Source organism: Equus przewalskii, chromosome 18 (genome assembly GCF_037783145.1).
Source record: "Equus przewalskii isolate Varuska chromosome 18, EquPr2, whole genome shotgun sequence".
In the NCBI taxonomy this organism is placed as follows: domain Eukaryota; kingdom Metazoa; phylum Chordata; class Mammalia; order Perissodactyla; family Equidae; genus Equus; species Equus przewalskii.
This window is the reverse complement of record NC_091848.1, coordinates 29,691,743-29,980,100: the sequence shown is the minus strand read 5'-3', so window position 1 is coordinate 29,980,100 and position 288,358 is coordinate 29,691,743. Positions and strand designations below refer to the sequence as shown.

The 288,358-nt window shown below is 37.5% G+C and overlaps 1 protein-coding gene across 9 annotated transcripts; it reads right to left on the bottom strand.

The window, feature by feature from the left end:
- Positions 1-126,842: 126,842 nt before the first annotated feature.
- On the bottom strand, positions 126,843-258,044 carry IL1RAP (interleukin 1 receptor accessory protein). 9 transcript variants are annotated; one of them, XR_011529140.1, is made up of 13 exons: positions 257,829-258,044; positions 216,831-216,895; positions 180,618-180,903; positions 177,884-178,070; positions 164,909-165,074; positions 162,782-162,853; positions 160,158-160,284; positions 157,700-157,848; positions 144,667-144,816; positions 143,199-143,342; positions 132,362-132,940; positions 131,997-132,079; positions 126,843-128,001 (listed from the first exon to the last, which is right to left on the bottom strand). XR_011529140.1 is itself a non-coding variant. In XM_070582522.1 (12 exons), coding segments are annotated over exons 2-12 (1,926 nt in total). In that variant the 5' UTR covers position 216,895; positions 227,593-227,765; the 3' UTR covers positions 131,638-132,077. The 9 variants fall into 9 exon arrangements, 7 of the variants coding, with proteins under 7 accessions (XP_070438623.1, XP_070438622.1, XP_008539008.2 ...); XR_011529139.1 differs by lacking the exon at positions 257,829-258,044 and adding an exon at positions 257,307-257,782; XM_070582522.1 differs by lacking the exons at positions 126,843-128,001; positions 257,829-258,044 and adding an exon at positions 227,593-227,765 and having other exon boundaries at positions 131,638-132,079.
- Positions 258,045-288,358: the final 30,314 nt, after the last annotated feature.

Here is a 288,358-nt window from a genome sequence, read left to right as displayed (position 1 = left end):
TCTGTTAAAGGGGGAAAAGAGCCATTTGGCATCTAATGGAATTATTGATGTATTTTTATTTACGTATACCGTTTCAGTAGTTGCCACTTTCTCTGTATTCAATTTCCTCTATTTTTTGCTTTTTCTGAAATGACGAAATATGTTTCCTCTCTTTTTGATTGGAAATTACAGATTGTACTCTTCTAATTTTGAGGTTTTTCCTAGAGGGTACAGCATACATTCTTAACAAAGCCTAATATTAATAGATGCTTTTAGTTTCCTTCCACCTATATCGAGAACCTTAAGAACCCTTTATTTCCAATTCGCCTAAACACATTATATACCATCATTTTGATCTCTGTATATTTAAATCTAACCAAACATGACATTTCCTGTTTTAAATAGCCACTATTACGTTTACTGTTTTAAATAGCTAAATACTATTACATTTACAGTAAATACTGTGTTTTCTTATTTAAATAGCTAAACGCTTTTTAGAATTACTTTAAACTGGCTTAACTTCATCTCTTCCATCTTAAATCATTCCAAATCCATGCCCTTTCTTCCACTGTAGGCGCTAGAACCTGACCACCAAGACGTAGGTCTGAACACCTCAGGGGTCACTACCGTATAAGCTCATGTTTACCAAACTGGCTTTGAGACCTTTTTATCTTCAATTCCTGATTCTGGGGATTTTACAATTTATTATCAAGCTCAACTTTGTATCAAAAGGATTTGTAAGGTAGGTGTGGGTAGAAAGAGAGGATCTGACACATCAGCATATTTGCCATGTGGCTCCTACTTCTATTTATAATTATTTATAAGACTTCTTTGATAATGTTTTTTCAAGAAAAAAACAAAAATATGAAAACAATGTGTACACTCTTCTAGGAAGACAAATGTAAAACATTTCAACTATTGGCTATTGTCTTCCTACATGTAGAGAAATCAGGTAGAAGAGAATTCAAGAATATTTACGATAATTTCCTTCTAAAAGAATAATAAATAAAGTGTACTTACCATTTCAGAATGCTCCTTTATTCCTTTAGGAAAAAATGTATTCTATAAAATGCTAAGAACTAAAAAATAAATCCACAACATAGAGATATTAGGGTAAAATCCCAAGCAGACACAAAAGAAAATATAGACAAACCGGGAAAGGAAAAGTTTCTCTTCATTAGTGATCATTTCAAGTAGCTGTAAATAAATTCATTTGATGAGGCTGTTATAGCCTTGAATTAGGTATCTTGGTGCTTAAGTTTACACAGAGTGATAGAGAAAAACACATATATTTCACAGGGATTGGGTGGACCCAAGACCCCCAAACTGAACTAGTTAAAGAAAGAGATGAAAAGAGAAATACAAGAAAAATGTTACGCCATACACCCTGCCTATCTGGGGAAAAAAGTCCATGTTAACTAAATCTTGGGAGTTCTTTATTTTTTCTCACATATTTAAAGGGCTGATTCATGAAAAAGCAGCCCAGCATATTCTCTATAACAAGGTCAGCAAACTGGTGGGTAATTGATCATACGCTTTGCTTGGCTTCTTTTTGTGTTTTAAACTGGATTATTTGATCTTATTGAGAAACACAGAAGAACCACATAAAATAAAGATTTATGACTTTTCTTTAAAAATTAGAACATCCAGCAACACTAGGCCAGCATTCCTCTATGATAAGTGTTCCCTAGAGTTGAGTGGATTCCAACCCTTTAAGAAAGGACACGTGCTCTCCAGTGGACCCAGTTCTACCACATTGTATTGGGTAAGCATTCAAGGCTATAGCCCCTTATGCAACCACATGGGACAAAATCAGGACCATGTCTCAACAGTTTGGTACACTGTTCAGTGCAGGAAACTTTTATATGAGTGGGAGCTGCTGTAGAAGACAGTATTTTCACCACATCACACACCCATAAGAAGTTATATTTCCCAGACCTTTCTCCAACTTGGCTTCTGCTGGTCCACGGGCCCTTTCAGTAATTTTCCATCCTCTCATCAGGGCACGTAGGGACTTTCAGATCCCTGCTTGCCATGTGTAGGCAACATGCCACGAAACACCATGGTGTTACCTCAGGCTCGTCTGCTTGTCCTCCTCTTACTGATATCTCTGCGTCATTCCTCTCACCCTGGGCCAAGAGGTTTTAGATTCTCCCATATCTTTCTGTATATTTTTGAATTCCTCCTATATGGCTTCAAAGGAAGTAGTGTGGGGGAGTAATGATCCTGGCTGACCTCCTCAATCTATTTCTGTCTTCATTTTTATTGTCATAATCCACCAAGGTAGAAGTGGCAGGCTGTCCACTTTGTCTTTCTTATGACATAAATTTTCCATTTCTTCATACCTTTATTCTTCTCAGGATACTAAGTCTTAGGATTCAGCATTAATAGTGTAATGGGTATCCTGTCTACTATTGAGATCCTCAGGTATGGGCGAGTTTGCAAATAGGATTACATGGGACAAAACCATTGCTCTAGTGGCCAAAATTTAGCCTCAGTTATAGTGCCTATATTTATTCTTTTCCAAAGACACAGAATGAATAGAAACTTCCTGCAGGTATTCAAGATAACAGTATTATAAAGAAATGAGCAGGGAAGTTGGGTCATGCATTATTACATGGTCTACTTTCAAAAATCTCTTGAAGGCTTTCAGAATTACTTGCATTTTTATATCTAAAATTGCCTCCAATTTCAAGTGGGAGGTAAATACCTCAGATACATTCAAACATGGGCAGCTGGCACACGTATGCTACGTATACAGTTTATTCTAAGTTCTCTAAAAGGATATTTATCTAGCAAAATAATAAATGTCCCATGGAATGTCAGGCATCAGGCTCAATACATAACATCTAAACACTGCCTTAAATTCATTTCTTGTTGCCCTCTAATGCCAAAAGAATGCATTAAACATCCAAGTGTATTTACAAAATTTGGCATGTTCATAAAGTTTTAGTTATTCATTATTAAATTAGGCTCAAAATTCTGACAGCTGTCAGTAGTTTCCAAATTTGTCAGTTGTTCCAAAACTGGCAGAGCCAACTTGAGTTGTTAATTAAATGTCTATCACAGAGAAGTTTCCATCGATGTCTTTTACATCAGGAAGTCTGATTGTTCAAAAAAGTAGAGGAGATGGGTTTGAGCAGCCTACCTGATTAAGTATGGCATTGTGCATACAATATTCTGGTAAGTGCTCAAAAGATTAAAACCCCGATAAATAGACAAATATTACAACAATTATTATGTGAAATTAATAGAATTTTACATGATGGTATAAAATATAACCACAGGATACAGGACCTTTACACAATGGGGAAGGTTTGTTTAAGTTAGTACTCAATCTAGACGTTTTCTTCCCAACAAAAGCAATATAATGTTTCATAACTTTTTCCTATCCTGCACCAAAGCAACTAACTTACAAATAGCTTATTAGCAGATTTAGAGACAAATAATTTCTTATAGCATTCAGTGGAATAATATTTTGAGATATTAAGATATTGATGTTTCAGGGGCCGGCCTAGTGGCACAGCAGTTAAGTGTGAATTTTCCACTTCGGTGGCCCGGGGTTCGCCAGTTTGGATCCCCGATGTGGGCATGGCACCACTTGGCAAGCCATGCTGTGGTAGGCGTCCCACATATAAAGTAGAGGAAGATGGGCACGGATGTTAGCTCAGGGCCAGTCTTCCTCAGCAAAAGGAGGAGGATTGGCAGCAGTTAGCTCAGGGCTAATCTTCCTAAAAAAAAAAAAAGATAGTGATGTTTCCTGTTTATTTGCACTCAAAAGTCATTCGCAGCCTCCTTTTCAATTGGTTTCCTCTATTGTAAAGTCTAGAAAATAAAAATGTTCTATTTCCTTTCCTCCCTTGAAGTTAGACACAACCATGTAACCCTCTTCTCGTCAGTGAGATGCAAGAAGAAATTTCTGGGCTGGTTTCTAAGGAAGTTTTTTTTCAATTTAGACTAAACTGTTAGGATGTCTTTGTCAGTTTACCTCTCAGCTCTTCTGCTTTTCTTCCTTCCTAGACAGCAGATGTGATGCTGGGAGTGCGGCAACCGTATTGTGATTATGACGATGAAAGCCATATACTACTGACAGAAGATCAGGACAGGGGCCAGCCCCATGGCCAGGTGGTTAAGTTCGTGTGGTTCGCTTCGGCGGCCCAAGGTTTTGCCAGTTCGGATCCCGGGCGCTGACATGGCACCACTCATGGCGCCCCACATGTCGCAACTAAAAGGACCCACAACTAAAACTATACAACTATGTACCGGGGGGCTTTGGGGAGAAGAAGGAAAAATAAAATCTTTAAAAAGAAGTAGACGATCAGGACAGTCTAGTTCCCTGACGATGTCTTGAGCAGCTAAGTCATGAACCCTTTATTCTGCACTTCTTGATTCTTAAGAGAAACAACTCATTTATTATAGCCATTGCTAGTTATTGTTGCTATTGTTATTTTCTGCCCATGTAATTGTGATTGATATACTTCTCCCGCCATTCAGGCATCAGTAACAGCTGTCTTCCTCCTTACAGTGAGACGCGAAGTAGAAGTTCCCAAAGTTTTTTAGTTCAAAGAACTGATGTATCAGCAATTTCTTCATAATTCCACAGACCAAAGAAATACCTAGCAGTTCTGTTTATGAAGTGGTTATATCCAAAATATTTAACAGTTGCAATTTATGTGGTATCTGTGCTTTCTCCAAGTATTTAAAATATTCCACTACGCTCCTGTGAATGGGCTGCAGTGTCCCAGAGCATTTAGGTGCAAAATTTGAAAATCACATTCTGTTCAGCTTTCCTAGAACAAAAAAATGAATTTGAACTTTTTAAGCCTGGTTGTCTGGAGTGGGGCAGGAGAGTCCAGGTGCAAAGGGGTACAAGGAAACGTTTTGGGATGAGGAACTGATCTATATTCTGATTATGGTTTTGCTTATACAAGGTTTTAGAAATAATAAAATTCATAATATTTTGCACATAAATTACTGAAATATATTATAAGAAAATGTACTAACAGTGTTAGATAAGATTGATTGCTGAAGAAGACGATAGGACCCAAAATGGCAGTGCATACAAATCTACGGTTTGCTCAAAGAAAAGGATATGGTAGAGAAACAGCATTAAAGTAAGGATACACATTACAGACAAAGACCTCACAGCAAAACACAGCAAGAGGTCCTGGAGTCCAGGCAAGAGGTTTGATTCTGTGTAAGGGCTATGTAGATGCTTTTTCTCTTGGATCAGGAATTATCAACATGTGCACACCTTGGAACTATGGAGTCCAAAATGGAATCCTAGCTGGGTTTTATCATTATTTTTTTATAGTGGTAACATTGGTTTATAACAATATGTAAATTTTAGGTGTACATCATTATATTTCTATTTCTGTGTAGATTATATTGTAGTCGCCACCAAAGGACTAATTACAATCCATCACCATAAACATGTGCCTAATCACTCCTTTCTCCCTCTTCTTTCCCCGCTTTTCCTCTGGTAACCTCCAACCCAATCTCTGTCTCTGTGTTTGTTGTTTTTATCTTCTATTTATGAATGATATCATACGGTATTTGACTTTCTCCATTTGACTTATTTCACTTAGCATAATACCCTCAGGGTCCATCCATGTTGCCACAAATGGCCAGATTTCATCTTTTTTATGGCTGAGTACTATTCCATTGTGCATGTATACCACACCTTCTTTATCCATTCATGTCTTAATGAGCACCTAGTTTGCTTCCAAATCATGGCTATTGTGAATAATGCTGCAATGAACATAGGGGGCCATATATCTTTACACATTTGTGTTTTCATGTTCTTTGGATAAATACCCAGCAATGGAGTCGCTGGATCATATGGTAGTTCTAATCTTAATTTTTTGAGGACTCTCCATACTGTTTTCCATAGTGGCTGCACCAGTTTGCACTCCAACCAGCAGTGTATGAGAGTTCCCTTTTCTCAATATCCTCTCCAACATTTACTGTTTCCTGTCTTGTTAATTATAGCCATTCTGACAGGTGGAAAGTGATATCTCCTTGTAGTTTTGATTTGCATTTCCCTGATAATTAGTGATGTTGAACATCTTTTCTTGTGCCTGTTGGCCATCCATATATCTTCTTTGGAGAAATGTCTGTTCAGACCTTTTGCCCATTTTTCAATTGGGCTGTTAGATTTCTTGTTGTTGAGATGTATGAGTTCTTTGTATATTTTGGATATTAATCCCCTATCAGATATATGGCGTGCAAATATCTTCTCCCAATTGTTAGGTTGTCTTTTCGTTTTGTTGATGGTTTCCTTTGCTGTGCAGAAGGTTTCCAGTTTGACGTAGTCCCATTTGTTTATTTTTTTCTATTGTTTCCCTTGCTCAGTCAGACATGGTACTTGAAAATATGCTTCCAAGACTGATGCTGAGGAGCATACTGCCTATGTTTTCTTATAGAAGTTTAATGGTTTCAGGTCCTACATTCAAGTCTTTAATCCATCTCTTTTTTTTTTTTTGAGGAAGATTAGCCCTGAGCTAACTGCTGCTAATCCTCCTCTTTTTGCTGTGGAAGGCTGGCCCTGAGCTAACATCCATGCCCATCTTCCTCTACTTTATATGTGGGACACCTACCTCAGCATGGCTTGACAAGCAGTGCCATGTGGGCACCCAGGATCCGAACCAGTGAACCTGGGCCGATGAAGCGGAATGTGCAGACTTAATCGTTGCACCACCAGGCAAGCCCCCAAATCCGTTTTGAGTTAATTTTTGTGTATGATGTAAGATAATGGTCTACTTTCATTCTTTTGCATGTGGCTGTCCAGTTTTCACAGCACTATTCATTGAAGAGATTTTCCTTTCTCCATCGTATGTTCTTGGCTCCTCTGTTGAAAATTAAGTCTCCATAGACATCTGGGTTTATTTCTGGGCTCTGGATTCTGTTCCATTGATCTGTGTGTCTGTTTTTGTGCCAGTACCATGCTGTTTTGATTACCATAGCTTTGTAGTATATCTTGGAATCAGAGAGTGTGATACCTCCAGCTTTGTTCTTTTTTCTTGGGATTTCTTTGGCTACCTGGGGTCTTTTGCTGTTGGTATTTTCGATTTCTCCTTTGATTTCTTCATTGACCCAGTTGTTCAGTAGCATTTTGCTTAATCTCCACACATTTATGGCTTTTCCAATTTTCTTCCTGTAGTTGATGTCTAGTTTCATACCATTGTGGTCTAAAAAGATATTTGGTATTATTTCGACCTTCTTAAATTTATTGAGACTTATTTTGTGGCCTACTATGTGATCTATCCTAGAGAATGTCCCATGTGCATTTGAAAAGAATGCATATTCTGTGGTTTTGGGATGGAATGTTCTGTATATATCTACTAAGTCCATCCAGTCTAACGTGTCATTTAAGGCCAATGTATCCTTATTGATCTTCGCTTTTGATAATCTATCCATTGGTGTAGGTGTAGGTTAAAGTCCTCTACTACTATTGTGTTGCTGTCTATTTCTCCTTTTATGTCTGTTAATTATTGCTTTATATATTTAACTGCTCCTATGTTGGGTGCATAGATATTTACAAGTGTTATATCCTCTTTTGTATTGTTCACTTTATCATTGTGTAGTACCCTTGTCTCTTGTTACAGTTTTTGTTTTAAAGTTTATTTTGTCTAATATAAGTATTACTACCCTGGCTTTCTTTTCTTTGCCATTTGCATGGAGTATCTTTTTTCAACCCTGCACTTTCACTTTGTGAGTGTCTTTAGGTCTGAAGTGTGTCTCTCATATGCAGCATATATATGGGTCTTGTTTTTTTATCCAATCAGCTACCCTATGCCATTTGATTGAGGCATTTAGTCCATTGATATTTAAAGTAGCTATTGATAAGAATGTACTTATTGCCAATTTCTTACTTTTTTCTGGGTGTTTTAGTAGTTCTTCTCTGTTCCTTTCTTCTCCTCTTGCTCTCTTCCCTTGTGATTTTATGGCTTTCTTTAGTGTTATGTTTGGGTTCCTTTCTTTTAATTTTTTGTGTATATATTATAGGTTTCCAGTTTGCGATTACTATGAGGTTCACGTATATTAACCTTTGTATATAGCAATCTATATTAAGTTGATGGTCTCTTTCATCCAACCTCTTGCTGAAAGCTCTACTCTTTTACTCCCCTTGTCTCACATTTATGTTTTTGACATCAAATCTAACCTCTTTTTTTGTGTTTGTATCCATTATCCCTTCTCACGGAAATAGATAATTCTAGTACTTTTGTCTTTTGACTTTCATATTAGCTTCATAGGTGGCTGATCTGCTACCTTTACTATATATTTGCCTTTAGCAGTGATTTTATTGCTTTTTTTTCTTTTTGGGTAATTTTATTATTCCTATTTGTTGTCTTCTCTTCCCAAGCTAAATAAGTTCCTTTAGCATTTCTTGTAAGGCTGATTTCTTGGTGATAAATTTCTTCAGTTTTTGCTTGTCTGGAAAACTATTTCTCCTTCCATTCTGATTGATAACCTTGCCAGGTAGAGTCTTCCTGGCTATAGGTTTTTTTCCTTTCAGCACTTTAAATATATCATGCCACTCCCTTCTAGCCTGTAAGGTTTCTGCCGAGAAGTCAGCCTTATGGCGTTTCCTTTGTATGTAACTTGTTGCCTTTCTCTTACAGCTTTTAGGATTCTCTCTTTATCTTTAATTCTTGACATTTTAATTATAATGTGTCTTGATCTGCACCTCTTTGGATTTATCTTGTTTGGTGCTCTCTATGCTTCCCGTATCTGGATGTCTGTTTCCTTCCTTAGGTTGGGAAAATTTTTAGCTATTATTTCTTCAAATAGATCCTCCATCCCTTTGTCTCTTCTCCTTCTTGGATATCTACAATATGCATGTGAGTGTGCTTGATGTTGTCCCAGATGTCCCTTAGACTGTCCTCATTCTTTTAAATTCCTTTTTCTTTTATCTGTTAAGTTTGGGTGATTTCCTCTAGTCTTTCATCCAGCTTGATGATCCATTCGTCTGTATCATCTGCTCTGCTACTGAGTCCTTCTAGTGAATTTTTCATTACCAGTATTGTATTCCTCATTTCTGATTGATTCTTTTTTATATCTTGCAATTCTTTGTTGAAAGTCTCGCTGAGTTCATCCATTCTTCTCTCAAGATCAGTGAGCATCCTTATGACTCTTAGTTTGTATTCTTTGTCAGGTAGATTGTTTCTCCCCATTTCATTTAGTTTTTTTATCTGGGGTTTTGTCTTGTTCTCTTACTTGGAATATATTCCTCTGTCTCCTCCTTTTGCCTCTTTCTCTCTGCTTATATCTGCATATTAAGTAAGTCAGTTATGTCTCTCAATCTTGGAGAAGTGGCCTTATGTAAGAGATGCCTTATGAGGCCCAGCAGTGTGCTTCCCTCTTGTCATCAATTCCAGATGTTCCAGGAGTTTCCCCTGTGTGGCTCCATGTGTCCTTCTGTTGTAGCAGGGTTGTTCTTGCTGCAGGTGCCAGGCCAGGCTGTCCCCTGGCTAGCTGATTGTAATGCTTGGGTGCATGTGACTGCTATGGACCCTTTAGACACTTTATCTTGTGTGGGAAACCCCAGTAGAGTTGGCTGAAATGTCTAATAGCACATTCCTCTTCTAGTTTTTCTGTTAAACAAGTAAGCCTCAGTGTGGCTGGTTCCTAGCCTCAGCAGCTTACAATTGCTGTAGGCCTCCTGCTTCCAAGGCAACTGTTGTCAGATCTCTCAGGATTGAAGCTGAGGGGGCTGGTCCCAGGCATGGAAGCACCTAATTGTTTCAGGCTTAGCAAGGTGGGGCCAATCCCCTATGTGGCTGTTTGAGAAGAACAAGTCTGCTGCAGCTGACTAGCTTCACTGCCCACAGGGCCATATATGCTGTCAACACAGTCCTGCCCTGTGCATGCTCCCTTGCCCACTGAAGCAGATCCAGTCACCACTGCAGAGGCTCCACACACTTCACCAACACAGGCCCACCCCTTGTGCATCCCCTGCTCCACAGAGGCAGACCCACTCACCCAGCTGCAGAGGTGCTAGATCCCTGCCTACATGAGCCCACAAGTTGCCCGAGGGCTGGCTGTTGGATGAAGCCAGTCCCTAGTGCAGGCTGCCTTCCCACTGAGTTGTATTAAATCAGTGATCTAGTGGGTGAGGCAGACCCCTGCACTAACAGGACAGGGGAAGAACTCCAATGGTGTCTGCCAGCATCTGTGTCAACATACCTGTATGAGGTCACAATAATGGCTACCGCCAATGTCTCAGTCCCTTGGGAGGCCTCACTTCTCAGTAAGTTGCACCCAGAGCTTATCAAATAAGTCTCTTTTCACCAAAGGACTGTGCACCTTTCTTTCTGATGATTTTAATTTGCTTTCCAAAACTGGTGAATTTGTGCATGGACCCTTTAAGTGAAGGCCTTTTCTCCCCCTCATATTTGACAGCTTTTCTGGGAGTATTCCCTGTTGTAGTTAATAGCCAGCAAAGCCAGATATTATGACACTTGTCTCAGTTGTGCTAAGTGCAAAAGCTACTTATTGTGGCAATGCTCCCTTTCTCAGATCCCCCACTCCTCCAGGGAAGGCTTCCTACCTTAAGATTGCTCCCAGCCAGTGATGAGATGGTGCTGCTCAAAGGTGGCTTTTTTTCTCTCCAGAGGGGAATTGCTGCCTCTTTCACCTCAGTCAGCACTATCTCTTGTTGTGGGGATTCTTTTTATCTAGTTGCCAGTTCTCTCTCAGGGGTAATTTTTCCAAGGGTAGTTGTAACTTTGTTGTGTCTGTGGGAGGAGGTGAGTTCAGAATCTGCCTATGCCATCATCTTGACACTGTCCTCCCTGACTGGGTTGTATTATACTCTTCTGGCCACATAGTCATATTCTTGATATGTCAATAGCTCCAAAGGTGAAATTCTCAGGGAGAGGGGGCAGTCTCACCAAGAACAGGTAAAAATCATCAATCTGTGTTATAGAGTAAATAGTGCTGATAAACCAGTACAAACTACCCTCAAACTCCTTGGACACATTGTTACAAAGTGACATTATTAATAAATAAATTTTATGCCTTGACTAAAGGTCAGTGCTATGTAGGTACTTTAGTAACATAGGTCAGACCAGTTCTTGGTCTGCTGTCATTAAATCTCACAGCACAGTAAATAACATCTTAATTAACAAAAAATAAACAAAAGAGAGTGACATTAGCATCACAGCGGAGTGAACTTGTCCAGGATTCTCTCCCCTCCAACATACAGTGAAAAGGGACATTTGTAATCCAACAGAGGACATTCTAACACAACACAAAAAGGTCAGAGAGACACATGCAGTGATACAATGGAGGGCGGAGAGGCAAGAGCCTCCCTCAGAGGAGCTGGAATGGGGTAAGAGAAAACTTTGCTCCCTCCCCTAAAGCCTGCTATCCATGACCAGGAGATGTCTCCAAGAGGGAAGGAACAGGGGAGGAGACATTCATTAGCAGGAACATCAAGGACCCCCCAATTGCCCATGCAGCCTGGAGGGAAGCCCTCTACCTGGGTGAGAGCTTTCACAGGGGGTGACCTCATCAAGCCAACACCCCAGGAGAGCAGATAGTGAGAACAGAGTGAGAAAGCCCTGAGAGCATGCAGGAGAAAGTACGCCTTTCCCAACCTGCTCCACACTTGCTACACTGCCTGGGATCTCTGCTGAAGGGAGAGGGCTCAGAATACGTGATCTTGACCACCACCTAGTGGTGATAGGCAGTAACTGCAACCAAATAATATCAGGATGCGTAAGTCCAGAGCTAAATCCTCTAGCAGCACCAAAAATTACATTCAATCTCCAGACCAGAGAGAAAATGACAAGCACACAGAATTCAGTCCTGAGAATACAGAAATATGTAATCTAAATGACAATGAGTTCAAAATAGCTATCATCAAAAAACTCAGTGAGTTGAAAGAGAATGTAGAGAAACAATTCAATGAGTTCAAGAGCTACTTCACAAAAGAGATTGAAACTATGAAGAAAAATCAATCAGACATATTAGAGATGAAAGACACAATGGCAGAGATAAAACAAAATACAGATTCCCTGAATGATCAAGTGGACATCTTAGAGGAACGTAACAGCATAATCAAGGACAGACATGTTGAAATGCTCCAGACAGAGGAAGAGAGAACTAAGACTAAAAAGAAATGAAGAAAGTCTCTGAGAAATATCTGACTCAATTAGGAAATGCAACATAATAATTATGAGTATTCCAGAAGAAGAGAAGGAGAATGGAGCAGAAAGTGCAAAGAAATGATAGCAGAGAACTTCCCAAACCTAGGGAAAGAGATGGAAGTCCATGTGGAAGAGGCTTCCAGATCTCCTAGATATGTCAATGTAAAGAGACCTACTGCAAGGCATATAGTAGTAAAACTGGCAAAAATGAATAACAAAGAAAGAATACTAAGGGCAGCAAGGCAGAAGAAAATGACCTACAAAGGAACCCCTATTAGGCTTTCAGCAGATTTCTCTGCAGAAAAATTACAAGCTAGGATAAAATGGAATGAAATGTTCAAATCTTTTAAGACAAAAATGTTCAGCCAAGAATACTCTATCCAGCAAAAATTTCCTTCAGATAAGATGGAGAAATAAAAGCTTTTCAAGACAAGCAAAAGCTAAGGGAGTTGGTAGCCATCAGAACCCCACTACAAGAAATCCTTAGGAAAGGCCTCATACCTAAAAAAAAAAAAATAAAGGGAGAAAGGGGTTACAAAGCACCAAGTGAGCAGATAAATAGATTGACATAATCAGACTAAGATAGCAAATACTCAAGTATAGCATTAAAGATAAAAGGAAGGAAAACACCAAAAACAAAGATAACATTGTCTTTTTAACCACAAACTCACAACACAATATGGAAAAAGATGTGAGAAAAACAGCTTAGCAGGAGAGGAAGAAAGGGACCGAATTAGTTTAGACTAAGGAAATAAGAGGCCATCAGAAAACAGATTGTCTTGTACATGAGATTCTGAAGACAAACCTCATGGTAATGACTAAACAGAAAAGCAGAATAGAGACACAAATAATAAGTAATGAGAAAACAAAGAATCACATCATAAAAAACTACATAACTCAATGGGTAGACCAAAACACACAGGACAAGAAACAAAGGAAATGCAGGAGAACCAGAAAACTAGTGATAAAATTATAGCATTAAGCCCTCATATATTGATAATCATCCAAAGTGTAAATGGATTGAATTCTCCAATAAAAAGACAGAGTGGTGAGATGAATTAAAGAACAAGACCCAACTATATGCTGCTGCCTCCAGGAAACGCATCTTGGCTCCAATGACAAACACAAGTTCAGAGTGAAGGGATGGAAGATGATACTCCAAGCTAATGGCAAACAAAAAAAGCAAGTGTTGCAATACTTATATCAGACAAAGTAGACTTCAACATAAGACAGGAAAAGAGAGACAAAGCAGGGCAGTACATAATGATCAAAGGGACACTCCATCAAGAAGAAATAACAGTTATAAACATCTATGCACCCAACATAGCAGCACCAAAGTTCATAAAGCAACTATAAACTACCTATAAGAAGATATTAATAGTAACACAATAAGAAAAGGGACCTCAACACTACACTCACATCAATGGATAGATCATCCAGACAGAAAATCAACAAGGAAACAGTGGAATTAAATGAAAAGCTAGATGAGTTGGACTTAAGAGACATATATAGAACACTCCATCCAAAAACAGCAGAATACACATTCTTCTCAAGTGCACATGGAACATTCTCAAGCATAGACCATATGTTGGGAAACAAGGCAAGCCTCAATAAATTTAAGAAAACTGGAATAATAACAAGCATCTTTTCTGATTACAATGCTATAAAGCTAGAAACTAATTACAAGAAAAAAAGATGAGAAAGAGACAAAGATGTGGAGATTAAACAACATGCTATTGAACAAGCAATGGATCATTCAAGAAATTAAAACAGAAATCAAAAAATATCTGGAGACAAATGAAAATGATAACATACCATACCAACTCATATGGGATGCAGCAAAACCTGTATTAAGAAGGAAATTCATCGCAACACATGCTCATCTTAACAAACAAGAAAAATCTCAAATAAGCAATCTCAAATTACACCTAACTGAATTAGAAAAAGAATAACAAACAAAGCCCAAAGTCAGAAGGAGATAAACAATAAAATGAGAGCAGAAATAAATGCTATTGAGACAAGAAAGGCAGCAGAAAGGATTAATGAAACATAGAGCTGGTTCTTTGAGAAGATAGGTAAAATTGACAAATCCCTAGCCAAACCAACAAAGAAAAAAAGATAGAAACCTCAGATAAACAAAATTAGAAGTGAAAGAGGAGAAATAACAATGAACATCACAGAAATACAACAGATTATAAGAGAATACTACGAAAAACTATATGCCAACAAAATGGATAATCTGAAGGCGATGGATAAATTCTTAGACTCATACAACTTCCCAAAGCTGAATCAATAAGAAACAGAGAATCTGAATAGACCAATAACAAGGAAAGAGATTGAAACAGTAATCAAAAGCATCCCAAAGAATAAAAGCCCAGGACCAGATGGCTTCCCTGGGGAATTCTACCAAACTTTCAGAGAGGATTTAATACCTATCCTTCTCAAGATATTCCAAAAAATTAGGGAAGATGGAACAGTTCCTAACACATTCTACGAGGCCAACATCACTCTGATACAAAAGCCTGACAAGGACAACACAAAAAGGGAAAACTACAGGCCAATATCGCTGATGAACATAGATACAAAAATCCTCAACAAAATTTTGGCAGCACAATTTCAGCAATACATTAAAAGGATCATACATCACGATCAAATGAGATTTATACTAGGGACACAGGAATGGTTCAACATCACCAAATCAATCAATGTGATTCACCACATCAACAAATTGAGGAATAAAAATCACACAATCATATCAACAGATGCAGAGAAAGCATTTGACAAGATCCAACAGCCATTTATAATAAAAAACTCTTGACAAAATATGGATAGAAGGAAATTACCTCAACATAATAAAGGCCATATATGATAAACCCACAGCCAACATCATACTCAATGGGCAAAAACTGAACACCATCCCTCTGAGAACAGAAACAAGACAAGGATATCCACTATCACCACTCTTATTCAACATAGTACTGGCGGTTTGGGCCAGAGCAGTTAGGCAAGAGAAAGGAATGAAAGGAATCCAAATGGGGTGAAGAAGTGAAACTCTCGCTGTTTGCAGAAAACATGATTTTATGTATAGAAAACACTAAAGAATCCATTGGAAAACTATCAGAAATAATTAGTAATTACAGTAAAGTTGCAGGGTACAAAATCAACTTACAAAATCAGTTGCTTTTCTGTACTCTAATAATGAACTTACACAAAGAAAACTCAAGAATACAATTCCATTTACAATCAGAACTAAAAGAATGGAGTACCTAGGAATAAATTTAACCAAGGAGGTGAAGGACTTATACAATGAAAACTATAAGACATTACTGAAGGAAATTGATAATGACATAAAGAGATGGAAAGAGGTTCCATGCACATGGATTAGAAGAATAAACATAGTTAAAATGTCCATACTACCCCCCAAAATCTACAGATTCCATGCAATCCCAAGCAGAATCCCAATGACACTCTTCATGGAAATAGAACAAAGAATCCTAAAATTCATATGGGGCAACCAAAGACCCTGAATTGCTAAAGCAATCCTGAGAAAAAAGAACAAAGCTGGAGGCATCACAATCCCTGACTTCAAAATGTACTACAAAGCCATAGTGATCAAAACGGCATGGTACTGGTACAAAAGCAGGCGCACAGATCAGTGGAATAGAACTGAAAGCCCAGAAATAAGACCACACATCTAAGGACAGCTAATCTTCGAAAAAGTTTGCAAGAACATACAATGGAGAAAAGATAGTCTCTTCGACAAATGGTTTTGGGAATACTGGACTGCCACATGCAAAAGAGTGAAAGTAGGCCATTATCTCATGCCATACACAAAAATAAACTCAAAATGGATCAAAGACTTTAAGATAAGTCCTGAAAGCATAAAGCTCCTGGAAGATAATATAGGTAATACGCTCTTTGACATTGAACTTAAAAGGATGTTTTTGAATACCATGTCTTCTCAGACAAAGGAAACCAAAGAAAAAATAAACAAGTCTGAGTTCATTAGACTAAAGAGCTTCTGCAAGGCAGAAGAACCTAGGATCAAAACAAAGAGACAACCCACCAATTGGGAGAAAATATTTGCAAATCATACATCTTACAAGGTTAGGTTAATCTCCATAATATATAAGGAACTCACACAACTGAACAATAAGAAAAAAAGCCCAATCAAAAAATGGGCAGAGGATATGAACTGACATTTTTCCAAAGAAGATATACAGATGGCCAATAAACACATGAAAAGATGTTCAACATCATTAATCATCAGGGAAATGCAAATCAAAACTATGCTAAGATACCACCTTACACCTATTAAAATGGCTATAATCACTAAGACTAAAAATAGCAAATGTTGGAGAGGATGTATAAAAAAGGGAACCCTCATACACTGCTGTTGGGAATGCAAACTGGTGCAGCCACTATGGAAAACAGTAAGAAGATTCCTCAAAAAACTAAAAATGGAACTATCATATGACCCAGCTATCCCACTACTGGGTATATACCCAAATAACTTGAAATCAACAATCCAAAGTAACATATGCACCCCTATGTAGGTTGCAGCACTATTCACAAGAGCCAAGACATGGAAACAATCCAAGTGCCCATCAATTGATGATTGGATAGAGAAGATGTGGCATATATATATATATACAATGGAATACTACTCAGCCATAAAAAAACGACAAAAATCATCCCATTTGCAACAACATGGAAGGACCTGGAGGGAATTATGCTAAGTGAAGTAAGCCAGACTGAGAAAGACAAACACCAGATGATTTCACTCATATGTGGAATATGAACAAACACATGGACAAAGAAAACAGTTCAGTGGTTACCATGGGAAGGGGGGTGGGGCATGGGCACAGGGGGTGAAGGGGAGCACTTGTGCGGTGACAGTCAAGAAATAATGTACAACTGAAATCTCACATTGATGTAAACTATCATGAACTCAATAAAAAAATAAACAAAAGATTATAAACTGTAAGTCACTATACAAACATAATGAATTATGTAAGGTAATACTTGCTTTGCACTGTTCCATGGCAATAGAGAACAATGACACTGTACTAATATTCACGTTTCAGTTAATGTAGTACTGTGCAAAGCAAGGACTGCCTACAGTAAAGTAATAAATTTATGACTGATTTCTATGAGTCGTGCAATAAACTTAATTCCTTTAATTTTGAGCATGTATTATAGTAATGTTAAAGGGTTAGCTAAAATTACCAAGTTCAGATTTTGTTATGGTTTGATCTTTGATTCAATCTTGAATTGAATCTGTTTGTAGAGCAGGAGACATACAGAGTAAATTGGTCAATTACTCTTAAATATTCATTTTATCATCTGTAAAATAAGGATAACAATCTTGTCATGACTGAAAAAGGAAATGCAAGTAAGGCACTAGGCTAACGGAGGCATTCAATAAATGATAATTATGGGAACAACTTCATGAGCATGCAACCTATGCAGTCATGTAGGGCCTCAAGCTCAGAAGTTCCCAATATTTGGTTTAATGTTCTGCTGTCACTATCTTGAAAATCTTAATAATTTGATCTATGAACTTTGAACTTGTGTTTTGTAAGTGATGTCCTTACAGTAGAAGAATGGACTGTATGCAATATGCGTGTCCTCTTTTCCATTGACATATAGTGTTGGTGATGCGCTGTGAGCATAGAATTCTGGTGGACCCAAGATACATGGGAGATACATGGGAGACTCCAAGTGCCTACAAAATAAGTGTGTTATGTCTACAACTAAGTAAGAGTGGCACTGACACCCTAAGAAGCTATGGTTTCTTATCAAACCAAAACTTGCTTTGAATGAAGAAAGAAGGCAATTGTCTTCTAAGAAACATGAATGACCAAGGAACTCCACCATATCCTTTCTTACTGATGTTGCTTCCCTGTTTTAGCCAGTCTCTTGCACTAAAAATAAAGACGTAGAAGGAAAGGGAGAGATAAGACAAGCCATAGTTCCCTTGCATTTCACTCCTTCATCACTCACCAGTAAACTGGAATTAGAGCATGCTGCTACAATGTGCAAGAATCAAGAAGTAAAGTAAAAGTAGCTGAGTTAGCTTTGCACAGCAATTCACTGTTCTGGCAAGATTGAGATATGTATGCATGCACAAATTACAAAATACAAACTTGTAATTTCCGTGATTCTGTATACAATTTACATGCGCTTAAATTAGCATTAAAATTGGCGTTGCACGACATAAGGATGTATAGTGAAACTCATACTAATAATTTAAAATTTTAACTTTTCTTTACTTAGAATAAAATAATATAAAATAAAAAATACCATGAGAAGTCAAGAGAAAAACCATGCAAGAAAGGGAAATGCTAGTACTTTTAATGACACTTTTTCCTTGTTTTTTGAAAACGCATTTTTATTTTGCACCCAGCACCATAAATTATGCAGCAGGCCCTGGGTAATTAATATTATTGCTGCAAGTGTTCTTGATATAATAGCAACCTCATGCTGTGGATGAACGAGCACTTAGATTCCTACAAATACACAGATCAAAAAGACATCGTTCACTCAATCCACATCTCTATTATTGATTTCTTGAGGGAAATTGAAAAATGGAATATAAAAAGAAATAGTGGATATTGACCTAACTAAATGTTTGAAGAAAAGACTGCATGAGTAAATGTCAATAGTTTATTTTGTAACCAAACCTGAAAGGTGAGTACTGGCTTGCAGGTAACGTTCTGGGAAATGGAAACTTTGGTGATTTGATGTTTCGTTGGTGATAAGTCTCTCTTTTCAGATATATTATCTTTGTAAAGGCAGAGTTGAAAGCTTTAGATGATGACTATTTCCTCATTCTCCTGGCTTCAACTTTTCACAGTGCTAATAATTTAGAGGTCAGACATGAAACGGTGATAAGGCGACATTAAAAGGAGTTTGAGAAAAATTCACATAAAAATATGGTTGAAGACATCATTCAATGATACATATTTAAGTATTCAAATACTATATTTCTACTTGAAGCTTTTTTGTGGGAAAAAGGAATATTCTGGATATGCTTTTTGCCTTTATAAAACACACATTAATAATCTGGTATGGATGACTTTTTTTCCTTACATGGCAAAAATCTTAGATGTATTGAGCAATTATTGTATGCTCTTCAATATAGGTGTGAGAATGATTACATTTTTTTCTAATAGGCAATTTATGGGATTTTTTAATTTTGAGAAGTCACTGAGGTTTGTATATTGAGTTTGAGGTGTATATGTACACACACACACAGGAATAACTAGGCATTTGGCCCAGAAAACAAACATTAACATAGTCTGGGGAGAATCTTACAGACAGAGCACTTTGGACTTGGAATGACCGTCTAAGACCTTGAAACAGGAAGGTGGGTCCAGAGAAGGAATAAGCCTAACACAACATCTTATTGCCAAATGAGAGGAGATTTTAGAAGGTGTTCACATGAAGAGATGGGATATACAGCTTTCCGAGAACTAGCTGAAATGATTAATCAATTCAAAAGCAAAAGTAGCTTAAGTTCCAAGAAATTTAGTTCCATAGATACTTAAAAAGAAATCGAATATGAATAATTTTCCACTCAGAATTCAGTTCTTTAATGTCATGAAGTTCTTTTAGCAATACCACTGAGTTTATGTTCAACCATGAAAATAGCAATGGTAGTCTCTTAAAAGATGAGAAATAATTAATACTACTATACTTACTTACTTTTACAAAGATATTTTCAGAGAAAAACTACTTAAAGTCAATTATGTCTTCTTTTGGTGTTGTCTAAGGCAAATTTTATGATTTCCCAATTTACGTCATTTGAGCCAATACACCTAACGGCACAAAATGAGAGTGTGTCAACATTACGTTTTTTTTCTTCCTTCTTTCCTTCCCTCCTTCCTTCCTTCCTTGCATCTTTCCTGCCTTCCATCCATCCTTTCTCCCTCCCTCCCTTATTTGAACATAGGGGTGCAGATATCTCTTTGGGACAGTGATTTTTATTTCCTTAGGATATATACTCAGAAGTGGGATTGCTCGATGATGTGATACTTCTATTTTTAAGTACTTCTGGTGGACAATTTTTACAGAAATTCCAAAAGCTGCCACCATCCACTTCCACCAGTTGAACCAACTTTTGCTACTACACACAGGTAGGTGCCAGGTATTATCATCCATAGAACCTTGTATGTGGTACCACCAGTGGTGCTGAGCACCATATCAACCCCATCAAAATGCTGGGACATTATCATCAGCTAAGCACTAAAGCACAGAAATAGCTTTGCATTCCATCAGGAAATGGGGGAATTCCTCTTTTCCTTTTTTCTGGACATTCATCCAAGGTGAATGTTCTTATAAAGAGACAGAAAACAGGTGACAGACACAGAGAGACAAAGAGGGAAAGCCATATGAAGACAAAGAGATTGGAGTGACACATCTACAAGGCAAGGAACACCAAGGATTGTTGAAGATAGTACTAGAAGTTAGGAGAGAGGCAGAGATTGGATTCTCCCTCAGAGCCTCTAAAAGGAACCAAATCTGCCAACACCTTGATTTTGGACTCTGGACTCTAAAACTGTGAGAGAATAAATTTCTGCTGTTTTAGGCCACCAAGTTTATGGTAATTTGTTCCGACAGACTTAGGAAACTAACACAGACGGCTTGTTACACTTGTCAAGTGCATTCCATGCCATTATTTTCATTGACTCAAAAGACCCATTTAAGGCAGATATTGTCTTGATTTTCAAATGAGAAAGTAGAAACCAGAGTGATACGTTGACTTTCCTAAGATAGTAGAGTGAGATGTTTGGAGACCTAATCTAGTGGAATTTCCTAGCTATCCATGATCATTCCTTCATTCAGCAAATATTACTGAGTCCATCATTTGTTCCAGATATTGTAATTTCTGCTGAGAAGAGATGAAGAAAATGAAGGTATACTCCTTGCCATAAATTTGCTTGCAATCTATGTCATGACATATAGAATATAATACATGCTTTGTAGAGCAGTAAAGTCATGAAGAATGTATTTCCCAGTCATTTTGTGGGGGCAAAACTGGGTGACACTGTGAACTGTGGCCCCAGAATACCAGTATTAAGTCAAATAAATAGAAAAAAAAGACCTAAATTGATCTAGGTTTAACAATAACTATTATTTGAAAAAATGCTTTAAAGTTTCTTAAACATTTTCACATAATTATCTCACAATAAGTGACAGTCAGTGTAATTAAGTGACTTACTCAAGGATGAGAAGGCTGGGATTTGATCAGTTGATAAGACTGTGAATTCATGTCCATTTCCTTGTGTCCATATATAATGACATTTAGTATATCATACCAAACTGTCAGGAAATACCATATAGTAAATAACTTACATTTCCTTTATTTTCTGTTCCATATTAATATTATTAAACATTGCATCTCACACCTTTCCATGTTAGTGCTAATCACAATTATACTTAGAGAGTTAGTTGTATACTTTTTTTTCTGTAGCAGGATCCAATTCATGATCATGTTACATCTAGTTGTCATGTTTCTTTAGTTTTATTTTACATAGTATAGTTCCTCAGTCTTTCTTTTTCTTTCATTGGCTTGACATTTTTGAATAATATAAGCTATTTATTTTGTAGAATATCTCTCAATTTGGGCTTGTCTGATGTTTACTCATGATTAGATTCATGTTGTGCATTTTGGCAGAAATACCATAGGAGTAATGCTAGATCCATCTCAGTGCATCGTAGCAGGAGACACCTAGCAATAAGCACACCTAGTATCACTCAGATCTCTGTTCCTAAAAACTATTCTCCACTAAAAAGAAGCAGGACTCCTTGGAGAAATACCTAATTCCAGAGTTGGGTCTGGAAATATTCAGAATAATCCTAGAACAATCTGCTATGCCAGAAGGTAGGAAGTTCTTTAACAATCATCATTACAAGCTAAAAGGACCCAAATCTAGTTTTTATAGGCTCTCACTGGACAATTCTGTGAAAATTTGAGCATTAAATTAAAGAATAACAATATTATAACCTATTGATTAAAATAAGAATCCACAAGTTCATTAAGGTTAAATAAATAAATGAGGGAAATAGAAATGATCTTTTGAAATAACATACATATAAGAATTGTGGGTTTTTAAATAAAAGTTATGAGGCCCAATAATCTGTCTGATTAATTTATGACTTATCCATAGCAACTGCCACAGTGACTGGCACACAGTACTCACTACATAACATACTTAACACTTGAAATCAGGATCTGGATCAAATATTCTGTGTATGTTCCTTGTAGATTTTCAAGTCTTTGTAATCCAGTTTAGGTCTTTCCTGAAAATACTTCATTGTATGCCAGAATTGTTCCCTGGGACTTTCTACTGTTACAGTAAGATATTCAAGTCTTAAATTGAAGTTGAACAGTACTTTGCGTAATGTTTAATTAGGCATAATTGAGGTACACCTGTTTCTGTGATTGATTGTTACACTAGAAACCTGTTTGATATTTACATATTTTACACTGATTGTCACATTCTGAATTTATGTAAGTTTGACCAACAATAAAGTTCATATTTCATTACTTTATCCATGCAAAAAGCTGGACTATAATTAAAGTCATTTATGATTAAAGATTTAGAATTACAGGAAACAGTACAAGTGGGGATATTGAAAGGCTTATAAAATATATTCGTCTGAGGAGTAGTTTTCTGATCAGTCTATAATTGTTCGACTTCTACATTACAGCAAAAAACTCAATGTTTTGAAAAGAATCTACCTCCCTCTATATTTTACAAATACTAGAGAGTGAAAAGATGAATTATTATCTGGATTATTACAAACGGGAAAATATGTGAGTTCTAATTTCCAAGGTAACAAAGCAAATCAAAGTCAGAAAATGATGAATACTATTAGTGAGGAAGCTTTGGGTTGCCAAGGCCAAAAATCAAATTTAATCCAACTTAAGCCAAAATAAAAATTCATTGCAAGGGTAGTGAGGTGCCTCAAGGAACTCATGGAATAGAATGCACCTCATGTCTAGACCTTAGTAACAATTGAATCCAGGGAATTGAATATTATTAAAAATATTTTGTCAATCTTGGGAATTCTCTTTGTCTGTCTGTCTGTCTGTCTCTCTCTGTCTTCTCCTTGTCTCTGATATTTATGGTAGGAAACATGATCGCTACATGCAATTCCTGAGCTTTAAATATTACAACCACTAAGTGTCTACCTCTGAACTGAATGTGATAGACAACAGTGACTTGGTGTACAAAATGGGTTCACTTTCTAAGTCTATCCATTTGGATGGAGGAGAAGAGTGGAGAACTTCCCAGAAAAATGTGCTCAGTGTACTAGCAATTATTGAGGGCATATGGTGTCCCAGGTGCTTTATGTTCAATAAATCTGTGAATCAGTTATTAGCCACAGTTGTCAGATGAGAAAATAAAAGCTCTAAGAAAGTACATAAACTGCTCATGGCACTTAGTGGGTGGTGGAACTATCATTTGAACTCATATTTATTTAACTTTAAACAAATGTTTATGTCTTTCCTCAAGTTAATTAAAAAGCATTCACATTTCTACTCATAGGCAAATTATGTAAAAAGAAAAATATTTAAAGAACAGAGAAATAAAAGATTATAAGAAGCATGGAAATTGAGTGCTTCTCTATTTAAATACTTATATTGGTCTTCAAGTTCTGGCGATAAAGATGTAATAGTGACTGGATTTAACCTTCACTTCTTAAAAAATTTAAAAACCAGGCAAAATATATTAAACAATTTTTAAACATTGGACAACAGGCAGCACAGAACTGTGGTCTCTGAGAGAAAGGAAACAAATTAAAGTGAGCATTATGTCATATAAACTTTCCTCCTGGATATTCATTTAGATCATAGAGGAGGGAAAGTGTATTAGTCAGGATTTTCCAGAGAAAGAGAACCAATAACATGTGTACATGCATATAAAAGGAGTTTTTTTAAGGAATTGGTTCATGCATTATGGAGGCTGGCAAGTGCAAAATCTGCAACTTGAGGAGGTAGTCTGGAGACACAGGGAAGAGCCATTGTTGCAGTTCAAGTCCTAAAGTTGCCTGCTCCAGAATTCCCTCTTGCTAGGAGGAGGCTAGTCTTTTGTTTAATTGAGGACTTCAACTGATTAGATGAGGCCCACCAACATTATGAAGGGCAATCTGCTTTTTCAGTGTCCACTAATTTAAAAGATAACTTCAATAAAAACTATAAACTCCTAGAATATAAAATAGGAGAAAATCTAGATGACTTTGGTTTTGACAATGTCTTTTTAGATACAACTCTAAAGGCATGATCCATGAAAGAAAACATTGATAAGCTTGACTTCACTAAAATTAAAAATTTCTGCACTGTGAGAGACACTGCTAAGAGAGTGAAAAGACAAGACACAGACTTGGAGAAGATATCTGCAAAAGACATATCTGATCAAGTATTGTTGTCCAAAATATACAATGAATTCTTAAAACTCAACAATAAGAAAACAATCTGATTAAAAAATTGGGCCAAAGACTTTAACTAATACCTCACCAAAGAAGATACACAGAGGACAAATAAGCATATGAAAAGATGCTCCATATCATATGTCATCAAGGAAATGCAAATTAAAACAACCTATTAGAAAGGCCAAAATCTGGAACACTGACAACATCAAATGCTGGTGAGGATATGGAGCAACAGGAACTTTTCTTCATTGGTGGTGGGAATGCACATTAGTACAGTCATTTTGGAAGACAGTTTGGTGGTTTCTTACAAAACTAAACATTCTTTTACCATACAATCCAGCAAGTGCACCCCTTGATATCTCCCCAAAGGTTAAAAACTCACTTCCATACAACAATCTGCACATGGATATTTATAGCAGCTTTATACCTAATTGCCAAAACTGGAAACATCCAAGATGCCCTTCAATAGGTGAAAGGATAAATAAACTGTGGTACATCTAGACAATAGAATATTATTCATCACTATAAAACAATGATTTATTAAGCCATGAGGAGACATGCAGGAATCTTAAACACAATTGCTAAGTGAAAGAAGTCAATTTGAAAAGGTTCCAAACTGTATGATTTCAATATATGATATTCTAGAAAAGACAAAACTATGAGTACAGTAAAAAGATCAGTGGTTGCCAGGAGTTGGGGGAAGGAGGGATGAGTAGCCAGAGCACAAAGGAGTTTTAGGGCAATGAAACTATTCTGTATGGTACAATAATGGTGAATATATGTCACACATTTGTTTAGACCCAGAGAATGTACAGCACAAGTGAACTCTAAGATAAACTATGGACTTTGAGTGATAATGATATGTCAATGTGTATTCATCAATTATAACAAATGTACCACTCTGGTGAGGGATGTTGATACTGGAGGGGGCTATGCCGTGTGGGGGCAGAGAGTATATGGAAAATCTCTTTAACTTCTGTTCAAATTTGCTGTGAACCTAAACCTGTTATAAAAAATAAAGTCTATTAAAATAACAGTAGTAAAAAAATTATCTTATCCCAAAACACCTTCATGGAAACATCCAGAATAACGTTTGACCACATATCCAGCACTAGCCTAGCCTAGTCGACATGTAAAATTAACCATTGTAAAAGGAAATACTAAGAGTACAACAGTATCGTTGATTTGAGAAGACACAGATCAGAATTCAGTAAGCCTGAATTAATTTGAATTTGCAGGGCAGAGTTATGGAAAGGAAGTTCTAGAAGTCTAATCAAGTTTTCGTTGATTCTTACTAAGATGTGCATGTCTTGAGTGAATCTCCACAATGATGTGGAATGGAGGATGGGGAAACTGGGAGTAAATGGTTCAAGAACTTTCAAAGGCTGGGAAATTGTTCAAATTTCCACTTTCCAGAATGAAGTATCTTTGTTGATCACTTGGGGTATTCAGTTGGGACCCCAGAAGGGTAGGTCCTTCTGAATTATTAGTATAGCATACCTGAATTATTCCCATAGCAAAGGTTACTCCATAACTACCATGATAAAACTTAAGACCAACCCTCAAAAGTATCAGATTTCATCTCAAGTAACTTAACTTCCTGTAAGAACCAATCCAATCCTTTTAAAGAAAATGACACAATCCAGATACACAGCAACATAAAATACACAATGTCCAGTATCAACAAAAAATTGCTAGACATGCCAACAAGCAGGAAAATGTGACTCATGGTCAGAAAAAATGATTCAATTGAAACAGGCCCCAAAATAGTAGAAATGATGGGATTAGCAGGCAAGGATGTAAACAGTTATTATAATTACATTCACATATTAAAAGAAAATCACAAAGATAATAAAGAAAAAAAGAAAAGATATACAAAAAGAAATAAGCAAAATTCTAAATCTGAAAAATATAATATCTGAAATCAAAATTCATTGGATTAAATTAACATTAGACACTGCCAAATAAATTTAATAAATTTGAAGTCACTGCAATAGAAACAAAAATGAAGCACAGAGATAATAAAGACTGATAAAAATGAACAGAGTTTCAGTGAACAGTGGAATGTATTGATAATTGTATTACTGTAAATGGTATAAACATTTGAATTAAAAGGCAAAAAAAGTTAAACTAGATTTTAAAAAGCAAGATTCAACTATATGCTGTTTACAGAAAAATCATTTTAACTCTGTAGATATAGAGTTAAAAGTAAAAGGATTGAAAAAGATATATCATACAAAAAATAATAATGCAGTAGCCACTATGGCAAATGGTCTGATGGTACCTCAAAAATTAAACATAGAATTATCATATGAAGAAGCAATTCTACTCAAAGCTATATATCCCAAAGAAATGAAAACAGACACTCAAATCTTGTACATGAATGTTCATAAGCAGCACTATTCACAATAGCCAAAAGGTGGAAACAACGCAGATGTCCACGAATCCTTGCATGGATAAAGACAATGTGTTATAAACACTTAACGGAATATTATCCAGTCAAAAAAAGAACAAAGTATTGATACTTAGTATAACATGGATAAACATCAAAACATGCCAAGGGAAAGAAGCCAGTCATAAAAGTTACTTTTCATTTATTGTATGATTCCATTTATATGAAATATTCCGACTAGGTACATCCTTAGAGACCGAAAGCAGATTGGTGGTGGTTAGGGGCTGGGGGAAGGGAGGGGATGACTTAATGGGCACAGGGTTTGATTTCAGGGTGATTGAAATAATTTGGAACTACACAGAGGTTGTAGTTGCACAATATTGGGAATGTACGAAAGTCCATTGAATTGTACACTTTAAAATGGTTAATTTTATATTATGTGAATTTAGTCTCAACTTAAAAAAGTAAAAAAAAATTAAGAAGAAGAAAACTAGAGTATCTACATTATTATCACACAAAGTATACTTCATACCAGGGAAAATTACAGTGGATTTCATAATGATAAATAGAATAATTCATCAAGAAGATATAACAAGGACCGCTATGAGAATCAACAATAAGATATAATCTGTTTCACCCTGGAAAACAGACCCAGGATCAATGGATGTTAGTTATAGGAAGACAGTTTACTGTGAAGAAGGACATTAATGGGCAATAGTTTCAACCAATGAATTAAAGGCAATGTGGCTAAACAAAAGAATATGGCCTCAGGCCTGAGTTCAAATCCATGTTCTACTAATTAGCAGCATTGTGACATTGTGCAATTTACTTAACTGCTCTAATGAAAGTTTCTCACTTGTAAAATAGCAATAACAAAACCTGCTTCCCAGTGATGTAAGAATTATAAGGAATTATGTATGTAAAGCAACACAGGACCTGTAGCAGATGTTCAGTAAGTGTTATTATAAACAAGTACTGGAGGGTACTGGTATAAGTGAAAAGTACAATCCATTTCACCAGGGGAGTGAAAATCAAAGTGGGGAGAAAACCTAAGCAATAGGATTTTTGTACCAAAAGCAATGAGGGAGCCGAATCATATAGGTCTATTTAGGAGTTTACTTCTTTTGCAATAATATGGCATAATATGTTGCATAGTCTCTTTCTTATTAAATAAAACCAACAGATTTAAGATCCAAATAAATAATTTTAACAAAAAGTTTAATTTGAGTGTTTCTGTTTTCTGTGTGGGATATTTGCCATTTCATGAATAGTATCAAAAGAAACAAGAAACTACTTATTCAACTGTAAATAATTTTACTGAAGGAATAAAAAGGAATTGAATTAGCTAATATAGACACAGTTAAAACACAATTTCCTGTGCAGTTGCTCTTCAGTTTTGCGATAACAGTTTGGGGATAACTTTGATTCCCTATGTATAGGAACATTCCTATATTCAAGGATCTAGAGTGTTGAGGGCAGGGGACAGGTTGCAGTCAAATAGGGTAACAGAGACTACCTCATCGAGAAGATGATATTTGAACAAAAACTTGAAGAAGGAGAGAAAGTTATAAATTTAAATTTATATATCTTGGAGGAGAATGTTTCAAAAGGAGAAATAGCTAGAGCAAAGGACTTAAGTCAGGAGCACATCTGGCAGGTTTAAAGAACAGCTAGAAGGTTTTTGAGGCTGTCCAGAGTGAGCAAGAGGAAAGAGTAACAAGAGATGAGTCAGAGGGATAATATGCAAGAAGGTTCAGGTCTTGAATAACTTAGGCAATAAAAGAACATTGGCTTTTATTTATTTATTTTTTTTACTGAGTTATTGATAGGTTACAATCTTGTGAAATTTCAATTGTACATTAATGTTTGTCTAAAGAACATTGGCTTTTATTTTTGAGTAAAATTGAAATAGGGAACCATTGCAGGAAGCAAATAAGTGATAAGTCTCGACAAAATTTTATAATGGTCATTCTGGCTACTATGTTGAAAATGGACTGTATTTGAACAAAGATAGATGAAGCGAAAACAGTTAATGGCTATTACAGTAATCTAGGCAAAAGATAATGTTCACTAGGACCAGGTTGATACTAACACAGATGGAAAGAAGTGGTCAGCTGCAAGATGTATTTTGAAGGTAGAGGCAATGGGATTTCCTCACAGAATGGATATAGGGTATGAGATAAAGACAGGAATCAGTGATGTCTCCAATGTTTTTTGTCCGACCAAATGGAGAGATGGAGTTGCTATCAACTGCGATGGAGAGAGCTGAAGGGGGAGCATATCTGGGACACAGGATTAGGAGTTCATTTCAACATATCAAGCATGAGATACTATTATCCAAGAGAAGATGTTAAAGACAGTTGGATATACAAAGTCTAAGCTTGGGAAACAAATTTGGAAATCATCAGCATAAATATGGTGTTCAAATCCATGAGACCAAATGAGATCACCAAGGGAGGGAGTGAAGATAGAGAAGAGAACAGGATCACAAACCAAGCCACGGGTTCCTTGCACACTAACTGATCTGGAAAACAGCAAGCATTAGCTAATGAGAATGAGAGTGAGTGCTCTTTGTTGTAGGAGGAAAACAAGATATGGAAATATGAGTATCATTAGGGAATATATAGTTAACATTCTCTTTTGGAACCTTAAGATGCTTTCTTGCCATTTCATGAAGATTTTCATTATGAGAAGAGAGCTGTGGTTTATGTTTCACAAGAAAGATCATGAACTATAAAAGTCAAGGACCTGGGATAAATTAGAAAAATTTCACCTCTAACCAACTATGTGTTGCTGGTCAAGTTAACCCTCTATTTTTCATGTGCAAAGTATAAATAATGGGTATATAAAATATGTGCACATAATACATGTTACTTTCATCATTTGATATAAAATATCCTCTTTCTTTTGATCCCCCTACATACTATGAATAATTCTAATGATTCCTCATATTTTAGCTTGTTTGCAGTAGCAGGAAAAATCATATGTTTAACATTTTCTGTAATTTTTCAATACCCACTTAACTTTTGGGAGAATTGTACTTTCTCTTTCCAATTTATCAGAAGAAAATGTTTTGGTTCTTTAATTCCATGGCTTCCAGTTTTAATTCTTGCCTGTTCAGGCATATATAGTTTATATAGTTTGTAACAGGCCTTTCCCTTTCATTTCAAATGGAAATCAACTTATTGTTGTGAAACATTCACAGACCTAGATTTCTAAATTCCCCAAAGCCTAATTTATATTAACATCCTGTAAATCATTCACTTTTAATTGCCTTGGAAGAGAACTTCCTCAGGAAGAAAAACAGGTAAAGCATCAGTGGAATAATATTTGAAACCTTCCTTTTATATCAATGCTAAGTGTTTTGGTGTGGTCCTGTTTAACAAACTATCAGCAAAATTCTGTATCTTAAAAGAGTAAGTAGCCAAACTCCTTCTTTTCTCTCCTCTCTCAGCCTCAATGCCCTACATAAACAAAAGCAAGATATCTGTCTTTCAAATATCACGTTACAGCTTTACCCATCCTTTAATGTTTGACAAAAACACCACTCTTTCTATAAAAAACTTTCTCAACTTAATGAATTGTAATCTCTGATTCTCACCATCTTATAATTATTTTCACAAACTTCTGATTTTCCTGGACAAACTTATTAGCTTCTCAAGAATAGAGACTAGGCTTTATGCATACGTTTACCTCCTATCATTTAAACTTAGTAGTTACCCAAAAGTATGTGTTGACTCAACAATATCAGAATACACATTCTTTTTTCAAACACCATGGAATATTCAACAACATAGATCATTCCTGGGCCTTAAAACAAACCTCAACAAATTTAAAACACTTGTAATTTTTAGAGAATGTTCTCTGAACATAATGGAATCAAACGAAAAATTAGAAAGAGAACTGGAAAATCCCTACACTTGGAAATAGCCTAAATAATCCATGGGTCAAGGAAGAAGTCTCAAAGGAAATTAAAAAAATACATAGAAGTGAAGAAAAATGAAAATACAACCTATCAAAATATGTGAGAAGCAGCTAAATTCTGAAATCAATAATCTAAATTCCTATCCCCCAAAAAGAAAAAGAAAAAGAATAACAAAATATAACCAAAGCAAGAAGAGCAAAGATACGAACATAAATCAGTGCATTTGAAAACAGGAAAACGATAGAGAAAATCAATAAGACAAGAAACTGGTTCTTTGGGGGAAAAAATAAAATTATAAAGCTCTCATAAGACTGCCAAAGAAAAAAACTAGCAAAGACATAAACTACCAATATCAAGAATAAAACAAGAGACATCACTACAGATCATGTAGCCACCAAAGAATAACAAGAAAATATTGCGAACTATTTTGTACTCATAAATCCAATTTAGAAGAAATGGACAAATTCCTCAAAGCCACAAACTACTAAGGCTCAATAAAGATGACATAGTCAACCTAAATAGTCCTATTATCTTTGAGTAAATTGAATTTGCAGTTTAAAAGCTCTCTAAAAAGAAACCAGATCCAGATGTTTCACTGAAGAATCCTTTAAAAAATTGACACTAATTTTACACAGTCTCTTCCAGAACATAAAAGAAGAGAGAACATTTTTCAGTATGTTTTATAAGGCTAATACTAACCTGATACCAAAACCAGACATGGACAGTAGAAATAAAAAGAAAAGAAAGAAGAAATAAACTATAAACCACTATTTCTCATGAGCTTAGACATAAAAATTGTCAACAAAATATGACAAAATTGAATCCAGCAATGTATAAAAAGAATTACATATTATTACCAAGTGGAATCTCTTCCAGGTATGGAAGACTGGTTCAATATCTGAAAATCAATCAATTTAATCCTCCATATCAACAAGCAAAAAAAAGAAAAATCAAATGGCTGTATTAATTGACACAGAAAAAGCATTTTACAAAATCCAATATTAATTCATATAAAAACTCTGAGCATGGGGTTGGCCCAGGGGCATGGTTAAGTTCATGTGCTTTGCTTGGGTGGCCCGGGATTCGCCAGTTTGGATCCCGGGCATAGACCTACACATTGCTCATCAGGCTGTGCTATGGTAGTGTCCCACATGTAAAAAATAGAGGAAGATTGGCACAGATGTTGGTTCAGGGAGAATCTTCCTCAAGCAAAAATATGAAGAGGAAGATTGACAACAGATGTTAGCTCAAGACAAATCTTCCTCACTAAAAAAAAACAATAAAAAAAGAAAACCAGTCTAAGCATCATAGTAAGAGAGTGGAATTATCTCAGCTTGATAAGGAGCATCTACCAAAAGTTCTGACTATCATCATTCCTAAGGGTGAAAGACTGAATATTTTTCCTCCAAGACTGGAATAAGGCAAGGATATCTGCTCGCACTACTCTTTTTAAACTGGAAGTTCTAGTCTGTGCAATAAGGTGAGAAAAAGAAAGAAAAGGCATACAGATTGGAAAGGAAGAAATAAAATGGTTCCTATTTGCATATGATATGAATGTCTATATTGAAAATCTCAAGGAATCTATTTAAAAAGTCCAAGAACTATTAAGTGCAGGATTTGTGAGCAACACATAAAAATTAATTACCTTATTATCTACTAAAAACAAACATAAGAAACCAAAATTAAAAACACAATACCATTTGCAGTTGTTGCAGAGAAAATGAAATTCTTAGCTATAAATATAATAAAATATATAGACCTGTATCCTAAAAATTACAAAATGGTGAAAGAAATCAAAGAAGACTTTTATGGATTCATAATTCATGAATTCCTATTCATGGATCGTAACAATCAACATTGTAAAAATGTCAGTTCTACAGGTTTGATGCAATTCTGTAAAAAAATATGTGTTGAAGGTGCACTTGATGGTTAGGTACTTTATATACTGTACCTATATACAGAGATTGACATTTTATATGTACTTATAGGCATGAACTTTCATGACTTAATCTTATTAATGTGATCAATTTCTTTTCCCTTTTCATACTGGTATGTCCCCAAAATTATTTAATTAATTTTTACTAGGTTGAAATGCATCATTTGGGATTAAGTAGCCTGTAGATTTTGACTGATTTCCAATTTACCGCATTTTTAAAAACATTATTTAACGATGTTTTCAAGGCCTAGATTCTGACATTTATTTCTTCAGCTTTTTATTTAACGATAGTTTGATTAACATAAATGAGAGAAAGTGGTGAGCACTGAGCAGGTCCTTGATTTTATTCCCAGCTCCTGATAGCAAATCTTGAGGTCACCTTCATGTGCTCTTTTTCCACAGATGGTAAAACTATTTACTTATTTTTTAATGTTTGGAATCACTTCTTCCTCTTTTGATCTCCAAAACTCACGGTGGTTAAGGAATCTAAGTCTTTGAAGTAATGTAAGTCCAAAAGTCTGTCAATAGCATTCAATAAAATCTGAATCTGAGTTTTTTAGGACTACATCTCTTTACTCAGATGAGGATTTCCTTCAAATTTTTCTCTGTATTTGGTAGAATGGAAAATATTATTTGCTTCTGGACATGAAGGAGGAAATAGCTCACATTTATGTAACTCAATTTATTCTTATCAATAGTCTCAGACATTGAGTCAACATAGAAAGTTATCATCATAAATTTATGTGCATTCCTTATCTTCTTTATAAGTCTGTGAGGTCCTTGATGCCACGCTTTACATGTGAGACCTCTCTGTTTCCAGACCAATGTTTTATTTTATGCCTCAATATATCACAGAATACTCTCACATTCAAAAAGTTTCAAGCAAAAAAGTTAACTTACTCATTCATATAACTGAAAAGTCCAGGGACCTGTTTGTCTTTCAGAAAAATTGAATCAGAGGTCATCAGAATTCTATCTCTGCCCCTCAGCTCTGCTTTCCTGTGTGACGGCTTCATCCTCAAGGAGGTTCTCATCTCAGAGCAGCTCTCAGGAGCTTCAGATTTACATACTACAGCACTGCAAGCCTGGTGGAATGAATGCTCTTCCTTCCAGTAAGTCCTCTTGAATTTTGTGAATTGGATGGTAAGCCTGGCGTGAGTCGTGTGTTGATCCCTAAACCATTTACTATGGATAGCATATGTGGTGTTCTGATTGGATGTGTATTTATCAACTCCATTAAATTCACAGGTGGGAGATGGCACTGGGAATTTTTCTTGGTGGAAATTGAGAATCTATAACTAGAAAATAGGAAATAGATGCTGTGGGGGGCATAAATGAGATATCCATTGCAGCCTTGCAAATAATACATATCCAACATAAATACTTTAAATGAAATAATCAAAGCAATTAAATAATACAAGTAAAAAATGAATTAAAGAATGCTCTGGGATTTATATTCAGAAGAGTGTTGTTGGAATTATGGTTCTGCCCCTTTCAAGCCCTGTGGACTTGAGTAAATGACATAAGCTTTGCGAAATTTACATTCTTCTTTTTTTTTTTGAGGAATAAACAAAATGCTTATTATCCACTAATGAGATAATTGTGAATAGATAAAAATCCAAAAGCATCTTTAAAAAATAGAATTAACGTAACACTTCAGCAGGTTTGTTGGAACTTAACCAACATAACAAAATTAACCACAATTTTATGCTTTAACAGTGTTCAAGGCTGAATTTTAAAAATATGTATCATCTAAAATAGCATCAAAATTGTAAAGCATTCAAGAATAATGCCCTCATAAAATATGTATAAGACCTTCATACAAAAAGAAATAATGAAAAATTTGCCAGGTTTATTAGATAATGATTTATATACAGTAAAATCACCTTTTGTTTCTGAGTACTGCTCTATGATTTTTAACAAATACGCATAGTTGTGCAACCACTAGCATAATCAAGATAGTGAACACTTGCATCACCCCAAAACAGTTCCTACATGCTCTTTCATAGTTGATCTACTTTTTCCACGTTCAGCCCTTGGCTGCCACTGTTCTTTTTTATGTCCTTACAGTTTTGGCTTTTCCACAACACCGTATCAATGAAATAATACAATTTGCATGTTTTTGAATGTGGCTTCTTTCACTTAGCATCATGTCTTTGCATTCATCCATGATGTTGCATGCATCAATTCCTTCCATTTTATTGCTGAATAGAATTCCAATCCATGGCATTCCACAGTTTATTTACCCATCTAACAGGTGATTGACATTTGAGTTGTTTCTAGTATGGGGCAATTATTAATAACATTGCTATAAACTTTTCCACACAGGTTTTTTTGTGAACACACATTTCATTTCTCTTGGTTAGAATTGCTGGGTCCAATGATAAGTGTTTAACTTTATTCAACGACTTTCCAACATGTCTATACCATTTTGCATTCCTATTATTAATTTATAAATGTCCCAGTTGCTCCACATTCTTGTCAGTACTTGGTATTGTCAGTTGTTTCTATTTTAGCCATTTTAGTAAATGTGTAATGATATCCCATTGTGGTTTTAATTTGCGTTTCTCTAATGACTAATGATATCGAGCATCTTTTCATATTTTTACTTGATATGCGAAGTCATCATCTTTGGTGAAGCTTCTGCTCAAAACTTTTGCAGTTTTAATTAAGATGTTTTCTTCTTATTAAACTATAAGAGCTCTTTATATATTCTGGATACAAGTCCTTCATCAAAGAAGTATTTTGTAAATATTATTTTCTAGTCTGAAGGTTATTCTTTTATTTTCCTAATAGTTTCTTTTGAAATGTAAAACTTATAATTTTGAGAAGTCTAATTTATTGATTCTTTAAAAAATTTAGGTTGATGATTTTTGTGTTCTAGCTAAGAAATTTTTGCTTGACCTAAGGTCACAAAGATTTTCTCCTATATTTTCTTCTACAAGTTTTATAATTTTGAGCTTGATATTTATGTTTATCACTCATTTCAAATTCATTAATCTTTGTATGGTGCAAGGTGAGATTGAGAGAATTTTTTTTTGTATAAAAACATGTCCAACAGTTTCAGCACTATTCACTTAAATGACTATACTTTTTCCACTGAACTGTCTTGGCATTCTTGGTGAAAATCAGTTAACCATTTATGTATGAGTCTATCTCTGGACTATCTATTTATTTTCAATATTATACAGACCTATCTTTTAGCCAATAGCACACTGTGGTAAATCAAACAGAAAGACGGTAATGATATAAATATATGTATATGAAAATTATACATAATTATATAAATATTTACATTGTTCAATCACTTAATATTTATATAATTTCTTAGTATATAAATTACATGCTTATATCTTTATTGATTTATAATATAATTTTGTATATAATTATATTTATTATATTACATTATATACATTATGTTTATAATACAATTATATATATAATTATATATATATAGCAAAAAGAGGATGCAAATTCCTTTCAGAAGTACATGGAGTGTTAGGGCCAGCCCAGTGGTTAAGTTCACGTGCTCTGCTTCGGTGGCCTGGGGTTTGCCAGTTCAAATCCTGGGTGCAGACCTACACACTACTTATCAAGCCATGGTATGGCAGGCATCTCACATATGAAAAATTGAGGAAGATGGGTATAGATGTTAGCTCAGGGCCTAACTTCCTCAGCAAAAAGAGGAGGATTGGCAGTGGATGTTAGCTCAGGGCTAAGCCTCCTCAAAAAAACACAGTACATGGAGTGTTTACAATTATATTTTGACCAGGCCACAAAGAAATTCTTTCTTTTTTTTTTTGAGGAAGATTAGCCCTGAGCTGCCAATCGTCCTCTTTTTTTTTTTTCTGAGGAAGACTGGCCCTGAGCTGACATCCATGCCCATCTTCCTCTACTTTATATGTGGGACACCTACCATAGCATGGCATGCCAAGTGGTTCCATGTCTGGCAGGGATCCCATGGTATCTGAACTGGTGAACCCCAGGCCGCCCAAGTGGAACATACGCACATAACCACTGCGCCACTGGGCCAGCTCCAGAAATTCTTTTAAAAACTTTCAAATACTTGCTAGTAGACAAAACATATTATGTGGTCAAAAACAGAAAAATTAAAACTAAATGAGCTAAAAATTTGAATCAAAAGGCTTGTAAAAGAACCATAGAATAAGCCTAAAGTACAGTGAAGAGTGGTCATAGTAAAGATAAAAGCATAAATTAATAAAATAAAATTGTATATTTCTTATACAAGTTTTGCAGAACATTCAAAAAGGGAAATGTGTGCAGCCAATTTTATAAGCCTGATAAAACTGATACCAAAAGGAGATAAGAACAACATAAAAAAATTATAGAATATCCTTGCTTATGAACATAAATGTAAATATAGTAAATAAATTAAGCAAATCTAATCCAGCAATGTGTGTGTGTGCTTATGTGTATGTGTGTGTGTGTGTGTGTGTGATCATCAACCAGTGGGATTTATCATGAGATAAATTGTACTTAAATAGCAAAATGATGAATTTGTTTATATATCTTAACACTTTAAATTTGAGACATATTTAGATTAGCTCAACAAATATGGAAAAGTTACTCAATAAAACTCAAAATTCATTGATGATTAAAAATAATAACAATAATTTTTTAGCAAAGCAGAAAGAGGGATTTCCCTTAACCCGATCATGGGACATCTACTAAAACTCAATCTAAACATTATGCTCTATGGGGAAACTTAAAATGCATTTTAATTAATGTAAAAATTAAGATTAAGAGCTCACTATCATCACTGCTAGCCAGTATTTACATTGAATTGTATAATTTAAATATATATACTTTATTATATGTCAATTAAATCTCAATTAAGCTGTTAAAAATAATAGAAAATTAAATAGGAAGCTAGACAAAATATATGAAAAGGTAATTCACTAACAAAGAAAACTGAATGGCCCATAAGTATACAAAAAGTTATTCTTCCTCACCAGCAATCAGGGAAATATACATCAGAGTAATAGGGATTCCATTTCACAATCGTAAGATTGGCAAGATGGTATTGAGAGGAGTTGTTTTTTGGTATTAAAAATGTCCAATAGTTTCAGTACTGTTTACTTAAATGACTATCTTTTTTCCATTGAGCAGCTTTGGCATTCTTGGTGAAAATCAGTTAACCAGATATGTATGAGTCTATCTCTGAGCTATCTATTTATTATCATTATTCTACAGATCTATTTTTTATCCAATACCACACTGTAGTAAATTAAACAGATAGATAGTAATGATATGATATGTCATATGTATATGACAATTATATATAATTATGTTAATATTTACATTATTCAATGTAATGCAAAATGAGGGACATTGGCAACAGATGTTAGCTCAGGGCCAACCTTCCTCACCAAAAAAAAAAAAAAAAAAATACAGGTGTGTCTATGTGTGCATGAAGCATTGATATTTGTTAAATTATTCTACGCATTTTTCTATGATTTTAAATATTTTAAAATAAAGCAGTAGCTTTCTGTATTTGTTTTAACAGAAAAATAAGCTAATAAATGCAAAACTTGCGATAAAATTGCAAGACACTAAATACAGGTAAGTCATATAACCGTTATTTAAACAAAGTTTTAGGCAATATCATGCACCCGTTGCCCGTGAATTACTGATTGATAAATGAATATACTTTCAAAACCTTTTAATCTTTTCACTTTTTATCATGTCATTGGTAATTATTAAGTGAATAACAAACCAGTCACTAAGTTCCAAGTGCCCAGAAAATATGACAATAACAGTGACGGTACCAGACGGAGGTGGGAGTAGGAATGCGGAGATACGCACGCCTTTCCTATGTTCCGCACCAGGCTTAGCTCCCTGTCGACGCTCAGTAAATGTTAAACAACAATAATAATGAGTACCATCTGCATGCCAAATTTAGAGTGGTAGAAACATACAGGATTGACAGCCTGAAAGGCCAGACTTCCCTTTCTGATTATTCCCAACTCGTATAGCATTTTTCTTAGCTCAGTTAACAGCATAAATATTCTCTCAGTCACTCAGGAAAAAAGCCACCATTATCTTTCACTCTATCTGCTGCATCGTCAACTACAAACCTTTTCAGAAACCTACCTGTCTGCAGTCTCTTCCCCTTCCTAACCATGCTTAATATTGCTGTCAATTGTTTTCATAAAAAATGCAAATCTAGTAATATTAGTCACTTGTTCAGAAAACCTCTCATCATGCTCCATTGCCTAAGAGGATAAAATCTTAATATTTTAGCTTGGTATATAAGGCATTTTAATATATTCCCTCAACCCATGTTTCCAACATAATATCACTAATATCATGCCACATCACTTGAAAACCTTCTCTAGGAACTCTGTGTGCCCCACATATGAGGCTAATTGACATTCCACAAACAAAAATCCCATGTATTTTAAAGTACTAACACTCTTTCCTCATCATGGAATGATTTTCTTATTTCTATCTGTTGGATTTCTACCCATTCTTCAAAGCTCGACTTAAAGTCATCTCCTCTGTGAGGTCATCACTGACCCTCCTGCGAAAATCAAGTTTCTCTTTTTCATTTCCCTTTTAATACATCATTTGTATCTTTCGCATCATATTATAGTCTGCTTAAACTTAATGATTATAGCTAAAATTTATGAAACATTTATTACACATCAGGTATTCTTTTAAGTTTCTTTTTATTAATATATTAATATTATTATAATATATAAATAATAATATTATATATTAACTCATATAATCTTCACATCAACCCTAGAAAAGCATTATTAGTCACTTGACAGACGAGAGAACTAAGGTATAGAGAAATGAACTGATTTGACAAAAGCTGGTAAGTGACAGAGCTGGGATTTGAACCCAGCGTGTCTGTTCTTAACCACTAGACTAGTGGTGAGCTACCTGTCTTGCTACTCGATCCTGAGCTACTTGAAAGCAAGTGATTGCCTTCCCACCAATTCACCAAGTTCTGCCTTGATCCCATCCCCCTCCATAAACATCTGATTCCTCATCGCACCTGACAGAGCTTCATATAGCTGGTGAACGATTTATATGGAAAGGAAAAAGAAAAGTTTCAATGGGTATCATTTGAAGATATTATTATTATTATTATTCAATTAATATTATCTCAACAAGAAAAATTAAAACATCTTTCTTCTACCCTTTCCCCTTCAGGAATGGAGGTGAAGTAGGCCTTAGAGTTCTTTAGCTCTAGACTGTCTCCCCCACTAGGAGCAATTAATGGCTATTTTATGTTTCACATCCCCAAACTGGAGGTGGAGCTGCTCTGAAGACACTCTCAACATGCACAGGCAGTGTTTTGAAAGGCTTAGGCCTTTGAGGGAATTAAGTCAAATTATCCACAAGGAAGCCCTGGGGACTGTATAAGAGGTGAGTGTTATGGACTGAATGCTTGTGCCCCCCACCCCCAATTCGTATGTTGAAACCCTAACCCCTAATGTGATAGTATTAGGAGGTGGGGCCTTTGGGGAGTAATGAGGTCAGGAGGCTGGAGATCTCATGAATGCGATTAGTGCTCACTTAAGAAGGGACAGTAGAGTTTGCTTCCTCTCTCCCTGCTCTCCACCAGATGAGCATATGGCACTGTGCAAACCAGGAAGCTGCCCTCACCAGACACTGGATCTACCAGCACCTTGATCATGGGCTTCCCAGCTTCCAGAACTGTGACAAATAAATGTTTACTGTTTATGCTATGCAGATGACGGTAATCTGTTATAGCAGACTGAGCTGACTAAGACAGAGAGTAACCCTGGAAACTGCCTTGGTGTAGTCTCCCTGGAAACTGAAAGAAAATAGCCATGTGGATTCCTTTAGAGGCCATGCACAAAGGATGTCAGCACTGGGGGAAAGTTGAGGATCTCTGTGCTTCACGAAGATGTTAACCATGAACATCATCATTGACAATACAATGCTTGAGAAACCAAAGGAAAAAAATGATACTGATGGAAGTAACCAGACTCTTAAGACTTCTCCACATGTACCCATTTGTTAGGACCATGTGAGTGCTAGAAAGGGAAAGGAGTCCATCAAAAATTGATAATGAGTTGGGAGTATACAGGAAATTTTAATTTTATTTAGAAAAATAAGGAAATGCTTGGAACAGCTAATACCTAAGAGATTTAGTGAATGAATTGATCAATCAAACCATGATTTGAAAATCACTTATAAAATACTCAAAAGTTTATAGAGAATAGACAAGATTTTTGTCTTATTTTTTAATGGATCCTGAAATCCATTGGTAGAGAAATAACAGTGACAATATAATTAAATCCATTTGAACTTTCAGGAATTAACATAACTGTATAAGAAATTATAAGAAAATGAATAGAGTATCATTTTTCTTTCCTAAAAGACACAATCACACGAAAATGGAAGCATTTACAGCTTATTTTGAAATATCCCTACTTGACCAAATATTAAGTTTGTCAATTCCTCCTACAGAAATAACATCAGAAAAGTAAAAACTGTGTATAAAAAGATGTCCATCACAGTATTATTTATAAAATCAAGAATTTGGTTGCCAAAATTATATAATTCATTTAAATTGGGACACTATTTAGAGGGAAAGATAGCACTAAAAATAAATAACAGCATTTATTGATCTATGACAGTCATAAATTAGGACTATCTTCTGAAAACCAGAAACTATGGTTACAGGAACATTGAATTTAGGTTAGGTAAATTATACTCCACTTATTAAAAATAATCATTATGAAGACTATGCTAAAATTCATATTCAATTCAATTCAATAAATATGTATTACACAGTGAGTATACAGCAGTGAACAATATAGAGACTATCTTTTCCTTGGGGAGCTGAAATTTTATTGGCTCTTGAAACTGTATCTATAGTGTGATTTCACTATGTAAACATTGTTAGCACATGCACTAATACTTAAGGGCAAGAAAGAAAAGAAGAGTTTGTGCCTGATTTTTAAAGTTGTGAGTGAAATTTGGGTTGATTTTTTTTTCACTTTTTATTTATGTTATTTCTACAATATTATTTAAGCAACACATTTAGGAATGATAAATGATGACAGATTATTTAATCCATTGACGTTATAAGTTAGATTTAGTTTGTAAATATTTATTAAGCTCTATTAGGTAACAGGTATTGTGATAAATGCTTTATTTATATTTCCTCCCATAATCCGTACAGTAACCACATATGATACATTTGAGGCTTAGAGGAATTAAGCAATTTTCAGAATGTCAAACACATGATAAATGGCAAAATCCAGCATCAAATACCTGATGCGAAGAGCTTGGCCCTAAATCATCATTGCCCACCCACTAGAGAAGGCCCTGTGGATGTTCTACACCTCACTTAACGTCTTGTTGGTTTCACGCTAACAATAAATACTGAAATTAGCAACCCGAGGTCTGGCTGTGACCCAATGGAAGGTCTCCCAGGAGATTGCTGGCCTGGTATCAGAGCTCCCAGATGGGAAACCCATACAAGCCGCCTTCCTAGGCTTACTTTGGCAGCATATATTTCGATCCCAGATGGAAACTGCAAGTGAACAAAACCAAATTGAACAGCTCAAATATGCGGGATTGATTCAATTCAAGTTCTGCTATTTTCAGTTAAATTTTTAAAAAGTTAAAATCATGGGGTAGGAAATTTTTTAATTAGAATTTTTTTCATGTTGTCTTTTGACTATAAAGGTAACTCGCTAAATCATAGTGACTAATCAGAAAGATAATACCTTTTTGCAATCCATTTTACACCTTTGATAAGCCACTCCCATGGTTCTTTTCTCAGATCTTTGCGTTTTCCTCATATTTTTATATCCTTATTTCACTGAACCATATTTGATACACTAGGAACTCATCATCACATAAAAAAGGTGAAAGGTTTATTCCCTCTCAATACTGGAGGAATCCCAGAAGTCAATGAAAATAAGATTATCTATTTACAATTTAACCTTAGCTGTAGAGGTTAGATTCCCCTAAACCCCACCCTGCCTCTCAAACTTTAATACTCCCAAGGATGCAGCATTAATTTGAGGACTAAGAAAACATCCCCTCTTCCACAAATGGAAAGGATATACTTTTTCCAGTAAAAATGTTCTGGGCTAAATCTTTATTCTACTAATCATTTAGATGTGTAAGCTTGGGCAATTTCTGTAATCTCTATGACTTTCGATATAGTGGTAAGGTCAGCTTATAAATTAGTCTATTAAGCCAATATCTCAGATTTTATTCTGAAGGAGAAATATAATTTCTATGAGAGGCTCTGTTTTTCTTCTATAAGCCTTGACATTAATGGCTGTCTGTGATGTGTTGTGTCTGTGATGACTGTGTGAAAGTCTTTGTTTTTCTACTATGAGTTTTCTGTGTCAGTGGCCATGGTCTATATTCTCTTTGGTGATTACCCACTTCTTTGATGCTGAACAATGCGCCTTTGGTTCAAAAAATTCTCACTTTGGAGTTTCAATTTTATCAAAAGTGGGGACAAGAAGTCACACTCTATTTCCACAGAGAGAACCAGCTGGATAACTGGGAGAGGGTCAGATCAATGCACCTGTGGGATGGCTTTTCAGAATCACTCCTTGTGAGTTCCAGTAACTGTGCCTCTGGGCTGAGCAGCACCATACAGCAGAAGGAGCAGAGCTAATTATGGCGATGGAAATAGTGAAAGGACCATGCATTTTCCCATTATCCTGACACCAACTTAGCTTGAGGAACACCAGTGTGAGTAGTATTGGATCATCATTGAGTAAATGTGGTGTTTCTCACACATAGGTTTTATAGAATACATTCATACATGCTACATGTAAAATGAGTTACACTGTCATAAGATTTTCCCACTGAAAAAGTCACGTGTGTTATCTACCAAAATGTTTAAATGTCCACCATCTGCAGGTCTGTTGAAGTATTTTTGAAAAAAAGCTGCTTTGAAAGGTTTACAAAGTAAAAGCTTTAAGTAGAAATCTTGTTTCCAAAGCTGAAGTATTTTCAGTTCTGAATAATCAGCAAAAAGTATGTAATGTTTTGTAGGGGAAAGATAGAGGCGAATATGGGCATTAATTTAAATATCAACAGCTTTTTTGGGTGGGTGTATTTGCATAAACACCCACCCACCCAACTACTGGGATTAAATCCCATCGTACTTCCAGTTAAACAAATTTTCTCAGACCATTTCCTCAATCTTTATGTGGATGTCAAGACAGTTTGGTGCTAGACATCTAAATGAAAAAGATACGAATTCCAGAAATCTGTCAGCTAGTACTTCTGTATAATTCATCACAAACATTAATTATCTCTATTCAGCAGCAAAAGTGGTAGTAAAAAGATTAATGATCAATTTTTGGACAAGCCAAATGTCTCTCGGATTTTTGGCAATAGCGAAGAGATGTAAATATTTAAGTAAACATATTTCGAGTGTGCTACATGTGAAATGTCACCAAAATATTATTCATACATTTTTATTGCATAATTAGAAACAAACTCCACAATCAATATTTGTACTTTTGAGACCTGTAAAAGATACCTTTTATGTGCTGTTTTAAAGCTTCTTGGCCTCATTTGTCCTTGTGTGTACCCTTTGCTATGGGTACCAGCTTTGCATGATTTATGATAGCCCCATTCCTTGTACCTGTGCCATATATCTCTTGTTCCCTGCTCCCAAGATTCCCCTGTTAGTTGAAAGGCTTGGGAAGCAACTGGACCCAGCTAAGTACTTATGAAGCACAATTGAGAATTACGCAGTCTTCAGTGAAACAGTGACAAATGGGAAACAAGAACTAGTGAGTAATTCTCCTCCCTCACCATCCCCAATATAGACTGTCCTGGGACAAAGTTTATGCAGCCTATTGGTGGCTGGGATACCAGCAGTCAATTGCATTTTTAAGCAGGCAAATCAGTGGTGTGTCCTAGTAATTGGCTTTTTATTTTTCTCTGTTTCCTTCACCATTTCCCTTGCTCCAGCTCCCTGGTATTGTATTTCCCAATAATATCATCTCAGATAAGTTCTTTACCTCAGGATCTGCTTTCTGTAGAACCTAGGCTAAAACAGGATGCTCTATATATTTCTCTGTCAATTTTTTGTTCAAATACTATATATTCTAAAATACAAAATGTATTTTCAATTTATCCTTAATTTTTTAAAATGTATATTCATATTACTTTGTAAAACAAAAGATGAATTAATTAATTTTAAAAATGTACATCTTTTTATTGTCAATTTATTCATATATCATTATGATGTATGCTTCTATAAATGAGGATTCTGTTGTAAAAAGTTTTAAATTCTGCTTGAAATTTAGATTCTGTTTTAAAAAGTGGATAATTATTTTAAAAAGCATTCAATGCAAAAGAACAGCAAAACAGATAAAACATTACAAAATGGAAAATGAGCAGACAATTAATTACTTGCATTAAATATTATTGGGCATTCCAGTTCAAAATGATGATATCGGATGCTCCTGAACTCACCTCCTATCATGGACACGCCAAATCTACAGCTACACGTGGAGCAATTCCCTCTGAAAGAAATCCAGAAACTAGATGAGTGACTTCTACATACTGGGCAAGCAAGAAACTACTCAAAACGAAATGGGTAGGAAAGGCCAAGACACCCTCTGGCCATAAACCCCAACCCCACCACAGTAACATACAATCAGGAGGAAATTCACAACTCCCAGATGCTTCCTGAGGGGCAAAAGGTTTGGACCCAACATCATGTGCCCCATTTTCTAAGACTTTTGCCCAAGAGAAGATCCCTAAAACACTAACTCTGAAAACCAATGGGGCATACATCCACAAGACCCACAAGACTACCACAAACAAAGAGTTCTTAACAGCTAGTGAGGACTTACTGTAGTTATCTCCCTAGGGCTCAGCACAGAGGCTGCAGACAGACAGGTCCAACTCCCAGTCTTTCCCTGAGAGAGGCTTATTTACATACTTTAAAAGCTGCTGCCTGAAGGTCAAGCTTCTAACTTAGCACACATGTAGGGACTGACTGATCTTTCTTGGAAACCCGGGAGGCCAGGGGTGCCATCTACATGTTATCCCTCTGACCTGCTCCAGGTCACCAGTGTCTCCCAGGAAGAAGCTTGTGCACATGGCTGGCACCGTGGTTTACATGGCGCAACCGTGAGGGTGCACCTGTTGATCACCTGACTCTGGTGGCCAGTGGGGCTTGTGTTCATGGATCCCACAGAACTGTAGCAAACAAAGAAGCAGGGGAGCGGAATTCATCTGATCGAGGAACAAAAAGAAAAAAGAATGAAAAAGAGTGAAAATATCTTAAAGGACTTATAGGACACTATCAAGTAAACAAATATTTGCATTACAGGGGTCCCAGAAGGAGAAGAGGGAGAGTAAGGGGCAGAAAGCTTATTTAAAGGAATAATGACTGAAAATTTCCCCAACCTGGGGAAAGAAACAGACATGCAGATCCAGGAAGCCCAGGGAGTTCCCAAAAAGGTGAATCTAAAGAGATCAATACCAAGACACATTATAATTAAACTGTCAAAAGTGAAAGACAGGGCCAGCCCTGGTGGCCTAGTGGTTAAGTTAAAAAGGAAAGAAAGAAAAAGAACAAAACTAAAGACAAAGAATCTTAAAAGCAGCAAAAGAAAAGCAACTTGTTACATACAAGTGACTAGAATGGCTGTTATCAAACAGACAAGAAATAACAAGTGTTGGCGAGGATATGGAGAAAAGGGAACCCTTGCGCACTGTTGGTAGAAACATAAACTGATGCAGCCATTATGCAAACAGTATGGAGGTTCCTGAAAAATTAAAAATAGACCTACCGTATGATCCAGCAACCCTGCTTCTCAGTATATATCCAAAGGAAATGAACGCAGGGTATCAAAGAGATATCTGTACTCCCGTGGTCTATGCAGTATTATTCACAACAGCCAAGATATGGAAACAACCTAATTGTCCCTCCATTGATGAATGAATAAAGAAGATGGATCATTATTTGGCCTTGAGAAAAAAGAAAATCCTGCCATTTGAGACAACATGGACAGATCTTGAGGGCATTAAGCTAAGTGAAATAAGTCAAAGAAAGATAAATACTGCATGCTTTCACTTATCTGTGGAATCTAAAAAAAAAATATATAACTCATAGAAATAAAACATAGAACATTGGTTGCCAGGGGCTGGGGGTTGAGAGACATAGGGAGAGGTTGGTAAAAGGGTACAAACTTTCAGCTATAAGATGAATAAGGTCTGAGGATTTCATGTAAAACATGGTGACTATAGTTGATAACACTGTGTTGTATAAATGAAATTTGCTAAGAAAGTAGAACGTAAATGTTCTCACCAAAAAAGGGGTAAATATTTGCAGTGATGAATGTGTTAATTAGCAAGATGGGGGAATCCTTTCACAATACGTACATATATCAAATCACCACGATATACACTTTAAATATCTCACAATTTCATTTTTCAGTTATACAGTAGAACTAAAATTTTAAAAATATTATTCATAATATACAGTAAAAATAAATATTAAAGCTGATCGTAAACATGTAAAAAAGCTATTGGAACCTATCAAAAATCTTACAACGAATTTTCAGATATTCCTTGTTGATGAAGGGCATAGGAAAAAACAATTTTTGTCATTCTAGAATATAGTGTTAAATCTCTACTCTAACCATAATAAATGCAGTAAAGTATTATTTATTTGGTCTTTAACAATGTGATTTTTTTATAATTTGAAATATTAGCGGGAAAGTTTTTCTTGCATTTGAAAGAGAACATCTTCCAAGAAAGCATTTTTATCTATGGCAATGCTGTGTAGATAGCAAATACTTTCCATTGCACTTGAAAATACACCCCTAAATAAATAACTCCCTACTAATAGACATTGATTTGCTCTCAATAAGGTAGGAAGGTAATGGCAGCTTCTTTTGAGCCCTTCAAAAGCTAGTATTACTCACAAGGTAATGTAGGAGATCCTTAGCTTTAGCATCTAATATCCACCACCTAAAGCTGTAAAGGTAACCTCCTTAAATATTAGCTTTCCTTCTGAAAATCTCCACACCTCCCATAGCCTTATAAGCAAAGCTCCTACTCATTAGCTCAATACTCATGCTCCTTGACAATCTCCCCCCAACCCACATTTCTAGTCTTATTTGCCCTATTCTTCTACAGATGTTCTATTTAGCAGGAATCCCTAATAAGTTTAAGGGATTTAAGATTGGTTGTGGCTGACCTATTTGTAGGTAGCCCCTAGCAGCAGGTATTTTCATGAGATAATTTTGGGTTGAAAAATTTCTCTAGGAGGAAGTTTCTGTTCAAGTATATGGTATGTGAAATATAATCTCCATGACAAGAAAGATCATAATTTGCTCATTAGTCTTATGGCCTTAGTAGTACATGATCAGTACCTTGTGAACATCTGTTGAATGAATGATCATTTGGGAGAAGATAAAGGGAAAATGAAGGAAACTGGCCTCATAGGCTAGTTATAAGTTTTATGAAGAGGTGCTATGTGGGCAGATGCTGAAGGAGATTTTCCCAAGGGGTCCTTATGAGACACCGAGACTCAAGCAATCCTGTTTCTAAAAGCCTAAGCCTGAGCCTAAGCTCAAGAAAAAGTGAAACACAGAACTTTTCCCAATTTCTTCCAGAAATAAAACTTGGCTTCTATACTTTGAGGACTAAAATACAACATATCCTTTGCATAACAATGAAAGGAATTCTGCCCCCTTTAGATCCCCCCCAGTTAATACAGCTTTAGAGAGAGCTAGAAGATAGATTGCTGGTCAGGAAATCAGTTTTCCCATAGAAGGCAGAACACCTTCTGCAGTTTGGAGCCACTAGAAAATGGATGTATGCTTCCTGAGATTTTGTATATTAAAGATGGGACAGCAATATTGGAGAATTTGTACATGTACTTATATTTTAGCTGCACCAAATTCGTCATTTCCTAAACATATAATCCACATTCTGTATATGTAAAATAGTCTTAGCATATGTTTTTCCCTTTGCCTATACTATCCTCCCTTCTCCATATATACCTGTTGATATTCTATTTATACTTTGATTTCCCACCATAATTCTATTGTAGAAACTAGAAAAGCCTAATTCAATGTCCAGCATAGTAATTTGCAAATAAGGAAGGCATTTCCAATCCAAAATGTATGCCCCCCGCATAGGTCTTCAAAGATATGGCCACGAAAATTTCACTCCAAACAGTATTCAAACTTCTCTCAACTCTTCTAGCTTTTACAATTCCTTTTCACCTCTTATCCTATGTACCTTTCCCAGATTATGATACCTTAGTACAGAGGAGACATGAAAGAATATTTTCCTCTTCCTTTCTATTGAAGAGTAGAGGCTTCTCCTGCCTTTTTTTTACTCTCTAAAGAATCTTTTAGAACTTGAGGCCTCTAGTAGGCTGAACAATTCCTCTCTCCCAAGATATTCATATCCCAATTCCCAGACCCTGTGAATGTTACTTTATATGGCAAAAGGGATGTGATAAAGTTAAGGATTTTGAGATAGGTGTTATTATGAGATTCCAGCTTATTTCACGTGGGCCTGATATAATCACAAAGGGCCTTTATAAGAGGGGTGTAGGAGGAGTCAGAGCTGGAGAAAAGATTATGCGATGATGAAAGCAGAGATTGGAGTAATGCATTCTAATGATAGAGAAAGGAGTCACAAACCAAGGAATTGGATGACATTTAAAAGCTGAAAAGTCCAAGGACATGGATCTCTTCCAGTGACTCCAGAAGCAGCCCTGTTAACACATTAACTTGGTGTTAGCCAGTCAAACTCATTTTGGACTTCTGGCCCCCAGAACTCTAAGAGAATGCTTTTGAGTTGTTTTAAGCCACTAAGTTTATGGTATTTTGTTATAGCAGCAAGAGGAAACTAATGCAGATTTTGGTACTTGGAAGTGTGGTGCTGCTGTAACAAATTCCTAAATATGTGGAAGTGGCTTTCAGCTTGGGTAATGACTAGAAGGTTGAAGAATTTTGAATGTCATGCTATAGTAAGCTGATAGCATCTTAGGGAATATTTAAGTAATCATAAGCATACTGTTGATAGAAGTATGGAGTTTAAAGGTGCTGATGGTGAGGATTTAGAAGGAAATAAGGTACATGTTATCAAAAATGAGAGAAAAGGAGATAATTTTGATATGGTGGCAGACATAATTGAATTGATGAAAGTTCACAAAATATTTAGTCATACAGAGAGCTATTTGAATAGATTAGGGATGTGATTCATAGATTCCCTCAACCATTTAAGGAGAAGTAAAAAATAGAGATGAGTTTATCTAGGAAATTCCTGTAGAGGAGCCTCCTGTCTAATGGACTGAATATGCATGAAATAACAGGAGATCCACAAGGTTTTTGAAAACGCCATACCCACAGAAACACTGCAAGCTTGACCTAAACGGGACAGAGAGGGTATGAGAGAAGACTGTCAGACTCCCAAAATTCTAGGATAATAAAAGGGATAATAAAAGGACTCAGCTTCAAACAGGTGCTACCCTTCATGAAAAAGGAAGAATGAACTTCCAGTTTCGAGTCTGGCATGTAAAGAGCTTTGAACTTGTCGCTCAATACTAACAATAAGTAAAAACCCGAACAGCCTGAAAAATCAACATCTTTTCTTAGATCTGTCAGAAAAGTGAGGTCACAGGGCAAACCACTCTGCCAAACATTGGAGAGACATACAGGCAGATACAGAGAATCACATCTAATAGAAACTCACAAGCAGAAACTTCTGTAGGAAACAGCAGCAGGTTAGAAAAACCTAAAGTCTAACTGATGAATTTCCAGAGGCTCAATGTGACAATTTGGAGAGTTAAAAACCACAGGAGAGCCCAGTTATAGGGGAGTCTCCAACTCTTGTGAGTTTTAGCTCCAGGAGCTCTAACAGGTTCCCACAGTGAAGATCAGGGAAAAATCCCCTACTGCTTTCATCAGGGGGAGGGGAAAAGTAGCCATTTTGAGATATGCCAAAGCATTTTGTTCTTCCTAACAAGGCCTGCCACCAGAGAAACTATTTCATTAGAGCCTAACCTATTGACGGTTTATCAGAGCCTAACTGACTTAGGGGAAGGGAAATAACCAACTCCATCCCCTTCTAGTCTTCCATGTAGGGAAGGGAAATATCCAACTCTAGGCCCCTTAGCCATCCTGTCCCATGCAAGAGGTAGAAAAAGTGAGAAGCACTTGTGAAGTGCACAGCCCAGGAGCAGACTATCAATAAAAGGTTTGTACCTAATCATGGGGCTATAAACACTTCCTCTCCCTCCACACCTTAATACCACATCACAAAATGCCTATTTATTGGATTCTCTTTTACCTAGTATAGCATGTCTAGCTTTCAACAAAAAATCACAAGGCATACTAAAAGGAAAAAAAAAGACAATTTGAAGAGAAAGCAAGCATCAGTACCAGAGATATGACAAGGATGTTAGAATATCAGACTGGAAGTTTAAAACAACTGTGATCACTATGTTAAGGGCTCTAATGGGAAAAGTAGACAACATGCAAGAACAGATGGATAATGTACAGTCATGAGCCACATAATGATGCTTTGGTCAGTGACAGACTGCATATACAATGGTGGTTCCATAAAATTAGTACTATATAGTCTAAGTTTGTGGTAGGTTATACCAACTAGGTTTGTCTAAGTACACTCTATGATGTTTGCACAATGACACAATCACCTATTCACACATTTCTCAGAAAATATCTCTGTAGTCAAGAGACACATGACTGGAAAAAGGCAGACATATATTCTAAGAAATCCTCAAAAAAATGTCAGAAATCAAAAACATTCTTTAAAAATAAAGAAGGTATTTGGTGGGCTCAATAGTAGATTGGACACAGGTGAGGAAAGAATTTCTGAGCTAGAGAATATATCAATAGAATCCTCAAAAACATAGTATTCTTTTATTACCTTTTTAATTTCCATGGAATCTGTAGTGATGTCCTTCTTTTCTTTCTGATATTAATAGTTTATGTCCTATCTGTTTTTTTCTTAGTTAGCTTGGATACAAGTTTATTGATTTTATTGATCTTTTCAAAAGAACCAGCTTTTCATTTCATTGATTTATTTTACTGATGGAGCATTTTATAGGATTCAATTTTCTTTCTTTTCTTAACATATCAATAATATTTCTTTGTTTACTTTTTTAATGATTACTCTCAAGTTTGCAATATACATTTACAACAAACCCAAGTCTACTTTCAAATAACACTGTACCACTTCAAGTGTAGTGCAAGTATGTTATTATAACAAAATAATCCTAATTCCTCCTTCCCATCCCTTGTATCATTGATGTCATTCATTTCGGTTGTACATAAGCTATAATCTTTGAATACATTGTTACTATTACTATTTTGAACAAACTCTTATCTGTTAGATCAGTTAAGAATACAAAAAATAAAAGTTTTACCTTTTACCTTTTTTGGATGCTCTTCCTTTCTTTATGTAGATCTAAGTTTCTGACCTATGTTATTTTGCTTCTCTCTAAAGAACTTCTCTTAACATTTCTTGCAAGGCATGTCTACTGGCAACAAATTCCCTTAATTTTTGTTTGTTTGAGAAAATATTTACTTCTCCTTCACTTTTAAAGTTTAAATTCCTGGTATGATCATTCCAACATCCCTGTCATGTCTTGTTCTCACATTTGCTCTTTCTCTTTAAATTGTATTTTTGGTCTTTTGGTGTGCCTGGTAATTTTCTCTCAAAAGCCAGACATGATGTACTTAAGAAACTGTAAGTAGGCCTTTAGTAACATGGTGGTGAGCTGTGAGGATAAGCAGAAGAGTGTTATAGTCCTATTATTAGGTCGCAGTGTTTTCTGAGCCTATGCCTCCGGCTTGCGAAGTTCACAAGTGTTTCTCAGTGTTTTCTCCCTCCCGAAGTGGGACATTATGTCTAGAGTGGACTGCAGATAAGTATTCCCCTTCTCTTACAGGGAAGGCTGGAGCTAACTGGAGTTGGGCATTTCCCTTCCCCAGGTCAGTCAGGCTCTGATAATACCCCCAACTAACTAGTTTGACTGGTCTTTGGTTAGCTAGTTTCACCTGAAGGCAGGCCTTGTTAAGTAGAACAGAGTGTTCTGGTGTATTTCAAAATGGTTCCTCTCCCCTCCTCTGCTGGAAGCCCAAAGAGATTTTTCTCTAATATTTATTACGAGAATTTGGTTAAGCTCCTGGAGGTAATCTCAGATATTTTGAGGGCTCCCCTGTGCCTTAGGTCTCCCTGGAATTTTTTAACTCTCAGAGTTGTCTGCACTGAGCCTCCAGCAATTTTTAAAGTACAGTTTAAGCTTTCCTACCCCAGCACTGGTTCCTGCAGAGTCTCCACTCTGGTAAGCCATGACTCCCTGCATTTGACTGTCAGTCTTTCCAATCCTATAGGCAGTGGTTTCCCCTGTTTCCTTCCCTCTCTTACAGATCCAAGAAGAGTTGTTGATTTTTCAGTCTGTTCAGCGTTTTACTTGTTGTTAGGATAGAGCGGTAACTTCTAAGGTCCTTACATGTGGAACCAGATATCGGAAGTTCAGTGTAGCAGTTTCTTACAAAACCAAACATACTCTTACCGTACAATCCAGCAGTTGTGCTCCTAGGTATTTACTCAAATTAGTTGAAAATGTATGTCCACACAAAAACCTACACACAGATGTTTATAGAAGATGTATTCATAATTGTGAAAAGTTGGAAGCAACCAAGACATCCTTCAGTAGGTAAATGGATAAATAAACTGGTACATCAAGGCAATGGAATAGTACTTAACATTAAAAAGAAAAGAGCTATCAAGTCATGAAAAAGACATGGTGGAAACTTAAATGCATATTACTAAGTAAAAGAAACCAATCTGAAAAGGTTACATACTACATGATTCTGACTATATGACATTCTGGAGAAGTCAAAACTAAGGAGACACTAAAGAGATCAGTGGTTGTCAGGAGTTCATATGGAGAGAGAGATGAATAGACAGAGCATAAAGGATTTTTAGGCCTATAGAACTACTCTGTATAATGCTATAATGGTGCATGTGACACATGTCATCATAGATTTGTCAAAATCCACAGAACGCACAACACAAATAGTGATCTCTAATGTTAAATGTGGACTTTGAGTAATAATAATGTGTCAATGTAGTTTCATCAATTGTAGTTAACGTAGCACTCTTGTAAGGAAGGTATTTTTAGTGGCAAGGCTGTGCATATGTGTGGGGGGTAATATATAGGAACTCTCTGTACTTCCTGTTCAATTTTGCTGTGAACCTAAAACTTTCTAAAAAATCTAAAGTCTATTAAAAAGAAAAAAAAGTAAAGATGACTCAGAAGGTAAAGCCAAGAGCCACTGAAGATTATTTCTTGGCCTTGAAACTTAATGGAGATACCTGATTGGCTTTCAAAATTTGGGGGGACCAGTAATTTCTTTATTCCTTCCATTTTCTTACTTTTGGAATGGAAATGTCTATAACTACTATCCCCTGCCTGTCCCACCATTGTATTTTGGGAGCAGATAACTTGTTTTCTAGTTTCACAGGTCCACAAGTGGAGGGAAATTTTGTCTCAGGATGAATAGATCATATCCAGAGTCTCATCTCATTTAGATGAATATATTTTGCATCTGGGATGCACATGAATCTTTGGTGGCCACAGGGCAGACTGTGATATCCTGAATAATGCCCCCACACAAGGTGTCTACCCCTAATTCTCAGAACCTGTGAATGTTCTCTTGTATGGCAAAAGAGACTTTGCAGATACAGATTAGAATTTTGAGATTGACAGAATGTCCTGGCTTATCTGGATGGGCCTGATATAATCAACAGGGTCCTCATGAAAGGGATGCAGGAGGAACCAGAACTATAGAGAAGGCCATATATGATGGAAAGAGAGATTGGAGTGACACACTTTAAAGGCGGGGGAAAGGGAACAGTAATGGTAAATTTTATATGTCTGCTTGGCTAGGCTATGATGCCCAGACGATTGGTCAAACACCAGTCCAGCTGTTGCCGTGAAGGTATTCTTTACATGTGATTAATATTTAAATAAGTGGACTTTGAGTAAAGCAGATCACTCTCCATAATTTAGATAGGCCTCATCCAATCAGTTGAAGGCCATAAGAGAAAAAGCCTGTGGTCCTGAAAGGAGAAGGAATTCTGCTTCCAGACTGCCTTCAGACTCAAGAATTCAACGTCAACTCTTCCCTGGGACTCCAGCCTTCTGGCCTGCATTGAAAATTTCAAACTTGCCAGCCTCTACAATTGCACAAGCCAATTCCTCAAAATTCCTCTCTTTCTCTGTCTCTCTCTATATACTCATAATGCTAATACAGGTAATTTTGGACTTGTGGTCTCCAGAATTGTAAAAGACAACACTTGTGTTGTTTTTAAGCGACCAAATTTGTGGTAATTTGTTACAGCAGCCATAGGAAACTAATACAGGAACTTATCCTCATTTAATTAGTAAAATATCCTTGTTCTAACATATGTTCTTTTAGATAATAATACCTCGCCTCTTCTTTAAATGACAACTGTAACTGACTAAACTCGTGTCTCAGTCCACATTGTTTCAGCCCTCATTTTTACTCCAGTGTTTGCTGTGTCAACCTGCTGTGTGCAAGTGTAATCCATGGCACCTCACCTCAGCTGTATGGAGTAACTTCACTTCTCTTCCTGAGCTGCCTTCTAGGACAACAGCCAGAAAATCATCAGTCATTGTGACATGGAGAAAATCTCTACTTTTGAGGGAGTTGAACCCTATGTGACTACTTTTAGCCAAGGAGGGATGAAAGATGGAAGCCAGTGGATAAATACTTCCTTCTTCAGCATCTCAGAGGAAATAATTAAGTAATTTACACTGGGTTCCTCCCAAGTATCTATCCGGATAGATCCCTAGTTTCCCACTGTGGTGATTAGCATGATAATTTACCCTTAGATTGGCTTTCTTCCTTCTCCTTTATACCTTTCCAACTCCCACTCCTATCCCTTGGGATGACTTTCAAAAAGAAACTATCTGCATGCAGGCCCATATTTCATGCCTGATTTTTTTTTTTTTAAAGATTTTATTTTTTCCTTTTTTTTTCTCCCCAAAGCCCCCCCCATACATAGTTGTATATTCTTCATTGTGGGTGCTTCTAGCTGTGGCATGTGGGACGCCGCCCCAGCGTGGCCCGATGAGCAGTGCCATGTCCGCGCCCAGGACTCGAACCAACGAAACACTGGGTGGCCTGCAGCAGAGCGCGCGAACTTAACCACTCGGCCACGGGGCCAGCCCCCATGCCTGATTTTTAGGGACACTAGCCTAACTTAACCAGCACTGGTTGGTAACAGAAGAAACCCTGGAAAGCACACCACCAGAATAGGATTCTAAAACCAGAACACTCACCAGTCAGCTCTCAGTAAGGACTGTGTTGCTGGTGGTAGGTGGGACGGTGATAACCCTTGTATTCCATAGTATTATTAAAATTCACTAAGAATTTTACCAGTGACAGACAGGAATAAGGTACAGGTAAAAGGTGAGGCTTTCGCTGCTGTGGTAGTTTTAAGGGTTGACATTTAAATCATTTAGGACCAACCATAATTCTGAAGATGGTGATTTGGCAGGCTTTTATTTATAGCTTCAAAAGCTTTAAAAACTAAAGTGACAGACAGGTAGTTATACACTGAAAACAAGAAAACCTCCATGGCAACATTTAAAAAGACCCACATCTCCTGCAGCTACAAGGCAGAGGCCCAAGATTTAATAACATATGTAGCACAGTTATGACTAATTCTATCTCTCATGCCAAAGACAAGGTGCTAATAGAAAACAAATGAGACTTGAGGTCTGCAATGGGGACCTTTGATGGAACGAGCTCAGAACCTCTAACCTCTGTATTCTCCTGAGTCCTCTGGTCCAGCATAGGTAGTTTCCTTTCCCTCGTAACAGAAAAAATGCCTCTCATTTCCTGGAGTTCCGCAAAGACACCTGAGACAGTTGCCTTGCAAGATCATATTTGTTTTCACCAAAAACACCCCTGCTCCCTTTCATTGCCTCCGTAATAGTAAATATAGTCACCCTGAATAGGAAAATAAGGCCCTCATTTCAGGAGGAAGTACACAGGAGAGAGAGAGAGAGAGTCAAAGAAACGCATCAAGCAAATGGGATAAAATGCTAACAATAGTTGAATCTGGGTAAAATTTATATGGATGTTCTTTGTATTATTTTTACTTTTGCAACTTTTTGTATGTTTGAAATTATTTCCAAATAAAAAATTTAAAATTATATATTTTCCGAACTGCACTTTAAGGAAATGAGAAAAAATAAGGCTTATCCTCAAGACATCCATTAATGCTACATCTCTAAGGAGAGCAAGAGTCAGACAAATATTTCTGATTTTTAAATTTTAAACAGGTTTAAAACCTTTTAAAGTTCACATTCAACATCCCCAAACACATTTCAGGAATAAGTCTTAGATGATTAGTTGGATGAGTAGCTTTTCATATCTAAGAAAACCACTTTCCTTAGACATGCCAGAGCAGGAGGTTGTGAAATTGGTATGGGCTGGTTCAAAAGTAAGCCGAGTCCTTGCTTGCATTCCAAATAAGCAAGATCAAAAAGTAAGCCCAGGGAACAAGTTGTTCTTTAAATCTTTGACTTCTTTGACCCTCAGAAATACCTGAATTTTAAGGGACAAAATAGTACCCATGAAATTGAATTTTCTAAAACCTTAAAATGTATGATGCTATGTAAATATCTGAAATGAATCACCCAGCTGACTTTAGCTAAAAATTATTAGGAAACTCTTTTTTTTAAGTTTATGATATATAACAGGGGAAGCAATTTTAAAAATCTCAGGTTGTTTTATTGTTCCACCTGATGAAATATTTTCACCCACTTCTATAATTTAATGTCCAAATTACGAATGGTAGAATGCTTCAACTAATATATAATGTCATCGTATTGGAACCAGTTAGGATGCACAGTTCTTTATTTCTCTAGTCTGATCACTGCTTCTCTGCCTCTTCACTGCAAAATCAGCATCCTACTTGTATTGTCAAACAAAAGAGGCATTTTAAACCTCTTTTTGTGGGACAAGTCTCATCAGGCTTGGTATGTAGAAGTGAAAACAGATCTCCCACGGCAGAGATGATAATTCCTAGGGAAAGTCTTAACAGTTCTTTCTCCTTCTTCTCACTTTCCAGAAGCAGCAGTTTCAGGTTTAAATGCTTGATCAATTCAATCTCCTTATTAGGTGAGCTATACCAGCAAATTAAGACTTCCAAGTTGTGCTAAAAATATCTGTTGATTCTCCACCCTGGGATAGGCAAACTACATTTGTCCTTCTGGTCATATTTTCAATACCTAAACTTTATTTTAACCCACTAACTTTACACAGAAATCAATTGTGGCCTAGACAGGGTAGGAAACTTGTCCAAAGCACAGTTGGAATTACCATCCAGGAATCTTGTCTCAGTCTAACATTGTGTGCATCACCCCAGGAAAACTGTTTTTGTTACTCTGGATTTACCCTGCTGGTGACTTCAGCCTAGATGCATGGAGAAAGCTCTGATTCCTTGCCTAGATGATGATACTTCGATGATTCTCTACGTATTAGCTTTAATGTGAAACAGAATTGTTCCCATGTGAAATCTAACGGGCTCTTCAGAGTTTAAATTAGTCCTAACTTTTTTGGTGGTTTATGCTTGACTTTGAAGCCTTCAACATATATTGTTTTTGCTTTTAAAAATGGATTTTTTGGTATTACAAGATGAAATTGAGACTATAAAAGTAATAGAGAAACCAACAAAACTAATAGTTGGTTTTTTGAAAAGATAAAGAAAATTGACAATCCTTTAACCTAACCAAGGAAAAGAGAGAAAAACCCCAAAGAAATAAGATTATAAATGAAAGAGGAGACATTACAACTGATATCACAGAAATTCCCAAAGGATCGTAAGAGACTACTATAAACAATTATACACCAACAAATTGGATAACCTAGAAGAAATGGATAAATCCCTAGAAACATACGATCTACCAAGACTAAGTCATGAAGAAACAGAAGATCTGAACAGACTAATAACAAGTAAGGAGATTGAAACAGTAATCATAAACCTCCCAACAAAGAGAAACTCAGGATCAAATAGCTTTATTTATAAATTCTACCAAACATTTAAAAAAGAATTAACACCAATCTTTCTCAAGCTCTTCCCAAAGATTGAAGGGGAGGGAATACTGTAGGATTAAAATCTCATGTTCTGAGAAATATCCATGGGAAGTTGTGCGGCCTAGATTGATGTTGTATTCTTCCAAAGAGGATTTGACTGGGTGGACTATCAATCTCGGGTCTTTTAAAATAAAATTCTGAGCTTAAGACTTATTGGATTATATAAGTGTGTAATCCTGAGTTACATAACCATGTGAGAGCCAACTTAGGTTTGTAGAGCAGTTATGGAATCTGAACTGACATTGCATCTAAAACATGGGTTCTGAAATGCATTATGCCCCCCTTATTAGGATGAGGACTTATGGAAGCCAGGTCATAAATGGAATTATGGTCCAAATACATCTCACTATGTGTGCAACGGGTCTTTGGACACACCCTCTGATCATTTTCCTGATCCCCAGTGCATAACTGAGATGAATATATATAGCAGCTGGAGGAACCCTCATATTGATTATCTTGACAGTGAAGTAAATGATATTATGGTAAGAAGGGCCAAGTGAAAGCTCCTGAAACTGTCCCCTCACACCACCACTATAGTAAGTCAGCTGCAATACCACTCCCAGGAGGGATTACAGAGGTTAATGTCATCATCAAAGATATGAAGTATGCTGGGGTGATGATCCCTCATTCAATTCTGCTATATGATGCCTGAAAATGCAGATGGATCATGGCAAGTAACAGAAAATTATGGTTACCCTTACCAAATGATAGGATGCATTGCAGCTGTACCAGCTGGCGATCCTTACTGGAACAGGTCAAGACAGTCTCTGACACTTGGTTTTCAGCCATTGATCTGAAGGATGTATTTTTCTCAGTCCTTGACCTAAAGAAAAAAAAAGGTTATTTTTCATGAGATAGACAGCAATACACATTTATTGCGTTGACCCTGAGCTGTGTTAATTCTTTCGATCTCCATCACAATAGTTGGCAGGTACACTGATCATCTTAAAATTCTACATAATATTATGCCAATCCACTATATTGATCCACCATGCTAATTGGACCTGGTAAAAAGAAAATATCAAGCACTTTGTAATTTTTCTATCGTTTCAAAGATTACAAAATACCATGGCTTCAGAAAACCAATTGTGTTTCTTTTTATGTATCTAACTTTTTAATCTAACCTTATATAATTTTAGCATATCTTGAGACGTGAAATATTTTTTCCTAAATTTCTAAACATTTATTCTAGGCCTATTATTAAATAAGCCCCCAAATCTCTATTGATTTGCAAATGTCTTTCAAATATGTTAAATTCATGTGCAGTCTATTCTATTGCCTATCTTCTATTTTTCAGGTCTATTTTATCCAGTACTATATTTTTTAATTTATAAACAATATTAAAATTTATGTCCATTTTTCCTTTTTTAATACCCTTTGATATTCTTACCTTTTTGTTTCCAGGTGATATCTATTGTCTCATTATACAGTTCTAAGAAAAATCATGATAGTGAAATTACATTAGTTCTACTAAATAATTTGGGAAAATTGAACTCTTTATAATTATTAGTTCTTATCTATAATAAAAGCTTCTGCACTCATTCTGTATATTCAAAAACTTATTACCATTTTATGTAAAATATGCATAGTTTTCATTGAGTTAGTCACTAAACATGTTGTATTATTCCCTTTGTGGATATAATCTATGTTAAGTAATAATTTACTTTATTAAGAAACATCAATATATAAGGTAGACCAGGAAATAAACCCTGTAAAAAATGTGTTGTATTATTTATGTAAATTGGAGCTTTATAAATATAGATATACTTTACTGTGTGGAAAAGGAAAGAAACAATAATAGTGACAGTCCTTGGCATCACATTGAGAAACAGTTGAAAAGTAGCAGTATTTAACCTGTATAGATGAGAAATTATAAATTTCTTCTACTGGAAAAGTTTTTCATGTGCACAGAATAGACACATTTGTGGTCATGAGAAATACAATTGCACCATGGATAGAAATCTCAAGGTAAGAGATGTTGACAAAGTATTCTGATAAATTCAGTTAAAGATAGCATAGGCCATTCTAGAAGGTAATGAGTTAGTTCCCTTCCCTTGCAGATGTTCAAGGGAAAGCTGAGACCACTTAGAAGGGTATTGGTGAAACAGATAAGATATTAAACAGTGATATTTTGAATTTCTTCCAATGGTAATTCTTTGATAATGTGGAACTCATGGTATAGTTCATTTATTCTTCACTCTGATGTTCTTCTAATCCCATACACAAAATTATTATCTTAAAAAAATATGGTAGGGGCTGGACCCATGGCCCAGTGGTAAAGTTCAGAGCACTTATCTTCAGTGGCCTGGGTTCAGTTCCTGGGCACAGACCGACACCACTCATCAGTGGCCATGCTGTGGTGGCAACCCACATACAAACAGGAAGATTGGCACAGGTGTTAGCTCAGGGCGAATCTTCTTCAGCAACAAAAAAAGGTAGATCATCATTCCTATGACTGCATTGCTTCAGTTCCCAGTTCAGTAGACATTTTGTTGGCAGGTGTAAAATTGCACCTGTAACAAAGGACACCCTCTGAGGACACAAGCTTTACTTAAATTCCTTCAGGGTTCATTTTAAAGCTAATGGTTTTGGCTAACGTTTTGGATTTGATTCACATTGTTAAATGCTTTAACACAAGTTGGAAAAGCCAACTTTACATTCCTTTGCTTCTGATCAGAATAAATCCCCTAAGGAAAAAAAGAAAGAAAGATGACTGACCTAACTCAGCTTTTGTGCCTTTATTTGTTGAGGAAGTTGAAAGTGCCATGCTATTGATTAAATCAAATAAATAGGTTGGCGTTGCCACTTTGGGTAATTTGTTCATTTCTCTTTGTTTGGTCCCTGTTCTAAGCACTGCCAAGCCTATTGCCATGCAGACAAACATGACCGTTTGCTGGTAAATTATCACTTTTTGGAAACTGAGCTAACACTGGTTCCTCATTTGAAAAAAATTAATGTTAAGTCTATGTAAATACCTAACAGCCTACTCCTGTTTGTGTTTCGGTTGGGCAATTTAAGTGGTTTATGAATTTTGTTTTCCTCACATATAAATCAGCTGATTTCCTTAGCCTCCAATTCAAAACTGATGAATTCTATTCCTTTGAACACAAATAGGACAATTTTGAATCTCGTGGCAGAGATTTTAATACAACATTTATTTTTGTAATTACCATCAACGCATACATTTCCAAGCATTTCTCTGGCTGGCACAGTGAGTAGAACAAAGTCCATACTGGCTTTGTTAATTAAGAATTGGGCATCTGCTGAATCCTCCATACTGGGGCACCTATGTTGGCTTCCAGCGAAAGAGAATAAACCCAGTTTCTTGCACAGAGTAGGGGGAGGAAAGAAAGAAGCATAATTCATTATTACTCAGAACAAAACCTAAGTGGCACAAGAAGGGATTAAGCGCCATGAGGTTTCCTGGGTGAGAACGAGCACCTTCCATTGGGAAAGATTTTATGAGCTCAGAAAGGGAACAGAGTTCGAACCAGGCCAAAAAAAAAAAAAAAAAAAAAAATGAGGAAGAGGTGTTGAGGCCCAATAATAGATAAGTAATCTGCTTTCTAAGTGAATTCAGTGAATTTTAAAATGCATATGCTTTAGTCTACTGTAAGGTGAATATTGCCCTTTATAGCAATTATTTTTATAGCTAAATTAGGTCATCCATAAAGGCTTGATTTTTCAGGGACACTGGAAGCATGTATCATTATAAAAGCTCCAGAGAATCCTGACCTGATACTGCGTATAATTGAGACATGCCTGCTTCCTTCAGGGAATAAATCAGTTGATGTTCAACTCTTTTATTCACCTCTAATTGAAGTGTCCTCTTTCTAAATGGTAATTTGACCCAGAACACCTCTGAAATGTCTGAGACATTCAGCAGTTCCTCAAGGGGCTGTTACACCTGTGAGTCATGATGAATTCAGAAGTTAGAATGAGTTAATGACTTTTGGAAAAAATGTATTTGATGTGGTAGAATTCACTTCCAGGAAATCACTTGGCATAAAATCTAAAGGTCAGGAGGATGGCAAGTAGCAACATGATTACCTAACACCATTTCCTTTAGTGTTAAATAAAGGAAAATTTCTGAGTACTTGTCAGAAGAGATGCTTTTACAAACTAACATCAGGAAGGCAGCATGATATTGTTGGAAGAGGACTACGGTAGGAATTGGGAGACCTGGAAGTCGGTTCTGGCTTTGACACAAATTTCCTGTCTCACTCTAATCATATACTTCTCTTCCTGGAGCCCCGACGTCCTCTTGCACTTGTCCAATGAAAGGGTGGAGAAGATCAACTTTAAAGTCAGTCCAGTTCTGACGGTGTTATCTTACCTTTCATGCATTTGATTCTCTCATACTTTTAAAAGTGAGAATTAAGATGGAAGCCTGATTTGAGTTTACAGGCTTGAAAAGTTTGGAAGCTGCCCTAGTAGTGAATTGTGCAAAGCCAAATCACAGTTAGAACTGCGTTAGAATGAAGCTGAGATCAGAAATAGATCACTTGGCCACACACCACTGTTTAAGAATCTAAGAAACAGAATATATTAATAAGTAACATAGTTTGAGGTTTTGCATTTCATTTGAGGCTCTTTGAAAGTCTTGAAATAGCAACAATGTTTGCAAAATCATAAGCCTAGCAAGGACTGCCGGGAAATTAGTTGAACAAAGACTATAAAGTTTTAAAAGAATGGAGTGACCAATTTTTCTGACTCTAATGATAAAATGTAGGTTGATTATGTTTAAACAGCAGCCTAGAAAATTGATTCAGAAACTGAAATATCAGGATGAGATAAAGCTTTTAAAAATATCTGGTTGACACACTCACTTTATATATGGAGAAACTGAGGCTCCAGAGGGAGTTGTCAGGAGAGAGAGAGAAAATGGAAAGTAGCAATATGATTGCCTAGAGAGAGAGAGGGAGGGAGGGAGAGAAACCTGGTACACAGAAGTGTCGATCTGACAAATTTAAAAGGTCTAGAAAAACATTTAAATGCAGAAAAAACCAGAGAGGCTAGCTCTTTGATTTGAATATTATTGAGTAGAAATATTTGTCTTCCTGGTTTAAAATTGAATAAATGTAAATGTATTGTAAACTGTGAAGTGTTAGGTGAATTCCAGGGACCTTGTTAATGTATGAGCTCTTCTAAAGTTATCTGTGTTTTAGAAGGAAATTCCTGCCATTGTAAGTAAGTTATTGTCTTATTTCAAAGGACAGATAGATTCAGAAATATTAGGCTCGGTGGCAAGACTGGAGTAGCAAAATTTTTAGAATTGGACTTTGAGACATACTCTGAAAATTGAGCTTCACTGCACGGAGCAGAAAAATACTACTTTTAGAGGGATAACTCAGGGAAGTTTTACAAATGTGATACTGAGGATTGGTTTGCAGCCTGATTAGGTTTTGAGCAGGCATAAAAATGAGGAAGGACCTCCCAAAAGAAAACAGCAGCATGTGGCAAGACACCAGCACAGGATGTTTAAGGAGCCGTTTGTGTTTGTAAGACAATGGGGAGAGTGGTTGCCAATGGGCATGGAGATATAAGTTGAGGCAAAAAGAAGAAAGAGGCTCATTTACTGAGGTATTTGGATATTATCTTGTAAGCAATGGGATGTCAAAAGAGGCTTTTAAGCATGGGAAAGGGAAATCAAATCTGCTTTTTAGGAAGATGGCTCTGGAGAAAGAGCAGAAAACAAAGTGAGGAAAAAAGTACCTGAAATTCAATATAATGTTTTTCTGCAGAAGTACAGGTGAGAAATGATTTTTTTTTTCAAGTAAATCAATGAAAGTAAGAATATAGAACAGAATTTTTGAAATATAATCAGTCAGATTCCGTGCCCTTAGACACAAATCACTGGATTTGGATATGGAGACTGTGAAGAGGAAGCCAATGACCCTCAGTTTTCTAGTTTTGGAAACAAGTGGATTATACACCATTATTCAAGATTGAGACAACTTGCTTGATGGTAACCATCAATCAAATCTGCACAGCTACATTGCCTATTTTCTTTCATCAATTTTAATTTATTTATCCCTGTTATATGCTAGGTACCAACAGGACCGTGGGTATTTCTCTACCATTAGGGAACTTTTAATCTACTAGAGAGATGGATATGGATACAGTGGCACAAGAAAGAATGCAACGAGAATTATGAGATCAGCATAAAGTACTACCAAGTGCCAAGGAGAAAGACTTTGATCCTGACTATACTTACGCTGGGTCTGTGTCTCTGCAATTCAACTCTGAGCTCCGTGAGGTCAGGAGCTGGGTGTTTTTCATCATTGAATTTGTGAACCTAACACAGTGTCTGACACTTAACTGACATTCAGAAAATATTTATTGATTGGAAATGGTTGTAAATAGATTAACAGAGAAGCTTGTTGTACGTAAAACTTCAGTAAAAAGTACTTGTCAATCTCAATTAATTTTCTTATACTCTAATAGAGAAACAAAGTGACTGAAAACAAATTCAGTTTCAAAAGAACATGGATAATAAAAGTTAATGTATGGGCAAAACTAATTCAGAAGAAATGTATTTTTGCATGGCTACATCGTGTGTGAAATGAAGAGTTGGTTTAACCAGGCTCATCTCTGGGGCCTTATCTCAAACGTTTTGAGTCAGTTTTGGGGGTCAGGGCCTTGCCCCTCTTTATTTTTTGTTTCACAGGTGATCCTGAAATACGTTATCTAGATGAAAACCAGTGCCTAATGCAATAACTTGCTAGGTGAGACAGAATGACTTTTTCATGATAAAAAACGAAACCAAAAAAAAGTAAAGATAAGATTGACTATATCTCCCCGGCCAGTTACTCTCTAGGATATGTCTCTTTACGTTCTGATGATTCTGCTTCTGATTAACTCTAGATAAGCCATCAAGTACTTAGAGTTTTCCATATAAAGGCAAACTCCCCACATCATCATGACATCCAAAATTTTTATAAGATTTAATTAGCTCACATATGAAAAATGCTCCAAAGAACTTGATGAGACCAGAGCATTTCATTTTTTAAAATGATATGCCCTCAGATTCTTTTGCTTACCAGTCGCTAGCTGGATTTTTCTTTCTTTTATATCTTTAAGCTGTCTCTAAATTTTTCTCTGGCCCTATTTTCTTGAGCTGAAGCATAGCTCATACACACGTCCCACAGACCCCAGTGTGTGTGCCTGTCAGCAATGCTTTATCCTAGCAAAGGGTCACCACTGGTTCTAACCATAAACCCTGGATTAGCCAAACATCAGCTGCTGCCTCCTAGGCTATCCTTTAAGAGAAAGTAGGAAAAAATTAGTTCTTCAACTAATATTTTCATTCTCCCTAGTTATTTTGCCTGATTTCCTCCTCAAGGGTCTTGAACATAAACTCACACATCTTAGTTGTGAAGGTCGCTCATGAAGACAGGCTGCCAAATGCCTGGATTTGTGATGATGTGATTGTTGGGGTGTCCAGTCAAGCAATGGACTCACGCTGTTTTTGGTTGTATGTGATTCAGAAGCATTGAGATTTGAACAAATTGGCCTGTGAAAATACTGGTCCTGGAGTTCTATAGTTCCACTCTAATTCTTGAAATAATGGGATTTCTGAGCAGGTGTTGAAAAATCCAGTAAAACACTTTAGACCTCTGTGCTAAGTTCCTGCCAGGGGCCATGTTTTCACCTGACTAGAGTCTCCTTTTGAAGCTGAAGCAGTTTGAGTCCAAACAAGAAAGGGAACTCTCCAACTTCTATACCTAGATTTTTTCCCTACTTCTTCCAACCCCGTGGGCATATGTTTGTTCTGAGTCACTCATGAAGTACTTTGCATGGAAAGAATAACTGCTACACCCTACTTTACAATATCCCTAAGAAAAGACACAGGTAAAAAAAAAAAAATATTTCTCACTATGTGATAAGCCATAATCTTAAAAAAAACGATTTCATAAGATTTAAAAAATTTTGAAGGGTCATCATTCTTGAAATATCATGATATCAACGTTATCAAAATTACTATTATTATCGTTGTAATGATAGTGGCAGCAGTTGTCGCCGTATTACTAATTTTTCACAAAATGAATAGGTTGTATTCAAGTGAATGATTTCTCCTTGCTAACGCAAATCTTGATTGAAGATTCAAGTTTAAGAGTAAGTCCTTAAAATTTTGAAGCTACTGTAATTTCAAAACTCAATATTTCACTTAGAACGCTGTTTAAGGAGTTACTATATCTCCCTGAAATCTTTAGTTTATTCTCTGTAAAAGATCATTATCATCATCATCTCTTGGCTTGAAAATATTGAGTAGTGTATAAATATTTTAGATAAGTGATCATTTAACATTCATGAAAATTCTATTAGGCAGATATTATGCTTATTTTACACATGGGGAACTAAGGCTCAAAGACAACATGGACTTGCCCAATATAACAGAGGATTAAGCAGTGGAAGCAGGACGAAGAAGCTCAATTTCTGACTTGAGTGCATTTGTTAAGAAGAACTTACCCAAAGCAAATAAAATTGTACAGTGGGAGAATAGATAAATAGCATCAAAAAAAAAAATCACCCACTCTGACCTAGTTAACTGTCTGACACCCAAGCTGCCAAGACCATTTATTGGACAGTCACTAGAAGTCTCTTGAGACTCTATAACTCTTTACAACACAGAAGGCTATTTCAACCTTAGATTGTTTTCTTTATGAATTTGACATTTTCATTCCATGGTGAAGAACTCTTAGATAGCAATGTAATGTCCTGGGATGAAAGAGAAATAGAAGATTTGGGAGCAAAGGTGGAAGTAAGAATGTAAAACCTGTATCTTGAGAAATCGCAGTATGTTGTTGTTGGACGAGATTGTTATACAGATATTATTTTCTCAAGGTCACACAGAAAACTGTCAACAGTGCCAGGACTTCTAATCAGTTCTCCAGACTCAGTACAGTTCTCTTTCTACTGTCCTACTATATGCTATAGAACTCTTTCCACTCTCCTAGTATGCAACTGAGATCTCTATATTATACTGATCTATAGCCCTTTGAACTCCAAGAGCTAGACTAAAAATATCATTGCTCAGTTCAAGCTGAAATGAAAGAGTCAACCCTCCCAGGAGAAACAGTATTGAAACTACAATATCTTTGGTCATATGAATTTAGAAAGGTAAGTTTCTACCTCCTACATTTATGAGAAGTCATCTCCAAAAAATACTAATTCTTCACCATACGATTACTATGTAAATAAACCTCTTATTGAAAATGCCAATGCTCAAAAGAACTGCTTGTGATTTTGCAAATAATAAGCTTCTGTTAGCTGGCAATCTTTTCAGTAATTGTATCCATCATCATATTTACCTTTCTATAATTAGATGCAACTATTTGCGTCAAGTTAGGTCTCTAGTTTAATGCAGTCATTATTAGCAGTCAGTAAATAACAAGCTTGAATTCCACTGATATGTTTGGAAAGCCTTAATTTTAGAGTATCTTTCTAATGGAAAGCTAATCTCAATCCATCAACAATTACTGAACGCCCACTTTGGGCAAGGAACAGTGACTGTGAAGAGGTGGAATTCATAGACCTCGCCCTTAAATAGCTTACAATGAAGTTGAATAAAGTGACATAATAATATAGAGCCCAGCATATAATAATATATGACAACTTATGACATAATAATATATGACAGGCCGGGTGAATGGTAAGAAGTATAGGAGCTCAGAAAAGGACAAAGTTGTTGTCAACCAAGGAGAAAGACTGTGAGAACATGTCACTTTCTTTAATAAAAATAAAGTCCACTACACACAGCAATAGAGCTAATCCTAAGATTTCAGTGAGGGCTGGAACTCGGGCATCTGACTCCTGGTTTAGTCTCATTTCCCTTAACACTTAAGGTCTTATTAGCCATAAATTTAGCCAAACCTTAGTATCTTATTTCTCAAAAATCTATTTTCTGCTCTGCTTTTCTTTCAATATTATTTAAAGAAATTAAATTTCCTTCAGTATACTACATCTGGTTTACAGCGAATATTTGGGGACCATAAAATATTTGAATTAATGTTTGGACTCACTGCCATCAATTCTTTCATGTTACATCATCATTTTCTCATCTAGAGAAGAAAGGAGCTGAGCACTTTAAAGCTGGTATTACTCCCCACAGGAGCTTTGATCTCTTTACCGTCCAGCTATCACTTCAGCCCTTTGCCTCTTCTTAGTGAGGGGGGAAAGCCTTTAGCATTAGCTTATCTCTTACTAATTATAACAGTTCTTTTAGGAAAGAAACATGACCAATATATTGAGTGGGAATCTCCTTGGCTCATTTGATAGTCAGTTACAGGAATTATAATGGAGGGATCCCTAATGATCCCAGAATGATTCTTGGAGAAGTCATTCTGGTGTTAGTTGGGTTGGTAGTTCCCTTAAATAGAGAGTAAGCAGTTTACCACCAAAACGCAACAATTTTAAGGGTAAAGATTATCTCTGTACACTCTGCTCCCACCTCCATGTGCAGAAAAGTCCCGTGTCTTTACACTAAGCACATCTCTTGTATGCTTAGTAAATGAGGGACTGTAGAGGAAAATATAGCAATTAAGAGCACAGACTTTAAATCAAGACCCTTCACTGCCACTGGCCAACAATAAATCACTGAAAATTAACTGTGTAGAGAGGCAGTGCAGTGCAGCGCAGCGCAGTGGTAAAAGAGTGGCCCTGGGAACCAGACGTCAGCATTTCAGTCCCATCTCCACCTCTTATCAGCTGAGACTTTGAGAATTATTTACCTCTCTGTGCCTCTATTTACTCACCTAAAAATTGAGGCTAATAATAATATCTATCAATGGGTTTTATCTGTATTAAATGAGTTAATATGATTGTTCTCTAAATACCAGGGCCTGGTAAATAGTAAGTATTGGATAAGTGTTTATTATTATTGTTGCTAGTTTATTTGACCTCCACCTTCCTCATCTATAAAATGGGAAGATAGCTGATACACTTACTTCGTAAGATTGATAGAATTAAAGGAAATGATGTAAGTAAAGCACCTAATGCAGTGCCAGCACAAAGTGGGTTCACATATTTTATCTATTTTTCTTATTATATGGAGCACTGATTTTATTCAAATATGATATTTTAACATATTACCAGTTGCCTGATGTATTTGAGTTTTCCATTAAATAACATGCATGCCAATGAGCTCATCGTTCCCTCAAGAACATCAGCCGCTTTCTGTAACTAAATCCGAGTTGTTGTCATCAGAACACTTTCTGGTAATTCCCTCTTCTGAGTAGCAAAGGAACCTGAAGTGTCATTTGGGATATCAAGTGTTCTTTAATAGTACAACTGGACAAGAAAAAAAAAGTTTACATTAGTCTCAAAGAATTGTGCTCACATATATCACCTCTCTTTTTGAAAGAATGCCTCTCCTGGGTGAAAAATTCCTCAAGAAAAGTTCAATGAAACTATTACTTTGTAGTGGAAATAGGCAAGGAAATAATCCAGCAGACAGGAAAATATAACAACTTGGTTCATAGGAAATGCTGTTTGGATAAATCTACAGGGAAAACTCCATTTTTCCTTCAAAGTGTCTTTTGGCCCTGGTAAAAGATATTTCTAGGAGTCTCTTGATGACTGCTTCTCTTTTCCCATCAGCCTTTACCAGTAGACTTGGTCTGTACAGAAACAAAATGGAACAGGAGGCAAAGACAAAGTCCTGTGTCATGGGCTACTTTCTGATGTAAAGGCCAAAGGCTATTCCAGGTACTGGAAAGGTTCATATCCTCCTTTAGACAGAAAATGCTCAAATTCAGCTTGAGAGAAAGAAACAACCAGATATTACAAATTTAGCCATCTTATCTAAAGAGATGACTCTTGTGATACAACAAGCAGTAGAACAAGAAGGAAGCAATGCATTTGTTCTGAAAGGATGTTTGCCGCTTCGCTGGAATGGATACACCTCAAACCAGAGAGTCATCATGGCTTTCTGACAGACGATGTCAGACAAACATAAACAGTACATTTAGAATGTTCTAATGGATTTTCTTTCTTCTTATATGCTTAAATGTGTGTCTAGTTCATTCAGAGATTCTTAAAACAATAATAAATCATCAGAGATTCTCTATTTTTAAGTCTACATAAATGGATTAATTGCTTTAATGTGATTTGCTGACTGAAAAAGTTGGTAAGACAGTCCAGCAGGAGTATAGATTAGACTGACTCTCCCTAGAAACATCTCTTCACGTCTGTTCCATCAGTGCTTAACCAATAGACTCTTGAACTAGAGAATCACTATTTTCTCCAAATTCAGAAAAATATGCTGACATTTTCAGTGAACCATCTGGGCCTAGGTTAACTGGAAGCTCGTATGTGTGCAAATATCAAATGTGGCTTTTCCAGGTAATAAATTCCTACTAGTGCATTGACGAGTCGTAGCTTAACAGAAGGAAAATCTGTCTGCACAGTGTTAGTAACAGATTGAGATTGGCCAAAATGTTGAGCTTCATTTAACATACTCTGTTGGGTTGAACAAAAACAAATATTAATCTTTGGGATTAATTTAGCTGGGTCTGTGAATTCAGTTAGTTACTAAAGCATACTTAGATCCAGTTTCTCTTCCACTTCCCGGTAGAAATCAGAAGGAGACAAGCTTCTTGAAGGAAGGAATTAAATTGTGATATCCCTGCAGCAATCTTTAGAGAACTTTTCTTAGGAAGTTGAACACACTGCAACATCAAACCCTCAGCTGGAAGAATTGGGTAGATTCAGCCATTGAATTTTAATACACATTACAAGAAGAATGGAACCTTACCATCTTCTCTCCCTGAGGTGACTGGGAAATTAAGGCACCTAGATATTGAACTGAAACCGCCATTACCAACCACAGACACAGAGTTCCTCTGTGTGTCTTAAGATGACACATTAAAAGAGGAACTGTTTCCCCTTCTATTGGCCTATTTTGGTAATATGGCTAATAATGATGCAAGTGATTAGATTATTTCAACGTAAAATTGCATATTGACTATAGAGGTCTCAGTCCTGACCCCTCCTTCCTAACCTATAACTTTTCATGCCACTGATGAAAATTTGACATAGATAACACAGGAATGTTTACCATATTTCATAATAAAGGGATTCAGATGACCAATCATTATTAAAAGGAATGCATTAACTCTCCCAAACAACATTCTTTGAACCACAAAGATGTAGGCAAACATAGTGAAAGTTGTATCTCGTGACAGAGAGATAAATAAGCCTGAGATAAAAGAAATTATTTTTGCAATTCTTGAAGTATTCAGTCAAGAAGTCATCAATCTACTGCATGCTGAGATTGTTTAGTGTGAATGCTTGCTTGCCTTCTTAACTTCTCCATTTAAGAAATCTTAGGAATCAACAAGGTCAAACTGATGAAGACCAGTCAATCAACTGTTAAGCAGTATTTGTTTGTGTAGGGCTGAGGAGAAACAACCACATTGAATACCTTTTTTTTCTTTTTTAAAGATTTTATTTTTTTCCTTTTTCTCCCCAAAGCCCCCTGGTATATAGTTGTATATTCTTCGTTGTGGGTCCTTCTAGTTGTGGCATGTGGGACGCTGCCTCAGCGTGGTTTGATGAGCAGTGCCATGTCCACGCCCAGGATTCAAACCAACGAAACACTGGGCCGCCTGCAGCGGAGTGCGCAAACTTAACCACTCGGCCATGGGGCCAGCCCCCCATATTGAATACCTTTAGTCGGGAAAACACAGCTGTTCTATCTTTCCAGCAGTATAGGAGATAAGAGTGTCCCAAAAGAGAAACAAAACATGAAAAGGCATATTTCAGATGACTGAATCTTCTTATCTAAAATGGAATGAAGTACATATGAAACATGTTTTAACTATTAAATATCATAAATTAAAGATCATTAAGGATTACTTAGTTATTGCTATTGAGCAAGTCTATTCCTTATGGAGTCTCTCCACAAGAAACATTTTGAAGGAAGAAATTGTTGCATAGTCGTGTTTGAATTCCCACAACAGTATGGGAAACCTTGTGCAAAGTTAGCGTTTAGTAAATATCTTGGATTAAATAATGTTATCTCAATGTTCTATCCTTTAATACAGTATTTGATCATAATATAGGTGCTTAATTGCTTAGAGTTTTTTTTAGTGAGTAAATTATGACAATACGAATAACTACTGCCTTCAATTCCACGTGCATCTATCACACATTCTGTGCCCAGCATTATGATCATCCTTGATTACTAGTATAATAAAACAAATCCAAAAGATAGACTAGACCTCCTTTCTTGTCAAAGCCTGCTGCATACTTTGTTCCTGATACATGGCTGTTTCAGTCTTACCTTTCCAGTCATTGAAATATAGTAAGACTCCTACTTGGTCATAAGAGGGCCTTAGCCATTTAAGGAGGAAAATGTGGTAAATAATGGAGAGTAGTGCTACCATTCCATCTTACACACAGGGTGGGTTAAAAAAAATGCAAGATGATAAATGAGGACAAGTGTCTACAAATACTCTGAGATAAGTGAAACATCATGCTTGACTTGCTCTGGGAGGAGAGCAAACACCAGAATTCATGCCTGGCTTCTCGAGCATGACAGAGTGTTCTTTCATGGGTTTGCTTTTCTGGTTGAACAGTATGGAAGAGCAGAAGCTCTAGGTGACAACATGACCTTCTTGCTATAGACCCCTTTTTAGCAAAGCCCTCTTTTCTGAGGGAGGCCAAGAGGACAGTTTTGGGAAAGACATTGTTGGTGTGCACTTCTACTTCGTCCAACAGGATGTCTAAACTCTGAGAATGTTTCATTGAGAAAAGACCAAAACATTTTACTAGAGATATTGATGAAAATGATGTATCTTAATTGGCCTAATATATAATAAACACTTATTGAGCATCTATTATATACTTAACATGGTGCTTATAATTGTACATACAATCTCTCTCTTAATCCTAGTAACAATCCTTTATGATACAGATGAAGAAAATGCAGCTTACGGAGAAGTAACTTGTCCTGCATGATATATCTAGTAAGTGGTAGATATGCTTTCCATTTTAATTGGACTGTTGAAATAGTCTCTTTTAGATGATCATCCTGCCCACTTCTTACTCTTGTCCTCGCTTTCAACACACACACCCCACTCTTCTTTCATTACTATCAGAATGATAATACTAAAGCAGAGATTTGACTATGCTCTCATTATTGTTTGAAAAAAAAAATGTTTAGTGACCCACAATGCCACTCCTCTGCTGAATAATCGTCAATAGCTTCCTACTGCTCATGGCAGGAAGTGTCCTGTTTAGCCTTTAAGGTGCTTCATGATCTACCCCCAACCCCAAAACTGTCCTTTTTGTTTATTTCATGCCTGAGCCAAACTCATTCACTCAACATATCTTCAGCAGTTTCTCTCCTCCGGATTTTGCTCACACGGTTTCCTCAATTTGAAACACTCTTCACCCAGTTCTAAAACTGGCATACAAATCCATTTATTCTTTAAGACTTAATTAAAATTTCCCATCATTTAAGATATCAAAGGACTGAGGAAATATTCAAATACCTTCCTTAAGTGTTAAAAGACAAAGATAAAACTTCAAGAAGAACACTGTAAAGTTAATGGTGGTGGTCATTGCAGACAAAAAAATCTAAGTTACCTTACAGTGTACAGACAGTAAAAACTAAGAATCCTGAGTTCAGGCTTTTCTCTATCCATGTAAGAAATGTAGGTTGTCTATCCATTCTTATACATATCATAATGCTGTTTAAATAGAAGTGTGTGTTCTTTGAAAAGGTCCATCTGTGCAGATTTTTATTGGTTATTTCTCTTTCTCTCTCTTTATCAGAAGTTTCCATAATTCACTAAAGGCTAAAACATCAGATGATTTAGATTTTGTCTTTTTCCTTGCATCAACTAGTCAGGGCACCCTGACAACTCATTGAAACTATTTCCAGGTACATAAAATGTATAATTCTTGCCTATATACCACAGATAGATTTTTGTGTGAATCAAATTGTTTAACTTATTCAACATGTTTTTACAGCACATTTATATATTTCAAGCATTGTGCTGTGAAGAAAAAAATACAATTGAGACGTTTTGTACATTATTTCAGCTCTCACGATATAGTTAACAACTATGTGAAAGCCTTTTGAAAACTCTAAAATGCTTCACGCGTGTAAGGAATTATCATCATTAAAGGAGGATAAGGAACACTTATAATTCATACATTAACCTTTGAGGTTAATGCCATAACAACCTCCATATGCTTTTCAACAACTTTTCCTTTAGAGAGGGTTCCGTATAAAAGGAGTCTGCAGAAAAAGACCCACTGCTTATTGAGCTCATTTGCCTTGGCTTTCTTACTTTCTTATAAGTTTACTTAGTCCTAGTTTCAACAGTGAGATTTCTCCAAAAAGAATAATTAGTAACATACCACGAATAGTCAACATCTAAGCCTTTTTGGGATTGTAAAATATTAAAATCTGGATTATTATTTGTTATAGTTTCCTAACGGGCTCTCTTGAGTCATAAAGTGTGATGGATCCAGACACACTCATGATTCTCCTTGAGGAGTATTGGTGTTGGGAGAAGAAAGAAGTCCTTAACAGATTAGAGTGAGCAAACACTGGCATCTGACTGCCCAGAAAGCTGTCAATCACTGTAAATCAAAACTTAAACTTTCTTTACTCGTGTCTTCACTCAGATTTAAGCGTCAGCATCGCAAGTGAGGCAATAGGCTAATCAATAGTGTTTCCTTTCCAATCATTAGTTTAATGTTGGTTTGTGGCCATCCTGGAATCTGTCCCTGCACACATTTACTGGCAATTGCATACTTAGAAGGCACTTTTTCTTCTCATTGTTTTGAGGATGTTTCATTTTCAAGTCATTTCTAGTAAAAGAGAATGGAGAAAAAGAGAGGAGAGGAGAGTACTTATAAAATATGTTGGGAAATTTGTCCAGAAACAAAGACTATGAATTGATATAAAATGGAAGAAAATGAATCCAAATTGAAGAAATATAGGAACTCAGGATATACAAAGAAAAATCTTACAAGCTTCCAGGGCGAAGAAAAATAAAACTAGATATTATATATAAAATTGGGATTCAGAATGGCCTGGGGCTTCTCAGCAAACAACCCTGACAGCAAGAAGAAAATTGAATAATGCCTGCATAATTCTTAGATAAGTAATGAAAAATCCAAAATTTTAATCCAGCCTAATTAAAAATTAAATCTGAAGATAAGATTAAAATATTTCACTTAACAAAATATTTCCATTAAGAATTCTCAGAAAGCTTCTGATTTTTGTCTTCCGTTTCTAAACAGGAGTCAGGTGATCCAATACAAGAGACGTTGAAGGGCAATCCCAGGATGACAAAAGACGTAAAGAGCAACCAGCCCAAATTTAAGCAATGTGACCCAAAAAACAGACATGCTAGTGGCTGTCATCACTAAGATACCTTCTGCTCTGATGAGTCTGGTTCACATTTTTATCAACCCGGACCATGTGCTAATAAAGTCCCCACTCTTGATTACAGTCACTATTGTCAATTGAGGATACTTATCCCACCATGCTGAATTTCTTGAGATCTAGAAGTTGGCCATAGTGAGCTTAGAAGATAAACAAGTAAATAAATAAAACCAACTCACTCCTCTGACCATATCCAATATCCAGCTCATTTTACAGATCTGGCAGATGCCAGACTGTGGAACTTTCTACATTTCCCAAGTCTCATTCACTGCCTTTCCCAGTGAATTCCCCAAAAGAGACTCATAACCTCAGAGGGAAGCTGAAAACCAAACTATGACCCAGACTGCCCCTAAGTTATCCTCTGCTAGGATTCTTGTTCTTCTGACAAAGTGGTTCTTCTTACAGAGTTGTTTGTGCATCCTAATCAATTTTTATGTGGAGAAGTTTTCATATTTATATGAAAATAATTTAAAAACAAGGAAAAATCATTGAAAACAAGAGATAGATGTCAAGTACTTAGCATAGTGACTGATATATAGTAAGCTCTCAATAAATCACAAATGCAATCGTCATAATTTTATGTAGTCCTTCCCTTCCTGGTATCACTTATTTTTTTTTAAAACACAGTTTGGGTGAAAAGTCTCTCAGAGAGTTATATAATTACTTAATTATGTAGCACATGTGCACAAAATCTCCCTTCCTTACCACTGAGGAACACGAGCAAATTCAAACTTCCTTGAATCATTGACAACCAAAAAAATCCCTTAATCATATTAAAGTCCATAAATAAGTTATATATTAATTCTAATAAAAATATTTGATGAATGACCTATATAAAGATTTTAGTCCACTTTCAATAATGGTGTTTATGTAGCACATACACAGATATAAACTAAACTAAAGATGTAGTAGAGAAAAAAACTACTTCAGCGATCAAGAGACCTAGATTCTAGTTCTGAATCAGTCACTACCCGATTCATTGAGCTTGGCAGGGTCACTTCTCTCACAGCAGCAAATTTCTTGTCTGCAAAATTAGAATGCTGGACATTGTGCTGGGTTCTGCCTTGTCAACTTGACTAAGGCTGAGAACTGCATTTCCCAGAATCCCTTTCTCTCTATGGTCTTAGGCTAGAGTTGCCAGAAGAGGAAGTTGCCTGAGATTTGGAAGATCAGAGTTAAGCACGTGCCATTACTCTTGGAAGGTTGTCTCAGTCTGGCATGGTGTTGTGCAGACATATAGGTGCCCCGTAGACCTCAGCCTATGTGCACTTTCTTCTATTCTGCTTGCAGCTCGCCTTCTCCACTGCCAGGCTTACTGCCCAGGTCCACCAGCAGGGACTTGGCTGCAGGCTCACAGAGAGAGCAGCTACACAGAGGCATAGCATCCAGAGAGGTGGAGATTTCCACCTGACTCCCCACCAGTTTCCCGCTTTATGGTCCTGATTCACAGACTGAGAGTGTTTGATATCCTGGATTTCCATGAAAGCTTCTGTTTGTCCACTCACATCAGTGCTGAAGATGGACTGGTCAATAACTTTTTCTTGGACCTTTCAACTCCCCTCTAGATCATCTCTTCTTTAGTTCCTCTCACATTTGGGTAAGGTCTAATTTCTATAATAAATCCTGTATTCACATAATACCTACAGTGGCTCTGTTTCCCTGACTTATAAAATATGGTGATGAGCTCTAAGGCCCTTTCCAAATCTGATATTCTAGGATTCTCAGATTCCATTCTGTATGATATTGTATGATCTATGCATATCTCAGTAAATAGCAGGAGTAAATTTAAGCCCATTCGTCTATTTCTAGCAGACAACAGGGAAGTTAAGCCATACTGTAAGTTTTCATGTGACTTCCTGGAACACCAACCGAGTATTGAGTTCTTGGATTTCAGATACATAACCAATAAAAGGATTTGCATATGGATTAAGGAGACATACAGGCTCACCTGTATAATAGTATATATTTAGAGCACAAGTACTTAAAAAATAAATTAAATAAGAAATAACAAATACTCCTACTCATGTTTCTTAAGTATACAAAGATAAAATGGAGACTAAAGATTTGTCCAATGGATAAGGCCGTGGCTGAGCCCCCACCCTCAGCTCCTTCCCATTAGTCCTCAATTGTTGCAAAAGTATTTCACTTGTACCTAAAGGAGAACAATATCTCAGAAACTATTCCAAGACAATAAATCACGAAAGCTGGTTTGTTCACATTTTTTTCTTTTCTTTCCATTCTTGAGGTAAACCTCCCACAGAGAAAGTTATACCATGCAAAGGATTCAGCAAAATGAATGAAAATATATTTATGTCACTCATGGATTACTTTTCTGTGGCACAGTTCCCATCAACAGCCCTGGAGGGAAAAAAAAGTGTGTGTGTATGGGGGGGTGTGTGTTCTATGGTTCCTTAACTTTATAATTGCAGCTGTTCAAACATTTATCATTTCGTGTTACAGAATAAGGAATTCACCGAAGCACAGAGAAGCAGCATATTCTTTCACAGTTTAGCATTTGTTCCGGGATTTCAAAATAAATTAAGAATGCATGTGGTTTTCACATAAACTAGTTTGGCTTCTTCAGATCAATTCCAAAATTATTCTTTCTTTGCTACCTTCTTCTGCTGAAAACTTTGTCAATTCATCTTCACATACCACAGTAATTATGAAAGTGAATATCAGCATATGACTTTACAGTTTAGAAAATGCTTTTATGTACATAAAATAGACCAGCAAAGTATAGCAGGAAAGGACTCTGACATTGGAGTCTGAAGAGTCTTACCATCTGTGTGACAAAGTAGGTGGGAAGGAGGTGAGTGACTATTATAGGATATTATATGGCAAATATTATAATAGGAGGCTATTCTGAGCTTCAGGTTTTTTACAGGTTTTTCTGTAAAGCTTAGATGAGATCATGCATGTGAAGGTGATTGGTGAAAGGTCTGGAATGAGACAAATAAAAGGCATTAAATCAATTTGCATTTTACAGATGAGGAACAGCTGTTAAATGATTCACCACAAATTAGATAGAGGTGTGTCAGAACCAGAAATCCAAAGTCTTGATTCCGAGTGCAATATTCTTTTCCCTCCATCTCACTGCCTCTCATTTACTAGTTTTGTTTAAAAACAAAAAAGATTTTGTTCTTTTTAGTATGGGCTACATCATGTCATGTAGAAATTTTAAAAGAAGGACCATATTTTAAAGATGAAGAGATTAAGATCAGGAGATTGAAATCCAAACTTTCTGAGTTTAAATCTGAGCTCTCCCTCACTAGCTTTGTGACTGAACATGTTAATTAACTTCTCTGTGCCTCAGTTTCATCACCCTTAAGATCAGGATAAAATTAACATCAATGTTACAGGGCTGTTTTTAAGATTATATGAGTCAACACATGTAAAGCACTGAGAGTAGTGTCTGATCCACAAGAAGTATTCAATAAATGTTTGCAATCTTTATGTAAGTCCTATAGGGTCACTATGTTAATGCAATCTACTATATTGGACTTACCACCAATAGTCTGTCAATGCATATAATCCATAATCAATCTATAAATGAAAGTTGGGGTGAGCTTATCATGAGCCAGTTTGAGGACTGTAGCCTGGGAGAATTTTCCACTAAGAAGCGAAGCTCTCTGAAGAAGTGGGAGCACAGAGTGGTTATATACCTTCTCGGAACAAGAGCATCCATCACATATGACAGGAATATCTCTTTTACTATAATCACGAGATACTTTATTAGCACAGCAGATCAGTGGTCACGAGGTAAGCACAGCAAGTTGGTGATCAGTGGTAGTGGTCACGAGATGAGTTAAAGCAGGTCATTAATTAATCTGTTTCTGGGAAGAAATGATTAATCTTAAAGAAATGCTGATATGCAGAGGCAACATCCCTACCTTTAAGGGCATCATTCTTGGCTTTGGGACATTATAAATGTTTAAAGCAGATGTACAATGCGTGCTCAACAAGCCATATCAGGCCTTTCTGGAGAAACAAGGCCAGGCCAAATTAATTTTAAACCAAAGGGCTTCCTCATGTACTCCACTATAGTCTATTTCTTTTCATTTATTCAGCAAGTCATAGCAACGTGACTGGTATCCTGGTATGCTTAAGAGCATTGAGGATGAGAACAGGAGGGCATTTGCAGGATGATGCTGACTTCGTCACCAAAGCCTAAATAGACTCTCTAAGGAGAGCCTCCAGCTTAGAAATGAGCGACGCCATTCATTGCTGGAAAGTCCAGACCCCATGAAATAACCATATTTGAATAAAAGCATGCGTTACCTATTTCTTCTTCTTTTAATAAAGGTGTAGGGTCCTTGAAAGGGTTAGCAATGACTAGAATATATACAAGATGAACTCTTTTCTATATTTAGAATTATTTAGAAGTTTAATTAATAGAGGAGTATTTTGATACAATTCATCTATAGTAAATGCTGTACACCAGAAGCACAAATCCTAGAATGCTAAGGTGGGAAGGGAATTTAGGGTCCATCTGGTCACATCAATATCCATCCCATCCAATAAATAACTTTCCTCTACAACATCACGTATAAGCAATCTTCCAGCCACTATTTGATGTCTTGAAGGACAGGAAAATTCCCACCTCTCTCAAGGAAGTTCTCTTACCATCTGATAGTAATAGATTTTTAGAAAATTTTTCTTTCCTTTGAACACGATTTTGTTTCAGGGTAACTTCTATCAACAGGAACTAATTCTTGGTGCAAAGAGAATAATAGTATTTTATAAACAATAAGGACCGAGCAAAAGTACTATAAAGTTAAGTTTTTATTAATAAGAATTATAAAATAAGCTATATTTGGGTATCATGAGATGGTCCTGACCATCATGGACCTGAAAATAGTCTTCCGAAACTCCCTGTCATTATCTTTTACTTTTCACACTATGTGTGACCTATACCTCCTCTCATTTTTGGACGGGTGCCGCATGTCCAATATCCCCTTTCATAAAAGAACCCATGGTATAGTTTGAGTAGACATTTATTTCCTCCTGCTCAAATTTATTTGTTGATGACATATTTGTTTCTATTTTACCCCATTCTGACCTATGTTTTCATTACTGTTGGAGGAGGTCTTGGAGAGGATGTGACTGCTGGGAGACCCACAAGCTGGACCCAGGCAATCAGAGCCTCCTGACTCTTGTTCTGGGAATGTATACTCTGTCCACCATTCCCATAGCCAGAGCCATTTCAAGACACAACCATGAGAGAGTAATGTGTTGTTGAGACAATTTGGACTATATATGTGACTGAACCCCATTAAGGCCTCTACATAAACTTTTAAGATTCTGGTGAGTGGGTGTGATTTATTCATCTTGCAGCTGCCCAAGACATGCCTCGTACGGAACTTCCCTTGCTTATTAAAACTGCCACCTACCAATCTGAAGTGACCTGCTTCTTTCTTCAGTCCCTCCTTGCCCTTCATATATGGGGGCCAGTTTCAGATTTCACCCAGGGAACTTCCCAGGTTGCAAGCTACCAATTGGTGAGCCAGCCAGGAGACCAAAGAAATAGGTCTTGGGAAAGAGGCATCTGTAGGGGAAATCCCAGGTTGGCCATAGACCTCTATGTGGAGAGGAGTGGCTCATATGTTAGATGCTTGTAGACCCCTGTGTGAGTAGGGGGATGCCCTGAAAACACCAGCTGGTCTAATGCGTTTTTGAGGAACTGTACATAACACACTGAAGCAACAAAGGGAAACAAATGGCTGCCACAGTGGGCTGGCCTCTACTGTTGGCAATTGGGCCACCACTGCCCAACTAGAGGCTGAAGCTTGAGTTAGAAAGTTGGAAGAAGAGCAGAGGTTAGAGAAGGATGTGTGGTTGTCCACTACTCTGCTAGTTTTGGGGCTGGCAGACAAGGTGTGAGAGGAAGACAATTAGTTGGAGAACTTAATGTGCCATTTTGGAAAGCTAGAAGGGCACAAGCTGCCACTGATTAAGATGCAAACACTTGTGACAAAGCCTAATTGAGACACTAAGAGGTGGACTCCCTGGGAAAGTGAGGAGAGTGAAGAGGAGGATGTTGTGGTGATTGACAGTGAAACGGACAAAGCATCCCATACCATCCGACCCCTAATATAAAGAAAATTTTTAAACAGTAACTACTCTGACTTCTGATAGTAGAGAAATATACCCCAAAACTCCTAGAAGAAAAACTTGCGTTCTTTCTCTGTCTCTTGAAGATGTAAATCTTATCATGTCTTTGAAATGTAAATACCCCAGGGGACATCTAAAACACTGCCCATAGAGAATGAAGGGGAAAAAAGGAGGAGAAAGAGGCTTTTTAAAATACAGACAGCTATAGAAGCTCCCGTGCCCCACATCCAATCGACAGCCTCCATAAGACAACTTGTCAAGGGAAAATATAAATCTTAAAAGTCTTCTCCACAAAAATTAGCAAAAAGCTTTAGCCATGTGAGTGGGTAAACTTAACTTGACACAATTTTTATTTGACAGTTATTTATAAACTGGTGAGTTTTGTATTTTTGTACTCGATTCATGGCTAAAGTTTTGGAATGGAAGCTCTAGGGTTTCTGTTTGTGTCTATCTATACGTTTATGCAGGTCTATGGATATGTATTATGTATGCGTTATATTTTTCTACCTCTGGATGGCATTGCCAAATTAATTTGCAAAGGACATCTATTTAATCTACTTAAAATAAGTATGTATATAAATTAAGCGTTCCTAAAACTCTCAGAAATGTAGAAACTAACCCAAATGCTTTTCAAGTTCATGTGGTCTTGGATAATCTTCAGTAAATCAAAGCTAGTTTAAGTTTGTTGGCTTAATTAAAATAGATATGTCTTCAGAGTTATCAGCACTAAATTTAGTAGGGGCACACCGCTTTTATTCTACCTGGGTTTACTAGCCAAATAAGTTCATGTTACCTCTGTTACACAATTTGTCAGCAAGAAAAATAATTTAAGACGACCGCTAGCTGCTTAATGTCTCATGAAATTTTCATGAATAATCTAAACATAATTGTTAAGAACAAGCAAGTTAAGTAGATGCAAATGGATATAGAAAGTTTGGAAGAGAGGGAAGGAATCTTACCTTATGTAATCAAGCTTGCTGAATTTGTTATAGGTTTTTTTAAAATAAGCTTTAATATTGACCACCTACTTAGGTAAAACTGAAAAAACTTTCCTTCATCCGCTAGAATGACAGTTTTTCTTAGACTATGGGTTAGCTCCTGATAAGAGATTATGAAAAAGTTTTCTTTACCTTTTAAGTAACCTGCCTAGAAAGAAAAGATTTTGTCTTATCAAAATAATTTCCTGTGCTTTATGTTGTCTTTATCAAATCTTTGATTACTTTAGAAAACTGAATTTTCTCAATATTAGAAGGGCTAAGTTTTGTTTACAACTATGTAACCTTCTGTATTTTCCTTCAAAATCTTTTATTGTCACTTTAGTTAGATAACTAAACATTTTTTTACAAAGATCTGTGACCCTGTTTAGTCAACTTTTGAGAATTTTGACAAACTTCCTAAAATATAAAATTCTAAATAAAGTATTTTTGACTCTAAGTGTGGTTTGTTCTTCTTTCTCAAGTTGAAAGCATAGTTGATTTATTTTTAATCATTCTTATTTTCTAATTAATGTATGTATGGCAAAATAATTTCCTCTAAATACTGTTTTGACCTCATTCTACATATTTTCATGCACAGTGCTACCATATGTTCAGAAATAGTCAGTAGGTCTCAGAGAGATGACTAGCACAGCTGTTATGCAACGTAATTACCTGTAATTTTAGTTTTGAATTTCTCTTTAACCAAAACTTCTGCTTTTTAATTGTCTTTTTAAAAAACATTTTCCAAGTGGGTAGTCTTTGGTTACCCTTTAGCTGTTAAGTTTTGCTATTATTATACTGTGTTCAACAAATCTGATCTATACTATTTTTCACTTTTTTGAGTTTATTAAAATTTTATAAATACCTCAGAGGGTTGCAAAAAATATACACTCGTTTTTGTTGACTCTGTCTTCTAGCTTAGACATTCAGTCTTCAGCTGTGTTCATTCTGCTATTTTAGCCCATCTATTTTTTGTTTCTGCAATCGCGTTTTTATTTTTGAAGTCTGATTTTTCTTTTCATAACATCTTGTTTATTTTTATGAATATAATATCCTCCAAAATCTCTTTGAGGACATTAATTATACCTAGCTTTCTTCCGGTTCTTAAATTAAGACCTTGGGATTTGGTTATTTGATTTTTTTTTTGTACATTTTGAAATGCTGATTGGCAAAGATTGGGAGCGGATGGAGATTTTTTCACTCGCCCAGAAATCTTTATCGCCATGAACGTAAAGGCAGATCTGAGAGATGGTCTCCTGGGAGGCTTGTTCTTCACGTCTACACTTAAAATCGGGAACCACTGCAGCTTTATTTCAACCATGGGGGAGAAGCCACGGAGGCAAAGCCAACACACTGATGATGTCAGAATGAAGAGATAAAAGGGCTCTAGTCCTTGACGTGATTGTTCAGTCACTAAGTAAACAACCTTGGAGATGTCCTATCTATGGCCTTTTTATTTTATGAGTTAATACAGTTTTTTTCCTTTTGAGGAAGATTAGCACTGAGCTAACATCTGCCGCCAATCCTCCTCTTTTTGCAGAGGAAGACTGGCCCTAAGCTAACATCCGTGCCCATCTTCCTCTCCTTTACATGTAGGATGCCTACTACAGCATGGCTTGCCGAGAGATGCCATGTCCAGACCTGGGATCTGAACGAGTGAACCCCAGGCCACCAAAGAGGAATGTAGGAACTTAACCACTGTGCCACCAGGCTGGCCTCAACACATTTCTTTAACTTTAAATCCACTGTGAGTTAGGTTTTCTGTAATTAGAGCCAACATCATCCAAATCGATATACCACCTCCTACAAATCCATTTTCCAAAAATCAATCAAAGCAGTCTTTTAAAGTTATATATCACATCAAGCTACTCTTCTGCCTACACTTGTCCAACAGCTTCCCATCCTAATTAGAATAAAACCCAAACTCCTCTCTGGTTTACAAAATCTTAGATGATCTGACCTCTGCTTCCCTCTCTGGCTACTCTTTTACCATCACCTTCTTTGGATCCTCAACGATTGTAAGATCATTTGTGTCTTAGCCTTTGCACTAGCTGTTCTCTCTCCCAGGAATGTTTTTACCGGGTCTTTAAATAGCTGATTCCTCTTGTTCAGCTCTCAACTAATACAGCAGCTTCTCAAAGAGCTCTTCAGTACCTATCTAAGAGCAGCCATCCAGTAATTTTTCAGTGATTCCCAGATTTTGCATACAATAGATCATAATATTTTTCAAATAGGAGTTAACTTTTTATCTGCCAAATTAAGACATTTATGAGTAATATCACTATTGTTATAAAATAAAGTACATTATGACATCAAATATTGCAAAGAGTATATCTAAGAATAAAGGACACTTCTTTAAATGAAATGCTTTTAGCTTTGTGAAAAATTTACTTCATTATTCATATTTTCCTCATTTTGCAATGGACCAACGGGACACTTATTAGTGTTCAGCACTAGTTCTAAGACCAGTAAAAAATTCCTGGTGCTTAAAATCTGGAGGTGTGAATTTGAGGTTCAGAATAAATCACTTAACCTTCTAGAGACCCAGTTTCTTTATTTCTTTCTACCTATCTAGGTAAAGAAGATTGAAGACCAAATGAAATGATGCCCCTTGAAAATATTTTGTAAGCTATAAATCTCTTTATAAATTCTGGATTTGACGTCAGGTGTGAGAGAGGGGCACCGTGAATCTAGTCTTTTTCATCTAAGGGACTGGAAGTTGCTTTAAACTGATATAGGAAAGCTAAATTTGGGGGGAAAGATCAGCAGTTTAGTTTTGGATGTGAGTCTGAGGTTTCCATTAGATACTCAAGTGGACATGTCAAGTAGGCATTTGGATATAAGAATTTGGAATATATGGGAGGGAGAAAACCTGGAGATATAAATTTGGCAATTGCTAGTCAATTGGTGGTTTACAAGTCATGAAGCTGGAGAAGATCACCAAGAAAACAGACAGATACAGAAGAAATAGGTCCAACGTCTGTCCTCTGAGCATGCTACTTGTTCTGATATCAGAGAGAAGAGGAAAGTGAAGGATGCTGAGGAGGAACAGTCTTTGATGTCAGAGACAATCCAGGAGAGCAGAGTGCTGAAAACCAGGTGAAATTTCTCTAGAAACACGACGTTAGAAGATCTCCTTGATGCCCTTTGTAACTCAGGCATATGAACTCAATACCCATTCAGCCACACCAAATGTAAAACCAATACTTGCCACTGAGTTACCAGGAACAGAAGTTAAAATGTAAAGCTGCTTCCATAGACAATCCACACGTATGCACACTAACATAAATTCAAACACGCTCCGCAGACTTGAAATCTGAGCATTGCAAAGTGTGTAATGAGAGGGCAGAATTTAACAAGGTGCAGGTTTTCACAGAGGCACAGCTTTAAGGCACTCAGAGGAAGCATGAGCCGCCCAGGAATAGAATCGGTACATACGCTAAACCACTGCTTGGAGATTTGGAAATCTAATTCAAAGTTTGCCAATGGTCTAATTGGGTAGTATGCCAGTTTAGTGAATCAAGCTGCAAGTAGCTTAGTAATGTGTCACATTTTAAATCAACTTAATAAGGAATTCGCAGTTGTATTCAAATGTTAAAATAATATTTTGCTTTCCTAAAGGAACTTTTCCCATTTTGAAAAGATCTGCTTATGCCATCTTTTAACAGTGAAATCACCCATCATCATTAAAATAGGTTTTGAATTTCAGAAACTCAATTTATGTCAAACTGTTAGGTAACATGCTGATGACATGATATAAGGCACACACAGCCATCAAGCCTTAAGTCAATTACAATATCTACGTTCACAGTGCGTAGGAGAGCAGTAAAATCTAGGGCAAACACCCACCACATTTTAACAACTCTTTCTTAAACTTCAGTCTCAGTTTCAGCAAAATCTTACCTTGAGACACTTAAGTTATATCTTAGTTTGCCCTGGTGCTGTCTGCCCCTATTGACATATCTCACCTTGTTCTATGACTTTCCCCAAGTTAAGGATTTGCTATTTACCTCCCTCACTGCTGACTGGCAATGCCCTCCAGTGGCCACTGTGGAAAAATAGCCCGAAAATAATGTCCCAATTCTGCAATGGAGGGTGAGAATATGAAGTAACTGGTACTGAGAAACTGTTGCCAGGGTGTTTCAGCTTGAACCAGTTTTCTTTTGTTTCTTTCTTTTTTATTTGTTTCTTCTGGTATGTATCTTTCTTGATATTCTTTCCAGACATTCTTTCTTTCTTGACATTATTTCTAAATGTATAAATCTGTATCCTGTATCAACGTGATTTTGATACAGACTTAGAAAGAATTTATGACGTAACGGGGAAGCAAAGACAGACGGTGTGATGCTATTTTAAGCTCACATGGATCCTAGAACAAAGCAGAAGATTATTTGAAGACATTTTCATTCCTGGAGAATAAATGCAAAAAACAGGATTACCGCATTCTTTTCCTAAAATATGTTGCCTAGTGACCAAGTTGAATCAATTGTCAATTGATCTGGTGGCAATCTCAATAGATGGTCTGTTTGACTACCCTTTATAAGGAAGAATAACCATGAGCTTGTGAAGCTCTGTCTACCCAGGGGAAGGAGTCTGTGGCAAGAAGAAATTAGAGAGGGGGAGTGGAACTAAGGATAGGAAAGAGCTATGTTAAAAAGAATAAGAGAGTAATAGAAAGGTTCAATTTAATTTGTTAAAAAAAAGGACTATTTTTGTTTAAAAGATAGGAAGGAATAAGATAAAGAATGTGTGTATATTTGCCAGGCTTTATATATGTTAACATGTTTAATCTCCACAACAATTCTATGAAGAATCAAGTATTAATATCATTCTCCTTTTATATTTGAGAAAATTGAATCAAAGAAAGTTAAGGAATTTGACCAAAGAAAAAGATAGTCTGGGTCCAGAATCCGTTCTCTTAAGAAGAGCATTATGAAAAAAGAAAATTAAAAAAAAAAAATAGGAAAGAGAATGTAGACGTTTGGAAATAAGCAGTAGGGACATTAAAAAAAATTAATGTACCCACATATGTTAGTCAGCTCGGGCTGCCATAACAAAATACCATAGACTGGGTATCTTAAACAACAGAAATTTATTTTATCACAGTTCTTGAGGCTTGGAAATCCAAGATCAAAGGCCAGCTGATCCAGTTTCTGGTGAGGATTCTCTCTTCCTAGCTTGTAGAACACCACTTTCTTGCTTTGCTCACTTGGTCTTTCTTCCGTTCACGTGTAGGGGGAAAGAGAGAGAGAGAGAGAACACACTCTAGTGTCTCTTTTCTTATAAGAACACCAGCCTTCTGGGATTAGGGCCCCACCCTATGACCTCATTTAGCCTTAATTACCTCCCTAAGGGCCCTGTCTCCAAATAGTCACATTGGGGGTTAAGGCTTCAACATGTGAATTTTGGGGGACACCATATAGTTCATAGCACATTTTTTCCTACCTAAATGAAATAAAAAGCTAAAAAACACATTGAAAATATTCTTTAATGCAATTAAATTTAAATTTGCGATGCATCTAAATTTACATTTAAAGTTTAAATATATTAAAATGTATTTAAAATACATTTAAAATTACAATATGTTTAAATTTCATCTTGCATAGGCGACATAACCCAGAACTGATCCAGTATTCAATGGGAGAGCAGATTCAATTTATAAAAAGATCAATTAGCAAAAAAAATATAACCAGGCCTTAGTTCAAAGCCTCAGAAACTGGGCTTCTGGAAGCAGGCTTATGGCAGGAACCCAGGGAGGCCCTAAGAGATAGATTAAACTAGAACTTAATCTGAGTAGGGTATTTTAGACTCAACTTCCACCAATTTGAGCTCTTCATTTCCATCCCAACATACATTACTTTGCAGCTAAAGGTGTCATTTGTAGTCCCCCGAAACAGACAGTGAGGCAAATATTCAAGTGATCCCAGGAAACACAGAGGAGTGGAGAAGTAAAATAGGAAATGGAAGCACGCCAGCTAAGGCTCATTATAAAGCCAGTTACCACTATGGGCAAGTGGAGCTAAATCCTGCCTGGGAACTCTAGAATCTAATAGAACAGAGTTCATGGGTCCATCTCTGAGGGAGGGGGAGCTGGAATATTGATATGTCAGCTCCCCAGATGTCATTGGTTGAGAGCTGTTTCTGGGGCCGTACCTGTGGCATTTCCATTTTCCTGGAGTATAGATCCAATATGCTCCCATGGTCAGGAGAAAAAAAAAAACCTCAGGCGAGCAGTAACATACATTCATAGTAAGTTTTGAGGCAAAGCCATCTTCTCTAAATTGTTGTTTATCACCACTGATCTCTCCAATCTATTTCCAAGTCTTGTTGCTTCTATGTCCTTAGAATCTCTTGAATCCAGCCACATCTCAACATCCACACTCCTACCAGGCTAGATCAATTACCATCTCTTGCCTAGACTGTTGCTCATGTTTCCAAAACAGGCCTTCTTCCCTTCAGCATGCTTTCCTGCAGTTTATTCTACACCCGGGAGCTTGCCTGATATTTATACAATGTAAATAAGATGATGCCATTTCCCTGCTTAAAACACTATGACACTTCCTCCATGCCGTCTGCATAAAGTCTGAACTTGTTATCATACTTTGGACTTCCTATCATGGTCCAGAAGGTGTATTTCAGGTACCCACCCCCTCCATACATTCATACACACTCACACTTGACATTGTCTCCCGAGTGTCCATCGTGGTTGGCAAACATGTTCTTGGCCTAGGAAGTGGGTCTCTGTAACCCTTCTCAGGCTTCCCATCCTTCAAGAAAACCATCTCAGCAGAGACAGGGAACCCAGGTGTATTATTCCTCTTAGATGATCTTTTCTTAGAATAACATAAATAATCTCAGCATCCCAAACCCTTTGTTTAGTATCATTGTTTCTTGTGATGGTGGCAATCTATTCCACATTTTCTCTGTTGCTTGAGCCCCAGCCCAGAGATGACTTGACAGTCCATTTCTTCTTTTAGGTTTGAGAGAAGTTTTTGCAGACCCTTCCCAGGCAAGCTTATGTTGGCGGGTTACATTTTGAGTCCATGGTTTGGAAAAAAAATTTAAACTAATTTACAGAAAATAACAAAAGTTGGAATTGAGAAGACTATGGGTTAGTCACACCTCAAAAACAAAATGCCAACCTCTGATTCTCTTTTCTGTCTGGATGCTGGGTCTGCAATGCCTCCTATAAGCTGCATGCAGCGGGGACCTTATGTATGGCTTAAGCATAGCATGGTTTTGTTGTAACAAAAAAAATCCTCTTCAGTCAGGGACAGATTGCTGGGACTGAAGCTTTGGGTTTGAGAAAACCCCAAAAGGTGAAAATTGACCCACATCTGCCAACAAAAAGGGCACTATTTAAATGCTAACACTCATATCTAACCCCTTAACAATAAGATAGGAATTGGGAGTGAAGGAATACCATTTCTCCTTTATGAACTCTGAATAAATCTATATTGCACATGATCTAGCCCCTGGTTATCCTGAAAATTCATCTTCTACCATGCTTCTTTCTCCCAATCTACTTTTTTTTTTTTAAGGTCTCCTGGCATATTGAGCTATTCATAATTCTCTAGACCTTTTCACTGGCTCTTTCCTCGGCTGCCTAGAAGGACTGTCATTCCCTACTTCCACCAGGATTGCTTACTCACTCTCCAAGTTTTATTTTAGCTGTCACCATTTTTAGGAGACTTTCTGAATTTTCCAAGTCTGGGCTTTGCCTTCTTCTTTGTCCTCTTGTGACACTTTGAATAACCTTTAATTTCATGAAAAATACATTAATCACACTGTCTTAGAATTGCCTGCTTACTTGCCTGTTTCAACCCCCAGATAGCAAAATTATTGACTGCAAAGGTTTCCTCTTGTTTTCACTTAAATCCCAAGTGCCTAGGACAATGTCTGGTACAGAAAGTGCTATATGAAATATAATGCTATAAATAAGTAAAGATGCTATACTAAATGAGTGAAGTGGAGTTGACGTGGCTATCTTCCCTCACCTTCATCATGTTCCTCATCTTCCCTAATCTTCCCTCACAGTGGGTACCCATCCTGGTTTTATGGCCTGTCCTCAACATCCAGTTTAAGTCAATCTAAATGTCCTGATTTTTCAGCTTAAATGAGCAGGTAGACTCACCCATAACTCTCACCTTCTCTCACTCTGATCCAGATTAGATATGAATTTCATGACGATTTCCTGGAAGAAAGATGCTGGGATGTACAACTGCAGGAAAGTAGTAGCATGGTTTGAAGTTCAGTGGAAAATTCCATGGGACTAAGGACCCAAAGCCTGTATCCTCAGCTACTCTCACCCTCCACCAGTTATATTGTCTCAATGACCAAACCCTGTCAATTCTGTTTCAGAAATGTCACTAGAATTTGAGCCCTCTCCACCTTTACTGCCACTGCTCTGGTTCAAGTTCTTTTCTTAGAATCTTTTACCTACAAGACTTTCCTTCTGTCATCCAATCCCCCACTCCTCCCCACTCTCCACTCCACTTCATTCCCCACTCTCCAGCCAGGTTTATCATGAAAAACAAATGCTATTAAGTCATGTTCTTTTCAAAATTTGTATTGGATCACCATTGCTTATCGGAAAAAATATCTGGATAAGGTATTTCACCATTTGTGTAAGGAATAAAAGACTACTAACTAATGAACAACAATGACTGTTTCAAATTATTTCTGTAATGACAATTGCTCCTCATGCACCCAAAATTCTTGGAATTCATTCCAGGAGTGTCCCGAAAATTATTTTTGAAACTAGTTTTTGCTGTAATATATTTTCCTATTACTCTGAGCACTGTGATATTTAATCTTTTGCTAAGAGTATCCAGTTGCAAAAGAAGTGCAATTCAATTTCAGAGTTAATTTTTATTTAGGACATGCAAGGAAGTAGACAGCAAGGGAAAAAAAGTCCTCAAAAACTGTTAGGTGGTTGTGTTTTAAGCTTCCACCACCAGGTGGCGCTAGATAAAACTTTTTTCAAGTTTTCTGCGCACAACCTATATAAGAAAGAAATAGAGTAACACATACGATATGACTTTTTTGTTTTGAATCCTTCATTTTGGCTGTTCCTTGGTACTTCCAGTAGATTCAGCTCTGTAAAGGTGGTAGCCTACCATATTGGGAGGATTCCTTCAGTTTTCTCAGTTTTCCTAAAATCTTTCTACAACTCTGGAATACTACAATTTGAGACTGTGTATGTCAGAAATTAAGCTAAAGCTTTTTTCCTGTTCTAATAAAATAAGCAAAAAACAAAACAAAAGACTCCGAGGAGAGGTAACTACTTTGTCATAGGTTTTAGTCTAAATTTTCTATGCCAGGGAGGTAGAGCAGCCCAGCCCAGCCCAGCCCATTAACTGGCCGTGCAAGTTAGTGGTTGAGATTGGATCCCCAGGGAAAAAGCTAGCGTGGTTTTCTAGCCCAACCTGGTATTCAGGATGAGAGGATCGAAAGCAAAAGTCTAAGCCCAAGGCCTGGGAAAATTCTGGGGCTTAAAGTTGACGATGCCTCATATAATTTCCATGTAGGAAAGCTGAAGTAGGCCATATGTTGGGCATGAGCAAGGTAAACTGGAGAAGAAGTAGAATAGGGAGGGCATTACATGAAGAGAATCCTGGGAGATTGGGAAATTTACCACCAGACTGGTTATTCCCATAGACTGCAAGGCTGACCAGCTAAAAGATACAGGGTCCGATAGACATTAGTCTCAGACTCACGAATACCAAAAATGAAGGGATCTTAGAAATCCTATACTGCAGTGATTTCAAAATACTCTATGAGATTATGGCTTCATAGAGTTTACTCGAAGTAGTGAGGGCAGTGGAGAGAAGGTTGAGTGACTGGGGCTCTGGTACTTTCTCCAATTCAACTAAGGTGAGTTTTATTTGTTTAATTTACTATGTTTCCATAAAAGATTTCCTTTTGGTAGAAAAAGTATTATTTTATATACATATAAATATAAATTTTATTTACATATATAAATCATGCTTTTTATATAATTTTATGTAGTTTTGAGGGAGAAAGGCAGATACTAGTATGTACAAATACAGGATGGTAGAATGGTTAGAAGTCCACTTTGCTAGCTGGTCAAACTACTCCCCTCAGAAAGAGCTTGACTTCCCCAAAAGCATGTAATTAGACAACAGCAGTGAAGTGGGATTTGATAATTCTTGAAAAAAGAGCTTACTGCAGTAAAAAGACCAGAGAAAGGTAGAGATGATGGTCCCAAACCCAAATGTCGACCCACTTCTAACCCAAGGATAGCTTGCTAATATCCAACTTATGTTTTTAGTGTTTAGAAAGATTTCACATTCACTGTCTTATTTAAAACCTATAACTCTTTGTTGGTAAATATCCAATTTACCTACTCTGTCTTTTTTTTCAAGCTTTACTGAAGTATGATTGGCAAAAATTGTACATATTAAAGATGTACAATATTATGTTTTGTCATATATATATTATGAAATAATTACCACAATCAAGCTAATTAACACATCTATCACCTCACATAGTTACTTTTTTTTGTGGTGAGAACACTTGAGGTTTCCTTTGTTAGCAAATTTCAAGTTTATAATACGTTATTATTAACTACAGTCACCATGCTGTACATTAGATCTCCATAACTTATTCATCTTATAACTGAAAGTTTGTACCCTATAACAAACGTCTTCCCTTTTTCTCCACTCCTGAGTTCCTGGCGACTACCATTCTACTCTCTATTGTTATGAGTGTGACTCTTTTTTTCTTTAGATTCCACATATAAGTGAGAAGATGCTGTACTTGTCTTTATAGTTTGCTTTATTTCACTTAGCATTATGTCCTCAAGGTTCATTCATGTTCACAAATGGCAGGATTTCTTTCTTTTTTAAGGTTATGTAATATGCCCTTATACACACACCACATTTTCTTTTCCAGTCATCTATCAATGGACTTTTACTTTGTTTCCATATCTTGGTTACTGTGAACAATGCCACAATGAACATGGGAGTGGAGATATCCCTGTGAGGTAGTTATTTTATTTCCGTGGATATGCACCAAGAAGTGGGATTGCTGGATCATGTCGTAGTTCTATTTTTGATTTTTTGAGGAACTTCCATACTGTTTTCCACAATGGCTGTACGAATTTATATCCCTATCAATTCCTGCATGGTTCTCCTTCTCCACATCCTCGCCAACACTTATCTTTTGACTTTTTGAAATAGTCATCCTGACAGATGTGTGTGAGGTGTTATCTCATTGTGGTTTTGATAAGCATTCCTCTGATGATTAGTGATGCTGATTATCTTTTCTTATATCTTTGGCCATTTGTATGTTTTCTTTGGAAAAATATCTATTCAGGGACTTGGCCCTTTTTAAAAATTGGGTTGTGTTTTTGTGGTTTTTTGCTGTTGAGTTGTCTGAGTTCCTTGTACATTTTGAATATTAACTTTTTTTCAGATATATGGTTTGAAAACATTTTTTTAGCATTCCATAGGGTACCTTTTCATTTTGTTTATTGTTTCTTTTGCTGAGCAGAAACTTTTTAGTTTGGTATAGTCTCACTTGGTTTTTTTTCTTTTGTTACCTGTGCTTTCAGAGTCAACTCCAAAAAATCATCGCCAAGACCAATATGAAGGAGTTTTTGCCCTGTTTGTTCTACTAGGAGTTTCACAGTTTCAAGTCTTATGTTTAAGTCTTTAATTCATTTTGAGTCAATTTTGTGTATAGTGTAGGATGAGTCCAATTTTATTCTTTTGCATTTAGATTTCCAGTTTTCACAAAATCATTTATTGAAAAGGCTATCTTTTTCCCATTGTATATTCTTGGCACCCTTGTCAAATAGTAGTTGATTGTATATACGTGGATTTATTTCTAGGCTCTCTGTTCTGTTCCTTTGGTCTATGTGTCTGTTTTTTATGCCTATATCATACTGTTTGATTACTATAGCTTTGTATATAATTTTAAATCAGGAAATGTGATGGCTCCAGCTTTCTTCTTCTTGCTCAAGATTGGTTTTACTATTAGACTTCTCTTGTGATTCCATACAATTCTTATGACTTTTTATTTATTTATGTAAAAAATGGCATTGAAATTTTGATAAGGATTTCATTGACTCTCTAAATCAGTTTGGGTAGTATGAACATTTATAACAATACTAACTCTTCTGATCCACGCTCAGGGAATACCTTTTTATTTCTGTGTGTCGTCTTCCATCAATGTCTTACAGTTTTCAGTGTACAGATCTTTTACTTCCTTGGTCAAATTTATTCCTAACTATTTTATTCTTTTTAATACTATTGTAAATGGGATTGATTTTTCAACTTCCTTTTTGAATAGTTCATTGTTAGTATATAGAAATGCAACTTATTTTTGTATTTTGACTTTATATCTTGCAATTTTACTGAATCTGTACTGAATTTATTAATTTTAACAGTTTATTGATGCAGTCTTTAAGATTTTCTATCTATAAGATCATGTCATCTGCAGAGACAATTTTATGTCTTCCTTTCTGATTTGGAAGCCTTTTATTTATTTTTATTCATTCATTTATTTATTTATTTTTCTTGCCTGATTGCTCTGTTTAGGACTTCTAGTACTATGCTGAATAGAAGTGGTGAAAGTGGGCACCCTTGTCTTATGCTTGACTTTAGAGAAAAACTTCTAGCTTTTCACCATTGAACACAATGTTAGCTGTGTGTTTGTCCTATATGGGCTTTATTATGTTGAGTACATTTCTTCTATACCTAATTTGTTGAGAGTTTTTACCACAAAAGGATGTTCAACTTTGTCAAATGCTTTTACTGTCTATATTGAGATGATCATATGATTTTTATTCTTCATTTTGTAATGTATGTATCACATTTATTGATTCAATCTCTTTACTTGTTATTGTTCTGTTTGAATTTCCTGTTTTTTCATGATTCAGTCTTGGTACATTGCATGTTTCTAGGAATTTATCCATTTCTTCTCAGTTATCCGATTTGTTGATGTATAATTGTTCATATTTTCTTACGATCCTTTGTATTTCTGTGGTATCCATTGCAATGTCTCATTTCTCATTTCTTATTTATTTTATTCTTCTCTAATGTTTTATCAGTTAGTCTAGCTAATAGTTTGTCACTTTTGTTTATCTTTTCAAACAACCAGCTCCTAGTTTCACTAATCTTTTCTATTGTTATTCTAATCTCTAATTTATTTTGGATCTGATCTTTATTTTCTTCCTTTTGCTAACTTTAGGCTTAGTTTTTTTCTCTTTTTCTAGTTCCACAAGGTGTAAAGTCAGGTTGTTTATTTGAGATCTTTCTCTTTAAATAAGTAAGTGTTTATTACTGTAAAACTCCCTCTTTGAACTACTTTTACTGCATATGACAAGTTTTGGTATGTTGTGTTTCCCTTGTGTTTCAAGATAGTTTTGATTCTTCTTTTGATTTCTTCTTTTACCCATTGATTGATTGTTGATTTAGTGTTGGTAATTTTCATATATTTGTGAAACTGTCAATTTTCCTCCTATATTTATTTATTGATCCACGGCATTGTTCCCTTCTCAGGGGAGTCAGAGGCAGTGATGGCTATTGGTTACTTCAGTGGCAAAAGCTACCGATGTCCTCCATGGAGCGGGTCCCTGGAGTCTGTGCTGACAAACACTACTAGATCCTTCACTGTGAAAGCTTTAGGGAGTCTGTGGTTGTCACAGGGGCTGTTGAGGTCTTCTACAGGAAACCTGCTGGGGTCACCCACAGAGCAGACCACTAGGCACCACAGTAGCACCCACTGTGTGGCTGGTACTGATAACCTCCACCCTTTTCTTTGTTCCTAGCCATCTCCAGATGTCTTAGCTATGCTGATCTCTCCAGCAATCCTTTCTGTGCAATTATTCTCTTTTTTGCTCCACTGTGTTTCTTCATGTTCTTCATTTGGCTCTTGAGTGTTTCCAAGGTATTTTTTTTTTAAATTTCTGAATGGCTTTCTAATTGGGGGAAGGGGGTCCTAAAAACTTGTATCACCTACTCCACTATCTTGCTGACATCACCCTTCCTTATTCTATCTTTAGTTATTATGATTATTGTGATTATTGGGTTAGTCCTATCAGCCTTACTAGTTTATATGTTCCTTTTTTTATTTATGCATTATCTGTTTACTCTTAGCCCTGCTCCTGGCTCACAGTAGACCTCATGAACATTTGTAAAATAGGAAATATCCAGTGCCTGGCATATATTAGGCACTCAAAAACTGTTTGTATATAATTGGTTCAGATGAAGCGTTATAATGTACAGCAAAGTATGTCTGTTAGCCCTTAGGAGAAAGAGTCATTTCTTTTAATCTCCTAAAGCTGGTTTAGCTAATATACTTGTTCCAAATGTTCACTTGCATATTGGAATAAGGAGTCTATTCCTGGAACAAACTAAATTCATAGGCTCTGTGAGAGCAATAGCTTTGCCTAGAGCACCTCACTGACATTTATTCACAGAAGGAAACCACCCTAGCATCAGAATGAGCTGAGCAAGCTGTAGGTGTTGCAAATTAGGACTCCAGTTGGGAAACCCACACAGCACATACCAACAAAAAAAGTCCCACAGCTCGTCTTAAGCTAAATGCACAGATGTATGTGGGGAATTCCTTAAATAGCAGGGGTGGGTTGTAAGTTTAGACTGTGATATCTCAACTGTGTGCTGTGGGGGTGTGGATAGGGAAAGAAAACTAAAGCAGCAGTGCAGGACATTTTCAGTTGGAATATGATAGTAGGAAGAACTAAATACCCAACATTTGAGAATATCATACTTCCCTTGACATAACATTTAGATAGAAAGATAAATAAATGCATACACATACACACAGAGAGAGACACACACTATTTATATTATATTATATTCCTTTCCCTGTTGTTGGACAGAAAAAAACAAGGTGGATTTATTTGGATTTCCAGTGCAAAAGAAGAGGAAAGAAGCCACAAAACGCATGTAATTGGAAGTTAAAACAATGTACTCTTTTTTTTTTTTTCCAAGAGGAATACTTAATATATAGTGCTTTATCTGGGAATCAAGATATATATGGATCTGGGAACCAAGGGGAGGAAATAAGATCCTGCCCTCTTACCATTCCTTCCTGATCTCCAATTGCATAATTGGTCCTGCTTGTCACTGTACTCTTAGGCATTTCCAAATTAAAATTCCTGGTTCTCTTTGCCCATTTATTTGTTTCAGAGGAGTAAACACTTTTATCAGGGGCCACAGTAAGGTTTCTCATAAACTCAAAACTGCATCTACCACTTGCTTTCTTCTGGCTCCTCATGCCAGTGGATCAATAGGCAAAGTAAGGAATTGATGTAGTAAGAGTGCAATCAGCCCAGATTATTAAGAGAAGTCATGTTTTCTGCTACCTAATGTAGGCAGGAAGGCATTTGTTTGGAACTACCATGTTGCTTCCATACCCAGTAATGATAGTTATTGGACAATAGCAGCAACAACAGCCCAGGCAAGCCACTAAGGGCTTAGAGCTTACCAGGGAATCAACTCAGACCAGCCAGCATGCTGCTTGAGGATGAGTAAACTCTAGAATGAATAGTTGGAGACGAGGAAAATAATGAAAAATATCAGTTACAGCCTCATTACCGCATCAGGAGCTGGTCTATATTTCAGTAACTATTTTGCTTTAAATCTTAACATCTAAGTGCCATTAAGTGGCTACTATCTAGACGGAGACTTGGTGACAGATTGGAAAAAAGTGAACGCATCTTGTTCTCACAAAAATGGGTACTCCATATTGCGGTATGGCAGCCAGATATAATATATTACATGAGAGATCTGAGTGGTGTACAGGGTAGTCTCCATCAGATCTGATCTATGGACAATTTCAGATCTTCTCAACCTCATCTCTCTCTTGTTATAGTTACAACTGTGTGCCTCCACAGCTTCACACATATGAAATTTGACAGTGCCTCATCTCATATCCACACCATACAATTCTTGCCTCCCACCTTGGAGCTTCCCTATCATGTTGGAAATGGGAAGCTGTGGGACTCCACTTAAACCTACGTATGTGTAACCCAGAGGTGTGGAAATTTAATAAGCTATGGGGAAAATATTTGCCCCATAGGAGAAGAGAGTTGGAGTATAAATGATTCCATTTTTCTCTCCATGAAGAGGCTGTCCTGATATGAAGATTATATGGATTCTAAAAGGATAGTCCCTTGGGATTGACCAACAGTCACATTTAGTGGTGAACTACTCAATAATACATCCTTCCATTTGCTCTCCCGCTTTCCTTTCTACTCTCCCCTTCTCCCTGATTCTTACACTATAGAATCCTTCTCCTTAGTAAAGGAAAAGCATATAAGCCTTTACATCTTTCTCAGTTTCTCAAGAAACCCAGGCTAGGACACATGGACTGTGCTATTTGTCGATTTCCATAGACTTCTACACATTGAAGGATGTTTCCATCTCACCTATAGGTGGAGCACTTTGGAACCCTTCAAAAGTCAGCCTCTATTTTAAACAGTTTTTCAGTTTTGATGAACTGAAGTCCATGAGCACATTAACCAATGAAAAGTCTCTTCTTAGAGCATTTCAGGAAAATCTAGGCTAAAATTACATCTGATACAGCACCAAAAAGAGTTCCTAACCTGGTTCTGTCAGTCGTCCTAGTTTTCAGGCTGCTTTTCTTCCCACATATTAAAAATAAAAACAGACAAAAGAGCAAAGTCAGATTCAGAAGAAGGAGAAAGATAACAAGGAGACCATTCTTTACTGAATAGCACAATGCTGTTGTACAGGTGTAGGTGGTGTGTGAAACAGGGTCACTCCTTCCTGCCTGGGTCATCTGGTTAGGTGAGTACTTGAATTAATTCAGACAAGTCTCAGACTAGATCACCACTGGCACCATCATCATCATCATCCCAACATCATCATCATCGCAGCAACAATAAAACCACACTAGGTTAATGTGGGAAAAAAGAGGGTCTGCGAGAGAAGGGGCTTCATAAAATGTAAATCTCTGTGTATCTGAGGTTACTAATTATAATTATTTTCAGCCTAGAGATTCTTAGGTTCTCTCTGTGGGCTTTCTAAGCAGGCGATATAAGATTCTAGGGGAGGCATGGATTTTGAGAAGACTTGTGTCTCGTCCTGTCTCTACTACTTACTTCTTGGTCTCTATGCGTGCTCCTTCATTCCTCAGAGCCTCAGGTTCTTCATGAGTAGAATGAGGATAATAATAAAGTCTCTCACACATACTCCCCACAGAGATGTTGTGAAGATCAGTAAGATAATGTTTGTGCAAGCATTTTATTAATAAAGAGCAGGATAAATATTATTAATATTATTAGTTGCTATTAATATTCTCCCCCATCAGCCTATTAAGGCATTTTTGTGGTTGAAGAGGTGATTATTCCACATTATAGTTGGCCAAGCAAATTACAAATATATAATTGCCTCCTTGAGCTATCCATAATTAGGTTGAAGTAAAAACTTCATCTTCTGCAGGTTGTCAGAATGAAAAATCTTTCTATATTACCACCATGGGATTTTAAGCTCACCAAAGCCTTGTGGGATATTTCCAGCCCATTGAGAACAGACACACATAGTTAATTATGGACTATTTCTTCAAATACCAAATTCTTAAATGACAAAAAAATCTCTAACCCAGAGATAGAATACAGCTGATTTTGAGCTGAGAAAACTGTAAAAATAACTTTTGAGCAAATAATTTTAGCCTCTCTGTATTTCAGTCTTGATTAGCTTGAAAATATGAGTAAAGGGACATATTGATAGAGTTTGGAGGAGAGAAGATAGAGTGGGGATTGAGTGAAAGAAATGGAGTGGAAATAGTGTGTCTCCCATGACATTTTCCCTAAGCACCCTGGAAAGTAATACTTTTGTAATTGCAAAGTAGCTACCCTTCCACAGGAATTTAAAACAAAATTTAAATTTATCTAAAATATATACTTAAATAACTTCAAAAACTTAGCATATGGTTTCATGTTTCCAGTTCCACATGTAAGGAGTTCCAAAGTCACCACTCCAGCCTAACTAGTAAAAAGATGACAGCAATCAACAACTCTTCTTTGATTCATAAGAGAGGAGGGGACAGAGGACAAACCACTGCCCTAAAAAGTGGAGAGATCGACAGTCGTATACAGGGAGTCATGGCTTACAGAGCAGAGACTCATGAATGAAAGCGGTCCTAGAACCAAGGCAAGGGTGGGAAACCTGAACTGTCATTAACGAGTTGCTGGAGGCTCTGACAACTGTGAGTTGTCTTGGTGCAGATAACTCTGAAAGTTAAAAACTCCAGGGGGAACAGCCTTAGCGGAGGTAAAGAAAATACTGTGGGATTCACCTCCAGGAGCTTGATCAGGTTTTCATACAAAACATAAGAGAAAAATCTCCTGCAGCTTTCAGCATGGGGAGGAGGAAAGGAACCATTTTGAAATATGCCAGAGCACTCTGTTCCTCTTAACAAGACCTGCCCTCAGAGAGAATTAGCAAACCAGAACTTAACCTGCTGGGGTATTGTCAAAGTGTAACTGACCAGAGAAGGGAAATACATAACTTGGACCCACTGTATCCATCATGTCCCACCTAAGGGGTAGGAAAAAATTGAGAAACACTTGTAAAGTTCACAATTCAGAGGGATAGGCTAACAAAAAACTGAAACCTAATCATAAGACTGTAGAACACTTCCCCTCCTTCCATACCTCATCACCACATTACTAAAGCCCTATTACAGCAGTTCCTTTTACTTAGTACATCATGTTAAGCTATTACGAAAAATTTACAAAGCATGGCAAAAGGCAAAAACACAATTTGAAGAGACAAAGCAAGCATCAGAACCAGATATGGCAAAGATATTGGAATTATCAGATCAGGAATTTATAGCAACTGTGATTAATATGCTAAGAGCTCTAATGGACAAAATAGACAGCATGCAAAAACAGATCTAAAATGTAAACAGAGAGGTGAAAATCCAAAGCTATAACCAAAAATAAATGCTAGAGATAAAGAAAAAAACACCGTACCAGAAATGAAGAATGCCTTTGATAAGCTTATTAACTGACTAGACGTGGCTGAGGAAAGAATCTCTCAGCTAGAGGTCATATCAATAAAATCCTCAAAAACAGAAAAGCAAAGAGAACAAAGGTTGAAAAAAACAGAACAGAATATGCAAGGACTGTGGGCAACCATAAAAGGTGTAACATATGCATAATGGAATAGAAGTAAGAGAAAAGAGAGAGAAAGGAACAGAAGAAATATTTGAAACAATAATGACTGAGAATTTCCCCAAATTAATGTAAGACAACAAGCCACAGAACCAAGAAGTTCAGAGAATACTAAACATGACAAATGACAAAAAGTCTAAACCTCAGCATAACATTTTCAAATTGCAGAAAATCAAAAACAAAGAAAAAAATCTTGAAAGAAACCAGAGGAAAAAATAATACTTTACTTACAGAGAAACAAAGATAAGAATTCCATCTGACTTCTCTTTCAAAATCATGAAAGCAAGAAAAGGTGTGAAATATAAGTGTCAAGAAGACAAAACCAGGAACCTAGAATAAGCCTAGCATTAAGGCAAAGAAAGGAAATAAAAGGTATATAGACTGAGAAGGAAGACGTAAAAACTTTCTTTGTTTGCAGATGACGTCATCGCCTATGTAGAAAATCTGAAAGAATTGACAAAAACCTTCCAGAACTAACAAGCAATTATAGCGAAGTTTCAGAATACAAGGTTAATACACAAAAGTCAATTGCTTCCCCAAATATCCACAATGAAGAAGAGGAATTTGAAATTAGAAACTCAATACATTAGTACTAAAAAGTGAAATGCTTAGGTATAAATTTAACAAAGTATTTACAAGATCTATATGAGGAAACTACAAAACTCTTGTAAATGAAATAAAAAAATAAATAAATGGAGAGATATTCCAAGTTCATATATGAGATGATCCAATATTCTCAAAATGTCAGTTCTCAATTTGGTCTATAGAATCAATGAAATACCAATAAAAATTTAAAAAATTATCTTATGGATTTTGACAAACTGATTTTAAAGTTTCTATGAGGAGGCAAAGGCTCAGAATAGCCAACGGAATACTGAAGGAGAAGAATAAAACTGGATAACTGACGCCACCGAACTGTAAGACTTACGATAGAGGTACAGTAACCAAAACAGTGTGGTATTAGTGAAAGAATAGACAGGTTAATGGAGCAGGCGAAAGAGCCCAGAAATAGACCCGCATAAATACAGTCAACTGATCTTTAACAAAAGAGCAAAGGCAATACAATGGAGCAAAGATTGTCTCTTCAACAAATGGTGCTAGAATAACTGGTCCAGTTTTGGAACACTGATAACACCAAATGCCGGTGAAGATGTGGAGCAACACAAACTTTTACTCATTGCTAGTGAGAATGCAAAACGGTACAGTCACTTTGAAATACAGTTTGGCGGTTTCTTACAAAACTAAACATACTCTTACCATATGATCCAGCAATTGCGTTCCTTGGTATCTACCCAGAAGAGTTGAAAACTATGTCCACACAAAAACCTGCAGTTATTCATAACTGCAAAACTTTGGAGGCAGCCAAAATGTCCTTCAGTAGGTGAATGGATAAATAAACTGTGGTGCAGCCAGACAATGAAATATTATTCAGTGCCAAAAAGAAATGAGCTATCAAGCTATGAGAAGAAAGAAGGAAACGTAAGTGTATATTACTAAGTGAAAGAAGCCAATCTGAGAAGGCTGCACACTGTATGACTCCAACTATAAGACATTCTAGAAAGGCAAAACTGTGAAGACAATAAAAAAATGAGTGGTTACCAGGGTTATGGGGATGAAGAGATGAATAGACAGAACACAGAGAATTTCTGGGGTGGTGAATATACTCTGGATGATATTATAATGATGGATATACGTCATTATCCATTTGTCCAAACCCATAGAATTTATAACATCAAGAGAGAACCCTGAGATAAACTATGGACTTTGCGTGATTATGATGTGTCAATGGAGGTTCCTCCTTGGGAAAAATTAACAATCTACAGAGTGATGTTGATGGTGGGGGAGGCACTGCTTGTGTGAGGGCAGGTGGTATAAGGAAAACTTTTGTATCTCTCTCTACTTTATGATAAACCTAAAACTGTCTGAAAAATAGTTTTTTTTTGTTTTTTTTTTTTTTAAAAAAACCCTTATTATACATGTCTATTTATTTATTTTTTTGCTGGGGAAGATTTGCCCTGAGCTAAGATCTGTTGTCAATTTTTCTCTTTTTGCTTGAGGAAGATGGTCTCTTAGCTAACAACTGTTCCAGTCTTCCTCTATTTTGTAGGTGGGTCACTGTCACAGCATGGCGACTGACAAGTGGTATATGTCATGCCCAGGGACCAAACCCAGGTCACTGAAGCAGAGCTCACCAAACTTAAACACTAGGCCATGGGGCCAGCCCCTTATACATGTTTATTTTATCTTTAACCATCTTTCCTTCTTGGAAAATAAAATACTACGAGGTACAGGAAAATTGGAGAAAGAAGTGCACACAGGTGTCACTTACACTGACAATAACTTCCATATAACTAAACCCAGTAGATATTTTGCAGTCTTTAATTTACTTGTCTTCTAAGCAGCAATCTTTCTTGAAGAAACATCTTTCTTTGGCCTTTGGAATACTTCATTCTCTCGGGGGTTTTTTTTCCCTACCTTTATGATCTTTTCTCTTAATCTTCCTGATTCTTTCTTCCTTTACTCAAGATGTAAAAGATGAATTAATTTATGACTTAGTTTGGAGTACTCTTTCATTTCTTCCAACTCCAAACTTCCTTTTTAAGTGATCTCATTTTTACCCAAGGATTCAGTTATCACTTAATAAGATGATTTAGAGTACGTTAACCCAGAGCTTTCGTCTGTACTCTAGAATCTTAAAACTAGCTGCCAACTTGACATTTCTGCTTGGATATGTCAACACTACCTCAAGCTCAACATATCTAACACTGAACTAATGATTTTTCTAACCAAATCAAAACATAACAACAATGAACCAAAAAACCCTACAAAACCCAAACCCTGTTTTATCAGTGTTTAACAGTGTTCTTTATCTTGATGAAAGGTAACATCACTCATTCAGCTCTGCAAAAAAAAAAAAAAAATAGTATTTATCCTTTTATTCATCAATTTGACCTCCTGTGTGACAGACACTGTTTTATATGTTTAGAATAACATTATTAAATAAAATAGACAAAGTTCCCTGCCCATGTGAGGGGAAACAGTTTTCTGCCCTCTACACTCACATCTATCCAGTCCTACCCTCTTTACCACTTAATGGTCCCTTAAATCTGTGCACTTTGCTTCCATGTAAGTGCCTGCTAGTCTCAACTTCTGACAATTCTCATTCATAACATTGCTAAAATAGTCTCCTGACTGGTCTCTCGTCTCCGCTCTTGTCTCTTTCCATAAGCACTTTTCTCCATGTGACCAATATGATCTTTACAAAATAGAAGTCTCATAATGCCCTTTTCTGTTCATGTTCAAAAATCCTTTCACGTTTCTCCATTCTCTCAAGCTAAAGACAAAAATACTTAACACAGTTTATAAGGCTCTGCATGATTTGGCCACCAATAATATCTCCAGCCTGTTTTTTATTTTGCTTTTCTTCACTCTTTCTTCTCTTGCCGCACTGAAATTTTCTCACATGTCCTTTAGAACACAGCAATCACTCCCCACAAAGCTTTTGCACAAGTTGTTCCTCTCGTCAGGAATACAGGTCAACTCCATTCCCATCCCTCTTCCATAAGTTAACTCACTGTAATTCATAACTGAAGTTAATTGTTGCACAGTTAGGGAAGCAGTCTCTGAGCCCCTATACTAGTGATTTTTAATTTCATAAGACTATACACTTCTTCTTTTGAAGTACTGGAAATAGTTGTAATCACATTATATCATAACAAATCAAAATTGGATGAATGGGAATCTTCCTTTGGTAATGATAGGATAGATTGCATCCTCTTGCAGATAATAATTTTAAACATTGGACAAAATCAAGAAAAAACAATAGAAGGTACTGAGGAGTGACGAAAAATAGACAAAATGGAGTGAGTCTATCCCTGAAAGAAGGGAAATATGCTGGGTGAACTTTACATTAATGTAAATTTCTGCCTAAGGGTTTGCTCCAGTTTGCACACCACAGGGCAGTTAGAATCTAGGCACAAAGCCACTATTTGACGAGAAAAGGGCAGAGTTTGAGGCTACTGGAGTGGCTTAAAAGTGAAGTGGAGAATCCTGGGAAAGTGGAATACACAGAGATAGAACTACAAAAATCTGCATATTACTCAACCCAAGTCTTTGATTGACCCTTGAACTATGTATATGCAGGATAGAACCCAGAAAGCCGACAGGAAAGCAATAGCTAGAAGGGTGAAAGAGCTAAGCAGAGACTGTTAGAACGAAAATCATGTTTCATTGGAAGATAAGAGCATCCAGCGTCTCCACAACATATTAGGAAAATATCCAGTATAATATAAAAAATGATGATACATAAGAAAAAGCAAGATAATATGATCAACAGCTTAAAAAAATCAATACAAGTAGACTCCAAGATGATCCAAATGTTGGAATTAGCACACAGGAACTTTAAAGCAGGTATTATGCCATAAAAAGGTTCAAGTACTTAAAGAAAAATACAGTTATGATAAATGAATAGATGCTGAATATTGGGAACTTAAAGGAGATGGAGAAATGGAAACTTAAAAGAAAGAACTGAGTGAAAATTTTAGCCCTAACATTTACAAGATCTGAAAAATTTACTGTATGGACTTGGGAGCAGATTGTACATGGCAGAATAGTGTGTAAGTAATCTTGAGGATAAGTCAATAGGAAATTCCTAGTCTGAAGAACAAAGAGAAAAAATGGTACAAAATAAAGGAACAGAATCTCACTGATGTGTAAGGCAATATCTAATAATCTAACATACATGGAATTGAAATCTCAAAAAAGAGAAATAAAATTGGATAGAAAAATATTTAAAAATAAGGATGTCTGAAATTTCCCTGAATTTGCTGAAAAATATAAGTTATTGGTCAAAGATAAAAAACAATCATCAGCTTAACTCAAAAGAAGTCAGCAAACCTCAATGATGGTAGTAGATACAAGGAAATCACACATGGGTATCTTGTAATCAAACTACTGTAAACCAAAGATGAAGAGAAAACCTTGAATGTAGACAGAGGAAAACAACCCGCCACATACAGCAGAACAAAACAAATATGACTGACTTCTCATCCAGAAACGTTGGAAACTGGAAGATGATGGAATAGCATCTCTAAAATGATTTATTAGTAAAATTACTTTATCCAAAATTTTTTATACAAAAATATCTTTCAAAAATAAAGCTAAATAAATTTTTTTTAGATAGATAAGAATGAGAGGATGTGCTTACGGTAAACACACACTGCAGTGAGTGTAGAAGGTACTTCTTCAGGCTAAAGGTAACAGACATCAAGTTGAAATTTGGTCTAAAGGAAGGGATGGAGAGCATATAGATGGTAAATATATGAGTAAATATAAAGGACTATATTTTCCCTATATAATTTCTTTAAAAGATATGACTGTTTACTGCAAAATATTGTAAGACTATCCTGGGGTTTATTGGGTATATAGATATAATAAGTAAGAAAAATATCACAAAGTATGGGAGATGTTAAAAGAACTATACCTTTTCAAAGTTCTTATAATGCATTTAAATTATGCAATATTAGCTCTAAGTACATTGTGATAAGCTAGAGATATATATTGTATTTCTCAGAGCAACTACTGAAAAATAATGCTTAAAAAACCAAAAAGAGGATTAAAATTAAAATTCATCTGATTAACTCAAGAGAAATAAAATGCCAAAAAAAGATGGCACAAATTGAAAGCAATTAGAAAACTGGCAAATCTAAATCCAAACACATTAATAATTACTTTGAAACTAAATGGATAAAACTCTCTATTTAAAATTCAGACTCGATATAAAGGCAAGACTCAGCTATATGTTATCTACAAGAGATATATTTAAACATAAAAACATAGCTTAAAAGTACAAGGATGATTGTGGCTGGCCCAGTGGCGTGTTTAAGTTGGCATGCTCTGCTTGGCAGCCTGGGGTTCGCGGGTTCGGATCCCAGGCATGGACCTACACATTGCTCATCAAGCTGTGCTGTGGTGGCATCTCAAATACAAAACAGAGGAAGCTTGGCACAGATGTCAGCTCAGGGACAACCTTCCTCAAGCAAAAAGAGGAAAATTGGCAACAAATGTTAGCTCAGGGCCAATCTTCCTCACCAATAAAACAAAAGAACAAAAACAAACAAAAAGTAAAAGGATGACAAAAATATATAGCATTCAAATAGTAAGCATTAAAAAACTGGATTGGCTGTGTTAATATCTGATAAAATCTACTTTAAGAAAAGAAATATTTCCACGGATAAAGAGGGACATTTCATCATTTTAAAAAGGTTAATTATCAAGAATACATCATAATCCTGAATGAAAGACCATCTAATAATAGAGTTTCAAAATACATGAAGAAAAAACTAACAGAACTAAGGAAATATAGGCAAATCCATAATCATTGCTGGAGATCTTAAGAACAATCTTTCAGCAATTGATAAAAATGATAGACCAAAAAATCAGTAAGTACATAAAAGTTCTAAACAATATTATCAACTATATTGGCTCAATTGGCATTTGTGGAACAATAGACCCAATAATTGCAGAAAAAACATTATATTCAAGTGCACATAGAACATTCACCAAGGCAGACCATATGCTGGATAATAAAACAATACTCAATATAATTAAAATTGGAATATTTTAGAGTGTGTTCCTTGACTACAAATATTCTAACGAGGTAACAAGTTATCTACAAAATTTTCAAGTATTGGGAAATTTGACAACTCACTTCTAAATGACCCACACATCAAAGAATAAGTCATAAGGGAAATTATAAAACATTTGAACTGAATAATAATGAAAATATAGCATATTACAATTTGTGTAGAAGGAAGTAATGAAGAACAGCAATCAATCATATAGAACCAAGCAATTAATGTAGGAATAATTGGTTGTTTGCAAAGAATATAATAAACTCCTAAAAGAAATAAACAATAAAAAAGAGAGCACACAAATTGCAACGTTAGAAATTTAAAAGGGGATATCAACACCAATCCTAAGTCACTAAAAACTAATAATGGAATATTATGAATAACCTTATGAAACAAATTTAATAACAGATCAAATGGACACATTTCTTGATAGAAATAATTCACCAGAATTGGCACAAAATAAAATAGAAAATCTGCAAGGCATTGAATCAACTGAATATGTTGAATTCGTTACCAAAAACCTTCACACACAGAAAACTTAGTTCTATATGGTTTCCAAGGGTTTATTCTAGCAATTATTTATGGAAGAAATAACACCAGGCTTTACTCCTTCAGGTAATAGAAAAGGAGGGACGATTTCCAAATTACTTTGTGAAGCAAGGAGCATCGTGATACTAAAATCTGATAAAGATATTACAGTAAGATATTTTAGACCAATCCCATCCCCCTCCCATCCCCCCACCCCCCAAGATAGCCAGCCCTGGTGCTCTAGTGGTTAAGAGTTGGGGGTCTCACCACTGCAGCCTAGGTTCATTTCCCAGTAAGAGAAGCACACCACCAGTCTGTTGTCTGTTATACTGTGGCAGCTGCATGTTGCTATGATGCTGAAAGCTATGTCACCAGTATTTCAAATACAAGTAGGCTCACCCATGGTGGACAGGTTTCAGCAGAGTTTCCAGACTAAGACAGACTAAGAAGGACCCAGCCACCCACTTCAAAAAACTTGGCCATGAAAACTCTATGAATAGCAGCAGAGCATTGTCTGATGTAGTGCTGGAAAGGTGAGAGGGTGGCACAGAAAGACCAGGGCAGGGATCCACTCTGCTGTACACAGGGTCGCTAAGAGAATCAACTTGACAACACTAACAAACAAATCTCCTCCGCTCCATGAAGATAGAAGCAAAAATTTTTAATAAAATACTGTCAAGTTAAATCCAACAATACATAAGAAGAATCATACATTGTGATCCCTGTGTGTATCTCCATCCTACCAAATACATTGTCCTTATTGGAAAAATTTCAAATGACCATCCCCTTCCCTCCAAGATAGAAACAAAGCACAGATATCTCCCCTCATTAATATTATTCATCATTGTATTGGAGGTCCTAGTCAGCGTAATAAGGCAAGAAAAATAAACAAAAGGCAGAAAGATTGGGAAAGAAGAAGTAAAACTGTATTCACAGATAACATAGCTGCTTTTTAAAAAAATACATGCCAAAGATTGTACAAAGTAACTATTAAAATTGATAAATGAGTTTAACAAGGTTGACAGATACAAAACCCACTTACCATTATCAATTATATTTCTATATAATAGTCACAAACAATTGATTAAAAATGTCTGTGTATTTAAAAAATACACATTTCTTTTAAAAAACTGTTCTACTTACAAGAGCATCAAATCACAAAAATAATAGGGATGTATTTAACATAAGACATGCAAGACTGAGCAAATATAAAGAGATCTAAATAAAAGAAAGCTATACCACAATATGATTGTGGTATATCACAATCATACCAAAATTATATCACAACGGGAAGAGTTACTTTTGTTCAGAGGTTAATTCTCACAAAATTGTTTTGTATATTCATACAATCTCAGTCATCACAGCAGCAGGCTTTTCAAGTTGACTTTGCCAAGGTGATTCTAAAATTTATATGAAAATGCAAAGGACTTAGAATAAGAAAAACAATTTTGGAAAAAAAGACCAAAAGTGAAGAACTTACATAACCTGGTATCAACATTCACCATCAAGCTACAGTAATCAAGACAGTGTGGGATTAGCATAAATATAGACAAAGGGATCAATGGAACAGAATGGCAAGCACAGAAATAGATCCACAGTTACACAATCGATTTTCAATTAAAGCACCAAAATAATTCAATGGAGAAAGAACAATCTTTACAACAAATGGTTTTGGAACTACCAGATATTCAAAGAAGGAAAAATGAACCTCAACCACTGCCTAAAATCATAAACATTGCTTCAAAATGGGTAATGAAACAAAACTTAAAAGCAAGCTAAAAATAAAAGCTTCCAGAAGAAAACAGGATAATATTTTCTGACCTGGGGATAGCTAACTTTCATAGATAAGATACAGAAATTGGTGGCCATAAAATAAAATAATTATAAATCAGAATTCATTTAAATTAAAATTTCTGTTCATAAAAAGATTACATTAAAAAATTAATAAGCAATGCACATACAGGCAGAAAATATAATATATGTGTATTTATATATGTGTGTATATATATAAAATGTCAGCGTATTCATGTAACATGTGAATTTTAATTTATTTAAATTATATTAAAATAAATCTATCTTAATACTCACAAAGAGAAAAGATATATTGCATAGAGGCTAACAGCAGCATAGACGACTGCTGACTTCTCACCAGAAGTCTTTAAACTGTTAAGCTTGAATGAAAAGAAACTGTCCACCTTGAATGCTACATTCAGTAAAAATATCTTTCAAAATAAAGACATTTTCAAACAGACAAAACTGAGAGAATTGTCTCCAGCTGACCTGCACTATAAAAACTTTTTGAAATGCTAATTGAAATTATCCAAGCTGAAGAAAAATGATACCAGATGGAACTCTGGATCAGAAGGAAGAAATGAAGAACATCAGAATAGATAAATATCTGGGTAAATATTGAAAAAGGATCTTATTTGCATACATAGTTTTACATTTAAAATACCATTGTATATTTAGAACAAAATAAGAACAATATATTATGACATACACGATATATGGAAGTAACATATAAGACAATTAGAATATAACAGATAGGAGGCGGTGAAAATGGAATTACATTGTTTAAGATCCTGTGAAGTAAGATTCTGTAATAGTATTTAAAGATAAACTGCAAATACTTAAAGGTGTTTATTGTAATCTCTATAGCAACAACTAAAAAATAGCATAAAATAATTTAGCTAAAAAGCTAATTAAGAGGATGAAAAAATGGCAATATCCTGCCCCCCAAAAAGGCAGGAAAGACAGACTAGAGAAACAAAAAGTAAATAGGGTAAATGGAAAACTTAAGTCATAGCAATAACTACATTAAATGAAAATGAACTAAACACTTCAATTAAAAGGCAAAGATGGTCAAACGGGGTTAAAAAAAGATCTAACCGAATGCTGTTTACAAGAAACACACTTTAAATATAGAGCACAGACTGGTTGAAAATAATAGGATAAAAAATAAAAAGATACATTATGCAACGCTAGACATAAGAAAGGTGGTGTGGCTATATTAATATCAGACAAAGTAGACTTTGTAAGATAAAGTATTACTAGAGACAAAGAGGGAAATACTATAATGAGAAAAAAATCAGTTAAGAAGACATACTAGTCCCAAATATGTATGCATCTAATAAGAAAGAGACAGAATCCTTACTTCGTCTGACTGTTACTGTGAGGAGGCGATGCTGGAAACTTCAATAGCTGTGTTATTAATCAGGGAGGAGTCCAGTCTTAGACTGAAGCCAAGACTTAGGACAGCAGAGGGAAGAGGTGGTAGGAATGTATGCGTCCACACCCTATCTTACACTATTAAACTATTATTCATGTCTCACTGGGTCCTGTCTCACCTCTAAACTGCCAGTTATAGATTAATTAGTGCTTTTCTTTATCATTTAAGTCCATTTTTGTCAAATTTCTAGTATTTGCAGTCAAAGGCATCTTATTTGAAGCAGTGAAAAATAAACATGCAATTGATAATTAAATAAAATAAGCGTAATCCTGCAAATGAATTAGAAAATCAGTTCCCATTGGCAAATACTGAGGATTCTGAGGGTCTCTGAGTCACCTACCGTGACGAAGCTAATACTGGGGAAGCATTCAGCTTTTTCCAGGACCCTCAAGGTCAAGTAGATGCACTGGGAAGAATATGGATTTTATGATCATGAAAGATGACATTTTCGATTCTTCCTTTTGAATATTTTAGCTGTGACTAAAGCAGATGTATCTTGAGACAAGCAGAGATGCTGTATTAAACCTCTATTTATTCTTCAAATCACCACTTTGATATCCTTGCCTCTGAGCAAACCTCCGTCACCACATCCAGTTGGAATCAACTCTCTTTCCCAGGCACCTGCTCCCCTTCTATCCTTCTATCTGTTACTCCGTATTGTAATTCTTTATTTTGTCTTCATTAGCAACTCAACCAATCGATATAGCACTTGAAGATAAGGTTCATAGGTTACACATCTTCATACTCACCTTATCTGGTTTAGTGCCTGCTTGAGTGAATGTTGAAAGAAATTGAATTGAGTCAAATCAGACAAAATCAACTCAAATTTATATATTTGTGCCAATATTGATCTTTTTTCAAATCTACTATTAGGGTTTCTTGGACCTCCATGTGTATGTGTATAAAAAAGTTTTTTTAAATTAAAAGCAATAGAGACTCTCTTAAGGTACTTTAAGAAAAGTGAGTTTATGTTAAGCACACAAGGTTCAGTAAATGATGAAAGTGCTCAGAGGAACCTGGAATATTTGTTGCTCAGGTTCGTGGAAACCCTACTATGAAGCATCCATTGACATCTAGCAGAAGCAAGAGTTCAAGACTTCAGTGATCAGCTATTAATATGAATTTATAACTTCTGATAAAAATGGAGACATGTACAAATATTAAAGCACTAACATGATATTTGAAAATATCTGTGTACTCACCACTCAGTTGATTAACACTGTCATATTTGCTTCAAGTCTTTTTATTTCCTAAAAGAAACAAAGCACTATAGAAAAAGTTGAACCCCTTTTCTCCCATTCTCAGTCCCATTTCTCTTCCTTCTCTCCAGAAGCAACCACTAACATGAATTTAGAGTACACCAATTTCTATGCTTTTACACATATGTATCCTTCCACAATCCATATGTATTTCCTGTTTTACAACTTTTTGAAGAGATTATATTTTATCAATTACTAATATATTTGAACTTATTTTTACCATCTTAATTTGTGTTATCTTTATTCTGCTTTGTTTCCTCTTTCCCTTTCCTTCCTTCTATTGGATTGACAGAATCGGCTAGGCTGGTTCCAAACTTTATATCAGTTTTCCTGCTTCGGGTTCTTCCAAATAGTTCAGGTGGTGTAAATTTGGGCTGTGCACAGGTACAGGACTAAGATCTCAGTTTCTTACTGGTGCCTTGGTGCATGCCTATGACCTCAGGAGCCATTGCTCAGTAGGCTGAGATTTCAGGAGATTTTAGGACCCTACAAATATACAGAGCAGCACTTACTTGGCTTCTGGTTTACACTAAGAGCCCAGCTACAGTTCTCACAGTATGTGGGGACTGAAGTCTTGACCAATTTTTGCATGTAGCATTAAAAATTCAAGCCACTAATGCACATAACCTTACTCTCCCAGAGGCAACAAGGCTTCAGCTCTTGCTCATTGCTATGGCTCTGGGATTATTTTTCATGTCTGGCCTCTGGATGTTTCTCTTTCTTGCTTTGTAGCCTATCTAACAGTTTTTAATTTATTTAAAACATTAACCAGCATTACTTTGTGTTCAGAGTCAGAGCAAAGGGTTCTGCTCTGTTAAGTCTGCTCTTTAGCCCAGAAGTCTGGCTCTTTTATTCCCTCAATTTCTGCCTCTTTTTTAGTGTCTGCCTATTAAATAGCCATTGCCCCTGTGAGCAGATATTTTCTGCTAGACCACATCTTATGTTAGTGGTCAGCTCATGGGTTTGCTGCTCTCTGGCCAGTCTAAATTAGTGAGCTCACTCAAAGAACAACCTAAGTCAGCTTCTCTTAGTGGAAAAGGTAGGTTGGGACTTGAAAAGACGTTAGGCCTAGAAGGCACTGTTATTAACATGTTTAATATATAATGTAAGGCTCAAGCTTATGAAAAGACTAATAGATTGGGTATCACTAAAGAAATAAAAGTGAGTGTCAAATAATAGATATGCAAAATTATTTGTTGAAAGAGTGAAGGCATCAGTGAATGAATGGCCTGTGTTCTCATACAGGCTGTTCCTTCATTTGATTTGAGCAAAGCCTTTTTCTGTCCCTCAATTTCCTCAACTTTAAAATAGAATAAAATTGGCTCTGCCTAATTCACAGGTTATGATGAGAACAGAATCACAAGGAGATAGATATGTGGAAATATTTTGAAACTGTAATAGTTATATAATGTGATTTATTGCTATGGCTATTGTAATAACATAACAAAAATTATATTTTGATGCACCAGGCCATTTATATAGTCTTATTATAATCTGTGATCTTTAATGACAAAATAATAAAGCTTATTAATCATCAAGCCATTCTTGATCGTATTTCATTATTGTAATATGTCAATGGTGCCAAAAATATAAACAGCCATTTAAGAATCACGTTGATTCAAAATGTTATGAGGCAGCCTGATCTGTGAAGAAAGCTTAGTCTTTGAAGTCTGCTTTGTCTCGTTTCAAAATACTAGTTCTGCCCCATGATGAGCTGTTTGATCTTGAGCAAGTTATTTCTTCTGACTCTTGGTTATCTAATTTTTCATACGGGGCTAATTATACTGGCTTCTTGTTGTCGCTGGGATGATTGGATGGCATGGTGTATGTAAGGAAGAGTTGGTGGACCCCACTCTCCATTATCTCCCTCTCCCTAGCCAGTCCCCAGCTGCCTTCCAACACAATCCTTTACAGCTAGTTTCAAGCTCAGAGAGATTGAAAAGGTCTATATAGTTGGAAGAAAATATTTTACTCTTTTAAAGGAAAACACTGACAATAAACCACTTATAAATATTTATGATAACTGTTTATAAACTACAGCTGTGGCTTTTTGCATACAGTTTATTTCAGAAATGTGCTTCAAGAGATACTTGCTCTCTGTGGTTAATTGAACTTGATAGTTAATCACTGTGGCCTGTTTCATGCAATTAATGTAATTTCCTTAGTAGTTTTGAATGCAGATATCTAGCCTAGGATTCTCCAGATGAAAGCGTGTGTAAGAAAGCAATGTAGTAGTTATAGACATGTTGTTGACTATGATTCTGTCACAGTCTAGAGGGAAAGTTTATGTTATCTTTGTTTTCTCTCTTTTAACTCTTCAAAAGGCAATACGTTTCTTAAAAATACCTAATATGGCATGTCTTTGAACTACTTTTTCAAGTTGGCAAGTAATTATACAGTATTCAGAGAAGTTCTCTCTGTGCCTTTTGTGTGTAACCTTTCTCTGTTCTGTTCTGGGTTGTTGCCTAATTAACAATAATTTATTAATTAATTGATTTATAGCTCTGAATAAAAATTTGAAATTACTGACTAAAACATATGAAAAGCTCTTCCTAAGGTAAGCAGTTTGATAAAATGTAACAGGAAGTAGACTTCCTTTGAAATATTTCGATTTTAAACTTTTCTTTGTTTCTCTCAAAGGCAGGTTTTGTCTTCACACTATGTGACTTGTGGTGAATATGGGCACTGTCATAATTGAATGAACCTTTAATTGTAGACTTTCAGTGGTTTTCACAAGGAAGAAGAATTTCCCTTTAATTATCTTTGGCTAATTATCTCTGCATTAATGACCTGAATACTGTTATTCATCGTGTAGGAAGCGTAAACAGAGGCTTAGAGCTGAGGGGAACAGTCCTAGACAAGGGCTTTTCTCCCAACTGTCCAAGAAACTCACTGTTCCAGTTACGGGTCCTAGAAGGCTCAATCATTCTCAGGAATTTGGGCTTTGATTAATGGACTCAGGACTTCTGACTCTCCATCATATAAAGTGATTGTATTGGTCATGGTTCTTTTATTTACAAATGGAAGATGCCCACTCAAACTGTCGTGAGGAATAAAAAGGAAATTTATTGGTTCACATGACTGAAAAGTTCAGGGATAGAAAATGCTTTAGTTATTGCTGGATCCGGGACTCAAAATAGGTCTTCAGGAGTCATTCTCTCTTCTTCTCTTGACTCCTTTTTCTCCCTCTGTTGGCTTCATTCAGATGATCTCTTCCCACAACGTAAAGAAGGTGTTAGCAGCTCCTATTCTTTCAGTAACCCCATCAAAAGATCCTTTTCCTTTCTGAAAACCTCAATAATAGTCCCAGTTCAATTTCTCTGGACTGATTTGGACTATATGCCTTTTATAAACTAATTATGGAGGCCAGGAAAATACTACTGATTGGGTGAGCTTAAATCATATACCCTCTTCTGGATCTAATCTTATCCATAAAACAAAGATTGAGAGAAGGGAAGAGCTGGATGCCCTAAAAAAATCAGAATGTTATTACTGTGAAAAGAAGAATGGCTACTGGGTTGCAAAAAATATAGATATCTTAGTCAGGCATTTGTCAAATGTGATATTTTTGTTGAGCCTCAAATAGTGAACAAAGGTTTACAAGATGAACAAGTAGTTGTAGGAGGTAGAGTAGTGGACATTTGGGCAAAGAGGACAGAAAGACACAGGGGTGGCTAAAGAGTATACTAGTTTGGAGAAGTCAGAATAGGTTGTTGTTGTGGCCAAATCTCAAAGTAACCACCTCCATGCAATACCACTTCTGGATGGAGCACGACACTTGAGACACTAGGCATTCCAAAGGCAAAGCATTTAAAAATGACACTGTGAAAATTTAGGGTTGAACAGAAAAGTTAATATTCAACAGCATCAAGGATGCCTAGGTCTTTACTTCAAAATGGCTTATAAGGCACTTACTGTGTGTGAGACTTTGGGGAATATAGAGAATGTAAGCAAACAGCAATAATCATTGTTTCAAGGAAGTGTTAATAGGGGACTGTAAAACATGTAGACAAATTACTGTATTCAGGGCAGGAAGTAAATAGCCTAGTTCTTATTCCTCACTTTCCATCAATATGAGTCAAGAAGAGCTCCAGAATTGTTTGTGCTCCTGGCGAGATCTCTGAATCTCTTTAAACTCAGCACAAACTGTCTCACCATCTTTTTATTCCTAGAAAATATTGGGACCTCTCCCGTCGTTCTCTGTCCCTGTTTGCATCATCTATGACCACAAAACACCTAAGATTCTCTGATCATCCCAACACCATTAAACTCTCCTCATAGGTCTCTTTTTACCCCCCATCCCCAAACATAATGCAATCTCCCATCCATTTCTCTGCTGGGATCCATAAGATTAATTTCATCATAGGTAACACATGAACCGTAGACTCCCAAAACACCTTCATCTTCTGCATTATAATCCATGCATGGTTCCGTTCTTCCCTGTTTCTGACCTCATTCCCTTTCCGTCTCCAACTACTACACCACTTTCACTAAGTCCTCTGGAACTCACACTTATGGTCAGTCATCAGCAAGATTTTTGATATCTTCTATCTCTTCTCTGTAAATTACCTTCTCTTCTTACTGTAACGGAAGCTGGCCTGCTCCTGAAGATACTGTTTTTCCTCTAGCCTTCTCTAGTAGTCGGTGTTTTCTTCCCACATCCCTGATACAACTGGCCTGGTAGTAAACTAAGTATCCTCCTTTCTCTTGGTTGCTGCTTCTGGAATCCTCTAGCTTTAGGTTTCATGCATACCACCCCGACTGCATCCTGAATGCAGTCATATACCAACCCCCAATCCTTCCTCCTCATTTTGTGATTTTGACACCTGCCTCACTGTCACTCTTTCAGTAGTACTGCCTTAAGTCTTGGTGATTAAAATATTCACATAGATTATATTTCCAATATTTTAGCTTCTCAATTCCTTGATCTCCTCCTTTCTAGCGGTCTTATCTTCAATTTTCCTCATTCTCTCATTACTAGTATTTTACCTTTAAGGTTATGAGGGTAAATAATTTCAAATTCTCCATAATCTCAGTTTCAAGCACCCATTTTCTGTCTGTCACCTCCTATCTTTCTAGCTCACTTGGCCTAGTACCCTTATTCCAACAATCTTTTGACTTTATCAAGACCTCCAACCTATTGATCTTATCACTTTCCATTATTCCTAAACCCCCTCAAGTCCTCACTTCACTCCTTATGTGGCTTAAATACCACAGTTAATCAACATAATCATGCCTCTGGGCATTCTCAATCCCTGTTTTAGTTTAAACCTATCTCTCCACTTACTTACCACCCGCACATGTGTAGCCAAATGTAGTGGAGAAAAACACACAACCATGCTGACTGATCTCATATCAATTTCATGATCACCATCCTCAAGTAGACCTTTATTGCTCCCCAGAAATAATACTACATTGCCTAGAACCATTACCTTTCATATTTTCCTAGATGACTATTTCATATCTGGCCCTTTTATCTCAAATATCCAGCACCGAACATCTCTTCTCCCATTCTCACACTGATTATTTTATTTTTTCACTTACAAAAAACAGAAGAGAACCAGAACAGACAGTCCTCAAGTTATAAGCACTCCATCTACTCATCTACCAGCATCACTCCTGTTGCTCTGAACTCTGTGCCATTTAAGGAAACCCTTCCACTTGTGCACTAGATTTAATTCACACAGTGTCATTCTTCCACCAATTTTCTTTTTTCTATCCTGCATCTTTAATGTTTTCCTCTCTACCTATCTATCTATCCATGTGTAACTAAATACAAGTACTGAAAAACAGACAAGTATGTGGAATGTTCTCACATCAAAATCAGGGCTACCATTCTGAAGTGAAGCTTTATTGTTGTTATTCACATCAGTGTGAGAGAAACAACAAAACACTTCTCGATGCCACTTACAACTCAAAAATTCATCTCACTTCTCTGTTCCCTTTTATAGCCAAATTCCCTTAAAAATTATTTGACTTTCTGTACCAAATTCTCTTTCCCCTCTCTCTTCATCCTATTGTGAGGACTTTGCTCCTACCACTCCAGGAAACTCTTCTTGTCAAGCTCACCGATGACCTCTGTGTTGTCAAATCCAATAGTCAATTTTCAATATTCATCTCACTTGATCCAGCCCTGTCATTTGACATATTGATCATTTCTTTCACTTTGAAACATTTTTTTCACTTGATTTTCAGGACTCTATGTTCTCCAAGTTTTCTTCTTTTCAGACTCCTTGTTGGTTCCCTCTCCTCATCTTGACCTTCCATCACTGGGATGCTTCAGGGATACTCCTTGGACCTTTTCTTTTCCCAAGACATCAACTTTTTCTAATGCCTTCTGATGTTTTCAATATGAATATATCCTGCCCAGGCCTTCTCATGAATGGCAGTTTCCCAGCACTAAGCTGGCTCCTTAACATCCTCACTGTAAAGTCTAAAGCATCTTGAACTTAAAAATACTGAATCTCCAAACTTCTCCCTCTCTCAAAACCGCCATTCTCTCTTTCCAGTTGCTTGGGCCAAAACTATAAATTTATCCTTGGCTCCTCTCAAACTTTCATTTCCTTCATCTAATATGTCAGAAAATCTTGGCAGCCCAACTTTCAAAAATGCATAGTTTGCGACTGCTTCTCAGCGCTCCCTTGTTAACGTGCTGATCTAAATCCCCATCATCTCTCACATGCTTTACTGCAGTAGCCTCTCACCTCCGTCCTTCTTCTCCTATAGCTTTCTCTCTACAAAACAGAGTGTCCTGATAAAATATTAGGTATATCATGTCACTCCTCTGCTCAGAACCTTCCAAGAGGTCCAAGATCTGGATACCTTCTGTGTGCTACCAAGATCCTCTCTGTCCTTCCCTACTGTTTTATGCCCAAAAGGGCTGAACTTGTTAGTTTGCATCTACAAGATTCCTTGTCTCTGGATTCTGGTTGTTGGATTCAGCAATGAGAGGCACTAGCCAGAGATTGGTGGGCAGAAGGAGAATGAGGTCTAGGTATTCCTCCTGCTTCTATCTTCTATACATTCAACAAAGGTTGGCTCTTTCCCTCTACTGAAACTTAGCACTGCTGTCCAGCAGCCCGCTCCCTACAGATACCCTGGTTTCTTTTTTTTTTTTAGGAAGATTAGCCCTGAGCTAACTGCTGACAATCCTCCTCTGTTTTCTGAGGAGGACTGGCCCTGAGCTAACATCCATGCCCATCTTCCTCTATGTTATATGTGGGATGCCTGTCATAGCATGGTTTGCCAAGTGGTGCCATGTCCACACCCGGGATCCGAACCGGTCAACCCTGGGCTGCCAAAGCGCAACGTGCGCACTTAACCGCTGCGCCACCTGGCCGGCCCATACCCTGGTTTCTTATAACCACCCCTTCCTCTTGCCAGTTTAGGCCTAGGGTAGTAGTGCTTCCCATTATTACTAGTACTGGGTACTATACTTTCTCGTATTAGGTTTCTTAAACCTTGTCCACACATTTGTAAATAGAAAATTTGTTAAACTATCCTTAAATTTCCCAGTTTGTGTATGCCATCTGTTTCCTGCTGGGACTGTGGATGATGCATTTGCTGCTCCACTCATAGTAAATTGAAAGGTCCTCATAATGGTCTACAAGGATATACCTTATTGTCACCTCACTCCAGTGCCTCTGACTTAATTTCCTGTTCTCCCAATTGCTCCTTGTACTCCAACCTTGCTCTTTCAATTCAATAGTAAGTCTTTCAGTTGAATTGGAGTGTTGAGTGCGTATGTGAATGCAGAAAAAAGTAAGCTGATGAAGATAGGCTGAGACCAGAGAATAGAATGCTCCAAATGTAGGGTAAAGTAAACCAAAACAAATTTTATCTTGTAGGAAATGAGATGCTACAGAGTCATTTAGACTAGTCACAGCATAAACAAGAGTTTGGAGAGGGAAGACTGGAGTCATTGAGAAAAATTAAAAAGCTGTTATGAGAGGTGGTGAGTCCTGAACCACAGCAGAGGTGATGAGCATGGACAGCGGGATTGTAAGTTGTATTTTCATGTAAGAGTTTATTGACCCATAGAGGAAAAAAAATACATTATGCAAGGCATTTGGAAGAACTGATCTCTTAATTACCAACTGACCTTGAATCAAGACTGAACTTTATTTCATTTTTCCAATATCATCTGGATTTTAAAACAATAAACAGGTTGAATTTTTTCTGCTTGAATTCATTAGCCAGAAATACTCTACGGTACACTGTAGGTGGAGAGTGTTTATCACAGCTTAGTGTCCTGTCATTTTGAGCCTATTTAATAGCAAGATCACAAACAGAACATCTGCCAATGAGTATGATGCTGATTCCAGCATCAGCTGTTATTGCAGATAGAGTAGAGTAGGGATGGGAGTCCTTAATGCGAGGGTGGCAACCAAGCCAGGCATAGCACAGCTGGGGCTCTTTCCACTCCTATTTGGTCATGGATCATCTGTCCTCAAGCAATGCCAAGGGCCAAATTTAGTGGTGCTGAATGTGGTGTTGGGAGGCCCAGGTTTCCAATATTAGTATTCATTTTACACAGTGATGAACAAAAGCCTAAAATGGTGCCTTTTATAAAACACTGCATCTATAGTGGAGGGTAGATGGAAGAAAGAAAAACAAGGCTCTGTTTGTTTCCACTGATAGTGGTCATGATAATTATTTTTTTTCAGGACATGTTAATGGAAAATCTGTTATGTGCTTGTCATCATAAGTGCTCAAATTAGAGATTCAATATGTAGTATCTATCCTTGGGAGCTTAGAGGATAGCGGGTGAAGGAGATAGATAGAAATTTATAATACAATAACAGAAGCATTATGAACAAATACAAGAACAGAGGAAGGAGCATTCAACTCTCCCTGGGAAAGTTTCATAGGTTTGAAAGAGTTGAAAGAGCTTTTACATGGAGAGGGAGGAGAGTGGGCAATCCAAGCAGAAGTAAAATTAACAAAGACACACAGAGCATAAAGTACATGGCATGTTTAGGAAGTAGAGTGTTTAGTGTGAGTATAGTTTAAATTTATAGAATTCTTGTGGGGAAGAGAACAATTCTGAAAGATTTTTTGGAAGTAGCATCAACAAGAGTTGACAAAGCAATTGACTCAGGATGAATGAAGAGGAAGACCTCTGAGATTTGGTTTCAGTTTGTGAAACTCAACTAGCATTTTATGCACTTAAAGAGAATCAAATTTCTTGGACATCTGACTTCAGATTACTTGGAAAGAACCATGGATTGTACCTTGAAACACACAGGAAAGTGTTACTTTATTATTATTACCCTGACTCCTAGAATATCAGACATGGAAAGGTACATAGTGATCCTTGTATTGTCTTGATGACAGACTATAGGGCAGTTAGTGCTTTGCTTGAGGTCTTAGAGCAAAAGAAAACAAGATAAGTATTATAGTTTGGATTAGAACTCAGATCTCCTAACTTTTGGGATGTTGCTGTTTTTATACACTATGTAATTTCAAAATTAGGCCCCATTTATTTTTTTGGCATGATGAAATATAGGGACATATATCACAATAGGAGAGTCACTTAGGTTTTTTTAAGGGTAAAAGATAAGGACATAAAGCTGTTCAGAAGACAAAAGGTAACATTTTTTCAACCTAATTTACAAAGTAGTGACCTTGGAATTTGAGATTCAAATTCATTTAGAGAAATTGGAGGCACTGGAGTTGAACTATGCACAAGCTCCATGTAAACTTAACGTATCTTCTCACAGCTACTGGTTCCAGACAGTGTCAGAAAACAGATAAAGGAGGAGAACAGAAATTAGCTGTTTAGCTTTACAAGTGAGAAATGTGTATTATAGGAACCAGGTTTAAACAGACATCTTATGATTCCTTCAGTAGAATCCTTGCATCTTTTAAATGTTCTTCCAAATCTCACTAGACCCTGGATGCTGGTGTGTGTATGAATGAGGAGAGGAGGGAGTTATTTAAGCATTTTTTACTCAGTGAATCAATGAAGTATAGAATTATAACATCTTACAGAATTTGTAATCCAACTCCATCCATTTTGGGGGCCCAGAAGTCTGAGATATAGAGGAAAAATGACTTGATTATTAACATATAACTATTTCAGTTCAGAGCTAAGATGAGAACCTGGGTTACTTCAGAGAAAGCAATTACTTGCTCATCCTTCCTCTTGTGGTGGCTGCTTTTTGGAATCAATAGCCACTTCTAATCTCTTTAGAAGTGAGCCCACAATAAAACTTCTATTTCAACACTCAAATCTCAGACCAAGAACATGGCTAACCAGCTCCATTCAGCTCATCTGTCTGCAGCTTTCAGAGCTTGACTGCCTCTTTGTTGACTAGAACAGAAAGAGAGGATGGTGAAGGGGAGAAAAAGAAAGAAGAGAGAGACAGAGAGACAGAGGCAGAGAGGAGGAATGGAGGGAGAGAGAAAAGAGAGAGACAGTGAGAGACAGAGATGGACAAAGATGATCAGGATTTTTTTTTTTAATTTTTTCCCATTCCACAATCTTTCACAAGGCAGAAGAAATGTCCAAGCCAGAACAAACGAGATAGCTTTCATTTAAGTTGTGGCAGCACTATAGCTAGTTAGCTTACCAGGTTAGGAATGAATTTAGGAAGGCTGAGGACCAGTCACTTTTCTTTTCAGGACCTCAATTTATTCAACTGAAAAATAAATCTTTGTCTATGTTACAGTACTGGCTTTAAAATATGTCCATAAATTCTTTGATACTCTTCCCTTCAAGGGGCAAAGCTGAATTTCCCTCCTCCTGAGTTTGGGCTGGACTTAGGGATTCATTTCTAACTAATAGAATATTGCAGAAGTGGTAAAATGTCACTTCAGAGACTAGGTCATAGAGGGCATTGAGGCTTCTTTCTAGCTCTCTCTCTGTCTCTCTCTCTGGGATCTCTTGCTCCAGGGTAAGCCAGCTGATGTATCATAAAGATGCTCAAGCAGCGCAAGGGGGAGGTCCATATGGCAAGGGACTGAGGCTTCCCACCAACACTCGTGTGCCTGCATTTAGAAGTGCATCCTCTAACCCCAGCTAGGTCTTCAGGTGACCGCATCCCTGGCCAACAGTATGATAGCAACCTCATGAGCAACTCTGAGCAAGAACCACCCAGCTAAGCCTCTCTCAAATTTCTGACATGCAGAAAATGTGAAGTCATCAATAGTTGTTGTTTTAAGCTGCTATGGGGTAAATTGTTACATGGAAATATAAACCAAATTTAGGTGTTTTTCTACTTCTTACTTTTTCAGAGGCTATGATTTTTTAATAGCCTTCAATCTTTAGAGTCATATGAAATTAGATTATCCATTCTCTAATTTTTAGCTGTGAAAGATTACAGTTGGACCATGAGCTCTAGAAAGTACCCTAGTATTCTGCAGGTTAAGGGAGTTCTCTTGAACCTCTTCTTTTTCCCCAGCTTTCTTTTATAACATTGATAATAATAATAATAGTAATAATGCCGCTACCAAGCATGTAACTTACAGATTTTAAAGGTTCGTGTTTATTGTATAATTTTACCCTTACAACAATCCAGTCAGGTAGATATTGTGTTATTCCCACTTTTATATATGAGGAAATTGAGAACTTGAGAGGAAAAGTGTCCGATTGAAATTCACACAGTTCATAGAACTGGTATTCTAATTCAGGTCTTCTGACTCCAGTTTAATATTTTATCCACTATATTAAGAAACTCTTTAATAGAAATGACCATCCAATGTTATTCCCCAAACCCTGACACCCACCTCACATTTTAGCTGTCCAGTCTGATATTCGGGAATTTTGACATACCTCCCTTTTCTTATACGTTACTGAGAGTTGTAAACGAGTGGGTAGGTTCATTTATTCTCCTTTTTTCCTTCCGGTTCTTCTTAGAAGTCACATAATTATCTTTGCCTATAGCCAAATGTGTGAAATTTTTAAAAAAGTGATGTCCAATCTGGTTAAGAACCACTTGTCAAAAGTGTTTAAAAACATGATACTAAATTATAAATTAATTGCAAGCATGTGGTACAGTTTTTGACAATAGAAAAGTAGTAAGTTGTCATGTATGTTCTTATGTCTTAAATGAAAAATAAATAAATACATACCAGATTTGATTCGCTTGTTTGTTTCAATAAAGCAATGGAATATTAAAATTCCCATCACTTAAAGAGTGATGGATAAAATAGGATAAAAATAGCTTGTGATCTGAGTCCAGAGTTTATTTGGAATCTTTCTATTTTCTTTCCATGAGCCTGTTTCAAAGAGCTACTCTTTCCATTTAAATATTTTTAAGTGTTCGGAATTGTCCAAGAGAAAAACTTTGCAAATTATTCTCTAAAGAATTTGAGTGTGTTAATATCTCTTTGCTGCACTCGGAAATAAGTTTTTTCTTTGTTTAACATTTTAACTTATTAACATAGCTCAAGGCTTCTTAACCACTGATCTTCACCAATCAGAGAGCTTTTTCTCATGATCAAATGATACTGCACAACATTAGAGAAGTCATATAAAAAATCAAATCTTTAATACAAGCACAGAATTCAAACCATAGAGAAAGCAGATGCATAGATAGCAGCAGACTTCACAATATCCACACTAGCATTTGTCTCTTCCCTCATCTGAGCTCTAGCGTGTTCAGTTTGAATTCCCTATTTAGCTCTTCAGATAAGTGGATCAAATGATGCTTTCTAATGACCGTGTTACATGCTCTACTGTGTTCTAAATGTCTTCAGTTCTAAGGCTCCCTGGATATTCAAAAATGAAATGGCTCATTGGAAGATAATTTGAGCATCACATTCTTAGAGAACTAACTAAAGCCACTGAATGGAAATTAACCAAATACAGAAATTCGCCAATTTTTAAGAAGGCTTCCTCTTAACAAGAAGTTGTAATTATTTTGCATTCCTTCAACAACTTTTCTTTGGGGAACATTTGCGGATAAGGTCTACTCTTTCCTGTATACTGTTTTTTCATGACTACCTGACTTGATACTTGGGCAAGCTGAGGTGGGGTGTTGGCAGCAAAGTCCTTCTATTCCTTCGTTATCGAAGTATGTGATATATCTCAATTTGAAGGTCTCTTGCCTCTTCAGGCAGTCTCAATATCTCATTCTTAGACTAAGACAATGTGTTGTGTTCACCAAGTTCCATTCCACTTTTATCTTCCTGGGAACATAGAAAGGTTTCATGTTCCAGCCTTCCCTATGACTGTATCAACACTCATAGCTAGTTTTGGCCAATGAATTGTAAGTGAGAGTAATAAGTGTTATATTTATGCTGAAGCATAATGGCAGGAAGCCACACATTTCGGATGTCAAAGCTACAAAACTCTAAGCTCCTATGCCGGACATGTAGCATAAACAAGAAATAAGACTTCTTATATGAAGCTACTGAAATATTGGGGTCATTGGTTAGTATGGCGTAACTTTTCCGGTTGTGATTAATGTGTATGATGACTACAGCAATCTTCCCTGGTCCCAAGTGTCAGTGTTTGAGCTTTCGCATATTAAAAATATGCTCTACCAACCACTCTTCTATTCAACTGTCTCCTTGTACCGAGGCAACTCCAGGGGCTAAACATTCTCTACATTGTCATCTATTGCCTGTAAACACCTTGTTAAAAGGATGATTCGTAGTCTTCCTTGGCTGGAGAAAATCAGAGCCTACAAGGGTAAAAGAGGAGTTAAAGAGAGAAGAAAGTTAATGGTTCTTAAACTTTTTGTGCATCAGAATCACCTGGGAAGTTTATTCTAACTCCAAGTGCAAATCTGCCCCATTCTAGAGACCCTTATTTAGTTAATCTTGGATGGGTCCAGAAATGTGCATTTGAATATGAATCCAAAATGGGTCTGATGTGGATGCATCAAGGATTACACTTTGAGAAGCCTTGGACCAGACTCTGATAAAGGCTCTCTCCTCCTACAACCTAAGCAATAATATAAAACATATAAGGAAGGTTTGAAAGAATTTTCATAGGTAGGAGTTTGACCCATGGAATACCATATCTGAATTATCAAAGGCACTCTATTGAAATGCAGACTCCCAGACAATGCTCAGTATCTAATAAACAGGTCCTCTGAGGGGAGAGGGGCCTGCACTGGAATCTTCATTGTAAGATGCCCCCCAAACGATTTTTAGACATACAATATTTGAAACCACTGTCATGAGGATTGTGTGTTCTTCTATGCATATCTTTATGATTAGTTCAATGTATTATTCATGACTTTTTCATGGACATTAGTTCAGGAACATTAGTTTTACCAACCACTTCAAATCTTCAACTGGAAGTGAACATATTATTACTAGAAATTTTACTAGTTATAAAACGAGGTAACAGGAACTCAAATGTAAATCATCTCTGCTGAAAGATTATATTTGTTTTTTAAGGTAAATGGTGAATATATTTTTATTTCTCGTTAAGACAAATGCAAATCTTTTATTTTGTGGGAAAATTATAGAACGATCATAGAGTCTAGAAGACACAAAAATGATTCTACTTTTTAAGTGCTTAAATAAATGTTATAATATTTTAAAATAAAATTATATAAAATCATAATACGACAAGGCCAGATGACACATCAGACACTTGATATGACATTTAATTAGCTGTGTGTGGGTTTACATTAACTGCTTTTTTAATTTGAATATATTATGGTTCACCTTAAATAGTTCCAATTAGGTGGTTTTGTAATAGAAATACTTCCACTTGAATCTTACAGGGATAGTTCTAGAATTGGCACTGGATCAGATGTCAGAAGCCTAGATTAGAGGTCCAACCTTATCCTCCAATTAGCATTTCTTTAGGAAAGTCACTTAACCTGGATAATATGTTCCTGTTCTATACTGCTTTCGGGCATTTTGTGACAGTAAAAAAAAAAAATGTATATGAAATCAATTTGTAAGCCATAAATCATTATGCAAATGTAAGTTTATGCAACCGTGAGAGAGATTCCACTATGGGTACAGTACTGGCCAACACTCACTGAGCACTCACAATGTGCCAGGCACTGTGTTATACACTTACATGTATTATATCATTTAATGCCCACAAAACCCAATGAGGTTAATAATATTATCTCCATGTTAGCTGTGAAGAGATTGAAGCCCAGAAAGATCATAGTCAACCAGATAGTTAGGAGAGAAGTAGGACTCAAGTCCATCTCTAATTGACTTAAAACTCATGTTCCCGAATAGGCAATATCTCTAAGTAACAATATCTACTTAACCTACAATCATATCATTTCAATTATAAATATGCATGACCCATGAGGAAATTTTCTTTTCTTATTATCATTTGCTTCAATGAAGTATATGACACTGAACATTATATTCAATTTTCACACGTTGGGTCAGGGAATAATAACATAACCTTCTAGCCTTTCTCCATACAGTGAAAGCATGGTCCATTATCTTTCTGACCGCTGTATAGCTAATGCCCCAAACTATGACTTTATACTCCTTACACTGTACTTATATTGTCAATGGAAATTGATGCTGACCAAAAATTAGCTTTTGAGAACACCGCAATTATCTAGCTACTCATTCACAATAAGAGCTCATGTTTAATTTCCATGCCTCTGCCACTAGTCCTTTCGTTTATTTTTCTTCTCTAAGAAAACAATTCATAAATGACAAAAGTAATTTCTCAGTTTTCCCAAAGATGTTTTATAGTTTGGGACACTATCCTAATAAGCAATAGTGCTGATTATTGGTAAAACCATTCTCTCCCTTCTTAGGATTTGGAATGACTGACATTACCCAGTGTTAATATATTTGGAGAGAAACTGCTATGTGTCCTCCATGTGAAGATCCTTGAACATCCTTGAAGAAGGATGGATTAATCTCTTTGAGAATGAATGCGATATAGAACATGGGTGGTGCTCAATCATTTTCTGCTGGATATCCAGGTAGGGTAACCTGTCATTTCCTAACTACAAGTTCTTCGATGAGTCACATTTACTCCGGAGGGCCCTTATTCCTTCATCTTATTGTTTCAACAGGAAAAGGATCTAATAGTTTCTTGTTTCAACAGAGAAGGGATCTTCTGCTTTTCTCTCCAAGAGGATTAGTGGCCTGAAACTTCTGGTTTCTTTCTCCATCCCTCATTCACTGTTAGTGACAGAAAGGCTGACACTCATTGGGCTATAGCTCACCAGCAGCCAGGGTTAAGGTATTGAAGGTGACTGTTCAGGTCTGGTGTGGCCTTTTGCTCTTTTTACTCTGCTCCAGTTCAGGGATAGAAAATTGTGCTTCTAATTTTCGTACAGTAAACCCGCCAGGCAGGGACCCTCTACAGAGTAGATGGAGGGCACAATATTTTCTAGCTTTTTCTCCTCAGTGGAGTGTTGGGTCAGATCAGCTTTATTCTGAGGGTCTATCTAGATGTGTGCCATTTGAGGAGGAAATAAAGTTCTCCCACTTTATCCTTAGGGCCAGCCTCTGTCCTCCCATCTCAGTAATGTCAGGGACACTTAAATCCCCATTTCGACAATGTTCTTTGAGTGAATACTTTCATTCTGAAACTATAAAGTGTGACCCTCAAGCTAAATATGTGTTGATGTGTTTTGGTTGGTTTTTTCTTTACGTTTAAGCCATCTTGTAATTGAGAGATTACATAAAAATCTGGACTTTTAGATTCCGTTGAAAAACTAGACTATCTGCCAACGGCAGGGCTAAGTCAGGGGCAACAATCAAGATGGAGCTTAATAGTCTGCTCCCTTTTTACAAAATATTTGCTCTTCAGTTACCTACAGGGCCAAAAATTCCTAATATCTCCCTGACTTGTAAATCAAACGTCATGTTCCCTTTACGATTGTGTTAAAATGTTTAGAGTAAAGAAATGCTCATCTGTACCAATGTCCTTATACACATGGGTCTTAGATGAAGAGCCTGTGTATTATGTTCATATCTGTTCCTCTTTTTCTAGTTTTTCTTACCTTCTGATCCTTATAGGCACTTGAATTGACTGTTCCTTCTCAGAACCCTAAATGGGAAGAAAGGATTCTTGCACCACACTCTACATAAACCCCTGACAATCCTGAATTTTTCACTTCTCAGTTCTACAAATATAATGAGATCTTTGCGCAAACTTCCATTTCATTTGAAACATTTCTCACTCTCATTTAGTCTTTTCCCAGATCTCTCCTAATACACATAAGAAAGAAAGAGACACCTCAACTTCCCTGGTACCTAAACCAAATCTTGATTTCCCAAAATGGAATAATCTTCAGATGTGAATTCAAGAGACAAAAAAGGTAGAGGGGAGAGAGGGAGGTAAAAATTTGTTAGTACAAATAAAATCACATAAAAATATAACTTTATTGATGCCAACAATTTTAGGCAGTTTAGAGAACACTAGTTTACAGTGAGACCGAGAACACCATATATCCCTGTGTGAGTGTGTTTAGTTTTTCCAGGGAAAATATGCTGTAGGTTTTCTGTTGAGCTTAGTCCTACAGCTTCCACCAGAACCAACTCCATTCCATAATGCTCCCTTGGGAGACACACCCTGTAAGTATCATAGCCCAAGTAGCCCTGACTGACTCAGAACATGAAGTTTATCAACAAACTCAAAGGAAACACATTTAAATTTTTTGCTCAATTTTAAACCATTGGGCAGGATAGAGGATCAGACTTTAGGCGACTTTCACATACTGACCTTCTAGGGCCCAAGAAGAGTGTGCTCTTCTGAGCCCATTAGAGGCAATAATCTGGATTCAGGTCCTTCAGGTCTTTTGTCTCCTAGAAATAAATAGTTTTTAAAAATCAATAAAGGAGACACAATCTGATAGTCCATTAGATGATAAAAATGTCAACTATTCCCATAGGTTCATGACACAAAGAAGGCTGGTAGAGACAGCAGCCACCACCCACCACAGAGTAATTATAGGATATAAAAATCATTGTTATTGGATAAATCCGTGAAATGGTGAAGAGCAAGGGCTGAGATCTGGGGTGCAGGGGGCTCCAATCTGGTGCCATTTTGTATCCATTGAGTTTCTGACTCTTGGGAAACAGGCTTACAGAGGTGTGTCTCCCACTGTGGTTGGGTATGAATCTCTGCCCGGCTCTTGCTCCTCAGGTGACTCTCTCCTTCACAGTAGGTGACACAGCAGCGACAGGCTGCAGAAGACTTTCCTCTGTGTTTGGACATCGTGCCTGGGGCTGGGGAGGCACCTGCAGCCCTCCCTGAGCTCTGGAGTTCTGGGGGATCTTTCAAACGACTTCTCCTCCTTTGAGCATGGTCCAGACTGATGTCAGACTGGGAAGAGCAGCTCTCATTCCAACCAGAGCTGGCACTCAGACTTCTCAGGGGAAGAGCCAACCGCAAGGCCTTCCAGAATTTAGAGCCAGAATGTTTGGACTTTTCTCCCTTCCAGCTCACAAAAGACACAGACTCTTTCAGCTGCAGGATGCTTGGGTGTGGGTGCTCAAGGGGACGGTATTCAACCACAATAAGTTTGGTGGCAATGGAGTTCTGGCACATGACACCCAGTTTAAACTCCAGCATACTGATGCTCTTTTCTGTCACATAATCTGGGCTCAGGACAACAATCATCCTTCGGCTCCTCTGAATGAAGTCAAAAACTGCTTCCACTGTATCTACAGGAAAATGGAAAGATAGGACAATGCCTAGTGAAAACTTATATAAGTTCCAGTTGATCATTGTCCGTCCTACAAAAGACATCAATGAATAAACACTTGAAAATATGTTAAATAATCTGTCCAGTTAGGGAATCTCATTTATATCACTCTTACTAATGGTTGCTAAGCATCTGCTGCCTTCAAGGATGAGGAATTAACTACCTCCAAAAGCAGCTAATTTCAGCTCTGTTTGTAAAGTGTTTCTTGTTTTGAATTTCTTCTCTGCAACTTTTATCTGGTGGTCTTAGATCTGACGCCTTCAAATATTCGGAATATTTCCCAACTATTGTGATCTTACTGTATTTTCTTCTCATCTCTAGATTAAAGAACTTCAGGATTTTAATCTTATTCCCCATATGACATGGTATCAAGTCTTTTCCCCATTTTTACCATTTTCCTCTGAATAATGTTCAGTTTATATGTGTGTCTCCTAAGAGTAGCATCCTGAACAGGACTGAATACAATGCTTCAGACATAGTCTGATCAGCAAAAAGCAGTAGGGAATTACCACCTCCGAACATCCTCTATCCCAGTTGCATCTCTTTATACTTAAAATTTTAGGACACATCAGTTTATAATATTGATCCTATTGTCAACCAAAACTCCCTTTCTTTTATTCTTCTGTGTGAAGAATTGGTCTAAAAATCAATTAAAGGAGAAACAACAATGATGACAGGTAAGAATTAGTCAATTAGTTAAGACTTCTGGCAAAGTATTCAATTCTAATAGTTACTGAGGTGGATTTGAACAGATCCCAGTGGAAAGTTCTTGAGTTAAATGCAGTGTTCAACTCACAGTGAGATCTAGGAGCTTGATCAATATGATTTTCTGAAGGAAAGGAATTCCAAATGTGTGAATCACAGCCATGGACAACTCTGAAAACAGGTGCTACAGACAGAGGATGAGGCTGAGTACCTATGCTTTCGGGGCCAGGGCTGAAACAGTGATGGAGAGAGTTTTCAACCTGTGAAGACAAGCTGAAAGTTTGCAGTTAATTTGATCATATGAATTTGACAGGGGATGGAGGAGCTGTGCTTCCTGCCAGATTAGTTCTTTCCACTTAGTGAATTTAACATGAATTCGAAGGGAAATTGGAAGAGACGTGTTCAATTTTTAAGAATTTTTGACTGGCTTTTATCAAGAGTGCAAAATGTTTTAGAGAATTTTTGTTTTGGTCCTAAATGATAAATCTAAATTTTCACTTAGCTTCAAAGCCCGTGTGTGTGTGCATGCACGTGTGCATGTGTGTGTGTGTCTTTTCAAAACTCCTCTGTCCTCTTTTGTCCTACTCAGAATCTTATGTAGCTGTCTTTCGTAAATCTGAGAATGTGAGAGTAGGAAGTCTACTGCTTCTCCTGTCTCATGATAAATACAATATAACCTTAAGACAACACGGGTAGTTTTTCATCAAAAGGAATTTGTGTACTCAAATTGCGTGTGCGTGTGTTTCACTTCAAAACAGTCACTTTAGGAAAATGTATGTTTTGTCCAACGGGGATACCACTGTTGAAAAGAAAACACTGTCCTACATCCTCTAAACAGAGAGACTGTGTTTGTTTTTTCCTTTTTTAAGATTATTGGTACCCTACCCTGAAAGTGTGGGATTTGCATTTGAAAGAAGGCAACACTAAAGAAACAGATATGGACTGGGGAATTCTAGACATTGAGGAATGGATGTAGGAGATGCTTCTTAGATGGGAGTTGGGCTATTCCTAGGAGACTTCACATAGTACTTTGAAACAAGTTGCCCCCTTTATGGCATATTTTAATATATTCCATACTGTCAAAGCTTCATATTTGAGGATGTAAATTGTTATTACTTTTTAATGCTGAAGACTCTTTGCAGAGGGAGTTGTAGATTAGGCCATTTATTCTGTTTGGCTCAAAAAAATGAGGTGTGGGCTGGCCCCATGGCCAAGTGGTTAAGTTCGCGCGCTTCGCTGCAGGCGGCCCAGTGTTTCGACGGTTCGAATCCTGGGCGCGGACATGGCACTGCTCGTCAGACCACGCTGAGGCAGCGTCCCACATGCCACCGCTAGAGGAACCCACAACGAAGAATACACAACTATGTACCGGGGGGCTTTGGGGAGAAAAAGGAAAAAATAAAATCTTTAAAAAAAAAAAAAAAATGAGGTGTGACTATATAGTGATGAGACCAGTTTTCTTGTCTGGGACTAGATTGGTTTTGAAGTCATGTTTTCTGGTCTAGAACTTTTCAATACTCTAAAATACTCCTGCCTTTAAAAGTCATAAACTTCCTGGAATTCACCCAGAAGAAAACTGGGGCTTTAATTTTGTTCTTTGGCTAGGTTATCAGTGTACAAAACAGCAGCAAACTTTCTCTCTCTCTCTTAAAATTTGAAGTGAAGGGAAAAATAGGGGGCACCTAATTTGGAAATGGATCTCAATTCAAATATTGGTTTCTCCATTTATCTCTGTGTCTCTGTTTTTTGTTTTTTTTTTGCTGAGGGAGGTTAACCCTGAACTAACATCTGTAGCTAATCTTCCTCTTTTCTTTCTTGAGGAAGATGAGCCCTGAGCTAACATCTGTGCCAATCTTCTTTCACTTTATATGTGGGTTGCTGCCACAGCATGGCTGATGAGTCATATAGGTCTGCACCTGGTATCTGAACCCATGAACTCAGGACGCTAAACCAGAGTGTGTCAAACTTAACCACTATGCCACAGGGCTGGCCCCATTTTTATCTCTGTTTTTATCTTAATATCTTCAAGTCTGAGTTCATCCATCTGTAAAAATGCATATAATGTGAGCAAACTTGTAAAGTTGTTAAACAAATTAGAGATACCTATCTGTAAATGTCTAGACATGCTAGACATTTGAATTAATCGTTGATTAAATTATTATTCAATTTCTAGTGCACTTAATAATAAAATAATGTATTGACTAATGTTGATTCAATCTGAATCAATTCTTGATGGTAACTTTAGAGAATCAGCTTAACATGTGGATTTGTAAGAGAGTAGTAAGTTTTAAAAATTCTCTCTGTACATTTAAAACAGAGATGGATTAAAAATGCTACTGAAATACTTAATTTCCTAGCCCATTGCTAAAGATACTCTATATTCCTTTGGTAGAAACAGAGAAATAAAACAGATTAAAGGGTGAATGTGTCTCTCCTATACTATGAATTTACTTGTTTCAAAGACTGAGTGACATCAGTAAATGAATGAAGAAAATATCTTGAGAGCTTTAACAAGGTAACAGCGAGACATCCAAACTACTGATATGGAAACTGCTGATATTGAAACTACATAGTCACCACTGTGTTCTAGGAGCCCGTTTATTATGTTCCGGGTTGGAAGCAACTTCAGGCTCATCGCCACCATCCAATGCACAACGCCCCTACACAAAATCTCAATAAGATCCATCAAATCTCTGCTTGTACACCACTAGTAATAGTGGGCACAGTATCTCCAAAGATAGTGAAATACATGATTGTCCAACTCTGCTTTAAAGTTGTTTCCTAATTGAGTAGAAATCAGTGTCCTCATAACTTCCATCCATTGATCCTAAGTCTACCCTTTGAAGACTGGTTTGAAAGAGAAAAATTCTTCAGGAGGAAAATTTTTACGAATCTAACCAGTTCAGGTATAGTGACTCAATAAATATTCTTAGAACAAATGAATAAATAGGGATTTAAAAAAAATAAGCAAGAAAGACTCCATGTTACTGTGGACTTAATATTATTAACTCAAAAGAAAATGCATTTCCAAATATTTATCACCGATTTCTTTGAAATTTGTGATACAAAGGCATCTTCAATTCAAATTATTGCCCATTAACTAAAAGTATGGCATTAATTAATTGATGTCATTCCAAAGCCACTTCCTTGGGGTTGCATTAAAGCCTATAAAAGCTAAGAGATTCCTGTAAGTTACCCAAGTTCCAAGTCAAATAATAAAGAATAGGCTGTGTCTTTGTTTTAAAACAAGCTCTCTCTCCTTTCTCTCCCTCCTTCCTCTCCTTCTCTGCCTCTATTATTCTCTCTCTTTTTCTCTCTCTCCGTCTCCTTATACACACACAAACACACACGCGGTATACTAGAACAATCCACTTTACTTAAGTAACTCTTTTACTCACATGTAAAGAAAATGTTCTTGAGATGAAATTCCCATTTTTCTCAGACTTCTTTCAGAGAGAGAAACTTAACTAAGGTAACTTCTCACATTTTTTTCCATGTGTCTCATTAATTCTCTTTATTCTCATTTCTTATGCTCATGCATGAAAATATAGACATAAAACACATGCACAAAATAAAACTCAAAGCAGAAAATAAATGGTTTATTTTTAAAATAAACAAATTTACAAATCAAATGGAAAATACAAAAGTTTATGAATAAAATTAAAAAAATCTTAAAATATTAAAACCTATGGAAACAAAATGGATAATTAACAAGTGGAGTGATGGTTTGTTTCCCAATACAATGGAGTGCTTGTTCGTTAGAATGCTAGAGAATTATCTAAGTTACAATACAGAAGAGCATTAAATAAATTTCGTATTTGTTTAATTAAACACACTATATATCATTGTTTTTTGTTAAGTTGGGTGAAGAAGGTCTTTATATCATTTATCTAAAACCATTAAGTTTCTTTTTTTAACACTAGAGAGCAATTTCTTCTCACTCTCTAAATTATGTTTCCCCATTTCCTTCAAATATTCTGCATTGGGCATCTTCTGGGACATAAAACAAACAAAACATCCTGAAACAAAATTCTCTTAGAAAGGAACATATCCTTTAGAGTTGAGATGTTTTAGGACAAGTTCAGTACCAAAGGCAGGAATCTAAATAGGAAAAAAAAAATCAAGAAATTGCTAAGGGCACCCAATAGCATTTGGGATAAATATGGAATCCAAAAGTGCAAAAAGAATGCAGCATTGGCAAGAGAATGGCCCCTTGGTGATGGGACTGTCCTCCATTTACCTAAAGCTCATCCAAGAATTGATATTCAAAGCTAATGTGGAGTCAGCTCTCCTCTGGTCTTGTGAGTGAAGGGTTAATTGGAGGAGTAATTGTGGTTTGTAATAAAGAAAAGCATTAACAAGGCTAAAAAAATTAGATCCGAGAAGGACTCCATATCATAGTTTTATAGTCAAGAATTCATGAAGCTTTTCTTTCAATTTAAAATAATCAATAACTCTTCTATATAGAAACAATTTATTATGGACTTTAATACTGCAGAAGGACATTTAAATGTAGAAGACAGTTTTAGACTTGCTTATCAACATTCATACTACTGGGATAAGGGTTTCCTTAAGTTATGAATTACAGTGTTTCTTAGGATACTCAGGCTCACTTATAGGTATTTTATTTTCTTTTCCTTTATTAGTCGATAGTCAAAACAGAGATTTCTCTCTCCAGTAGTTGAGCACTGAAATTAACATAGCTTAGTTTCTAAGAATGTGTGCTCAGAACATGGTAGATGATCAGTCAATGCCAGAGGACTGGCTACTGCTTAGCAGTGACCACGGAAGTTCTGTGCACAACAGACTTCACTGCACCCAGATCAACTGTAGCAGTCGTAAGTATTTATATTAATTTAGGGAAGGCAAGAGCTAACAAGGACTACCACTCCATGAGCTGTGAATTTACAAACAACATTAATGTACAGAAAACACTAACACAAAAGCATTACAGTAAAAACATAATTTAAAAACTGGACAAGAGTTCTAGTGGTTTGTAATAGTGTGCCAATGGCTTAAAGTCATAGGCATGTATATATATACATATATATAATTCATGTGTATATATATATGCAATATAGATATACATCTATATATAATTCATGTGTGTGTATACATATATTTTTTAAAAATCTATATGTAACATAGATATTTACCTCTATATACTCTGGACTTAGTTTTCACTTTTCCAAGTCTTAAGAACAGTTAAATTTCACTTAAAACAAACTAAAACAAGTTTCAATGACAGTGACTTTTCCAACTGACTTGTTTGCAGTGAATGTATCCACTGAACCAATGAATAAAATATGGAAAATACTAGGGGTCTAATCAATTCTCATAGAATATTAATGCTTTTAAAAGCCATTCTCAAGGTCACTGAGTCTAACTTCCACACTTTACAATGGGGAGACAGAAACAGGTGAGAAGAAACCACTTTCCTAATAGTCACATTAGCAAAGCTAAGTTTAAAAGACAAATTGCCAAACACCTGTTCTGTGCTTTTCTCACAAGCCAGAAAATGCGCTAAAAGCATTTTGCTGCTATTTTACTCTCTATTAGCACCATTAGGAGAAGCTTCCTATCGGACTCTACCAAGTATGGAGCCACCCGCAAACTCTGAATGACTGATACCAGGTATAGTAGATAGGGAAAATGGCGTGATAAATATGAGACGACTTACAGATATTGAGGACTTAACAAAAAAATTGTGATATATTTTTCAAGTTGATAAATATAACATCAATTACCTGAGATAGAGGGCACAGGGGGTATAGTAGGAGAAAATTCAGGCAAGCCCTTTAAATCAATTAGAAGGGACATTTCAGTCATACTGCTTGATATCATCCTAAGTTGATGTCAGTCTTGCTGTGATGGTGTGTTGTACAGGAGAATGAGCAAAAGAGCTCACTATCCTCAGCTAAAGTAAATTTAGGCCCTGATTATCTATCCAATGGATGAGTAAAAATTTAAAAAAACAGAAAACTATACTTGGAAACTCATAATGACCCTGTTAACAGATGATTTAACTTTAAGGGGTCTTAAATCCACAGCAAAAGGCTGCCCCATAATTTAAGATTATAAGAAAGAGGGAAAATAGAAGGCCAGCCCCAGTTGCCTAGTGGTTAAGTTCTGCATGCTCTGCCTCAGTGGCACAGGTTTGGTTCCTGGGTGTGGACCTACATCACTCGTCTATCAGTGGCCATGCTGTGATGGTGGTTCACATTCAGAATAGAAGAAGATGGGCAACAGATGGCAACTCAGGGCGACTCCTTCAGCAAAAAAAAAAAAAAAAAAGAGAGAGAGAGAATAGAGACATGTAGGAATACAGGATGCAGAGGGAGAAATTCACATCAACCAAGTCTTTGCCTGCAAAGAACATGGTGATATCAGACACTGGTGACAGACTGGTGGCACTATCATTCTAAACCTTACCATTGCCTGAGGAAACAACAGCCAGTCAAGTAGTTGCCCTGAATTTATCCCAATGGGGATGCTTCCATAGAATTTTTTTCTGTCCATGACACAATAAATTGGGAATAAAGAAGGGGGATCTCTTCCTTCCTGGAGTGCCCTTGGGTCTTTTTACCCCTCTTATTGTCTCTTTCATACGTTTTTCAAGGATGAATAGGAGAGACCCTGCTCGCCACTTCTAGACCATTTGGAACTTTTCTTCACTGGCATGGCCACCTGCAGCTGCTTCCAGAACCTGCCCTGTGGATACTTGGATTTCTCCCCTTTCCATTTAATGACTGTGAGCACCGTCTTAGCCCTCTTCAGCTCTTTCACCTTCATCTCCTTCACAGCTTTGTACTGTACTAAAATGACGTTGATGTTGCCCCGAGAGGCCATGTTTTCTAGGCCAGCCTTGAGCTCCAGGAGGGCTTGGGTTCCCTGGAGCACGTAGTTGGGGCTTAGGACAACCAGGAGGCGTCTGCTTTTCTGAATGAAGCTCAAGGTCTCATCTGTGACAACTGGGAAAGAAAACACCATTGGGATTAGTGTTGGCCAAGAACTCCCCAAAAGCATGAGGCTTGAGGAGCAAGTGTAGGGAACTTAGGGTGACAGCCTGAGAATTGAGGTGAAACTTTTTACCAAGAAGCTTTGAAAACTTAATCCATAGACCCAACCACTCTATTCACTAGATGCTGCTCTCCTCAGGGAGAATATAAACTACATGCACAAATTCCACCACCCAGAAAATTCTAAACAGGCAGGAAGTCAGCATGTACTTCTGTGACCTTGGTCTTCAAAAGCCTTATGCAGGACATGAGGAATAAATGGGTTGTATTGAAATCAATTTCTTCAAACTGTGTGGCATGTTGTGGCTCAGTCAAATCAGCTCCTGAGCTCTTTGTCCCCAAAGACATCCATGTATCAACTCTTTAGTGCCAGCAAACATTCAAAAAGATATACATTATAGAGTCAAAATTATAGAAATTCATTTTTCATTAACACAGGACAGCAAGAGTAGGGATCTTCATTTTTTGAAAGCCCTTCTCTGTTCTGGACACCTCCCCAACTCAAACTGGTATCACTATGTTTTTGGAATAGAAAGTTAAAAAAATTTAGCCAATTGAATGGCATTTTGGCTGGCATCACATTCATCAGCTCAGCTTTCTATTCTGCTCTCTAGTCTGGAGCCTAAATTAGTCCCTGTATCTTTCTCCTTAAACTCCTATCATTACTGTGAAGCCATGTGTTTCGGCAGCTGCTAGCTGATGTGTCTGCCTTCACGAACTGGCAAATGCTTTCTTCAGGTCAAAAAAGAGAAGAAAAAGCAGGGGAAATGGAAATGCAGTGTAATTTTATTCTGTCTGATTAGTTCCTGTCACTAAATTCTTGGGAATAATCCATCTCCTCGAGGTTGCTTATCAAGAACTGTATAATGCATAATCCTTTACCTGAGGTTCAGATAGGAGCCAACTCTGGGGAATGCACTGGTGTTGTGGAAAGCTATTTCACGGCTTACTATACTTCCCTAAGCAGTCAGTTTGCCCCTTAATCTTCCACGTACAGAGGCAGTGGGGAAAGATTTGCAATTAAAATAGCATATGTAGCCTGGAGGAGAATCCAGGAATGAGTAATTGTCTACTCCAAGCAGCGGTGCTGGAGGTTGACCATGTGTGAGCATGGAAAGAGACCCAGAGGCAAAGAGGACTGAGTAAGAGCAGCAGGAGGGATGCAAAAGATCACAAGGATCAACCATCAAAAGCAAGACGCAAGAGTAAATATGGAGAACTAGAATTCTTCAAAGAACCGCCAATCCCTATTGGAGTGTTTTATATTGTTGTTAGACTGTATATCTTTATATAACTTTTCACACAGTAGATAAATATTTGTTGAATGGCTGTATGAATGAATAAATGGATGAATAAATGATTTAGGACTTTAAGTCTTAAAATGTGTGGAATTTATCTGTACAATTGAGTCATTATTTCCTGGCAAAATTACACTGAAGGAGCTTTCTGCTGTAGAACACAAGCATGATGGAATTTTGGGTGATGACTGAGAGACAGAATAATTGACTCAGCCAACTCGAAATGAGAATAAACACTTAGGTCTTATTCTGTATCTCAATTATCCTTATAACATTTAAAAAATATTTAAAAAATTTTAAATTAACATTCAAAAAAATGTTAAACGTTTAACATAAACCAGATTTTAGAGGAAGAAAATTAGTTTGTCATGAAGATTAGAGACATTACATGCATTTCAACAGTAAGAAGTTTAATAATGGCTTTGGCAATGCTATCATGTATTTATTAAAATAGACTCAAATGGACCACATTTTACGTGTTACTATGTGGAGCTGAAAATAGAGGTGTACTTTTCTTTTAAAAGGTTTACCAATTCAAGCTTTTTTTTTTTTTTAACTTACTAGAGTATACTGGCCTTTGTAAAATTTTAAACTTGTCTCAAATGTATAAGCTGATAGAAAGTAAGAGGAATTTGAGTAGCATTTGATTGCTAGGGAAAAAAACTGAGAAAAAGGAAATTAGCAAATGCCAATGGGAAATATTCTGATTATTATCAGTGAGTAATACAAGGAAAGATTCCATGCAGTCTCCTCTGCACTCATTTTTAATAAAATTGAAGAAACCTCAGTCTTTGTAAAAATGTATTGTTTAAACTCAACCTTTGCAAAACAATTCTAGGCAAATAAATTAGGTTAACTAAAACTTCTAAAACTTTAAATGTGAGTAAACAGGGCATTTAAAGCTGTGGCATTGAATAGAGCTCTAATCCACTGTGCATGCACACTTCTCTGACACTAAGTTTTTAAAGCTTCTAAGGGAAAATACTGCAATACCAAAAACTGCACTCGAATACTCTACATCTTACAATGTAGTTACATTCCTAGAGAGTCTCTGTCAATTACATCAAAGAATTGGACATTAAATGTCCAAAGATGCCAGCGTAGAGCTGAGCCATGACTCTCATACATGATCCAAAGTTAAGGATCCTCTTAGCCTTTCAGGGTAGCATCACTTGTACTCATCTGAAACACCTACTTCCCCCAGGTAGACTGTCTCGGTCAAAGATGCACAGCTTGTATCCAAATTCATTCTCCAAAACTCCACGGAGGGTCAGTAATACAAATTCTTCTTCTTCAGCATTCCTTGCATAGGATACATAAATATCATATTCCTTCCCATCTAGCAAAAGGAACACAGATCCAATACAAATTAGGAAAGCTTCTCAATAGTATTGCATTTTTTCTTAAATTGAACTTCTGCATATTAGATATTTCCATTTTTCACATATATAAATTATCTGACAGATTTCAGTGTGATTTCCCACTTGTGACAGGTCTCCAGGCAAAATGACTATTTTAAGGTGTAATTGCAAATTTTATCTGATGTGTCTTCTACTCTCATCTCACTGAGTTCGGTTTTTATAGTGGAGAATGAGTAAGGCTTGTCTCATTCAACTATGAATGAACAGAATCAGGATGCACATAGTTAGTCAATCATAGGTGCTGGCAATTAATACCACACAGAAAATTTCTAGTTCCTGCTCTAGGATGTCCCTCACAAATATATCAGAATTATAAATTGAGCAAAACTTTTAGAAACTGTCTAAATTATTTATAGCTGAAGATAACTATAATTAAAAATATACTTAGCTTCAATAAACCAATCTTTCCCAAAGTCGCCTAATTATAAAATCACTTCTCATTAAAAATAAAGGTTATGTGTCTCTTCCACAAACCTACTGAATGAGATTCTTTATGGGATGGATCTAAGAATCTGGATGTTTAAATGTCCCATTCTTGTCACCACACGCATGTGCACAAGAACAGTGCTTCTCAAACTTTAATGTATACGTGAATCATTTGGAAATATTGTTAAAATGTAGATTCGGATTCAGAATAGGGGTTATGCTTAAGATTCTCCTTTTAATAAGCTCCCATGCGATGCTGATGTTGCTGCTGCATGCATCACCCTCGAGTACAAAGAGTGTGGACCTGTACTGTCCAATACAGCAGACACAAGCCACATGGAGATACTGAATACCTGAAATGTAGGTGGTCTGAATTGAGACATCCTGTAAGTGTAAAATACAATACACACTGAATTTTGAAGTTATTTAGTACCAAATGTAAGACTAAAATATCTTCACTAGCTTTTTAACATTAACCCCATGCTGAAATGTTAATATTTTTAATACATTGGGTTGAATAAGATACACTATTAAAATTATTTTCACTTTCTTTTTACTTTTCCTAATGTGACCACTAGAAAGTTATAAATTACTTATGTGGCTTACATTAATTCTATTTGGACAGTGCTAATCTAGACTAAATCACATATTGAGCCAAGAAAGCAGAATTAACACACATTAGAAAGGTTTTCAATAGTAAGGGCTGAGACAAAAGGTAATCTGATTAAATCTTCCAATTAATCTAGGTTTTACCAAGCCAATATGTTTTCTAAAGATGACAGTAGAAAAGACTTACATCCAGCTTCCATTACTCACCTAAAATGGTTTCATCTGTTCCAAAATGAGCCCGGTAAAATAGGACCATCTCCAGCCAGTAGACATGGTAAATGACAATGAGGATCACCACTAGCAGGACTGTGGCTCCAAAACCACATGCCAGTTCCACTGTGTATCTTGGAGCTATCACTGGAGTGAACAACAGAGAAACAGAATTGATTTCTATGTGGTGATCACAGAGATCCATTATCCTGAAAATAGCTGGATAAGCCAAGTAGCTGAGCAGTGAACCTGACGTATGTGTGTGAACAAGCAGAGATAACACGGTAGAGTTTAAACCCTATGTTTTAATACTAGACATATTTATCTATTTGTTTCCAGTACCTGGCACAGAAGGCATTTTTAACTATTAGATGATTGAATAGACTTTGATGATATACAAATTAAAACAGAACCTTAGCATTGGGAATGATTTAGAAGGTCATCTAATTCACAATCTGACACCTGAATCTCCTCAAAAATATTTGTGAAATATGTAATTCCATCCTCTGTTTATCCATCTCTTGGGATGGAATCCTTACTACTGCCTGGACAAGCCTAGGATATTGATAGAATTTTAATTGTTGGAACAGTTGAATTGAGCAAAACCTCAATTGAGCAAAATCAAAAATTCCATTAGTCTTAATTTCATCCTTTTGTCCAGTGCCGTATGGAAGAAATTTAATTCCTTTTCCTTTATACTTGGAAATAGGCCTCAAAAATCTTATTTTCATTAGGCAGAAACAGAGGGTATCCATCAAATGCTCAGTAGGCTTGGCTCTGAAAGTATCTCCAGGTCTTCAGTTCTAGGATACATATTCCAAAGATTGACTTGCAACACCCAGGTGTGGACAGATTTCAACATTATCTGCTTATTTTTATACTATAGGCACCTTAGCAGTTTCTTTGGAATTATTCAGAAATAGAGTGAGGTAATCCCCAATTACCTAAAAGCTAGATATTAACTCAGCCCTATAAATAAGATCTGTAAACCGCCAACCACCTCTGTCTCATTTACCAATGCTCTTTCCTCAAAAACGTCAGGAAGATTTAACTTCATGCCTTTGCTCATGCTGTGGCTTCTGGCTGGAATATTCCTTTCTCTTTCTTTAGTCTTCAAGACCATTCTCAAATATCACTATTTTGTACGTGCTTTTCTAGAACAAAACTCTTCTCGCAACCTGACCTCTGCTTGGCAGAAATTTCCACTGTTCCCTTTATTTACAATTTTATTACAGCATTTTTATTATATTGTAATTTGTCTACAAGCTTGAATCTCCACTCTCTCTCACTCCCCACTAAACTCTGCCTTGACAGTCTTCTGGGTAGAGACTATGTCGCCTTCACGCATCCTACCCTTAGAACACCCAGGATCTCAATGAACATTTCCAGATAAAACACGGTACACTTCTGGGATGTTTAAAAGAAATCGAGTACTATACTGAGTATCAACAACTTCATTTGGCTGCTTAGTAGCTTGTGATAATGAAGTTGAAGAGGTTGAAAAAGGAACAGAATATTTACTGAATCTGAAGCAGGAGTGGCTTAATTATGTAATAGTTGATGTGACAATTACTTTTTAACATCTACTATTTGCCAGAAGCTGTTGGGGATACAATGGTGGTGATGTCTGGTCTCTTTGGGATAATATTCTAATGCAGGGAAATAAATATATAAGACAATTATAAATATATAAGACAATTAGTTTTAGATAGTGATCTGTGCTGTTAAGGAAATAAACCAGGGTGGGGTGATGGCGGTGACCGAGAGCTGGGGTTGGGACAGGAGAGGTAGATTAGCTAGGGTGGTGAGAAAAGGCCTCTGTGAGCACCTGAACATCCTAGGTGTTAAGAGTTTTCCGAGACAAGGTGTAGAAGAATTGTGTTCAAAGCCAGGGTTGTTATCAAGGTTCCCTGACTCCAAAGTCCAGAGATCTTTGCACAACGCTACCAGGAAGTTCAATTATTGATCAGACACTAGCAGAAAAATCCCTTCGAAAATAGGTATCTATCCTAAGGGGAAAAATGGTAAGCAGCCTGGAGCTGAGTCTGAAGGTCTCTAATTAAAGGGCAAATCACGGAGTTTCGAGTTCATGATACCAAACTCAGGAGACTAATCCTACCGCAGATATAGCCTGGGACTCAGTTGTGCAGAAGTTTGATCAGGTACTCTGGTACTCACTCCATGAACAATGGGGCTTTAAAAAAAGAAAACTCCATCATCAAATGCCAGAAGCTAGGTCAGTCCACTTGTTGAGAGCTTACTAAGATCAATTTGGGTAGCTGGCATGAAAACTGCTGTCTGCTTGGTATTTCTGAGTACAAGCTATGTTAACAGTACATTGAGGTAATTCCCACTGTCATCTTCATTATTTGCTCAGTTATTTTGGCTCCCTCTGGGTGGACATTTTGTAATAGGGAGAAAAAAAAAAGGTCAGTGGATGCACTTACCTGAAATGGATTTTGTAAAAATATCAATAGATATCTTGCTTAATGATCAGGAGATCAATTACTCTCATAATTTTCCCTCTGCCACATTCATTTTACCACTGCCTATTTTATTGCTTGTGGGGCTTTTTAATTTTGTTTTGTGCCATAAAATTACATGTGTCATATTTACAGATTATGTTTTGTGAGGCCATGTTGATGATATCAAGAAGTTCTAATGCTATTTAACTAATTGAACTCTTAAGATAAATAATCCACAGGCCTGAATTTTTAAACTGCTTGAATCACATGCAGGAAGTGCTCTAAAAAGCTTTCACATAAAGCTTTGCTGGCTTGCAGCTAAAGGGTGACCCTCAGCCCACATTTTCTGTCTGCCCCAGCTGGAACCGCTGATGTTTTGGCATAAAGATTTTATTCTGATGCAATCCTAGACCAAAGGGTTTCCAATCAGGAAAGGGCGATGCAATTTGCCCAAACTGGACTTTTCAACTGCTTCTTTCTTTGATCTCACTGATAATCTGATTCAGGATGTAGCCAAATTTAGCTACTTGTTCTGCTGTTATTCCTTGAATCAGAATTCCCTCCATCCCTTTTGCAATTCTATAAGAATACTAGCTCCAGAGCCCAAATTTCCAGCTAACTACCCTTGGTTAAACCAGTCCAATATTTTAGCTCTAGTCTTTTTCCCTGTTTCAAGTTATTGGTCTACAATCTTGTTTCTCCCTGGAAACCTAAGTTATTATCTTCATCTTCGGTATTGTAGTTGGGGTCTTGCTATCCATGAGACTCTGAACCAAATAGCAGCAGCTTGGACTTCCAAGCTGCCACAGAACCTGTCTGTTCTTTGCTAAATTGCTGGGAGTTCTTGATAATTTTTAGAACTGTGGTAATGACCATTTTCCCAAATCACAAACAAACAGAATGCTTTATTTAAATGATAGTAAACCAGAGACCTATGACTGCATGGATCTGCAGACCTGATTTGTTTGGGTATCACATGTGTTAAAACTTGGGTACTTTGGACTTTAGCTTCTGGCCTTAGAGGAATAATTGATACTGGAGTAGCCTTCTCTTTATAAGATTGAAAATAACAATTTTTCAAATATGGATAACTGGTAGTGCCAGAGGGTGATCTGTGAGTGAAAGGATACAAAAAAGATCACTCTGGCTTTTTGCCTGAAGGCAGTTTTGGGACTGCAACACAGAAAGGGGAAAAACAAAAGAAGTACAGTGGTTACAATGAGCTAAGAAGATGGAAAATAGAGTTCAGGACTATTGAATTTTCAGGCCTGGGTACTGGAGAGAAGAAAACAGTGCAGAAAAGAGCTCTGGAAATCCACAAATATTTGGAAAAATACAAAGCTTTGTATATTTAGGGCGACACTTCACAAGGTCAGTCAAAGAATAACTAACAGTGAAAAAAAACTACCAGGAAAGAAACGACTACTAGGGAGCTAGGAAATGATCAACTCCAGGAGTCCACATAGGGCTGGAAGACATTTCAGTTAAGGCCACTTAGAGAGAAGAAACTTTAAGGAGACTATTAAGTATTAAGTATAAAGGAGAGACCTCAGATAGCCTATGCCTTAGATATAGGTCCAATTTAGCCTTAGAGAAAAGGCTATTTTAGACCTACTCTAGCAAAGATAAGCAAAATGCTTCCAAAAAAGCAAGCTGTTATGCAGTAAATTAACTACCCGCTGCAACAAAACTTAACACTGACTTACAAAATTCAGACACTCAATAATGTAAGATCCATAATGTCCAGCATAGGATTAAAAAATAAAAAACTAGACAGAAGAAAAAGCAAAACAAATGACCCATAATCAGAAGAAAAATCAGCCAATAAAAACAGAACGACAATTAACAAAGATGACAGAATTAGCAGCTCAATGCTTTAAAATGAATATTATAAATGCGTCTGTTGAATTTTTTTAAAAAACGCCCATGAACATTATAAAAGCAAATAGGAAATATCAATACAGACATTTTGACGGAGAAACACAAATTCAAAAACTGAAAAATAAAATTCTGAAATTAAAAATGCTTTAAATTAGATATCAAAAAAGAAATGATCAGTGGACACCAGAAATTATCCTAATTGAAACACAGAGGGGAAAAAAGAATGAAACAAAAATGAGAACCTCAGTAACCTGTGGGACAACACTGAATGGTCTTTCCTAAATTTAACTGCAGTACCAGAAGAAGAGAAAGGAATGAATAAATGAAAAAAATGAGCAAAATATATTTGAAGAAACAATGGCTGAAATCTTTTCAAATTAAAAAAAAATATAAACTCACAGAACCAAGCAATATTAATAATTCAAAATAAGAGCCATACAAATAAAACCACACCAAAGGATACCATAATATAATTTTGAAAATCAATGCAGAAGAGAAAAATCTTAAAATTTGCCAAAGAAAAAGAGATGAGACAGACATAAAGGGAACAATGATAAAAAAATCCAAACTGCCCAATTCACGTTAGAAATATTAGCCAGAATACACTGAAAATGACATCTGTAAAGGGCTGAAAGAAAAAAAAGAAAAAGAAAAGCAAAACTTCCAACCTACATTATATATCCAGTAAAAATATCGACAAAGGTACCAGAGCAACAGAATGAAGAAATGAAAATCCTTCCAACAAATTGTGCTGGAATTGCATATCCATAGAAGAAGAGATTGAACTTCAATTCCTACCTCATACCATATCCCTCCAAAAAATAACTGGAGATGGATCATAGACCACCCCCCAAAAAAGCTGAAACGTCATGATTTTGGGGCGTGCAGAGATTTCCTGGAACACAGAAAGCGATAATCATTAAAGGAAATGCTAATAAATTACACCTCATGATGAGTAAGAACCTCTGTTCATTAAAACATACCATTAAAGAAAGGAATTGGCATGACACCGACTGGGAAAATGTATTTGCAAAACATGTACCTGACAAAGGACTGGTATCCAGAACAGATACAAAACTCCTAAGATTCAACAATGAAAACGCAAACAACCCACTTATAAAATAGACAAAATATTTCAACAGATATATCAACAAAGAAGATACCAAGGACCAATAAGCACCCGAACAAGGGCTCAGCATCTTTAGTCATCAAACTTGAGTTATGCAATTTGTCACTACGCAAACTTTAATTAAAAAAAAGCAAGAGAATTGTAAATAAACATTAAAATCTAGATAATACAAGATGCTTAAATGTTAGGTGATAACTTTACTGATGTCTGCAATTTCTTTAGAGGTATTAAAAAATGAGATGGGGGCTGGCCGAAGTGTGCTATACTTCGGCAGTGCAGGGTATGTACGTTCGGATCCCAGACATGGACCTGGCACTGCTCATCAAGCCAAGCTCTGGCAGCATCCCACATAAAATAGAGGAACATTGGCAACAGATGTTAGCTCAGGGCCAATCTTCCTCACACACACACAAAAATAAGATGCATTAATGGATGCATAGAGGAATGGATAGATGCATAGATACATGATAAAACAAAGAGCAAACAAGGAGCAAAATGATGGAATCTAGGTGGGGTACATGACTGCTCACTGTATAATTCTCCCAAATCTTCCATGAATTTGAAAACTTTCTTAATAAATTATTGAAATATAAAAAGTAAGATGAAATAAGACACTTTTAGATTAAAATAAAGCCAAGAATTTGTAACCAGCAGATGTGCACCACCAGAAATATTAAATAGTTCTCAGACTAAAATGTTATCAAGAATGAATAATGCCAGAAATGGAAAACACGTAAACAAATACAAAAATCTTTTCCCTCAGTTCTTAATTTCTTTAAAAGATAATTATTTAAAGCAAAAATAATACCAATGTATTGTGGTATTTATAATACATGCGAAACTAAAATATATTATAAAAAAACAAAAGTCAGGAGAGAAGAAATGAAAGTATGCCATTGTAAGTTTCTCATAAATTATGTAAAGTGATTGATTCAGGATGGATTGTGATAAGATCAAGATAAATATTGCAAATTCTAGAGGAAAAAAAAAAGGTAGAGCCAATAGGCTAAGAGAGGGGATAAAATAGAATACTAAGAAATTATCAATCCACCAGAAGGCAGGAAAGAAGGAAAAAAACAAAGAATAGTTGCAACAAGTCCACAACAAATAGCGAGATGGCAGACGTAAAGCCAATAACGCTAATAATTATATTAAAGATTAATGGATTAGAAATAGAAATTAAAAGAGAAAATAGAATAGATAAGAAATCAAGACTCAATAATATGCTGTCTATAATAAATATATATTAAATATGAAGACATTGATAGATAAAATAAAAAGATGGGAAAGGATATATCCTACAAATACTAATTATAAGAAATTTAGAATGGCTGAATTACTATCACACACAGAATATTAAGAGAAAAAAATAAACAGAACACAACTTAAAAGAGTCAATTCATCAAAAAGGCATAACAATCCTAGATGTGTATGTACCCAATAACACAGTTCCAAAATATGTGAAGCAAATACTGACAGACTGACGGAATTAGAAAAATCCATAATTCTATGTGAAGATTTCAATACCTCTTTCTCTTTCAAAAATTGAAAGATTAAGTACATTAAAAAAAAATCAGTAAATATACAGAAGACTTGTACATCACTGACACCAATTGATTTAACTGACATTTATAAAACACCAAAACTACAGCATACACATCTTTTTCAAATGGATGTGAAATATTTACCAAGACAGACAATCTACTGGTACTTAAAAAAAAACACACCAATAAACTGAAAAGGAATGAAATGATAAAGAATTTATTTTTTGGCCACAACAGAATTAAATTAGAAATTAGAATCAAGTGTGCAGCCATGTGCTAAATTCTTGTTACCTGCTCCCTCCAATCTCACACACACACTGGGAGTTGAGTATCTGAAGGATGAGAAGAGGAAGGCTTGGACCAGTCAGTTCCAGAGCCAGAACTTGAACTTAGGTCTGTCTAACACCAAAATATATGTTCCTCCCACTCCACCATACAGTTTTCCCAGAGAGTTCTAAGTCAGAGAAACCCTTCCCTGACTTGTAATTATCTAAACTTAGATGACAATATGAAATATTACCAATTACTTTACCAAGATCAAGAGTGAACACAAACTCAGTTCTAAAATTCAAATAAATTTTAATAATTACATAACATAATAAAAAAAATGTTGTCTGGAAAATCCCCAAATATGGATAAATTAAGTAACACAGTTCTAAATAAACCATGGGTCAAAAAACTTATAAGGAAAATTAGAAAATATTTAGAATAGAATGATAATGAAAATTCAGCATTTCATCATTTGTGTTTCAGCTAAAGTAGTCCTATGAGAGCAATTTGTAGCTCTGAAAGCTTACATTAAAAATCAAGAACTATTTAAAATCAATGATGTGGCTTGCATCTTAAGATTGTAGAAAAAGAAGAGCAAATTAAATGCAAAGTAAGCAAAGGAGAAAATGAATGAAATGCAAAATAGATAAAAAATAGAGAAAAATAAATGAGAACACATTTGTTCATGGAAAAAAATAGTAAAATTAGGAAACATCTATCTTGAATGATGAAGAACAAATGGGCAAAAATACAAATTACTAATATCAGGAATGACAAAAGGAGAAACACTATAGATCTTGCAGACATTAAAAGGATAATAAGGAAATAATGTAAAAGAACTATGCCAAAAATGTGACAACTTAGATGAAACAGAAAAAAATTCTTTGAAAGACAAATTCAAAAAATTGAAGAAGAAACAGAAAATCTGAATAACTACTAAAGAAACTGAATTCATAATTAAAATCTTTATCATAAAGAAGACAACAGGGCCTGATAGTTTCATAGGTAACTTTCAAATATTCAAGCAAGAAACAATATCAATTTTACATATAAGTTTTTAGACAATAGCAAAGGAGGGAACATCATCCAGTTCATACCACGAGGCCAGCATAAGATCGATACTAGTCAAACGTATTACAAGAAAAGAAAACTACAGACCAATATCCTTCATGAACAAAGATATGAGCAAAATCGTCAACATGAGCAAAATCCTTAACAAAATATTAGTAAATCAAATTCAGCAACATATAAAAAGGAAAATAATTCATGATGATGTGGGGGTTTATCCCGGGAATGAAAGATTGGATCAACAGTTCAAAGTCAGTCACTATAAACCATCACATTGACAAAATTAAAAAGTCATATGATCCTTTCAATGGATGAAGACACAAATTTGACAAATTTCAACAGACACTCATTATAAGAAAAAACTCTCAGCAAACCCAAAACAGAAGATTAGCCCTCATGTAGGATCATCTACAAAATACCTACAAATAACATCATACTTAACGTAAAAACTGAATGCTTGGTCTCTAAGACTGGGAACAATGCAGGAATGGCTGTTCTCAGAACTTCTACCGATCACAGTACGGAGGTCAAAAAGAGTGAAACAGGCAGGAAAAGGAAATGAAAGCTATAAAGTTTGGAAAGTAAGGAGTAAAAGTCTGTTTACTTATGGATGATATAGTCAAGTGTGTAGAAAAAGTTAAGAAACCTAAAAAAGAAAACAAACAGAAATTCTATTTAATTAGTGTATTTGGGAAAGTTCAAAGGACCAAGATAAAAACATAACAATTAATTAATTTCACTTCTATTTTCTATCAATCAGCAATTGGAAAATGAAATTTTAAAGATACCATTATATTAGCATCAAAAACACAATATTTAGGGATAAATTTAACAATATGTGTGCAAGACCTGTACACTCAAAGCTAAAAAGAAATAGCATTGCTGAGAAAATTCAATGGGACCTAAATAAACTGAAAGTTATATCATGTTCATGGATTGGAAAACTCAATATTGTTAAAATTTCCATTGTCCCCAAATTGATTTATAAATTTAATGCAATCCCAATGAAATTCCAGCAGGTTTTTTTTTTTTTTGAGGAAGATTAGCCCTGAGCTAACATCTGCTGCCAACCTTCCTCTTTTTGCTGAGGAAGACTGGCCCTGAGCTAACATCTGTGCCCATCTGCCTCTACTTTACATGTGGGACACCTACGACAGCATGGCTTATGCCAAGTGGTGCCATGTCTGCACCTGGGATCCGAACTAGTGAACCCCGGGCCACCAAAGTGGAACGTGCACACTTAACCGCTGCACGACCGGCAGGCCCCCAGCAGGGTCTTATGTAGAAACTGACAAACTGATACTAAAATCTATACAAAAAATATATGTCCCTAGAATAGTCAAATCAATCTTGGAAAAGAAAAAAGGAGAACATAGAGTATCTGATTTTATGACTTACTTTAAAGCTGTTAATCAAGACAAAGTAATGTTGAAGTAAAGATAGACAAGCAGATTAATAGAACAGGACAGGGAATGTAGAAATAGACCCACATTCAGAATTTATTTTTCTTTTGGCCAAGTTGTCATTCAACTCAATAAAAAGTAGAGATTTTTCAATATGAGGCTAGAACAACTGGTTTCTATATGGAAACACCACCACCACTAAGCCTTAATTCATATATCACACTATAAAAAATTAATTTGAAATGAATCATAGGTCTAAGTACAAAAGAAAAATCTATAAATCAACAATTGCTAATATAAGATTTAGAAAGTACTAACTATATGAGAAGAAATTGGTAAAATAGACACCATCAATTTCTTTCTTTTTTTGTGTGTGAGGAAGATTGGCCCTGAGCTAACATCTGTGCCAATCTTCCTCCATGTTGTATATGGGACGCTTCCACAACATGGCTTGATGAGCAGTGAGTAGGTCCATGCCCAGGAGTTGAACCTGCCAACCCCGGGCCACTGAAGCACAGCACATGCACTTAACACCATCAGGCCTGCCCCCATCAAATCTTTTAAAATTCTGCTCATCAAAAGAAAAGGAATTCACAAACGAGGTGAAAATATTTACAAGTCATATATCTGACAAAGGTGATTATACATATACACATATGTATCTCCTACAACTCATTAACAAGCAACCCAATAACAAAATGGGCCAAAGATTTTAATGGACGCTTCACAAAAACAACTATTAATTAATGGTCAATAAATCCATGAAAAAGTGCTCAACATCATTAATACATGAGAAATGCAAACTAAAAACACAGTATGATACCAGGACCCATCTACTAGCATGGCTAAAATTTAAGTTTGACAGCTCCAAAAGTTGATGAGGAAGTAGAGTGCCTGGAATTATACACATTGCTAGTGAAAGTGTAAAACAGTATAATCTGTTTGGAAATAGGTTTGGCAGGTTCTCAAACAGTTCAATATACAACTTGCCTTAGTCCCTACCACTCTCCTACCAGGAAACAATGCATGTTTAATCCATTTACATTAGCTGCCTCTCCTTGAATACTATTGTCCCGAGTAAGACCCAGCTTGCTGAACTCCTCTCATTCTAGGCCCTAGCCCCTTCCTGTCATCTTTTTGATGAAGTACACAGAATGCTCTGCCCATGAATTCGGAGAAGGACTCACACATAAAACATATGGATGTGGACACAGACATCACCTCTGAGTTTCAGAATTAGCTGGCCCAGAATAAAAGTAGACAAACCCACAACATCTCTGATACCGTTGGATGTACACAGACCCGACTGGATTATAGGTCACCTTCTAGCACAGATCATCTGGTCTAGTGGATGTACTTTCCACTTCACCTTCCTGATGACGTTCATACTAAACCACTCAGAGCAAGACTTCTGTGAAGGGAGTTACTCAAGTAGGTCTGGGGGACAGATTTGCGCATCACTCCTAGATTAAACATTATTTTAATTAATTGTTTTGATTCTCTCCATCTGACAATAAGTTACTAACTCATGTCATCCTCCATAGCTATTTCCCAAAACACATGCCTCAGAAGATGAGTCCCACAAAATCTTCCATACTTAAAGAATCTGGAGTCAAATATGTTTGAAAAAATCCTTCCTGCTATATTCCAGCCCCCTGCAGATATTCACACACAACGTTAATCTAGTAGAGACTCTAAGGGGCCCTGAATTAAAGTGACTTGATTGGTTTTGTTTAACCTAGACTTTGACGATACTTACTTGATTATAAAAGCTTTTGTCAAATAACACCTATGAAAATCTCGTGGAAATAATTGTAAGAGGAGCTAACGCTTGTCGATCATTTAATATACGTGCATATATGCCAATAACTCTGCTGTGTACTTTAAAAGGAATTTAAGAGGTAGTGTAATTATTTTGCCTACTTTAAGTATGAAGAAATTGAAGCTCAGAGAAGTTAAGTGACTTTTTTCTAAGGTCAGAGAGTCAGGATGCACAGAAACCAGAATTCCAATACAGGCTATCTGAGTCTAGAGTACAAATAACGAATTGCAATACGATAGAGTCTTAGCAGTGTTCTTAGGAACTAACTTTGGGAAACACCCCTTTATATTATGTAGTTCAGCCTTCTCTCTTTACACTGGCTTCCAAGGTGCAAAAGCAATGAACTATCCAGAACCAATCCACTGAGACTTCTTAAGAGGCATATACACTTCGGGCCTTTGCTCTTTCTAAATTGTAATGAAATGTTAAGGTGAAGCCTTTCATCAGCTTTAAAAAAGGTTTAAACCCATTGTAAACTGTAACATTTATAAATTAACTTTTTTTTTACTTTTGATATAAATATTACAGGCTATATCTGAACTAGAATCCAGGATGATTCTGAACAACTTGACTGAATGTGTGATAAATCATCATTATCTTTCTCCAGATCACTGAAAAACATTCTTGAAGGGATTAATTGTCTGCGGTTCTGCGTTATGTGAGAGACTCAAAGAGAATTTTAGACACAGTCTGTTTCAGGAGCAACAGCTCACACAATAAAGCTTTATAATTTTTATTTGTTATAGAAAAATATAGTAATGTCAAGATAGAAATTATTTTTACATTATTTTAAGTCATAGTTTAAATAATTTTTATTTAAGCAACTGTGGCTAGTGGTATATTATATAAACTTGCTTGAATATTAATACATAGTGTTTAAAAAGATTGTTTTAAAATTATATTTTTGAGAATATAGCATACTTTACTTGCATACAATTACATGGCTGCTATTTATGCTTCATTATTATAGAAAATGCTTCTAAAAATATCGATGGGTACATAAATCTCTTTCTGTTGGTCAGGAAAAATTCCCAAAGTACTAAGTCATATGGTATGATCATTTTTATGACTCTTGAACTCTGCCATCAGTGATTTCTAAAAGGGTCTTTACAATTCACCAACAATATGTGATTCTACCAGTTTTATTATATCTTTAGCAGTTTTGAATATTTTCTTTATTTTTTATGACTATGCCTCATTATCACAATAATATGAATTTTTTAGTCACATTTGGGCACTAAGTTACTAAAACTATTAGAAACAATATTTTGAGTATCTTTACATACATAGGAACTTTCTCTCAAGAGTTTTCATTCAATTTTGATTCACTACTATACGTCAGATGTACTAGGAGCTGGAGCGCTTTCCTTCTCAACTTCTCTTTTTCTTTATTCACCACAATGTTACATTTGGAGTTCACGGATTCATCCGCTGAATGCATCCATTACCTTTCTGTTTCACCTTGGCTGGTTTGTCAACCTCCCCTTTGGCATTTCTAGCATGACAGACATAGTTGCGCTTGAGATCCTCAGCAGTAACTTTCTTGATGCTCAAAATCTGAGTTCTCCATTCATCTTCTGTTAGAGTCTGACTTACACTAGAAACAGGGGAAAGAAAATCAAAGCATTAGTGAGACTGAAGGGCCATGTGCTGTGTGTGAATCAGACAAGTAGACAACTACAGAGCCCCTAGGGGAGAGTAGACTGAATTCAATATGCTGAGCTGCCTGTGATCCAACAGTTACAAAAGGAGAATAGCTTCCAGATCCAACACTATTCTTTATCATCTATATTACACACAGTCCCAAAACCTAGATCAAATCTCAGCATTGGCATATCATACTATAGATCTCTCTTCAAGGCAAAATATCTCCTTCCCTCATACTTCTGAGGCAGGAAGCTTTTGAGGCCAGAACCATTTGGGTGTTGGTCCAAGCTTTACCACTTACTGACTATATACTTGGGGCAGGGTAACAATCTTTCCACATCTTGAGTTCTTCCTTTGAAAAAGAGGAAAGTAGCAATGCCTACATGGTGCATTACACGTATTAACTTTCTCAAGAATTCTGAGGATTGAGTATGTTAATGTGTAAGTACTAGAACAATGCTTAATAAATACTCATACAGGCTATTACTATTATCCCACAATAATAGTTGATGCACTTCAGGAATTCCCAAAGCTTGGCTTTTGAACATACATAGAATATTTTGATCAAAATACTGAAAACTCACAGTTAAATACTAATATATAAAAAGAAGAAACTTCTCAGAGCAAGTGAACTTTGTAAAAATAAATATATCCAAATCTCAGGAAGGCAGAGCTCAAGTGCTTTGGGTACAAGATCAAGATTTAAAAATCCCTTTGAACTACTTTGCTCAAAAGGGAAAAAAAATATCTCTCCTACAGCTGACCGCCACCCAGATTCTCCTTCTGATAAGGCTTATGGTTAGTCTCCAGAACTTGGTTAAGGGCTGCCAAGGGTTTAGCCTAAGCTTAACTGCACGGCTCAGCTATGAACATTACGTGTTTCAATAGCAGCAAGGAGCAACAGCATGACTTTCATTAGTATTCATTCATTATCATTATGAGGCTAGGAAGCACATTGTTCAGAATTACTGAAATGATCAATAATTCTTCCTCTGTGCCTCCAGCCACAATTTATCAATTTTCATCAATTTACTTCTGCCAAAACTGCTCCAATTTTAGGAAGCTGCTTCTGTACCTCTGAATATGCTCTGCATCTCTAACCTCCAGGCTTTTGCATATGATGCTCCTTCTACCAGGAATAGTGTTTCCATTTCTTTAGTTAATTTCTTCTCATCCTTCAAATCTTTATTTAGGTGCTGTACCATCTGAGAAACATCACCTAACCCTCTAAAACTGCCTGGAATCCCCAAATAAAACATCCCATAACATCCAATACTTCCCAGTCATTGCATTCATCACATTATATTGAAATTTCTGCTCTATCATTGCTCCTCCTGTAAAATCTACCTAGTTTGGGACTAAGTACCTTGCATAGTACTGGATGCAAGGTGGACATTTTATAACTTCTGCAAAAAGTCCGAGTTTACTATTAGGAAAGAAATATCCTTTAAATTCTAGAAGTTCAGATAGCCTAAGATCTATATGCACATCCTGATAAGGCTTAAGGTCCTGGAATTACTTTGTCATGTAGGTGGTCAGCTGCTTATTTCTATTAATTGCTGCAGAGAACCAATTGTTCTCTTGCAGTGGTATGCTTTATTTATAGCGGAACCTTTTGTCTTCAAAGATCCATATTTTCCTCCTTACCAACCAATCCCCTTCAAAAGAAACTCATGTTTGTTTAAAAATAAAATGACCCAGGTTGTTATTTTAAGAGTGAGCTATATCACTACCCCATGCACTTTTAAAATAAAATTTAAAGAACATAAATGCATTTGATCAATATTAAAAAAATACCCATCAACGATAAATGTGACATACATACTGTGTGAATTAAAGAACAGGAGGAAGAAGATAGGAAACACATGCCTAGTGTAAGACAAGAAACTAACAGTTATCTGAAGCACGAATACATTCGCCTGAACTCCAAACTTGAGAACGAGAAGAACAGGGCCACACTGACAGGCTTTCATCTACCCACAATCCTATATTGTAGCCTTTTCATTCATGCAAGATATGCATTCCATCTACTTTTAAGTGGGTATCATAAATGTGTGATCAGCAGATGGCATCTGGGCCTCAGGTTGCAAGTCCAGTAATCCTGCTTTGGAATGCAGCCACTAAAGACTTGAAAATCTTGCTGACTTTTGTTAACGATAGGCAAAAATGAGAATTTTAATTTTCATTGATTAGTATACACCAGAGGGCATTAGATTGAGGGACAAAGGTTAGTCACCCCCCTGCCTGCGCCAAGGATACCTTTCATTAACAGTTACGTCCAGAGTGGTGTCATCTGGCTTTTTTCCATCAATGGTCCACCAAATCTCATTGCGAGAGTCCTTCAGGAAAGTAAAAAAGACTTTACAAGGGATGAGTAGCTCCTCTCCTAAAAAAAAACAAATTAACCCATCAGTTTGTAACTTTCACATGGCTATATAGGTTCTACTCTGTGACTAATTAGAAGCTATAAAAATTACATGCACCTAAAACCCTACTTCTGACTAATTTTCAAGTGGGCTTCTGTAAGGCAATGTACCATACTTCATTCCCAAACAAACAAAACCAAGAAAAGAAAGGCAGAAACTTTGTACACTAGAACAACCATCTTTTGATACAATCAACGTATGTTCTAAAATGAAAATACTTGTTCAAAAAGGCTCCAACACGGGGCCTGCCTGGTTCGTGCACTCCACTTCCGCGGCCCAGGCCGGTTAGGATCCTGGGCACAGACCTACACACAGCTTATCAAGCCATGTTGTGGCAGGCATCTCACACATAAAGTAGAGGAAGGTGGCTGCAGATGTGAGCTCAGGGCCAGTCTTCCTCAGCAAAAAGAGAAGGATTGGCCACAGATGTCAGCTCAGGGCTAATCTTCCCTGGAAAACATTTAAAAAATTAAAAAAAAAAAAAAAAAAGGCTCCAACAATATTCTTTTTAATCCCAAACCTCCATGGATTGCTCTTCTCTGTTATTTCTTTCATGAAGAAAAGATAACCAAGGAAGCGTTCTCCAGCTCTTTAGTCCTTGGCCCAAGGAAATGGGGCAATGCCATCACTGAGAGGACTAGCCAGGCTGGCTGTGTCTTGAAATGCTCAAGCTATTAGGGTGCATTCAATAAATTTAAAAACAATTTACAAACAGAAAATTCTATGTTATCCTGAGATGGAACATGAGGTTAGGGGGGCATCTCCAGGTTGACAATGGTAACAATAATAATAATAACAGCCGCAGCATACTCACTATATAATTCACTGTACTAAATATTTATGCTTATTAATGGTCTTATTTAATTTTAAGAAAATAGCACGAGGTATTTTTTAAATTCATGTTTTACAGATGCAAAAACTGAAGTCTAAAGATATTAAATGCCATTCCTGGATCGAATTGTTCACAAGTGGCAGACTAGGATTTGACCTAGACTGACCTTCCATTCCAGTTTGCCCAGGACGGTTCTGTTTTACGTCTGCTTTCTTAGTTAGTCATTAATATTGACTGATCTTACTCTCCAAAAGTGTCCGGGATTACATGATAAATTTTATTCTCCTCCTAATGTGAACTCAAGTTTGTGTCATTGAGTGGTTATACTCTAACTTCTCTTCCAATGCCTGGTTCTGAGGTCTTTCCCTTCCAGTTTTCTCTATCAATATGTAGGAAGACAAGGTGAACATGGATTCAGGAATGTTTTTGTAACCGTGATCTGATAGGTAGATAAAACATATTTAGGTGATTAATAAGGGTGCACCGTGATAGTAGGAAGAATGTTCATATTACTGTATAAAGCCACTGCTAATTCTAAAATATTTGGTCCATTTGGAGTTGCCAGACACCTTACTGTGTTCTCTGGTTTTCTACAAGGCAGATCACTATTTGAAAGCTGCTTTTTTTTTTTTTTGGTAAGGAGGATTGGCCCTGAGCTAACATCTGTTGCCAATCTTCCTCTTTTTTGTTTTTTCTCCCCAGAGCCCCAGCACATAGCTGCATATCCTAGCTATGAGTCATTCTAACTCTTCTATGTGGGATGCTGCCACAGCGTAGCCTGATAAGCAGTGTGTAGGTCTGTTCCCAGGATTGGAACCAGAGAACCCCAGGCCGCCAAAGCAGAGCACACAAACTTAACCACTCAGCTATGGGACTGGCCCCTGAAACATTGTATTAATATATATATATTTTTTTTTATCGGGTATTTTTCTCCGCCTATGTTGATCATGGCCTCTATTATATTTAGTACATTTTAAACAAATGTTCTTTTATACTCTCATTGGGTTTGCAGTGAAGTTATTGTAAAAGATATAATATATAGAAAATGTTAACATTTTCTATGGTTTTCAACTTAACTGTGGAAGGCTTTGAATCAGAAGAATAACCAATTATGCCTTATTTGGTCAGTTACCAATGATGTTTGTCTAAAGTGAAAAATTACGAAAACTAAAAGGAGACTCAGATGTCCACAGCAAACACTCAACAGTGTTCTGAATCAGGGTCCACTATTCCACCAGTTGTTGCCTATTATATTCACAGTACTGACTCCAAGCTCCATCCCCTCCCCTTTGTAGTGGAACAGAAGCTGAAAGGATGCCTTGTGCTCGTTGCAGCTTTGGTAAACCAAAGCTCTGTGCAAGCTAAAGTTTGCATCAAATGGAAATCCCCAATCAGGAGAAGAAAACTGCTCCCAGAGGAAGAAGAGAGCAGCTGCCAAGAGAGAAGTAGAGGATCCCTGAGCTGCCCATGAAATCGATGAATTAGCTAGTCCCCAGAGTTGCCTTGGTTTCTGACAACATTTCAGTTTCGTTCATGTGTCTATTCTCTTGAGTTAACCTATGTGACATTTTACTCCTTGTAATTAAGAGAATTTAACTGCAATTCAGAGGCACAACTATAATTACCCGGTTCTTTCTCGTAGTCCACAAGATCATTGGGTGAATGGATCTGGGGGGGCAGAGCATCTTTTGGAGAACCTGTGAGAGAGAGGAAGGAACAAAGAGAGATGATGTTAAATCACGTAGTCTTCATCCCTCATAACCCATTTCAAAAATCGGCTCTTCTGTGAAGCCTTGCCCAATTTCCTGGCATAGTTTGTCAATTCTTCTTGAGAGGGCCTATTGTCCAATATATATAGTCAATTACAACACTTCAGTCATTTAAAACAAGCAAAGAAACAAACATAACATATTGAGTATCCTCCATATTTCAGGATAGAATATTTAACCAGTGGTTTTGCTTTCCAAAGCTTATGTGAGATACACTTCTCATACTACACAATTAATTGCTCTCATGTTTTACTCAATTGTTTCTTTTCTACATATTTCTCCTCAACATACCCACAGTGTCTAGCAGGGGATATGGTTAAATAAGTAGGTAATAAGTGAATAAATAAGTAAATGGAAAATTCAAAATCACAATTGTGAGGCCAGCATGTACGTCTACCTGATGTCTGGGTATCAGTTGAATGTTCATTCACAGGATTACTGCTCTTTATAAAATCCTGTATTCCTAAATTAAAATAAAAATATCCTGGAGGGGCTTTATAGTGCAGTGTTTAAGAGCAGAAGCTTCAAATATTTAATGACCAGGGTGTTCTAATACTGACTTGGCCATATACTAACCATATGACCCCGTTTTTTCACTAAATCTTTGAAAAGCTAATTTTCTTCAACTCTAAAACGAGGATAATTAAACTCATCTCATAGGTTCATTGTAAGGATTAAATTAATTAATGCATATTAAAGCATCCACTACTGGTATATAATAAGTACTCAATACTTCAGTTTTAAAAAATAAAACTTATGTTGCTTGAAAGTTGGATAAGAAACATCCATCTTCCCATATCTGTGTTTGTCAACTTCTATATCATAAATCAGGGTGACCAAGCATGCCTGTTCTTCACTTCCCCAAAATGGATACATTTAAATATATCTATTAGAAACAACTGCCAAGATGAATATAAGGTTATTCATTTGACTTTTAAAGTCCACTCATGCTAGGTTCTAAATTTAATTTGATTTTTCTTCTGAATTAGTCTCCAGTCCAGCACTATTCAGAAAGTAAGCAGAGAGGAAAAGTGATTATAGAAATGTTTGATTTGAATTGTTTTTGCACTATATTAAAGCCTTTAAAAAATTTATGCTGAATCTGGTGTCAGACTAGTAGAAAAAGCCTTGAACAAAGAGTCTGAAACCTTGGATTTAGAATCACTTCTCCTACTTACTCGTGGAGTGTCTCTAATCAGGTTACTTCCTGTCATTGGGCCTCAATGTTTCCATCTATTAAAAGACAGGGTATGAGAAAGTCTCACTCTGATATGCCCTCACTTTGAATACAGTGGGCACAGCAGTATTTAGGGCTCTCCTCTAAGTCCACCTCTACTGAACTGGTTCTCTTGATTTCTGGGTTTGCTGGGAGTTTCTTGACTCTGCCTAGTCATGGTTCACTCCACTTCCCTAGTTTCTCACTCTCTTTCCTCTCGCTGCAAAGCAACAGTTGAACACTGCCAGCAAATAGCTTTAACACTAGCTACAAAAGTTCCCATATAGAAACACAGTTTGTTTAATTCAAGTAAAATACTTTTTTGACAATAATATTAACTACGATTCATCGAATCTCTACTGCTTGCCTGGAACTGCATTAGCATAGTACGCACACTGTTTCTAATATTCTCAGCTAGCCTGAATGTTCGGTATTCTTAGTCCCAGAGTACAGAAAAGCAGACTGAGACATTGATCAAAGCCCTATTGCTAATAAATGGCAGTGCTATAATTCGAAGACAGATCTGTCTGGCACTCTTTTTACTGCCCAAATTGCCTTTACTTCATTCATTCACATATTCCTTCAGTAGACCAATAGTTACTGAATGCCTACTATGTACAGGGAATTGCTGAAGGCTCTGGGACAGTGCAGTGAACCAAAAAAGATACGCCTCTTTTCTTTAGACAGTTTACACACTTGCTTGTAATAAACTATTAAGAGACTAAACAAGATTTTTATTGTGCGCAGTTAATACAAATCCTGCTTACCTACCACCTTTACAGTCAGAGTCCGGCTGAGATGGAAGGTACGCCCATTTTCTGGATATGTGACAACACATGTATAATCTCCATTATTTGAAACCAAGGCTATGAGAAAACTCAAATTCATGCCTTCAGGTACCACATTATGAAAGTCCTCTATTTTACGACAACCCTAGAAGAAGTAGAAGAAAATGCATTTACTATTTAGATACATGCATAGAAAATATACAAACATATATACACATCTAATTTTGCACAGAACACACAAATATCTATGCTGGCTGTGTCTTTTACAAAACAGTTTTGGTCGAGTATGTTTCTGCAAAAGAATGAATGCAATAAGTTTCGTTATATTTTCTGCAAAAGAAAATAAAAATTTTGAATGGAGATATGAATTCAAAAGCATAAGCTTCCTGTCTCAGGATCCAGTATTCAAATTCTGGGAATTCCGTGTTAATAGTGAAGGAAAGTTAAAGTTTTAAAAAACATCTAAGGCAACTTAAACAACTGCATGCTCTGTTACTTAAACAATTCTTTTTCATTTTTCTACATTTCTTCACCGATTTTATTATTGCAGGAACCCAGTCACTCTGTTTGACAAACTAGGTCCCAATTTAGATGTCTGAGTGTGACATTCTTGATCACTCTGTTGAATCACTATATCAATCATTTCCAGACTTCTTTGTATTTTCCTTCTATTATGCCATTTGTTACAACTGAACATGACAGACTCCAGAATCTAAAAGTAAGAGATATTTTATGAGTCTTACCAAGAGTCAAGAGTTTATTTCTGCTCCAACTCATATTTTTATATAACTTTGCTGATTTTTAAAATTTTGAGATTGAAATATCTCATTCAACATAACTAGAATCCTACTTTGGATCTCTCAGCCCCACTAATTGTCTATACTGTTTTATTTTTTCTTTTAGAGCAAAACTTGGTACAATCATCTGCGACAAAAATATATGTTGAACATTTATTTTTAGAAAAACTGTGTTTGTTTTTCTTCTAAAAATCACTAATTCATCTGTGACAAAAAAGATTAGGTTATCTCTAAGGTCCTTTAGACCTTTAAAACTCTGGAAGTCTATTACTGGTTTGTACTTGCTATTTCCTGTATTCACATACTTAACCTTAATTCTTGTATACTTAAGGTTTTCTTACTTCAATTCCTGGAGCATGTGTTTTGAAATATGACAATTACACTAAGTGGCATATTTTGTAATTCTTTGTCACAGGAAATACGTCTTTTAGAACAGCACTAAACTTTTGATTCATGGAGATGATCAGCAAGAGTAAGCTGATATATGTGCAGTTAAGTTATTTCCTGAATGCAATTTATCCTGGTTTGATAAGCAGTGTTTCCAGACACTTGTCACATTAGCAAAAGATTTCAGTAGCCTTAGGTTATCACAAAGTATAAGGCCACAAAGGCCTGCACTCTTACAAAGAATTTATGTCAGATTTGGTTTAAATTAGTTTAGACTATCTATAGAACTCTATTTGATTTTTGTGGCTTCTTTCATTTAAACAGTTCAAAGCTATTTTCTTCTCTCATTTGTTAGCTTAGCTGTTCTTAAATCCCTGTGAAGTAGACAGATCAGACTAAATATGCTCTAGTGTTACAGGTGGAAAGAAATGAGACAGACAGATAAAGAGATATTCTAGAGAACACAGAGCAGAGCTAATCTCAGTTTCCCAGACAGCTGAATAAAGGCCCTTCTCCAGCTTCTTTAACAAAAATGAACATCTCTTCTCAGCAGTCAGTTGAGGCTAGAAAAATTATACTGACACATGTACTTACGTGTTCTCCATTATTTCATCCATTCCTTATTCCAAGATTAGAGAGTCTGGAATGCTCTCATGACCATTTTATTCATGAGAATATGAAGGCTTAGAAAGGATAATTGCCAATGTCATAGCACCAGGCAGCGTCAGAGCGGGAATTTGAACCTAGATCTACCTGTTTTGAGGTCCTTGCTTTTAATCCCACCTGACACTGTCTCCCCACCCTATACTGTGGTCCTGCCCACAGGCTATGTCTGGGGCCAGCCACTGTGCTCATAGTGTGATGTGGCTCTATCATTTATATGAAGGTGATTCCTGCAATTAGTGGTAAATTGGAAAAGAATACTTTTCAGGATAAGTTAGCTGTTCGTACTGAACTTGTCAACAGCACTTAAGAATGTGTTGAAAGGAAATTTGGTTTTGACTCACCAAGTATCATTTATGTAAAAACAATTTAAAACACATTGTTTTAGGCTTTACGGTATGTGGCTACAAACATAAAGAAATGTTTCTGACTCAAAGTCTTTTCATTCATTCGCTCATTCATTCATTCACCTTTCGGGATTAACCAATAAACCATGTGCCAGGTACTGTTTAAGGTTCTTTGAATATACTACTGAATAAAACAAAGAGTCTGACTTCATGGACTGGTAATTAACAGAGAAATGACATCAGACACATCTAAATAGCAAGGAAAATGGTACAAAACAGGTGCACGTTGACTTCTTGCTAGCTCCCCATTTCTTTTCATCTTATTCCAAACCCATAAGGATGAACTTAAAATTTGGGTTGAATATGCTTAAGGCTATTAATTGAGCTTGTGTGTCAGTGGTTTGATTGCTTTTTCTTGGGATTTTTCTCTTCTTTCCATAGCGCAGAATAAAAATGTAGGCCAGGGAGAGCTGCTTTCTCTAGAAAAAAACTTCAAATTAAGGTATATTACATAAAAAGCAATGGAAAAGTTTGGAGTCAAATCTTTTCTGAAAAAGCTGACCATTCTAAATTGTTAAATTAAGTAGGTTTTCGTTTTGTTTTCTTTTGCTTTTTGGTGAGGAAGATGGAAGATGGGCTCTGAGCTACATCTGTGCTGATCTTCCTTTATTTTGTACGTGGGATGCCTCCACAGTGTGTCCCCAGGAGTGGTGTGTAGGTCTGTGCCAGGGATCCCAACCTGTGAACCCTGGGCCACCAAAGCAGGTGAACCTAAGCACTATGCTATTGGGCCAGCTCTGTAAATTAAGTAGTTTTAATCAAAAGAAATAAAAAGTAAAGAGCCAATTCAAAGCTATTAGACCTAGAGCCTGTTAGAAAAGGAAATGAAGGAACTATTTTACATTCTAGTGTGCCTGTATGGAGTGCAGGTAGCGTCAGGGCATTGTTGAACTATAAATACCAATTAACTTTGGCCTGTAGTGTGTGATGAGCTCTCTCTATTTCTTAGAAGCAGATGCATCTCTAGACCTTAGGCGCATGCACCTGAGACACACAGGATATTTTTAAACATAATAAACTGTTCCTGAAAATAAATCCTGCAAATTTTATGATGATTTCAAAATCATTTATATGGAATCTAGAAAAAAAGATGAGCAAAGATCTAGATACCCAAAGAATAAAACAAAACCATGTTTCCAAATACAAGAAATACTCCACTATGAAGCAACCACTTGTCTGACTAGAAGACAAGTCATCCATTTAGTTGACCCATCAGTTCCTCATTCCGAATTCAAAAGAGAGAAGTTAAACAGGAGAACAACTTTTCAACAGCACGATGGTAGCCATGGCAACCTACCGCACTGCACCGTATAGGTATAGGTAAGGAACAGCACAGAAAAATGACTTTTAAAGGAAATAAATCACGGTAGTGCTGTGTGTGGTGTGGGTGGTGGATGTCATGACTAAGTAACGACAAACATTTCCATTCAACAAGACTACAACTTTTAAAGAACTGTGTGAGGGCACAAAAATGGAAAAGACACAGTTCCTAACCAGTAGGTATGCACAGTCTCGTGGAGAATTGCAACAAATACTACGAAAGGCATGTTGGCGTGAGGGAGTGAGGGAAGAAGATCAAAGAGAAAAAATTTGGAAAAACCTCATGCAGGAGGAAGACCTGGGCTGGATCTGAAAAGATAAGTAGAATCTTAACAGCTGTTCAGGAGGAGGGGAAACATGGAGAGGGACACTCCAAGCACAGGAAAAAGTGTGAACAACTCCCTTGCTCTCTTATATCATTTTGCCCTTCCCGTTAGTACTTAACTAACTTTATTATAATGATCTGTCTTCATGTTTATCTCTTGCTGTAGGAGATTTACTCCTGTTGGGGCAAGTGGGGGTGGAGGAATCCTATACCCACATGGCCAGCAACATGCCCAACACTTGGCACATGGTAAATGCTCCATACATTTATGTCGCATGATACATGAGAGAAGCAAAGACACAAGACATGGAGTTGAAAGCTCACGTAGTACTCAAACGATAATAAGAAGATGAGTAAATGGAAGACAAGACATGAGATGGGTGTGTTGTAGCATGGGTGGGTCAGTGGAAGTGAGGATACAAAGAGTTTAGCTGAGATATAAGGTTGGAACAGTTAGGAGTATCTATTGACAAACTGCATCCAACATTAAGTTGGTATAAAATACATCACACTTGTTCACAAAGTCTCTGTACACAAGTCTATACATCAGTCACTTCCAATGAACAGAACTAAGTCATTCAATCTTTACATAACAGATATTTACAAAATCCCTCCCAAGAGTCAGGCTCTGTGTTAGGAGCAGAACATACAGTAGCCAGTAAAAACAGAAATGGCCTTTATTCTCATGGAATTTTCCAATCTAGTCTAATTCACTCAATTATTTAATCAGTTCCTAAATACAAAGTATATTGGCTCAGTTTTGTGCTGTGTGCTTGGTATTCAAGGAAAAGAAAAAGAGAGAGGTCACTACCAACTAGAGAGGAGAAAAATGCATCATTACAGAACAAAGATGAGATGTAAATTAAGTGCTATCAAAATACACAGTGAGTGATTCATTCACCCTAATTCAGCCTCAAGCCTTCATATTTAAGCTGGATTTCAGTGTAAAGGAGGACTCTTTGGCTCTCAGAAGCCCTGAAACTATACGTAAAATGCTGTATGTATATACGCATATATGGAATTAAATGTGTATAGTTTAGAAACAAAATATGATATACATCCCCTTAATACCAAGGTTAAAGATCACTATATAAGGACCGTAGGGAAAGGAAAGAGATAAAGAACCAACCAAACTAAGTTGTCAGATCAAATTGAAACAAACACTTTAAAAATAAAGTCTATTACACAGACCTTGGACTAACTTCTCAACAATATGTGCTACACCAACAAGAAGGCCAAGTCTGGTGCTTTTCCAGAAAGGTGCTTTCCTGGCACTTTGTCAGGAAAGCAAAGATTTTCCTATTTTCTGAAAGAGATTTATAAACAATATCTGACTAGTTCTGATTAATTTCACACTTAAAATTAGAGGTGGAGGTAATATACCAATTTTAATGATCACACTGAGTACAAGGACAACCAGCTTTTCGCAAATTGATATCCAGAATGATATCCATTCTTCTAAACAGCAGTTGAGAGCATTTCAGCAGTTGCTATAAATGTAATATCTGAAACACCCAATAAAGTGGTTCCTCTGGTTCTCAGTAAGAAGGAGAAAACTGCCTTTGTTTTTTCTAAGTATCTCTGGGGAAAAAAAAATTCAAATACCCAATTATAACAATGAAGAAGAGAAATAACCCAGTATTACGAAAGTTAGGATGGTTTGCCATATTTTAAACCTCAGATCTCTCAATAAACCTAATAATAACAGTAAAAACAACAACAGAGATCTCACTTACCTGTGTTTTCACTGCTATATATTTGGAAGTCCCTATTTAAATAAAGAGGCAACCTCAAATTTATGCACTTGTTGTGTTCCAGAAGTTCTTTTATAAGCTGGCTATTTGAAATTCAGTAAATCACTTACAAACCATGGTTTGCTTTCTAGGCTAGTTACAAAACTTGGCTTATTCAACAAACATTTACTGCACAGGAGTTTAACTCACAGGCTTGTTGAATTGGAGAACTGTGAATTCCGGGCCCTGAATGAAGAAAACACTCCCATGCAGAAGAGAGGAGGAAAGAAGAAGAGAAGACAGGTAGAGGAGGAGAATTCAGTTGTGCCCCATCAGCCCTGCAATTCTGGAACAGAAATTGTTGATTTTCTGTTCCTTCCAATCTCAGTTTTTCTGAGCCCCCCAGATATCCCAGGGCCTTCTATCCACAGGTTTCCTTCTGTCCCACAGTCCAGCCTACAACTCAATTTGTATTCAAAGATTGTTCTGCCCTTCAAAGTGCCCCAAGGTCTGAAAGTAAAGACTGGACCACCCTCTCTGTGTCACTTCTTGAGAGTACAGGCTTTGGAAGCACAAAGAACTGGCCTGAAATCCCAGATTCTCCCATTATCAGCTGGATCTTTTTGAGTAAATTATATAAAATAATCTATAAGGATGGGCTCTTGATAAAGATTGCAGAGGGTTGACTCTTGGCTCCTAGCTCTGCAACCTTGGACGAATGACTCTATATTTTGGTTTTCTTAACTATAAAATGGAGAAAACAAGAGAGTCTACTTCATGTTGAGACAATTAAGTAAATTAATTAAGCATGTGGAAGAATTCCTATGCTCAATAAATGTTAACTATTATTATTTGCCTCTCTGAGCCTCTGTTTCCTAATCTGTAAAAGAATGTTATCTACCTTGAAGGATTGCAATGAGTATTACATATGATAAAATATAAAGGACCTAGCACAATGTATTGTACTAGTAAAATGCAAAAAATGTTAGATTTCTTTTCCTCCTTTCAATTCACCAGTTTTCACCTTTCTGCTAAAACAAAAGCAAATTTGCTGGAACTGATTATTGAGCCTTTTAACTCTCATAGAGGTATTTGTATTCCTAAAAGAGACTATTTCTACAATGTTAAGGCAGGGAATTCAATTGATAATAAATGAAAGAGAACTACTATAGGAGGGCCAAGATGTCTAGGGGGGTGTAGGAAGCGGCTGCAGAAGGCACAAAATAGAAAGCAATGGCAGATTTGCCATACAGTGACAGGAGAATGCAGCAACCCGGAATCCTGATTTTCTTGCCAAGATGGATGGACCTAGAGGGTATTATGTTAAGTGAAGTCAGACAGAGCAAAATAAATACCATACCATATGATTTCACTTATACATGGAATCTAAAAATCAGAACAAATGAATGGACAAAACTAAACAGAAACAGATTCATAGATACAGGAAACAAACTAGTGGATACCAGAGCGGGGAGGGATTGGGAGGCAGGCAAAATATGTGAATGGGATTAAGTGGTACAAACTTCCCATTATAAAATAAATGAGTCATGGGATGTAATGTACAACATGGGGAATATAGTCAATAATATTGTAATAACTTTGCATGGTGACTAGACTTATAATTTTGATCATTTCATAAATGTATACAGATAACGAATCACTATGCTGTACACCTAAAATTAATTTGACAGTGTATGTTGTTATTCTTCAATAAAAACAGCAAAATTTAAGCTACCCTTGGGTGACTTCAAACTATGCAATTTTTATTAAGCCTACTTAATCATATCCTAGAATTTCCCTAATTCCCATTCATGACAATAATCACACAAAATTTAACTTAGAAACACTTACAAAAACTTATGCACAAGGTTAATAATAATAAATCAATCATTTCTTTTGGGAAAAAAAAGAATGCTGATTTTGTTCTCAAGACGGCAGAACTCTTAGGATTAAAGGTGTCAGTCAATTACCCAAAGGTAGAGAAATAAAAATCAATAGCAACCTTTTCATAGTCAGAGAACAGAAAGTATAGCTGGTTACTGGTTGTCCTTTTTAGTCACCTGCACATTATTGGGTATCTGCTATGGCAATGGTTTTACCACTATGAATTTCTCGGTCTTCTTTCCAGGCTTTCTGATTTTATTCACCCCATGAACATTCTCTCCAGATTCTGACTGTAGTCCTTTTCTCTTTTCATTTTATTTTGTCTTATTAAGGGCTTCAACCATCACAAATATGCATCCAATTCTCTCTCTCCAGCTTTGATTTTTCTTCTAAGCTCCAGACCCATACACATGTAGCCACTACCTACTGGTCACTGCCACCTAGGAGGCTCAGAGACACATATGACTTGATATGACATTATCTAAACCTATTACTTGCTCCCCACACCTGCTCCTCCTCTACTATTTCATACCTTGGGTAACAGCACCAACATTCATTCAATCAGGAAAAGCAGAAATCTGGGAATCATTGGAGATACCGAGATGGATATGGTATAACTTTGCCCTCAAGAAATAGTCAGTCTCATAGACTACATGTATATAAATCTCTCCCTCTTCTTAAAATCAACAATATATTCTCTTTGGCACTAGTGTAGAACTTAGAATTCTACTTTTTTTTTTTTGAGGAAGATTAGCCCTGAGCTAACTGCGGCCAATCCTCCTCTTTTTGCTGAGGAAGACTGGCCCTGAGCTAACATCCATGCCCATCTTCCTCTACTTTATATGTGGGATGCCTGCCACAGCGTGGCATGCCAAACTGGGCCATGTCCTCACCCAGGATCCAAACCAGCAAACCCCGGGCCACTGAAGCAGAACATGCACACTTAACCACTGAGCCACCAGGCCGGCCCCAGAATTCTATTTTCTGATAAGAATAGTATTCTTATTTATAAACTTGTCTGAATTAAATTGTGAGATCCTCTGGGACTATTTAGGAGAAGACATACATCTCATTAATTATTGTGTTCCCCTAAACCCTGACATATTACAGTGAATACAGTTGATCTTCAGCAAGTATGTGTTGAATGTATACATGGATGAATGAGTACAGAACAAGAAAGAAAGTGAAAAGTGACATTGAAACATACATAAATAAATAGCCATGGGAGTATATAAGGGAAAAATTACTTCTAGCTATAAAGAACAGGGAACATTTCATGAAAGTGGTAGAATCGCACTGTTCTAAAGGAAGAAGAGAGAGCATTCCAGGCAGAGGGAATGCATGAGGAAAAAGGAGAAGAGAAAATGATAGAATATGAAAATAAAGTCAATTTTTTTCAGATCACAAAGTATTCAAAATATAGAAAAAGTGAATAGGGTTAGAAAAGAGAGACCTTGGACTGCAGATAGATGAACACACATTGTTTTTTAACTGGAAGATATATTATACTTATTGATGTAAAATTGTCAATATAATTCTTTTAATCTTTTTTATGCTTTTTACTACGGAAAATTACAATCACAAAGGGAAAAATACAATGATCCCCTGTACTTACACCCAGCCTTAAAAGTACCAATTCAGGGGGATCAGCCCTGTTGCTGAGTGGTTAAAGTTCTATGAGCTAGGCTTTGGCAGTCTTGGTTCACAGGTTCGGATCCCAGGCGCAAACCTGCTCCACTTGTCAGCCATGCTGTGGAGGCATCCCACATATGAAGTAGAGGAAGATTGGCACAGATGTTAGGTCAGGGCTAATCTTCTTCAAGCAAAAAAAAAAAGAGGAAGATTGGCAACAGATGTTAGCTCAGGGCGATCTTCCTCACAAAAAAAAAAAAAAAAAGAAAGTACCAATTCAGGTTATGTCTTCTTTCATCTATACCCACTCACTGCATCCCAAGATTATTCCAAAGCAAATCACAAACACTATATAATTTCATTTGTACATATTTCTGTGTGTATCTCTAAATGACAAGATGCCTTCTGCAAGCATAACTAAAGTGCCATTATCACAGTTTAAAAAGTAATAATAATTAATATCATCAATATTCTGTCTGTGTTCAGATTTCCCTGATTTTCTCATAATTTGTTTTATAGCTTGTTTGAATAAAACATGATCCAACTAAAGTCTATAGATCACAATTTTGTTGGTACATATTTTAAATCTGTCTCTTTAGCTCTCCTTCTTTCCCTATCTCCCTTCCTCTTAATCATTCATTACAAAATAAAACATATACAAAAAACACTCAAAACATATGTATCAGCTAGTGAAGTATTATAAAGCCAACACCTTTGTAATCACCACTCAGGTCCAGCAATAGATGTTGCCAGGCACCTTTGAAGACTTTCCACATGCCCCATGTCAATCACAGTTCCTTTACTACACCCCAAAGTAACCACTGTCTATACTTTCGTAGTAAAACCACTTCCTTGTCTTCATTTACAATTTTATCACCCATATGTGCATCCTTAGACACTACAGCCTCATCCACTACAGTGTTTTAAATGTTTCTTCTTAATAAAAAAAAAAATTTATTTTTTTGAGGAAGATTAGCCCTGAGCTAACATCTGCTGCCCATCCTCCTCTTTTTGCTGAGGAAGACTGGCCCTGAGTTGACATCCGTGCCCATCTTCTTCTACTTTATATGTGGGACGCCTGCCACAGCATGGCTTGCTGAGCAGTGCCATGTCTGCACCCAGGATCCAAACTGGTGAACCCCAGGCTGCCGCAGCGGACCGTGCGAACTTAACCGCTGCACCACCAGGGTGGCCCCTAAATGTTTCCTTTAATCTATACATTCCTACTCCATGTCTTTCTTTTTCTGACAATTTATCTATTGAATAACCGAAAACATTTGGCCTATAGAATTTCTCACAGCCTAAATTTTGCTAATTGCAAACTCAGTACAGAGTAATACATTCCTCTGTTGTCTATGTTACCTGCAAAATGGCAGCAGGATCCAAAAGTTTTATCAGACTCAGATTTAATCCATTTGGCACAATTATAGGTAATACTGTGTTCTTCCATCAAAAGGAATGCGTCTGGCTGTTTTTCTTCTTGTGATATTAGCAGTCATTGATGTGTAATGCTTAGATTTATTAATTCACTGGGAGTTGCAAAGTGATTATATATTTCTATAAAAACATACTTCCCAGCACTATTTCATTACTCAGTGTACATTTCTAAAAGGAAAGGCAGAATAAATACTGGATTTTTTTCTCTTTATTTACGAATTTTCAAGATAACAAATTGATTTCCTATCATCATCCAAATGTCACCAATTAACTATTTTGAAATATCATTATAAACTTATGGATTTAAACTCAATTTATGGAATTCAACCAATTGCAATTAATATCCTTACTGAAGTTCAAATTGTTCCATCTTTGACCAGTGGAAAACTCTGAAAGTTGGCTTTTAACTCATTAATGACAAACAGACATAGATGCTAAAATTTTCAACTATGATTACGGAATTGTTTCTTTCTTCCTTTAATTCTGTCAGCTCCTTCATGTATTTTGAAATACTATTATTAGGCATATATGCTTTTATTATTTATATGCCTTCCTGATAAACCGACCCTTTTGTTATTCTGAAAAGTCCTCTTTAGCTCTGATAACACTCATTATCTTAAAGTTTACTTTATAAGACATTGTATATCCATTCTAACCTTCCTAATTTTATTGATCATTTATTTTTGATTTAAAAATTTGTCTCTCCCTTCCATTTTCTATTCATCTTAAGGCATTATCCATCACATCATTTTGCTCTTACGTTCGTCTTATTTTAGTTTCACTTCTGAAATGATCATTATCTTCTTTCTAAGTTTTTACTGAGTTATATAATTTCTGGACTTTCTTTTGAGGAAAATTAACCTTGAGCTAACATCTGCCGCCAATCCTCCTCTTTTTGCTGAGGAAGCTTGGCCCTGAGCTGACATCCGTGCCCATCTTCCTCTACTTTATATGTGGGAGGCCTGCCACAGCATGGCTTGATAAGTAACGCGTAGGTCCACACCTGGGATCCAAACTGGGGAACCCTAGGCCGCTGAAGCGGAGCGCCTGAACTTAACGGCTACGCCACTGGGCCAGTCCCTGGACTTTTCTAATTATCATTTATTTACTTGATTCTTTCTCCTCCTGTATCATTTTTTAATGTCTTTTAGCTCATTTTTGAAATAGTAGGTTACAATATGTCCTTCTGGCATGCTTTTTTTTCCTACAGAAATATTATTTTGCTTCTTACTCTCCTTTTTCTTATAACTTTGAATGGGATTTTACCTTGATTCCTCTTGTTGCTCATTTTCATGTGAAACTAGTTTTTTTCTGAGGTTTAGACTTTGGCAGAATTTTCTAACCTCACAGAGATCCCTCTTCAAAACTATGGTCTTGAGCTTTCCCATCTGTGTTCTGCTTCTCCATTTTCAGCCGGTCTTTCTCTTTCTTTCCTTTATATTGTCCTTATCCTGTTTACTTTTGATTCCACTCCCAGCAGTTTCTCCCCAGTGTGGGTGGTTGTTTTTCAGAGTTCTGAGGCAGTAGAACTATTTCAATCCCCTCAGAATTTCTCATAATATGCCTCTTGGACTCATCCTCGAGTAGAGAGCAAAACCCTTCCCAGTTTCAGCTGCTATTCTCAGGCTGGCTCACCATACTTTCCAGTGAGCACCCGTCGGCATTTTTGGGCTTCTCCTGTTCTCAATCTGCCAGATACCACACTATTTCCATCTGCTCCCTTCCCTAGAGACACTGATGCTATACGGTCATGTTCGTGGTTTGTCTCACTTGCTTTATTGAAAGTTATTCTTGTGGACAACTTGTCGCTGAGTTTTAACTGTTGTCCAGGAGTTTTTGGCTTTGGCTTATATGGACATTTGAAGAGATTAAGAAACTATCCTGCTGCCACCAGGGCCACATCCAACACTTTCATTTTTGATTAAATACTTTCCAAATCTCTCAGATGTGGGGAGATCACAGATGGACTGTGCCCACAAATGAGGGCAACGTGAAAACGCATACAAGTAATAAAATACAGTACTGACTAAGCAAGGAGATGAAATTCACCACTTCACTTGGCAGCTTCTAACTTCACTCCGCAGTGAGTGGAAGTGGGCAACATTTCTCAAGTTGTATTTCACAGGAAGTTAATAGAAATAAGGCAGTTCTAGTAGTCCAGTGAAAGTAATTTAAGAAATGGTGGGTTGAGCCAAAGCTTTCTCCACTACTTCCTTTAAAATGGTACAAAGTAAGAAAGTGGTAAAAGACTTGTATAAAGTTGTTAAGAAAGAAATTAAAAATCTGATCAGAAGAATCTGTTTCTACATTAACTCAACAAATTACTATTGCCATTTTAGAGAGGGTAAAATGCCCTCTCGTTTGCTTACCATATACCAAGTGACGGTTGGTTTGACACTGGGAGGAAAAAATCCATCTACATTTGGACAAGTGATCTTCTGAATACCATATTCTAAATACAGTTTTTGCACTGGGAGTTTCATGGAAGAATTGAAACAGGTCTCTTTCTGAACAACTTCCAGAGGAAATGCAACTTTGCTGCAATACGTGGTGTTCCTGAAAAGAGAAATATGCAATGAACGGGCAGTCTCATTTGCACTTATTTTAATGCCCCAAACATATTAAAACGAGCTAAGTGACGTAATGCTATGTACTGAGGCTTTATTTATATGTGTAAGTTCATGTAAGAATTAAATGTGTTATGGAAGTATTTCCTATACCAGTTGAAATCACAGAATAAAACAGACACAATTAGCTACTATTGATATACTAAAATATTTACATTTTTAGATATGTTCCTAAATACGTGCATTTGTATGCATGTATATGTGTAAATATGTTTAATTTTACCCTTAAAACATTCTCAATAATACTCAGTGCTGGAAAGGCAAAGGTGAAGACAGCATATTAACTCATGGCTGACAAAGGTATAACCATAATTTGGAAAATAAAAAATATGCTTCCCAAGCCATAAAAAAAGCTTTAGCTTTTGCTCTGGTAATCCAATTTCTGGAAATTTTTTCACGTGATGGAAGTACGGAAAAATGAGAATAGAGAGAGCACATGATCAAACATATCCACCCAGTACCAAATCAGCAAGGAAAGCATCGGAAATAATAGAAAAATCTATGAAAAAAGAAGACTGTAAAGAAAATTATGGTATGACAATACAAAGTTGTTGTATTCATCCATAAAAAAAAAAATGAAGCATGAAGGAAAAAAACTAACAAACACATAAAACTGGTTAGGATGGCTGGGGGATTCCATTTACGTTTTTAATGTTTGCACAGGTCCTTTCCTCTGCTGGGAGGGCTCTTTTCCCATCATCCCACCTTTCACATGAGGTCTTCTGTGTCATCCTCTACACACCTCATATCTAAATTAGGTCTCTCATTCTCTGAGCACCTTGGACATTTCCTTAACTGAATTTATCACAGTTCAAACAAGGGCATGACCATGTGTGTTTCCTTTTATTCCTTGAATCTAGTACAGTGTCTAAACTTTTAGTAGGTGCTGAAAAAATATTTGTTAAATGAATGGAGTGATGTAAAACTTGTGTCTACATACAGGAAAACAATAAAAGGAACATAGATAATAAAAATAACTGATTTTTTAGGGTGATGGGTAACTGGGTCATTCACTTTCCACCCTTTTTTGTGATTTCTATTTATGGTATCAAACACATATTAGATACTCAATGACTGAAGACTAAATACAATGGAAGATGTGGGGGCATGCATTCCTCTGCCCAAGATGGGAAGAGAGGGGGTTTAAATGACAATGGTAATGAAGTGGGAAGACAGAGTGGCAGGCATGGTCTCTACTTACAAATAACAAAAGGTCTACCAGATAGAAGGTATTCTATAGGTGGAAGTTATAGAAGGTAAATTTCCGTTTAATAAGACACATGCTCTGACTTTTTAAAAAAGTGATGAACAGTGGTTAGCCTGGCTTTTTCAGTTCCAAAAGTCAAATCTGGATGTTATCTTAATAGGGGTATTGAAGCAGGAACTCAAGCAATAAAATCTTAGAAGATGAATCTTAACTTTATGGCCTTAAAGACATCAGGCCTCCAATTTCACATGGTTCAGTTTAAGGTCATTGTCAGTTTAGGAATCCTCTCATGACAATGGGAAGCCTCTGTTGCCCCCACTAGACAAGTTTAATTCTAGATTTTCTTTAGAGACGTAGAAGATAGGCAGACAGGTAAACTGAAGTGATAATCTGGATATTGGTAAATAACAGTAAAGTTATACTCAGGCCTTAACAGCCATATGGCCCTGCTTCTATAATGTAAAAGGTAGAAAAGTTTAGGGAAGAGCGCTAAGAAACAAAAACTAAAAAGGGACCTTGGGGAAAAATGCAGCAAAAGAACTAAGCCTTGAAATGGTTATTCTTTGGAGGAGCCTCAGTTTTTTTTAAAGTTTTTTTCACAGGAAAAATAACATTTAATCTTTAGGAAAAGAAAAATAGGTATATTGTGGAGTAAAATGCAAAACCTACATGAACTTTCAAGAAAAAAAGTGTATTTGATAGAAATTTTGTAGGGTGCTTTGGATTATATTCTTAGATTCCTAGGGATCTGGTGTTTATGTGCTTCTTAGAGAAATTCTGGTGGAAAAGTTTGAAAAGCATTGTTCTAAATACATGTGATGCTTCCAACTATTCTTTCTTCTATAAGGCATCCCGAGGCTTTATTCTGTGCCAGGCATGTTGAAAGATGCTAAGAATAACAGATATGAATGGGTTCTACCACCCTCCCTGCTCACTGTCTAGGGAAATAGATATCTCCAGGTGAAACAGAACTGTATACAGGAGGTTCCAATGGCAGGGAAAAGGAACAAACAAACAAGGCTCCACCTGTAGACAGTGTTGACATAGGTCAGGGTTTGAAAAGGAACCACTTATGAAGAACGTTCTCAGGAGCACAATCATTTTCTCTGCATGTCTCTTTCAGCCAGCCTCAGCTAAGCTCAGTGAAGTGAAATGTAACTTTTTCTAGATGCTTCCTTCCCCTCCCCAGCTTCACAGCACATGCATCATCTGGATAAAGGCCCAGGAACTAAAGGGAAAAGAGAAAGTCACCACCAACAGTCAGGCTACCTTAACATGCAGGTATAGTTGCCCGTGTCATTGAGGAGGGTAGGCCGGAACCAGAGCACGTCTTTCTCCTTACTAATGCGGTTCTCAGGGAGGCGGAAGTTAATTGGCTCCTCAAGGTCCCGGTCCTGCCTAGTCCAATACCAGATCAGAGTCAGGCCAGCTGAATGGGCTGTGCTGTAGTTATATTTCAAGAAATGTTCAAAGAGTGGGCACTTGATGCGAGCTGGCTCATCTTCAAACACTTGGATCTGCCTCATGGTATCTAGTCCCCAGTCATCGCAGCGTTCTGGAACAACCAAAAAGAAAGAAAAGGCAGATGAGTCACCTTAGCTTAAAGGCCTCCAGGGAACACACCTCCTCAGGATACCCAGTCTTTTCCAGGACCCCGTTCTCTGGTTGTCTTCAATCTCCTCTTTCTAATGATTGCACGTAACAGACACCTGGGGTGTGAAGAAATGACTTCCCCTCATTCCTTTATCATCTTTTCACTATCTCTTGGACAACAATTTGATCTGATTACTTGATTCTGTTGAACCCTTCAAGGTTTGTAGGGGAGAATCTCACCTAAAAAACAAGTCATGTGCTCTTTACCTCTCTGGGCACAGAGAAGATTCTAAGGAGAAAACCGTAACAGCAAAGACAATCCTCCAAGACCCCCAGGTCTCCCCAGGTCTCCCTGATTTTGAGACAAGATCTCACAATGGCAATATAAGGTGAGTCACATATACAATTTTAGATATCCTGGCTGCCACACTAAAAATGTAAAAAGAGGCAGGTAAAATTAATTTTTATAATATATCTTGTTAAACTTGATATACCCAAAACACCTTCAAAATATTAACGGTCTATTTTTTATTTACATTTCTTTCTGTACCAAATCTTCAAAATTCAGTGTATTTTACACTTATAACACATCTTAATTTGAGTTAATCATGTGTGTCTACTGGCTACCACATTGGATAGTAGGACTGCAGACCTCAAGAAGTCAAGAGATCTTAGCGACACTCACTGGGGAACCAAGATGCTAGAGTTTAATGACGCAGAGTCAAATTAAATTTGTAATGGCTTTTATAATTTATTTTTTATAATGAAAAGTAATCATTTGTGCATTCAGGAAAAAAATGATAATAAATGACTTTTTTTAAGCGTGACATATGAATGGCGGGCTCTAGATGTCACCATATGAAGGCAAGAATAGAGGACAGAGGCCAAGTATGATGGAGTCCTGTAAGGCCCAAAACAAAGATCCTAAATTAGTTTTATTTTCCTTGCATCCCTAACATACAGACATACACATACATATGCATCTATCTATCTATTTATTTAACTATGTAATCTTTTCTACATTTCAGTTGACATCTAAAACTTTTCATGCTAAACATAACAACTGGAAAAGATATACTTAATGTCATAAGTAATGACATTTTAAAATAAAATGGTTATATCACCCTTTCAATTACATCCAATGGAATAGTGATTTGCCATACACAAATATCCACCTAAAAATATGTAAACAAGTTTTCTTTTAACCATTGGTGATCCCATACTGTTCCTTTTTCTCCTTGAACTTATATTAATTCCACTATCTCCCTTTTCTCCTCAAACTTATATTAATTCTACTATCTCCATACATAATTTTACTTTAACGGAATATATTTTTATGCTTCATACTTTTTAAAACTTTCATTATTCTACTTTTCTGTGCAATATATAATGCTCTAAGTGTTAAAAATTCTTTTTTATAGAATGAATTTTCTTATGACTATAGTATATACAGTTTAAATAATACATATTTCAACATTATAAGTAATTATTAAATATGAAATGTAAAATTTTATTGGAAATCATCTCTTAATAATCTGCATGAGCTATTTTTTAATGAGAGAGGTTAGGTATTAGTTAAAATTTTTTGACGTATATGTAAGCACTGAGGAAATGTATCCATAGCCAAGAACAAAAGGAGTTTAGGTCTTACAAGGTCATTCAATTCTTTAAACTCCTTCTGAGCTATATGCCCCATTTATATTTTTATCATCAAAAATTATTTTTAATGACCTGTCACTTGACATCTCTGGAAGCTAGAGTTTGCTAAAACAGACCTGATTCTTATTTCTCCCTGTCTCCACATGCTTTGCAATTTGATACCACGAGCCATCCAACCAAAAAGGGGAGTCCATCCCCCTCCTTTGAATTTAAGCTGTCTTTGTGACTTACATTGGTCAGAAAAATACAGCAAGACTGATAATATTTCCACCCCCAGCCTAAGACCTAAAAGCTTTTGCTTTTTCTCTTGGAACCCTGCTACCCTCATGAGAACAAGCCCAGTGCTGTGGACTGAATGTCTGTGTCCCCCAAAATTCATATGTTGAAGCCCTACTGTGATGGTATTTGGAGGTGGGGCCTTTGGAAAGTAATTAAGTGATGAAAATGGAGTACCTCTGATGGGATTAGTTTCCTCATAAGAAGAGGAAGAGCCTTAACTCCTACCCCCACCCCCATCTGTCATGTGAGGACACAAAAGAAGACAGCCTTCTGCAAACCAGGAGAAGGCTCTCACCAGACACTAAATCTGCCAGGGCCTTGATCTAGGATTTCTAGCCTCCTGAACCATGAGAAAGAAATGCTTGTTGTTTAAGCCACCTAATCTATGGTATTCTGTTATAGCAGCCCAAACTAATGAAGACACCCAGGAAAACTTGCTAGTAAATAAGACACCACATGCCGTAGAGTTGAGGCACCCCAGCTGGCAGCTGGCCCCACTCCAGAAGCACCACTGTCTGGCCTTCCCCCAGTCGACCAGAGATGCAAGAGCAAGCCGAGTCTGCATCAACCAAGCCAAGCTTGTGTTAGCAGACCTGCCCAGGCAACTGACAGACTCATGAGCAAAAATACATGGATAATAAATAAAATGAAATTTTGTCACTGAAGTTTGTGGTTGTTAGGCAATATATTTAGGGCAGCAGATAATTGATAGAACTAAATTACTGGCTATTTTAATTTTGATAAAAGAAAGAATTTGAAACTTCATGATGAGCAAAAGGATTTGTAAGTAATAAATCCATAAGTAAATAACACATCTCTGGGAAATTTAATAAACTGCCTTTTCCAAGACTCAACAAATGACTATTACTTATAAGTGCTGTGCTGTCATTTAGAAACACCTTTTAAAATCCAATATACAGAGAAAGTATTGGAAAGATCAAAATGTTGTTCACATCATCACACACATGATAATACAACTTCTTTTACTAAAACATCTCTCTTATCACATTCTTTAAATATATTTTCATTCAAACTGCAAAGTTGCAGAATTAGCTCATTCAGTTTATAGGAAATTACAACCATAGATTTTCAGATAAATATGGCAGATTGAAAATAGGCATCCAATTTCGCTCCTTTCTGAAACTCCACTAAAACTAAAACAATTTTTCAAGACATAATACCAAATAACAGCAAGAACAGGAGAAAAGACAGCAGCAACATCAAAATGGACAAACAGTAACCAGTTTAGCCCATTTAAAATGACAAACCCTAAGCCAGCAGGGGAAGCTGGAGAACAAACTCAGCTACAAAGCGGAATGCGGAAAAGACGTACGTTAGTGTCGCTTGTGGTGGGTTTTTTAAAGGATATTTAATATAAGTATATTTCACCATGTTCCCTTTTCCTCTGTCTTGGCAAATATGAAAGCACAGAGATTGAGACTCCCTTAGCTTGGGTTTTGATATGGATGACATACAGGAAAGCTGTGTTATTTTCAGTCATAGAGAATTGGGATTTGGTTATTACCAATATGAATAATCTATCCCATCCTGGCAAATGCAATCAGGTTCCTCGAAAATGAGGACATGGAGGAAGTGGTAAAATAAGGAGAATAAGATGAAAGCTGTGTCACAAAGTAACATCCTTTGTTCCAATCCCTCTCTCCCAACACCCAATAAACATTTCCCCCTCAGCTCCAAGGATGACAGCAGTCAGACCTTTAACTTCCCGGCAGCAGACTGGATGAATCTTCTATGGAAAATCTGGTTAGCTTAAGAAGATCTAACAATTTTAATATCAGGAGTTCTTAACAAATTGTACAGCCACATCATCCAACAGAAAAGTTCAAGGTTAACAAGCCTCACACTCACATGTAGAATTTTCAATCAGCTTCTTAATCATTTCTTCTTAAACATGAACAGATAATCTCCACCACCGAAGGAAACATCCAAAGAAACAAAGTAAAAGAAACTTTGAGAAAGCCATTCAAGGAATAGAAATCTTAAAACAAAACAAAACAAAAAAACTATCATTAACGTCCTCACAAAGTTACAGAAATTTTACGTTCGTGAAGCACGAACAGAATGATATAACAAAGGAATATTCCAAAAATAAAAAAAGCTCATTAAAATCAAAAACATGATTGCAGAAAGTTAAAACTTAGACGTAGTTTGTTTGGAAGTTAAAGTTGAGAAGTTCTTGAAAAGTAGAGTAAAAAGAATTAGAAAATAGAGAAGAAAATTAGAAGGCCAATCCAGGAATCTCAACACCTCAATAATAGGAACCCTAAAAGAAAAAAAGAAAAGAGGGAAGAAAACTATCAATTAAATAATTTAAAGGAAAAGAAAATCCCAGAAGTGAAGTACATAACCTTCTAAATTAAAAGGATTTATCAATTACTCCAGCACAGTGGATGAAAACAGACTTAGACCACAAAGACTTTTTTTTTTTTTTTTTTTGGTGAGGAAGATTGGCCCTGAGCTAACGTCTGTTGCCAATCTTCCTCTTTTGGCTTGAGGAAGAATGGCCTGAGCTAACACCTGTGGCAATCTCCCTCTATTTTGTATGTGGGATGCTGCCACATCATGGGTTGATGAGCAGTGTATAGGTCCCTGCCTAGGAGCCAAACCCGCAAACTTTGGGCTGCCAAAGCAGAGCACACAAACTTAATCACCATGCCACCGGGCTCGCTCCACAAAGATAATTTTTAAAACTGTAAAAAAAGAGAAGATTCTATAAACCACCAGACAGTAAGAAAGGGAGAGAAAATGGTCACATACAAAAGACCAGGAATCAGAATGGCTTTGGAACTCTCAAAAACAAGACTGAAAACTAGAAGATAATGAAGCAACGCATCTGAGGGAAAATTATTTCCAATCTTGAATCTAAACTCAACAAATCAATCAAGTGTGAAGGTGACTTTTTCAAACACATAAAGACTTAGTAATTTTACTTCCCAAGTGCTCTTTATCAGGAAGCTTCTGGAGGATTTGCACCACTAAAATGAGAGAAAAAACAAGAGAAAGGAAAACATAGGATCCAGGAATAGGGGATCCAATTCAAGAGAGAGCGGAAGGGATCCTTAGAATCACAATGGGGATCCCAGGATAACAGCTATGGAGCAGGACTTGGTAATGAACCAGTGTGAGCAGAAAGGAATGGAAATCCCTAATAAAGAAAAAAATAATTGCAACTGATCTGATGAGCTTAGCAATGTGGAAAATTATGCTGAAAGGCAATTGAAAAGTATGAAAATGGTTACCCAAAGATACAAATTAAAGTAAGCATCTGAAAGCAAGGCAATTAATAATTCCTAAAACTAGGAAAAGTAACAGAATCATAGTTCATTAATATGTGAAGGCATAATGATTAAATGACTTGATTCAATCAAATATTGTAATCACATTATGTAGAGAGGTATGGGCAGGTGAATCAGAGAGGATAGCTGTTTAAGAGAGCTAATCCTAATTTACTATAGTGAAAAAAGTTAAAAGATAATGCCTAGGATTGACTAAATGAAAAATTACAAATATACACAAATTGGTTAGCAAAATATAGATGGGAAATACCAGAAGAAATAAATAAAAGACTCAAATGTGGTTGGCTCTGAGCAGGAGAGCTAGTGGGATTGAGTAAAGTTAAGGCAGAGAGAATAAAAATTATTTTGGTATAAACCTTTTAAGATACTGGCCTTACAAAGATCTCTGTGCAAGATTTGCTTTGAAAATAAATAAAATAATACTTAGAAAGAAAGTAAAGAAGGTAATATCCACCATGTAATACAATTGGCAAAGCAATTCTCAGTGTCGAACCATTCTAATTCTATCTACTTTTTGTTAGAATAAAGTCTTGATTTCATTTTTTAATTCCAAAATTGTGTTAACATGCATTGGAATGACAGTCATTTCATTTTTGAATTATAAGGGATAGTTTAAAAGAGAAAGAGAGAGACAGACAGTTGGACAGCTGATGGAGTCTGGAACTTCATCATATTAAGTTTGTTGTCTGGATGAAATAAGATGCCTCTGCCTTCTGTATTTCATAAAAATATTCTTTATGCTGTTCCTAAAGCCATCTCTCTCCAGAGCTCTGCACTATTTGTCTAACTTTGGATGATGGTAGAGTCAAGACCATTAAATGAAAATCATCATCCTTCCTGCAATCCCACTCTATATCTCAATTTAGATCACCCCAACTTGAGCCAGTACACCACAGTTCTGATGTCACGACTCACTCTTAACAGGAACACTGGTAAATTGGAGAGAAAGACGAAGCCCTTCTGGGGGTTAACGGTACCTTGATTAAAGGAAACTTCCTGACACCAAGATTACAAATTGTCTCTTTGGCCCTTGGAGGTATTTATAGTCCTGGGCAATGATTAATAGTAAGGTAGATGATAAGCGACAGGTAGATTATTCTTTCGTAAAGTAGGAGAATGCTGATTGTGAAAAGTGGAGATGGAAAAAGAAAGCTAGTATGACATCTCAACCACAAGCATGTATTCAGGCAGACCAATGTAAGATGAAGTACGAAATGCAGTTTTGATGATACACTAGGGCAGACTGTGGCAGAGACTGGCTAAATGTACATTAATCTTGTTTCCTTTTCCTTGCCCCATCCAAAAACTACATATCCTTAGCAATTGGGTTGGGGCCATGTGATTTGACTCTGGCCAATGGAACACTGCCAGAAATGCTGTATAACCTGAAACTCCCAGCATAATCTTTGGTGCTCTCTCCTTCCCTTTCATGGAGACTGTGAAGGCAAGAAATTTTTGAAAAGGGTAGCGTCACAAGATGGAAGGAGCCTGGATCCCTGCTATTGCTTGAGGCAGAGATTCTCAGGAATGCTGCCTCACTTCCAAGGGGTTGTGACGGAGTGAAAAGTAAACCTTTCTTGTGTTATGCCACTGAGATTGGCAGGAGGTACTTGTTACAGCAACTTGTATTGGCTATCTTGACTAATAAAGGAAGGTAGAATGTTGCTTTCAAAACATAACTTATTAAATCAAGAGCAGACACTTTTTAAAATAGCACTTGTTAAAGGCCCTTACATACAAAAATTTAAATAAAGATCAATCACCTAGTTAGGCTGATTCCATAGACTTAATATCTTTTTGACAAAATTAAATGCAATACAGCTTAAAGGGGAAAAGAAATCATTATACGTGCTATGTATCTCCGTTACAGAACATCTTATGGGCCAAATGACTATATCTATAAAGTGAATCAGACTTTTACAATAGGGACTGAAAGCACACGTATTAGTATTCATAAACATAAGCAAAAATGGTATTATTATTGAGCTTTTTCTTTGGGGTATTTGACCATTTGACATTAGTTCTGTGAGTTTTTAAGTTTCCCTAGCCAGCAACCTGAGGGTATTTTGTCAGAGCTTTTTAAATTATTCAATGAACAAATAAAAATAAAATCTATGGCAACAGGCTGGAGTGTCATGTAAAACCAAATTAATTATATGATTCACTGAAGGCACCAGCCAAAGAAAAGACTGGGGAAAAAGCTGTTATGCAAATAGATTTGTCTCTAATAACAGCAAAGGGAATTTAGCAAATTACTGGCACAGCGAATTACTTTTTTGTTTAAAATGTCCTTTCTTATCCAGTTTACTCCACAGTGGAAGTCCTCTCTAAATTGGCCCCTCAACATGGGGGAACCACAAAGTCATCATTTCCCTCAGCCAAAGGATTTCTTAAGGCTGAGGCTTGGTGGCACAGAGGACTAATGGAAATGTGCAAAGCCGTGCAAAGCCAAGTCACTGGAAAATCCAACCCACGCTCCTGACAGCAATTAGCATTTATATAGCAGGGTATACATTTTAACTAATTAATCTCACAACACCCTCTTGGGCTTTCATGCCCATTCCCACATTACATGCCAGGAAATGGAGACAGAGAGATTAATTGACTTACTTTTGCCTGAGTGGTAGCACAAATAAAAGCTGCCTGAACATAGATCTAGGATGCTTGTCCCAAATCTATGCTCACTCATTCAAAGCAAGATATTTCTCACAGGAAAGCTATTCATATATTTATATTTATTAAATATTTATTGAGAATCTGCTGTGAGCAAGGCACTGTACTGAGTGCTGGGGTAGAGAGACATGTAGATATAAATACTTAGGGAGTTCAGGAAAGGTTTAAATTTGGGAGACCTAAGGTGGAATTAATTTCTATATGTAATTATTTGCCATGTGCCCCTTACTTGCTATATGACTTTGGACAAAATGCTTCTCCTCTCAGATTCAGATTCTGCATGTGTAACAGGCTCATCCTATAGAGTTATATGAGAATTAAAGGGCCTGGCAAATGAAAGGAACTCAGTACATATTAGCTAATCTGCATGATAAATCTGAATGAGTCCTTGCCCAACAAGAAGTTAGCAATCTTGGAAAAGGAAAGATAAAGATGCAAAATTAACTAAATCAAAATACCTGGTGGAACGAATCAGCTGTTAGAACAGGCTTCTAGGCAGGAGCGCAGTTACTATCATATCATATCACATCGCATCATATCATATCACACCCGGGGGAGGGGGTGGAGATGGTAGTCTTGAGATCAGAACCAGTCCCTTTTAATCTCCCAAACTGGAAGCCAACGTGGATGAGGCCCCTTTTAAAACCATCACATCAGCACATTCTAGTAGTTCTCTCTAAGCCTGAGGGCAGAGACTGAGTCTACGAGAAGGGCTGGTTTTATATTCATTCTGGTAGTTTTGCTTAATTTTGTTTTTTTAGTGGTATGCATGGTTCCTCAGGAATATTAGCCTGGGACTGTGATCCTGAGAGAATCTAAGGTGTGGGCAAACTGGTTAAGCTAGCTAGCAATGTTGAATGAGAATGATGGATATGAAGAGGAAATCAAGTTAAATGTGGGCACATTTCTGAAGCAAGATACAGGACTGCCAAACACCAAGCATTAGCAGGGGCTCTGACAGAGGAGGCATGTGGCCAGAGCATGCAGCACTAGGGTTAGGGATAACACACATGGTCCAAAGGCAGATCTGAACACCTACTGCCTTTATTAATTCATTTAAAAGTAATGCACTGAGCATCCTTCCACGGGCCAGGTACTAAAGCAGGTGCTTGGGACACATCAGTGAACAAAACAAAAGTCTCACAGGGCTCCCCTTCTCACAAGGAGACTGACAATAAACAAACAGCGTGCTAAATAAGAAAAGTATAGAGTATATTGGGAGGTGATAAGTTAACAGAACAAAGAAAAACCTAGAACTTCGTAAGAGGGATCAGAATGAGAAAATGGGAGAGAGAGGAGAGTCAGGAGTGCGCAGTTTTAAAGAGGGTAGTCAGGGTAAGTCCCTCAATCATTACGAACCTCAGTTTCCACATCCAAAAAATGAAGCTCATAATAACAGTACAGAGTAATTACAAAAACTGAATGAGAACTAGGATATAAAGTACCTTAGACACTGTGAAGTTCTATGTACATATTAATTACAATTAATCTGTGGACTGCCATTTTCCATGTGACCTTTGGGAAACTATTTCCTCTCTCCCAGTCTGTGGCAGAGACTGCTGGACATATCCCATTTACCATGTCCCCATTCTCCCCTTCTTCTAGAGTACAGGAATTTTCAGCTGGGCATATAATTACTCAGAATAAAGGCTATATCTCCCAGCTTTCCTCTTACTTGGATGTGGTCAGGTGACTAAGTTTTGGCCAATGGAATATATTTGAAATTGTCATGTAGTAGATTCTAGAAACCATCACTGAGAGATACTGGTATGCTCCTATGTTTCCTTTGCTCCTGAAACCCTCTCATGTCTTCCATCCTGCTGCTTGGAACACGGATGTGACAGCTGGAGCTATGTCATGGACCACAAGAATGAAGGCCATACCCTAAAGATGGTGGAATGTGAAACTCAAAGGAGGTGGGGCTGTGAATAAGGTATGGGGCTGCCTTATCAGTCCTGAACTTTCTACCTCTAGATGTTACATGAGAAATAAAGCTTTTTATATCCTTACTACTCAGAGTGTGGTCCAGGACCCACCAGCGTCATCAGTGTCCCTTGGGAGCTTGTCAGAACTGCAGACCCTCAGGCCCCACCCAGACCCACTGAATCAGAATCTACAATTTAACAAGATTCTTATGTACATTAATGTTGGAGAAGTATTAGTCTAAACCACTGTTATTTTAAGTCTCTTTATTAACAGCTGGTCATCACCCTAACTGATAACAATGTTCAATTTCATTTGCTAAAATAAGCGGGTTGTTGAACTATTTCTGAGGTTTTACCTACCCCATGAGTCTATGTCTCTTTGATTAATATTTACATTTAAAAATATATTCCTTTTTGTTCCTCAATGGAAAAAATATTAAAAATATCTGGATATTTTTCTAGCAGTGCCCTATTTGTAAAGGACCAGTTTTCAAAAAATCTACAAACTACATTTCCTGGAGCATAATTTAAGCGGAAAAAATATTACTAAAACTTCGATATTTTTTGATCAGGGGACAGGTTCTGAAATTTGATAGTTGTCAACTAAGCCAACAAAAGGAGAGAGAGAAGTTAAGGGTGGGGAGGAAAGCTGGAGTGGCTGTGATCATCCATCAGACATTCTCATGTTGCTTGTACTGTTCAACAATACTGAGCTAATAACTCGGCAGATGGCTTTTCTGGACCAGATAATTAGACATACCTTACTCCCACCAAAAAAGGGAGTTTTTTGATTGAGTCATTTGAAAAAATAGGAAATAGCCCTGAGCAAATGATAAGATTTGCCAGCTAAGGAAGGAATGCCAAATTCAGAAGGCGGGTTGGGGGCAGGGGGATCCACAAGCTCCAGCTTCAGTTTTGCAGGGGTTGTTCAAGTTTGTTCTAGAACAAGTTTTACTCTTAATAGTGTTAATACCCCTCCCTACAACACTGGGCATTTACTTTGACACTGTCTAAAGACTGCTATTTTTTTGCAATTAGACGTAGTAGGCCTAGCTAGTTTAAAAAAAAATGTGGAGAAAGTCATTACCAGGAAAACATAAAAATAAAGAAAAAGAGAAGGAAGTGGTGTAAAAGAAAAATGAACCCTCCTAGACGAAAACAAGCAGACCTATGAAGTTTAAATTCAGAACTTCTACCACAGTAGGTGATATTTAAAGTTATAAAACCAAACTACCTAAAGGATGACTTAGAGTTGGGATCTTTTTCTCGAGTCTAATTATTGTTACAGGACAAGCACTCTAGAATCTCTTAAACAGGTTTGTTTTCGTTCCAAACCTGCCACGTGGAGGTTCCTCTCTTAGTCGGCAAACATGAGCATCACTTTCTACAGTTTCTTTGTGGCAGAGGACTTGAGGAAAATGCCTGGATTCTCTAGAGAATTCTACAGTTCCCAGGTCTAGAGGTCTGTTGCTGAAGGTCGGCAGGCTCTTTCTCGGTCTCCATCAAGTCATTTTACAACTGGTATTTGGAGCTCCAACAAAAAGACCCATCATCACCATGTGTTAGCGTCCAAGAAGGGTCCAACAGCCACCCTTCCTGCTGCTGTGCATAATGAGGAAGAAGATGGAATAGCATCATCTAATAGCCACCTAGAAAAGGCTCCGCTTCTCTCATCAAAGTGACAGCAGGGGTTAGCAGGCTAAAGAATGGATTCTGAGTGTGCTGCCTCTTTACCCTGGTTCCATTATTTTCTCTAAAAAAAAAAAAAATCACTATAATGAGCATCCTCATGTGGCTGAAGGGAATGATTTTCTTTGCAGGGCTTTTGTGAAAATAAATAAACAGGCTTATGTCAAGTGTGGCACAGTACACTGGGGAACCTCTAAACAGTATTTATCTGGATTTTATGGTTTTTTCCCACAAGTAATCTTTTCTAATCCATGATTAAGATGTAAAGATCCAATTACTATTCTCATATAACAATCAAACAGCCTTTGCTCTCTTTATTTTCATTATTACGTAATATTTATTCAGGGTCCTATGAATACTAGGGGCTATTAACAAAATGTAGGGAAAAACATGGTCTCTGCCTTCAAATTTCCATTCAAGAAACAGATCATCAGCATTGGAAGCAAAGGTATTTGCACATTTTCATAGAACCCCAGAACATATGAGTCTTAGATCTGGTTGTCGCCTCCACTTCTGGTAGGATAGCTGGTAATACCCCCTTTCCACAGATGAGGTGACAAAAAGTCTGAGGGATGGGCCAACAACATGTGATAGAGGTGAAGAGGGACCAAACCAAGTCTCTTATAAATCCCAAACTACTTTCCCTACGGAGTACACAATAGCTAGTCTCCAGAGGCTGACAATCCCAGCTCAGTCCTTGTTCTGCCACTTCCTAGCCATGTGAGTCTGTGCAAGTAAATGAAATAGTCCTACGTGTTAAAGAAGGTTGGTTTGAAGAGTAAATGACACCACACTTTTAAAGTGTTTGGCAGAGAGCTCGTTAGTAGTCTCCACTATTATTAATATTACATCTCCCTCTTTCTTAACTCCAAACTGAGTATGGCCAAGTTCAAACTGAATATGGCTCAACAAATGATGTTAACATTTAACCTACGGAGACTCGCCTCCAACAAAAGTGTGTGAGGGTGTTAGACTACAAGGGAGTTTTAAAAACATTTGGAGCAACCCCTCATTTTACAAATGGGGTAACTCAGCCCAGAGAGCTAACTTGATGAATGACACAGAGTTCACAAGTGGCAAGCATAGAATCACTTCTTTTCAATCCAACTGTCCTGTCCTTTCTACTATATCATCCTGGTAAAACATATATTCCAAATACATATCTGCAGAAATAGCCCCAGTTGCTAGTGGGAATGTAAGCAGTACAATAGCACATTCCCCTTCAAAACAGGATGAAAAAGTCAAAAAAGCAAACCTAGGAAGATGGGAACAGATAACATTAATAGTGGACCATAGAAGATAATTTTGCATACATTCCACATGGCCAAGCCACACGATTCTTCTTCTCCCCACCTCTCATTTTACAGGTCAAGAAGCTGATATATGAGTGTTGTCTTGGAGGCTCAAAGTAAGGTAGGTGGTGATGCTGCCTGTAGGTGTGGAACCTGGAAAGAAAGATCCTTCACCTCAGTTTCCTCATATATAATCATACATGAAGCTAAAAAGAAGCAAATAAAAGTACCTAACTCCATAGAACTGTGGTTAGGGTAAATAAGATCATACACAAAAATATCACATGTCTCAGGTGCACAGTAAGAATTTAATAAGTTTTAGCTAGGATTATTATGTTGATTTTTACAGAAAAGGACATTAAGACCTAGAAAGATAGTAGAGAAAGCAAATTATTTTGTGCATTTGGTTTTTGAGTTTTCATTGCATTTTACCAGAACCAGGACAGAAAATTCAAAACTAGGGTATAAGTCCTAAAAAGCAGAAAGCAGGCTACGCATGGACTGACTTCTTAATTAGCAAAGATTGCTGATGCCATCACTTTTCCACTCAACAACATGATGGAAATTTAAAGCCCTCCAGCTAGGGGTCTCTATTTCTTCCATCCCCACATCTCACTTCCTGAATGGAGGCCCTGGGAGGCTTGTTCACTGAAAGTACATCAGGGGCCTTCAACATTCAATTAGGAGCTGTTCGATTCCCCTACCTCAAGATTTGCAGCCATATTCTATACACAACTACAAAGTCAGAGGAAGGAGCATCTTGTGAGCCTCGCCAGCAACCTCCCCAGTAATTCTCAGGAAATTCCCTGGAGTAAAAGGGTGTTTGAGATCTTCATCATCTGCCAGAGGAGGAGACTCAGGCTATGATCCTGTCGCTGCATTTAAGAGAGCCATCACCTGTGAAATGCCAGTGCCGTCTCATTCTATTTTAATAACATGTCAAGCATGTAGATTTTGCTTGAAGGCTGGTAGTGACAAGCAGAAAACAAAAGATTCTGAGAGAAAATCGGGGGAAGCAAGCATCAAAAGCTGAGAACATGAGAAACAGGGTTTGGGGAAATGTCTGATAGAAAGAATTCATGAGGTAGGGGTTCTGAGTGGCTGGGTTTTCAGTGGTCCCTCATTGAGACAACAGTGTCAGCTCCCAAGGGGAGGAGCAGGGTCTTGGAAAGATAAATGACGAGAAGAAAACATGATCCAAGTCTCTGAAGTCACCTATAATCCACTATGCATCTCAGAAAACCACTACACACTGGGGCTGGAAGGGGGCCTTACAAATCCTCCAGTTCCATGACACGTTATTCAGATTAATGTCTGATACCAGAGGCCCAAGGAACGCAGGAATGAAAGAATGGGTTAGGAGCAGAGGCTAGACGAAACTTTCCAGATTCCTAGCTATTTGCCCCGTATCACACATGACTTCTGCCTATAAAACCAACTACAAAAGAGAGTTTACACTACTCTTACATCAGTCTTTGTTTTTCTTTTCTCCTGGTATGTCAGAAGTTGAATTTTTATACGTCTATTTACGTCCAGCTTCTTGACTCACTAGAGTCTTAAGGTTGAAAACATTCGCTTCTTACACATTTATTGCTGAAGAGAAAGCAGAAACGACAACCCAACCTTTCTGAACTCCAGAGCTCTTAAAACACAGGAAGCAAAACAGGAGAAGGGATTTTTCCTATAGGAGGCAAAAGCAAACACTCTAAAGAAATCAAATGTAGAATTTCTTATATAATATCTCTGTTATTGTCAGCCTCTTTCACACGGTACACACATTCCTTCTCCATGCACACTCCCCAGGGAGGTTCTATCTGCCAAGGTTCTGCCACTGGAAAACAGCAAAATAATTACCATAAAGTAGAAAAATGAAAATAAGAGAAGTAGGTGCTAGATCAGGAAAAGGGTCTGTAGTCATACCAAGGGGATTTTTGGAGCTTCATGGTACAACTATAACCACCCAGGAACATATCTCTGCTATGTGTGTGCGTGTACCCAGCTACACATCCCAAGGCAAAACTGTCAAGTCTGGGACCTTTCTCTCTGGGGACTTTCAGCCTCCTATGTTTCCCTGCCTCGTGGAGAAATTGATTATGAAAGTGGTTGATTAGAAACACAGTTTTTCATTTCCATACTCTTTGAGTCAGGAAAATGTTCTCAACTCATCACTTAGGAATCACTGCCTTCTTTCCCAAACCACACCCCATCAGAGAATACAAATCCATAATTGTCAACAGAATCCACAATAATTCATATTTTATATGCAGTATCAGACATATTCTATTCTCTGATTACAGAGGTAGGGGTCATTGCTCCATCTTGGGATTTGGAAAGAGAGGCTCAGAGAGTGACTTGGGAAGCTCGCAGGGTCACAAGGTAGCAGAGCTTTCTGATTCCAGAGGCAGTCCTCTCGCCACTGAGCTTCTTAGGCTCTCTACTATCATACTCAGACCTCTGGTTTCTAGTCTGTAGACTTTAGAGACAACTCCTTCCCTCAAATATGCCACTCACATTGATTCTTTATGTTAACAAACATCTCAAACCATGTTCCTTCCTTCTGTTTTACAGCAAACTAGCTACTGAGCTTTTCTTTGACTATAGGAATTCACTTTCAGACAGATATGTTTAAACTTCTTTGCCATTAAATATAGTTTCTGAGGTATATTTTGTAGTATTCTCTACAGAGAATAACAACATATCGTCAGGAGACCTGATTTCTTGTCCTAACTCTGCCAGTGTGACCACCATTACTATTATTATAACTGACACCGTCACCTAATATTGAATGATTTCTATATGCCAGGTATGAAGTACTTTACATTTATTATCTCCTTTAATTCTCATAACAACTCTTCTGGATGGTTTTAGTATTGTCTTCATTTAACAAATGAGGAGCATAAGCTTTAGATAAGTTAAAGAATATCTACATGATTACACAGTGTTAAATTGATTAAACAAGGAAGCCATTCGACTAAGGGGAATTTAATGCTTAGTAGCCTCCCTAAGCAAACTAAAACCCAAGACTGTAATGCCTCAAGGTCAAGAAATGGAAACCTAAGGACAACCAATCACAAATAGCCAACTAGATTTTCTCAAATAATGCAACCGCTTAAGCTACAGTCAATCAGATAATTTCTTTGCTTACACTTCCACCTGTTCTCTATAAGTCTTTACCCCTAGCTCTTGTGGGTAAATTACTTCTAGCCACTTCTGGTTTGGTGCTGCCCAAATTGAATCAATTTTTGCTCAGATAAACTCTTAAAATTTTTAATATCTCTCAATTTATCTTTTGACAATAGCAAGTTAGAAAAAAGGATTCTAACACAGGTTTGCTTCTTCCCAGAGTCTAAAATATAACACTGACTGTGGCCAAGTAACTTCCCTTTTCTTGGATTCAGTTTTCTCATGTATAGAAAGGTGAAACCAGATGATCTCTAACTCCTTCCATGTCTATAATATGTTGGGTTTATAATCAATGCCAACTTCAAGAGCGTTTTCTAGCCTGAATCCTAAAAATGTAAAATCAAGCCAGTTTTTCACGGAAAAGAGCGGTGGTGGGGTGGGTGGGCACTAGTTAATAGAAAGTAGAACAAACTGAGTGAATCTCTTTAATGAGGAGCATCAAATCCTTGATTAGTGGTTTCCAGCATCAGAACGCACATGTCACAGCCAAGAGGCAGTGGGGCAGATCACATCTGTCTGAATTAGGGAGTGTTATTAGGTAGTCTTATTTCCAGTAGAAACTCCGAAGCTATCTTCATGCTCAACTTTCCCTCATAACACCCACTTTTAAAAAGCAGAGGAGTCAGAAATGTCAGCTTGTCCTCGAAGGCAGCTCCCTCGGGCGTTAGCTGCCTCTGTCTTATTAAGTATAGTCAGGCATGACTCAGCTCCTCCATCAACTGTCTGGGAAGGAGAACATTTCATGCTGGTAGAAAATCACCTTAAGCAGAACAATGGCAGGCATTTAAGGTACACAGTTAGGGCTGGGTTACTTATTACTCAAAATCAAATCACCCTTTTCCTACCCTAGACAGGAAAGCATAATCATATCCAATAAAGAAACAAGACTGCATCTGCTTAGAACACGTCAGATCACCCTGTCACCTTTGGGTACAAGTATCAGCCACTCAGACACCTCTTCTGTCTATGTCACAAAGCAAGGTGAACTGTGGGTTATGTCATGTCCTTCAATCAATAAACTCGGTCGGTGAGAACCTACCACAGGCAACAGTTTATAATAGGCTTCAATCGTGGGGGATAAAGATACAAGGAAGACATGGTCTTTGCTCTCAATGATCTCATTACCTAGAGAAGGTGAACAGACAGGTAAACAGTTAATCGCAATGCAAAGCAAAATGAGGTAACTGCTAAAAAGAAAATGATGCAGCATGTCATAAGAGAGCAGAAGGTGTTCTTGATTCTGACTGCGAAAGGGGAGAGGTTCAATGAAGTCTTCACAGAAGAGATGGCATCTGATTTAAGATGAAAAATGAATGGAATGTGCACCGACAGATACAAGGGGAGGAGTCCAGGCTGATGGAACAGTGTACGTAAGGGCATAGAGGGTGAGGGAGCCTGACCAGTCTGTCACTCAGCTGGGGCTGGATAACAAGGTGTGGGAAGATTTAGCAGAGCATGAGTACGGATGACTAGGGTTATACAGGGTAAGAAATTCCTACTCTATCTTGATAGCAACTAAGAGTTACTGATGGTACTTGAAGAACGAAATGATACCTATTAATGATAACTATGGCAGAGACAAAGACTGGATTGGGAAATATGTTTGTGCCTTGCGGCTGTCTGATGGGTCACACACATGCAGTTCCACATGTGGCAAGAATGGAATTTTTTTATCCATGTGTTATCTCTGCTTTTATGAAGACAAAAGAGGCAATTACAGCAACCTGAGAGGGGATGTGAGAGGAGGCAGTGAGGCTAATCCCTTCTGTGATGGTCCTTTTGCTCTGCAACTGATGGAGTGGAAGACTGTGATTTATCAAGGTGAGAAAGACATTGCCCAGTGCCTGTTCCTTCTCCATCCTCCAACCCCCATCATCATCACTGATAACACATGGGGTTGTAGAGGGGTAGCCACTTTATTACAGTTTCTGGAGCTAATTATCCAGAAACTTTATTTTTTTCTCTCTTGTGGAGCCTATTCTCAAAGTATTTTAATAACCAGAAGCCTCAATGTATGCCAAAGTATGGTACACCATCTATACATCCCTTATGGCACTCAGAACATCATTCCATATGTTACAGATGTTTCAACACCTGGGTTCTCTCTCCGACTACCTAAAGGTTCCTTATCAACAGGACAATTGTTCTTTTCATCTTCATGGCCCAACTGTGCCTGAAAAAGCCAAGAAGCTCTGTAAACATTCTGAGCAGGGAAGAGAATAGAGGAAGATCAAATGATGCACCTGGCAACAGGACTGGAAAATAACTGGAAAAATTAAAGGTTAGCAAAGACAAGCCACAGCCGAGAAGAAAATATTTAAAAATCACAGATTTGTTAAATGACTTATATCCAGGATATATAAAGAACTCTCAAAATTCAATAAGAAAACAAACAACTTAATTTAAAAAGGGACAAAACATTTCAACAGATATTTTATCAAAGATATACAGAGATCAAGCATATGAAAAAATCTCCAAAGTAATTAGTTATTAGATAAACACAAATTAAGAATTATGCAAGATACTACTACATACTTATTAGAATGGCTAAACTTTTAAAAACGGAAATTACTAAGTGTTGATGAGGCTATGCAGCAGCTGGAACTCTCATCCATCCTGAGGGGATTGCACAATGAAGTACAACCACTTTGGAAAACAGTTTGACATTTTCCTGCTTTGTTAAACATACACTTAGGTACAACAACCTAGAAATATTAGTTCTAGGTATTTACCCAGGAGAAATGAAAACTCATGTTCAGACAAAAGCCTGTGCACAGATGTTTGTAGCAGCCTTAATCACAACTGTCAAAGATTTGAGTGTGCCAAATGAACTTTAAGTAGGGAATGAATAAGCAAATGGTGGTGTATCTATATAAGAAAATACTACTCGGCAACAAGGAATGAACTTCTGATACACTCAACAATATGAATGTATCTCGAATGCGTTATGCTAAGTAAAAGAAGCCCAGTCCCATAGGACTCCACCTAAATGACATTTTGGAAAAGGCAGAATTAGAGGAACCGAAAACAGATCAGCAATTGCTGGTGGCTTAGGGTCAGGAAAGGTTGACTGTAGAGTGGAAGCACAAGAGAAATTCTGGGGAGTAATGGAACTTTTTCTGCCTCTTAACTATAGTGGTTTGCAGTTGTACACGTTTGACAAAATTCATAGACTTCATACACCAAAAACTGAATTAAAAAAAATAAAAATAAATTTGAAAAGGTCAAGAGTTGTGCAGAGTAAAAGTCAATTCAGATAATTCCAGCCTCTTGATTAGAGATTTGACTTTACTTGTAACAACGGGCAGGGGGCAAGCATTCGCTTATGGACTCATTCCGCAATGCCTTTTCCCTACCATCTCCAAGCAATCAAATCACATGAATCCTCCAAGACCTAACTTGGTTACCTCCCCTCTAGATAGAGCTGGCTGCTCTCAGTTTGAAGTTATTTCTTTCACTTCTAAACCACAGTAGCAGTTTCTCTGCTCCTCTCTTGTAAGACTAACCACTTTCTAGATTGCATAATTGTTATTCAAGGTAAATGGCTGCTCCCCTGCTAGATTGTGAGCTCAGAGACAGGGCTTGGGTCCTTGTCACCCAGCATATTGCCCAGGACACAGAGTTTGGTGGATATTGGTTTCTAAAGGGGGGGAATAAGGAAGCTCACTGTAAAACAAGAGATCAATAACTGCATAGAGATAAAAGTCTGTGCTTCCTCAGAACTCCCTGATACACACACCATGCTCTCCCACACAAAATAATCTCATAGCTGGTGTAAAGAAGGAAATTTTAGCCATTTACTATATCCATCCATTCATTCACTGAGTATTTACTGAGCACTCAGTGAGTACAAGGCCTTCTTTAAGGCACTAAAGACACGGAGGTGAATAAAACTGTGCCTGTCCCCATGGAGTTGTCATTCCAGAGAAGGTAACAGATATTAAATAACAAATTAACTAGGTAATTAAGCAAATGATTATACAATGAATAACTTAATTGCCTCTGAAATGGGTACCATGAAAAGAAGCATGGGGTCATATGAAAGAGTATATAAGAAGGATCTCACTGAGCCTGAGTGCTTGGAGAGATTGGGGGGTGTTCCCTGAAGAGGTGGCTTTAGAGCTGAGTGCTATAGAATGAAGGTGTGAGAGGCAGAGTTGAGAGGAGACTGTATGAAAGCCTTAAAGTAGAAAGGAAACATTATATGTGAATGTCTGAAGGTATCTCAGGAAGCTTCATTGCCAGGATCAAGAAAGGGGAACACAAACAGGTTGAAGCAACAGGTAGAGACCCAAACATATAGGGCCAGATGAGCCACTGTAAGGAATTGAAATTTTATGGTAAGAATAATGAGAAATACTTCCAGGATTTTCATCAGAGGAGATATTTGATTTAATTTACAATTTTAAATAGACAACATCGGTTGCCGTGTAAAGAATGGATTGTAGGGAGTAAGAGCGGAGGAGGAACAGCCAGTTTTGAAGCTACTGCAGAAAAGTTCAAAAGTGAGATGGTGTGGTGTGGACTAAGACGACAGTTAAGATGGAGAAGTGGACAGAGCCACATGAAAGAAGACCTGAGACAGACTGATGAAAAAAGCACAAAGAAAAAGAAAGCCAACTCAGTCCAGAAGCTCAAACTTACAACTTCAATTATGGGGTCCTGGAGGGCTAGAATCAGAAGGAACTAAACAATTTTGCAGATGAGGAAATGCAGATTCAGAAAGATTAAGGAACTTGTCCAAGGTCACCCAGTAAAGTAGCAACAGAGCTGAACCACAGTATCAAGGTGTTTTATGTTCCTGCGTTATTTCTCATTCATACCTTTTAGAGCCTAAAAATTCAACCTCTTACTTTATTCCTCATTTTTAAAGCAAACACAGTAATGGTGCCATCATGAGTCATGGTGAAAAACAGAGACCCCAAGACACTTAGACATAAAGTAGAAGAGACTGTAAATACCATAAAGATAGGAACAGGACCTCTTAGTTCACCATTGTATCCTAACGCTTAGCAAATGCCTGGCTCATCGAAATATCTCAATGAACGAATTTTCTTTTACAATTATATTGAAAAACACAATTGAAGAATAATACAAATCTCAATTAATTTAGGGTTATCAAAGCCAGACTAAGTGGCAGAGAATCATGGGACCATAGATGGGTTTTCAAGCCACTGATTTTGTAGAATACACTCTACCTGCCTTTGAATTCTTAGAAAAGTGATAAGCAACTAAATATCTGGAGCAAATGAAAACCTTTCTGGGCAAAAGTTTAACTACATTTGGAAATGTTGATTCTTGTGGGCAAACACCCACCACTGAACACAGAAATCTCAATCCTAATCTTACAGAGAACTAGTTGGTGCTTACCCACATGCCAAGTGTGTGGTGTCATTTTCAGGCCCATTCAACTGAGCTTCTGTTTACTTATTTGCTTTTGCTGGTTTCAGAAAAACTTTGAAATATATTATCTCATTAGATCTCCATAACAACTCTAGGAGGTAGGCAGGGCCAATATTATCATCTTCATTTTGTAGATAAAGACAGAGTCACATGGAACCAAGATTTGACTTGAGTCCAGGATTTTTTTTCTCCACATTATATATTGTGAATTATTCAGGCCATTTTCTGAGCTCCCATAGCACTGAGATTTAAATTTGTTACACTAACAAGAAAGGAAATGTTCAGATGCTCCTCCCCTAGATCAGAGATTAAGCACTTGAGTCCTGGGAAGACCTGTGAATTCACTGTGACCTCATCTGCTATCCAATACTTCAAAAAGACATTTACAATGGCACAGCCACTTTATAAAATAGTTTGGTACTTCTTCAAAATGTTAAACACAGAGTTACCATACGACCCAGCAATTTGACTGCTAGGTATATACCCAAGAGAAATGAAAACATATGTCTATAAACACACTTGTACACAAATGTTCACAGCTGCATTATTCATAAAAGATAAAAAGTGAAAACAATCCAAATGTCCATCAATGGTGAATGGATAAACAATGGAATATTATTTATCCATTGAAGATAATGAAGTACTGACACATGCTATAACTTGGATGTACCTTGAAAACATTATGTTAAGTGAAGCCATAAGACTAAACCAGTTATAAAAAGCCACACATAATGATTCTATTTCTATGAAATGTCCAGAATAGGGAAATCTATAAAGAGAGAAAGTAGATTAGTGGTTGCCTAGGGCTGAGGGAAGGGGGAAGAGGGGATGCAGATTGGCAGCTACTGGATACAGTGTTTCTATTTCGGGTGATGCATATACTCTTAACTTAGATTGCAGTGATGGCTACAAGGCTAACATAACTGGTTTCTATTGCTTTCAAAACATGGAGTCTTTAGAAAAAATATAAAATAATGTCCTTGGTAGTGAAAGACTTGGAATCCCCTGAGTCTACTAGGAAAAAGAATAATAGGTTGGGATTGGAAGACAAGAGCTTGAGTCTTGGTTCTCCTGTTCATCAACTGCCTGACTATGGCTGAGTCACCTAATCTCTCCAAGTCTCCGCTTCCTTATCTGTGAAATGGGATAACGATATACTTTACTGTTACTCTGATGATCAAATCATGCAAGCTTTTTTAAACTATGGACATTATATGATGTCATTCTCCACCGTAATGATCAGTTGGTATGACAATGTGAACCTTATCTGGCACACACTCTAAGTCCAATACTACGTATGTGTATGGCATGGAGAAATGAAGGAATGCTAGCAGATGGAGGAAGAAGTACTCATTTATTTAACACATATAATCATGCCTACAAATATTGAAATACTGGCAGCTAGTTAAGTATACTCTGTAGTACTGATTTCTTAAAAAAAAACAAAACAGAAAACTGCCTATTATCAACAGAAATGAGCAGATAAAGTAGGCAAGAATTAGGGTACATAGGTACTTTGTGGGCTGAGTATAAAGTATCGGCAAACTTTGAAGCAAAGAAGTGGGGGCTCGCTGATTCCAAATTTCAAAAATTTGGGCAACTAATCTTTATTTTCTTTTGACATTACATATCTAGCAAATACACAAATAATAGCCACGGTTATAATGCAAGAAATTCAACGGCAATATCTCTTTTCCCTCACAAGTCTCCAAATTTAGTAGTCAACCAAGGTCATTTCATGAATACTGAAATTATCTCTCTCTTAGGGAAGTTATAAGCATCTCAATTTATAGATAGAAACAGAGTCAATGTTTCCACAATAGTATTTCCCAATTGCTCCTTGCTTATCATCCCAAGAATTCCAACAGTTCAGGTCTTCATTGTTTCTTACTTCCAAAAATTGTTACTCTTTATTTCTAAATATAAATACAATTAGATTGTAATATATTCAGATGATACATAAAATTATTTTAAAAGGGGGAAAACAAACTCAAACATAATTCCACTTTCTAAAGATAAGGACTGTTAAGATCCGGGTGTATTATACCAAAGGTTTTCTACGTATGTGCACACATGTGCATACACACATGCACACAGTGGTGTGCAGTAAACCACCCAGGGGGTGGGGTGAGAGTCTGCCTTATAGTGTCTGTTTATCAATTTCAATGGGATAAATACTCTCACCTTGGCCCATTTCAAACTACCCACAATCTAACAACTGGCTCACAAAATCCCTAAAAATTGAACTAGCTCTCATAAGCTGGTGCAATCTAGCTCCAGCAAAAAACTGCCACAGTTTTTTAAGTTTAAGACTAGTCCTGCTGGATGGCACTGTTTTTAAACAGAAGTATCTATCATGAACTCACTTTCATATCAGCAAATATAAATACATATTTTACTTTCAATGGCTCAATATTATTCCATTTTATTGATGTAACAAATTATTTAAGCATCCCCTATCAATGGATAATTACACTGTTTACAATGTTACCTATTTTAACAATTGTATGAAAAATACAGTTGTGAATATATCTTGATGCATTTTTCTGATTATTTCCTTAGGATATAAGTGTGGAGGGTTCATTATGTGGTCAAAGGGAGGCACTTTGGTATCTTTGAAATAAATAGCCAAGGTGCCCTCCACAGAGCCTATTCCAGGCACACTCTCACCCACAGGGTATGAGAATACCACACCTGATCACTAGACCCCTCTGTCCTGTCCAAGGCAAGATCATTCTTGTTAATTGTTGCTAATCTAATGGGTGAAAAATGACATCTCATTGTTAGTTTAATGTGCATCTATCTTCTTACTTATGAACTTGAGCTTCTTTTTAGTGTGATCAATTTTTTATCTCTTTGGAACTGCCAGTTAAAAACCTTTGCTCATTTTCCCATGGAGTATACTTAATATTGGAAGGATTTCTTTTGTGTGTAAGAGCTCCTTATAGTCTGATGATATTAACTGTCAGTGTTGCAATCCAATGTACACATCAGGATAGATGCGGAGAGGGCTGATGGCCACTCTGAGTTTATTATGACCAGTGTTTCAATATATACATAGCTCACAGCTGTTAAACATACACAGGTGTTCTGGATGAAATAATTAGCGAATGCCAAGAATTCTTAGTGATTTCTCAAGGAGCCCTCCCTCGGCGTCTGTTTTGATATTATCATGTTATTGCTGTGCTCGTATATTTTTATCTCAGAGCAAGCAAGGTCTCTCAGGCAACGGCCCCTCCTGCGCCTGATATCGATATCGTTTCTCCATCTGTGCCCCTGGGCGGCCGATGCCTGTCTTAGGTTGCCTCCCCTTGGCAGTGACTATTAACCCTTCCTGTGTCAGGGGAGGCTACATTTACCATATACCTATATCTTCCCAACTTTTCATTCATCTTTAACTTATAATAGGATGATGCTACACTAATTTTGTCAATCTTTATGGAGCAAAATACATCAAAATTTATTTAATGGCCCCTATCTTTGATGATATAAGTAGAAAAGCCTTCTTCATCCCAACATTATAAAAATGTTTGCATATATTTTCATCCAGTACTTTTAGAGTTTAACTTTTACATTTAAATATTTGATTCAACTGAAATTTGTTTGGTGGTGAGGCATAAGGTAAGAATGTAACTTTATTTTTAAAGAAATTATCCAAATGTCCTAGCATTTAAATGCATCTTTTCCCACTAATTCTGGATGCTACCTTGGGCAGCTGCCAGCTGCAGAGCTGGCTTCCTTTCTTTTCTGGATTCCTGTTTTCACTTCAGTTTTGTCCTCTGAGGATTTCTTCCCAACTCAGCAATTCATGTTAAAAGATAATTTATTTTTAAATGCAGCATTTCTAGCTGCTTTACAGCAAAAGGGTTGTTTAGGGGACCTTGTCCACCATACTGAGAGAAACTAAAATCTTCTCCAATCTATTTCCCACATGGCAGCTAGCATGCACATTTAATAATAGATGTCACAGACCTGTTCAAATCCTTTCAATGACTTTTTATTGCAGTGAAGGGAAATGTAACAATACCTTGATAAGCACTGGGCCCTGCCTACCCCTTCCTCCTCAGCTCATGCTGCTTTCTCCCTTGCTCCTGCCGCTCCAGCAACACTGGCAGCTTGATCCTTAGGGTTCAGGCCTTCTGACATGCCATCTCATGGCCTTCTCTCTGCTTTGCATAGGTGGTTCTTTCTCAACAGAAAGAACCTTCAATTCTCTTCTTCTAAAAATCATTTAATTCTCAATAGAATGTCATCTTCTTAAATAGATCTTCCCTAACCACCTGACAATGGGAGTATTGTCCAATTACTTTCTATCAATGTAATGCCCCATGACTTTTTTAAAAAGTGCTTATTTACTTCTATTCTGTCCCACACCCTCCCCAAGACTGTAAGCTCCATGAAGGCAGAGATCATTTCTGTCTTGTTTACCAATAAATATAGTCAAGCACAGTCAAGCACATACCCACACATTATGAATGAATGAATGCAAAGTGTCTTACTCATCTTTACACTCCCTGTGGTACAAAGTTTTTCGCGTATCAGGTGCCCAGGAAACATCTGCTGAGATGGGTTTCACATCTAATCATGAAGGACCAGCCTCCCTATATGTGGAGGTTATATAGATCTTCGACCTTCTTCTATTAAATCACAAAGCTGCATTCTCAAAATAAGAGGGAAATATTTATCCTTCTGTGATAAAAGTCTCCTTCTGTGATAAATACATGAAATGCTTTAAAATGGATAACTAGCCTATGGAAACACTGATTTCTCTGGGACTGAAGAGAACTTGTGCATTAAACCTGAACAAATTTTCAGTTTGTAATTCTGGAGAGTTCACAGCCAGTGAAATAATGCATCTACGTATGGATTGGTGATAATGCCCCCAGCCCAATCTTTTGTGCTGGCTGTATCCAGGTGACAGTTGTTCCAGCTGTTTTGCTGCCACACACACACACACACACACACACACACACACACACAAAGTGACAGTTTCTCAGAAAAATAAAACATTCTAGCTCCATCAGGAATAAAATGGAACTTGGAGTGAAACCACCATCAGATTTCAAAATTCACACGCAATCACTGCCAAAATCTAGCAGGAGAAAAACTGATATATTTAGACTGAAAAGAATTTTCTAGACCTGTACTCCACTGGGTACCAAAAAATCTCTGAGCCATGTGTAAACATCATTTACAAAGTCCGTTAACACCTAGGAGGAGGGACAGAGCCTGCTGAAGTTGGGTAAGAAGGAAAAAACAGGGAGTTACAGCTAGTATCTCTGAGTCACATGGGAAGCCCCATAAATAATGCCGAAGCAGCCAGGCAGCAGACTAAGTTTAAGAGCATCCCCCTCCACTTAAACTCACTGTATCCGCGCTGAACCACCTTCCACCATCCATCCGTGATCTTATTTAGAACTGATGTCCTTTAGGAAATCTTTTATAACTGTGGGAAAATTTATCCAATCGGAATAAATGCAATTGAAAGGTCCTGCAGATGTTTCCGGAATCTTGGAGCAGCTCAATTTGAAGTAGTATTTGCAACATGAAAAATCACATGCTATGTTCTCTGTTTTTTTAACAAATTGGTTGAATGTTTCTTTTCAAAGATGTGTGCTCCATATTGTCAATTACTGACAGGCAGCATGACTGGCTTATTTAGCAAGTGAAGAGTTTTAATTATACAAATTCAGTGGCAGCATGGTATTGTGCAAATAGCATGCATTTTAAAGTCAAACGGGTATACAAGTTTTGCGACATAATAGCTATAGTAAGCTATTAAGTTCTTTTGGGGGCGCGTGGAAGATTAGCCCTGAGCTACCTGCTGCCAATCCTCCTCTTTTCCTGAGGAAGGCTGGCCCTGAGCTAACATCCATGCCCATCTTCCTCTACTTTATATGTGGGACGCCTACCACAGCATGGCTTGCCAAGCGGTGCCATGTCTGCACCCGGGATCTGAACCAGCGAACCCTGGGCCGCCGAAGCGGAATGTGCACACTTAACTGCTGCGCCATCGGGCTGGCCCCTAATTTAGGTTTTTAATTCACTTTTATGATCTGGATTTCCTCACTGGTAAAGACAGATGAAAACATCTATCTCTAGCTTATGGGGCTGTTCATAAATTTATGAATGTTGTATATATACATATTCTCTAGTTCAATTAATGTTACTTCCCTCAACTTCCTTCTTTGTATTACAAACACACACACCTCCACTACATAATTATTACCAATTTACAGAGAATTAGAATAAAAGATATTTAAAGCTATGCTTAGCTTAACATGATCCTCTTTTAGTGATTATAAAATTCAATATTGTATGACGCTTCATGGCTATTATTGCCGTCATCAATTATCGCTGCATTGTAGATGAGAGGAAGAACCTTTTTAATAACAGGATATTTGGAGTAATAATGGTGAAATAACTAAGGATTTGCTCAAATAAAGCAACCAGGAACAAAGACCCTGTCTTCACTTTCTTCCTGAAATTCCCCTTAGTATCTCACTAAGAGCATTGTATGCAGTAAGAGGGACTCCTCCAACACTTCCATTTACTAATTGCTCTATTCACAATTTCCATGATTTCAATTATTCTCCAAACAAATTATTCTCCTCTTAGACCTGAATACAACCTGCGTTTCTACTGAGCCTCAAGCCGTACATTGCTACTAGGAAAGACATTTTACAGCTCAGTGCCAACTGCAAACAATAGCAGACTTTTCTGCCTTAGACCTTACGTATGCAGAATGCAAAAGGGGATCCAGAGTCCTATATTCTTGCCTGCTATCTCCTCTCCCTTTGTTATCATGGAGGCTGCACACGGCTCTGTGCCTCCACCATCTCTGCTATACACTTCCTTCAGAATACAAGTATCCCGGTGGACAAAGCATTATTCCTGGAGATGCTGATGGCTCTCATGGCTGGAGGTGCTCTAGATGTAAGAAAATCTCTATACTATTTTAAGGCTTCTATTTCCTCTCATTACTTTACTATACTAAGAAGGAGGGAAAGAGCCAGAATGTCAAAAAAAATAAGAACCTAGAAAACACTGAACTCTTCTAAAAGGATACCATCCAATGTAAAGTTCAGGAAAAAAGGGGGCATATTTAAATGTGTACTAAAAAAAGTTTTTTATGATCTGAAAAAGTATACACCTGGGTTTGCATCTACTCCAACAAGTCCCTCTGTGGGGAGACTGTCTCTGTATTTCTATCTTTTTCTTTGTATCTCTCTCTCCGTATATATCTCTATCACTTTCTCTTCTCTCTCTTACTCTCTCCCTTTCTATTCCTCTTCTCTCCTCCTCCCTGCTCCTTCTCTTCACTTTCCTTTACCTTGAGTGGACAGTAAAAAATGCTTCAGAGGCATTTAGAATCAAGCCATGGATATCATACAGTCTTGCATAAGAGAAATTCAATTTTCCCTTGGGGACCAGACAGATCAAAAGGTTCAAAGCAACTTAGAAAATATGAGGATAAAATTAGTGCTTTCTCTCTGAAAAGCAAAAATTAGTTCATTAAGCAACTTTTGGGGCAGGCTAGAGTCTCAAAGGAAGTAGAGAGGGCCAGACTGAACTCAGGTTCACCAGTTTAAGCTATTAGGTATAATGTGTTTAAATAGCAAACAAGTTCGCAGTCAATGATTAATGATTTCTCCCCAAAGTAAAAAAGGGCAAACAGAGCTAAGGTAAATAATAGTTAATAATGGTTGAAATTCACTTGGGAACAACAATTTGTATATCTGTGTTTGCTTTAACAATACAGTCCTATAATTCAACTATAGTTGGACTTGCATGCAAGTTTAAGTAATTACGAATCAAATAAAACCCATGATATTATGTTAATAAAGAGCTGTATTTATGTAGAAAAACCACTAGTGACTGAGGGATGCACTCTCTTTCCATTTCTTTCCTCTCGAATATCTACACTTACGGCATAGGCCCCACAAGTTCCATTGAGGAAGCAGAGTTGGCAAATATTCTTCACTTGGTCCCAAACTTTAAAGGGACCACAATGTTCTGTTATATAAGCTAAGGGAAAAATGCAAACATCACTACCTTGGTGTACATATCACAATGCACACTCCTGCCTAACTCAAGGAGTACTTCAAAAAATATGAAACTATCTCAGAAGATAAAAAACAACGGACTGACGGGCAAAGAACCTCAAACTATCATTCCAGATCCTACAAATACTGCAGGAAAGTGACATATATTTCTCAATAACGTACAGAAATACCAAGAGTTTCGAATCTGACAGAAGGAGAAATGAAATTTATGAAACAACAGAACTCAGCCAAGTCTAGATTATTGAGGCCGTGATTATTTTATCTTTTTTCTCTCATTTTGTATTTCCATTGTTGCTACTGCCTCTAAAACAGAGAAAGACAAAAGAAGCAAATTCTATATATCAGTTTTTATAGTTTTGGATGACAAGTACTTGAAGTTATTGACTGAGGTTCCCAGATTATTTATAAAATGTATCCATCTTTTTCTCTGTCCCTAAAAAATAAATGAGAGATAGCAGCATCCAGTGGATTTAAAAATAAAGCAATCAATATTTTGTTATCTTGAGAGTGGATATATATTTTATTTTCTAAAGAAGTTAATCAGCTAAATAGAAAAGAAATTTTAAAAACAGTGGAATAATGGGGCCAGCCCAGTGGCACAGTGGTTATGTTCTCACGTTCCGCTTTGGCAGCCCAGGGTTCACTGGTTCAGATCCCAGGTAGAGACCTATGCACCACTTGTCAAGCCATGCTGTGGCAGGTGTCCCACATATAAAGTAAAGGATGATGGGCATGGATGTTAGCTCAGGACCAGTCTTCCTCAGCAAAAAGAGGAGGATTGGCGGCAGATGTTAGCTCAGGGATAATCTTCCTCAAAAAATAAGTAAATAAAAACAGTGGAATCGGAATGGGTGAGAACTGGCCCAGGAGTGAGTCACTGATAATCAAGTTGGTGATTTGGTTCTATAAAGCTCATCTCAAGATGGCAGAAACAAATGTTCTGGGGGGAAAAAATGCAGAAACAAAAGTGATTCAAAGGGCAGAGTAAATTCTTATAAACCAGACACTGTCACCTACAACCACGAACATCTATGTATTTCCTGTAAAAATACTGACTGACTTCCCTTAACTACATAGCCACGTGAGGGAAGAATCAGGTCATTTTTCTAAACATAGAATTATCAGTGTGATACAGGAAGCTGTTCTAGAAAGTTTATATTAGCAAAGTCAGCATCAGGCCAATAAATTGTGGCACTCAAACCTCTTTTCAACACCCACCTCTGGGAAGTATACGTAAATTAAAATAAACGTCAGCCTGTTTCAAAACACAACTGCAGCTAAAAAAAGGAAAAAGGGTGAAAATACTTGCTCCTAAGAGGCAGTATTCAAAGGACAACAGGGTGAAATGTTGTAATTCCAATGACCTTTAGGTATAAGAATAAAATGAAACTGTATTCTTCAGACACTCTCCAAATGTTTGGACTAAATTGCACAGAAATGAAGTGTGTTCAGGATGACCAGCCATGAGCAACAGAGACAGGACTGAATGTCACAAGTACATCCAAGTATGGAGTTTTTCATAAAGGACATTCAAATAATATGAGCTCATGGGGGCAGCAACAAATTGAATTTCTACCAAAAGCTCAAAGAACCATTACATAGCACTGAAAATATTATATGTCCCGGCAGAAGTGAATAAGAGAGAATTAAAAAAAAAAAGAACAAGCCAACTATATCTACAATACATTAAACAAGAATATTCTCTTTACCTGCAGGGATTGCTGTCCTTCACAATCTGTTCCCAACCTACCTTCCAGCTTGGCTTCTAAATGTCCTCATGCCATCCCTTCAGTTGCACTGCACTATTCTGTTCTCAAATAAGAGACGTATTTTCTCCTTCAAAAGAACAGTTGTTCTTTGATTGAGAAGTCTTCCCCAATACCTCTCTACAGGACTGATAACTTTCTCTACCCTCTCATGGCATTCTATTTGGTATTTATTTCCTCTTCTTTCTCCCAGACTTTACTGCAAGATGCTTACAACAAGAACTTTTCCTTATTTACCCTGAATTCTAAAATATAAAATGGCCAAAGACATGATCTTTAGAATGAAGTGAAATCATTGTAAGATAAACACTTGTCATTAGAAATTCCTTAATTGAATAACAGGAACAGAGTACGATGTGTATATCCATGACATACAATAATGCCTATAATGCTCTTTAATAAAAAAGTAAGAAGGTAGAATTGGTTGGGGTTTTGCTCTGGTTGGTTGGTTGGTTGGTTGGTTAGTTGGTTTGGTTTCTAAGTAAGGACACAGTGATACCAAGTGATTAAACGATTTTTTTAATATCATTAAACAACTCACAAAGTAGAATAGTCAGAACTTAATGTCCCTTGATTCCTGGTAAACCACAGTGTTTTTACTTATTTATTTTGCAGAGTATAATTCATTCTCAGTAAGCCAAAAGACTATTTCCATCCTCTGCAAATTTCCTTAAAATAATGGAAAAGAAATTAAGAGATCCTACCTCCATTAGCAGAACCAAATCCTAAAAGAAGGTAATGTGGTATAAAGGGAAGAGCTCTGCTCTTGGAGTCAAGGCAGCCTTCAAAATTCAGCTCTATCAGGCATGTCACCACGAGCACTGTTAACTGAGGCCACCTCCCTGGCTCTTCATTTCCTAAACTATAAAATGGATGGAAGAATCTCCTGCACCCTCCCCCGCCAATGTTTCCTGTGAAGTTAATGACAATGTGTGTAAAATTTAGCTGCGCATCTGGCACAGAGTCAACAATTTGTTGACTTTGAAATACAAAGCAATATTCAAAGATGTGTGTGTGTGTGTGTGTGTGTGTGTGCCCCTTTTTGGGAATGCATTGCTATCATTTTGTGTGGTCTGTGTAGTAAATAATTTTGATATGGTAATATTTTTAAAATCTGCCATATTAAATGTGGTGCCATTTTTACTACCTCCCTAACTTGAAATCACAAGTTCCAAATATTTATTTCTACTCTAAAGGCAGTTTTAACAGTTCAACTTTCTAACACGCTGCCAGTGCAACACATCAAGAGAAAAATGTGTGATGAGATGAAGTTTGCTTTTGGAATTCTTGCAAAGGAGAACTTCCTCGGGTTTAGTATTGGTCGTGTTTAATACTATAACAAACAAAAATGGGAATATTGAGTTTTATGCTTACATTACAGTGATTTTCTTCCTCAAGAAAACATCTTGGAGGAGGGGGGAGTAAAGATATTCCCTATCTAGAAAGCAAAGAAATCGATTACTGAGTGTTTCTTTAGCATTTAGCTAAACCTGTGACCCCTTGGATCTTAATCTTCTTTCTAAATTGTTCATATGCTTGTAGAGTCCAAGAGGAGTATATCTGGTAAAAATAAAATGGATCTTGGGAACTGAAGAACTAGTTGAAGTCACAGTTATGCTAAGTATCAGCTTTGTGACTTTGGGTGATTCACTTAATCACTTTGATCTTAATTTTCTAATCCAAAAAGGAGAGTTACAGCCTGATTACTCCATGGTTTGTGTGTGAGAATCAAAGGACATCGAATATGCAAAATGCAAAGTGCCTTCTCAGCAGAGAGCTTTATTATTACCACTTTAACTTCCACATTATAATTACATTATCACTATTATAACTATCCAAGCTTTAACTCCTTAAAAGAAAGTAAATACCGTTTTTTGATTATTTGCTTTTATCACCACCTGAGATGAAACTGTGGCTCCCATCTTCCTGAGTGAAGAAGGAAATCACAGTACTGCTACCAGAAGGACTATGTTCTCAAGTCAGAATTGTGTGCCTTTAAGTCCAGTTTATACCACATGGAACTAAAGGTCTTATGTTGCTATGGTTCCTTAAGAGAAAGGTCCACACGGAAGGTCCCAGAACAAGACAAAAATCATACTAATATCATAGGTATGTACAGTGCTTTAGGGTTTTCAGGTGATTTTTCCTTTGTCCTCACATTGATCTTGATTCCAGTAAGATGAGTACCTGATGCACAGCAGGAGCCTCATGAACCACCAACAAGTCTGCCGCCATCTACAGTGCTGTAAGAGGCAATACCTTTCTGCAGGAGAGGATGTGCAATGATCCCTTTTTACCCCTAGTAGTCCAGAGCCAGTAGCCCCTTTTATTTTTGTCAACAATGCTTCCTTTTTGTTCCTCTCCCTCCAACTAGGAAGCACATCACTGACACAGACACAATATACCTTTTCATAGAGAAGGCAAATGAATATGTGCCAGATGGGCTGAGGGGATTACAACATGTTTCCTGCTCCCATGGTGACTCAATGGGGCTGGTATGAGAACTCATCTCATTCAAGAAGTCAGCTTCCCCGGCAGAATTATGAGTCACAGTTCCTGGGTAGAAAGCTCACTTTCCAACAGCATTTGGGGTGGGTTGAGGGGGTTCCTTGGATGGATTACAGAAAAGGTCATTCAGAAAAGCAACACGACTAGAACTGCTGGGGAGGCACCAGCATCCACTGGCTTCTGAGACTTCACTGATCTCTCTGCAAAAGTAACACAGTCACCTCTCCCTTTTCCTTCAAGGTGAGGACCACACTGATGGATTGCTGGTATGAATCTCAGCAAGTTCTATTACAAAACTGTCCATTTTGGCAAAAAGGGATGCAAAGGGACATTTTTTCATCCATTTAATATATAGCTATGGAGTGCCTACTACATGTCTATGCGTCAATCATTCTTTCAAGTGTTTATTAACAAACAAAAAGGACAAGTCCCTATCCTCAGGTAACTTAAAAGCAGAGAAATAGAGAGAGGAGGAGGAAGGGAAAGAGAGAGAGAAAGAAAGAATGGAGAAAGCACAAGGAGTCGGGGGAGGAAAAAGAGGAAGAAGGAGGAGGAAGGAAGGAGAAAAAAGGAAGAGGAGAGAAGAGAAAGAGTTACTATGTCGAGAAATGATGAGTGTTATCAACAAACTAAAGCAGTACAAAGGAATAGAGAGGGACTGGCAGGGCTATTTTAGTTAAGATGGTTAGGGAAGCCCTCTATAAGCAGATAATATTCAAGCATAGAACTAAACCAAATAAGAACTAATTATAATCAGGGGTTATATTCAACATGTTTAAAAATCAGGACATCATGGCACTGACCAGTCAAATGGGACACTCAGTCAGCCAAGACAGATGTTGGCCTAAACAAGCAGTAGAGCTGTTTACTAGTGTATCTCAGCTGAATATCAGCCCTGGTTACGATACAAGCTTTCCTCTCTGAAGCCCCCAAGGGCCAACAAGGTGGAAAGTTATCTGTACTTCTCTCAGCTTTGAGCGGTACTCTCTCCTAGTTCTACCCCTCCTTTTGTGCTATTTTTGGCTTCCAAGAAAATGCTTTAAGTGGCATAGAAAAACTAAAACACACCCAGATAAGATATCAGGATGGTAAGGGCTCAAATCCACGCCATGTGAAGAATACCTGAAGACATCTATTGAAGAACACTCATCAAGGTTATATGATCACTATTCTAACATTTCTGAAGGCCTCTCACACAGAAGAGGAATTAAAGCAATGAGATTCAAAGTACTGCCAAGGTCTTCAGGAAAATTATACATGAGAAGCTTTTTTAAACGAAGATATCTAGGTTTCCTGAATTAAAATTAAGAGAACCATCAGATTAGGTGTATTCTATTTAAATAAAGAATCTGAACCAAAGAAATGTATGGTATGACAGAGACAAATTTCAGGAATATGTACTAAAAGTTTCTAAGAATCTGATCAGTCCAAAGACATAACGGATTGCACTCGATGGTCGCTTGTTAGAGTTACCATCAAATGATTCAGAGCAGTAATTCTGGAGATGAGAGGAGACCTGAACAGACGAACTTTCAAATCCCTTGTAATTCTGATTTCATATGATCAGGTTCATGATGACTGAGTTCGGTTATTCAAACTCAGTAAAGGTTTTGGCTGGCTCCTCTTATGAAGTAAAATCCAAAGAAAGAGTGAACTTAATGACAGGTACTTTCTTTCCTAGGTAGAGGGAGTAAGACAGAAACCTATCATGATTTATTTGCTCTTACAAGGTCTTAATGGAGTGTTATCACTGGCTGTCTACCACTGGCTCAAATTTGGAAAACAGAGTCAGTCTACCATCACTGTCATTTCTTTTCCCATACCACCTGAGGTAAGGGAAAGAAGGAGGGCTCTAGTTGGCTTGGATGTGAAAGTGAGGGAAAATTCCTATATTTATACACACCAGACCACTGCCTCAAGTGTACTGTGTCCCACAAAGACCAGAGATATCAGTGGCTCATCCCATCACCAAAATTCTATGATTCTCTCATATGTGTGATTCTGTGCTACCACAGAAGACAGTGGAAATAGACAACATTATGTTTTCTTAACTAATTTTCAGAAAGAGTTGACACATTACCCTATTCATGACTTGCATTTTAATAGACTGTCAAAAGCCATTCACTTACCTGAGGCATGACTTTGCAGGATCCCATAAAAGTAGAGACTCATTACACACCACAGAAGTCCCATCCTGTCAACATAAGTACAAAGGTAAGGGAGGTTACTTATTACTCTCAATTCCTTAAATAATAATTAGTGCATATGCATGCTGACCATAGAGTAGGAACTGTTCTAAGAGTTTTACAATATTAACAAATCTAATTGCCAGGACCAACCAATGCGATAGGCGTTTTTTTTAAACACCCACATTACAGTTAAGAAAACTGAGACAAGTTTAAATAACATAACCAAGATCTTTTGGCTAGAAACTAGTAATGATCAAACTCCAGCAATCTGACTCCAGAAATGTCTTTTAATCATTGAATATAACTGTCTGCTTTAAAAGTCCTCTGGACTTTTTTTACCAGGAGTCACATTTCTCACAAATAAATTTGATCTTGTTACCCTTCTTTGAATTCCCTTAGTCTATGCACAATTGGAAATATTTTATGATCCAGGCACTTTTTCTTCTTAGTGATGCACAGAAAGTCTAGAAATCCTCGATTCAGACTTGGTCTGCAGTCTGCCACACTCTGAATTTATAGTAAGAGGAAATACATAAACCTCATGCCCTGCTGTGCCTGCTCTCCTCTTCTCACTGGAAGAGACAAATGATGAGGCTGGAGTCCAATTTCTATGATCTTTAGCCTTTCTGTTGACAACTAGCTGAGACAGCCAACTAGCAAGAACCATGCCCTTACATTTAGTTGTGTGATCTTTAATAAAGAAGGCCTGGAGATTTATCAACTCTGTGAAATATTTCTTTCCCTACTACCCTAGACATATCTGGCCCCTGATAAAACCTCTGTAGGGTTACAAATACTGAAAGATGGATATTTCTGAGAAATTCCATATTCAAGACTTCTGCTTTCTGTTTTGAACACAACAGCCATAAAAGGGTGCTTATGGACATCTTGGTCACTTGTCCAGATCATATTTCTAGTAAATGAAAGAGATGAGATTTATACCCACATCTGGCTAACTACAGGTATATTATCCCAAATATTAGCCCATGCCACAAGTTCTACAACCACAGGGAACGACCATTTCAAAAAGATGAAAGAGGCATTTGAAAAATAGGGTGAGAATATCATAGCATTTAAAAGGGGACACTTTTAAGAGTGCTACACTGAAACAAAAGGTATAAACTGGTACTGTCTGAGCAATCCAGACTGTGATCACTTTACAGGACAATGCGAGTTTCCGATGCCTGTCACCTCTCTTGACCACACACTAACAAAAATCTCTACTTCATATTGTGTTTCCTTCTTTAGCATGATTGTACACAAATTCCTGGTGAGTCTACTATATCTTAAACAATCATTTTACCTCAGATTAAATTTCTTTTTCTTACGATCATCACTCCCTTCCGATTCCTATGCCATTACCTTAGGGAACTCTTCTCTCCTCCAATCATTCATTTATTCAATAAAACACGTAGCGAACACTTTCTGTTTACAAGTCACTATGATATAATTGCAGGGGCCTCTGGAGAGCAAGAGGTAGGGCTTCTTCTAAAGGCAATTCTCCCGAGCAGAGGAGATAAACCACATGCGAACCACTTCAACATCATCAACCATGAACAATCACACGCAGGGGTACTGTAGGATATGCAAACATTTATCAGACAGAAGCACTAGGCAGAGTCTAGCAGACTTAAAATGTGTACAAAAAACCCCTACAATACAAAGTAAACAGTGATAAAAAGAGAGAGGAACAGATAAGTGTTAGTGAAGATTAGCAAAAGAAAGAGATTACTCCAGCCAAGGCAATCAAAGAAGACTAAACATAAAAGGTAGAGTTTAACTGAGCAAGAACTGGTCTGGAAATTTAGAATTGAGGGAGAAAGAAAGTGTAGGGCAAAGAGACTCAGTGGAGAATAATACTCAAAGATAGGGAAAGCATGAAACATACATAGGAACAGTTTATAAATAATTCAGTTTGGTCCAGCGCAGGGTATTAGGAAAAGAACTATAGGAGATTTTGTTGGAAAGTATGAAGTATTAGGATCAGAATACGGCAAGGCTTTGAATAGCAGGCTAAGGAATTGGGGTTTAATTTAAATAGCAAATAGGGAAACACTGAAGGATTCCGATTAGAGGACTGATATGATCATCAAGTTGTGCCTTATGGAGATCATTGCTCCAGGCATGTATTGGATGGATTGCCACTAAATTCTGTCTTGAAATCATTTTGGCTCCGGAGTCTGTCATCACAATAATTGTTATCCTCCTAGCTTTGTGTCATCCCTAAATTTGATCAGCATGCCACCTAGGTCCACATCCAAGTCATTAATAAAAGTAATTAATAATTCTGCATGAATCCTTGTCAACGGAGAGCAACTAGATATTTTACTGCAGATTCAGGGCACAGTAATTTCAGCCCCAAATATTCAGCTAAGCTAAAGCACTCTAGCCTCCCAAATTGCTTTTGGCTGTTAAAAAAAAAAAAAAGCAAAAACCTCACACCTCTAGATTTTCCCAATTTGCCTGTTTATAAGCCGCTGCTGCTGAATCTCTAAAGTAACACTTAGAAGATGTTCTAATTAGTGTGATTGAGGGCCTTAATTGATATTCCCATGAGTAACTGGATTCTGTAGGAGGCAGCAAAGAGTCAGGTCATCCAGGTAAGGCTAATATAAAGATAACCCGTGTGCAAACACGAATCCAGGGCCAGTCCTGCCTGTGATGAATTAGAATAAAGCAGACTAAAAAGAAAATGAATATGCAGGCTGATTTTGACAGACTAAAGGTACCAAGGTTAGTGGGAGGCGATTGGCTGGTCTAAAACCTCTTGGAGAAAAGTGGTTCATTTAACATCGTCTTGCATCCTGCCTCAGAATTTTATTATTGTGACTAGTAACACACTTCTGGTTCTTGTTTTTTTGGAGGGGAAGGGGCTGGGTATTTTCAGAGAAGGAGACGCTCAAAGGAACCTGCCTAATAATGCACGGTTTCTCACGGTCTGAATTACAACTTAGCTTTAAATTATTGTGATGGGGTTTAGGAGACTCTACCCTTGCTTCAGATGATTGGAACCCACACATAATAAATTTCCAGTCAGCTTTTCCCACATTATCCATTTTACTTGCTATATGATCATTTTCATACTTCCCCTTTTAGGTATTAGTAGTTCTTTCATATTTCATAGCTGTTTCCCAGTATAACAACTTAGATGCTTATATCTTCTAGCAAAATGTTTCAAATACGGACTTAGTTCTAAGTAATCAACAAAAATGGTAATGATGATTGTTAATATGTGCTTAACATCTACCCCTGCATATAAACCCTTCCCTTGTCTGCATTCTGTAGGCTTAATAAGCTTCAGTATCTCTTTAGCTCTGAGCCAGCCCTGACTACTGGATTCTCTCACTGGGCCAGCAGGTGAGAGGCTGAAACTAGATTTGCTGCCCCAAAGCTGGTGTTATCTCTGAATTACCATTGGTTCAGCCTTCCTTCTGAACAGCGGCATTTTACCAGGCCACAGGACTAGATTTCTCCCTCATTCCCCTGATTCCACATACAGCTCCACACTCAGATAACAGCCACTCTTGGAAGCCCACCAGCCTGGGCTGGTGGGCCTTGGACCGTCAACCTGGTGTTCATCAGCACTCTTTACCAGGAGCCTGCATTTTGTCCCTCTGTAAGGTTTTGCTCCAAGCTGGAAAATCCTCTGGTAACCATGAAGCTGCTATTAACTGCTTTATTCCTGGTTGATGAGACAATCTTTGCTATGACCTGCCCAGTGAAGACTTGGCCATTAACACCAAGGCACAAACACTAGACGATCATCCCTATGCCAGGTCAGCCTTGCAGCCAAATCACTTCCTTGAGTCCTAACCCCATCCAGATCCTTCCTTTTCCCTTCTCTAACTTACTGATAAAGTTTGAGCAGGTCTTGCATCTATGCCCACCTAAGATATGACAGACAAGCCTTTGAAAGACATAGGACAAGTTAATTATCCCATTTTACAGAAAAGGAGATAGCATTTATTATGAAATCAGAGTTATTTTCCCCATCAATCTTTTACGTAATTTACAGTCTTTTGAACCATAAGAGGATGGTTGTGCAGAATATTTCAGAAACTAATATTTATTAGTAAACAAAAATTTCAGTAAAGTGACATGGAAGGCTCTGATTCTGGGTAAAATGAAGTAAGCACACTCTACCCTGTCTTTCTCAATGAATGCAGCTATAAACGTAGGCAGAACGCATGCAGCAACTATTTGAAGACTCTAAAAAGTAAATAATAGAACACTATTTCCAAGTATACATAGGATATTCACCAGGATAGGCCGTATCCTGCACCACAAATCAAACCTTAACAAATTTAACATAATTGAAAGCATATCCTCCAATCATAGAATTCAATCAGAAATCAATGGAAGACAAATAGTAGGAAAATTTCCAACACATAGAAATTAAGGAATGTAATTCCAAATAATCCATGGGTCAAAGAGGAAATCTCAAGGGAAATTAGAAAATATTTTGAGGTGAACAAAAATGAAAATATAAAATACCAAAATGTGTTAAAGCAGTTAAAGCAGTGCTTAGAGGACAACTGGTAGCATTAAAGGCTTACATTAGAAGAGAAGAAAGATCTCAACTCAACAACCTAATCTTTCATTTTAAGAATCTAGAAAAAGAAGAGAAAAATAAACCAAGCAGTAAAATCAAGGAAATAACGAAGAGTCGTGATCAAAGAATTCAGAAAAATAAAAAGTACAGAAAAAAATAATGAAATCAAATTTGATTCTTTGAAAAGAACAACAAAATTGCTAAACCTCTAGCCAGGTGAACCAAGAAGAGAAAAAAAGACACAAATCACTAATATCAGAAATAAAAGAGGGTACATCACTACTGATCACGCAGGGATTAAAATGGTAATAAGGCAATACTAAAAACTCTAAGCACATAAATTCCACAATTTAGATGAAATGTACTGATATCTTGAAAACCAAACTACCAAAGCTCACCCAAAATGAAAGAGACAATCTGAATAGTCCTATAATTACTAAAAGATATTGAATTTGCAGTTAGAAACCTTCCAAAGAAAGAAATTTCCAAGCTTTGGTTTCACTGGTGAATCCTATCAAACATTTAAGAATAAACAATATCAATTCTACATAATCCTTTCCAGAAAATAGAAGAGAACAAAAGAGTTACCAATTCATTTTATGACACAACATTGATTCCCAAACCTGCCACAGACAGCACAAGAAAACAAATCTATAGATATCCCACAACCAAGCAGAGTTTATCCCAGGAATGCAAGACTGGTTTCAGTATTTGAAAAGTCTAATGAAGAAAAACCACATAGTCATATCAAATGATGCAGGAAGAGCATCTGACAGAATTCATCATCCATTCATGATAAAAATTCTCAGCAAACTAGGAATAGAAGGGAACTTCCTCTAACCGATAAAAAGCATCTACAAAAAAACTACAGCTAACATTACATCTTATGTTGAAAGACTGAACACTTTTTCACTAAATCAGAAGCAAGGCAACGATATTCATTCTTAGTACTATTCAACATCACAACGGAAGTCCTAACTGGTGCCGTAAGGCTATTCGCAGATGACATAATTTCCAACATAGAAAGTCCAATGGAATCTATTAAAAAAAAACAGAACTAAATAAGTAAGGTCAACAGAAAAAAATTAAACATAATACTATATACTAGTAATGAACAATGGGAAACAAAAATGTCTAAAAGGATTGGTTATAATAACTAAAAAAATGAGATGTCTAATTAAACATGTATAAGATCTGTATGCTGAAATTTACAAAATATTAATAAAAGAAACCAAAGAAGACCTAAATAAACGGAAATATGCAGTTGGAAGAATGGTCCTAGGCCCTAAATCTCTGGAACCTGTTATGTTACCCTACTTAGCAAAAGGAATTTTACAAATATGATTAAGATTATAGACTTTAAAATAGGGAGATTATACTGGCTTATCCAGATGGGCTCAATCTAATAATATGAGTCCTTAAAAACAGAGGACTTTCTCTGGTTAAAGTCAAAGAAATGCAGCAGAAGGATAAGCCAAAGAAATTGGAAGGCAGAAAAAAACTCGATAGGCCTTTGATGTTTAAAGATAAATGTAGCAACATGTCAAGAAATGCAGGCTGCCTTAAAGAGCTGAGAGAGACTCCCCGCTGACAGCCAGTAAGGAAATGAGAACCTCAGGCCCACAACCACAGGAAGTGAAATTCTGCCAACAACCCTGGAAGTGTGTTCTTCCCCAAAGCCTCTAGAAACGAATGCAGGCTTGCTGACTCTTCGATTTTAGCCTTGTAAGACTCCAAACAGAGAATCAGCTAAGCCACACTGAACCTGGAATTCTGACTCACAGAAACTGTGACATAACAAACAAATGTTGTTTTAAGACTTAGTTTCTAGTAATTTATTGCAGTGGTAATAGAAAACAATACAAAAGACATATCCTATTCGTGGATCAAAAGATTCCACATAGAAAAGATGTCAACCTCCCCCAAATTAATTAACAAATGTAATGAAATTCCAATCACAAATCCAAGGTTTGTTTATAGATACCGACCAGCTGATTCTAAAATTTACATGGCAAGAGAAACGCCTTAAATACTGAAAACCATTTTTTTTTTTAAAGATTGGCACTTGGGCTAACAACTGTTGCCAATCTTCCTTTTTTTTTTTTTTTTTAAGAATTGGCACCTGGGCTAACAACTGTTGCCAATCGTTTTTTTTTTTTTTCTGCTTTATCTCCCTAAACCCCCTCCTTGTACACAGTTGTATATCTTAGTTGCAGGTCCTTCTAGTTGTGGGATGTGGAATGCCACCTCAACGTGGCCTGACAAGTGATGCCATGTCCGCACCCAGGATCCAAACCCTGGGCCGCCGCAGCGGAGCACCCGAACTTAACCACTTGGCCACGGAGCCGGCCCCTGAAAACCATTTTCAAAAAGAAGAATAAGGTTATAGGAATCACGCTACAAACAATCCAATTTTTAAATGTCAAAAGTCTTAAAGAGACACTTTGCCAAAAAGGATATTGAGAAGGCAAAACGATGTTCAACATAATTAGCCATAAGTGAAATAAAAATTAAAACCACAAAATTAGATACTACTATACATCTTTCAGAATAACTAAAGTAAGAAACACTGACAACAGCAAGTGCTGAAGAGAATACAGGGCAAATGGAACTCTCCTGCTGGGACTACAAATTGGTACAGCCTCTGGAAAACAATTTGCCAGTTTCTTATAAGTTAAACTTACCATAGGATCTAGCAATCCCCCTCCTAGGTATTTACCCAAGAGAAATGGAAACTTACATTCACACAAAAACCTGTACATGAATGTTTACAGCAGCTCTATTATTAATTGCCAAAAACTAGAAACAACTCAAATATCCTTGAACAGGCAAATGGATAAACAAACGCTGGTACATCCAAAAAAGAGACTATTTTTCAGCAATACAAAACAAGGAGCTATTGGCAACAATTTGCATGAATCTCAAAGGTATCATGCTAAGTGACAAAAGCCAGTCTCAACAGGTTACCGACTATCCAACTCCATTTAATTGACATCCCTGAAAGGACAGTGAACAGACCAGGGGCTAGAGGTAATAGGAGGGAGCGACTGTAAAGGCACAGCACAAGAGAGTCATTTGGGAGAGAGAACAGTTCTGTATCCTGATTGGGGCCGTGATAAAATGAGTCTATACATCAGTTTTTATTCATAGAGCTGTACTTCAAAAAAAGTCAATTTTATTGTATGTTAATTAGAAATGTATTTTTTAAAGTGGCATGATTTTTCTTTTTTAAGAGCTCCACAAATGATTTGTGAACCCTTTTAGACAGTTTAAACAAATGAAAGCCGTTTTAACCTAAATATGGTTTCTATTTTCAAAATTTACTTTGAAAATAACACAGCCCTGTCGTTAAGTACGGAATGTTCCAGGAAAGTCTAGCCGTAGAGGTACATAGAGAGATCAATGAACTGTCCCAGCTTTCAGCATATCAAGCCAGTGTTGCTAATCTCGATACAACAGCAGAGTCAAAGTTCACACTAGAAAACATTAGCACACTCCTCTTAGATATAGCCTTCCCCTTTCTTACCAAATAGCTTCAAAGTGTTTGGAACTCTGAGAGGACATTTATAATATAATATAAGAGAGAACTAGAACCAGGTTTTCAGTGAGATAAGGTGAAAGAGAATCTTAAAAAGAGCACTGAACTTGGAGTTCTAAGTGTGACTGTTTGAGAGACAGCCTGAGAGAAGAGGAGAGGAATATTCGCAGCAACCACTCAGATAGTGTTATAACCTGGTCACTGTCTTGATGACTAATTTAAGATTGACATGCTAGGCATCCATGGGCACTTCTTCAGAGGACGAGAAGAGAGTTCCATTGTACCGTTTCCCTAGTGGGTGAAGAATTTGTTGATTAAGTATTCTGTATTTAGAGACACTGAGGCAGGAGTTATGCATGGGGTGATAGAAACTAATAGCTACCTCATCAGTTTGTTGGGAAAAGTCTACTTGATAATACCTGTAGAGTGATTAGCACTGTGCTGGAACATAAATGGCTCTCAGAAAGTGCCGGTTATCATTAGCTCTTATTAAATGAGATGAAATATGTGAAGCACTTCAGAAACCAAGGAACAGGAGATGAACATGAGTTACCATTAATATTATTTACAAAAAAGAGCTCAAGTGACTTAGTTCAAGTTGAACGTCGACCATTGGACAAAACTTGCCATGTTCTACTCTTTCTGGGTACTAGGTCCAAGATCCGTGCTATTTCCCCAAATATTTCAGAGAAGATAGTTGCAGTTCTAAGTCCAGCCTCTGTAACTTACAGAAAAGCCAAGACTGTTACAAGATGCTCTATGATGAAACCTGAGCTTGGAGAAACCATGGGCCAGGATTCTCTAGTCCTGGAATCCCTCATGTCTTAATGAAAGTAAAAACCTCTGCCCTGACCATCTCATAGCGTTGTGGTAGAGGATCAAATGACGTCACATGCGGAAAGAGACTTCTAATTATAAAGTGCTATACTAACATAATGTGATATGACATTGGCTTTTATTATGAAATAAGCTGGACTTTTTTATTTGGTTTAAATTTGAAAGAATCCAAAGGGATGGAGATCTCAAAGCCAAAAAGGAAATATGTTCTAAATTGCTTAATTCAAATCAGAACGTGGATTACCCCTGGTGACATTAACAGGGAGGGGCAAGAGTGAGCCTTCTGAAGCGGGATAATGTTCTATTCCTTAGTCAGGTGATGGTTACATGATGATGCATTTGTAAAAATTCATCAATTTGTATACTTAATATTTATGCACTTTACTGTTAATATGTTCACACTTCCGTAAATTATGAAAAAACGTGTGCTTGACTGAAGTTAAGGGTGGTTTAAAACAACAGGGAGAGGTTAGAGAAAGGTATAGGATAACACTGTAACCTTTTAAATCAAGAAAGCAGCTTAAAATCCAACACAGAAAGTGACAGGGAGTCATCTCGGGAAGCTTCAAGGCTGGGAGGAAAATATTTATGATAAATATACCTAACATTCCTTCTAATTCACTCAACAAATATTTATCAAGCTCTAGACACAGTCTGAGGGAGGAGGCGGGAAGGAAAACGCTCCTGTCCTCGTGCAGCTTGCAGTCCTAAGGCATATAAACACCCAGAGCACAGTGCTGCTGCAGAGACATTCCACAGCCTGTGAGAGGATAGAGAGGGAGCAGCTCGCAGGGGAAATGCGATGTCATCTGAAGTTCAAGTAGGGAATTAAGCAAAATTATAACCACCACAGACACAAAACAATCACATCACCTTGCAGACTAAGATTGTCACCTCCAGGTTAGAAAATTCATTACTTTTCCCAGCATAGAAAAGCTTCTGAGCCATCTGAGGTTTTCTCCCCTTAAATTTCATATAACTACATTGCCACTAATAACCTCTCTAATTCAAAGGGATGGTCTGAAGATCACGATCCTGTCCGTGCAGCTCTCAAGAGAAAGACATCACCTACACATGGTTAGAAAGGCCACAAGTAAGAAAAACGTGGCCAAGGTTTCATAGATTTCTCCATAAAGACTGTACGCTCCAGCTTCTAAGTCTACAGAATCGAATTTTGCTCAAATCAAAAAGTATTTATTGAGCCCCGATTTCATACACTATAATAGAAACTGTGCAGTATACAGAAAAAAAACACACAGTTCTTACAATCATAGATCTCATAGTTTGGGAGCAAAGTCAGACTTATAAACACAAAATAAAAAGAAAGGAAAAAAGTAGCAAAAAGAACAAGTAAATGGTCAAGAATAATACAAACACACCAAAATGCATGGTGTAAGCTATCATATCCCATAGTGAGCATTCTGCCAAAGGACTATACGGCCAAATGATTTTGAAAAGTGACATGCCACATATCTCTTCACATGAGCATTTTAAAGGCTTGAGTACTCTACCAAGTAAATACTGGTTGACTCTTTCAACACAGCACTTACCAAAGTTATTTGACTATGAACCCCTTCTGAATGCATTATACCTCTTAGGGTTCCATCAGAAAGACTGACAGAAGACAGGGAAAGCTCTAATTAGAGAAAGGAGAGCCCAAGCCCTAATTCCTCAATCCATAACATGCAGATGCTTTTCAAAATCACCTAACTCCCCTTGAAACTAAACTGGCTACTAGAGAAAGGAAATGAATCCGAACTTTCCCGCAGCCTCACCTTCCCTCTGCAGCCTTTCCTGATGCTCTCTTATCTTGCGTCTGGCTAGAAGTAAACTAAGCCTTTTCTAAAAACTCTGGGCAGGTATCTGCACCTCCCTTAGAGCCGTGAGAAATTTCTGTCCTGATCTGTTTTATTCAGCTTTTTTCTCTTTTCATCTCTCTTTTTGAACTAGGACTCCAAGTTTGTGTCCACAGTATATAGTCCACTGCTGTTACACAATAAACACATATAAATACAAGCAGCTGCTGAGTAGTAGAAAGAACATCTTCCTAGGACACAGTCAACCTCTGTTCTAGTTTGCTGTTGGTCACTTTTTAACTGTGTGCCCTTGGATAATTTGCTTAACCCCTGTGGACCCTGATATCCTTATCAATAAAACAGGATAACAAATATTTCCTTCATAGGCTGCTCTAAGGATCAAATTAGACAACATTTTATGAAAAGCTTCATAAATGGTGAAGTGTGATACAAATATGACTGTTGATACTTTTATTTTACACACGTGTTCACATGCACACTAGATTCTTTAACAAGGCTGCAGGCCATCCAGAGGATGCAGTCCCCTCCAGGAGTGGGTCTAAACAGACGTCACTCTGAGCTCTGTGACTCTCGTCAAGATCCACTGCCTAATGGTGAACCTGTCTTCTGAAATTAGACTTGAAGGCATCTAAGCCATCCTTGGTCTCACAACACAGTCAGTTGTCCTTTCGCAAGAGCACTTCCTCGTGTCATCTTCCCGCTTCTGGCAGAAAAAAATGACTGGCTTGCTAGAGATCATCCATCGTAGCCTAGAGCTTCACCTGCCCTTGTGTTCAGGGACCTGGAAGCTTCAGTAGCTTCAGCTACACAGAGACCCTGCAGCACCCAGGGGTTCCTCATTCTCAATTACACAGAGAAACAGGATGAGTCCCAGGTCCTAGTCCGGACTCCTGCATTATTTAGCTTATTAGTGACTTTGCTGGTGCACTTTAAAGTCCTGGTGCCTCAGTTTCCACTAGTTTTATTAGGAAGAGTTACAGTCAAAAGCTAAATTAGAACTTTCACAGAAGACTCACTGTGTCCCAGACCAACGCTGCGCCAATTGTGAGAAAGCACGGGGGCTCCAGGACAGCCTCCACCTTCAGGCATTCTGTCTACTGGAGAACGCTGCCCATTTGCCATCCTCCCCATCCCCATCCCCAGTCTTGTCCCTAAAATGCAGAGATAATATTCTAAGTCTTCCTGGGAATCCACAGAAGCCAAAACTAGAGAGCCTTAAAGAAAATATCATCTCTCTGTACCCAAAGTGTTAAAGAAAATCCCCTTATGAACTAACACTGAGGAGGTCTGTGTGAGTCTGTGTCCCTGTTGAGAAAATTCTATGGCTTCTTTCACTGAATTTTGGACACCAGGATCATCCTGACAGATGGCAATGTGTACCCACCAGTCCCATAGTCTGGGATGTGACCTCAGTCCACCTGATCACTCTGGATGGAGAGAAGGGGTCGGGGGCTCCGGCCACTGTTCTTTACATGTGCAGTTAGCACTTGGTGACCTCACTGCAAATAAAGTAAGAACATGCAACCCCCCCTTTCATCAGAATGAGAATGATCTGAAATTGTATAGTGCTATTATCTACTGATCCATAAACCACTGAAGACTCAAGTGACCCTAATTTTAACAAGTACACCTCACCTTCCCCATATAGCTACTTAGAAAAAACTCCACCCTCGCAGAGAGGTGCTCAAGCAGTGCTTAACATGAGGTTTTAAAATGCCTTGACAAGAAAATTGAGCTGGAGGGCAGAACATACAGTAGAAAAAAAAAAATGACAGAGTACAACTAGGGCATTCTCTGGCTGCAACATAAGCTTTTCAGGGACATTTTTTCCCATTGCAAAGCTAATAAACAATAACTGAGCACCTACTATGTGAACCCTCTGTGCTAAATGCTAAAGGATGAGAAAGATTTTAACATGCCCTAGGCATCCAGGAACTCACAACCTAGTACAGCTCTCCAGCACACGTGTTGCTAATTACAACCTTGTACTTAAAAGCCTATTCTTTTAGTGAAATGTTCCAGCCCTGGCTCTGCCACTTAGTGACTGCAGAACATTGAGTGAGTCACTTAATCCACCTGTGCCTGAGTTTCCTCAACTGTAAAATGGGGAGAAGAATAGGACCTACTTCATATGTTTGTTGACAGAATTAGATGAGTTAACATACATAAAATGCCTAAATGAATATTTGCTATTATTATTTCTTTAACTGTACCAAGTAGTTTAGCTGTGTTTGCTCAGGCTATTGTTAAGTATACAAATCAGTCCAGGCAACATGCTCCAAGGAAGGAATTACTTGCATTTTACTGGGGGGAAGGGGTTAAGGCGGGGAGACCCCTTGAATGGCATTACAGCTGGACACTGAAGACAGGCAACGCTCTGAAATGCAGCCATGCATAGGGCAAAATTAAAACAAAACAAGCTCTACTTTTTACCACTGAGCAGAGAACAAGAAGGAAAACTTGTTGAAAAACTCTAATTAGACAAATATTATCTCGCAGTTATGAAGTCCCTAAAACCATGGACTAGGAACAGCGATTAGAAATAGGAATTTTATTCTGCACATCATTTCTATGGCATCCACTCCATGGAGCTGCTAATCCCATCAATGCATGGTTACCACCTTCTGGCCTAGGTAGCAGCACTAGTGATTATAGGAGTTAACGGGACATTACCCAAGCAATGGGGCCATAAAAAGTATGTTCGATTATGCCGACAATGCCAGTTCAAGAATGGATGGCTTTCTCATTAGCACAAAAAATATTTTTAAAACACTTTGCCACTCACAAAGTTTTTTTCACATACACATATTCATTTAAACCTTTGAAGACTGTCAGGAGTCTGATATTTACTATCAATCCCATTTTACAGAAAAAGTAGTGATTTCCCCAAAGTTCCACAGATAATAAATGGTGAAACCAGTGCAAACTCAGATATCTTCTTTCTTTCTTTCTTGTTTTTCTTTGCAGGGAAAGATTTGCCCTGAACTAACATCTTGTTGCCATACTTTGTCTTTTTTTTCCTCCCCAAAGCCCCAGTGCATAGTTATTTATCCTAGTTGTAAGTCCTTCTAGTTCCACATGAGCCACTGCCACAGCATGGCAAGTGACAAGACAGGTGGTGTGGGTCTGCAACCAGGAAACAAACCTGGGCAGCTGAAGCAGTGACAGCACTAAACTTTCACCACTAGGCCATCAGGGCTGGCTCATCGAACTCAGATAGATATCTTGACCCCAAATCTCATGATCTTTCTGCTGTATGCTCTCTCTCTGCTCTGGTTGTGACTACTTTAAACGTTTGTGTTAGAGACATGGGGCCACAGAAATGCTATTTTCTACTGGGGTCTGAATGTCTATCTTCTGCTTAGCAAACGGTCTCAGCATTCGTCATGTTCTAAAGAAAATCCCATGGTGCTTCATGCCATTGATCTGTAGCTGTCTCCAACAGAAGGACCTGAATGCCTGCTGTGGCCCTGGGAATTTTAAATAAGAAGTCAATGAGAGATGCTGGTAAGTGGATCTGTAATTGTCTAGGGGCGGATAAAACCTTGGTGGAATAATAATCATATCAATATGCTGGCTACATGAATGATCCTGCAGTGAATTACAACAGGGTACTTCAACTCCGAAGCCTAGGGTGGCACATCTGCATAATTAATCTCACTCTGCAATAACCCGGCAGGGTCAGCAAGATTGGCATTCTGCAGCCAAAATTAATGTCTTATTATTTCAGTCCCCTTTGGTGTTTCTTCAGATTCCGGAAAATAATATCAGATGTAGCAGCTCTGTTGACAGAGAGACAGGGTTTTAAAGGGTCACCAAGTTACAAAAAAAATCCTCACATAAATCCTGGTAGGTAGACAGAGGATAAATTCAATACATAGTCCTAAAACACCTACTAAATTTAAGGCTCTTGATATTTTTTTAATTTTATTCTTGGATTAACTTAGATCCTCCAAAGACCACATATTGATCCATACTGTCCAGCTTGGGCTTCTACAGAATCATTTTAAGAAATCACATTTTGGTACTGTGTCCTCATTTTAGAGAAACATTAGGTTATTAATATTAGGTGAAAATTAGGTTCAAAAGTTATCTTTTTCTACAGAACTTCTCAGGGCCTTTAGAATGCTAATGCACACTGTGAGTCTAAATTACTTAGGAATCACTTACAGGGCTCCTCAAACTTAAATTGACTTTAGGAATCCTTGTTTAAAATATCTCCGAGCATTAGGATTCTTGGCACAGTTTAGAAATGCTGACTGGAGTTCTTTCAGGAAAAAAAAGGGGGTTTCATCTGTAGAAGGAACCCGGCAATAGACCAAGACCAAGTGATGAGAAATTCCTGTAAATTCTCTCATGGGGTGTATTAGAAAAGCTCGTAGGGGGAAAAGGGCCATGAATTCTTAATTGGGGAAAAAAGTGGGAAATTCAAAGCAATTTTCTAATTTCCTAAGGTATCCCTATGGCAAGCTGATGGAGAAACAATCGCATAATGACTAGCTAAAATGAGAGATAAGACGTGCTGGTGGATTTAAGTATGGTAATGCTTTGCTCGGCCAGTATAGCTAACTGGAGTTGATTATGATTTCACTTCTTCTAGCATTTTGGATGCTTAAACTCTGCTGCCAAATCAGAACATAAGATACCATAGAGAAAGAGTCAAAAAACAGAGGGCTCTCTAATTTCTCCAATTATCTAAGGAGTCAGCATACATAAGGAGACCTGGCAAATAACCCTTTCACCTCTGTGACCCTAATATATGATAGAAAAATTAAAAGTGCTATTATTTTTAATTGGTCTGCCCTTCTCTGAAAAAGAGAAAGAGGAGAAAATGCATGTATTCATTAGGGTGACCTGAAAACCAGTAGTTTTTTGTATGTAAATATTCTTTCTATCCACTGATGCTTGAAAAGCAGACCGAAATCTTGTTCTTGAAAGGAGAAATATTTACTAGATCACAAACAAGAAGGCTGTAAAAGCCTTAGGTAAGTTTTGGGTGCCATGAGGACACCTGTAAGGGCTGACTGATGACAAGGACCAAATCAATGTTCCTACACAGCACATCTTAATTCTATTTCCTTGATGTCCTTCAAATGACATTCTGGATCCTCCAGGGTCTGGCAGAAAAACTCCTCTATCCAACGCTTTTCTGTACCACTCCTCATATAACCTGGACTCTGGCCATACGTACACATACAGATGGTACCATAAATCACCCCTGTGTCTCCTTTCCCTTTTAATCATCCCTTCTGCCTAGAATGCCATGCATCCCCTCTTCACATGTACAAACACTGCCCATCCTTCAAGATCTATTTTCAAATCCATTTCCTTCATGAAACTGCCCCGCTTCTCTTAGCCAAATGTAATTTATCCCTTCTCCCTACAACTTTCCCTATGGTCACAGCAACGTAATTCTTTACCTTGTACTACAATTATGTGTGTACGTCTTCTCTCTTGGATCCCTTGAGAACTGGTCCACCTCTGATGAATGTCTGTCTTGTAGGGCCTAGCACGAAGCCTGGCACATGGAAAGTGCTTAGTACTGTGTGCTGAATGACTGCAGTCTTCTGAAGAGAGTGATCCTATAGCCTGTTTCTCAGTCTAGGAAAATACTGTAACTCTTTCATTTGTTTTCCACACTTCGGGTCTCTCAACACTCATTTCTTTCTCCAGATCATCTTTAGGGAGGTGTTTTCTCACTAAATTCTGTTAGACAATTTACAAGAATACCCAGGGACTGTCATCTGTTTTGTCAGTGTAAGACTTGGTTATGCTTTATAATACATACATTTGCGTTTATCCTGTGCATGATGACACTGAACAAGAGCGATCCCCAGTGAGCTCCTGCCCAAGTGTCCACATAGGGAACTCCTGGGACTAGCCCTGGAATATTGTTTAATTTGAATTCACAGTGTCTCATTCAACATTATTGTAGCTCATTATTTTTTGGCCAGGGTGAAACCCCCTGAGCCTGCTGCTGCTGGGCAAAAAGAAAATTCCCTTCTTCCTAACTGTCATGTTCCAGTGGCTGGCTGTATTTCTAACTGCCATTCCTAACCCCTCAGAAGCTCTGAGGAGGCATCCAGACTTAGAAAGGAAGAGCTGATGTGAGGATGTAACAGACATCCCCTTGGCCCCGTCCCATCACTCCCCAAACCCTACACTCTGGAGTTTTTAAACCTGAAGCATGACATGGATGAGGAGAGAGGGGTGTGGTCCAGAGAAAGCAGAGGAAAGTAGAGAGTGGAGAGGTTACAATCCAAGCCAGAAGCACGTCTGGAGAGGAGAGGACTCTAAGAAATTTAACCTGGAGAACAATATCTGTTCATTCATTCAATAAATACTCTCCAAATTCCTACTGTACGCTAGATACCTTACTCAACTCAAATAACTCATGCTTTAACAGTATACACAGTGCTTCTTTCCATGTCCTGTTTTATTTGACCTTCACGACACTTCTTCAGGAAAGAATATAATTTTCCTGTTTTACAGATGAAGAAATTAGGTGCAAAAGGGCGAACTGTCTTACTCAAGATATCATAGCAATCAAATAGCAGAGCTTGGTTTTAAATAAGGTTCTCTGATTGCAGCAGATGATCTGCCTGATTCTTTGACATCTTCTGCCCAGTGCCCATGGCAGGCTAGAAACCAAACACGTGAAGGAAGCATTCAATATTTAGTTTGCTGTGTTTCACAAAATAACCCAGAAGATCAATTAAGAAAGATAAAGATTCACTGGGGCAAAGGTCATGGAAAACGCCAACCTACATTAGTAAAATCTCTGAATTATAAGCAAAAAATATCTCACTGAAAAAGCAGTTTTCATTACGTTGAAAGCAATGGAGTGGCACAAATGAGACGTTTCTGGGAATTGCACAGACTCAGATTATTTATAATTGGTGTAGCATCACTTGTATAAATGAGGGCACCACATTCAAAGGTTTTAAAGTTGTTTTCCGCAGTCAGTTTCCCAAGAAAACACCTTTGTGTTTCAAATCCTGGGCAAACCGACCTTTACTTATCACCTATAGGCAGGATGTTGAAATCTCAAGGGCAGTTTTTAAGAGGTAGGTTAAAATGCTAATGACGGTGGTTGCCAGGGGTTGGGGTAACGAAGGAATAGGGAGTAAGTGTTTAAAACGTACAGTTTCTGTTGAAGAAGAAGAAGTTCTCGAGATGGATGGTGGTCCCGGCTGGTGACACCACAACAAGGTGAACGTACTTAATACCACAGAACTGTGCAGCAAAACATGGTTAAAATGGTGAATTTTATGTATATTTTACCACAATAAAAAGTAAAATTTTAAAAAATGATAATGAATTATCAAATCAGATTCCATCACGAAGGTATATAATTTGTTATAGAAGGCCAAAGTCAAACCTCAGCTGAATCTCTGGTTGATCACAAACTCAGAAAAACATTAAGACTTTATATCTGAACTGCATTAGTTAAACATCCTAAAATACGTCCTAGCCTCTGTAAAAACAAATACAAATTAAAAATAAGAGGTTTAATTCTCCTTGTTGAAAACAAAGGAAGAGAGTTCCCCCTCCTCCTTTTTGTGAGAGCATTTACTTGAGAAAGTGAGTAACTGTTCCACACTTTCTCCTCTCTTTATACAAATCCTTTTGAAGACTAGATAAATCTCCTGTCAGCTTTGGAACCTAGGAATGTCTTTCTCAAAGATCTGGGGGTCATCTCTTTGCAATGTAAACACCAAGACAGAGGCGCTATCTCCCAGTTCCTGTGGGAGGGCAGGAGCCTAGCTTCCCTGAGGTGCCTTGCTCCAAGCTGCAAAACTACTTCCTGACAGATGCAGCAATCCCGCTTCTGGGTATTTGTCCAAAACAACTGAAATCAGAATCTCGAGGAGATACCTTCACTCCCATACTCATTGCACCACTATTCACAATAGCCAAGATGTGGAGATAACCTAAATGTCCATCCACAGATGAATGGACAAAGAAAATGCGGTATACACATACAACGTAATACTATTCAGCCTTAAAAAAGAAGGACATTCTGCCATATGCGACAACATGGAGAACTCTTGAGGACATTATGCTAAGTGAAATACCCAGTTACAGAAAGACGAATACTTCATGATTCTACCCATATGAGTTAACTAAAATAGTCAAACTCATAGAATCAAAGAGCATAATGGTGGCTGCCAAGGGCTGGGGGGAGAGGGAAATGGGAGTTACTAATCAAGGGGCATAAAGTTTCAGCCAAGAAAGATGAGTCAGCTCTAGAGACCTGCTGTACAACATGGTACCTATAGTCAACAATAAGTACTGTAGACAAAAATTTGTTAAGAGTGCAGATCTTATTTTAAGTATTCTTACCACAGTGAAACACAATTTAAAAAATAAAGATATGAGCGCTTTGCCCTTTGGATAAAGCCAATTAACTAACACAGAAGATCACCCCAATTACCAAGTAGAGTGGGAATGAACTGAGTGTGACAAATGTTGCTACCAAGTCCTTATTTGAGGACAAGTTACTGTTTATCTTGAAAACATGTATGCAATGGGCTACTTGGCCATATAAAAGGGTGAGTTTCTTTCTGTTCTTGCAATATCTTAGTGGATTGCCTGTGATACGCCTCACATTCTGGTTTAATGCTTATTCAATAATAAAAGTGTTTTCTTTGTTACCTTTGTGGAGAGGATTTCTGGGTTGAGAGATTTTGTTTTTAATTAAATTTCCCCAACACCTCCCAAACCTATAACATCTATAATTTTCACTAAAACAAATTTTAAGGGGAAAAAAAACCAAAACACAGACACACATGAGAGAAAAGACTAATTTTTGTTATTACAAACTGGCAGGAAAACCAAAAGAAAGGGGCAAATGAACTTCTGGAAGAAAAGGAAAGACAAATTTTAAAATAACAAGTGAGCACTGCTGTCTATGAAAACAAATTACGGTTAATTGCACATCCAGGACAGGAAGAAATTTCCCTACAGACAAGCTTAAGCAAACAGTTTGCAAAATGACTTCCAGAAAGAAAATTTTGTGCCTTTTGAGGCTTTCAGCTCCAAAATGGACATGCTACAACCATTGGTCGACCAAAGACAAACAATGGAAGGATAATAGGGGACAAAGGTAAAAAGAGACCTTGGGAAGGAGGAAGGCAGGGAGCGAGGGAGAGAGAAAAAGAGAGAGAGAATGAGAATATGAAGGTGAATAACAGTAATCAGAATTCATGGAAACTAGTTCCTCAGTGCTCTCATACACTTCCTGCCATTTCTGTATATCCAGTACCTCACGGATTTCTCGAAACAAAATCTCTAGGACAATTTTGTTACATGTTTGTCAGTATTTATCCCCTACTACTTTGTATTATGGCTATTCTTGTACAAGTTTCATCTCTTCTACTTCATTATAAGTGTTGTGCCTTAAAGGCTTGACAGCAAAATAAGTTTCGTTTTCTTTTTTATAATTCATTTTTGATTCCATTACAACGCCAAATGGAGAGCACAGAACTAGAAAATATCTTCTAATAAACTAATAAACATAAGCAGAAAGAAGTTTTCAAACAATTTCATGATCTTAATAATCTAAAAGAAATGGATGAAACAGGCATTACACATTCAAGATTTGTTTGTAATGACAGGAGAAAAAATAGCAAGTGTCCACTGGGTTTGTTCTTATATAGGGCAAATAAGCGTCTGTTTGGTTATTTATATATTTATGATTTATATTTATAATTATATTATTTATATTTACATTTATTTTATTTTACTTACTATATTGTTATAGTTACTATTTTTGTTTTATCTATTTATTTCTTTTATTTTGTGTATTTATGATGTTTATTTTATTTATTTATATTTATTGTAATTTTACTAAATACACTCAGTATTTTTGTGAAGGATCAGGGACACCATTATACTAAAGTTTTGATTATGGGAATAATGAGTGGAATGAATAAGAAAACTACAAAACAAAGATGTAGAGACTAGAGGAGAAGACAGAAGTGACAGACAATAAGAAAAACAATAATGCCAGGGAAAGTGGGAAAGATGGAGATGTTGGGGGAAAGAATCTGAAGGGGATTCTTTTTCTGTCTATAAGGGGAGACAGAAAAAGCCCTTGTGAAATTATGAAGCTTCTCCTTTTCCAAGTTTTCAAAAAGCAAATATAATCAACTAAAACAATGTCATTTTCCTGAGATCAGTTGCACCAAAATCTGATTTTAGACCTTACCCTGACCTTGTGATCAGGCTTCCAATTCTTGAAACAAATACACAATTAGGCCAGTTGTACAGATATTACCTATTAATTATATTACCCTACTAATAAAATACCAACACAAAGTGTTTCCCTGTGCCTTAAATATAATAATACCCCCAAAGCAGAGAAGAGTAGCAAATTTAGATGGAAGGCAAAAGGCATTTATAAGCAGCTATGTTGAGGACAGTGAGAAAGTTGAGCTATTAAAAGTAAACAAGAAAACTAAATAACCAAAATACAAACAAGCAAAAAACCCACAGGGATCTCAGGGTCTGTGGCCATTTAATGTTAGAGTGAGTCTTACACATTTCAACAGGTCCTGAGGACATCATTATGCACAGTAAAACATAATTTATGTTCAAAATCCTAGCCATGAATTGTTAATTAAATGTCTAATTTCTCAGGACACTCACTATAAGACAGCTGCGCGGTATGGAACACACTTTAGAAAGACATACTGTTAAAATGGTTACAACAAGATCTTTCACCATAGAAAACCTGAGGAAGCCTTGGGACAACCAACTCACTTAATAGACAGAAAAACAAAGACATAAAGATAACATGATTGATCCAAAATCAGTTGGTTGTTGGAACTAAGCAAAGCTATAATCCAGGAACAGTGACTGTTAACGCTACTGGGTTTGTGGCTACCCGACAAATACAAAATTAGTAATTAGGAACTGAAACTTTAACTTTCATAATGTTCTATGACCTAGAAAGCAGCTATCACTGAGTATTTTCAGAGAGTTGAGGTTTTACCTTAAGAAATACTGTGATCAGAAATGTGAAGGTCAGTGGCCCTGGTGGGGACCTGACAGTTAGTTAGAAGGCACAGTTTTCCTTGGAGAAGGTGGACCTTCTAAAGCCTACGAGAAAGAAAGGCATTTTGTGTTGGACAGGAACAGAGCTACACAAAAGGGAATTTAAGTCCAACACACTTACCATGGGGAAAATAAATCATATATGTATTAAGAAAATCTCCTTCCTAGCATGTTTTTCTGGTCATCAAACTCTATTGTTTACAATCAAACAACTTTGAGAATCTGGCCTGATTCTTTTTCTAAAGACTCATCATTGCTAAATAAACAGACTAAGCAATGCATTTGAAAGCAAATTGCACAAGGAGGCAGGAGACTTGAGTTCAAGGCTCGGTGTAACTCTGGACAAGGGCCTCGGGGTTGTTATGTGTAAAGAGAGTGAACTGAACATGATGATCTCTAAGCTTCCTCATGGCTATGATTCATGTTTCTAGTCAGGTCTTAGCAAGTAGAAATGAGACCAATAGGGGAAAGATGAATACCCCATAGTATGCAATATAGTTAAAGTTTCACATATTTGCAACAAAGGCTTGTTGCAATAAAGGCTTTCTGAGTCCTATTTAAAATAGAGGACTTATTTTCCTAAGCCCTATCCTCCACTTGGCAGTTTTTATTCTCTCCTCCTTTATCCATCTTGTTATCAAGATGACCTCTAGAAAATCAGTAAGGGCCTTGGAAGTCAAATAATGTTATTTGGGATGCTATTTGGGAGGCCCGAAAAGAGAGGTGACTTTCATGAGTTCAATGGCTCGCTTGTGAAAACGTGAAAAGATGGCTTTTGATTCCCTGTCCAAGCCTTTCTCTGATGAAGCCATGCTGCCTCTGAACTCTGAAAAACTACTAGGAAATATATCTGTCTCCTAAAAATAACGCAACATCTATATACTGGGAAAGAGTCAAGTCTAAACAAGCAATGGTCCTGTGTCAAAGGAAGACAGCTACTTGGACCCAGGAGCAATGAACGGCTGCTGCTCTCTTTCCACAACTTTGTGAGGATTTACGGTGTACATGGGAAATCTTGGACAAAGTACCTCCAGGCAGTGTTGAACCGGATCCCTAAGGAGTCCTTGCAGCTATGAAGCTTTTAACATGTTTACTTCCTGGGGACAGCGGGGTTAGCCTGACTTCAGATAGCTGTGAGCTCCTGAAGCTTCTCTGTAAGGGATAGGACTTCATAGTGTGAAATATACAAACATGACAGATTTGACCAAAGCGTACTTAGCTATAACATTTCATTTAAAAAAAAAATTAAACTGAGTTGGAGATTGGTATAGTCTTTTTGAGTCCTAAGGGGAAAGATCACCATATTTAATTGAAAAGCATTGTCCATTCTTCGTTGCAGCACTGGTGGGAACGACCTACTGTCAGTTTTGCTATCTTTCTTTTTATTCTTTCCTATCAAAGCTCTTGATCAACTGCCGGACACTTTCAATCACTGTAACACTCCTTCCTTCAAGAACCAAGGAACAGTCTCAATGCTGACACTAAATCAAAGGATTATCATTTTTGAACAGCACAGCTTTCAGATTAGTAGTAAACTAATTTAAAAAAGAGAGAGAAAATAGAAAAAAATGGAGCCTTGCACTCCTGACATCCTGGCCTGCAAGCGGCTCTCCTTTGAATCGGCAAAAAAGAAACAGCTCTCAAAGACACTTTCTCATATGCTGCCAACTGCAGAGGGAATATTTTTCGGGGGATGCTTGTCTGGTCTGACTCAGACTTGTTTTAGGGTGTGTCTTCATTCCTCCAAGAGGTCGGCCCTGGGCAAGACTGCATTCATTAGTAATTAAAAGAAAAAAAAAATCCAGAGCTGGCAGCCAGTGGGAAATTTTTCTACACGGATGAGCACCTCCCACGTGCTCTAGTCACAGACACCACTGGGCTGGTGGGAGGGCCTGACGGATCCGTGCCAGGCCCAGACACAAGTCTTCCATTCTGACACCGAGGGCTGCCAAGTGAGAAGGAACCACATCCTTCCTCATCCTAAGTCCCCTTCTTAAATCGAGTAGTTGTTCAGTCGGGGAAGCACAGGGGGGAGAGAGGAGGCGACATCACTAGTTGGTGTTAATTATAACAAGGGGAAACCTTTATTCCCAATATAAAGTTTCTAAGGGAATTCAAGACAGAATCTCAAGGCCGGAAAAGCCCTCAAATGTCATTTTGAGTCAAACTTCTTTTTCCAGTATTCAAATCTCCCTGTAACATCCTTGCCAAGTGGATGTCGAGGCCCTCTTTAAATATCTCTAGCGATGGTGAGCTCATTACCAATTCACTTTTTATATGGCCCAAACATTGATAAGTGTCTCATTATGTTGAACTGGACTCTGGAACTGGGTTCAGTTGTCCCGGTTGAGGTCTCTGGAGCCACATCAGGCAGATGCCTCTCTCTTCTACAGACACCTTCGGGCATCTAATCCAGTGGCTCCAGTACTTGAAAGCAGCATTTCCCTGTCTCCATAGATCTCCCTTTCAAAAATGGGATACTAGTTCAACAAACACCATAGGATTTCACTCATACGTGGAGGATAAACAAACACACACATAGATACGGAGAGAACAGATTGGTGGTTACCAGAGGGGAAGGGGGATGAGGAGGGCAAAAGAGGTAAAGGGGCACAAATGTATGGTGATGGATGGAAACTAGACTTTTGGTGGTAAACAACATACAGTCTATACAGAAGCTGAAATATAATGACGTACACCTGAAATTTACATAACGTCATAAACCACTGTGACTTCAACAAAATAAACAATAAAATAAAATAGGAGACTAGGGCCTTTGGGAATCACTTCTTCCCCTACTCTCCTTTCCAAAGCTCAAAGTGAGAAAAGCACACTGAGGAAACGAAAATGCCATTAAAACAGGAAGAACTGGCATCAATCGATTAAGGTACTTCCAATACTGTCTGGGCTTAAAAGGAAATTGAAAAAGGGAGAAAAGAAAGCAATAAAAGGCCAGAAACTCCAATGACCAATGGGGTAGCTCACCCAAGCTTGGTTTCTAGGGAATTGTTGGACAGATCAGCGTAGCGTTTAAACATCTATTACAAGATGCTCACGTACGTGTAAGCAAATCGGATGGGGCTGTGGGATAGAGGGCACGCACGCCTCAGCACATGGAAGCAAAGCTCAAGGTTTCGGCATAGGTTTGGAGTCACACAGACCTGGAGCCACCTCCTCTGTAGCTGTGCAAGCTTCTTAACCATGCTGGCTCTCAGTTTCCTTACTGATGGATGGGTCAGTAAAGCATTTCCTTGAGTCAGGCATGAGGACTACATGAGATAATTTTATAAAGCACCAGACACATAGTAAGCACTCAAATTTGTTACCTATATTTTTTTCTTATTACTAGAAGTCTAGCTTTTGATTCTACCAAACTTTTCCCTACATACTGTAGCAAATACAAGGAAGCAGAAAACCCATATATCTGGTGGGCAGACATGAAGCCAGTTCTCCTGTGGGAGAACCAAAGCAAGGGAAGCATCTCGTTACAGTAGGAAGTACAACACTGTACTAGAACTTGGAAGGCCAGTCATAGACAAGTTCAGCTGACTCTAAACCAGGCACATCTCTCTCTGGCCTATTTGCAAAGCCAGGAGTTTAGCCATTTTGATCTTAACAACCCAGAATTCTCAGAGAACCATCACAAGTACTCCATTTAACGGTAGCTGGGGAATCCTGATTTCTATTTTTTTTTTAAAGATTGGCACCTGAGCTGACATCTGTTGCCAATCTTCTTTTTTCTTCTTCTTCTCTCCAAAGCTTCCCAGTAGATAGTTGTATATTCTAGTTGTGGTCCTTCTGGTTGTGCCACATGGGACGCCACCTCAGCATGGCCTGATGAGTGGTGCCATGTCCGCATCCAGGATCCGAAACTCTGGGCCACTGAAGTGGAGCACGCAAACTTAACCACTCGGCCGCAGGGCCAACCCCAAAAGCTTGATTTCTATCTGCCTCCTCCTACTCCCCTGAGCCACGTCTTCACATCAATAACTGCAATACTCCTAGACACCCCAAAGTGCAGAACCTGAGGTTGTTACCCCAATTTCATATGCCCTAGGGATCCGTCTAAGAGGATGAAACACTGAAGGGGTGCACTGAATGGAGGTTATAGGTTTTGTATTCACTTGCTGTTGGCTGTTGAAATCTCAAGTGATACAGCACTAGGTGTAAGTGTGTTTTAAATAAGTCAAGACGAGTGAATGAGTTCTGCTGTGTTTTGACAAGGAGGAAGCCAGGAAACACTGTTTTTAAACATTCAGGAGTATGTGCTTGGAAGCCCTGACAGGGAAGACTTATGGGATGACCTAATTCAAAGATATGTGGATCTCCTGGGGATGCTAAGGTACCTGCTCAGGTATGCTTTTGTAAAGAAGGCTTTCCTTTTGATCCTGTGTTTGGTGCTCTGTGCTTTGATAGAAGACAGTAAAAATCCTGCAAGGTGAGGAATCAGTCAGCTGGAACTGTAACATCTGGGTTACAAGGAGCCTGCTTTCTGGGTGGAAAGACACCTTAAAGGTAATGAAGTCCAAAAATTATGGACAGATTTAGAACAGGGACACAGCAGAGCCAGAGATGTGTCCCAAGAAGGTTATCAGGCAGTGGTGCATAGAGTGAAATGGAGAGACCGGCGCTGGAAAGGTACCCATTGAATCTATGGAACTGCAGTGCGTGCTCTTGAATCAAGAGCTAAGTGGTCACTCGGTGGTTATCACAACCTCTGAGCTTCAGTTTTCTCATTTATACTAATGCAGACCAAACTGACCTTGCAGAGTTGTTGTCAAACCAAATGAGATAATGGACATGGAAGTACTTTGCAAATTGTTAGGTACTTGGACAAAAATTCCCAAGCATAAGGTAATACTCCCATTACTGCTCAGTAAAGCTAAAAAGGCATTATTTTACTAAGTGAAATAAGTAATACTTATTTTTATACGATCTTCCTCTCAAAATGATACTGACGTGGTCACATAAGCCAATTTCATTCCAGTTGATGCTCCAATTACATATACACTTTCTCTGTCTCTTCACATACTGGAGGCAGAATCATCAGGGACTTTTAAAGAATGGTTATCTAGGTATGCCATAAGGACAGTATAGTCAACAATATTAGCCAAAGGTCACACCACCTTGGATTGCAACGTACACTAACATTTTTAATTCCTAGGATGGTCCTGAACAACCTCTTATTATGACTCTGAGTCACCTCTCTCTGAGTCACCAAATTTTCTTGCCTGGATTATTATAATAGGATGCTCATTTAATTGCCCCACCTAAGCTCCAATGCTTTGACATTCAATGGCAGATCTGTCTAAAACACAGATCCAATAATGCCCCTCCCTTGCTCAAGAATATTCAGTGCTTCTCCTTGACTTAAAAGATTAAGCACAAATTCCTCAACAGGGTATTTAAGATCCTCAACAGTAGGGCTTTTGCCGATCTTTTTTAAGTCTTATTTTCAATGACCCCAGTGCTCATATACCATCTCCCAGTAGAAGTGGGCTCTCCCCAAGCAAGGTGACCACTTTCCTCCTTCACTTTATGTTTTCATCCTATTCTCTTTATCTGCAGTATCGCTTGTAGTTTTTAACTGAGTCAATTTAGTTCAACAGGAATTAGGTTTTCCAGAATCTCCTTCTCTGTACGGTTCCTAGTTAGGCCTGGTCACAGGGAAATGTGCATAAGATTTGGATGGGAGAAGTGAAGTCGTAGCTGTTGCTTTGGGAGGCTCCAACTAGGGGCCTGGGTACTACTGGGTCTCACGCATGTGTTTGCTGATCTGGTGGCTCACCTCCTAGGTGGGGGCAGCAGCCATGCCCTCTGCTCCTTCAGCTCCTGACAGATCTCCCCCTTCAACTTCTCCAAGTCCCAGGCCAGGCTGGTGTGAAGCTCCATGGCTAAGCGCACCGGCACCTTCTGCAGGCCACCCACATCATTGGGGTTAGGTACCGTAAGAGATGGATAAGGGTTGCAGTTTGTCCTCATGGGGTCCAACTGCTCTTTTCCACTTCACGTCCGGCGTTCCTTCCTGACTGCCTGCCTACCATAGGCAGAGGCAACAGTCTTCCACAGACTCCTTCACGAGCTCATTCGTAGAGTCCTTAGTGACTTTTTTTCTGATCTCTCAATTGTCCCCTTTTGAGACTTTAATTGCCAGCTCCTCCCACAATTGCAGGTCTAATCCCTATGATAAAGCACATACTCCACATTATGAATCCATATCATATCTGCTCCCGTGGTCAGACCCTAACTCATACACCACTCCTCCCTACCAATCTCTCTATGTCCAAAACCTGTCCATCACTTCAATACTCACTTCAAACACCACTTCCTCATAAACCCTTCCTGAGTGACATAGTTGTCTCTCCCTTTGAAACCAAAATGTTTTACCACAATCTTTTAAAAATTATGTAATATGCTCTTACATTATTCCAAATAGTATACGAGTTGTATTATAAACCTTTGTGCATACCTTATCTTTGATAATGATCTACAAATTCTTATTCTTCAGGGGCAATGCTTATGTGATTTCATTTTAATCTCCTTATCTCACCAGTGTCTTACCTACTGAAGGTTCTCAGAAAATGCTTATTGTCCAAAGGAGTAAGTGAATTATCCACGCTACTATTCCCTTTTAATAACACAGGTAGGTGAAACCCAATGCTGCTGGGTGTAGTATAGCCTCACGTATATGCAGACTATTTCTATAGCCACTTTACCTTTCCATTCTCTTCCCTTAGCGAAGCCTCTCTATTCCGAAGTCAATGTTGTTTATTCTTATCATACACATGGCTCTAATAAAACTCGTGAGCCAGCTCCTTAGTCTACAGTAAAGCAGAAACAGCTAATTGAACAGGGAACGGAGAGAAAACGGCTAGAGCAAGACATGCTGAAAGCAAGGACCAGACAATGAAGGAGAGAGAGAGGACAGAAAATTTATGAAAATCAGATTACACCAATTTAAAAGTATACCGGTCTGGGGCCATTTAGTACATGCGTAAATGATCTCACCTCAATAAATTCCAAAGGATTACAGTCCCCTCCAATAAACTGTCTCGAATCACAAGATTAAGTAACACCACATATTTTAGAATAATCTCCTTCTGAAATTATTTTTAAACAAAAATTAAAAAAGAAAGCTGCATATTGAAAGTTCACTGTTTCTGAAAAACCCCACAGCAGCTCCCATTCTCAGGAAAAAAAGTGTTTTTTATATTGTCATGCATTCATTCAACACATAAATAGTGGATGTCAGCTATAACTCAGGCACTGTTCTCACGTGCACGTGTGTGTGTGTGCACGCATGTGTTGTGTAGACCTTTCCTCAAAGGAAATCATCAAATTTAGCGGATGTGGGGGGATAAAAGTTACACCTTTTAAATAGCCTATAAAGCAAAAAAGAAAGAAAAGGAAAAAAGGTCATTGTAAATCAGCACCAAATTGGTTTCTTATAAAGAAGCAAACAAATGCAACCAACAAAATAGGAGTCCAGTTCATGGCTACCAGCTTCTTCCAGGGCAAAACAAACTGTCAACTAGAATGAAGCCTCTTGCCTTCCCCACACAACCTTTACCTCATTTCTCTGCCAAACACCTCTTCACTGCAGGGAGGGTCCCTGGAGACTTCAAAGGTGCTGCAACCCTGGACAACTTGCTTTGGAAGAAAAATGTGGGAAAACACGCGTAAGAACTTTTGGATTTTATCATTCTAGCCCCCGAATACACACACAGAGGCAACTCTGGTACTTTTTATTTTTGCCCCCTGGCTTACAACTAAAATTTAAAATTCACGCAGGGTTGCAATAAAGATTGAATGAGATAATGAAAATAAAGCAGTCAGCACAGCTCCTGGCACACAAGAAGCGCTGGATCAATATTAGTGATGATGATTAGCAAGAGGTCCTAAACTTCCGGCAAGCTCTGTAAATTAGCCTCATTAAGTGTTATCTGGGGCAAAATTGGAGTCTTCTGCTGTTTTTCCCTTGTCACCCAGAGGGCTCTGAGGCCATCACTAGAATACAAAATCACTTTCCAGTAAGCCAAGCCTGGCTGGGGAGAAGTATGTGCCGGGTGAGAAGAGCTGCCTGCATGGATGTCAGACGCTTGTAGGAGAGAGACAGGGCAGTCCACAGCACCTTTGCTCCCAAGTCAGTCCCCAGGACTGGCCCTTCTATCTACAGGAGGGCCCTGCTGAGGGCAATGTGCCAGAATGGGTCCTGGAACAGCATTAACATCACTGATTATATGACTGGATCTTTGGCTTTGATTTTTCAAGGGTTGTTAATAAAAAAGACACAATTGAAAAACTGCCTGAGTAAGTGTAAACATGTTTGGGGAGGTTATTTTAGTTCAAAAAATAATAGAACAGCTCGAATGGACTGAGCACTAATTCTGCTGCAGGCGCTATGCTAGGCACTTTCTATACGCACCTAATCCTAACCACAGTTCTACCCGGGTGAACACAGAGGAGGAAACAGGTTTAGAGATATTAAGTAATTTTACCACATCCCAGAGGTAGTAAGCAGCATTACCCCGCCCAGGTTGTCTCAGTGTAAAACCATCTTTTTTACCACTGTATGCTAATGAAGTGATACGACTTGGAAGAATAGGTCACCCATTCATTCACTGATTCAATACATTTATTGAACTATTCCATCATATGAGGCACCAAGAAGTGGGACAAATAGAGAAGAATAAAATATTCAGGGTCACTGCTTACAATCAAAGAGCAGAATGGTATAGATAAGCCAGTTAAGCTTGCCCAAGTCCAAATACTGACTCTACCGCTGGCACTCACTCTGTTAGGTTGGGCCTCAGTTTTCTATACTGTAAAATGGTGATTATAATAGTACCTGCCCATAAAGTTATTCTGAAGTTTCAAGAAGTTAATATTCGTAAAGCACTTGAAAGATGCCTGGCACATGTTATGTTTAGCTCTTATTAAGAGGCGTGTTTGAAACTAAATATGCGTGTGTCAGTAAAGACTTGACGGAGGAGTTCTACTTCTTGAAGAGTTAGGCACCATTTAGACTTATAGAGCCAGAAAGAGGAAACTGATCTTATATGGAATTGAATTTGCCTTTCACATGCTCACTTTCAGCACAGCGGATTTCAGAAACTGGTATCTAAAATCTTATAAGGAAACAGCTCTAGGTCCAATGTTTTGGGGGACTGATTACATAAAACACCTACACAAGAACTGTAAAATTTCCAGCTGAATTGAATTGAGCAACAGTGCATACATTTCCATCCATTACTTAGTGCATTTGGAAATAAGAATGATACCATCCAGAAAAAGCAAAGGAATCTCGTTTTTGCCTATTTTATCTGTTTTGTTTTGGTTTTGAGACATTCTAATGAGAAAGAAAGGGTATGAATGACACATCAATGAAACTGAATTGTCTTTCTCGTCTCTTCTTAGGAGCCCTATATGAGATCAGAACAGTTTATCTCCTCATTTTATAAATAAGTTCTTCTATTTCCTTCACTCTCCGTTCGAGGCTCCAAATATGTCAAACCTGGTCACCATCCTACTTCAATCCTTTCAGTGACTTCCCGCTGCATTTTGTATAAAAGCCAAACTCCTCACCATGGCCTTCAAGGCCAGTCTGATCTAACCCCAGCTTACCTTAAAGCCTGACTGCCAGCCCTCTCTCCCGCTCACCGGCCCTTGCCACCAACCATGACCTCAGAGCTCCCCTGGCTCCTTCTCAGTGAGTTTTTCTTTTTTTAGCTCAAATCTCACCTTCTCAAAAGTGCCATCCCTGACTACCCATTTAAAATTGTACCTCCTCCACATCCCTCCAACGTTGTTGTTATTGTCATTGTTTTAATCTCAGCCTCTCATTTCTTATCCTGAAATCACTTGCATTTCTTCTGTTTACTTGTCTGCTTACTCGAATTTTTTTGGTCTCTCTCCCAAACTATCCTTATAGCAATACTAACAGCAAGGAATTACCTCAACACCTCTACTTCCCAAGGCATTTTGGACAACTTCTAGATATATATATACACACACATACATATACACACTTATGTACACATACATACAAATTTTTATTTCAATATTCTAAATATATATACACACATATATATGTTTGTGTATGAGTGTATATATAGGTGTGTGTATGTGTGTATTTATATAAGTCAGTCCTGGTGGTCTAGTGGTTAAGGTACGACTCTCTCACCACCATAGCCTGGGCTCGTTTCCCGGTCAGGGAACCACAGCACCTGTCTGTCTGTCTGTTGTCCCACTGCTGCATGTTGCTGTGATGCTAAAAGCTATGTCACCAGTATTTCAAATACCAGCAGTGTCACTCATGGTGGACAGGTTTCAGTGGAGCTTCCAGACTAAGACAGACTAAGAATAAGGTCCTGGCCACCCACTACTGAAAAATCGGGCCATGAAACCTTATGAATGGCAGCAGAACATTGTCTGATACAGCACCAGAAGGTGAGAGGATGGCACAAAAAGACCAGGCAGGGTTCTCCTCTGCTGTAAACTGGGTCGTTAGGAGTTGGAATCAATTCAGTGGTACTAACAACAAATGTCTATGTGTGTGTATGTGTGTGCAAGTATCTAAAACAAATTTTTTATTCAATATTATATATATAATTTGTTTCCTTGTCCAGTTCTATTTATTTCTTTCCACTCCTTGAGGATAAATAATACTAACATCTATCTACACATCTATTTATTCATCATTTACTCACAATTAGGCAGCTGCTATTTGCTAGATACTATTCTAGCACCCGCCATACAGCAGAGAGCAAAACAAAGATTCCCGTCCTTGTGGACGTTACATTCTAGCGGGGGGGTGAACGAAACAATAACAATAGACAGCCTAAATAAATTAAATAGTATGTGAAAGCTGCTAAGGTGATACCTGCTAAAAAGAAAATGTAGAGCGGGATACATGAGATTAGGAATGGCACAGGTAGAGATGGGAAGCAGGAGGAGAGGCCATTTTATATAAAGCAATCAAAAGAGCTTCACTGAGAAGAGATTGAGCAAAGGTTTCAAGGAGATGAAGGAGTTCGCCATGTAGTTATCCGAGAGATTGGGTGAGAGAGGAAGCAGAATGCAAATCATAGGAGGCCTTGCAAGGCATTTTAAACACGGGCTGACACACTGAGTGAAATAATGTGTGGGCACTTGTGCCAGTCACTGTTCTGGGCACTTCATATGGATTAACTTTAGTTCTCACAACAACCCTATGAGTTGTTTATCATGTTTATCTCATTTTACACAGAGAAGTTAAATAATTTGCCCAGGAATACACAAATGGAGCCAGAATTTGAACCTATGTCAAAAGACTCCAGATCCCTACCATATACTGCCTCTCGGTATAGAAAATTCTAATCCCGTGATTCTCAGACTTGAGTGCAGAAGCCCTCAATACGTATTTCTCTAACAAGCCATCCACATGATTCGGATGTGGATGGTCCATGCACCACAATTTCTCACTGTCTAATTCCTCCTCCACATGAAAGCTTTCCAGACACTTAAGGTAAATATCACATTCACTTCCTATCCCCACCATCCCCATCGTTTGCCAAACTGGGAAAGATTTCCTTTTAGACGAGCCGAGGGATCTACTCGATAGTCTCCCTCTCCAGGCGAGTTTCATCATCAAATGGCTGAGTCTGTGGGGTAAACAGCATGCTGAATGAAGAGGGAGGAATGAATATTTACTGAGGGCCTTTTAGGTGCCAGGCATTAAGTGCTAGGTGTTTAATACATTTTATCTTACTTTAACCTCTCTAATATATATAAATATATAGGTACAGAAGCAGATTTAGATGTAGACGTATATCTGTCTAGGAGATAGAGCATGCTTATTACCATTTCACAGATGAGGAAACTAAGTCCACAAAGGTAAAGCAAGCAGTATCTAGGATTCAAATCCAACTCTGACTCCAAAGCCAGCCAACTTTTCACTCCTCTACTCTATCCATTCAACCCCCACCCCCCAGCCATTGTCTCACTCTGTAACTGGAAAACCAAAGTCTGATCTTCTGGAAAAGTGCTATTTAGTGAGTATCACCACTCTCAGGTGTCCATCATTTCTCTAAGTTGAAAGAACTCCTATATTTATTTCAATGAGAGCCAAGCTTCTTCCACGGAGGCTAAATTAGCTCGAAAGAAGAAAGCAGAAAATATGCACTCATAATGCTAAAATCCAAATGAAAGCCAAATATTTTACCCTATTATTTCTTTGTAGAAGATTACGGTGATTGATAGTGATACAGAGCTTGCTTTACATAAAAAGGCTCTCTTTTCATTTCCCAAACAATAAACGTCAGTATGCCTAACCCAGCCGTCTATTTTTCTCTGCCCATCCCCTAACCCGGATCCTAAGAGGAAAAGTTTGCAAGTCATGGAGTGTGGCAGAATCACAGCCTTAAAGACATAAGAGGTGTCTTTTGGGATCTGACTCCTCGTGCAGTACTCAGTTGTGACTCTCACTGAGGCCAAGGAGGCTGCTGGGTATCTGGGACTTTCGATATTCCACACGCCATGACATGCAGATGCCTCTGTGGAGAGAAGAGTCAGTTCTACTCTTAGCTTCTCATGGTATCTCCTAAGTCATCACTCTACAGGCACAGATTCCTAGAACACAGGGCCCAGGAGAGTACCTTGTCCAAACTCCTCATTTTAGAAGTGAGAAAAAGGACTTTTAGAAAAAGAAACACAATTAACCAGTACCAGGGCCGCTGGACTGAATCGCTGAAGGGAAAAAAACCTAACCTTGGGGTTAGAAAGCTAGGGTCCAAGTCCCAGCTCCATTATTTGCTGGCTGTGTGGCCTTAACAAATATTTAGCCTCTCAGACTCAGGATGTAAAATGTTGTTGGCAACATTTGTCTTGATTACCTCAGAGTATTGTTAAAAAAAAAGGAAAAGAAAAAACTATATGTATATATGTATGTACATAATAACAAGCATTTTGAGGGCTTAAAGTTCTATAGAAACAAAAATTGTTATTATTTGAGCCTAAGTCATCTACTTTCTAATCCAATATCTATTTGGGCATGCGAGTGAATATCATCGCAGTTGTTAATCAAAATCAAGGTTAAAATCTCCAGGCACCAGGCTCCTAACGAATGTTATGGCATATGACTGACACCTACCAAAAGCCAAATGAAATGGGTTTTCTTATCCCCTTTCTATAGATGATGACAATAAAGCATAGATGGACCAAATAACTTGTCCAAAGTCAAATCCAGGAAAATTGGTCTGATGCTGAAGCCCACAAGGTTACACAGCTACAATTTTAGGTCACCACAGCATCTAACCATAACTGGTTGAAGGAACTGTGCTATCTATGAAAAGAACACTGTCAGAGATCAGAGTTTATAAAATGACTGGTTCGCTTTTCTGTTGCCTTTAGCATTGATTGGGAAAGGAGGAGGCCAGTATAATCATAAAGACTCATGTGCCAGCCAGGTAGAAACCACAGGCATCTCCTAGATATAAACTAGACATAAAAGGTCACCTGTCCTTATGTTCACTTATGTCAAATAATAGTTGGACTGATGAGAATTCTTCACTGCTTTCAGAAAGCTTGAGATCGAAGCTCATTGCAGCTGCCCACTTCCCTGGAAACGTCCTTCTTTCTTTCAGGTAATTTATTTATAACACCTGACACTGGCCTTGCTGTCAATATATGCAAGCATGTACTTCAGTGTCATCCCTCACTGTGTTTGCTGCAAAATGCCCTTTATCATTAGGACAAAAATGTCTTTTGCCATCAATGGGCCAGTGATGTCCAAACTTTTTAGAGTCCGTGACTCCTTATCATCTGTCTGATTTTGTGACCGCAAAATTAAAGGAAATTAAAGTTACCTTAGTCTGTAGAGACAGACTTGGAGATAATTAATGATATGATAAAGTAGGAGAAAACTGGAAAGCCAATGCTGGGCCTACCGGGCCTAGTACAATCCATCATCCACTGACCTCGGCACCCTTGACATACAAGCCACCGCACTAGGAACGGGGCTGGGTAAACCGTGCTCTCAGCAGCTTAGGTGCTAACCAGGGCCTCGGACAAGAACACAAAGGAACAAATTACTGGCCTACAGTAAAAAAAAAAAAATCCCAATAGAGATAGAAAGAAGATGTTATAGACATTTAAAGGGGTCCCATGGATGGGAAAAATCAAGAAAGGATTTGAGCAGTATGTTTGGGAAGGAAAAGAGAAAAGGAGATAGCAGCTGAGATGATGTGGTGTGAGGGGACATTTATGCGTCTGGTTATACAGGCCTCAGATTTTACGGTGTGGCATCTAGTAAACGTGATATCGTACACTAAGAGGTTTTGTGCCCAGGCACACACTGGTTCTAATGCTTACTGAGGGGATAACCTTGGACAAGTCTGTAAGTGTCTCAGAGCCTCAGTTCTCTCATCTGTAAAAGGCAGAGAATAATATATATCTGAGAGTTATTTTTATGCTTAAATGAAATGACAGAAGTACATGCACCAGTGAATGCTGATTTCCCTTGCCCTCCTATGTTTGAGCAGAAAATAGATCTCTTGGCACAAAACAATAAGAGTATTTTCTCTTTATTCCCTTTTCCCATTTTAACCTTGACTTTTACAAAGAGATATGGCGATAGAATTTCAACATATAAAGAAATTTGAGAGGAAAAATCACACTGTATCATAGCAGAAGAATCTTCTAGAGATCATCTAGTCCAGCTCCTTCACATTTTAGGCCCAAAGGTAAAGAGACTTCTCAGTCACAGGCACGGTAAGACCAGGATGAGAAGGGCAGGATGGGGATGGGTGGGTCACTGGTCCTAGTTTGAGTCCTCAGTTCTGGTCCAGAGCCACCCCTAGTTTCAAATCTTCCCTGGCTCTAAAGTGAAATGCATGGATGAGTCTCAGCATCACTATTTGCTTTGGGCAATGTGACACAGGTCCTGCTACTTCACCTGTCTGAGCCTCAGCTGCCTCAAAAAACACACAGGATTATTGCAAGGATTGAATGAGATGATATATGTAAAAACACTTAGTAAAAACCTTGATGGAGTTCAGTAAAGGGTAGCTATTAAATTTTGATTTTCACAATGGAACAGACTAATAAATTGAAAGAATTGATAGCAGAAGAAAGAATTTATGTTAATTAAATGCTTCCTGTGAATAAGGGGCTGAGACAGGGACTCAAGCTTCTAGGCAGGCATCAGCATTCCTGCTCCCCTGAGCAGCTGACGAGACTGAGGCTCATCTCAGTACAATAACTTGGCTCAGGCACCCGCCAGACTCTAAAACACCACACTGCCACAGCTGCCAGAGATAGCCAGAATGAAGTCAGGCTACAGGGAGGCCTCCTAACCACCCCATCAGTGTAAACTGTGCATTTTCACTTTCAAAAAACGCAGAAAAAAAAAAAACCTGAACAAATGAGTAGCTAACCTGAATTAATATCAGACACCGAGTGTTCGGTAAACTTCCTGTTCTTCGGGGTTTTTATTCTCCCACAGAACAATTTCCAAAATGGGCAAAGAGCACAGTAGGTGGCTCTCTTTAATATTTTACTGGCAAGGTGACAGTGACTCACCAGATCCTACATCTGTGTCACCAGCAAAAGCCTGACAAAGTTGAGCAACAAATGAAACTATGTGTATGTTGGAGATAACCTTTATTTTTTCTGCTGCCTCCTCCTCTGATTTCCTCCAGGGACCTTCTGCTTTTCTAAGTGTGCCAGGTAAGATGACACTACCTACCTACCTTTTGGCAAAAGCAAACATATGCTTCCAAATGCCAAAAGCAAGGAGCAAAACGTTTCTGCCAGAACTGCATTTGCAAGCCTGTCTGCTTGCTGCAAAGCAGGGAAACCTGATGGCCTGTGGGGAGTCTCAGTGGATAAATGGCCCCAATGTCGGGGCACGAAGCAGACCTGTTCATTTTCCTACATAAGCCTGCAGCCATCAGTTTCCACAGGGAGGACTGAAACTCCAGACCAGTGATCGGCACCGCCAGCAAGTAGTGGTCTTTTCTGCAAATGCTGCCTCTGCACACTGCTCTCTATATTCCATCCTTTACTCGTGGAATTGGCGAAAGAAGCGAAAAATGTTATGGTCACTCACGGCTTTTGTTCCTCAATCTTCTTATCACCCTGCACAAGAATGGCAGAGGGAAGAAACTACTCAGAGCAGGAAGAAAAACATGACATAATTCTAAACTCTAGGTCTTCATGGTACCCTTCCTCCTGGGAATTGAAGGTGCATTACATCAACACATGAGAGTAGGAAGGCTGCCCTAGAGATCACCACTTTGAAATTTCCTCTCCTGAGAGTCAGCCCCACTAAGAGCGTGTTTAAAGATTGTTCCCTTAGCAAGGCAATATCCTCTTTGGGACAGAAAGGATACTTGCAATCACCAGCCAAAGAAGGTCAACCAAACAACTGAGTAAACGCTTAAAGATCCCATTGGAGGGGTGTGGAGGGGCGACAGGAAAAGTCCTCAACTAGAAGTCAGAAAGTGTGAACTGTATTCCCAGGGCTGAAACGTAACTAACCACGTGACCCTTGGGAACCTCTCGTTTCTCTGAGTTTCATTCAGTTTCCTTCTCAATAAATTGAGACCAGCTAAGAAGAGAGATCATTTAATGAGCACCTGCTCACTACACGGACTTCACATCATTCCACAGAATGTAATCCTCACAGAAATCCTTGGGGTAAGCACTTTTTCTGGTTTTTTGGCCATTTTAGAAGTGATTACAACAGAAGCCCTAAATGGTGAGATAAATTGCTTAGTATTACACAGCTACATAGGAATTACAGCTGGAATTTGAATTTGACCACAAAACCAGATTTTTCATACTTTATCATATCATTATATTATCCTTCAACCATTAATACGCCTGCCATGTCCTTTTCTCAGGGCTATTGTAAATAACTAGAGAGATAAGATATATATGGAATACACTTGGGAAATTTTAAAGTTCTATGTATATGTATGTATGGTTTTGGTAACTAATAATCTGGATAAGGAGGAAAGGTATAACTGGGTATCCTTTCTTTGAAGACTCAGAATCAAAAGGAGTCAGCTTTCAATCTCCCTTCCATCCCCTTGTTCTGACCTTATTTTGAACATTTTCCTCTTCCCCACAAGTCCCCAGTCTCTCAGGCACGCGTTCAGATGTATCCTGGCCAGCTCATCACAATGCATACACACGGAACAGGCTGATGAAAGTAAGTGATCCCATCCTTGGCAAATGCCTGGCGCCAGAGGTACCTAAGGGGGCACCCCCAAACTCTTCCCTTTTGTCAGGATGTAGCACATCCCCTCCCACATATTCATCAATGCCACATGCAAATGTGATGCTCTGTGATGCAGGCAGCCAACTATAAATGCTGGACATTCAATTCAGGGACTTACAGTATAGCCAGGAGATAAGAATAAATAATTGCATGAAGTCAATCAGAATAAAATCAATTGTCCTGAGCAAGCTGGGGGTATATGAAGGACATTATTTCATTTTAAAATACCAATAAAGGAAGCCCGGTGCGGGCACATGTGGCTGTTTGTGTTTAAATAAGGTAAGTTTGCATCCCGAAGGGACTGACTTTAGCAGCATCACTGCATAATCCAAAAGCATACACGAGAATTTTGTTGTTGTTTTCCTATAGTAGCTGAAAAGTATAAAGTTGCTTGTCTGACCTGAGGCAGCAGAAATAAAAGGCTCCAAATAGTCTGGAACATAGATGGAACTTCTAACATCTCTTGTCTTCCTCTCTCTCATCAAATTCAAGACCCTCTTTGCTAATAAAGGATGCCTCAGATCACAGCTTCACAGACCTGAGGCTCGGCCTAAAAACTAGTAGATATTGGCATGACTGAGAAACATTAATTTTATATTCCAAGTCAAGCATCTATGATTAAGTCACAGGTAGACGTTATTCAGAAAATACCATAAAAGAGCTGTTGAGATCCCAAAGAAGAAAACACCACAACATTCCAGGTGTTTTTTCAAAAAGTCACTGTAAGGTAACATGAAATCACCTTTCTGAAACCCACTGTCTCCGGGGTTCCTATATAACACTATTTACAATAGTTGCCATTAATCCCCAACTGGCCAGGTGCCGCTACCCCATGTCATTTGAATTATCCCATTTCAACCTCCGAACAACCCTAAGGGCTCCTTGTGACCGCTATAATCTCCATTTTGCAGCTGGAAAAAAAAACCGAGTATCAGTAAGACCGAATAACTTGCCCAAGTTCACAGAGCTAACACGCGGCAGAGCTGTAGTCGAAACCAGGGAAACCCTCCTCCTCCTCCGCCGGCAGCCAGGCGGAGGATCTGTGGAGCCGGGCAGCAAAACGCTTCACAATTTCACAACCAGGGAGGGTAGACAGGCTGGGATCTGGCTCTTAAAGGAAACGGCAAAAGTTTGCTTTTATGTTGATGGTTTTTCTCTTTAACTCAGCTTCCTTTTCCCTCCCAGTATTCAGAAGTGACAGGGGCTATGGCTCCGTTTAGTCAGCTATTCCTAAACGACGGACATCCTATCCCCCCCCCCCCCCCCAGGACCACCAGTTCCGCTCCCTCCCTGGCTAGTGAGAGGACTGTGGTACCACACGAGGTCACCAGCGCCCAGGGTCCCTCACCTCTCCACCGAGTCCACCAGGAGCCTGACGGACACCCTCGGCAGGGGCATCTTTCTGAGAAAGCAGGTCAGGGGAGGAGGGAGCGAAGCTGCAAGCAGCCTTTACCCAGGCTGCCACAGCTCCAGGCTGCAAGCGACACGATATGGAATGGGCATGCTGGGACGCACTGCCCCCTTCTATCCTCGCTGCTCACGGCAGCGCTCTGGAGAAACCAAGGCTGGGGTACACCACAGTAGATCCCTTAAAGGGCGGGGAGTTGGGAGCAGCGACGCGCTGCCGTCCCACTACTGCGTTACTTCCATCCCTACAAAGCAAAGATGGGGCTCCGGACAGTTGGGTTCGAGTCCTGGCCACAGGACTAATCAGCTGTGTGATCTACCCCAGCCGCTGCCTTCCTCTGTGCCTCAGTTTGCCCTTGTGGAAAATAAGAGGGTTGAACAAGACGATCTCTAAGAATCCTTGGACCCGGAGATTCTGTGGATCTGTGATTCCTCCGAGCCCTAATGGCAGCGCGAGACTCACCTTTCCTGGTAAGCAGCAGAGCCGGCGCAGTGAAAGCGGCGGGATGGGTGCAGAGTAGCCCAGCACAGCTTCTTTCCTTGCGTCTGGCCAAAGCGGAGCCCTGGGGTCCCCGATCCGGCCAGCCTTCCCCCAATGAGCCTCTTACTTTCCGCCGCACTTTCTTTTTCCCCCCTTGGGGCTCCTCCCCCGGCGCGGCGCGATTGGTCGCGCCGCGCGGCCACTGCTCCACCCGCCGCCTTGGCTCGCCCTCCTCCCGCCCGCGCTCTGGGCTTCCCGGAGCGGCGGCCGCGGGGCGGCACCGAGGGCAGCTCCACCCGCGGCGAGGAGGAGCCGCGCGGGGCCAGCCTGCCGGCCGACGCAAGGCTGCGCTCGGCCCCTTCGCCTGCCTCCACCCGGGCCGCCTTGAGCGCGCAAGAAAAGGACAGTGCCGGTCCTGCAGCTTGGCACGCTGCCCGGCGCTCTAGGAAGCTACGCGCCGCACTACACAACAGAGATGCAGCCGTGCGCCCATTGCAGGATTCTGGTCTCACAGTCAAGGTCAATGCCACCCTGCCTTTTCTTCTGGCTCTGTATATTTAGCTATCGTGCTGCCCCAAGGCCGTGAATCAATTCAGGCTACAGGATTTGTGCGCCCACCTTGTGCGAAGCACAGAGAGCGACAGGAAGAAACTCAATCACGGAGGTCCGGAGCTCTCGCTCCGCTGTAAGTGACAGTCATAGAAAGAAACAACTGGTCATGACGGCAGGACTGAATGTGTATTTTCCACTGGTGCCTGGCACAAAGTAGGCACGCAGTATGTGTATACTGAATGAGTGAATGAATGAATGAAGTTATAGAGGGAAACAGTCTCCAAAGAATTATTCCCTTTCATTCATTCCCATTTCTCCAGGTTTCTGCAAGACCCCCCAGTTACCTTCTCCCTCTCTAGATTACAGTCTGTATAATTATCCTGAAAAGCTTTACAATGACTTTCATTAAGTCAACTCCTTTGTTCAAGAACCTTCTGTTTTTCCCTATTGGTAGTTCGTCACGATTTCCTCCTGATCGGCAAGTCCCTTCATCACTTGTCCCCGTTTCTGAGATTCGCTAACAAGGGTACTAAGGTACTAAAGGTACTAAATTGACTCGTCTTTTCACACATGCCTTGCCCACAGCCATCTTCTTGACTTTTCTTCCGCTCTTAGAGTTATCTAATTGTCTTATTTATTCAAGAAATAGAGATCCAGAGAAAGCAATTAAGGAGAAGGAGAAGAAAGATGTGAATGAACTAAAGGGCTTCAGTGAACTAGCGGTTGGAACTGGCAGGTGGCGATTTCTGCACACCTACTGAAGGTGGACAGCAGCGCAAAACTCAGACGCCGCCCCTGCCTCGGGGAGCTTAACTCCTGATGGCAAAATCACAGTATAATCAAAGCTGGAGAAATGTTCGTGTTACTTCGTTTATTGATACTCCTTATGAAAATTAATCCTGAGAAATTATCCACCTCTGGTTACCAGGCGCATAGTACGTGATACAATATTTTTACTGAACCAAAAATGAAATAATTCAAAAGAAGAAGTTACCTTTATGAAGCAAAAATAGAACTGTTCTTTGATTCATTATTCATTCATTAAACATATTCAGGGCATCGAGTTTTTTTCTTATATAATACACTTACCAAACACTTGTATAATATGTGCTTATGCTGTAGCAGGCACTTTGCATATATTTGCTCATTTAATTCTCACAATAATCTATAAGGTACTATCATTATCTCCTAATTATAGATGAGACATAGAGAAGTTGTATCATGCCCAAGGCCACCAGCCTACAAGGGGAAATGCAAAATGAGACCCAAGGCTGTCTGTCTTCTTGCTCCAAGCACCCCACGATACAGTCTCATTTGCTTCCTAGAAGTCATGACTCCCTAAGAGGCACATGCCAGAGATTCAGAAGTGAACCAGATATAGTCCTGGACTTTGAGGGGCCACTCGTAGCTTAATGAGGATGACAGGCATACAGACAAATAATCATAGTATTGTACATTATAATTAGAAGACAACATAAGTGGTTGGGAATGAAAATGATTAGATTAGATAACAATGATTACATATATATGCTGTATAGTCATACAACAAAATATCTGCTGTCAGAATTAACATTTGAAAATACGTCTACAAAGGAAAAGGCTTACACAATATAATTAACAAGATTGTGTAAAAGTTATGGAAACACGTGGACAGTAATTGAAAGGAATGTAGAAAACGTTAATGTGTTAGGACTATGGGAGTGTCCTACTTTTCCTTTTTAAATTTGCTTTAACGTCAAAACGTTATTGCTAACAATTAAGAAAAAATGTTTTAAAGCTCACATACTAGTCATTCAGTGAACCGTGGTCCCCTAAATGAATGAGTGAATGAGGCTACAAACTCATTGGTGTCAGTGCCTAACAGTGTTGGGTACGCAGGAAACACTCCATAAAATATTTTGAAATTGATGGAAGTATCTGGAAAAGTATTATTACTCTTTTCTTCCCTCTGCTACTATCCACCAACCTCTTTTTTCAGGTTGTCTTTAATCATTTTGCCATAACTCAGAATTTTGCTGGTCCCTAAACACAATCCAGTCAGACTTTTGTCCCTAACACTCTGTAGTTAAGTTACATAATGACCTTTTCTTTGCCAAATTCAAAGGTCAATTCTCTGTCTTCATCTTACTTGACCTAGTAGCAGCATTAGACACATTTGATCAGTTTCTCCTTCAAATTTCTTCTTACCTGACTCCTTGTTTTCCATTAATTCATCCGCTGCTCCTTTCCAGACTTTTTGGTTGAATCCTTTATTTCTTCATGATCTCTGAGGGCTGGAATCTCCCAGAGTTCCAATCTTGGCATGCTTATATTCCCACCGTAGGGGTTCTCATCCGGACGCCCAGACATGTAGCTTTCTCAAGCACCTGTATGATAATGACCTTTAAATCTACAGTCCGAACCCCAGACTCTATGTACCCTATTACTTCCTTCATATCTCGTCTTAGATGTTTCATATATATTTCAAACTTTGCTTATTCAAAAAAAGACTTTTTATTTCTACCCCTCGCCAAATCACCTCCTCCTCCAGTTTTTCCAGCTTTGTAAGAAACATGATCTTTTACCCAGTTGCTCAGGCCAAAAAGCTGGATTCATCATTGATGCCTCTTTCTCTCATAGTTCATATGCAGTCCATCAGCCAATCTTTTGTTTCTCTACATTCAAAGCACATCTCAAATCTAACCACTATTTCTCTCCTCCAGCACAGCCACCACAGTCCAAGTCACTGTCCTCTCTCCTCTCACTGGTCTCGCTGCTTAAACTCTTGCCTCCAGAGTCTTTCCTCACTCTTCAGAGTGATCCTTATAAATGCAAATCAGAATAAATACAGGCTAGTGGTTGAGGGCAAGGACCTTGGAGCCAGACTGCATGGGGTCAAGTTAAATTCTGTAACATATGAACAGAACAAACTCAAGTTACTTCACTTCTTTGTGCTTAAGTTTTCATCATCTGTAAAATAGAATAATAATAATACTACATACATCATAAGGTTGTTGTGAAATTAAATGAGTTAATATAAGTAAAACACTTGGAACAGAGACTGGTGCATATGAACTGCTATATAAATATTAGTTATTATTTTTACTAATAATAAGATGTCATGCTCTGCTCTCAAATATTCAATGATTTCTCATCATGATTAGAAAAATTTCCAGAGTCCGCACCATGGCCTATAAGGCCCTACATGATCTGTCACTGAGTCACTTCTTCAAATCTCTCACTGTATGCTCTTCACTGTTGCCCAAACACATAACGTGTTCCCATGCTGGGCCCATTGCACTGGCTGTTCCCTCTGTCTGAAATGCTCTTCCCCCATGGTTTGCTCCCTCACTTCATTCATATCTTCATGCACGTCCCTGCTCCACTGTCATCTTCTCATTGAAACCTTTCCTGACAACCATATCAAATTCTACTCCTTTTATTCTCTATCTTAATTATGTTACATTTTAATTTATTTGTTTATTGACTGTCTTCTTCATTAGAATGTAAGCTCCAGAAGGGGGATATGATGTTTTCCCAGCAAATCAGCAGTACTTTGCACATAATATTCATTTCATAAACATTTGTTGAACTATGAATCCAGTCCAAAACTCTCATGGTTAAACTGAGACCCAAAGATATTATGTGACTAATTTCTTGCCCCTCTCTTTGATTTACATTTTTGCAAGGCCGAAATAATTGGAAAAGAAGACATGAAACAATAAATAGCTTTTCTTGGCTGGGAGCAGGGTAAAGGAAGTACAGTACAGAGACATTTTACTTTAAGTTTTTGGAAGGAAGGTGAAGAGCAGGATTGAGCCAAAAGGAGAAAAAGTAATTATGTCACCTTCCATAGCCTTTTATGTTCCCACCCTTTATACTTCTCAGGCCTTTTTTCTTCCGTCCCCAGCCAACCCCCACAGCTGTTCTCTGGCTGTCCATAGCCCCTTGGAGTACTCAGTGATGCCTTTCTCCACTCCCACTGGAGTGCCCTTGTTTCCAAGTTATTTCTCCCTCGTCCTCTTTATTGCCTCTGTCACTGATAAAACCCTCCCTCCCTCAGTTTGGTTCACTAGGTATGGGAATACAAGGAGACTGAACAAAGTCATGTTAAGGTGGAGATTACTAAGAGCTCAGCTCCATCTTTCAGAGGTGTATACTCATGTACCCAGACACATATATCTAACTATTGAAATCCCAGTAGTTTGGAGGAGGAAATTTGGTTATAGAGTGGGAGGCTTTCTTCATTCACTTCGCTCAGCCTAGCAGGCTATGTTATGTGCAGTTCAGGAAGAAGAGAGGTGAAAGGGGGAACTCCTGGATCCCATCCAGAGCTCTCTTTGCATAGGGATGGACGTGAGCCCCATGAAGGAGAGTTTCTCCCACATGAAGGTGTCAAAGATAAACATAACCTGACATTAGTTAAAGTAATGGAAACAGATTTTATTCAGTAACTACTGACAGTAGATGAAAGAGCTGAGCTCCATTCCGATGTGTGCAGAGGAAATTTGGGTGTTTTAAAAGGAGAATGAGGGAGGGGGTAGCATAGGGTCTCAGTAGAGTCAGAGAAGTGAAAAATTACAAGGAATTGGTCAATATAAATATGATTAGGCCAGCTGGATCTGCTGGGTGGCAGTTATTGAAGTTAGGATTCTGTCCTCCCACAGAGCCTGGAAACAGAGGCCCTATCCTTCCCGATGATTACATTTCAAAGGAGTGGCTCTCAGGTCCTTGAGAAAGACATTTCTGAGTTATAAGAGATAAGTATTCACAATTGTAAGCCCATTTTAGGAAATGCTCTAAGAAAGAGAGGTCAGGGGCTGGCCCAGTTGCATAGCAGTTAAGTTCACACGTTCCTCTTCAGCAGCCCAGGGTTCGCTGGTTCAGATCCTGGGTCCGGACTGACACACTGCTTATCAAGCCATGCTGTGGTGGCATCCCACATATAAAGTAGAGGAAGATGGGCATGGATGTTAGCTCAGGGCCAGTCTTCCTCAGCAAAAAGTGGAGGATTGGCGGCAGATGTTAGCTCAGGGCTAATTGTCCTTAAAAAAAAATAGAAAGGGAGAGAGAGGGAGAAAAGAAAGGGAGGTCAGAGGCTTATCATCAGATGTTGGCTAGAACAAATGGTAAATTTCCTGGCACCCGTGAGCTTTCTCAGGCAGGCATTTTAATGGGAGGCTGAGGTCATCACAGGGGCACGCCATTATGCTGCTAGAAGCCATGCTAGAGCTTGGTCAAGTCTCTTACCACAAGAGGTTGGACAGAGTTGTCATAAGCCAAGAGTTGTGCATTTCTCAGTGGTCAATAGATTCTTGCACAGGATACCTGTAGTGGGAGAATCAACACCCCATTCTCCCTGTTGCTTCTCCTTTAAAATTGGCTTCTCCTCCCATGGAACGTTTGTCTTCTTGGTGATGCTCCTCCAGCACCGCCACAGGAGCATTTCTAGATGAATGACAGGGTGACGGCAAAGACATGTTTTCTAAAAGACAGCCTGAGTCTTCTTGGCTTTTGGCCTAAAGCTCCTGGAGACTGTTAGAAAAGACCTAATTTTTTCTCCTTGCTTTTCTCCTTTCAAACAGAAGCTTTGAAGCAAAGGTCAGGATTTTAATAAAGTCTTGGAGGATAGTTATTATGCAATGTTGACACTTCACTATAGCAGGAAATTTAAAGACAAGAACTTTGCATGCAAAAATGGGAAACTTACCTTCATGGTTCTAACTTGGCCTTATAAGTAGTTAACAACACATTTACCAGCTTCCAGCCTCTAAAATCTAATCTAAATGGAAAGCATGTTCCTCATATAGATACTTTCACCTATATTATTCCATAGGCCAAACCAGTACAATATCTTTTAGGGCAGACTCAATCTAAATTGGTCACCATCTGGTGAATAACAACCAGTCAGTGCCAGTGAAAATCATGCTAATATTTGCTTGTTCATACAGCAATATGAGAGGGCTGTGCCACTTCACTCTTTTTTTTCTGTGCAGCAACAGGAAGACTGAATGATCCCTTAGCAGGAAGGCACTTGTTATAATAGTCATCTCCAGAGACAGATTTTCAAACAGTCATCTGAGATTTAGAGACTTTGTATGGGATTCTATCTGTGCCACCAGCATTGAGAAATTTGTATTATCTTTTATTCATTCGTGTATTCAAACATGTGTGGAAAATTTGCTGTATACAGGTACTGTGAATGATGCTGAGATAGTGTAGACATGGCTCTTTCATTTAGAAAAAGCCACAATGTCTACATAGACTATACAATACAAGGTTGAAATAATATCTACTCTTCAATGAACAACTATTATATGACATGTCCCTCAAACATGCGTTATTTCTAAACCTTGAAATAGCCTTAAAAGGCAGACTTAGTTTTCCCTACTTTTAGTGATGAGAAAATAAAGTCAGAGAAGCTCACTTGCATAAGGCCATACAGCTAATTAAGGTTGAACCCAAGAGCAAACCTCAGTTTTAACAGATTCTAAAGGCCATACTTTTTCATGCTACACTGAGGTCCATAAGAAAGTTAAAATAAAGTACTCTTGGAATATTGAGGAAGGAAAATTGCTTCTGTTTGGAGGGGATCACGGAAAGAAGCAGAGAGGTGTCACTCGCAGGGACTGGAACGAGAGGTGGAGTTAAGATTTATGGTGACAAAGAGGAAACATGAGGGCTACTCCAGGACAAGGGAAGAGCATTCATTTGCTCATCCATCCAACTATGATTCGATATGTAAATAAAATAACTGCAACCTGATGCGGTAAGTGCTTTCGGAAAGATAGCGTGGTGTTCCATGTGAGCCCAGAGGAAGGTGTTTGCACCTGGCACTGTGAGGAGGGAAGGGGGAAGCTGGGGGAACACTCTGGCACTAACTGGAGATCATGTGGGAGATAGTGAGAGAAAAGGCTGGAAAACTATACTTTAATCAGATATGGGAAGAAAAAAGAGGGGAAATACTATTGAAATTACTCATTACCAAGCAAGAGCTGTGACTTATTTGCCTTTCTATCCCAGAACGGTGCTTGGCATCAAAAATGTTTGAACAAATAAATGAGTTACTGGTGCCTGCTGAGGGCCAGGTGCTCTCTAAGTCTGGTGATTTTAACAAATATTTTATTATATTATCATCACAGTGTCTCCATGAGGCAGGTATTTGTTTTTTCTATTTAAGAGATATGAAAAATTCTCAGGCTCGGGGAGGTAGTACAGCTTGCCCAATATCACAGAGCTGGGAGGATATAAAGCTGGGTTTTAAAGTTTGACTCTAGAACTTCTACGTTTTTCCCACTCTCTGTCCTTCTCTAAATGCCAGGCTAGAGCCATGCTGTTTTGTTAAAATCTGTGTTACTATTTTAGATAAAAATTTTATGGAAGCATAGCATAAACACATAAAATTGCACTAATCATATGTGTACCACATGATGGTTTTTCACAAAATAAACACAACCGTGTAACTAGTATACAGATCAAGAAAATCATATTACCACAGGTAACAGAGATTGACGTAATATGGTAGTCAATATCTTCATTTCTGTTGGGGTGAAAATGCTCCCCCTGAAGTTTTTATTCATGCACACACTGTTCACAGGAACTAGTGAGCTTCTGAGTCATAGCCTGCCTAGAAAATGAGTTAGCCAATAAACGATATCTTCTGTTTGGGGAGCATAAGCATTCCCTCAAGTCAGAGGTTACCTCTCTTAAGCAACAGGACCAGAGGCATACCTGGGGATTATCGGATCTTAGGCAAATCTGGCTTCCTCTGCATCCCAAGCAACACAAAGAGAAGCAGAGTGAGACTTCTGCACCTCATTTTAAAAATAATCTGTAATTAACATGCTGGTTTGCTGTATTTCTACAATTCTTACCTGTAAAAGTTAAAGTAGTCAGAGAGTTAGCCTGGATAGGGGAAAACTGAAAAAGGTAAGGAAGAGTGGAGATATCAGAGAATAAAGAGGCAGAATGGTGCACTGAACTGATGCTGGGTGACCTGGATTCCAGTCTAGATTTAGCTGCTCATTCTCTGTGCGATCCTGACACAGGCACTTCTGCTTTCTGAGCTTCTGATTCCTTACCTTTAAAATGATCATGTACTTGCAATATTGTGCTAGAACAGTGGCCATTAGCCCTCAGGAAGCACCTACATCATTTGTTGATTTTTTTATTTTGTTTTATTGTTTTTTGTATAGTTTATTCTGTATTTAAGAATTAGAGATGCCCAGTCCTTATGCCAACCTGTGGGTTGTGGGCATTGTGTGAAATTAATCACCTCATTGCAGAAGTGATTCTAAAAATTGAAATTTGCTTTAGGGAACAACTGGACTTGTTGATTCCTCAGTTACCTTCCAAGGCTGCATTTCTAAGATCATATATTAGTTCAAACATAAATTTGGAAAAGTTCACAGTCACTTAAACTAACTCCAAAAGAAACTGTATAAAAATTGTATATATATGTATATACTTTTTTTTGAGGAAGATCAGCCTTGAGCTAACATCTGCCAATCCTCCTCTTTTTGCTGAGGAAGACTAGCCCTGAGCTAACATCCGTGCCCATCTTCCTCCACTTTATATGTGGGACGCCTGCCACAGCATGGCTCGATGGGCAGTGCCATGTCCCCATCCGGGATCCAAACCAGCGGACCCCAGGCTGCCAAAGCAGAACGTGCGGACTTAACCACTGCAACACCGGGCCAGCCCCTAAAAATTGTGTATTTAAGATATATTTATCTGAGACAATAACCCTGCAATTTTTCTCACAAGAGATAATTAAATTAAATACATTTGGTAAAATTTGCACACTTTTATTGGTTGATTATCACATGAAGTCCACGGGAAGGAAGAGCAATTAGAGGTTATTCGACTGTGTTTGTGTATGCTTATTAACTTTAAATGAACTGTAACATTGCTTATTTAAGATCTGCTTTGTTAGTTGGAAAGATTATCATGTGAAGATACAGATTGAAACAATTCAGAGATTTAAACAATCAGTAAAACATAAAATCCAGGATTGTGTTTCATAGGAAATGCACAGTAAACTTAAAAAGATAAATTTCTAGTATGAGAGCTGTGACAACTATACACACTCAACATTCATGCTATGGACTGCAAGATGACTTCCAGCTGGGGAATCAGGAAGATTTTATGGAGTGGCATTTGAGATCAGTCTTGAAAGATGGATAGGATTTGTCAAGACGAGAGGGAGGGAGGAGGCACTTAGGCAGTAGAAACAGCAGGGGCAGAGGTATAGTGGCATGAACGTGCACAGCAAAGAGAAAAGAAGTGATCCAGTCTTCTTGATTGTAATCTTCATCCCTGGGAGTAGGTAGAGACAAAATAGGAAAGCTAGTTAGACATTAGCCATAGCAGGCCTGGCTATGTTAAAGGCATCATTTTTTGAAACCACAGGAAGCCCTTGAAAGCTGATGAGTAAGGGAATGAGTTGCCTAAGGTCACATAGGTAATAGAGGAGCTGCCCTAGAATTCAGCTTGTCAGATCTGAAGTCTAAAGATCTTTTTTACCGTCCCCATTGACTGAACTGGGGTCAGTAGGGTCGTGGGAGAATACTCATGCCAAATACACCACACTTAAAGACCCCCAGACTTTTCTATAACAGCCTCAGTGTCTGGAAGTGGGATTCTTTAGAAGTGAAAGACAGGAATAACATTTATAATGACTTTTCCCCTGGTGGCTTCAAGGCCTCCTCCAGGGCAGAGAGCACCAGTTATTTATCAATGCAGAGCAGCAGCACGCGGTAGGTTGGCATCAGGAAGCACAGAAGGGCATTGCATTAGAAACTGTAAAGAGAATTTAAAATTGATGGAATGAAATTATCCAAGTTGGAATTTGTCCAAGGTCTCAAGATTTAATATCACCACTCATCCTGGGTCTTTGTAAAGACCCTCTGTGGTTAGAGACCTTAATTTTACTGTTCCCGTAAAATTCATGGGACAGCATTTCTCAGCCTTTCCCCCCCAAACCTGCACTCTACTTTCTTTTCTTGGCCACAGTGCTTCCAATATGGCTTTGATTGCTGCTGCTGACACCAAGACACTTTCATTGCCCCTCAAGGCCATTTTATTTATTGGTGCTATGTTTCCAAAAGATGCATTTCCTTCCACAAATATGTTCAGCTGGCCACGTAATAGCATAGGCTGACATTTTGGTCACCACTCAGGAGAGCAGCAGATTGTGTAAATTCCACAGCTCCAGCATGTCAATTGTGAGGTACCTTGAAAAAAATCTGTACAAGTTGACCTTGCGTTAAAGAAAGAGTCATAGAAAATATATAATCATAGAAAATACAGCAAGAAGTAGAATCTAACATCATTTCAAAAGTCTGAAAGATCTAATTAACTATCAGGCACACATATATGTAACTTTTTTACAATGAAAACTAAAGCATAACTAAAATAAAAATTATATAGTGTCGTCCCCGTGGCTGAGTGGTAAGTTTGTGCACTCAACTTCGGTGCCTGGGGATTTTGCTGGTTTGGATCCTGGGCACGACCTAGTACCACTCATCAAGCCATGCTGAGGCGGAGTCCCACATAGCAGAGCCAGAAAGACCTACAACTAGAATATACAACAATGTACTGGGGGGCTTTGAGGAGAAGAAGAAAAAAAATTAAAATTAAATTAAATTAAAAATATGTATAGAGACAATATTTCAAAATATTTGAAAAGTCATGAGACAAACATCCAAATTTCTATAGTTAAATAGGCAAATATGTGATCAAACTATTAATAAATAAGATAATGTAGTTAGGCAAAAAATACGGAACAGCATTCAACTTTACTGGTAATCAAAGAAATGCAAATGTAGACAATAAGGAACATTTTTACACTTATTATTGAGAAAGACTTAAAACTAATTTTGCTAGTGAAATTTTAGGATTACTGGTGCACTGCTGCATTTCCAGTTGCTAAAGTTCATATGACAAATCTTTGAAGAAGCAGTTGGCAATTAAAGTCAAGATCTTAAAAATATTATATTCTTCAAGCCACAATTTCAATGCTGAAAATATACCTAAAGAAATAATTCAAACAATGAGGAAATTGTATCCACTTAGATAGTCATTACAAAATAGAAATGATAACCCGAGGTTAATGTCCAGAATATATAAAGAGCTCCTACAATTCAACAACAAAAAAACAAATAACCCAGCTACAAAACAGGCACAGGACTTGCATAGACATTTCTCCAAAGAAGATACACAAATGGTCAATAAGCCCATGAAAAGATGCTCCATACCACTAATCATTAGAGAAATGCAAATCAAAATCACAGAGATACCCATCAGGACAGCTGCTAAAAAGACAAACAGAAAATAACATGTTGGTGAGGATGTGGAGCAGTTGGAACACTTGTACACTGTTGGTGGAATCTAAAATGGTGCAACCAATGGAAAACAGTATGATGATTCTTCAAAAATTTTAAAAATATAATTGCCATATAATTCAGCAATTCCACTTTTGGGTATATACTCAAAAGAATTGAAAGCGGGATCTTGAACAGGTATTTGTACACCCATGCTCATAGCAGCGTTATTCACAATAATTAAAAGGTGGAAGCAACACAAGTGTTCACTGACTGATGAATGAATAAACAAAATGTAATTATATACATACAATGGAATATTATTCAGCCTTAAAAAGGAAGGAAATTCTGACACATATTACAATGTGGGTGAGTCTTGAAGACATTATGTTAAGTGAAATAAGCCAGTCACAAAAAAACTATATGATTTCACTTATATGAGGTACACAGAATAGTCAAATTCATAGAGACAGACAGTAGAAGGGTAGTTACCAGGGGCTTGGGGAACAGGGAAAGGAGAGTTGTTGTTTAATGGGTATAGAATTTCAGTTTTGCAAGAGAGAGAAAAGAGGTTTGGAGATTGGTTGCATAAGAATATGAATATACATAATACTTCTAAACCGTATACTTAAAAATGGTTAAGATGATAGATTTTACGCTGTGTGTCGTTTACCACAATTAAAAAAAACCCCAACAATGACAACTTAGTTTTGTTAAAAAGTAGAAAAGTTTTAGTTAAATTTGAAATGTCATGTGATAGAGTATTATATAGCTATGAGATGTTATAATTGTACACTGTATAAAAATTCTTTTGGCATTTAACTTGTAAACACAGAGCTCAAAACTCTTATATTTATAGGCATGCAGCCAAGTACAAAACTGAAAAGAATTGAAGTGTTACAGTGGTAGGACTGTATGTAAACTTTGTGATGTTTTATTTATATTATTCTACAATAATATTATTTATGAAGAAAATAAAATTGGTACTACTCCTCTAAAAAAGGGGGTGTCAATATCTTTTCTCTGTGGGAAAGGATTAAAAATAAATGTTCTCTCTCCCCATGAAAAAGTGAACAAATAAGTAATTCGTACAGAGAGAAGCTCCTTTAGGAAGAAAAATCAAAACACAGCATTTAGTTTGGGATAAAAGCAAAGAAATCAACTGAAATTTAAGTCATGAACTATAGAAAATTTCAAGGTTACAAAGAAACAGAGTATTATTTAACATTTTGTGCTTTAGTATATCTAATCTGTGATTCATTTTTCATATTATTATTATCATTTTTACTGAAAAGTGTTTTCTTCTCTTTTAGATGTATGAATGTATGAGGTTAGTAATTTTCCTTTGTATTTGCTCATACTTAATGCTGCAAAAACACTTTTCTATTGGAATATATCTCCAATTTTGTAATGGATGTCAACAGAAAAATATGATTTGGTATATGTTCTTTGTAATAAGTAATCTTTAGAGGGTGCCAATGCTAGCTTTAAATGTTTATTCATTCTATAAATGTACATTTGGTTTTTTCCACTAAGTAATTTGTGATAACGGATATTTAAATCAGCCAGTCACAAACACATCAGATGTTTCTGAGAGGTTATTTAACATACCACAATTTTACTGACTGTAAAAATGAGGTAAGAACTCTTATCCCTTTGTGACAATCAAATATTTTGTGAAGATAAATGAAATCATATGAAACTGCCATGTATGAAACAATTAATATTTAGACGGAGAGTTCATTGCGACGGAGGCTACTGGACAGAGAGAGAGGGAGAGAGAGAGAGTATAAATTTCCCAAAAGTGTGGCTCTATAAACACATGAAAGTGGAACTACAAGAAAACAAAAAAGGAGAGGAAATGCCCATCAGGTACCAGGATACTTGGCCAGGCTTCCCTCTGATTTGTCCAAGCCTCAGCTTGGGTTAGATTTCCAACTTTTTCTGACTTTCTGACTGGTAGTGGATTCTTGAATAAGTTATCTGACTTCTCTGTGCTTCAGTGTTTAAACATGAAAAATGGGGATTAAAAAAACATCTATCTCAAAAGGCAGATTACTGTGAGGATTAAATAGGATAATGCATTTAAAGTGCCTGCCATTGTGTCTGATGCATGATATGTCAACAGAAAAAGGAAGTTCCTGCCCCCACCACTTCACTTAAAACGAATTTGTAACTTGTCTCTTGTTCCCAAGGAACCACAGGTACCCTAAAGGAACTACAGCTAACCTTAAGTCTTATTCTCTCCAAAGTCTAATGCAATTCCTTAGATTTCATAGTACTTGATATACATTTATTGATTAACACAAATATTCAATAAACAATTTTTGCTCCATCAACATTGCAGCAGGAGATGTATGGTTTTAAAATGCTTTCCTGATTTATTGTGCAAAGTCAAAGTTACCAAAGGGAGAGTAGCTGAGGAGTCAGCTCCTATGTTACTATTTAAAAACAGGGAAAAGTTTTCCCCTGGAATTGTCATAATAATTACAATTCTTTATGTTTCGCACTTCAATCTACCTTAAAAAGCATTATCATCTGTAAATTGATCCTCAAAACAGTTATGTAAAAAACCTAAGAAGCAGGAATTATTATTCCCATTTTAACACAAGGCTCAAATTGGTCGATGTAATTGAAGATAGATAGTAAATATCAACAAAGGGACCTGAATCCAAGTCGGCCACACCATGTTTTCCTTGTGATGTTGCCCTGGTGTAGTCTTGTTCTGTCTCAAGCCCTCACACAGCCTTGCAATTCTGCCTTTATTATTTGCCTATATCCATGTGACACAGAGCTAGTCGGTTTCTTCCTCACCAGACTTCAGAGTGTCTAGCTGAGTCTTCACCTAGTACTGCAGTGAGGTTTAATAAGACAAGTTGACTTCCTCTCGAGAAAGACACAAAAAGACAATTTCATTAAAATTGTGTAATCATCATTATTATTTCATATAGACTACTCCACCAATGTTTTTCATACTCCATTCGTATTAAATAATCATCACGTTTTGAAGTTCTCTACCTTTGAAAACCCACAACTCAGTGCTGTGGTTTCGGAAAGAACCTCACTGTAAAATGAGTGGGTGAAATTGTCTAGTCTGCAAACTAATTAAATGAAGGTGGCATCTCAAGAGGGAGACCGCCAGCATCTTTCCCAGGCATCATTGATGGCAGCTGTCTGAAATGAGCATGAATGTCGTGTGATTTGGTTTCATTAAGCCAGTTCTGCTGATATAACAAGGTGATTATCTTGTCACCTAAGAAACGCTGATGTATTAGGCAACTTTAAATCATGTGGCTGTCTTTCTCATTCCATTGGCGTGTCTTACTCTAAGGTATAGGGAGCAAAAATGATTCTCTGGAACTGACAGACAACACAATGCAGGGATACAGAAACCACACACTACAGTCCACCTGCCCTTAACTTTAGCCTTGCATCCCTTCTCATGCCCGCAGCCAACAATCACTGTTTACCACGCACCTAGTATGTACAAAGTACTCTGCAAGGCATCATGGAAAAGGATGTTCTGAATCAGACTCATTCTCTGAATCAGACTCAACAAATTTTTGGAATCTCAGAGGAGGTAAAAATACACAAATAGATATCACGGAAGGAAGATGGGATGAGAGTTATAGACAGTTATAGAGTGCAAAGGAGTTCAGAGAAGTAAAAAAAAAAAATCACTCCAATTGGTTCCATCTGGCAAATCATCTCCTCCATGTATATTTCTTGATTTTAAACAATTCTGTTAAAATCCTAGCATCCACACTCTCATTTTGTATCCTATGTTAGTTCTTCCTGAATTAATCACCATCAAAACATAAAGGTCTATTGAAAGTTCTCTTTTTGCCTCTCCTATTCCTACTCTTGGCTTTAGAGAGAAAGGGGTTAATTTTACTCATTAAGTGGTTTTAAATATTGTTTTATTTCCGCTAATGAAGGTCTTGGCATCCATATAGTTAAAATTTCAAAGGCAATAGGGAAAAGTAGATTTGTCCAACTGTCTGGATTCAAGCTCATGACTTCTAGCTTAGGATCAAATCTTACAAAGGGCGGTGAAGGAGGGACAACATCTGACAGCAAAACTTGCAGCCCATTACGGAGAGTTTGAAAGGTCAGACTGCAAGTGACCTGTTCTTATATGTGAATTTCATGATGACTAAAGAGCAAATGTTCTGAAGAGATTAGCTGGATAAGGTGACTATTATAAACTCGCCGTTTATGTATGTCAGGACAAATGGAGCAGCATGAGAGCATTTTTTTCCTGAATTTCTTTGAAGTATGACAGAGAAAATTAATTTGAGACTAGAGAATAGGAAAGGAGAGTTATAAATTTGGAGTCTGACAAATAAGGCATGCTTACACGATGTGCCAAGCCTGAAAGAAAAAATGAACTTATTAGAAAATCCCAAGTCCTCGTGAAGAAGTTTCTTCTCTTAAAAATTTTTTCATCAGTCAGTCTTTTTTGCTATTTGTTCATTTTTTGTTGTTATTCTTGTTTTTATTGTGTTTCCAAAATTTTGAGCCACAATCAGATCATCGCTACTATCATCATGGAAAATAAATACGTAAAAACCGGGTGTAAATTTTTTCTGAGTTATGTACAAGCTAGCATATAAACACTTTAAACTCCACTTTAAGCTTTAAGCTCCAAGAGGAAAAAAATATAAGAAATCTACTAAAATTAAACAATATCGTTTATATACATCTATTTACATATAGACGATATGTATATAGGGCAAGGATAAATTTATGGTTGGTTTTTCATATGCACATATCCACTAGTGCACACACACACATCCCACACACACCAGGCAGTACTCTTACTATATATATGTATGTATACACACAAACACACATGTGCAACACTTTATATAGCGCTTTGTCCATCTGCTTAAGAAATTTCCACATTCCCTTCAATTATAACTAAATGTGAGCATGTTTCCCATTTAGGATCAGGTAAATCCATCTCTATGTTTCTGCCCTGCTCGTGGTATATAGTACCCAAAACACAGTAGGCATCCAGGAAATACTATTTGAACTAGACTGGATTGAATGATGAACACTGCAAATGCTGAATTAAATCAACATTACGTTAATACAATATATAACATAGGCACAATGAGACAGTTTAAATTTATAATCAGAATAGTCCAAATCCTGGAGTTCTGAAGTATTATGGTATAGTTAAAAGAGCATATCCAGACATGGAAGTCACAGAAACTGGCTGTGAATTTCAGCTCTGCTACTAAATAGCTTTGTGACTGGATTTGTCTAACATCTCTCAACACTGTATACCTTGTTAAAGTATGAAATAGCAAACTAAATAACATGTGCGTAGTTAGTACTTGTTAGTGAGTATTTGATATATATTGCTTACTTTCTCCTTTTCTGTTCTGACCAAACTTTAGCCATTTAATATTTGGAAATAATAGCTTTGTCTTTTGTGGATTTTAAATGTTCACTCCCTCTCTTACTTAAAGGAATATTAAATGCTTAGAAATATTAGACCTTTGAGTTAGTTATGCTATCAATGATTTTCCACAGCAGACATGTATTTTCCAGTGAAACAGGTAACTAAAGTATCCACTTACATGCGAGTATGTTAATATTGGTGGAAACCCCCAGGTGGAATCATAATAAAGCCGGCATAGCTGTTAGGTGACTGAGATGTGGACTTCAGGCCTATGTGATCATGGACAAATGGGTTCTCCATTCTCTAGACCACAATTCTTCTATCTTTAAAATGAAGGAGTTACAATACCATATCTAAGGGTTATCCTAAGAGTTTTGTGATTCTGCCTGCCGAAAAAGATTCTTGTCTACTCAAATCTATGGAAAACAGCAGAAATGGAAGGGGAAAAAAAGATAGTCATTTAGCCTAGCTAAAGAATGGATTCATTCTTTTGAATTTCCTCTGTTTCATAAGTGTTGAAAATGGAAGTGCACCCTTTTTCAGACAATTGCCCCACAGCTAAAAACCTTAAATCTTTGATTATGCTTGCTTTGTCATTTGAATTATTATTGCCTCGAACACTGATGGTTAATCTTAATCTCATGTTCTCTCTTTGTGCAGCCCATCCATCCCCTTTAACCAGTTGCTGACAGTTTCCTGTGTGCCAGCTGCTGCGGTGCTATGAGCACTGCGCAAAATAAGACACGGTCCCTGTTGTCATGCTGTTCACAGCCTAGTGAGAGACAGAAAGAGAGACAAGACAACTGAGGAAGAGTAAAATAAGTTCTCTAATTAGGGCATGGAAGCTGGCTCCAGAGTATTGAAGGGAGAGTGATTATTTCTGACCGAAGGAAGCAATGCTTACTAATGTAAAATAAATTAATTGAAAATTTCCACACACCTTTCTCAGGATGACTGTTTCCTTAAAAAATAATTACATTTGAGAAAGAAGCAAATTTAGGTCCTGCATTACTACCCATAAAAGGTTTTGTGCCAAAGGACTGGATCCCACTTGCCTTAATGAGACAGGAGTCAGATACTGGGAGAAGATTCTGACACAAACTGCCCCAACCCTTAAGGAGTTGGAGCATAACTCTCCCCTCCTTAAACGTGGACTATACACAGCGACTTCCTTCCAAAGATTACCATATGGAGGGGAGAGTAACAGTACAGTGGAGAAACCTGACAAACGCTACCTCAGCCAGGTGACCAAGGCCCACACAATCAATCCAATTTCTTGTTAATAGTGTGGACTCTTGATATGATGTAATGAAAACAGCACTTACCTCTGTGATCTTCTTCTCAAAACCCATAGCCTCAGTCTCATAATGAGGAAAATATCAGAAAATTTCCAATAGAGAGGCATCCTACAATAGATCAGACCAGAACTCTTCAAAACTGTCAAGATCATCAAAAACAAGGCAAGCCTGAGAAACTGTCCTAACCAAGAGAAGCCTAAGGAGACGTGACAACCTAACATAATATAGTATCCCGGATGGGATCCTGGATGAGAAAAAGAACATTACAGAAAAACTAAGAAAATCTAAATAAACTGTAGACTTTAGTTAACAATAATAACTAACTGTTTCAATATCAGTTCATTAGTTGTGACAAATAAACCATGCTAAGGTAAGATGTTAATAATATGAGAAACTGGGTGCCAGGTTAATGGGATCTCTCTATACTATCTTCTCAATTTTTCTGAAAACATAAAACTGTTCTAAAAAATTAAAGTCTATTTACAAAATTTCACCACTTAATGGAGCTTACTAACATATAAAAAAATTGTAAAATATATAGCAGATGAAATAAATTTCAGAATAAAGCAGAAAAACAGTAGAGTGCCGGGGGTGATATAATTCTATCTAGAATGGTACAGAAGGTCTACTTCAGAAAGTGGCATTTAAATAAAGACTTAAAAGGTGAGGCAGTGAATCACATAGCTGACTAGAGAAAGAGATTCCAAGAAGACAGAATAGCAAGTGCAAAGGCCCTGAGGTAGGAACAAATTTGTCATTTGTGAGGGATAGCAAGGACACCAGGGAGGCTGTAATAGAGTAGAAGGTGGCCAGATCACGTAGGGCCTTTTAACCATTGTAAAGTATTTATCTCTTATTCAACATGAGATGCAAAGCTGCTGGTGGATTTTGAGCAAAGGATTAGCATAATCTAATTTATTCTTTTAAAGAAATCTCTTTGAGTGTTGTGCAGATCATAAACTGCAGAAGGAAAGGCGGAAGCAGGTTAGGCTATTGCAGTAATCTAGGTGGGAGATGATGGTGGCTTGAGCTAAGGTTTTAGAGGTAGTGTTCGTGAGACGCGGTTGATTCTGGATGCAATTTTGATGTAGAGCCAACAGATTGCTGAGTGTTTGAATGAAGGGTGTGAGGGAAAGACTCCACAGAACAAGGTTGGAATGACTATTAATTAAATTTGAGAAAGTTGTAAAAGGAGCAGTTTTATGATAGAAGACCTGAAATTCATCACCAAGTTTCTTTTCTTCTGCCTCCCAAATACATTTCAGATTTGCCTCTTTGCTATCTCTGCTGTCACCACTCTCATCAAACATCTATCACTTTTTCTCCTGGCCCTTTGTCATAGCCTGGTAACTAAACTCTCTGCTTCATTCTTGTCCTCCTGTTGACAGTTCCCCTTCTGAAAATGAATACGGTCTTTTAGAAATGTAAATGGATTAAATCATCCACTGCATAAAGCCCTCCAAATGATTTCCCTTCACCTGCTGTAGCTAAGATCCAAAAGTCTCGTCTGTACCTTCAGCCTCATTTCCTGACTCACAAAATTCCAGTCACATTGGTCTTTTCTCAGTTGCTCATGGCAAGCTCTTTCCTTCCCAGCCCCCCTCTCCACTTCTTACCTCCCACCCCACACTGCCTCGCTCAGGGCATTTGCACAAGCTGTCCCTTCTGCCTGGAATACATTTCACATGATTGGTTCTTTCTTGGTCTTGCCACCTTGGCCTCAGAAAGCCCTCCTCTTCGTTATCTATTTAAAACAAACTTCCTCTGTCTCAGCAGCATGTTTATTTCTTAACACAATTTCTCTTTTGTTTCTCTGTCTCTCTCTCCATCTAATCTATAAACTATGAAATCAGCGGCCAAATCTGTTGTTTAATAATTTATTTCAAATGTCTAATATAGAGCCTTAAACCATATTAGGAGCTCAATAAATACTTGATGAATTAATATATTTTGAGCTTTTCTTGTTATTTTATTAATGCATTCTTTGGGCAGATCTGCAGCCTCTGCTTTACACCCTCGTTTGGATGCTAAACTATGGTGTCTATAGAGTTCATAGAGAAACACCGATAAATGCTTAACCTGCAAAAGCTGCTTGGTAGTTAGCCTTCGTGATAGAATTGCATCGAGTGGGCCTCTGTTCTGCTCAAGTGGAGTAAAAATAGGCACTGCTTAGCAACCAGCATTTTGTACTGCGCTCTCTCCTCTGAGGAAGCCACAGCAATGCTGGGGCTGAAACAGTGAGGGGATTTAGGAACTGGTAACGATATTAAACAATTAGGGAAATGTGATTTTGAGAAAAGGCCTCAAAGAATTCCTCCAGAAAGAACATGAACGTGATATGCTAACATCAAAAGGACCCTTTTTACAGGGAAATTTTGCATCTCCTAAATTAGAGAGTACACCCAGGTCAGAGTACAGAAGGTTCGTCACATAAACCAAAACAGACTCAGATTGCACACAGATTCTCCCTGCCCCTCCTGTGGAACTTGATTCACTGCTCTTTTTACCACACTCACCAACCATGGGAATAAAGTGAAAACCATATTTTAAAACCAGTTTTTAACTGGGTTTTGTTTGTTAGTTTGGGGTTTTGGTTTTGATTTTGATTTTAAATCGAAGCTGCCAGCTGGTATGGCCAAGTCTCGATTTTATTTCTGCCACTCCATCTTTGTGAAAATGTGGGCAAGTCACTTTTGCTCTCTGACACCCATTTTCCTCAACTATCAAGGGAAGTGATTCAGTGACCTCCCAAGTTTCTTTTAGACCCAAGATTAAGTGATGGAATTATCTTATTTTCTCAACCGTCCAGCTTCCAGAAGCAACTATTAGCATGCTATTTATTTAAAAAATGCAGTAACTTAAGAGACATAGAATAAATAAAATGCATTTACATTTTCAATACCTGGACTCTCACTGATGCTTCTCCTTCAATTCTCCCAACAATATTTTGAGGAAGGTCATATGCATATTTTACAGACAAGAAAACTAAAGGTCACAAAAGCAAAATATACAGCCCCAAATTACACAGATGTAACTATGTAATATTAGCATTTTAATCTTGATTGTCTGATTCTTAAGTATAGAGAACTTCTCCTCATATCACAACTGAGTTACAGTAAAATGATAAAAGTAAGTTAGCAACTAATTGTTTTTCTGCTCCAAAGATATCCTTCAATATATACTCTGTGATCAGCAATGGAATTCCTATCATCATTTCTCCTTAAAAGCGGGCACCAAGCTTTCTCCGTAGAGGGTGCTGAAGGGACACTGGAGAAGGAAGACACTTCCTCTGCGCATGGGGATCAGCGAGGTGCCTGTGAGACCATCTGGTGGAGCCTGCCCCAGCCATGGGCCTGGAACGCAGTCTCTCTAAAGTCTTTCAGCCTCTGCCTGGTGATAACCTTTCCGCAGCCACCTGTCCAGACTCTCTGGGTGAGCCTAATCACCTGTGGCCCAGAGGGTCACATGCCCAGCAATGGTTTCATCTGTGACCCTCCCCCACCTCCCCAGCATGGCCTGCCTTACTCAGCAGCATTTCTGCCCTGTCAGTGCCAGGACACCCACTGCCCTCTGACACCACAGGTTGCTGCCCCTCTGCAGCTTGCTTGCAATCAGAGGGTGACCTGTGGTTTGCCCTCCAACTCCAGATCAGTTTCAGCTATCTCTGTTATCCCGTGGCTGGACCACACCTTCTTCAGTGAGGTCTGAACCTGCTGCAGGTTTGTCCTTTCTTGTGGACTCCATCAGCCCCAGGATACCATATAGAGGTTCCATGGTAACATTGGTTTATAGCATTACGTAAATTTCAGGTGTACATCCTTATATTTAGATTTCTGTGTAGATAACATCATGTTCACCACCCAAAGACTAATTGCTATCTCTCACTGTACACACGCACCGTTTTACTCCTTTTGCCCTCTACCTTCTCCTCTTTCCCTCTGGTAACCACCAATTTAATCTCTGCATCTATGTGTTTGTTTGTTGTTGTTTTTATCTTCCCCATATGAGTGAAATCATACAGCATTTGACTTTCTCCATCTGATTTATTTCACTTAGCATAATACTCTCAAGGTTCATCCATGTTGTTGCAAATGGCAAGATTGCATCTTTCTTATGGTTGAGTAGAATTCTATTGTGTATATACACCACATCTTCTTTATCCGTTCATTCAGTGATGGGCATGTAGGTTGTTTCCAAGTCTTGGCTATCGTGAATAATGCTGCAATCAAGAATAGAGGTGCAAATATCTTTTTGATTCAGTGTTTTCATGTTCTTTGGATAAGTACCCAGAAGCAGAATACGTGAATCATATGGTAGTTCTGTTCTTAATCTTTTGAAGAATCTCCATAGTGTTTTCCATAGTGGCTGCACCAGTTTACATTCCCACCAGTGGCATATGAGTGTTCCCTTTTCTCCACATCCTCTCCAACACTTGTTATTTCTTGTCTTTTTAACTATAGCCATTCTAATGGGCATGACTTCTCATTGTGGTTTTGGTTTGCATTTCCCTGGTGATTAGGGGTGTTGAACATCTTTTCATGTACCTGTTGGCCATCTGTGTGTCTTCCCTGGGAAAATGTCTATTCAGATCCTTTGCCCATTTTTTAATTGGGTTGTTTTTGTTGTTGTTATTGAGTTATATATAATCTTTATATATTTTGGATGTTTCTTTCAACAATGTTTTATAGTTTTCAGTACAGATCTTTCACTTCTTTGGTTAAGTTTATTCTTAGGTATTTTATTCTTTTTGTTGCAATTGTAAATGGGATTGTATTCTTAATTTTTCTTTCTGCTATTTTGTTGTTAATGTATAGAAACGCAACCTATTTTCGTATGTTGATTTTGTATCCTGTGACTTGACTGTATTCATTTATTATTTCTAAAAGTTTTTTAGTGGATTCTTTAGGGGTTTCTATATGTAAAATCACATTGTCTGCAAATAGTGACAGTGTCACTTCTTCTTTTCCAATTTGCATCCCTTTTATTTATTTTTCTTGCCTGATTGTTCTGGCTAGGACTTCCAATACTATGTTAAATAAGAGTGGCAAAAGTGGGCATCCTTGTCTTTTTCCTGTTTTTAGAGGGATAGTTTTCAGCTTTTCACTATTTAGTATGACAGCTGTGCTTTTGTCATATATGGCCTTTATTACGTTGAGGTACTTTCCTTCCATACCTATTTTGTTTAGAGTTTTTATCATAAATGGATGCTGTATCTTGTCAAATGTTTTCTCTACTTCTGCTGAAATGACCATGAGATATCTGTTTTTCATTTTGTTAATGTGGTGTATCATGTTGATTAATTTGCAGATGTTGAACCAGCCTTGCATCCCTGGAATAAATCCCACTTGACCATGGTGTATGATCCTTTAAATTATTGTTGTATTCAATTTTCTAGCATTTTGTTGAGGATTTTTGCATCAAGGTTCACCAGTGATATTGGCCTGCAATCTTCTTTTCTTGTGTTGTCCTTGTCTGGTTTTGGTATCAGGGTAATGTTGGCCTTGTGAAATGTCTTAGGAAGTGTTCCTTCCTCTTCAGTTTTGTGGAAGAGTTTGAGAAGGATGAGTATTAAGTCTTTGAATGTTTGGTAGAATTCACTGGAGAAGCCATTTGATCCTGGTCTTTGTATTTTAGGAGGTTTTTGATTACTGTTTCAATCTCCTTGCTAGTGACTAATCTATTCAGATTCTCTATTTCTTCTTGATTCAGTTTTGGAAGGTTGAATGATTCTAAGAATTTATCCATTTCTTCTAAATTATCCAATTTATTGGTGTATAGCTTTTCATAGTTCTCTATAATCCTTTATATTTCCATGTTTTCTGTTAGAATTTCCTCTCTTTCTGATTTTATTTATTTGAGTCTTCTCTCTTTTTTCTTGGTGAGTCTAGCTAAAGTTTTGCCAATTTTGCTTATCTTTTCAAAGAACAAGCTCTCAGTTTCACTGATTTTTTTTCTTTTTTCTTTTTAGTTTCTATTTCATTTATTTCCACTCTGATTTTTGTTATTTACTTCCCTCTACTGATTTTGGATTTTGTTTGTTCTTCTTTTTCTAGTTCCTTTAGGTGCATTGTTAGATTGTTTATTTGAGATTTTTATTGTTTCTTGAGGTAGGTCTGTATTACTACAAACTTCCCTCTTAGCACCACTTTTGCTGTATCCTATAAATTTTGGCATGTTGTATTTTGATTTTCATTTGTCTCCAGGTATTTTTTTTTTATTTCTCCTGTGATTTCTTCATTGACCCAATAAATCTTCAATAGCATTTGACTTAATCTCCACATACTTGTGGTGTTTCCAGCTTTCTTCTTGTAGTTAATTCTAGTTTCATACCATTGTGGTCAGAAAAGATGCATTGTACTATTTTGATCTGCTTAAATTTATTGAGGCTTGTTTTGTGGTCTAATATGTGATCTATCCTGGAGAATGTTCCATGTACATTTGCAAAGAACCTGCATTCTGCAGTTTTTGGATGGGATGTTTTGTATATATCTACTAAGTATGTCTAGTCTAATTTGTCACTTATGGCCAATGTTTCCTTACTGATTTTCTGTTTAGATAATCTATTTATTGATGTAAGTAGAGTGTCAAAGTCCCCTACTATTATTGCGTTACTATCCATTTCTCCTTTTATATCTGTTAATAATTGCTTTCTGTATTTAGGTGCTTCTATGTTGGGTGCATAGATGTTTTCAAGTGTTATGTCCTCTTCTTGGATTGTTCCCTTTATCGTTATGTAATGCCTTTCTTTGTCTCTTGTTACAGTTTTTGTTTTAAAGTCTATTTTGTCTGATATAAGTATTGCTACCCCAGCTTTCTTTTTATTTCCATCTGCATGGAGTATCTTTTTCCATCCCCTTACTGTCTGTTTGTAAGTGTCTTTAGATCTGAAATGTGTCTCTTGCATGCAGCATATATATGGGTCTTGTTTTTTTATCCATTCAGCTTCCCCATCTCTTGATGGGAGCATGTAGTTCATTGAAATTGAAAGTAGCTATTGATAAGTATGTACTTATTGTCATTTTGTTACTTTTCTTCTGGCTGTTTTAGTAGTTTTTCTCTGTTCCTTTCTTCTTCTCTTGCTCTCTTCTGGTGTGGTGTGACGGCTTTCTTTAGTATTATGTTGGGGTTCCTTTATTCTTATTTTTGGTACATTTATTTTATGTTTTTGGTTTATGATTACAATGAGCTTCACATATAAAAGCCTATGTAAATAGCAATCTATATTAAGTTGATGGTCTCTTGAGTTTGACCTCTTACTAAAAGCCCTACTCTTTTACTCCCCTTCCCCCACATTTTATGTTTTTGATATCATATTTAATTTATGTGTGTGTGTATTTCTTAACCTCTTATCACAGAAACAGATATTTTTAGTACTTTTGTCTTTTGACCTTCATACTAGCTTTATCAGTGATATTTTCTTTTGATAATTTTCTTATGCCTATTTGTTGTCTTTTCTTTTCCACTTAATAAGTCCCTTTAAAATTTCTTGTAAGGCCAGTTTAATGGTGATAAACTCCTTTAGTTTTTGCTTGTCTGGAAAACTCTCTATCCCTCCTTCCATTCTGAAATATAACTGTGCCAGGTAGAGTTTTCTTGGCTGTAGAGTTCTTCCCTTCAGCACTTTGAACACATTGTGCCACTCCCTTCTAGCTTCTAAGGTTTCTGCTGAGAAGTCAGCTGTTAACCTTATGAGGTTTCCTTTGTATGTAACTTGTTTATCTCTTGCAGCTTTTAGGATTCTCTCTTTATCATTAATTCTTGACATTTTAATGTGTCTTGGTATGAGCCTCTTTGGGTTCATCTTGTTTGGTTCTCTATGTGCTTCCTGTACTTGGAAGTGTCTTTTCTTCCTCAGGTTAGGGAAGGTTTCATCTATTATTTCTTCCAATAGGTTCTCTGTCCCTGTGTCTCTCTCTTCTCCTTCTGAGACACCTATAATACAGATGTTATTGTGCTTGAAGTCTTCCAAAGGTTTCTTAGACTGTCCTCATCCTTTTTAATTCTTTTTTCTCTTCAACTTGGGTGATTCCCTCTACTCTTTCATCCAGATCACTGATCCATTCTTCTGTGTCATCTACTTTGCTGTCATTCCCCCTAGTGAATTTTTCATTTCCATTATTGTATTCTTCAGTTCTGATCAGTTCTTTTTTGTATTTTCCAATTCTTTGTCAAAGTTCACACTGTGTTCATCTATTCTTCTGAATCCAAGAACATTAAGCATCCTTATGACTATTCCTTTACACTCTTTATCAGGTAGATTGTTTATCCCTGTTTTGTTTAGTTCCTTTTCTGAAGATATGTCCTGTTCCCTTATTTGGAACATATTTCTTTGTCTTCTCATTTTGCCTACTTCTCTGTGTTTATATCTATGTATAGGTAGATTAGCTACATTTCCCAATCTTGGAAATGTGGGCTTGTGTAAGAGATACCTTACGGGGCCCAGCAATGTGCTCCCCTCTCGTCACCCAAGCCAAATGTTCCAAGAGTGTCCCCTGTGTGGGCTACATATGCCTTTCTGTTGTGGCAGAGTTGCTATTGTTGCAGGTGCACAGGTAGGCTAAGCTGTCTGCTAGGCTGGCTGGTTGTAAGATTCATTCACTTGCAGCTGCTTCAGTCACTTTATGGGGCAGGGCAAGCCCCTACACAGCTGGCTGCAAGGTCTAATAGTACACAACTACTGCTGCTTTGCTATCAAGCAAGTAAGGCCCCCAGTGTGGCTTGTTGCTAGGCTCAGTGGCTCACAATTGCTGCAGGTCTCCAGTGTGGTTCCCTGAAGTTCACAGCTATTGTCAGGTCTCTCAGCACAGACGGGTGGGGCCAGTTACTCTTACTTTTTTCATGATTAATAATTCTTTATATTCAACTACCCCTGTTTAAGCTAAATGGTTTCTATTTATCTCTTGACTGGGCCCAGACTGCTATGTCATTGGAATTAAATTTGTGGTACATTTCAACAGAGTATTTTATTTATTAGAGGGAGAGTGAAGCTCTCAATCATTAAAAAAAGTAACATGTTAGAAAATATCATATTTTGAAGAAGATAACTTTCAATAAACATTGATCTCAGTTAGGCTCATCCTAACTGACTTAATGGAGCAAGAATGGAAGATTGTCAAAGATGGGTCTAGCAACTAATCCCAAGGAAGGATTAAGAATCAATTTGAGTTACTGAAAACTGCATACTCAGTTTTGGTTCCAAATATCTGTCCCTTCTCTCCCTATTTTTAATATTGTGAAACCATTTTGGAATTAAAAGAGAAGTGTAGGAAATCAATACAACTGAGAGTGAAATTGACCTCTCGCAATCCTTAGAAAGTTTGCCTGGACAGTTCTAGCCTTTAAGAGCTTGTGGCGTATCCATCTTAACTTGAAGGAAATTCTCTAGCGGAGTGACACAGGAATTCATCTTGTGTCTAATTTGGTTCAATGTTTCTGCTACTGGATAAAAACAAAGGGAGAAGACTTATTAAACTTCCAAATAACAGATGCTGGGAAGAATAACAAATGTATAAGTATAGAATAAAGAATCACAAAGATTCATATAGAGTTGAAGCTAAACACTCTATAATTTAACAAAGCTAAAGGAAAACTGAGTCTTCAGTAGATTTATATTTTAAGACAAGTTTCTAAAATTTTATAGCTCTCCTCAAAGGAAAGAAAGTTTGTTATTTTCTCAATAAGAAATTATGTGCATTGCTTGTCTCTGCTGATTTCTCTTGGTGAAAGTGAAACCCTTGATGGGTTTTCAGAAAGATTCATAAATATACAGAATTCACTCTCTTGATCTTATTTCCTTAACAGTGCCTAAGGAGCAGACATGGGCTGTGCCTACAAAAAACCATAAATCTGGTCAATTCAGGTTGAAAAGAAAAACAAACAAATGAATAAGAAATAAATCAAGGAGATGTCAGCTCCAGAACAACTCCTCGCATGATTCAATTTTTCAGTTTCCGTGTCCATATGAGTGTCTTATGCTATACACATATTACAGACAATTTGAGGTGGATTTATGGAAGTTAGAAGCAGACACTATGAGCCCATAATGGAAAATAAGCTACCATATATATGTGCCTTAGATGAAGCCACTTTAAAAAATTTATCATCATCAAGAATAGTATAATAATAAAAATCTGTAAAACTTTTTATTGAGATCATCTTATTTTTCAGGTACTATGGTAAGTACTTTACTTGTCTTGGAGATTAAGTAACTTGCTAAATTCATACAGCTGGAAAATTAGAGATATTTGATTTGAATCCCACTGTGTCTGGCTCCAAAACAACTTTTCTGCACTGCCAGAGTTGAAAGAAGCCTGGGGATCATTTAGTCCACACCCTGTTTTGTGGGAGAAAGAGGCCTGAGAAAAGAAATGATGTATATAATGTGCACTCACACGTATAATATGGACTCACAGAATCAGACTTCAAACCTATGTCTCCTCACTTTTTGTCTGTTATGTTTTCTATCATATAAAGCTCATAAGAAATATTAGATTCTCCCTGATACTGTAGAATGTGTGTTTCTGAGTCTGCAGGGTTCAGAGGGGTGGGGTACAGGGAGAAAGATGATAGTTGAATGACTTTCAATCAGAGTGTGTGGAGTTTGTAACGTTCAGATATGGATAGTCAGTTCAATAGATATTTTTTGATGTTTACTATGGGGCAGTTACTGTGCCAGGTGCTATAGGAGGGCAGTAAATCAATCAGGCATAAGTCTTCCCTTCAAAACAATTATGGTAGAGTAGATGAAAAGTATAAATCTATAAACTTGTTTAATGCAAGGTAGCCTTGTTTAAGTTTATAAGAGATTTAAATAAATTTTTTAAACTTTTTGCTGAGGAAGATATACTCTGTGCTAACATCTGCTGTCAAATCTTCCTCTTTTTTTGATTGAGGAAGATTAGCCCTGAGTTCATATCTGTACCAATCCTCCTATATTTTTTTGTATGTGGGACACTTCCACAGCATGGCTGTTGAATGGAGTAGGTCAGCTCCCAGGATCTGAATCTACAAACCCAGGCTGCTGAAGCAGAGCACACAGAACTTCAACCACTCAGGCACGGGGCTGGACTCCATAAGAGATGTTTTTTGGAAGAGTATTGGCTTGGTTAATTAACTAGTGTTTACACTATATTTTAAGTTCTATAGCATAGTGTTTAAGAGCTCAGTCTTTGGATTATGCTGCCCCCGAGTTTGAATTCCAGATATTAAACTAGTCAGAGGAAGGCAAGAAGGAAGAAAGGAGGGAGGGAGGGGTGCAAAATGTTACAAGGTATAAAGGAGATACTAATCAATTTCATTGCAAAAAGTAGTCATTGTTGTCTCCAGGAAAGTCATGGATGGTATCTGAGCTAAGCTTGGAAGACGCCATAGAGTTTCAATATGTAGAGTAGGATAATCTATTCACATTCAAATTCTTATTCTCAGAGTTGTAGTAAGCAAATTATAAAAATGAAAAGCCAATTTAAAATGTATCTCTTTTCATCATTCTAGGTGGACATGTAAGACCGTATCCTAAAGCCTAGGATGGAGGTCACCAACTTGCAACCTGTGGGATGAATTTGGCCACAGTTACCTTTTGACTGGTCCATGAATTTTAGACCTTTAAAACTATTTGTAAACCTTTAAAAATCAAAAAATTTTGTAAAAAATGGCATTTTCTGTATCTTCAGCCATGGCAGAAACAGCCATGAATGATTAAGATCCAGAAACTTTTTTCAAGTTTTCTGGACTCTACAAACCCTCCAGATTCATGCAGGATCCTAAGGGAGGGATGAGACTACTCTGCCCCTCTAAAAACAATAACTGAGATAAAATTTCCTGCCAATCCTTCTGGGTAGAGGTAAATCCAGATACATTTGATTTAGGATAATAAAGTAATGTGAGGTTTTGGCATGTGAACAAAAAATCATCTTTTCACAAGAATAGGTGGAAGTAGAAGAAGTAGAA

Excerpts from the sequence above, each read along its gene's own strand:
- IL1RAP (XM_070582521.1), bottom strand. The coding sequence starts at position 257,356 with ATGCCCCTGCCGAGGGTGTCCGTCAGGCTCCTGGTGGACTCGGTGGAG. Across the intron at positions 180,904-216,830 it reads CCTGCAAAGTCATGCCTCAG|AACGCTGCGATGACTGGGGA; the intron begins GTAAGTGAATGG and ends TGGTTGTTCCAG. Across the intron at positions 157,849-160,157 it reads GACGTAACTGTTAATGAAAG|TGTAAGTCAGACTCTAACAG; the intron begins GTATCCTTGGCG and ends CCCTGTTTCTAG.